Source organism: Triturus cristatus, chromosome 9 (assembly GCF_964204655.1).
Source record: "Triturus cristatus chromosome 9, aTriCri1.1, whole genome shotgun sequence".
Lineage (NCBI taxonomy): Eukaryota > Metazoa > Chordata > Amphibia > Caudata > Salamandridae > Triturus > Triturus cristatus.
In genome coordinates this window covers 1192796985-1193040777 of record NC_140592.1, presented here as the reverse complement: position 1 = coordinate 1193040777, position 243793 = coordinate 1192796985, and the positions used below count along the sequence as shown (strand labels likewise).

General features: G+C 46.7%; 1 protein-coding gene across 1 annotated transcript; it reads left to right on the top strand.

The window, feature by feature from the left end:
• The first annotated feature begins 239 nt into the window (after window positions 1-239).
• On the top strand, window positions 240-136784 carry EIF2S1 (eukaryotic translation initiation factor 2 subunit alpha). Its single transcript, XM_085627206.1, has 8 exons — window positions 240-441; window positions 29999-30240; window positions 31461-31540; window positions 55810-55961; window positions 69432-69538; window positions 124299-124396; window positions 132850-132993; window positions 136237-136784. The coding sequence occupies exons 2-8, from the start codon at window positions 30000-30002 to the stop codon at window positions 136360-136362; spliced, it is 948 nt and encodes a 315-aa protein (XP_085483332.1). The 5' UTR covers window positions 240-441; window position 29999; the 3' UTR covers window positions 136363-136784.
• The last annotated feature ends 107009 nt before the right edge of the window (window positions 136785-243793 follow it).

The following is a 243793-nucleotide window of genomic DNA, read 5'->3' as shown; positions in this document are numbered from 1 at the left end:
AATGCATATTTTTTATGTATTGAAATATCTTAACAAATCGGTTTACTTTCGTTGTATCCCCATTGCTAGGTTTCCAAACAAAATTAAAAAAAAATCATCAACAAAGAGAAGCGCCCTGCACTATGCAAAGATGGCGCTTATAGTTCGTCGAGAGAAGAGTAACCTATCATCTTTGTCTTTCTTTTCTGTCTACTCACATCTTGACACGTTTGACCCGCCGGCGTCTCGTGTGGTTGGTTTCGGTGGACGGCGGTGAAGGGTCATCGCGCGTGCGCAGTTCTTTCTCTTCCTTTGCACGCTGATGAAACAGAGGCCGGTGTGGTATCTGAGAAGAGCTGCGATCAGCGCAGGAACACTGGCCTGACATTGTTAATTAACTCCTGAGCTAGCTCAGACTGCCGACGTTGAATCTAGGCCACATTAGGACCGCCGAGTCGCCAGGTGAGAGCCGATCTAGGAGACAAGAAAAAGAGAACCTTGTACTGTGACAGATGGAGCTGTGGCAGGGGCTAGAGAGTTTTGCTCAGCTCCAGGGATGCGCTGTGCGGGCTCTAGTTGATATGAAGCAAGAGGGAGATAAATAGAGTGGATATAGTCATCACCAATACCTGCCATCCTCTTTACTTAGAATGAGGGTGAAGTCAGTCTTTTAAGAGGGTGATTCCATCAAACTAAATGGGAGTTAACACTTTTTTGGAGGGTGTTAAAGTTTGAAAAGAGAGTGAATCCGTTAAAGTATTTGAAAGCTTTTTGTATGAAAAAAGTGGATGACACTCTCTAAATGTGGGTGAATTGAGGTGTATGCATGATCCTGTTACAGCTGTTGGCAGATGTGGTTCATGAGCTATCTTGTGATCCCATTTTGAAGCGGAGTCCTTCTGTCACTTCTTTGCATGCTAGGACATGTGGTTCAATATTTAAAGGAGGAATAGCCCAATTTTCATTCCCCCAATCTCAAGTGCTGCGTCCTTGCACGTTTGTCGACAGCGTAGCTCGTGCTGCTGTCTACTGGATAACAGAACTGTGGGAGACTAGATAACTTGTTACTAAGACACTTTTCTGCCCAAGTGCTTACGTTTTACAAGTTATTGCGTTGCTTTTTGCGTCTGGATTTTGAAGTATTGGTTTATCTTAAGTGTAACAAATACAATAACTAGACATGGTGGCAATGAATTGTAAAAAGAAAGTATTGGCAGAGCAGTATCCTAATGACTCAACCCATCTACTTCTCTTAATGTGGGTCCACTGATACTGGACCAAATTGAAATTTCCTCTGAATGTAGCACTCTGCAGAAATGTTTAGGGTCACAGCTAGAAACTTATTTTACACTAAAAACAAGGTCATGTGTGAGCTGTGGACATCACATCTGTACACACTGATTTGACCTGCAAAGAGGGCAGTGATTATTTTTAACACTGATCTGGTGGGAGTCTGTGGATGGGTGCAACCATCAAGTATCAGCTCTGGGCTTGCACTTGCTCATGGCTAAACCCAGCCTCTGTACCAGGTATTGCTTCTACCATCCCTGCCGGCTACAAGATTGTAAGGCAAGACCGTCAGCACAAGCCCGGAAGTGGGGTTGTAATTGTACTCAAAGACACCTTCAGCTGCAATGGCACCCAAGTATGGAGACCCTCCACCCATCACCTACATGGAACACCTCATGTTCAAGATACGCATCACTGCCAACTTCTCCTTGGACGAAACCTTTGTATACAGACCACCAGGACCTGCACCAACTTCACCAGCAACATCAGACTTCCTTGCACTCCTCAGCAATGCCAGCACCTTCATCTTCCTCGGAGACCTCACCTTTCATCTAGAAGACCACACAGATGCAAACTCTACAGCCCTTCTAGAACACCTCGGAAACCTTGGCCTCACCCAGCATGTTATTGAACCCTCCTTCACCGGCGGACAGCTATTGGACCCAATTTCCTCCTTAATTAGCAATCACACAGTAGTAAAACCAGCAACAATGGCTTGGACAGATCACACCCATGTCAGTTTCACATACCCACCCGCACCACCACAGACCTACTACCACTGGGACCTGCAGGTTGCAGCTGGAAAAGCATCACAGAAGACGGCTGGGCTTCCGCTCTCTCTGCACACTGGCCTGACCAGCAAGTTGCTAAAAAACATCTATATATCCTCAACAGCTGGATCGCTGTATTCATCGTCGCCATGGTGCTATTCAAGTTCAACCGATCAGCAAAAGCCTAACCGCAGGCCAGATTGGTACAGAGTTATTCAGGCTGATGAAACAGCACTCCAAGCAACTGTAGCACAAATGAAAACCACGTAAAAAACACCACGCATAAAGACCTCTTTAAATCTGCCCTAAGACACTACCACCAGCAGATATGAAACACCAAATGCACATCTCTTACAAGCCACGTTGATGCTGGCACAAACAAGGAAACCCTCATCAGCATCAAAGGTTTTACCACTGCTCTGGCCGCTTACAGCAACATTACCCCCTTGCAAGACCTTTGCAACAAGCTCTCTGAATTCCTGTGTTACAAAATCACCTACGTATACGTCAACTTTGACGCTTCTCGTCTCCGCTTCCTATCATGGCTGAAAAACCCTGACCTCATGGCCCGCCTTCACCACTTTCGAAACTGGCACTACTTTGGAAGCTCGTAAACTCGACTGTGGAGTGCCATAGGTTCATCGCTTAGCCACACCCTTTTCAATACATGCATGATCCCTCTGGTCAGCTTCATCTGTGCACACAATATCAACATCCTCTTCTATGCTGACTACGTGTATCTCATACTCTCTTGGACAAGATCCCCTATACAAGAAACAAGTTCACCTCTTGTGTGACTGAAATCACTAACTGGATGAAAGCCAGCTCTCAGAACTTTTTTGACAGTGATTGGAAATGATGAGGCTACTGGACAGGATAGCATTGAGTTCTTTGTTTGAAAAATGGTACCGCCAGAAATCTTGAGCTGCTTCTTCAAAGGGATTATTTGCCCCAATATCATTTCTTTCCACTTACTACATCAAATCCTCTCTCAGATTTATATACGGGGTCTGTGGTATAAACTCTGCTGCAGTTCTGTTACTTATAAAGAAACCTATAGAGGCAAGGCTTTGGTAAATTAATTTTTCTTCCGCCTCATGAGAGAAAGGAGTCTTTTGGTCTCTCACAAGCTTTTCTTTGAGGACATTTTATAAAGTGTGAAGCTGTTGAACAGACCAGAAGCGCCATAGAAATCTGTAGGATGGTGTTTATATTTTCTTTAGGGGGCAGTCCATTTCAGCCTAAGTGATTTGCACATTCTCCATGAAGTCGAAACACGTTTTGTTTCATCAGCCTTCTGTTTTAGTATCTAGCTTAATGAGGGGTGATTGGCCACCTGTTAGGAAAAACAAAATACTTGCTCTTAAACATTAATAGGTCATATTCTGCAAAATAGACACATGTTTATTTCCTTGATCCATAGGGGTGAAATGGTCAATTGAAAATTTATAATGAGTGGCTTACTGTTATACTGCCCTTGCTTCCTGTTTTCCAGTGCTAAAATTATGTTTTTGTAAATTTGGTTGGCATGCTCTTACTTGCTGTTGTATTTCTGTATGCACAAAGGGCATAAAGGAAAGACTATCACATGAGCCATAGACATCTTTAGTTATTGCCAGGCTGTCTAACCTGGCTCCAGGATTAATAAATGTGTAGTGGGTGGAATTCAGAAGGACCCAGAAGTGTCCGATTTTGTAGGCATGCCATGACGCTGCAGAATTGAAACTGGTTGGGTGTGGTGTTCTGGATCCCTGAAGATAAATGCCCTTAATTAGCAGTGAAGGATTTTCTCGTGTGATACCTGAATGTGCAGGGCAGTGTGTGAAGCAGCAAGTTTGAGTATTTTACTGTGGTCCAGGCAGGAGTATAGCCTGTGTGAGGGAAGCCAGTTAGTGTGTGTCAAAGGTCCTAGTGTTCTCACAAGACACTGGAATGTATCTCTTCTATGGAGTTGTGGAATGAAGGCGCACTCTTTCCTCAAACCATATCACCTTTATCCTGCTAATAAGTCCTACACATGGCAAGCGTGATACATAGATATTCATAGAGAATGCTTAGAATATTCACTGATTAACTTGAGTCCTATTTCTGCTCATCTAAGGTCCTTAACATACGATGCTAAGCCCACTCAGGACTGATACATTTAACCCTACCCTCATTGCAATGGTCTTCAAACATTTTCATGTTGTGCCCAATCTCAGTGGGGCCTCTTCGGAATGACCATTATGTTCTCAAAAATATTTTATTAATTTGGCAGCACTGAGCACATTTCGCAATTCAAACTTTACGCTTGTTCTGTTATCCCTTTTGAAAATGTGTCAAATACATAGTTTCTAACATGCTAGTGGCAGCCTGAACCGCCAACAAGTGTAATAGTATGTACTGTGGGATCCTTTGATCAAACATTGAGATATGTAGAAACTTTAAGGTTTATTTGAGGCCCTTCACCCTCAGTCTGACACCAATCTCCAGTCAGGACTGCAGTGGAAAAATACATTACTGATGACTCATTACAAAGTGACTCACTGCCACTCTCTTGTATTTATTTAATAACACAGCACTGCTGTAAGTATGATGTTCGTCTATGTTTATTAGGATCATAATAAATGTCTCTTGGTCAGAACCTGCACCCCCAACCTCCCGTTAGATCAATTGACCCCCCCCCCCTTTCCTTTTGAAGACATCTGCTGCTTCCAGAATCCCTGCTGTTATAATGGATCATTCAACACTGGAATCTACTGTAGCTCAGATTTCTGAGGGTGAGTCAAGAATCTTTGACAAAACTGTTCCACAATATTCAAAGGGCCGAAATCTTTGGGAAATCGTTGCTTCCCAAAATCCATAGAATCACAGGATCTGACCCTCCTGCAATATCCATGCGATCTAAGAGCTACATGGAAACACATAGGGCAAATGCTCTTATAATAATAGTAGCAGTGAAATAGACTTTCAGAGCTCACTGACATGGCATGCAGCCTTTGAAATTCGTCAAGCCCAGAACATGCAAACTGGTGACAGGGAAGTAATCCTGCTGTGTGAATGCTTTCACAACTCGAAGATATATTAACACAGGTCAGCCACATTTTAACAAAGGGTTTCCGTTCTCTAAAAGTAAATGGCATATAAGCTCACCATAGTGTAGCAACCGTAGCTTGAAAGCAACAACAGATCTGAACTCTTGTGATGGTTTGTAGGCAGCTTAGATAGATCATTGAAATCCACACAGAGTGCAGCCTGGGGAAGTGAAGGGCCTCCTATCATGCACACTAGCTGCAGGCAAACACTGATACTGATGGTGTAAAAACTGAGCAGAAGAAAAAAGATTAGCTACGGTCAGACTGATTAACCAGCAACATCTACACAAAGTGTGTCTTGGGAATTGGAGGCAGGGGAGACTGCAGCATGCACGAAGGCGGTATATATGAGATGATGATATAGAGCTGAATACTAAGCTGTCAATCATCCTTTGTCAAAGTTGACAAAAGGATGATTGGGAATCTCAGAGCACAAAGCCTCACAAACGTATCTCAGTGAAGCAATTGCAGCTTATGTTAATTGTTTATTTATTAGTTTTCTAAAGTGCTAGCTCTACCCAAATGTTTCAGCACTATACATGAAGAATGTGAAACATGAGACTGAAAGTCAATCTAGCTTTGACTGGTAGCATATGGTTGTTTCTTGCAATATGACTGTTTTCAATATGCAATTCAATACATCCTCACCAGCGAAATACACGAGCAGCGCTTTACACGCCTTGCGACCTTCTAGGGAGCCGACCTGCTGTATCCTACATCCCGGGGAAAGGGTAACTAAATGCGACTGTGGACTCGCTCTCCCTCCCCCCCTACCAGTAAGGGCTTTTCGCGCCCATGAGCAGTTAGAGGAGACCCTGTCACAAGCCCAGCCTGTTTTCCGAAGCGGACTTATCAATGCTAGGTCCTTGGGCAAACACAAGTATGAAATTGCTCATATGATAGAACACCTGGCTCTAGATATATTATTCATAACAGAGACTTGGGCCGATGCAGCATCGGACCCCGACTTCATCACGGCCATACCTACGGGGTACAGAGTGATCAGGGAAGACAGGCCTGTTAAGCGTGGGGGTGGAGTTGCTATTATCTTTAGGGACCAGTTTCCGTCAGCTCATTATTCCATCTCCTCCTCCCTCTATGAAGGCCTCCACTTCTCGCTCACACTTCATCCCAAATTAACGCTTAAGGGAATTCTTCTCTACCGCCCACCTGGCCCTCGCACTATGTTTTTAACCAATTTGGGCAATCTACTTGAATCAGCTATTTTAAAGTCCGATTTTATTATCCTTGGGGATTTTAATTTTTATATGGAGGATGCAGGGAACAAAGATACTGCAGAGCTATTGGATAGCTTTGGTTCCTTTGGACTCTCACAATTGGTGCAATCCCCCACACATACTGCTGGGCACACACTAGATGGTGTGTTCTCCTCAGTTCCGGGTCTTATGATCGAGGATACACTCCCTTTAATTTGGTCAGACCACTTCCTAATTAAATTCACGCTTCCCATGCCCAGGGAACCCAAGGAGGTTGCCAGTAAACACTCTGCCTCTGTTGGGCCAGCATGGAACAAAGCAGACTTACCATCCTTCAATGCTCTGCTGGAATCCTCCTATCCTTCCATACAGGATCAGGTAGACCCGGCTGTGGACAGCTACACCAATTGGTTACAGAATGCAGCGAATGCTTCAGTTCCCCGAAGAACGCTCTCAGCCAATAGATCTACACCTTCCGCCCCCTGGTTTACCGACGCTCTTCGTCTTGAAAAACAGTACTGTCGTCGCTTAGAAAGACGATGGCGGATAAACTATGATGAGCCACAGAAATTAGCATATAAGACTGCACTATCCAACTACAAAAAACTCCTCATATCTGAAAAAAAAAGATATTTTACCTCTCAGATCGAGTCTGCTGCTAACTCCTCTAAAGAATTGTTTGCAGTGATCAATAAGCTCTCGACACCTATTAATTCAGGCAGGAGAGTCAACCAGGAATTCTGCAACGAGGTGGCCGAGGTTTTTAAATCTAAGGTTTTAGATATTTTTAATGCTTTTAAGGAAGTTTCTGATCCCAGCCCAGTTTTAGGTCTAAATAGTTCAAGCACCAACAAGTACCCACCATTTGTGTTCTCCGCAATTTCGATAGACATAGTGAGAGATCTTGTCCTTCAAGCCAAGTCGGGCTCACCTTTAGACCCCTGCCCCCCAAGGGTCTATCAAGAACTGGTACATTCAGTGAGTCCTCCACTCACCGATATTTATAATCTTATGTTCTCCTCCGGTGTTTTTCCGACCAGCTGGAAGCAGACTTCCATTTTACCTTTATTGAAAAAAATCACTCTTGATGCGACTAACCCCTCCAATTATCGGCCCATTGCCAGACTGCCGCTGCCAGCAAAGATAGTGGACAAAATAATGAACAACCAATTGTCCCTATTTATCAATGCCAATGGCCTCTTGGATCATACCCAATTTGGCTTCCGCAAGGATCATAGTACAGAGTTGGCATTGATCAAAGCCTCCGAGGAGATCAGGGCAGTTATGGATGGCGGAGGTGCAGCAGCTCTGGTGCTCCTTGACCTCTCTGCGGCATTTGACACGGTGGATCATCGTCTTCTGCAGAGTTGTCTGGAGAAACTTGGATTGGGAGAGTCAGCACGAGCACTTATAGCCTCCTTTCTAACAGATCGTACCTCCACTGTATCCATGGATGGTTTTAATTCAGACTTTTACACACTTCCCTGTGGCGTCCCACAAGGGAGCTCTCTAAGCCCCACACTATTTAATATATATGTGTCTGAGCTAGCACCCCTTATTCGGGACTTTGGCTTCAGCCTGACCACCTATGCCGATGACACTCAGATTGTGGTGGCAGCTTCCAAATCCCAACAGTCTCTGGCTCCGCAGTTCAGGAGTTGTATGAGCGCAATTAATAAGTGGATGACAGCACATTGCTTGAGACTCAACTCCAGTAAAACGGAAGTCCTAATTTTCGGCAGCATTCAGCCCCCTTGGAATGATCTGTGGTGGCCCGCCGAGTTGGGCTCCCCGCCCAACCCGGTGGTTAAGGCAAAGAACTTGGGCGTACTTATGGATACCAAACTCACTTTCCATCACCACACAAATGCGGTAGTTTCGGCATCACACTTTCTTATCAAAAAAATCAGGAAAATCTTTCCTTACATTCCTAATCATACCAAGCGAACAGTAGTCTCCTGCCTTATCTCATCTAGGCTTGACTACTGCAACGGTCTTCTCTTGAACGCCCAGAAGCAACATCTGCATAAACTACAGATGATCCAGAATTCTGCAGCCCGCCTCATACTGGATATTTCTAAATATCACTCTGTCTCCAATGAAATCCGCTATCTTCACTGGCTTCCTATACCTCAGCGAATTGATTTCAAAGCCCTGTGCATTGTCTTTAAGGCTTTGCATGGTATCGGTCCGTCCTTCTTGCAGGATCATTTTTCTTGGTATTGTCCCACTAGACAGCTGCGATCCACTGGAGCTCGATTACTTGCTGTTCCTAGAATTTTCAAAGCCCACTGGGGTGGACGCAGCTTCTTCTATGGAGCGTCCAAATTGTGGAATACTCTTCCCTTTTACCTCAGAAACGCTAGCTCCCTGTTAACTTTCAGGAAACAATTGAAAACTTGGCTTTTCCAGCATTAGAGGCAAAGTAGTCTTGTATCTCTGTTATGTCTAGCGCCAAGACACCCCCGGGTATACGTGCGCTCTATAAATCCCTGTAGCATAACATAACATAACAAAGAAGATTGATAGTGCTGAGAATGTAGGCGTAAGTGGTGAGAGAAACAAAAAGCCAACGTCATACAATACAAATTCAGCATCAACAGTTAGTTTTGCGAACGCAGCAACTAAAGACACAATTGCAGCAGAGATCACACATTTAACTTGGGAACCGGCATTGAGATGGAGCAGGCAGGACTGCATGAAAGTTGGAAAAACTTGAGCAGCAAGCTGCACTGAGAAAGTGAAAGGAATAGATAAGTATGCTAGGTTCAGCCGCATCATGTTGGTTTTGCAAGGCGATGACCAGGTGACAGCACCAAATCCAGTATTCAAAGCTAAAACTGTGATTCTAAGGAATTCAGGAGTTATAGAGTTAGTGAGGAGAAGCTAGTCTACAAAAGAAACAAACAGTATGGATCATGGGCTTAGACTGTCTAGGTGCAGGCGTTTCTCTAAGGGGCACATTCCTGAGGAGGGACCGTGCTCTGTTTTTAATGTGAAGAGGAAGGGCATTTCGGGCTCATGCAGGGTGGTTGGAAAAGGATTTTCAGAGCAAATACCGAAAGCTCACTCTTAAGTCAAATTTAGGAGTGCAAATGGCTGGACTCAAGACCGCCAGGTATTCCCAAAAGTCGACTTAACACACAAAGTAACTGGATTTATGATTGCTATTTCCTCATGACAGTGTGGCATTATACAGGGAGTAACTCCCCTACAATAAGTGGGGGTGGGTGGGAGTGGCTCAAGGCATATTTAGCCATGACAGTTTGTGGCAACCCTCAAACATATCAGTTTGTGGCCATCTCTGATAGTTTTCCATCCTGGAAATGGTCACATTTACTTATAGTAAGGGCTAGAATAATATACCTTTTCCAAGCGTGTTTAATTTTGCCTAAAGGACAGAAAGCTTCACAAATCAACTTGTCCTGTAAAGAAAAGGACTTGCCTCTTCCAGTGCCATGCATTGAGGTGGGCAATTCTGCAGCATTCTCATTATATCATAGCGGTGATAATAGCCTTCCTGACTAAGCCACAGCACATATAAAATCATGGTTTGAAATCTAGAAAGGCTCTTATTTTGCTACCTACATGCAAGGGCTGAGAGTAGACCGGAAATGATAGTTGCAGGATTGGAACACCCTACGAGTCTGTGCACACCCACAAACGTATTTGTTTAAGGGTACCCTCCAACTCTTCTCCAATCTCTTCCCACACTTAAAGGTTGGAAATGTTCTCCTGATAAGAGGAGTGAAACTCTTTCCCGAAGGAGGAGAGGTTATGAGAGCGCAGGGAAAGCAAATTTGCATTTGCTCAGCAGATGTTAGCGTGAGCAGCTGTTGAAGTGTATAGTTGCTCACGTCAAAATGGAATTCACAAAACATTGCTAGGAGTACTGTTTCCAGCCTTACGTCTGTAAACTCTGGCGAATTGTTAAAAGAAGAAAATCTGCAGCAATGCAAAGACATTAACATGTGTGTGCACTTTTGTGCCGTTCGTCAACCATTGGGCACCTAACATATTTTCGTGTTTCCCATAACGGTTTTGCATATTCTCCATTATTATTCTATTTAAATGTTTACATGCAAAAACATTTTACTCAAAGATGCCTCATTGAAATGGTATCTACAATTGCACTAAAGTTGCACCATTTCGTTTTGAAGTTGCACGTTTTTGTGTGCATTTTTAAATTGAAAACAAATCACCGTTCTTGCTTTCAAGCTTGTGCATGTCTCTGCAAATACACATGAAGCTCTTTAGAAGCTTTATAAAGTAGCCTGAAATGGTTACATTTTGCAAGCATACATTCTGTTATACTGTAACCAATGTCTCTAATGCCAGCTGAGATTAGAGAGAGTGTGCATTTCTTTATAGCACTCCCTCTAATAATAAAGACTTTGTGTGAATGGACCTCATATGTTTTCGAACAACGTATACGTATGGATAAAATCTAGCCTTAGTGACACAGTCCTCCATCATAAACCCTTACTGTGGTACTGAAATTGGCAGCCAAAGTGTTTGTGCTGCACTGGGTTACTTGTCCAGTAGACCAGATAAACATAAAAACTTGCCCTTGACCCCAGGTAATAAATATATCCTGGGCGTTCAGCACCAGGAATTCAGCATCCTTGCTTTTCAGGGTTGGTATAGAAAATGAACACTCCCAAACCTTGTGGGGTTTAGGTAAAAGGACTTCTCCACAAGGAAAGGATTTTCTCATTGCAAAAACAGTCCGTTGGGATCACTACTTTACCCAAGCTCTGCAGGTATGTGCACGTAATAAAGGGGTGCCATGGGAGCGTTGGCAATTTCCAAGTATATGCAGTTTTGAGCATCTTGTACGTTTGGTTGATATTTTGCTTTAGCACAAGACGATTAATTTTTGACGAAACCAAATCGTGGCACTGTTACCTAGTAGCCAATGAGCTGCATGAGGGTAGAGCAGGCTTCTCTAACGAGTAGCTTTGTTACTGTAGCTCTCAATCTACCTGAAAGTAGCTCTTCTGCATGCCTCCGAGTGTACTAAGTTAGACCTGTTGGTTAGCTAAATTAATTTGATACCAGCATTGAAAAACATGTATTTGCGACAAAAATGTGTGAATTTTCAGAACTCATAAGCTGATGTTTACAGAAAAATGGTTGAATTTCCAAAATATATTTAAGGCAGATATTTGAGTGAAAAATCATGCAGTGTTGGGGAGACCTATCATTAATATTGCCTTGAGGCCAGGGGCATTGCTGCTATGACTGCTAGATCACTAATGTAGAGACATTTCAGGTTGAGAAATCCATGTTTACATTACTGCTGGCTCTCATTCTCTATGAACTGGGGTGATTACTGTTGTACTGTTGGATATGGTGGGAATTAGTTTAATCTCGTCTGATGTGGTCATTATTATAATTCTACTCCACAGGGGTAGAGTGTACTTGTTCAATTAACAAAATACGCACTAAGGCTATAATTCCCAATTAAAGAATTGGTTTGGCAGGTGCTACAATTCAAAACTTGTTAACTAATATGCTTGCACTAATAACTTTGAACAAAATCCATATCTAAATTCAAGACCGACATAAACGGGAATAGTGACGGAGTAGGGGCACCAATGTTCCTGCCCTAGAAGAAGCAATTTTTTTGAAGCCAGCTGGTGAGTTCAAGTGACGAACTGCAAAGTGTACCTGTTGGTGGGATGTAGAGCTTGTTCCTGCATTAAGGACTGGGATAAGGGACGAGGTAGTAGTGTGTGTAGGGAATGTATTATTTCAAGAAAGAACGGCATAACCTCACCTGAAAGTCTCATTTCTATGACTACAAGAGGGAGCTCAGATGAGAAGAAACCAAACAATGAAGATGCCTGGAAGGCACCTTTTCAATTCTGTCAGCTTAACCACTGCTGCAAAAATGTAGGTTAAATGAAGTATTTATAAGTGCTGTCAAAGACAGTTTGCTGTCACTGATTTTCAATGACCAACAATAGCAAGAGGTGGGAGAGGTATTCAGTTAGAATAATAACTAAAACATACCGTTTGTCAACGGTGAGGTAAACAAATGGTGTGCCATAGAAAACGACTGGTGCAAAGCTTAATAATTGCTGTTGCTCTTTGTTGCAGTATTGTATTGACTTTCTTTCTTCAGCTTAAACTACTGAGCTCATATACGAGAATCAGCATTTCCTAAAACTCCCAAAGCATATTTTCTGTAGCTTCATGGGGTGAGAGATGTTTACCGTACTGATTTTTGGTTGTCTTCTAGCTGTTTACATTGTGGCTCTATTGTGGAAATGTGCAAGTATGTTAAGAGGGATTATATATTGCTGTAATGACAATAGTAAATTTTTTTGAGAATTATTGTGGCTTTACTTGCGGGAGTGATGCTCATTTGTTTTTAATAGAGGAGCATGCATGTTCTTTGGTGTACATACACTGATATTGCACTTTGAATGACACCGGGTACAGTTTAAATTTGAGCCTCAATGGTTGATGGTCTCTGATGTAGATTGATTGTAACCCGCATGTTCATTGGCTTAAATAGCTCGTATTCTCAGCCTCCATATGGAGTTGTCTTAGGTGCAGGGCCTGCATGTTCACATGTCTTTGGTACAGTCTAAGCTAAACCCATATGAATTGTTGTTCTTAAGACCAAGATGAACATGCACATTCAGTTGTCTCGGGTGTGCATAACAGTGTGCCTGCATGTTCAGTGATCTAGAGTGCAGTTAGTGGATGGGACTGTGCTTTTGCCTTAATCCTGTACACTTCTAGAGTAATATGGCTGTGGCATGTAAAATTTGGGGTCATGGTCCAAAGTCATGCATGGTGTCCAAGTTAGATTCACATGAAAGGATGCAATTCAGTTCTACAAGAAGTAAAAATAATAAAACAATGAGAGAAGTTGGGGCACTAGTTTCCAGCAATTAATTTTTCTGGATTGTTTGCACAAAAAAATGCACATCCCTAGAGAGCAAACAGCTTTGCCCATGAATGCTGCTTTAAAAGTTGAATTTAGGCATTTTTTAACAATTATTTTTATTAAGATTTACTTGTTCAGAAGAAAAAGAACATGTATAACCTTCAAAGGCAGGGCATAGGCATATAATAGTACAGACAAGTTCGTACCTGTCAATCTGCATCAACAGTAGATGACACTTGGTCATAATATTTTAGAATTGTGGTGAAGAAGAATATGAAAAATTTTAAAGTCAAGTCCTTAAAACAATTAGGCCATATCCCACAAGCAAGCATCTCTAGCTAGGGGAGCAGCCATGTATGTCTGGGTCCCAAATTACATTTTGGCATCTCCCCTACAAGAATGTAGTGGTAGGTATGCCCGATAAGGCACCCACATATTTCAAGGTCTAGATTTAGGTGGCAACAAAGTTTTGATGTGGCATTACAGAACGTGAAGTTGTGTTGCAGAGGATTGGTTTGTTGTGTATGTGTAAAATAAGAATGAGTTCCAAGCATGCCTATTACATTTGAACTGTACTGAACTGTTTTGTGGTGAACTGTGTTCTACTCGGGAAATATGTACTTAAAGACACAAATCAACAGCATATAAATATTATGAACTCTGTTGTTGTGAAGATCTATTAACCCCTTCACCGTGGCACGAATTCCGCCGCGGCGCTGGGTGGGTTCGGGGTCACCGCGGCGCCGCCATGCTCGTGACGGAACCACGCCATCATGAGTCACGGGCGAGCTGTGCTCATGACGGAGTGGTTCAGTCACGACTCCGCCCACTTGCATTGATCGCCCGCACAGGCGGGGAATCAGTGCCGCGTGGGAAGAGCGGCCGCCAACGGCCGCAGCATGACTCCGTCATGAGCACAGCGCGCCCCAGTGGTTCCGTCATGAGCAGGCAAGGGGTTAATTTAGAGTAGAAGACCATTTACAGTGATTTACTGTGATATTCTTGCACACTATGCAGAGCAATAGCAATCCAATTCAGATGAAGTCCAGGTGACCCCTTTTTCAACGCAAAGCAGTCAGTGTGATGTTGGCCAAAGGACTAGATGGTCTAATAGACTCATTTAAGCGGTATGAGAAGTGGGCCAGGGATTAATAAAACTCTGCCCTTTTTAGGTCTCGCCTACGCAGTGCGCATGCGCTGCATAGGAGGGCCTTTTGCCGTCGCTCTGCTCATTTTCAAGCACCCACTTGTGCTTCTGGCGGCATCCACCTTGCAGGAGCGAGCGCCACAAGCACGAGTGCAGTGCTTGAAAAGTGAAGACTCTCCAAAGCATGCGCGCACACCACTCGCAGGCTCACCTCCTGCTCCCCCTCTCTCTCACAACCTCTTCCTCGTCTTGCCTTTTTTTTTTTTTTATAAACTTTCAGCTCAAGGCGCGCATGCTTGTTTACTTTACCTGTGGCCTGTTCTACAAAGGATAATATAATCACATTCTTTCTTTCCCCTGTTGGATCCTTTACGTAACCCTCGATTGAGCTAAGAAATGCTAGTAATGTGAAAATTATATGGAGTCTAGGGATGTGTTCGATTCCAGCAATTTGCTTCGAGGCTGCGTGAGCGCTACATCACTTCCGATCATGATGTCACAGGCCCGAGGGCACTCTGGGCTGGGGCCCTTTAGCCCGAGCCGAGCCTCATAAGTAGCACCGAGTCGTCGGGCCTCTGCTTTGACCACCACTTAACTTTTATTTTCCATAGGCAACAAACGAGCCAAAAAGCCGCTGCCATTTCCCCTGATCAGTTTGACTTTTTCACAAGGGAAAGAGTCGGCAATAACGGATATAAAATGGACCACAGCTCATTGGGGTCGTCCACAAACATTAGGGCCTTTGTTTCAGCTGCATCGCACATTCTTCAAAGGTCACGCACCAGGGCCCTCGCTTGTGGCCGAGATGCAGGACTTCACAGAATGACCGTGATGGGATTTGGATCGGCAATCTGCGCATCATTGGTTCGCCGCTGAGGTCACAGTTTACTCCTCTTGCTACAAGTAGAGATGGCTAGTACGAATCGAAGAGTAATTTGTTTATACTTTAGGTTTTGTAATCGACTAGAAATTTATTTTTATACCACGCAGTGTATGTTTATTTGCTGGTGTTTTCGTTGTAGTTTGTGTTAATTGTTTTCTTCTGTGTGTTACTCAGTTTCGACTACAGCAGACTTGTTACAAGTAGAAGCCATTCGTGCATTTGCAGCTGCACTGGAGAAAAACTTTTATTGTATGTATACAACATGTAATGCTATCCGTTTTGAAATACCGCTTCAATGTGAAATGAATGCTGTTTAACCGATCTGTATTTTCCATTTATAATTGCTTATGGGTTAATGCATTTTGCATATGCAAAAAGCTGGCGACCCGTTCTCTAAACACTGATCTGACAGTTTGTTTTGGAGTCAGGCAACACTGCTATCACGTGTTAGCTCGCCATCCTCCTCGTGACCGCAGCCCCTGCAGCCCAGAGGAGGGCATTCATTCAAACTCAGACTCCGGCTTCTTGACGTGTATAACAAGTGCAACCCCTGCCTGCAATGCAAATGCAATGCGCCAAAACTTAGTCTTGTTAGAGAAGGGCTATCTTTTCGAAGGCATTATTTCTCGTTTGGATGCATGTTTATATTTTTTTCACTTTTAATTCTCGACAATTTCTTGGATCTGTGCCAGTCGTTGGCACATCATTATAAATAATGTCCCTTACTTGCAGTGGCGTGCCAAGGGTACCAGGCAGGCAAAGAAAATGACTCCTTTGCCCATAATTGGGTAGAGATTCCTTCATGATTGGTGTACGGAGGGCCCCTGGCATCCTTGGGCCACAATGGCATTGCAAAGGTGGTTCCAATACAGCTGCACCCCTGTTTACTTGTGCATTCGTTGCATCTAATTTTTAGAGGTGGTTGTTAGAATAAGGCTCCTGGGGTACCATTCACAATGGGCCACAGTTTGCCCTTACTAATAGTAACGGTTACCTCCGTGGTACTGAATTTAGTTGATTTGTACATTTTCAAGCATCAGGGACCTTCTTTTTCTAATCCCAGGGCTTTAAGTGGGCGGGGTCCTGCCGGTGCTCAGCACCGTCAATTCTAAAAACAAGCATTGGCATAGCCAATAGGTCTCGCCTTTGGGACCTTATAAGTGTTTAGTTATCCAACACAATATCCTTGGTGCAACAACATCAAGTGTTGCATGGCTAAACACTTATAAGGTCCCATGGGCGAGACCTATTGGCTATGCCAATGATTGTTCTAGGTGGCTTCTGTGCCGTAGCCTCTGTTAATATTTTTTGCTGTTTGTCATTCTTTGCAAGCATTTATTGGTTATAAAATGCCTACTTTTATGAGCATTTTCTCAACATTCGCCAGTTGCTGGAGGTTTGCAGACGTGTTCTGATGTGTATTTGGTTCTGATGTGTATTAAAAGGTGTTGTACTTCATTTGAACTAAAACATGTAAAAACTACAGTGCATAATCAAATCCTGGGCTGAGCATGGCTTTCTCAACCCTATTGACCGCATTTTGAGAAAGAATATATAAATTTGGACGTTGTAATTTTTTTAACCACCCATTTTATTTATTTTTAACAATTCAGTGTACAGCAATCAGCGTATAGAACATCGTGAATTAAGGTTCTTCTTTTTATTTCATACATGGTTTGTGTATAATTTATGACCCGTTCTGTGAGAATGATTCCACCATATACCCCACACTTGCTGATATTTTTGCAGGCATTCCTGTGACTTGTACAGAAATTCCTCCACCGTGACACACCAGTCCATTCTCAGAGTCTATTCCACCAGAGGGGGCTTCATTCTCCTGCCAATATAAAAGTTTTGTAACCTTATACCCTAATTCATATATTTTATGTTGCGCTGTTGCATATGCCAGAGACGCTGCGTAGCTTTTTCCTAAGTGATAGCCTTAACCATTCGAGATGATGCTTTATCAGCTCGTTGGGGGATCTATCTGTTCCATCCCTAGCTGGCCTATGTTGGTATTCAGATTGCTAAAATCTCTATCCCTTCGCTTTTTGGCCTCTGTCTGATAAGAGATGGCCTGATAAGAGATGGCCTATCTGTGCAGATCTGTTTTAAATGCCTCACAAAATGCCTCACAAAATGTGGATGATGACAAACTTCGACCCCATTTAATTAGAAGTAATTCACTATCTGTTGTTTGAAGTGTTCGCCAAAGTCAACATCACTGAGCCGTTAGATGCTCAACCTCCATACCCCATCCTGCCTTCTTCCGATGCTCAACCTCCATACCCCATCCTGCCTTCTTCCGATGCTCAACCTCCATACCCCATCCTGCCTTCTTCCTATCTGTCTTAACAGTAATTAGCAGTGGCGTGTTATCAGTCAAGGTGCATGGTAATATGTGAGCCATATCTGAACACTTTGTGTCAGCAGCTGGAAGTAGAAGCTAATCAAGCAAGGCCCACAGTTTCTTCCTGGACCTGTGTGTGACCCCCTGTGATGACACCAGTGGGAGAGGAAGTTAGGACAATGCTCAGCAGTGATCCTCTGCTTTAAGTCAGAGATGTACACCAAGTCTGCATGCTAGCGAATTGGCACTGTATGATGAGAGAAAGAGACCAGGGTTCCCACACGCCACCTCTTAATTTACGGCTAGCCCTGGTTTTCTTTTCCTTCATACTGGCTCACATTGGTTCTCTTGGGTGTCACTTTTCACCTTCTTTTGTTTTGGTGAGGCAATGTAGGGGATGCTTGGGTTTCTCTACTATACCGTACCTTTAGGGTCACAGCAGCTCCAGCCCAGTGTTTAGAAAAGAAGGCCCAATTCTCAGGTCATTCTTTCCGCAGGCATACAAGGAAGGGAGATCTCTTTGCTTTCTGTGCTCACTGTGGTGTTGCACCAGTCATCAGTGCCCTCCTGCGTTGGGATGTCTTCTTTGACACTTTGGTTTTTGTACTGCCCCGGGTGCTGGTGGGTTAAAGCAGATCCTTCCGACCACTTTTTCAATGTGGTTCCTCACCCCACAACTGCTCATGTGCTCTGGCCTATCTGCGTTTTGGCTCTTCTGTGTTTGGTCCAACCTACAACCTCAGGTCGTCCCATTGCTACTTCCGTCACAAGGAGCCTACCAGTATAAGAACGCGGCTGGTTCCCCTCTTCATGGGCCTTGTGTCGGCTCCGGATGCCTTCGCCATGATAGCTCCTCACCCCGGTCTCTACTGGATCCTGTTTATAAATGCAGCTGCAATTGAAGGGGTTGAGTACTGTCATAGGAAGTCGCAATAATAGCACCCCGGGTTGGATGGGATCATTTAGAATTTCAAGTAACTAATGAACCTTCATAGTACTCGTCCGCCATCTTGCGCGCCCGGCCACAACCTGGCACGTTTTGGACTCCCTTGTTTTTTTTTTGTTTAATTCGTAAAAAATTTTTTTTCTTCAAATCTTTATTTAACACTTGGTTGTGCAAAGATGAATATTGTTTGAAACTGCTCACAAGCCTACATTTCATTTTTAGCACTTTGGGGACATTAGGAAATACAACTGAAATCAGAACAATACAGCTTTGAAACGTCATGCCCCCTCAAGGGCCAGGAGAATAAGTTGGTACCATGGTTTATCAAATAAGATTGCAGACAAAAAGTAATTCATTGGAAGTTGACGCTCCTGTTAAGGAACTTGGCTTACAAAGCCCAGATGATGGCAACACAAAGTGGCATGTGGTCAGTCCTCCATGATTACGCCTACCACTTTAATGTGTGTTCTAAACTAAATGCATGTTCTTTTCAAATGTATTCATTCTGTCTTTAATGGTCACTCTTAGCTTTTCCATTACACAACTGGAATACAACTTAGATGGCCATATAGTCAATTGGGGGTAGTGAGAGTGGTAATTTCCAGGGGTGTGTAGTGGTGAGCCTAGCTGGCAATGGAATGTCGGTGAGGAGTCTACCCATTAGGGAGGTAAGTGGATTCGCAGAGTCGTATCCAGTATCTTAAAATAGTAGAACCAATGGATCAAGGTTTAATTTGATGTTGCATCCTGTGTTTGGGGCAGTATTTCGTTCATAGAAATGTGTACAGTGTTGCCTGGTAACCATGTGCACCATAGTGCCCCTTTCCCCTCCTCTCTGCCAACATTCTTTCGATGAACCAAACCTTGCATGAAGGCTCTTGGGTGTGAGATAACACTACATCAAAGGGATAAAACTTTTTTCTTTGTACTGGGAACGTAGCCAGGTGGTAGCTTCCCTAGTCAAATATTTAACCAGGAGTGGTCTGTGATTTTATTTGACTAGATCAGTTTCCGAGGTCAATTCTATGAGGACTGTGTATTGCAAGCTACCCAGGACTCTATACAATTTGGCCAAACAGCTGTTCCCTGGCTATTCTTTATAAATACTGTTTGCACTGGGTGAGTTCTTTTTTGCCACACATGTTCGAGGCATGTAATCTGTATCAGTGCATACATTTTGATGTAATAAGAAATTCAATTGCCTTCCACACGCCGTAGGCTTCTGCTTTTATGTTTGTCATGGTTCCACGAAATAAATTGGTGAGAAATGTTTATTACATTTTGGATTTTCACCTAGATCACCTACAACCCCCACAAAACGGGGTCTGTAAATAAAATGTGTTGCGTGTGCCACTAGTAGGGTGGTTGTGGCTCAGCTACCACCAATTCATAGGTATTGGGGCTGGGATATGGTCTGACAGGTTGGATGCTGAATTTACTAGAATTGACTAGTTGGATTTTCGGTAGGTGTATACAAGAAAAAAAATATCCTCGATGAAGACATGTATGCATTGAAGTAAAATGTATGCTATCTTGTATCTGGATGTGAGCCTTTGCACACATCTACTGAGGCTAGGTGTTCTATCCCTTTTAGTTAAATGGGGGCAGCAAATAGGCCACGGAGGCCAGTATAGTCATTGAAGTCTCTGCCCACCATGAGATCGCCCCTTGTGAAGTTTACAGTCCAAGGCATTAGGGCATCCGGGGCACATTGCGCCCTAGTTTAGCTTCCTTCCTAGTGGCACCGCCCATGTTTCAGGTGCTAGAAAGTTTTTTGAAGAACCCTTATCCCTGCACACTGATCAAACAGCTGGCTATACACACAAATGCAGTGTACAGCGCTGGTATGTGGCCCTAAGGCATGTCGGGAATGGGAGATCCAGATGGGTATATCTGTTTTGGAGGGACAATGGGCATTCTGCTGTGTGCAGGCTAGGCTTTTTTGTGGATTAGATGGGACATTAGAATGGTTACACACTGTTGACCTGATTAAAGATGCACGATGTTTGTGGTGCCTAGACTCTAGTGCGCCTTTCCTGCACCTGTCTTGGGATTCCCCCTACATTAGTCACTATTGAGGTGATATCTTTGATGCAATGATAGATCTGCACCTAGAACGCTCCCCCTTGACTGCGTTGTGGGATATGTTGCGAACGTCCCCGCAGACAACAGGAAATAAATTTCAATGCTTTTGCTGCTTTGCTAAACGACGCATAGCGATGTGCTGGGGTCGCCGTCAGGTTCCTTTGTGGAGGACTGGCTCCGAGATGCAGCGTTTTGCCAAGGTCTGTTAGCCTACTGGGACTTCATGCCTGTCCAAGCATGTCCCCGAGATATTTGGGACCAGTTACAGACTTACCTGAAGCAGAGAGTGTAGGATGAGAGTAGGGCTCCTTCCTCTGCCCCTCTCGCTGCCAAACAGATCTGAGGCAATGAACCAGATTGATGGTAGTTAGGAACGTAATGACTGTGTAGTACAGCATGAGAAGGTCTCCCCCCTCACCCCCCCCCCTTTTTTCCTTACCCTCTCTGATTTTATTTGTACTTGATGTTCTCTGTGGTATAAACCTGAAACTCAGTATATAGCTGTATGACATGACGTGATGGTCTTCTGAACTAGAAGACGTTCTGAACAGGCTGTATGAAGCTCATGCTCCTCTCTTAATGTGAATTTGAGGATGCTCTGCTGTAACATCTTGATTGTTCCACAGATGTTTTCAATAACCAGAATTTAAAAAAATGCAATAGGGCAGCGAATAACTCTGTCATCCGGAAAATATTTGTTAATCCGGTCACCAGTCTATCCTTCATACTCCCCCCCCCCCCCCCCCCCCCCCCCCCCCAATATAGCCAAGATGTGGACCTCTCAATCTTGGTGGGTGTCCTCCACACTCATGCATATATAGACCCCCATTTGTCAAGTCATGGGTATTTATATCGCGCACATATCACTCTTGCGAGTCTCATGGCGCTTGCAGTCTACTGAAGCAGAAGGGGAAAAAGGGACCCACGGCTCTTATCCAAACAGCCAGGTCTTCAGTCTTTTTCGGAAACAGTTGTGGTCTGAAATGCGGCGAAGTTCAAATGGCATTTTGTTCCAGGATGCAGGAGCCAGAAATGAGAAAGCATGCCCACCCTGTCGAACAGTGTGGATTTTGAGAGGGGTGAGCAGAACAGCGTCACTTGAGCGCAGTGCCCTAGATGGTTTATACCATCGTAGTTTTTGCACCCAATATTTAGGACCCCTGTCATACATTTGTTTGTGTGTAAGACACAAGGTCTTAAAAAGGGTGTGTTTTCTCACTGGGAGCCAGTGGAGAGTTTTAAGACAGGGTGCCGACGGTGATCTATAAGGGCGGTCGAGGACCAGCCTTGCAGCGGTGTTCTGGAGAACCTGAAGTCTATCAAGGAGATCAGAGTTGATAGATAACAGTAGGGCGTTGCCGTAATCCATTCTGTTAATTATAAGACCATGTATTAGAGGTCTACGGGCTTCAAGGGGGAGCCATTTGAAGACTTTCCGAAGCAGGTGCCAATGATATGATTCACATGCCCCTTCATGGACAGACAACTGTCCAAGTGGACTCCTAGGTTCCGGACCAAATTCTTATGGGGGGGACATAGGCCAAGCCTGGATGGCCACCAATCCTGTGACCAGTGGTTGGACGCTTTACCAATAAGCATGATCTCAGACTTGGTCCCATTTAACTGAAGATGGTTCGATGTCATCCATTTGTCCACATGGGTCAAACAGTCCTTAAAACGCTTCTTGGTTTTGCTGGGGTCAGGGCCCAGCGTGACCAGAATCTGGGTATCATCTGCGTAGGACAGGACGTCGAAGCCATAGGTTCTGATCACAGCAGCAAGGGGGGCCATGTAGATATTAAAAAGAGTAGGGCTCAAAATAGAGACCTGAGGCACACCCATAGTTACAGATCGTTCCCTGGAGGAGATGTTACCCATCTGGACAATAGTTTTTCGGTCATTCAAGTAGCTGATGAACCATTTCAAGGCCTGCCCCCTGACACCAATCTCCCAGAGACATCGTTCAAGGATATGATGGGAGATGGTGTCGAAGGCAGCCGACAGGTCAAGCAGCACGAGAATCGCGGACTGGTGTTTGTCCAGCGCTAATCTGATGTTGTCGGTAACCGCTACCAGAGCGGTCTCAGTGCTGTGAGCTGCTCGGAAACCCGATTGCGAGGGATCCAAGAGCCCGTGGCTTTTGAGGTGGCACCCCAACTGTTTATTAACCAATGACTCAAATATTTTCCCGAAGTAGGGTAAGAGAGAAATTGGCCGGTAGTTCAGGAGTATCTCCGGGTCTGCCGAAGGCTTCTTCAGGATTGGTCTAATTCTGGCGGTCTTCCAGCATAGGGGAAACTCAGATTCCGCCAAGGATTTGTTAAATAGACTGACCAGCCCTGGTAGGACTGTAGGGGCCATCATTGGAAAATATTTTGAAGGGAAAGGGTCTGCGGGAGAGCCAGATTTTATTTTGTTCATGACCATGGTGACGGACTTAAGGTCACACTCCATAAAGTCAGTCAGGAGGTTGCATTGGTCAAGTACAGGGCACAGAGATTCAGTTTGCCCGTGTGCGGGAGTGGAGGGAAAAGTTTTGTGAATCTTCATAACTTTTTCCTCGAAGAATTCTGATAGCGAATCTATCCAGATTTGAGAGACGGGACCGGTATGCTCATCGGCAGCGGAAGTAAATTCTTTAAAGATGTAATATAGTTCCCTAGAGGAGTTTTCTGCTTTAGTTATCCGACTTACCAGGTGAGATTTTTTTAGCTAGTTTAATTTCACGCATGTAACTATGGTGAAGTCTTTGATAACTTTCACGATCTATTGGGCGTTTAGTTTTGCGCCACAATTTTTCAGCAGTGCGACACAATTTTTTACAAATTTTTAGATGGTCAGTGTACCAGAAAGAGGTTCGGCTCTTTGACCTGATGATCTGTGTCGGGGCAATGAGATCCAGTGTAGTCAGAATTGCTTTATTTAACTGCGTAGCATCGTCATTGACACTCCCCTCAGGATTTGGGGAATAAGAGCAGAACTTATCTTGGAACAGTGATGACGTTACTTTACGCCAAGGCCTACAAAATACTTGATTGCTGTCAGAATGTAGTTTCTTTCTGATGGCAGTGGGAGTAGTGAATTCCAACAAGAAATGATCAGACCATAGTAAAGGCTCCGGGGTTTTGATGATTAATTCCGGTGCATTAGAAAAAAGAAGGTCGAGCGTATGGCCTGCAAAGTGGGTAGACCCTGCCACCATTTGGACCAGACCAAGAGAGTTTATCCGTGTCCTGGTTATGTAGCAGTTCCGCATGGTAGTTAAAATCACCAAGGAGAAGGAAGTTGTCGGAGGCTATAACATGCGGGGCAATTGTTTCAACTAGAAGGTCCGAAAAGTCCCCTTTCATACCGGGGGGACGGTAAACCAGGGCTCCTCTCCAAGACCCACTTAAAAGGCCTATAATTTTAAAAATACATATTTCCATGTGATTGCCCAATATATTTTCCAGAGCACTGATTGTTAAAGTGCTTTTGTAGGCATTTGTCTTGGAGGAAGCTGTGGAGTGATTGTATGGGGTTAAGTGGCGACCTTAACCTGCGATTGTCCTTTGCAGCAAATGAGTTCCTTGTAAGAAAATAATTGGTGTGTTTTCGAGTTTAGTCATTTCAGAAGTTGCTTTTGTTTTATTGGGGAATTCATTTACGCATATTAAAGGAAAGGAGCTTAAATCGAGCCATAATCCACAACTGAGAGAACCTGCATCACCGTTCGCATCTTAGAAAACAGACTTTTTAGGTCTCGCCTGAGCCAGCGCATGCGTTGCTCTGGTGAGACTTTTAGTGAGTGGGCTTTCAAAAGTCCTACTACAGCTTTTGAGGTGGCATAGAGCGTGTGGTTACGCGCACAATGACGAGCAGAGGTGCCATCTTGCTGTCCTCTCTAGTCATGGTGCGTGCACATTGCTCACGATCAACTTAACTTTTGCCGCGCACACCACTTGCAGGCTGCCCTCCTGCTCCCCCTCTCAGTTAACAACTCCTCCCCCGCCACAGAGCCCGCGCACAGGCACGAGCAGAGGCGCCATCTGGCTTTCCTCTCGTTCGGCCAAGCGCGCATGCGCGCGCCTCGCTTCAATGCCCCTCCCCCCACCACAGAGCGCGTCTCGCAGCTTGTTTTTTCTTCGACTCAGCTTGTGAAAGCATGATTGTCTCATTTGTAAGACTCCCTCTCAATGACTAGCTTGGATGCACTCGTGTAGTGGTAGGATTTCAGATTCTTTTAATCTAGTACTGACAGAAAAAAATCTTCACTTAACAACACAACTGGAAAATCGGGAAAGGCCATGGTTTCCTTGTGTGCTGCAGTATCTCCATTAAATCATCCCGTTGAATGTGCCTGCAGTAATGTCTGTCTTTTCAGTATTCTGCCCATCATGATCAGACGGGTGCATTTTCTTGGGACGAGAGGGGTTCGCTCTTGTTTTAAATGCTGCAGCCACAGTCATTCCAATCCTGTACTATATATGTGCCACAGATGGGACTAACTCAGGTGAGCCCTCCCTCTCTGGGTGAGCATAAACGTTTCCAAAAGGCGCCTCTTGTCAGCACACTTCTTATGCTGCTCCATTTTCTATATTAACGCTACCACAATCGCCCGCACATTGCGATGTTTAAATAGGAGTGGCTTCTTCCTTGATTGACGTCGCTAACAGTCCTAGCTGTCACGAGGCGCTGCCATCACAGAGTCAGGCGGTGGCACCCGTGTAAATGATTAATCCCCAAATAATTCCCTCCAGCGGAAGCTCTCAATTTGCCAAGGCAGCCTCTTTCCTCCGTGGCTTGGCTCTCCCTGGCTCCGCCTCTCTTGCGGTTCAGGCCTCTGTCTGGAAGCGTGGCTCATGGTCTCTAGTCCTATTGACGCCTCCCCCCCCACTGTTTACAGTGACTGCGTGGCATCTCCGAACGAGGCTTGACCCGCATGCCTGTCTCTGGCCGTATGTCCCCTGGCTTCCCTCCACGGCGCCGTCATGTCCCCGATGCAGCGGAAGTCGGGGTTTGAATCTTCGGTGGTGCAGAAACTTCAATAGTGGCCTAGCAGCTGGCATGACCGGTTACCGTAGTTTAGGACCGAGGCAGAAGTAGGGCCGGAGCCCACCTTTCAGAGAGGACCGCGTCCTGAGCGCGGCTGAAGCACGGAGCTGTGATTAACGGCAAGGGAGAAGTGTTTGCACATATATCCAGGGCTGCTTGCACCCTTGAGTAAGAGCACCAGACGCCTTCGTGTCAGGGGCTCCTAATTCCAGTCTCGTCACCACTGCTACGACACTATTTTCAAGGGATTCTGTCATTTCTTTTCCTCTGGACTGCAACTCCCAGAATGTTAAATTATGATGTGTCCCGAAGGTGGTGTTCTCGATGAAAGGAGTGTGTTTTGCACTATTAGACAGGGAGACCTTTGCACCCTGAGATTTACTCTTCCTAAGGGGTGCTTCTTCCCCATGACGATATGGGTCCTTCCATATTGTCTCTTGCATGTCCTCTCCCCACCCACTTCCTTTTCTCACACCCTCCCTCCGTGTGCCTCTTCCTTAATCCACTCCTCCTCCATTTGTTTCTTTTTTTATTTATATAGAAAAATGTATTAGCCCAGGCCACTTCAACGCTTTTCTAAAAAGTTGCTGCACAACAGACGCGGTGCTAAACACTTATAAGGTCCCAAAAGCGAGACCTATTTGCTATGCCAATGCTTGTTTTAATAGGGGCCCTGAGTAAACACCAGATTTTCCATAACTGCATAAGTTATAGGGCAGCATTACCTCAAACAAGTGGAAGTAGCAATAGCGCATGACAGAAAATAATTCTAAGAAATGAACCTTTGCCGCTGTAAGTGGAAACGAGGATTACAAGTTCAATACTTAAGAACTATCAAAGGGCTACAATAAAAACTAATTTTAGAACAGCATGGTGGTTATACGTACACGTAGGGGCAACCACTTGAGATTTAGCCTCAAAACTTCATATATGAAAACTGGAGCAGGAGGGAATTTGGCAAAGTGATATTAATTTGTATGCACATTACCTATAAAACCACATAAAGTAATTGGTGGAGGCACATAAAAGCATAGATACTCTGCCTGTGCGATATATACTGGGCAAAGGTACCAAGTAGGTAGCAATTCTAATGCCCAGTAAAATGTAATGAGATGCACCAGTTAGTAGTCTCACAGTTGTTTAGCTGTTAATACTGTTCCAATAACTGTGTTCGAGAGAGTGTCATGGTCTGGAGCTATTAAGTCATTGCCTGCTACTGGTAATCCACCTGGGTTTGCACTATTTGAAGACGGTGGTACAGTTATGACATTAACTGTTCTACATCTCTGTGCAAGGAAGTTGTATCCTTATTAAATTCCTGGCTTAGCAACTGAATGTTGGCTTTTGTTGCAGGGGATTGTAAGTTGCAAGAAGTGATTGCCAAGACGGGGACATCACCAGGCGGGCTTGGAGCAGACTTAGTGCCTCTTTGGTTTGACTTGAGTGAGAAAAAGGCTTCCTTAAGTGAGGGTGTCTCTCGAGCTTTGGGGTTTGTTGGTAGGCATTAGAGATTGATTTTGATCGCTAGGTAAATAGCTCCCTGTCCAGCAGCAAGTAAGCAAATGGTGTGTGTGTGTGTGTGTGTGTGTGAGAGTATATATAGTACTTTCTACTTTGTTCACAGGGGTATTTAGTCCAGTGCTACTGCTAATTGCGCAGGACGCTGGAAGATTGTAATGTGCAGGAGCGGATTGGTTTGGTGAGGTAAAGTTGGGCTCTCCACCTTACGTTGCTTCCACATTAATTAGCCAGTGAGCACTACTTCTAATTGCCGCATTCACTGCTTCAGCTCATCGTCCTCTCGTTAGATATTATTGATGTTGTAGGGATGGTAGGAGGATAACTGGGATTTGTAGTACATTCCTCTTTGCCTCGGTGCAGTTGGTAGTGCCTGTGCTTAATATCTCATGTGCCCGAGTGTAGGCTCCACTGGGTTTGGTAGTAGGTAGGCTATGTCCCCTCCTAACACAAGATGTTGACACTCTTTCAGTTAAGGGGTGCTTCTGATTACCAACAATTACCTCTATCCCCCACACTAATCTCTCTACAGCAGGGTCACCAGCTGCTCTCTGTGCCCCTCCTTGTATTAGACAAGCTCTGTTTCTAACCTTTACTCTGTTCGCATCTCTATTCTTACCAGAGCAACCAGTAGTTTTCCGCCACCCTTCGGCATGCCCTGGGTGTGTGACCCAGACAGTCTCTAGCACCTGTAGCCCAACAACAGAGATGACTTCTTTAATTTGCCAAGGCTCGCCCCTTGATGGTCACTGTGGCTGTCTGGATTTTCCCACTGTGAATGGGGAGGCATGCGTTTGGAGGAAAATACCAGATCAAACCACTATGTCTTCAGGTGTCATGTGTATAGCTTCAGGTGTTTTACCACCACCACCACCACCCTACCCTAAACACAACCATCCCCACCCTGACTACCACCACCTTCATTACGGCCCTAACAACCATCACCCTTCTAACCAGTACTACTACCCTACCCACCACCACTGTATGCATCACCAGCACCACTACAAATGTTGCCACTACCTTAACCACCATCAATCTAACCACCACCCTAACCGCCAAAACCTCCCCTACCACCACCACCACCACCACCACACCCTATCCAGACCCTAACCACCACCACCACAACATAACAACCATCACCACCAGACCCTAACTTCCACCATTCCACCACGCTAAGCATAACCACAATCCTACCACCATCCTAACCAGTACTACTACTCCCACCCTCTGCATCAACTTCACCACTATCACTTATGCTACCACTTTAACCGCCATCAACCTATCACCACTACCACCCTAACCTCCCCCGCCTCCCCACTACCGCCACCTTCCTCCGCCCCACCACCTTACCTTATCGTGACACAAACCGCCACCACCACCCTCACCACCATTCCAGCACGCTAAGCATCACCACAACCCTACCACCACCCTAACCATCACCACCCTACAACCAACCCTCCTACCACATGTCTACCACCATAACCACTACTACCACCAACCTATTCTTCACACCTACGCACCCTCCCTGCCCTAAGCACCACTCTACCGTAACCCCTACCACCACCCTAACCATCCCCACCCTACCCTAAAGACCACCACCCTATCCTAACCACTTCCACCTTAACCCCCACCAAAATAAGTCCTATCAAAGATTTTGAAACCTTTATACATAGGGGTCTTTATCCAGTAGCTCGTGAGCTACTGTAGCTCTCCAGCTACCTCTGAGTAACTCGCCTGTGTACAGCCCAGCTTATTAAATTAGAAAGTTTTTGCTTGGTTGAATTAATATACATATAAAAAAAATTAAATTAGACCACACTAATAATAATAGTAGCTCTCAATGCGTTTGATTGAACATTAGAAGCTCTCAGTACAGAAAGATTTGGAGACCCATATACTATCCACCTGTCGGCCTTGAATGTGGAAATCAATATGTGAACGTTGAGAGGGAACTTTATGGTAGCATGCTGCTGTGAACCCTAGGGCGAATGATCACTGGGCAGATTCACATTTGCATAAACATCATGTTTGATTGCCTTGAACTTTTTAATTCATGTGCAATGTATATTTGAAACTTAGTGTTCATCGCCTTGCGTGGCATGCTTTTAATAAACAACCTACAAACTCAGACAGTCCTGCTTTAAAGACTGGTGGCCTTTCTTCCTCTTCATGTATTTGCCCGTCCTTGTTGCATGCCGTCATTACTTACGTCCTTCTACTGCTTACTTTTCAGAAACTTTTTTTCTTTTTGGTTAAGCACTCCATGAGAGTTCATTTGTTTTCCAGCTGTCTCCCTCGTGTTATCTATGTGTATCTTTCAACTCTGTCCTCGTTCCCCACTAACCTACGCCCTGGGTGTTGCTTCACCCTTACTGTCCTTTTTGATTTAAAAAAAAAAAAAAAAAAAAAAAAAAAAAAAACCTTTGACATTACTTTAAAAAAATTATTTATTTACCAATCCAACCAGTATAAGTAAATTAAAAGGGGAAAAAAAAGGGCCTCACGCATTTTGTAGGTGCATGCATACATGGGACACATGCCTACAAAATGGCATGGCCACTGTGGCTGCGTCATAGCAACTTTTTTTATTTGCTTTTAAGCCCTGTTGCATAGCGTAGCTTAAGCCATTGGTAAAGCCAACCGTTCCCAAAGGCGAGACCTATTGGATTTGCCAATGCTTGTTTGAAGGTATTATTATGCTAGGAAAAGCCCTTGTTGCAAAAAAAACCTCACTAGGCAAACTTTCAACTGAACTCCTATATTGTGTCTTCTAAGCATGTTTTCCCCCTTTTCTCCTCCAGCATGCCTGCCCTTGGCTGTCGGTTTTACCAGCACAAGTTTCCAGAGGTGGACGATGTAGTCATGGTCAATGTCCGCTCCATTGCGGAGATGGGGGCGTATGTCAGCCTCCTGGAGTACAATAACATTGAGGGGATGATCCTTCTCAGCGAGCTGTCCAGGAGGCGCATCCGATCCATCAACAAGCTCATCCGAATCGGCAGGAACGAATGTGTTGTTGTCATCAGAGTCGACAAAGACAAAGGTAGAATCAACAAAGCTTTCTGAAAATAACTTGCTTTTTATACAAAAGGATTAATGCTTAATAAATTAATAAAATTGTGAAAATGAATTCTATATCCCCATTTCTTTTACTCATGGTTTTAATGCAGCAAAGTGCATTATCTTTGTTATAAATAATGCCTTGCACTGCTCCAAACGTGCCTCAACATTCAGGACCTGGCCCTACTTCTCCACTGTGTTGAAGGATGCTGTGTATGCATGAATATTGGTTAGACTACAGTGCACTTGTACATTGGTCGAAAAACTGTGAAATCTCTGCAGTTTTTATAGAGCGTCTAGAGCTAATAAGGTGATCTGATAATAAGCAAATTGTAGCCTGTAGGGAGCTCATACCTGAGACCAAAAATCAAAGGAGGCACCAGGAAGCTGGATGGGTAGTGGTGCAGGCTAGGGATTGGTCAAAGGCAGGCACCATTTTAGCAGCAGGCATCACTTTCAACTAGAGCAATTCTTGAATACTTCTGTTGTGAACCTACTGCTCTTACCTTGCTGCTGTTTGCTTTTCTAGAGCTCTTTTGTGCCCTGACGTTTCCAAGCGGATGTCTGTTGATTGGGAGACTTGTTGGCATTCTTAGCCTAGGGCCCACAGACCAGTATTCGTGTAGACCGACTCTCGCCCGTTAGATGTGTTCTGTACATGCATTGTTTAAAGCACAGTGAAAGCTTGCTCTGCCATTGCAGTGGCTGTATTTGGTTATTAGAGAAATGGACACGTTCTCTTTAGACCAAATCATATTATTTTGTTTTGTAAAAGTACGGCACAACGTGGGGAGATAATACATTTTTCTCCGTCACCATACGCTGCGGTAGTTAGGCCAGACCACCGACTGAATGTGTTGTTAATCCTTCAGATGCAAATGTTTCCTTTGATTGGAGTGTTTGATGTGAGACAGGAACACCTTGTTTTCTCGCTCCTAATACCACAAATTGTGCTCGATTGCTGCAGTTAACAATCGATCATACTCGATTTAGTAACTTTGAATTGCTGCAATTCCGAGTTTGCCTGTGAGCATTCAAACCTGTGGCCGGCAGATGCCACCAGAGAGCTCCCAATCTGGGTGTTTTAAGCAGTGTGATATTGCAGTGTTTTGTTTCGGATGATTGTGGTTTGAGACGATGCAGCTGAGCTGAACTTGCATGATACCCGGAGGCTAAACCTTTTGCATTTTCTTCCCACTTCAGGTTACATTGACTTGTCAAAAAGAAGAGTTTCTCCCGAGGAGGCTCTCAAATGTGAAGACAAATTCACCAAATCGAAAACAGTAAGTGGTTGTAAGATCTTTGTCAGCAGAAGCTCTGTAAGCTTTTTTGCAATGTTGGTCGAGTGCTTAATGCTCGTGTGAGCCGCCTTACAGCACTGGGAAAGCTTTCTCTAACATAATCACCTTTGTTTAATTTAGAGAATTTACTCACCCGATAAAAATACTCTAATAAAATCCTGCATGTGCTTTTGTTTATTCAGTATAGTCCACATCCAGTGATGTGTATAATTATTTATATTTCACCACCCTATTGTTGTGTTTAGAGAAGACACCGAAGTTATCCCTCATATTAACCATTTGTGACTTGCCGTGGTGAAGCCTTTTGCAATCTTTATCTGACCATCGAATTAATGGAAATTGTTAAACTATTGACAGGAAGTGCCTTCATGTGCACTTCTGCATGTATATCAGATATGATTACACTTCAGAAATGCATCCTGGAATTCTGCCTTATTCTCCTAGATCTTGGGGACCTCCGCGCTTTCTTGAGGAGCAAGTTCATGTCTCTATGAAATGCTTCTCTCGCATTGTGTGATGCAATGGTTTCGCAAAGCCTTAATTATAGATTGTGTAAGTTGACACACTGGAGGTGAAGGCTGATGCATTTATTATGTAATTGTTTTTAAACTCCTCAAACAAGATTTCACCCAAAAGTACCTTAGCCCCGTCACTCACTGCCTGTTTCAGCCATTAAAAAAGCTATGCAAAGTTTGTGTATTTTACATTTTCCTCCCAGATGCGTTTGTTATATTTATCTTGGGTACTTGCGAGTTAACCAAGACTCTGTTACTGTGAAGTGCTTTAATTAGACGACTAGATCAACAGGTTTATCACAGTCTCTTGCATATTTTTCAGGGCTGGTATGATTTACGATGGTACGGGGACTGCAAGTTAAAAATAAAGGAGGGAAGCCTTGTACAATTTTTGAATTTGTCATCAGTATTAGGATTTATAGCAGTGGTGATGATGGCACAGTGAGAGAAAATAAAGCTCTCAGACTCTAGAAGCTGATTCTCTTCCTCCATTGAAAAATGATTTGGGAATAATGTTGGATCTCTCTACAGGCAAATTCTTCCTCTGCACAACTGTCGTTGATCCCTTTGTTTATTCCACTGCCTTCCACATCCTTCAACCAGCCTGTATTTTTGTGAGACATCTGGGCTTCATTTTTACTGCTTTAAGTTTACGCACTAGTCTTTAAAAACTGCATGAAAATGATGGTTGCTCAAGGCAAGAACAATGTGGTCTTGTGTCAGGGCAATACATTGTGACAGGCCTTCTGGGCAAGACACATAACTGCCATGGTCCTTGTGAGATGGAAACGATGGCAGAATGAATGCCAAGACTCATATTGCGAAAAAGTGATGAGTTGGGCATTATAGTGGAAGTCTATGGATTTTGGCCGTCCTGGTTGAACAACCTTTATGCTGGTATTTGTTTGATTAGCTTTGGAGAGGAGGTCAACTAGTTTGTTAGCCTGCTGTAATCCATGAGTCTGAGGCATAGGCAATTATTTTGTGGTGGTGGTCTTAGGTTTCCTTTTAGCCTCGTTATGCATGGCAGCTCCTTGGGTTTTGAAGTAGGGCTCTTAGTGGCTTCATGATAAATTAATTATTATAGGTAATAAAGATGGTGCTAGTAGGACTGTGCAGATGCCCTAGTTTGGTGGTGATCGGGAGCTGTTCCTTTATAAAAAACGATGTCTGCCCATGGGGGAAAAGCAATTCCATGCCTCCATGGGACAGTTCTCCCCCCAGCTCGAATAGTAGTAATATTGGTATTTTGTTGCTGTAGGGATTGGTAAGTGTATAACATTTATAGAAAACAAGGGTACCCCAATATGTGAACCTGGGGTGGTAAGCTGTTTAGGGAAACAGTGGTTCTGATGTGGCCTAAAGGTCCATTCAGGAGTGACCCTCTGGGAGGCACTAACAATTGAGAGTGGGAAATTAATTCTTGAAAAGGGAGCGATAAGTAATATACAAAAGAGATCGTAGGGTCAAGTAGGTACAGGAGTTTATTCAAAAACAATAGTATTCAGGTGCTCACATAATAAGTGACAAAAGGCGTGGTGTAATCGTGCAAATTAACTCTGCACAACAGTTTCTACACGCTCAATTTAAGGACCGCAGCGTATCACAGGCGCATTCCACCCAAGATGTGCAATTAACTGTGTTCATACCCAATTCAGCTTGCTCACTTATGTTTGCCCTGATGATGAACTCAAATAAATGAGTTTGAAACGCCGTCGACCCCCAACAACATGAACTCCTTTTACTTTGTATAACTTTTCTAAGGAGTTCGCACTACTGTTGTCAATGCAATGTTTTATTTTTATTTCACCTTCACTTTTCAGACCACGCCTTTTGTCACTACTTATGGTTTAAGTAGTTTTTATTAAGTATGCAGTAGGCTCAATACAGTACACCCACCTACAACCACCTTCAAACTTTTATTGATAGAAAAGAAGAACGGATGGGAGCACTCCCGTGAAAAGCAATGTGAAAAAGAGAGAGACAGAAAAGGAGAGAAAGGAGTACCACCCATAGAGTATGACTGATTCGGCAGGGATTTAAGATTGAGGAGCTGGCAAAGGCGCCTTGGGGTCCGGCGATGGGTCTATAAGGAAGCGTAGAATTCTAAGGTATCGAAGGCAGGTGAGCTCCACAAACTCTGAGGAGAGGTATGCTACCGTGGACCCCCAGGTCTTATCAAACTTAGGGAGTGTGTGGTGGATCCCGGCAGTGATTTGTTCCATACCCAATATGTCCCACATTTTGTGTAACCGGGTCGGAACCTCCATTGTGCCCCACTTAGCAAGGAGAACCTGTTAAGCCGCCCCCAATGCTAAAGTGATCACCCTGCCCCTACAGGATCTAGGGTACGTGAGAGGGTTGGGCAGCCCGAGCTGAATGTAGCTGGGGAACCTAGGGAGTTCAGTCTGATACATTTGGTCAATTATAGGTAAGATGGTCTCCCAGAACGCCTGGATCTTGGGGCACTGCCAAAGAATATGGGAGAGGGTACCCTCCTGTCCACAGTTTCTCTAACAGAGACTACTACCTCTGGTTTCCATTTCGCCACCCTCACCGGAGTATAGTACCAATAGTGCGTGATTTTTAGGAGCAGCTCCTTCCCTGAAGTACTGCAGGAGGATGCCCGGGCCCTGTGAACACTCGACCCAGCTCCACCTCCCACCGACGCTGCGCCGGGGTCTTTGTCTGGGTTCTTGCCCTGTTGAGAAACCCGTATATGTCCGACAGAAGGCGCTTGTTGGAGGTGCGGGTAATATACCAGATCTCAAATTTCGTGAGGAAGAGTCCCGCGTGCGGACGGGTCTGTGGCCAGTAGACAGTCTTGGGGATGCCATAGTGGGCCACCAACCTGGAGAAGTCCAAGACCCCTCGCACATCAAAGAGGTCTCCGATACGTTTACATTGTGCCTCTTGCCAGGGTAAGTAGGAGTCGCCCTTCATGGCAGGGGGAAATCCGGGTTCCTGATGAAAGGGGTCAAGGGAGAGACCGCAGAAGACAGCTGGCACCTCTCCTGTACCCTGTCCCATGCCTTCATGGTGGCGCGGAGAATTGGGGAAAGATAAGCCCCCAACGGGCGGTGGCGTCGAGGGAGCCAGGGAACCTTCCATATGTGCATCCCTGCCACTATCCCGTCTATGAAGCACCAGTGTTTCTCTGATTCAAGTTGATATCACTCAACCAACCAGCGCAGTTGCGCCGCCTCATAGTAGCGTCCGAGAAGGGGGGCTCCAAGACCTCCCTCATCCTGTGACAAGTATGTGAGATGGTAGGTCGTCCGCGGCCCACCCAAATGAAGCCGTTGATCAATCGCTGCATCTTGGCCAACACCATGGGAGGTGGGCAGAGGGGGAGCGCCTGCATAATATAAAGTAAACTGGGTAAAATCACAATTTTGACGGCAGCAATTTTACCCAGCTATGAGATGGCATGTTTTCTCCAAGTGTTCAACTCGTTGCGGACCATGTGTAATGCTTCTACGTAGTTGACCCGGGCCGTCTTTAGTGTGGTGGAGAAGACCCTAATCCCCAAATAAGTAATATCGGAGTCTGCCCAAGAGAGCGGAAACTGAAGCGAAAGCTGTTGGCGCTCCACCGCCGGTATGTTAAGACTCAGGGCCTGAGTCTTATTCTGGTTGATCTTAAACCCCGACGCCCCACTAAAAGCCTCCACCAGCAAAGGTGGGAGGGACTCCTCCGGATGAGTCAAAAAGAGAAGCACGTCATCCGCATATAGGGAGATCTTATGCTCTCTATCTCCCATACGGATCCCAGGAACAGCAGGTAATTGGTGCACTCTCTCCGCAAACTGCTCCATATAGAGCGCGAAGAGGAGGGGGGAAAGAGGGCACCCCTGCCTCGTACCGCGCTGCACCCGGAACGACCGGGAGGCTACTACGGTGACTCGGATATGGGCTTGCGGATTGTGATAGATGCAGCCTATCCATTTACGGAACCTCTCACCCAGCCCGATCAAACGTCTTTTCTGCGTCCACTGAGAGGAGTAGCGTTGGGGTCTGTGTCCTTTGCCTCTTGTCCAACAAGTGGCACAGTCGCAATGTCCCATCTCTGCAGTTGCGGTCCGGGATGAAACCCGATTGATCTGGGTCCACCATGCCCGGCATGTGGGGGGCGAGACGAGAAGCCAAAATGCTCGTAAAAATTTTCAGATCGGCATGAAGTAAAGATCTAGGGTGGTACAAGCGCATTCCCTGGGGTCCTTCCCTGTTTTGGGGATGACCACCACTTCCTCCATGTCCATCGTGGGGGTCAACTTCCCAGCGGTGCTGAAGGAGTTAAAGATTCGTGCCAAAAAGGGAGCCAAGTCGGACACGAACACATTATAAAATTCAACCGGGAAGTCGTCTTCTCCCGGAGCTTTACCAACCGCGAGTCCCTGGATGGCCCCCTGGACTTCAGCAGGACCGATGTCCGCCTCCAGGTCAATCGCGGTGTGAGCCGTAATTGGAGTCACCGGTGCCGCTTGAACATAATGTCCCACCGTCGCGGGGTCCAGATACTCCGCAGAGTACAAGGCTTGGTAGAAGGACTCGAACTCGCACGCTATGTCTTCATCCTGCCACAGGATTGCCCCCTGTCCGTTTCGCACTTCCGCCACCCGACGCGCCGCTCTGTCCGCACGCAAGGCATGTGCCAGAAGCCTCCACGCTTTATTACCTCCCTCGTAATATCGCTGTTTGGTGCGGAGCAGGGCATATTCGGCCCGGTCGAGGTCCAATGCTTGCAACTGCTTCCTGCCACACAATTGATGGACGGAATGTAGAACAAATCAAAACATTCACCCCCAGTCAAGAGATCTGGGTTAAATCCATCATTCTTTTGCTCACCATGCCACCCCAGTTTAGACCTGGCCATATGCAATTGTGGCGTCTTTTGCTGCAACTGCTTCCTAGCCTGTGTAAGGAGCAGTCTTGTTTGGACCGCCCCATACGTTTGTGGACCCCTCCAGTTCCTTGATTTGATCCTCCAATTCCGCCCTCTTTGCTCTACGGTCTCTATTCAGGCCTGCCACTATCGCTATACATCCTCCGCGTAGGACTGCCTTCAAGGCATCCCGCATAGTGTCGACCCCCACTGAGCCGTTATCATTGAGCTCCAAGTAAGCTTTAATAGCCCCTCTTAGTTAAGTGACGTTCGCGTCATAGGTGAGCAATTTGCGGTTCAACCTCCAGGAGCCCTGCTTGGGAGGACATCCTGGAAGTAGCAGTCCCAGGGTCACCGGCGAGTGGTCCGAGAATGCCGCCGCCCCGATAGCCACCTCTACAGTGGATGCCGTAACCTTGGGCGAGGTCCAAAAAAAATCAACACGGGCGTACGTTTGATGGGCCGCAGAGAAAGTGTACTTCCGTGCTGTTGGAAAGTGATGACGCCACGCCTCCACCAGCCCTGAGCTTGGTATCGGAGATCGAGCCAGAACGTCCCACCCGAATAGTGGACCTGTCTAGGTCCGCCACGGGGATTAAATTAAAGTCTCCCCCAATGATGAGGTCCTCATCTAGAGATGCCAGAATAGAGGTAATCGTGTCTCGCAGGAAGACTTCCTGTCATTCGTTAGGGCTATAGACTGAGTCAATCGTGTATGTATGCTCCCCCATCAGCACCCGCAAGGCCAGGAGGCATCCTGCCACTTCTGCGTGTATGCCCACAACTTTCCCTTGGAAGTGCGTGGCCAGTAAAATTGCAACTCCAGCCATTTTCCCGGGACCCGAGAAAGTATTGACTGTCAAACCATTTGGTTCGGAGTCGCTTCCAGTCTGCCCACAGCAGGTGAGTCTCCTGTAGGAGGCAAATATCACATCCAGCGTTTCTTCACAGGGCAAGCAGCGTGTGCTGTTAACAGGTGAGTTAAGGCCCCTCACGTTGAAGCTCATAATCAGCACTTTAAGTCAGGGCATGGTAAATGTGAAATGGTGCTAACGCATACAGGGCCTTCTCCTACAGGGCTTCTCCAGAAAGTCCTTGGTAATCGGGTCCGCTTTGTTCCCACCCTCCGGCTCCTCTCTCGCCTACCTTCTTTCCCCCTGATTTCTGGAGCATGTCCCTAATGGATGGGTCCTTATGCGCAGTATCTCTCCTGGACTTCTGCATGGCCATAACCGCAGACCAATGGGCGCACTGTGCGGTAGCAGCAGACGGGGGGAATGGGGCGCCCCCGTCGGGCCTCTGCGATCACCAAGATGGGCAAGGGGGCTGCTCTCAGACCACCACCAGCGAAGCCCACCAGCTCCCACCTCCTCTATGCTGGCATGGGCCACAGTGTACACCACCTGGTCAGCACTACTCCCCGGCACGGTCTCCGCCCAGGCGTGCCTCTCCCGGGGCCGTCGCAGTCGTTCCCTCCTACGTTACTATCTCTTGGCGCCCCAGAGGACCGTCGCCGTTCCTGATCTTAGGCTTATGCTCTGGGCCTGCGAGAGGGCCGGTGGCCAATCCTGGTAGGGTAGGGCTGTAATCCAAAGAGCCGACCTCCAAGGCCCACAACAAGGCCGGGTCAACGTGCACCTCCCAGGTAGGCCGTTAGCTAAGCCGTGCTTTATTCCCCCCCCCCCCCACTCCAGGCTGCCGCGCTCGCAGTGCGTATGTCCCAAGCCGGGCCAGCCCCTCCTTAAGCTCTCGCTCAGCCGTGCACCAGCCACTCTCCACCGCAGCCCAAGGCCCCAGGCAGAGCCTCTCCTCTTGCCGAGTTCCGCACCTCTCACCGGGATCCCACGTGGACCGCTCCAAGACGCTCCTGTATGCCAGGAACCAGTCCCCTCCTGGCGTGGGCCCCACAAGGCCTCTCCACTCCAGTCGCCACCCGGGAGCCAGAGGGGGCACCAGCAGAAAGGGCGCGCTCCAACTGCTTCGTGATAGGCGGCGCCTGTCGTCCTCCGCACTCCGACCACACACAGGGCCCTCTCCAGGGCCCACCACAGGCGGCCGGGAGCACCGATCATCCGGCGGTGCACAGCAGGTGGGTACTGGAGAGCGCAGCCCTGGGAGGCCGCCAAGGTGTGAGTGCTGTTCACTCCGTCCCCTGCGCCATGCGTCCTCACAGGATCGGGCTGGGCCGTCTCTCCTCCCGGGTCCACGTCCAGCTAGGCCTCACCGGGCCTCGTCTCAGTGGGAGGCCCTCCTCGGGGGTCAACGGACCCCCGATTGACTGTGGCCCGCTCCGGCGGCTCACCAGGCCTCCGCGGTCAATGGAGCCGCAGCCTATTGCAGTTTCACCAGGCTGAGCCCGGCCCCAGGCGATCCGCCGCAGTCCCGGGCACCACACCCGCCGCGAGACGTCGTGGCCGACTGCCACGCTGCCGAGGGAGTCGCGGGTCACCTCCGCGACTTCAGTGCTTCAGCACTTGCTGCGAGCCCCCCAGGGCTTAGTAGCAGGTGCAATTTGCATTTTATAAATAGCTCCTGCATATTTTCAGTGAATTTCTTTGTTGTACATTGATAATGCTACAGCTTCTTGCAAAGTACTATTCAACATGATACAAAACATACTTCTAGCACATGTTGAAATGTTCATTTAATAACCTTTTATTTATTTTTTTTAAACAGATTTTATTTGTCAAATTACACATGTATTGCAGGGCTCTGTACCCCAGAGACATCTGCACAATCAGAGCTTATTATATTGACTTTGACATTTGCAATTTAAAATACAGGAGATGGAAAAGCAATACAAATAAAATCTAACTCCTCCCCCCTCTCCCCGATCGCACCATACACCCACAGTCAGACCGAATCATTTGAATAGAACAAAAGGTCTGCCCATCAGAATATCCCACCACACGTTACCCCGCCCCGTTCCCATCATTAAAATAAGGATCACATCAGAGGGGTGGTTCCCTGCCACCGGGACCGGCTCTTAACAGCAGTCCTCGATTGTCCGCCCGCCATTTCCAAATTTTGAAGTGTTTGTGCGGGCACCCCCTGGCAATGAAGATGGGTTTCTCCAGGCCCATACAGAAGTCTAGGCCATTCTTCCACGCAGCTACTGAACGGGTCCTCGTTGCCTTCCACGCCCTAGCTATGTCCCTTTTCGCCAGAGTAAAGCCCAATTGCATTAGGTGTTGTTTATAGAGGTTACCTCCGATCACCTCTATGATATGTAGCAGAGCTAGCTTCTGCGAGCAGGAGAGATCCCAAACCAATACCTCCGATAGACAGGTAAAAACCCCCTCCAGAAATGATCTAGGGAGAGACAGTGCCAGACAGTGTGTATGAGTGTACCCTCCTCCCGATTGCATCGAAGGCACACAGGAGAAGCAATCCGACCCGCCCCCACAAACGCACCAGTGTAAAGTAGGACCTATGTAGATACTTAAATTGGACGAGACGAAGTCGTACTGCTATGGCCGCCCACGCGGAGCAGCTAAAGTCTTTCTTCATCCAATGGACCTGCATCGCCCTCCCAATACCCCTTGAGGTTTTTTGTAGCGTGGGGCAGCAATGGGTAACTAGGGATTGATAGATCTTGGAGATTTTGCATTCCTGGAGGTCTCCCATAAAAACCTTCGCCTCCAGCGGGCTGAACTCCGGCAAAGACTCCAATCCCTCTAGGCTAGGGGACAGAGCGTGCTGAAATTAAAGGTACCGATAGAAATGGGACTGTGGCATGTAATGTTCTTTCTGAAGGTCTTGGAAGGATTTGAGTGCCAGTCCCCTCCTAACATCACCCAAGACGGAGATGCATAGGTCATCCCACCCCCCTAAACCCTGCAGGGTTGCCAGATGCGGCAAACGCCCGTTATTCCAGAGGGAATTTTCCCGAGTCAGTGTATTCCACCACCCCATCCTTCGCAGTGCCTGCCTCCAGACCTGAAACACAACCCTTGTTGCCGACGGCAGCAAGCCCCGCAGCGGCGCTGAATACAGGATCGTGTGTAGCGAGTAGTCTCCCATAAGTCGTCGCTCGACCGCGTATGCCGGATCTTCCCTATTGCCATACCATCATTTATTTATGACTAGCAGATGTGAGGCCTGATAGTATGAGTAAATGTCAGAGGACGCTAGCCCCCCGCAACAAGTAGACAAAAAACACGTCCACAGGGCTACACGCACCTTGCCCCCCTCCCATAGGAACTGCCCAAGAGCTGCATTTACTTGTCGGAAGCCTCAGTTGATATTTGGTAAGGGTGATTCTGCAATTGATATAGGAGACGGGGAAGTGCCACCATCTTAAATATAGCCGATCTGTCATATATAGACAGGGGCATACGGGTCCAGGACTGAAGATCGTCACGCACTCGTTCCCACACTGGAACCAGGTTGCACTCCCAGGAGATAGCGGGCATGTCTGACACGAACACACCAAGATATTTCACCCCCCGTTGCTAACTGAACCAACGAGACCCACATCTGTCCGATCTCCCAGAATCCACTACGTGGACTTACGGGGATTCATATACAGTCCGGATGTCTCCCAAAAATCTGCATAATACGCAGTAACCGCGGCCCTGTCCTGTCCACATTCGTAAGGAAGAGGACATTGTCCACATATAATGCTATCCTGTCCGACAGTCCCTGCGCCCATTCGAAGCCACGTACCTGCGCATCCATTCGCACCCATGCTGCCAGAGGCTCCATAGCCAGGGCAAATAGATATGGGGACAGGGGACAGGGGGCAGCCCTGTCTCGTACCCCGCTTAATGGAAAACGTGGATGACGTCGTACCGGCTACCCGCACAGACGCTGTTAGGTCAGCGTATAGGAGAGTTAAGTAGGAAAGGAATCGCGGTCCAAAATAGAGTCTATGTAGTAATGCGAATAAGTACATCCAGCTAAGTTTGTCAAATGCCCTATCCATGTCGGCCAATAGTAACGCCGCCGGTTCTCCCAGCTGCCGAATGGCCACCACTGCCACATGTGCCCGCCTGATGTTATGCCTGTTCACCCTCTGAGGCATGAATCCAGTCTGGTCAGAATGGACCAGGGCAGTAATATGGGGTAGGAGGCGATTCGCCAGGGCTTTAGCCAACCAATTTTAAAATTATCTTCAAAACCTCTCTACACTTCCAGTATGCATCCTTCTCAGAAAGCTATGTTTGGGGCGTGAACCACCCAGCACTGCATAGAAAAACGTGGCCTTTTGTGCCACACTCACAGGGTGGTGTGCTTGCTATTGAACTTTCAGCCATACTGCACAACAGCCGCTCTGCTGTACAGCATTCCTTAAAAACACTGACAGTCAATAGATATCGCATAGGCGTGACATATTGAATTTGCTAATGCTTCTTTGGTAATGTTCTGTGAAAAAACATAACTTATCCTCAAAAATTGTTCCTCTATATAATTCTTAATTTTTTTTTTTTTTTTTTTACAAACATTGAATTAAAATTTCAATGATAATGTAATGCCACTTAAAAGTTTAATTGCTCAGAAATTACATTTTATGATGTGTGAAGTTTCTTCTAAAGCCCAACTGTGTGTGTTTTTTGGAACACTAGCAAGTATATTATTTACGTTCTCTTATCTGAAATGGAAAGTTTTCTTTATCGCTAACCTGGCTTCTCTTCGGGTGAGGGGGGGGGGGAGAAGATTTGTGTACAAACTAGAAGGCATGCCTAACTTGGCATATCAATATTAGCTAATATTTCGAGTTATTTGAATTAAATCTAGGAGTCACGACTGCAGCAAAAGTTATTATTTTTTCTGTTTAAACCCATACCCCATTTCTCTGTACTATACAGCCAAGAAAATACCTGATTTTTGATCGAATTCTGCTATTATCAGTCATGTACTCGCATTCCAACAAGTTCTCTCTGCCAAACAAATCTTCAATTTGGGTGCTTATAGCATGCAGAGAAGTGGTAAGTGCATGCTCTGTTACGGCCCTCTCCATAAAGTGAGACAGCTATATATCTTGTGAGACGACCTGGACATCTGTCTCCCTCCAGTGACATAAATGGGCAAACAATTAGAAAAAGGCTGGTTGACATAGTGGGTAAACAACAATAACTGAATTTCGTACCACATGCAGGTGTGATAGCTAAATAGCATTGAAGAAGTTACTTTTCTCTGGAGAGGCCTTGATGAGACTTGCCTTGTGGGCTAGGAAAGCTGCAGCAATAAGGATTAACAGCTTGTGATAAAAAAAATTAAAAAACGATGTTTAACTTTATTTTAACTTGTTAGTAGGGACAGGACAATTCTTACAATATGGGAAGATTTCCCAAGTGACCCGAGAAATCTGTCCGGACTTCCCGAAAGAGCCCCCAGTACGAATATACTAAAGGTAATGTTATATATGGCAGGGGGGAGACGACTAGTTTCTCACTTGTACCGAGCCCTGAGGGAGGACCTACCACGTGAAACCCTACCAGTAAAACAGAAATGGGACAAAACGTTGAGGGAGCCACTATCAGATAGGGAATGAGAGAAGGTACACGAGGGAGTGAGAACAGTTCGCTCCAACGCAAGATTCAAGCTCCTACAGTATAATGTAACCCACCAAGTGTACCTCACCCGAGCAGACTACATAGGATATACCCGACATGGGGGGATGAGTGCCCCAGGTGTAGGTCACAAGCAGCTGGCTTCCTTCATATGATTTGGACATGGCCAACACTGGATCTTTACTGGGGTGAGGTGCTGACACACCTCCAGAGAGCCACGGGATGGATGATTTCTAAAGAGATAAGGCAGTGTCTCCTGGGTTTAATACCCACTCCTAAAAACAAAAAATTAAGTACACGTTTACTTTCTTTAGGTTTGGTGCTGGCCAAGAGGCGAATAGTAATAGTATGGCTGAGACCGAGGTCCCCCCCCCCCAGATTGGAAGAATGGATGAGGGATATGTGCGAATGGGCGACTATGGAAGGAGTATGAATGATGATGGTTCGGATGGTTGAAAAACTTGAAGATGACCTCCAGACTTGGTCTTGGATGATACAAGATCTTAAAGAGGAACAGGACACGGGCACACAGGAACTCACAACTGGACCAGAAGACACATCACATAGGGGACATCAGGGGGAGGGTACAATGTGAGATACGCTTAACATACAGGTTTAGCGAATGTCGCCATATCAGAAATTAGTACAACTGGGACCACCGTTGGGAGAGGGAAGGGTGGGGTTGGGAGGGATGGAGGGGGAAGGGATAACCTAGGTGTGGCTTGATATGCTTATTTTGTGTACTTAAAAATTAGCGCAATGTGGACTTGTTGGGATTGCTTTGGCATCCTGAGATATACTGGGGAACCAAGGATAGCGTTGCTAATGCTATATGTGATTGTGGCATTGCTGCTATATAGTTTTAAATGGCAATAAAAACGAAATTTGAAAGAAAAAAATGTTCTAACTTGTTACATTATTTTTTTCTTATGTCAGAAGAGATTCATCAGAGTATCTTACTGTGTTTGGTTTGTGGTATACAATAGAGCTTGATGAAATTGTATAAAATGAGGCCCTGGATAAGAAACTTGTGAAGTAATAAGATTAGCATGGAGGGGAGATATATTTTTTGTTTGGTTACATAAGCCCTGTCCTTTTTGTGTATGAGAGTTTGCTCTCACTTTAACACCAACATTATGTGCAACAGCATTCTCAGATGGTCTCTAGTCGTGGCCAGGTGGGATGCGACACACTGCAAATGAAACGAGTGCAAGCAAGTGACCCGTTAGCACTGCTAGGAGAGCTGCAGTATCTTCTTAAACACTGAAATTAAACCAGGAGAAGCAAAGAAATGAAAAGGGAACTATAAAAGGGGAACATTGAAAACTAAAGGTCTGGCCATCCATCCCTATCATTGAAGCATACTCCTTTTCAGTTTGATGTACACAAGTGATCGGAAAATACAGTTATTCACATGACAATAGAGCAAATGACTGATGTGGACTGATACCATGACCCAGTGCACTACGCTCAACAAAACCAGGAGTGCAGTTCCTCTGGGAGAGAGAGGGTGGGGGGGAGAGCGATTAGTCTCTATAGAATGCCCTCACACACCTAGCAAGGTGTCATGCTTCATCATAGGGCTGTGCTCCTCGTCGGGCCGGCGCTGCAATACCCGACGGGCTCCCGCGAAGGTCTCATTTTCGGAGATCTTTTTAGAGACAGCCGTATGGGTGCGTGGGGGTAGGTGCAACAAGTGTAGTGAGTGGTGGTGTGGTGGGTTAAAATCGGTATGGTATTGCCAATCAAGGAACCATTTTATTCTGGTGGTATACCAGCCTAATTACAATAGGTGACCCCCAAGGGGATTATGATGCTCCCCAGGGAAATAGAAAGGTCGACATGTTTCTTGCCCTGTGCCCAAACGGGTCGGTGGCAATTCTTCAGGACCAAGTGAGAGAGTGCTCAAAATAATCTCTACTACATAGTGGGTGACAGTAAAATTAGTACATCACCAAAGAGAGTCCATTGGGTCCCAAAGGGGAGTGGACCCACTGTTGCGAGACCTAAAAGAAAAAGAGAGAGACGAAAACAGGACAACACAAGGAACAAAATCAGCGTGCGTGTGTGTGTGTGTGTGTGTGTGTGTGTGTGTGTGTGTGTGTGTGTGTGTGTGTGTGTGTGTGTGTGTGTGTATATATATATATATATATATATATATATATATATATATATATATATATTTTTTTTTTTTATTACATGATCATGGGAGACAGCTAAGCACAGTTTCCAGCAAGAATTATAGTGCAAATCATCTACCCTTGGGGTTTGTCAAAAGCAGTAATCAATCCAAAATCCTTCCCATCAAAGGTAATATGTGAAACAAAATACCTATTTTTAGGCTTTAATAAAGAGAAATAACAATCCACCTTTAAATGCAGATTGACTTTACCATATGCTTTTTGCACTCACTCTGCCAGGATAAACTTGCTTTTTTCATAACAAACAATCGGGCTGATGGCCTTTATCATTGACTTCTCGCCATAACGAACTCTAACATGGGTTTTCACACAAGGCAACCAATTGACATATGATCGTGAAAGTACAAATATGTCAAAAAAGCAAAATACTATCTTTTTTAAGACAGCCTACCAAGGGTTAATGTAGTACATGTTATCCCCTGGTTTGTTTGTGTGGATCACCAACACCTTGCCTACTACAGTATCTGGGGGATTCCATGTAACCAATACCTGCCGATCTTTAGTACGGTATAATAATGATTCATCCTTAAAAGCCTATTTTCTTTAGCTGTTCACAATAAACAGGTCAGGCCTACAGGCTTTGTTAGAACGTTTTATAATAAACCGATCAAACACATGAAATCTTTTCCCTAATGAACCGATGAAACCTATATGCTTTACCATTGGCTTTGCGCCTTACACCACTCCAGCCTATTGAAGTGCAGATAAACTGGCAATCATCATGCATAAAGTTATAGTATTAGAAATATGTAGAAATATAAATCCTGCAGAACAATATAAAATCCTTCTCAACGAGGCCTAACAAGAATCATCACTATGAAAATCCCCTGGTTTTGTCGGGATGGGTGGCCAACATGAAAACCCCTTTGTAATCTGTAAGATAACATGTAGCAAAATCCAGTCTGCAGCCTGTAACGCAAGAAGAGAACCAACTGTTGCTGCCCGGCCCTTCAGGCATATTGGGAGCAGGTCTTTGGGGCGGTTGGGACAATGCTGGGGGTCTCGATCCCGCCGACTCCGCTGATGGGCATCTTGGGTTATACGGAGAAACTCCCGGTGCCCCATAGACGGTTAGCCTCGCTGTGCTTTCTTCTCGCAAAGTGGAGAGTCGCCTGCAGATGGGGAAGGGGACGGGCACCTAAATTTAAAGATTCGCTAGAAACCATGATCCTTTGGCAGGACCAGCTTGCCCTTTACTCTGACCTCCTTCCGACTGGCTCTCGACCCCGGGACATGTGGGGCCCTTTCAAGACGTATCTATTGCTGAATCCTCTGCTGCCTGGTGAGGCCTTAACAAAGATTCTCGCAGAGCAAACCTTTTGTATTTATGGTTTGTCACATGGAGTAATCAACACCAACAACCTTGCTTACCACAGTAACCTGTGAGATTTCAAGTAACAAAATTCCTTTCTGAAAGACTTGGGTATATTGTGACAACTACCCACACTTAAGTGCCTATTGACTTTTAACAATAAATGTCAGGCCGAGGGCCTTTATCATCTAGCAGTTCATAATAAACAGATTGGGCCTATAACCATGATCGTTGGCTTGCCACCCTAACCTCCTCAGTCCTGCTGAACGGAGTATAAAGTATTCCATATGCCAAAAAGTGCAATAGAAGAAGCCTTTTTAGTGGAAGCACACAAATTCTGCCCAATCACATCCTGTACTCAGGAGAACAAACCTGGGCTGAGCTTAAGCCGCTCTCTCAATACTCTGAAAGCTCTTTTTTGCTGCTCACATAAGGTCAGCTGACTGCTGCACTGCCAACCCGGACCTAAAACCCCCTTATAGATAAGTGTAGCCATGGGCATGCCAAACTACACGGAAAAAAACTGCACTCTGAAGTCCGTTAATGATGGAAGGGGGAGGGTTCTGGTACTGCAATACATTCCTCATACTGCCATCCTCTTATCTTTGCTGCTGCCAGAGAAATACAAACCCAGTACATTATCTAGTTTTCTAAGACAATTCAACAGCGTTACAGTTCCATGTGTGTGCCCCCGAAAGTGCAAGCTCAGGCAGATGGATAATTGATCTCAGCTGCTTGGAGGTGAAGCACTTTTTTTCTGTGGAAGCACACAACTTCGGCCCAATTACAATCTGTATTCCTGGCTACCAACATGAGGGCAGAGCCAAAGCCCCTCTCTGTAGTCCTCCTGAAAGCTTTTTTTTTTTTTTTGGAAAAATTTTATTCGAAACCGTTAGCACACAATAAAATACAAACAAGGGCCTACAACCACCATGGCCGGCCGCTATAGAGCCCGAGGGCCCACAATGTAGCGCCACACACTCAGTTGAACCATAAGCAAGGCGCCCGGCAGTTCGTAAGCACATATAACAGGCCGTGGCCATAGGCCAAGAGCAATTGAAAACAACAGTTTCATTTTGTATTAAATGTAAAACACACTCAAGGCAATGAGAGTCTAAAGTAACAGCGTGCTCTTCCCGGGACGGGGAACAAAATATAATGTCCAAAGCAGTACCTGTCCGGAAGCTGTAGAGGGGGGCCATGGGAAAGCAAAACATGGAGCACACCTCAAGCACTCCCGCGGAATGCGCGGCTAGGGGGTCAGAGCAATATCGACCTCTAATGGCAGAGGCGGGGTGCAGATACGTCCCCAATATAGATTCCACGGACCCCATACCCTAGTCCATTTCCCTGGCTTACCCCTCGCCACATACGCCGTCTTTTCCCTAAACATACACCAGTCCATATTCTCCTTCCATACATCAATCGTGGGCGGCCTCGGGGAGCCCCATAGTTGTGCAATGTTACGCTTAGCCACCATGTACCCCAAGGTCACCCACTGCGTCTGTGCCGCATTGCAATCATTCGGTTCCCAGACATTCAACAAACACCTCCGAGCCTCTGGCAACAGGGCCACGTGCGTGACCCCCTCTATTACGGTGTGGATACCGTTCCAGAATCGCACAACCTCCGAACATTCCCACAATATATGAAGGAACGTGCCCGGCAGGCCACATCCACGCTTACACAATCCATCCAGCGAATAACCCATACGCAGCAAACCGGGCCCTGTGACATACACTCTATGGAGGATCTTCAGCTGTACAAACCGTAGGCGGGCCGGGATCGCCACCTCTTTCGGGGAGGCCACCGCCGATACCCAGTCCTCATCGTCCAATTCCAGGCCATCTCCCGTCCACGCCTCCCTCAAACGGAGCAGCAAGTCCGCACGATCGTTGATGAGTTTCTTGTAAATCAGGGAAATAGTGCTGTCGGGCACATAGCCATCCAACACTCTGTCCTCCAGTGGGGAATACTCTGGGATAGCAGCAGCATCCGGAAAGACCGAACAAAGCGCATGGTAGACTTGAGCGTACCGGAAGTACTCTCTATTGTTTAATTTATATTCAATTTTGAGCATTTCGAACGTTTTGAAAGCACCCTTTGCCCACAGATCACCCACCTTACATATACCGATCATATCCCATTTCTCAAAGCCTTTCGATCTCCACAAACAGCCCAACCGCCCAGAGGCATACAACGGCGTCGCCCGAGTCAAGCGATCCCTCCACCCCATCGCAGCATTCGCCGCGTGCCACACCCGTACCGCCACACGCGTGGGTCCCGTCAACTGCGTATCCTGGGTCACCGAGTACAGAGCCCTATTATAGTCCCCACCCGGAAGCAAGTGTTTATCCATCTCGAAGGCCGGGTTTAAGGCAGGACCATATATCCCGTGGTTTACCGCCGCCAACTGAGACGCCCAATAGTATCGTTTAATATCGGGGAGGGCGACCCCCCCCCCCATCATACCAAGGGAGCGTCAACTTAGCGAGAGCAATCTGCGGCCGCCCGTCCCAAAACAGTTGGCGCTGAAGACCCTCCACCTCCCGGAAATAACGGGCCGGCACGACATCAAGAGTATTTTGCAAGGCATACAAGAAACGAGGCAGCGACATCATTTTAAACAACGCCGCCCGTCCGAGCGGCGAGAGCGGAAGTCGTCGCTATCTCGCCACGTCGGCCTTCAATCGTTGGAGGGGAGGTAGAAGGTTTCGCTCATAGCGAACCGCGGGGTCCAGTGAGATAAAGATTCCCAAATATTTGAACCCCAGGGTAACAATCTGAACCGGGCAACCCCGCGGCAGAAGGGGGGCATCCCCCGAGAGGACATAGAAGCACGACTTGGCCCAGTTGATGACCAGGCCGGAGTTGCGGCCAAAAGAATTCAGCACATCCACCACTACAATTAGCGACTGCCGGGGAGACGTAAGATACAGAAGGATATCGTCCGCGTAAAGGGAGACACGGTCTTCAAATTCCGGCGTCCATCTAATGCCTCGCAACGACGGCTCCCAACGCAACCAGGCGGCGAGAGGCTCCAAAGATAGTGCAAAGAGAAGGGGTGATAGCGGACACCCCTGCCGCGTACCTCTCCCCAGTGCGAAGGGAGCCGACACCCTACCATTCACCACCACCTGAGCCAGTGGGTCAGCGTAGAGTAATTTTACCCAACCAATAAACTCCGGGCCGAACCCAAATTTCGCCAACACGGCCCAAATATACGGCCACTCCAAAGTGTCGAATGCCATAGTAGCATCCAAAGACTCCAAGATGGCCGGCTCACGTATGAATTCCGCTCTAGCAAGCACGCCGTGCAACCGCCTCAGATTTAGAGCGGTATTCCGATGGGGTATAAAGCCGGATTGATCCTGATGAATCAAGTCGCCCACGACCCGAACCAGTCGGTTGGCCAACACTTTAGCCAGAATCTTGGGTTCTGCATTCAACAGCGAGATGGGCCTATAGGAGGCGCAGTGATCTCGCGGCTTCCCTTCTTTGTGTATCACAACTATGCTGGCGAGGCGTTGATCAGGGGGGAGGAAGCCCGCCGCACGCGCCGCCAGAAACGTGTCTCGAAGATATGGTGCTATCTTATCGGGACGCAACTTGTAGAGTTCGATGGGAAGACCATTAGGACCCACCGCTTTGCCCGAAGCAATCGAACGAATGGCCAAAGCGATCTCATCTGACGACAACTTCGCCTCCATCAACACCGCGTCCGCCTCCGCTAAGGTTGGCAATGCAATGTCTCTAAGCAGGCTGTGGGAATCCTCCTCCGATCGCACCGAGACCGAAGAGTATACCCCGCGGAAATGAGCCGCGAAGCAGTCAACGACCTCAACCGGATCAGTCACACGCACTCCATCACTCCTCTCCACAACGGGCACCACCCTGCTAGCTCTCTCCTTCCTATCCAGCCAAGCAATCAGTTTTCCGGCCTTGTCCCCCACATCATACAACCGCCCTTGCTGCTCTCTACTCATCTCTTTGGCAGCTTCCGTGACTAACGCTCTGTAATCTGACAGTTTGAGGCTAAGAACATGTAATTTCTCCTCAGTAACCCCATTCTCCAGGTCCTCCTCCATCACCGCTATTTCCGCTTCCAGGCGGACCACCTCCGCCCTCTCGCACTTCTTGGTATGGGAGATAAGGGACAAGGCCTGCCCCCTGACCACCACTTTATAGGCCTCCCACAGGGAGACGGCCGACGACACCGACCCCACGTTATCAGTAAAGTAGTGATCAGTGGACTTGACCAACTCCGCGCGGATCTTAGGGTTACGAAGATACCAGGAGTTAATGGGTGCCACTCTCCCCTCTGCCCCAGAGACAACCCTCAGCTGCAACCATACAGGGGAATGGTCAGAGATACCTCGGGCTAAGTGACGCACCTCCCCAATCATTCCAGCTTGGGTCGCCGGCATAAGCATATAGTCAAGTCTCGAGAGACTCCCATGGGCCCCCGAGTGAAAGGTGTATTGCGCCTGTCCCGGATGCATCAATCTCCAGCAATCTACAAGTCCCAAAGTGTCCAAAAAGCCACCCAACCTGGCCTGAGCCCTAGGGAGATCCCTGGGAGGGTGGCGGTCCTCCAACCCGGAGACAACGGCATTAAAATCTCCACCCAGCACCAAAACCCCCCCCAGGGAGTCCCAGGACCAAACGCCCCAAATCAGCAAATGTAGCAGTTTGCAACCCCGGGGGTACATATACAGCCACGAGCGACACAGTCCTGCCATCCCATCTCCCCACCAGCGCCACATATCGCCCCCCATCATCGTGGAGCACCTCGTCCACTTCCACTGGGAGAGAGGCCCTGACCAGAATGCCCACTCCCCTAGAGCCAGAAGTGAAACCAGAGTAAGCGGCAAGGCGATAGCCCCGCCTATTTAGGGCCTGGAAGGAGTTCCCAATCAAATGTGTCTCCTTCAGGAAAACAATGTCGGGTGAGGTTCGTTTCAAGAACTGCAACACCACCCCGCACTTGATCCTGTCCCCTAGACCGTTTACATTCCACGAAAGGATTCTCAATCCCTTACCCCCCCATCCCACTCCCGCACATGATACACACATCCCGGAGAGCGCAACCCGGAAAATTCAACAGAAAACTTCACATTGCCTTGCAAAACAAAAAAACAACCATCCCCAACAACCCCCCTCCCCCACAATCCCAAAACAACAACTCCCCCCCTCCCTGCACCCCTGCTTGAGCCCAAACAGCCCCCCCAACTTGCAGTGTGCCTGTCGCCCTAACCTATACCACAAAAAGAACCCCAGAAGGAGGAAAGGACTCCCATAAGCTCCCCACAACCCCCAGGCACTTGAAGGGCATTATGTAACAGATTAAAGTACAATTGCGCCAAGGTACCAATCCTCGCCAGTCTAGTCAATCGCCATGAACCAAGTTCTAGTCCCGCTCCACCACATCCCGTTTGTTTTCCGCCACCCGACTGTCTCGGTCCCGTCCCCGCGGCAGGGCATCCAACCAGTCTCCAACTGCCTCCGGCCGGTCAAAAAAGTGGGAACGACCCTGGAACTCAACCCGCAGCCTCGCCGGGAACAACATCGCGTACTTCAGTTCCATGTCCCTCAAGCGCCGTTTCACACCCAAAAATCCCAGCCGCTGTTTCTGGACCGCTTGCATGAAATCCGGATAAAAGCTGACATTAGAGTTTTCAAACTTCAGCGGTCCCGCCACCCTCGATGCCTGAAGGATAGCGTCTCTATCCCGAAAGTTGAAAAGTCGGGCAATTATAGGCCTCGGGGGAGCACCCACTTTGGGCGCACCACCCGGAATCCTGTGGGCCCTCTCCACTGTAAAGAACTTGCTCAATCCCTTAGGCGCGAGATGATTGATCACCAGGTCCTCCACAAAGAGATCCGTGGCAGATTCCTCCGATCTCTCCGGCACTCCGATGATGCGAATGTTATTCCGCCTAGCTCTGCTTTCAGAGTCCTCAAGTCGATGATCCGTCTGGTCACTGGCCAGCCGCAGCCGGTGGACCTCCGTCTGCAGGGCTGCCACATCCACAGTTAGGCTCGACGCCGCTTGAGACAAAGAATCGACCCGATAGTTGGTTTTGGACAGGTCTGCCCTGACCAAATTCACATCAATAAGGACCGCGTCCAATTTATGCGCCAGGGTATTAAACCGCTGACCCACCGCAGCCTTCATCTCCTCAATGGCGCCCATAACGTCCTGCAGGGTCAATTCTGCCGATGGGCCCAAAACCTCTTTAGCCCTCTCAGGCGATTTGTGCAAGCCACTGGGGGATCCCCTCAACTGCGCATACCGATCCATATTGTTGGCCTGTGCATAGGCACCCCTCCGAGTTGACTTAGGTTTCGACTTGTCACCGTCTAGTTTAGTCGCCATCGTCCGGAGGCCACGAGTTGGCACTGGTCGAAGCCGGGGACCGGGACCAGCTGACCAAATCAATCAAACACCGCAGTCGTGGGCAGGAAGTCCGTGTGTAGCCCGAGAGTCAGGCCAGACACCTCGCCGTCCGCTCTCCTCTGAGACACCGAGGTCCCTCAGCCGATCTCAAAAAATCCCCTCAAACGAAAGTGAAAATGCGCGGTACGCGGCGAGTCAGGCTCAGCATGCCGCTGTTGTTCACTTCGTACCCGGGCACCCCACCAACTCGAGATCGGGACCTAGGCAACAGCAGGCCGCAATATTCAGAGGGCGACCATTCAGGTTCCCGGCGTCCGATCAGAATTCGGAAAACGGGTGGCACCTCAGCGCGAATGCATCAGCAAAAGCCCGTCAAATTTAGCAGGATTTAGTCAGGATAGATGTGGGAGGTTGCGGAGGCCCTCGAGAGCCGAAAGCCTACGCGGCCATCTTGGTTGCGCGCTAGGCTCCTCCCCCCGACCCATGGCCAAAAGCTCTTTTTTTTAAGTTGATCACTTAACATCAGAAAGCTGCCCTGTCAAGCTTGACCTAAAAAGGGCATTGTGACACCCCTTATGAAAATGTTGAATGTTGATTCTGGTGTCCGGCAGAACTATAGGTCCAACACACTCCTCCCTGCTTTAAGCAAAATAATGGAGAAGCATTTTGACCTAGATCTCTGGCTTCATAGAACTTTTAAGAAGATTTGCAGTGGCAAGACTTTCGTTCCGGACAAAGTACAGCACTGTTGGCCGCACTCAAATTTAGCGGCCAGGGTCTTTCTGTTGAGCTTGCCTTCCACATTTGACATGGCTAATCAAGCCATTCTGATTGACCTTGTTGCCATAATAGGAATTGCTGGCACATCCTTATTGTGGTTATGTCCTTCTACACACAAATGGCTGTGTTAGCTCTTATGTCAAAGGGGATCATTTGTGGAGCGGCATAGGGCTCTGCCCATTTGCCCAAATATTTAATGTCTATATACAGATGCTGGAAGAACTGATCAGGTGCTTTGGATTTAAGGCAATCTACTATGCTGATAATACACAGCGTATGCTAAGGTTTGGCCACCTTGCTTCTGACGGCATAGGATGCCTCAGAGTGCCTTAAAACAGTTCAGGAGTCACTTTTCTACCCCCTCTTGACTCAGGGGAAACCTAAGAGTATGCTTTAACTAGGCACACAACTTCAACTTTCAGATTCTGCAGGTTTGGCAAGATCTTATTTCGACCCTTAAAACACTCAGAAAGGTACTTCCTTTCATCACACAAGAGAGATGCCCCTCTGTCATAGGTGCAGTGATTTTGTCCCCCTTTAAATATAGTGATAGTTTCTCGATTAACCTCGCATATAGCCATCTAGGTTGACCTTGCATATAAGCTCAAGGCAGTTCGGAACATGATGGTAAGACTCGTGTACGGCCTTTACTAATACGTCCATATCTCAGAACTTCATAGATCACTCCACTGGCTCACTTTTGCACAAAAGATTCATTTCACTGCACTCTGCTTTCTACACCGGTCTTTCCATCTGACTGGTCTGTGATTTCTTCTTTGCTGCTGTTCTCCGTTTCATGAAAGCTACTGTGGTGGCAGGTACTTGAAAGAGCTGAGCTCACAAGTTTGGAAGAAGCTACCACTTTGTCTATGGCAGCTTTTTAGAAAAAGCCCCAAAGTCTATATTTTCTACTAATGCCTTCCAGTCTCCCTTTCCTTTTTTCCTTTAAGTTTTTTGTTTTGCCTTCTCTCTTTTTTTTTCTTAGTGCCATGATTCCTCTGGACAATAGTTGTGCTCTATTAATAAACAAATAATTAAACTGCACAAACCTGCACCAAATTAGTTAACGGCACAAGGCAATTTCAGTCACGCTCTCTGAAAATTGTAGGTTTGAATTTGTAAATAGCTGTTTACTCTCATCCCAAGAATACGTTGTGCCATCTTTAAAATGCTTACAGAGTGTTGTCTCGTCATAGCCATTAGGAGATACAGCCATTTCTTGAAGGAGGGGAGGTTTTCAAGTCGATATGTGTACCTAGATGCAAAGCACTGAATGTCTAGTATTTGCAATATGAAAACAATTACTTAAGCAGAACTTATCGGTGCAGTCTGTACCTTCCAATTCTACGTGCAGTCAACAGACATTGGCAGTTACATACCTCTCCCCTTGCTCTTCTACCGTAAAACATCAGTCTCCATCACTGGTGAAACTTCAACAGTTTGGGAATACAATATGAAACTCCCAAGCTTTCCTTTGATGTAGTCAAGACATTATATTTAAAGGGCCTGTTAATTGGTTTGATACTAATGTTAATAAAGAGTTGCAGATAAAGCCTTCGGATGAAGTTCGAGATCTTTAGACCTTCTTGACACAAATTTCCCATTGTATACTACTGTCTTTCACCTTGTGTGCTTGTCTTGTAGGTTTACAGCATCCTGCGCCATGTGGCAGAGGTCTTGGAGTACACCAAGGATGAGCAACTGGAGAGTCTCTTCCAGAGGACTGCCTGGGTTTTTGATGACAAGTACAAGAGGCCAGGATATGGAGCCTATGATGCATTTAAGCATGCAGTTGGGTAAGGGTACCATGCTTGCTCTGTTGCGTGACCCTCAGAAAGAAAATGGTTCTAATTTTATAAAAATGACCCTATCAACATGCGTCTCTCCATCACCGTTCTGAAGTATGATATCACTTCACTGACTGAATACAGGAAGTGACTTCAATGTTTGTGTTTTCTTATCTTCACTTTAATCCCTCTTCCAGCACAGGGAACTGTTGTTCTAATAGGTGTATTGTGGGTTTTATGTCGGAGTAAATTAAAATATCTTTAGTGGATTTGAGCAGGCGTTCTGTCTCTAGGCCCATCTATAGCTTCCATAGGTGGATGAGGCGCTCCAGTCGAACGATCCCCAATCAAATCATTTATAAAACCCTACTTTAACTGGCCTCCTTCTCATACTGTGGTGATACACAAAATGGTTGGCAGGCTTTTGGCCTCCTGGAAAAAGACCAGTAGTGCCTGCCTACTGTTCTTACACTTCCGTACAAGTTCCAAACTTTCTTTTAGATCCCTTTAGCAACCTAGTGTAGATGAGGTGGACCCCTTCTCCCTTCCTTAATCTTCCTCCCAGATCTCAGTTCCGTTTTTAGTAGGGAATGACACTTCTAAAAGATAAAACGTAAGCAGTTTACACCTTTTGTGGCAACTCTGCTTCTATTGGTTTTGCTAGGGCACCAGTGTGGCATGGGTTTAGTTAAAGGATAATTAGTTCAGTCTTAACCACAGCTGTTCTCGGAAAGATTTAAACTTATCACTCAGGAAATCTGGGTTCTAATCCTCACTTCGACACGTGACCAAAAGAGCCTGAGATTGAGAAAATAGCATTTTCTCCCCATGCCCTCTATCGTGAATCTGTATTTGTGAGACTAGGAAAAAAAATACATTGTGCTGTCTAATGTCTCAATTACATTTTGCTAATACCCGCGGCAATAGCACAGTGGTTCTTTTTTTCTTTCAACTAGTCTAGTACCCAACCCCGCCGCACAGCATTTTTCTCTGGGCACCGCATTGTGTTTGAGGTGCCCGTGTTGCAGTCAGATCTTGTCTGAAGAACACTTCTCTGTTCAAAGAGTTAGCATCAGACTTTATCAAATACCCAAAATACAATCTATTCAACTGTATAAAATGTATCATTACTTTTTCATGTACGATTGAAATGATTGATGAATCTAGTCCAGTTTAGATTTATTTCTAGTTATATTTACTCTTCTGTGGATTCTTTTTCTGACGTTTTATTACTTCCCTTACATGGGATCTCAAGCTGAGCGGCTATGAGTGACTTTTATTTTTTGTTAATTGAAAAGCTTGCAATAATAGCACAAAGAGCCCCATAACTGGGACAAGCAAAGCCATCATAGCGTATAATGATACAAGCATTTTTGTGTCCTATTGTCACATCTAATCTGAAATGCAGAGCAAACAACAAAACCACAGAACTTAGAGGCGCCCCCCCAGCCCTTCCCGGCACACAGTGAATAATAATACAGCACTAAAATGTTTAATCCTAATCCTAAAAAACACACAAGTGTTGATTCATAAAGGGTGTCCCAATAGCGACATTTCCTGGCAAGGCATACAGACAGTGTATGGATATAAAAAATTACTACAAATCTGGGTGGATCAGCAAATACAAAGTCAGTGGGGCCCAGAAGTCTTTGGGTCGGAGGCCTCGGGAAGCTCCTCCGCATATGCCTCCAGCTGGTCTTTACAGTAGACTAAGTCACGGATCCATTTCTTCACAGTGGGAGAGGCGTCAGCACCCCAAAATTGTGCTACAGCTCTTTTTGCCAACAGGGTCGAGACCGCTACAATACTCCAATTACACGATTTAAGACTCTGCACACAGCCCAGCAGGCATACCTCAGATTCACATAGCACACGTTCCAACACTACATCCAAAGGCAGACTTGTCACCCTAGTCCAGAATGCCAAAATCCCTGTCCATTGCCATACCAGATGCAGAAAATCGCCATCAGCCTGCCCACACCGCACACAACAAGCAGAATCACGCAACCCAAACCTGCGCAATTGCAGTGGGTATAGTATAACTAAGGCTCCCTGTTTTCTGTTTTTACAAATAAATACAGACACAGAATAATTTGTTTTCTGTCTGCATTTATTTTTAAAAGTGGATAAATACAGAAAATTGTGCTACTTTTAAGCGACTCTCCGTGCTGTCTTTCATGACTTGTAGGCCAGCAGCTGAGCAGATAGACAGCATGGGTAATTAAAGAAGATTACATTTCTTTATATAATGGCATATGTCAACATACATTTATAGTATTATGCTAGTATTTACCAGGGGATGTATTGTTATGTAATATTTGACAGCCTAAATAGCTAAAACACGACAGATATCAAAGTATGAGTGTGTGTTTAACAGTTAAATAAATATGGAAATGTAGTTTGACAACTTTATTTATGCACAAAACACAAAATAAATATGGATAAATACAGATAAAAAGGCCCAAAAATAAATATGGATAAATACAGACGGAAATGTTCAGAAAAAAAATACCATAAAACCGGGAGCCCCAAGTATAACTGGTGCAAGTATTAAAAGTGGATTATGCGGAGATTACAATTTGCCGTCAGGCACCCTGTTAACGCAGAGCAGAATTTCCATTGCTCTAGTGATAATGTGGATCCCAGCGCAGCATTTCATTTGAGATATGAAGGATGTTCAACTGTCTCTCTCTTGTAGTGACACGTTAAACAGTTTAGTAATCAGACCCTTCCGTTCAGCCCCTGCCAGCACCGCCTGCAGTGCCCGCATCGTTTTTGGTTCAGACGGATAGTTAGGGTAGATGACTTTAACTGCTTGCCGCACTCTCACGTATGTGAACCCAAACATCAAGCCGTGCTCCCGGCCCCCCTGTACATCCAGTAACGAGCGGAACTGACCCTGTTTATACAGGTTCTCCATCTGTGTAATCCCAGCAGCCGCCAGCGCCCGCAAAGCCGGTCGCTCCTGTGAAATATCAGGGTGCGCAGCTATTGGTAGCTACTGGGCGTCTAGGTAGTCCAGCTGTGCCCGTTTCGCCAGGGCCTGCCAGGCCCAAGCAGTGCACTGCACATGGTTGATTTCTGTCCTGGGGCCTTACCTCCCCCAGAGAGTGCCGCCGCCACAAGCGGCATCGGAGCACTGCGTCTGACTCGATAGATGTATGGGCTGAAAACCAATAATGTGCAAACTGCACCTGTGCGCATAGGTAGTATAGGCGCAGGTCAGGGGCCTCAAAACCACCCCGGTCACACGGCTGTACAAGACCACCCCAACTGCATCTGGTCTTCTTACCCCCCATACAAATGATAGCAATGCCTGGAGCGTCTAAAACAGCGCGATGTTCAGCCGAATGGGAATATTCACAAACAGATAGAGAAGTTTGGGCAGTATAGACATTTTTAACACCGCAATCCGGTCAACGAGTGATAGAGAAAATTGGGCCCAATGTTCCGCCTGGCCAGTGATCCGTTCAACCACTCCACCATAGTTCACAGTAGTGACCTGCTCAGGGTAACTTTGCAACCATATCCTCAAGTCTTTCACAGGGTCTGGAGTCCAGGTCAGAGGAAAGTCCAGCTTGACCTCTCGTGTGCCAGCCATTAACGGGAATACCGTAGATTTTGCCCAATTAATCTCTAGGCCGGAGAATCTCTCGAATTTGACATACTCGCAGAGCAATTCTGATAGGTATGTGGCCTATAGCATGTTATCGGCTTACAGCAAGACCACGAGTGGTCTCTGCCGAAAGCCTAGTGCAGCCGAGGCATGCCGCTGGCGCAGCTTACAAGCCAGAGGCTCCAGTGCCAGCGCAAAAAGCATCAGCGATAAGTGGCAACCCTGTCGCGTGCCTCTACCGATGGGAAATGCCGCGGACACCCAGCCATTTACCCGTACCTTCGATACGGGTTCAGTGTACAGCACCTTAATCCACTGGAGGAATGTGAGAAGTTGGCCTGGCATATGCTGTCTCCTAGTTATAGGGACACCTTGCACCAGTCCAATTCGACTCTTATTGATGTTAGGTTTAAGACAACCTTTAAAGAAAGCTATCCTAGTGGTAGCTGTGGAGAGCAGCCTTCAGGCTAAGTCTTGAAGGAGTGTTAAGCTTATTGTTTTACCATAGATAACCTCTCGAATGACCAAATGAAAGAGTAGTCCACACAGGTGTGTGTGTGTGTGTGTGTGTGTATGTATATATATATATATATATATATATATATATATATATATATATATATTTTCACTTAAAAAACCATAGGTTTCACACATGTTATAGTTAGCTGGGCATTTCACTCGTGAAAAACCATTGAAATTTCCACGTTATAGTTAGTGCAGGCAACTATAACTCACGCGACCGCAATCCTCTGCTGATGTCAGATATTACATCACTGATGACATATGTGTTTTTCTGAAAAAAAAATATTTGTAATATATGTATAGCTAAAAATTAATGGAAGAAGACATGGGTAAATAAGTGTCTAAATACAGTATTAGCATCAACAGAGGATTGCGGTCGCGTGAGTTATAGTTGCCTGCACTAACTATAACGTGGAAATTTCAATGGTTTTTCACGAGTGAAATGCCCAGCTAACTATAACATGTGTGAAACCTATGGTTTTTTTAAGTGAATTTGCAAGGTTTTTTAAATGCTAATTCCTAACTATAACGTGTGTGAAACCTATGGTTTTTTCAGTGAATTTGTACGGTTTTTTAAACGCTAATTTATGTATTTATTTATTTTTTTTTAAAGTTTTTTAGCTGTGCGCGCGCTGTGGGCGCCCGGTGCGCTTCGCACACCGCGCGCCCAGGTTACGTAGTTCGCGGAATTTTTCCGTTTTTACCGTGCGTGTACGCTACGCGCACTCCACGATTTTTTGTAAAAAAATTAAAATACATTTTTGCCCTTGGGGGTCCTTCTGGGACCCCCTGACCAAGGCTAGGGGGTCAGGAACTGTCCAGCCTGCCCCCTTTTCACGTTATCCACCTTTGTTTTTCACCCCCTCAGACTGCGAGAGACAAAATGGCGGCCGACACTTCCTGGTTTCGACCGATTCGAATGTTTACTAAGGTCTAACAACCAATCAGAATCGCGCACGGCAGCGTGCGCGTACGGTAAGCTTACGGTACGCGCTCGGAGCGCGCCTATAGATATATATATTGATTTAAATGCTATTTTCTCATGAAATACTGAACAGATTTACACCAGACCTGCAAAAGGCACATCCCTGACCTGAGGACTACCTCTCTGCCAAATTTCAAGTAATTCTGTTCAGCCGTTCGGGCTGCAGCTTGGACTAAAGGTCCTATGGAAAAATGCATGGGGAAAACGCGTTTTGAGACCCCCCCTTTTTCTCAGCCCCCGCTTGACGAATCCCCCCGAGACTTTCAGGGAAGGAGCGGAGCGGAGCGCCCCACCTATTTTGAAAATTTCGTGAGGATTCGTCCATCGGCACCAAAGTTATTCAAAATAGAATGTTGCGGATTTCCTATGGAAATATATATATATATATATATATATATATATATATATATATATATATATATATATATATATATATATATATATATATATATATATATATATATATATATATATATATATATATATATATATATATATATATATATATATATATATATATATATATATATATATATATATATATATATATATATATATATATATATATATATATATATATATATATATATATATATATATATATATATATATATATATATATATATATATATATATATATATATATATATATATATATATATATATATATATATATATATATATATATATATATATTTTCTAAACCGAATCCCACAAGTCTCTTTATGAGGCTGAGGCAAAGTTACAATTAAAACAAGCATTGATAGATACAATAAAATAGCACTGGAATCATAGGGCCCCGTGGGGGGACCAAACCATATATTAAAAAAGTGGTATAAGAACCACGACAATTCTACAGACAATGCCTTGGGCATTTAGGATCGCTGGCCCCTTAAGAATCCACCCCAGGTTATGAGGAAGGGTACCCACGGGAGGCGCGTGCAGTGGAAATAGCTGCTATTGGGATCTCTATTAAAGCCTATGGAGAATGTCGCGGTTAGATTTAAACAGATTAAAGTCACTTCTAGCAGGAGTACAAAGTTAAAACTTTAGAGTTAAGCTTTTGAAGAGCCCACTACCACGAGAGTACCGAGGTACCACTGTTACCTGCCCCAGGGAAGCCGGGTGCATAGGTCGTTATCTGGTCGTGGGCTGATTTTCAATGGAGAAATGTTCAAAAGTGCTGCTAGCCAAAAGCGTCGATGATGCCGTGAAGATTGAAGTTGTAGAACTTTTAGAGAAGAACCTGAAAGCAGAGGGGACAGAGTCTGGGTCACGGCACAGTGACCAGGGAGCTCAAAGCAAAGAGCCCTTCAATGTCTGGTGCTTCAAGTGGAAAGAGGTGTAACTTGGATTTGCAGCCACGGGCTCCGGGAGGCTTCAAGGAAGGCCAGCTTCGGGAGGGCGACTGTCCACGTCGGATGAGGGTCGCTGCCGTGTTAGTGTCCGGATTGGATCCACTAAGCCTTGGCAACCGCAACCCACGCAAGATGAACAAATCAGCTACTGGTGCAGACCCACGAGGTCTGTGAGAGGTCTCCTTTGGAGAGACTTTAGAGCAGGCCTGGAGCAACCAGGGGAACTTAGTTGTCGAGATTGTCCTCCGCTCTGGCCCACAAGTCGTGAGACAAGGTACCGCGGAAGGCAGCAAAATGGAGTGCGTGAAAGGGAGCCACCGGAGGGGGCTAGGGCGCTGATCTTTGGCACGGATGCTGCTTGGTGGTTGGCTCAATAATGGGCCAAAGCACAACTTCCCCACTGGTCAGGGTCGTGTGCTACGCAAGAGGTGGCAGGTGTCCTGTGGTATTGGGAATCCCGGCACCCACGCGGTCCACGGTACACAGGTTTGCTGTGCACACTCACTGGCCTCTGGGATGCTTAGGAAACCCACCTCAAGGGTGCTGGAAGTCGACGAAGTTCGTGAGAGCAGCGAAGTTCCAACCGGGTTACTTGCAGTGTTTCAGGTGCCTGCCAAGCAGGGGGATAACTCCTTTATCCCAAGGGAGATTTCTTCAGTCAGCTGGGCAGCAGATCGTCGAAGGTCCAGTCTGTAAAGTCCAAGATTAATCTGAGGCTCTGGGGCCACGTTATTCACCTTTATCCCCAAGATTAGGGGAGTGTCCAGAGTAGTGTCCACCAATGAGTGGTGAGGCGGGAAAGGGTGGCTACACCCTCTCCCCTTTGTGTGTTTCCCGCCTTGACGAGGGGCAGGATGCCCCTGAACCGGTTCCAAGCGGTGTATGCAGAATGAAGGAACTGCAGCTGCCTAGGTGCAACTCTGAAAGGACATTTGGTGCACCCACCCTGTTCCAATCCACATATCCTGTCTGGGGAGATGCTAGCACCTCCCTGCCACAGGAGCCATTGTCCAGCTGGCGAGGCTGGGGTTTTCCCCAGCAACAGCCAGCCTGAGTCGTGTGGGTGGCGGGTAGTAGCCATTTTGTACTACTTGTGCACTTTTAAATTGGTGTCCGAATTCTGTCGCTTTTCCCATATCGCCCCTCTAGCAGGGGGGAATCGTGCCCTTATGCCCATGGCTAGACTGGGGGTAGGATTCCTACATGTTTGACACCAAACACAATATGGTTCTGTGTAGCCATTCTCAAGTTATCACTCTATCGCGATAGACTTATAATGCGGTTAAGAGTATATGGTATGGCTACACTACAAACAACCCAGCAATGATTTTATGAGGGTTGCAGAGAGGCCCTAATCAGGTAGGGGTCCCCCCTCACACATATCTCAGCACCCTGCCCTGTAGGATTAGCAAGGCCTGCTATAGGGGTGACCTATGAGAGTACATGTGTTGTAATGGGGTGGGATATAGGGTACCTATATCCATGTAAGGGGTGCTAGCACCACCTTACCCAGACTACAGTAGTGGTCTGGTGGTGTCAGTTTGTATGGCTGTCCCAGGGTGGCACAATAAGTGCTGCAGCCCTGGTAGGCCTACTGAGGGACCCATGCCCTGGGTACCTAGGGTACCATCTACAAGGGACTGTCAGGGCACCCTCAGCATCCAATTGGTTTGTACCTAGGGTACTCACATCGTTTAACAGAGGAAGCAGATAGGCTGGGGTCCTGGATAGCAGGGCCACAGCCTGGCTAAAGTCATAAAAACAGTCAAAACATCAGCAAAAAGTTGAGGGCAACTATGCAGTCGATGCCACTCTCCTACAAGGAAGAACTGGGGAAGGCCCATTCTTGTTAAAATAGTAAACATATAGTCCCATTGAAGGGAGTCGAATGCTTTTGCTGCGTCAAGCAGCACAGCCACTGCTTGAAAATTTAGGGTGGCGAAGACAGTGCACAGATTAAGCGTAGTTGACCTGGCAGCAACAAAACCCGACTGGTCAGGGAGAACCAATAGAGGGATAAGCGGCAGGAGCCTATTAGCAATCATCTTTGCCAAAATCTTGGCGTCTATATTAATAATGGAGTGAGGTCTATAGGAATTGCACCGATTTTCAACCTGATCATGCTTCAAAAGCATCACCAATAGGGCTTCCTTTAAGGTGGGTGGGAGGCGCCCCGGGTCATATGCCTCCGCATATACCGCTAGGAGCCTGGGGGCCAATATAAGCCTTATAAAATTCGCTTGGGAGCCCGTCAAGGCTGGTTGCCTTGCTTGTGGGGAGTGACATAATGGCAAGTTTCACATCCTCCACATCAAACGGCTGCGTAAGATATTACCTCTGTTCCAGAGACATCCACCCCAGGGCCACATCGTCGAGAAAGGAGTGTATATCCGCCATCGGCGCCCTGGCTCTGTTTTCGTATAGACTGGTATAAAAGCTGACTACTGCCTTGCTAATCTGAGGTGTGGTGTAACGCGCAGCACCCTCACCATCTAGCATCTCCGTGATATTCACCTGGCGTCGTGGAGCTGCTAGCTTTTGCGCCAGTGAGCGCCTAGGCCTGCGCCCCTCACCGTAATAGCGAACAATACACCGTCGATTTGTGCACCAGTTCCTGGTCCACTGTCGTTATGCTCTGTCACCAGATCGCGCATCGCAGATAATACCGCAGAGGAAGGGTGCTTCTCATATTCACGCTCCAGTGTAGATATTTCCGCAGCTAATTTATGGATTCTACGTCTAAGATCCCTCAGTACACCGGCTTGCGCACCCATACAGACTCCCCTGATGGTAACTTTAAAAGCTTCCCACAAGACTCCGGCGCTTTCGACGGTACCCTAATTTTCCCTGAAGTAATGTCGGATTGCCTCCCCAATGGTGTGTTTAAAAACCGGATCAGTCAAGGAGGTCGGCTGAAGACGCCATGCGAAAGGAGGTCTCTCGCACACGGAGACCTGTAGCTCCAGGACCACCGGGGAGTGATCCGAGAGCGTTTTAGCCATGTATTTAACCTGTACCATGCCTTTCAGTGGGGTAACTCGGTATTCAAGCAGCTAAATATTATAAACATAGAGTAGCAGCAACCACATGAACATATCTTGTTTTGGGGAATTCTATGCAGATTTTTCATACCGGGTTAAAGTTGAAAGCAATCCATATGTATTTTCCTGTAGCTGCTTACAGTATTGGTATTAGTTGGTACTGGGCATCCGGCATGGATGTTGTCCATGTCCCTCGAACATTGAATACTGGTACCATTTTACAACAAGTTCGTGTAGCTGAAAAATGTGCATATTGCCCACAGACCTGAAGTTGATATTGTGGTCTCTGTGGCCACATCTACCTGTTTCTTTCTGCGATAGTTAAATTCTATCACTGCTTTCTTATTAGGTTACACAAGTTCAGCCTACACTTGTTTTGTGACCACTATTGTTGCTTCTTCTGGACTCTGTTATTTATTGTTTGGCAGTCGTTATGAAGCCATACGTGTATCTTTGTTTTGGGTTCGAATCACTTAAGGAAATGTCCATGTGTTAGAGTGGCTAGGCCACGCAGATGACTGCTCTTCTAAAGAGCCCATTGGGCATGGCTGAGTTAGTCTACTGACCTGTGGCGCAGGCAGTGCAGAGCACCCCTTCCAAAACAAAGCAGTGTATTTGCCTTTTGGGAATGGCTGGCAGATTGCAGTGCCTGGCTTTCGGTTGGAAGTTGTGATAAGTACCTCGGCCGGCTCACTAGCTTCATTGATGTTCTAGAATCATCATTGACCTCGTTTGTTAGGTCATGAGCAATGCATGGGGACAGTTATGGTTGTGGTACCCCCTCATAAATAGCACATGTGCAAACTAGAAGTATACCATTTCTAAAGATAGAAAGAAATCAACAGGCTTCCAGTGTTCTCTTGTAGACGTGGTATTTCTGGACTTATTCAACCAGCTGCATGAGTGCCTAATTCCCAAAGGCAGCTTTCTGCCTTTTTACCAGTAGCTGCTTGAGACTTAGTCAGGATCTCATTTGATGGCAAGCCTTTTGATGTCTGAAGTTTTCATAGGACCAGGAGTCCCCAGTTTTTCAAAGTTTGTTTTGCTGGTTGTGCTCCATGATGCACAATGCCCCAGACAGGTCTTTTGACATGTGCCCAATGCTCTTGTGGATGAAGTACTGTTCTAATCACGTAGCATCTGTGCTAATGTTTGATGATTATCTATGGTTGTTTCTTATGGCTACTGAAAGATGTATAGGACGGTTTCATAATCGTGGATTTAGGGTAAATGTATGCTTTGCAAATGATACAAAGCTTTAGTCTGTCAAGATTAGCAATGGTTGGGGTGTAGTTTGAGAGATCCTTTGTAAGAAGCTAACAAAATCTGTGACTGCTTCAAGGGAGAGTGTTGCCACATTTGTTTGCCTGGGTTTTGCATTTTGTGAGGAAGAACTGCACACTTTGGTTTTCAATGGTGACAGCCTAGCAAAAACGGCCAAATCTTTTACCTTTAGGATGACATAGGGCCTGGGTTGCTTGAATGTTCCAGAGAAACATTCTTCACTTTACCAACCCTCACTTGATGCACACTACCTTCTCCCTTTCTTTTCTCCCCCTTACGTGGGGCAATTGTTCGGTACATTCTTTCAAAATTATTTGCTGATTTTATAAGCATCTCCGGATGTTCAATGTGATTAAATAACATTTAATAATATAATAACGGTGTATGAGTATATTAATGTTTACTGATATTTAATTGTGTGTGCCTTTTAATGTTGTCCTACTGGGACCCATTTCCTACTGTACAGACCAGATGGGAAGCTGAGCTCGAGTGCACAAAAGGAATGGACAGAAATCTTTTGCAGAACCCGATCCCCTGCTCGCTCCTCAGCAACGCAGGAAACTATGCTCAAAATCACCCATTACTGGTACTACATCCCAGCCATATTGGCAGCATGGAGACAGGGTGCAAAGGACTAATGTTGGCGCTCCTGCGGAGAGTGGCACACTCACCCATCTTCTATGGCACTGTCCCAAGCTACACCAGTATTGTTGCGAGGTCCTATGCGACATTAATGAAATGTTTGACACATAGCTCCCCCGCTACCGAGTTGCATCCTGCTGTGCCTACCCAATTTCTAGACTTACCCCCTGCAATCCCGAAAAAGGAGGGACATCACGCTCGCTCCCTGTGCAGCAAAACAAGCGATCCTCACGCACTGGTGCACAGATAATACACCGACCACGCAGACTGGATGCACAAACTGTGGGATCTACTGGAGATGGAAAAGCTCACCGCGGCCATTGAGTCCACCCTGCTGCAGTTTGACATAATGTGGCACCCTGTGTGCTCTTCTCATCGCAGGACTTCAGGACTGCCCCTGCTACCCACAACATCTGAGTCCCCCCTCTGACAAGTGACTGCAGAGGAACTCTCTCCTACCTGTGAGCGACTCCCTCCCACTATCATCAAAAACTCGTCCCCTTTAGAGACATTTGCAGATTGTCCTTTACCCGCTCTCCTTCCCTTCTTCGTGTTCCCTCCCCTTCTGACCCCTCTCCCCCTTTTCTCCTTCTCCTGTCCCACTGAATCGCTCCTTAGTTGATTCCCTCTGCCAAATTTTCCCTCTCACTGCCTTCTTGGATGTAGCTGAAGTATATGTATGTTATAAAACTTTAATAAAGTTCGTAATGTTAAAATACTACATCGTTTAATGATGTTCCGCACTGTTTCTTTCCCTCTGGGGCATGGGTCTCTTTTTTGGGGCTCTTCTTAGTTATCTCCGACTTAGTGCTTATTGTCACAGATTTATGGCCATTTATTGTCAAATGGCTATCTTCAGGGATGTATGCTTTCATTGAACATCGAAAGCTATAGGGGGTAATCCCCGCTGGAACCCTCTGTTGCTTTTGCCACCATTCACAGCTCCTTTATAATTCTCTGATCTGCACGTGGTTCTGGGTCACACAATCTTCTATGCTTATCGATTTGCCTCTTTTAATCTGTGGAGAACTGATGGGGTTCCACTTCTTCTCATGGTGCCGCATGGAGCAATTGGGAAAAGTTCTTCTTTGCCATCTTAGCACTCTCACAAGGAGGAAAGGAAACGGGAATAAAGGAATTAACATAGGAACCAGTCACCATGTCCTTCCCACACACCAGAGCTCCAAATTACAACCCTGGGCAAATGCACTTGTGGTTTAGCGCCACAGAGCAGTGAATGGCCCCTTTACCACCTGAGAGCTCTGTGGTCAATTGGGAACCTCTGTGGATTGGGTCTGGGGCATGGACAAAGTACAGTTTTTCACAATCCTCAATATGAAGTTTCTTTTTAATAAATGTAGTTTAAAGTAATGATGCGTTTAGTTACAATCTCACTTACTCTGTACGCAAATTGAACATTTATCGAACTTGCTTATTTTTATAATATGAATAGTTACTATTTGCAAATAGTTCTTTTCTAGCTGTACACTGGTATCCTGAAAATGAGTCTCTGCCCAAGTGAAAGAATCCCAGACAGTGTGTATTTCCAAGCATGGCAGAGATTCATGGAACATGGCAACATTGAAATGCATTAAATGTGTAAGGTTATTTTCCCGGAAACCTTACATACAACATTCTTCATAGTTTTACAATGCGTCTCATTCCTGCTCTGATTAAATGTGACCTTTTCGGAAGCTGTGTACTTTGTGTTCTGGCATCTAGAATGTGAACCCATGTGAATGAATCCCAGTATGGTCAGGAGTGTACTTATTCTGGCATTAAACATTTAAGATGTAATGTTTTGTTGCCAGAAATTTATGTAATCAAAATCTAGAATATTACTCTCCCATTCTGTTGATTAGGCAGACTTGCATATGGGACTGTATTTGAATTCTCCTGTGGTAATGAGGTCTTCTTGCGAAGAAGCATTGCTTACTTGATGTGCAACACACTGATCTCAGCACATTGTAAAGAAGTAGTGTAGTAGAGTAACTTTTCTTACTTGACTCCCTTTCCCTCTGTTTTATTCAGTGACCCATCAATTTTGGATGAACTAGATTTGATAGAAGAGGAGAGGCGTGTGCTTATTGACAACATAAATCGGCGTCTCACCCCACAGGCAGTCAAAATCCGTGCAGGTAGGTTACAAAGTTACCTTTCGCTTTGCTCTTCTAATTTATTTTTGACTTAACAAAAGATAAAGCAGCCACGTCATTATATCTTTTTAGGTGTACATGGATCCCCGATGTCAATATATAGACTTATAATTTCCTAACATCTACTTTATATAACGACCACAACCCCTGTTCCACCTTCAGCTGGAAGGGTAAGGTTAAGGGTTTTAAAATCCTGCCGCCATGCACCCTCACCTGCGTGGCATGACTGAGACTCTCTTCTGAAAGAAACAGTTAGTTATAGATTCCTTACCTTAGAATTGCCTCCAGGCGTCAGACTGCATCCGGAAAGTGTTTTCGTCCGCAGTACCACTGCGCTTCGGAAGGTGGCGTCGGTCGGCTCCGCGTCCATCGTTGGCGTCGTGGTCGCTGGGATGACATTGCGGTAGCTATTAGAAGCCACCCTCGCGTGCTGACGTCAGTTCTTTCTTTTTGAATGAACTTTTTGAGCGACTTTTGTTGACGTCTTTTTTAAGTCCTACGACTCCTGGTGCACATAGGGATGCCCGGCTTCAAGGCTTGCGGGTCCTGTTCTTGACTGATGTCTGTTACGGATCCCCACAGCGCGTGCCTCTTTTGCCTGGAGCGCGACCACGACCCCTAGTCGTGCTCCGACTGCCGGTCCATGGCTTTGCGGGAGCGGTCCCGAAAACTTCTTGAGCGCCGGCAGTTAGCTTCGATCTGTTTGAGGTCCCGGTCGCGAGGGAGGTCGAGGGACTGGTCGTGGAGCCATCATCACTCGTCTTCCAAGTCTTTGCGCTCTGTGTCAGGTAAGTCGAAGCACAAAATGAAGTCGAAGAAGCATCGTCGCTCTTCGACTTCTCCTTCGGTTGGCTGACGCGACGAGGGATGCGGGCGGTGCCCCTCCCGTGGCTCTGTGTGTGGAGCCCGAAGAGCCGACTCCAAGTTTCCCTCCCTTCCCAGGACCCGGAGCGACTCCTGTCCAGCTTTGTAAATTTTACGAGGCGATGCATGCCATCTTTGGGCAGCCCGATGCCCACCGACGCGCCCTCGGGCCCTGCAGACTCGGTTGGTGCACCTTGGCCTTCTCCGCCGGCGGCTCTGGCCCCTGGCCTGGATCCGGATCGGCGCTAGTTGATCTTATTACACCTCCACTGGTGCCGCTTTCGCTGGCACCGCTACCACAGCTGACGCTGGTCGTGCCCCTGGCCGGCGTCTACCTTGGCCTCCATCCTGATGTGGACCCGGAGCCGGACATGTGTTGCCCGATGCCGGATCAGGCACGGAGAGGGGTTTTTGTGACCCTGTTCACTCCTGGGGTCCCTTTTAGGGCAGATTGGCACCCAGAGGAGAAGGACTGGGAGGGGTCAGGTGACCCTCTGACTGACCAGCTAGACTGTGATCAGGACTGGAGAGAGGAACTGGGGGATGCCAATGGTCTAGACACCTCCCCTGACCCTGGCATGTTGTCTCCTCCTACCGTGGCTACGGAGGTGGGAGCGTCATATGCAGTGGTGTTGCGTTGGGCGGCCGAGGCTCTCAACCTTGAGCTCTCTACAGTGGCGGTCAGGGCTAACCTCCTGACAGAGGTGCTTCAGCCGGCAGCGAGCTTTTCGGAGCCCCTGCTGCCGTTTAATTAGGCCCTTACCAACGTCCTTTTGGGTACCTGCTCCAGGCCCAACACTGGGGCACCCATGGATAGGATGATTGCCCGACGCCACTGCCCGGCTCTGGGCGTCCCCACTTTCCTCTCCCAACACCCCACCCCTGAGAGCTTGGTGGTTCAAGCCTCCACTTCCAAGAGGGCATTCCTTACAGCTCCACCATAAAGGGTATCCAAGAAGCTGGACCATCTTGAGAAGAAGATTTTCTCTTTTGCCAGCTTGGGACTGCGGTCGGTGAACACCACATGTCTATTGGGCCGTTCCCACTCTGTGTGGGATACGGTTGCGCAGGTGCTGCTTCAGTGTACGGAGGAGGCCCGGACAGTGCACTCCTAGGCTATTGCCGCCGGGAGGAATGCTGTGAAGTTTACCATCCGTTGTGGGCTGCATACCGCCGGCCCTCTCTCTGGGCAGGACGATTTCCACGTCAATATCCCTTCGACGCTATGCCTCGATGAAATCAAAAGGCTTTTCTCGGGATGTCCAGAATACCCTCATGGACATGCCTTTTGATGGCCGTCGCCTTTTTGGCGACAAAGCGGACAATGCTCTTGAGCATTTCAAGGACTCGCAGGCTACGGCCAAGTCCTTGGGCCTCTCCAGCTGCCCTGAGCAGTCTGCTTTTCGCCCCTTTCGTGGCTATGGAAGGGGTGCCCCACTACGTCCCGCCCAGAGCCACAGGCTGCAGCCAGTTTCCCAATCTTCGTGTGGCCTCGGACGTGGGAACCACCGCCGTGGTTCAGGGGGCCAGCGGATGGGCCAGTCCACCAACCCCCCCCCCCCCCGCAATAGCCTCCAAGCCTTCCTAGTCTGACATTTCAGGCCCATCAAATGCCAGTGGGTGGCAGGATCCGCCATCGCCTCCCCCATTGGCGCACCATCACGTCAGACAGGTGGGTTTTGCAGTCATGCCACCCCAATACCACCGTATGTCAAAGGATCACCTGGGCCTTCTCCAACTGGACGTTACGGCTCTCTTGGCCAAGGGAGCCATCGAGCGCGTTCCTGTCCCAGAAGTAGGTCATGGTTGTTACTCCCACTATTTTCTGGTGACCACGAAGGATAAGGGCCTGCGTCCTATCTTGGATCTCAGGAACGCCAACCTCTTCGTCCGGAAGGAGAAGTTCAAGATGTTGACGCTCGCTCAGGTCTGGTCTGCCCTCGACCCTGGAGACTGGTTGGTAGCGCTGGACTTGCAGGACGCCTATTTCCACATCCCCGTCCTGCCGGCCCACCGGCGTCCCCTGCGGTTCACGGTAGGCCACGAGCATTTCCAGTTCACCGTGCTCCCATTTGGCCTTACCAGCGCCCCTTGCGTGTTCATGAATGTGATGGCGGTGGTCGCAGCTCATCTGCGCAGATCAGGGGTTCCAGTCTTCCCCTATCGCCACGACTGCCACCTCCAGACTACGGCCGACCTCCTGCATTCGCTGGGGTTCACCATCAATGTGCTGAAGTCACACCTGATTCCCTCTCAGAAGCTCCTCTTCATCGGAGCGGTTCTGGACACGACGCAGTTTCGGGTTTATCCTCCCGAACAGCGAGTCCGGGATATTTGGGCTATGATTCCGATTTTTCAGCCTCTATCCCGGGTTTCAGTCAGGATGACCCTGAGGCTGCTGGGCCTCATGGCCTCCAGCATCCTGCTGATCGATCATGCCAGTTGGCATATGCGTGCTCTGCAGTGGGACCTGAAGTTCCAGTGGTCGCAGCATACGGGGAATCTGTCCGATTGCGTCCAGATATCGGAGGGCACTGCATGTCAACTGCAGTGCTGGCTTGCAAATCAGGATTAGGTCAACGGCAGATCCCTCTCCCTTCCCCAACCAGAGCACACAGTGGTGACGGACGCCTCCCTTCTGGGATGGGGTGGACACATGGGAGAGGCGGAAATCAGAGGCCTCTGGTCTCCGGCGGAGTCCGGGCTCCACATCAACCTTCTGGAGCTCCGGGCGACCCGTCTGGCACTCAAGGCATTCCTTCCCTCTGTCCGGGGAAGAGTAGTGCAGGCGTTCACGGACAAAACCACCGCCATGTGGTACTGCAACAAACAAGGCAGGGTGGGGTCCTGGACCCTATGTCAAGAGGCCCTCCGCCTCTGGACATGGCTGGAACATCAGGGCATATCCCTGGTGGTCCAACACCAAGCAGGTTTCTTGAACGCCAGGGCGGACAAACTCAGCCGCCGTTGCATGATGAATCACGAATGGCATCTTCATTCGGTGGTGCAAGGTCTTTTTCGACAGTGGGGAAAGCCTTGGTTGGATCTATTCGCCACCGAAGAGAATGCGCAATGTCAGCAATTCTGCACGTTGGAACTTCCTAGGCGTCACTCGCTAGGTGACACTTCATCGCGAGTGGAGTTGCGTCTGTTGTACGCCTTTCCGTCTATACCACTTCTGCTCAGAGTGCTGAAGAGGATCAGGCGCGACCAGGCCTAAGTCATTCTGGTGGCTCTGGGTTGGGCATGAAGAGTCTGGTATCCCGAGCTTCTCAACATGGCCATCGATCTTATGATTCGACTGCCTCTTCAGGAGGATCTTCTGTCGCAGCAGCAGGGGACGGTCCTCCACCCGAACCTGTCCAGCCTCCACCTCCTTGCGTGGAGATTGAGTGGCGGCAGCTGACGTCTTTTGACTTGCCTCCCAAAGTTTGTGATGTAATCTAGGCAGCAAGGCGTCCCTCCACTAAGACTGTATAGGCCTGCCAGGCTGTGGATCCCTTTTCTGCCCCTCTTTCTGAGGTTCTCTTGTTTCTCCTCTCTTTGGCCCAGTATGGCTCTGCTCTGGGTACTATCAAGGGCTATCTTTCGGCCATCTCCTTCCTTCGGCTTCCTGATCAGCCTTCTCTCTTAAAGTCCCCGATAGTAAATAGTTTCTTAAAAGGCATAAATCATCTCTTTCCTCCTACTCCCTTCGTGATGCATCAGTGGGACTTTAATCTAGTCTTAACCTATTTAATGCGCGCACCCTTTGAGCCGCTTCACAACTGTCCTTTGAGGCTTTTGACTCTTAAGACTGCATTCCTGATGGCCATCACATCTGCCAGAAGAATGAGTGGGCTCCAGGCTCTTTCATCCAAGCATCCTTTTCTGTCTGTACATCTGGACAAGGTGGTTCTCAGGATTCGTCCAGCCTTTCTTCCCAAGGTTGTCACTGCCTTTCACATTGGGCAGACCATCACTTTGCACACCTTCTTTCCGCATCCTTCGAAAGAGGAAGAGAGGCTCCACTGTCTGGACCCAAAACGTGCGCTTTCCTTTTATCTGGATCGCACCAAACGGTTCCGGGTGGATGACCAGCTCTTTGTTGGCTATGTGGGCGCCAAGAAAAGTCGGTCCGTACACAAGCGGACTATCTTCAGATGGGTAGTTTTGTACATCAAAGCCTGCTATTCTCTGGCGGAGAAGGAGCCTCCAGTAGGGCTGCGCGCCCATTCCACCAGGGCGACTGCAGCCACTACTGCTTTGGGACAAGGAGTTCCTCTAAATGACCTCTGTCAGGCAGCTTCGTGGGCATCGTTGCACACATTTACGAAACACTACTGCCTTGACAGCCAAGTCCATAGAGACTGCTTCTTTGGCCGTTCTGTTCTCCAGGACTTTCTGATGTGATCTTGGTTCGCAGACCCACCTCCGGGTTTGGTATTGCTGGGGTATCTATTCTAACGTAAGGAATCTATAACTAACTGTTTCTTTCAGATGAACAAGTTACTTACCTTCGGTAACGATATATCTGTAAGAAACATAGGTTAGTTATAGATTCCTTACCGCCCCACCCATCCTTCCCGTTATGTGAACTGATTTCTAGGGTGAAGAACATCCGTTCAAGGTACCAGTGGTCAGTGTCTTGCATGGCTCTGCATTTCTGGCGCGGAAAGTCGTGTACAGAACTGATGTCAGCGCGCGAGGACGGCGTCTAAGTAGCTACCGTGACGTCATCCCAGCGACCACGAAGCCAATGACGGACGCGGAGCCGACCGACGCCATCCTCCGACAGGCAGAGGTACTGCTGACGAAAACACTTTCTGGATCCAGTCTGACGCCTGGGGGTAATTCTAATGTGAGGAATCTATAACTAACCTATGTTTCTTACAGATGTATCGTTACCAAAGGTAAGTAACTTGTTCATTAGGTATCCATTTTACTAAGCATAAAGTCTCAAATGTAGACCTCCAATTCCCTCTCTAGCCTAAGCGAATTCCTTTTCAGATTTCTGCACAAATGACTCGGAGAGAAATTCTCATTTAAAGTGGCTTGCAATTCAACCGGGAACCATACAAATGCTCTAGTTTTCAGTTAAACTCCTTTGAAAAATCTCCTCAAATTTGAAATGAAAAAATATATGGGAATGGCGGTCACAGTTACAAATGTGAAGCAGAAGAGGAGCAGTTTTAGACCAAAGTCTATAGCAGATATGGGACTGCCAAGATGTTCATTAGAATTAGATGAATGGTCTAGAGGAAAACGCAGAGAGGAAGGAAATGACAGTTTAGAGGAAACAGTGATACTTCTGATGGATACTACTAGTCGCAGATTCCTCACCTTCGGAAACTCCACAGGCGCAAGAGTGGGTCTATAAAATGTTACTCTAGCAATGCTCCATGTGCTGCTAGGTAGGCAGTTCGGCTCAGAGTTAACTCCATACCGCCCCAGATGTTACTAAGCAGAGCTGCATTTAAGCCCCACCCCTGTGCATTGATGTTAGTTTCTTTCTTTCTGTACCTTCCAATGCTGATCCAGAGCTCTGCTCCTAATTTTATCTGCTTTCAAATGACTCCTGAAAATCCAACAAAATTCACTATGCTATGGAACGATGTCCATTTAAAAAGGTTTCAAACCATGCTGCTACTGTAGAAACAGATGTTTGTCACAGACATGCACAAGGTGTTTCTGTTACTTGGGATATGATTCAAAGTCGAGCAACAAGTGTACCTGAAGGTGATCTGGGACCATGAAGCAAAACTTTACGTTGCCAAACACAAGAAGTAATTGTGGGCCTCTAGTTCCTGCTTCCGCTCCAAGTCGAGGACGCCGACTCGCTCCCACTCCAGAGGCTACTCCTGCGAAAGGTCAACTTCATGGTTGAAGTCCTCTGATAAGTCTAAATCGAAAGTCCAAATGCAAGAACAAGAAAGCGAAGCAGGGCTGTGAGAAAGTGGCTCTGTATATACTGTTCCTTAATAGGTACAGGGTGTACAGAGTCCACAGACCCCAAGGGTTTAACAGAGGTTAAAGTTAGATATAACCTTACTCTCCAAAGTGGTAGCCTGGTCGAGCAGTAAGGCAGTATCAGAGGACGTGTAAAGCATTTGTTGTACACACTCAGTCAGCAAATAGTTCCACACTTAATAACTGAACTCTAGGCCAATGGTTTGTATATAAAAAATATATGCTTGTTTTATTTTAGAACCAACACTTGGAATTAAAATATACTTTCTCGACAGGAGATGTTTCATAAAAATACTTTTGTATATGCAATAGACTTTTTAGTAAACAGTTACAAATAGTTGCAGTAGGCAACTCTATTTCTAAACACAATACATTGAGCTCAATGATAAATTCAAATTATATGCAACAGATTACTTTTTAGATTACTTTTGTAATTCCAGGCTTGGATCCTAGATCCAGTCCTGGGTCAGTTCTCAGAATCAGCTGTTGAAAGTCGACTTTGGTACTGTAATGATTTTTAACTAATATTTAGCTATTTCAAAAGTGAGCACTTAGAAAATATTTCAGAGCAAACAATCAATGATTCCCTTTGGAAGGAAATATAGGTTACAGGTACAGTAGGTTATCGTTACTTTTGTAATCCAGTACTGGGTGTCTAGACTCAGTCCTGGGACATTTATCCAAAACAGGTAAGTAATTACGTTTTCAGATGTTATACGATTTTTGAGGAATATTTAGAAATTGCAGACATCAACACTTAGAAGAAATTTCACAGAAAAGCAGTCAATGGTTTCCTATGGAAGAAAAATGAGTTAAAGGTAAGTATAGTTGTGGGTACTTTTCAGAGTCAGTGCTGGGCACCAAGATCCAGCACTGGGAGCTCACCTAAGAGCAGGTGAGTAAATTCGTTTTTGGTACTCGGCTGATTTTTGGTGAATATTTTGAGTTTTGAAAAGTTCACACTTAGAAGAATTTCCATGAAGAAGCCAGTCAAATATTTCAGAGCAAACAATCAATGATTCCCTTTGGAAGGAAGGAATATGCTACTTACCAGTATGCATCTGTTCTTGGCATGTAGAGCTGCAGAGTTGTACACTTAGCATAGATCGCCATCTGGTGTTGGGCCCGGATGTTTGCAGTTTGTTTTTGTTCTTTGGACAGTCCTTGGAAGTCACGAGTTCGGTGACTCCTCCTTCGGTCCGTACTGCGCATGGGCTTCGGCTCCATCCTCAGATTGTTTTTCGCCAACAGGGAGATGATGGAGCGTAGTAATAACAGTGAGAAACCCATGTGTGTTGTATCTAAATAAGATGTACTGGAACGGATACAGGTAGCCGGGGAGGCGGGTGGGCGTGTGTAGATCTGCAGCTCTACATGCCAAGAACAGATGCATACTGGTAAGTAGCATATTCCGTTCGAGGCATATGAGCTGCAGATTGTACACTTAGCATAGATTATGTAGCAGTACCCAACCTTGGCGGCGACCACCGGTATCCGTTGCAATGGTTTGAAAAAGTGTCTTTAGTACAGCCTGGCCCACCCTAGCTTGCTGCTTGGAATGCACATCTACACAGTAATGTTTTGTGAAGGTGTGCGGTGTTGACCATGTGGCTGCTTTGCAGATGTCATCTAAGGGTATGTTCCCTAGAAAAGCCATAGAAGCCCCTAACTTTCTTGTAGAGTGGGCTTTAGGCGGAACAGATAATGTTCTTTTTGCCTTTTGATAGTAAATTTGTATGCACTTTACAATCCACCTAGCTATCCCTGATTTTGAGATGGGGTTGCCTTTATGTGGTGGAGAGAAGGAAACGAACAATTGTTTAGTCTTCCTGAAGGGTTGCGTTCTTTGTATGTAGTACAGCAAAGCCCTTTTAACATCGAGTGTGTGTAAGGCCCTCTCTGCAACAGATTGAGGTTGCGAGAAGAAGACAGGTAATTCCACCGATTGATTGAGATGGAAGGGGGAAATGACCTTGGGCAGAAACTTCGGATTTGTGCGAAGTATGACCTTGCTGTGATGTATTTGTAGGAAGGGTTCCTGTATAGTGAACGCTTGTATTTCACCAACCCTTCTAAGGGAAGTGATAGCTACGAGAAAAGCTGTTTTCCAGGTGAGAAACTGTAGCTCACATTTTTGCATTGGTTCGAAAGGCGGACCCATTAGCCGTGTAAGAACTAAATTTAGATTCCATACAGGGGAAGGTGGTGCCCTGGGAGGAATTACTCGTTTAAGGCCTTCCATAAAGGCTTTAATAGCGGGCACTCTGAACAGTGATAAATGCTGTCTGTTTTGTAGATAAGCAGCGATCGCTGCTAGGTGTAGGCGTATGGATGAATATGCCAGGTTACACCTGTGAAGATAGAGCAGATAGCATATGATGTGCTGTATGGATGCATCTAAAGGGTTGATTGTATTGTTACGGCAGTAAATTACAAATCTTTTCCACTTTGCGGCATAGCATGCTCTAGTGGTAGGACGTCTGGCTTCCATGATGATGTTCATGCAATCAGGGGGAAGGTTAAGGTATCCAAATTCTAAGATTTCAGGAGCCAGATCGCAAGGTTGAGCTGAGCTGGGTCCGGGTGCCTGATTTCTCCATGGTTCTGGGTTAGTAGGCATGGGGATAGGTGCAGTTTTTGATGTGGTACCACTGATAGTTGTAGTAGTGTGGTGTACCACGGCTGCCTGGCCCACGTCGGAGCTACTAGAACGAGTGTGAGGGAGTGCTGTTGGAGCTTCCTTACCACTAATGGAATTAGTGGTAGAGGTGGAAAGGCGTATGCAAATCTGCCTGACCAGTTCATCCATATCGCATTGCCCTTGGACAATGGGTGTGGGTATCTGGCGGCGAAGCTTGGGCATTTTTTGTTTTCGTGGGTGGCGAAGAGGTCTATCTGAGGATGCCCCCACTGTTGGAAGAATGGGTGAAGAACTTGTGGATGCAGTTCCCATTCGTGTAGTTGTTGCGTTTGTCTGCTGAGCAGATCTGCCATGGTGTTTTGTACGCCTGGAACGTGCTGTGCCAGGAGAAAGATGTTTTGGGGAATTGCCCATCTCCATATGCTCTAAGCGGGAGAGCTGGGGAGAGTGTGTCCCCCCTGTTTTTGGATATAATACATTGCAGTCATGTTGTCTGTGCGAATGAGGACTGATTTGCCCGAAATCTGTTTTTGGAAGGATTTTAGGGCTAGAAAGATCGCCAAGAGCTCCAGATGGTTGATGTGGAGCGATTTTTGCTGTGGCGTCCATAGACCTTGCATTGTGAGGTGTAGGAGGTGCGCTCCCCAGCCGGAGAGCGATGCGTCCGCTGTTAGAATCACCTGAGGAACCGGGTCCAGGAACGGCCGCCCTTTGGAAAGGTTTGTGGTGTTCCACCACTGCAGAGAGTGATGTGTGCGGCCGTCCACCAACACCAGATCCGTCAGCTGACCCTGGGCCTGGTTCCACTGTTGTGCTAGGCACTCTTGAAGTGGACGCATGTGGAGTCTTGCATGGGGCACTATGAAAATGCAAGACGCCATCATTCCTATGAGCTTCATAAACACTCTTGCTGGAAGAGAGTGTTGAGGAAGGAATGTTTTGCGTAAGGCTTGAATGCTTGTGATTCTGGCTGAGTTTGGATAGGCAATACCCTTGGAGGTGTCTATAGTGGCCCCGAGATATTGCTTTGTGTGAGATGGTATGAGGTGGGACTTTTGGTAGTTCACCGTGAAGCCTAGCTGGTGGAGCAGTTGGATGGTGCTGTTTGTATGTTGCACACATTGGTGGTAGGACGCGGCTTTTATCAGCCAGTCATCTAAGTAAGGGAAGACGTGAATATGTTGACGTCTGAGGTGTGCTGCCACTACCGCTAGGCATTTGGTAAACACCCGTGGTGCGGTGGTAACCCCGAAGGGGAGAACTGTGAATTGGTAATGCTGCCCGTCCACCACGAACCTGAGGTACTTCCTGTGAGAGGGGTGTATTGGAATGTGAAAGTATGCGTCTTTCAGATCCAAGGTAGTGAGAAAGTCTCCCTGACAGAGGAGCGGGAGGACTTGTTGTAGGGTGACCATGTGGAAATGGTCTGAATGTATGTAGGCATTTAGAGGCCGGAGGTCCAGAATGGGCCTGAGGGTCCCGTCTTTCTTTGGTATTAAGAAATATAGGGAGTAGACCCCTAGATTTTGCTGATTGACGGGGACCTGCTCTATAGCGTGTTTTTGGAGGAGGGAGAGTACCTCCTGTTTAAGCAGTGTGGAATGTTCTTGAGACATTGGACGGTGCCTTGGTGGGATATTGGGTGGGGTAGATGTTAGCTCGAGACAGTACCCTGACCGAATGATTTGGGTCACCCATTTGTCCGATGTTATGGACTCCCATGCGTGGTTAAAGTTTTGTAGCCTGCCCCCGACCGGAGTGGGATGGTCTGGGGGGAGCGGAGGGAAGTCATTGTGCGGGTGGGGTAGCAGAACGGGTGGTGTTAGTTTTGCCCCTGCCCTTATTGTTGTTGCCTCTGTAACCACCCCTTTGGTTGCCCTTTGAAAAGCTATTTTGAGGAGGGGACTTGTAGGAGGTAGAGGCGCTGTCGGTGGAGAAGCCTCTGCCTGTGCCACGAAAGGATGAGCGTCGAAAGGAACGTTTAGAGGCTTGTGTTTGGAGTGCCCCCATAGACTTTGCTGTGTCTGTGTCCTTTTTCATCTTTTCCAACGCTTCGTCTACCTTTGGCCCATAGAGAGTTTGTTGGTCAAAAGGGTGATGGAGTATGGACGCCTGGACTTCAGGCTTGAACCCTGAGATCCTGAGCCAGGCATGGCGACGAAGCAGGACACTGGTATTTATGGCTCTAGAAGCAGTGTCGGCTGCATCGAGGGCACACTTAATGGAGGTGTTTGTAATTAGTTTACCCTCCTGTATCAGGTCATGAGCCTTGCGCTTGTGTTTTTCGGGAAGGTGCTGCATAAGAGCCTCAAGTTCATCGTAGTGTGCTCTGTCATAGCGCGCAAGTAGCGCTTGTGTATTTGCAATGCGCCACATGTTTGCAGCTTGGGAGGCGGTGCGCTTGCCAGACGCGTCTAGAAGTTTGGATTCCTTGTCTGGCGGTGGAGCTTCTCCTGAGGACTGGGAGTTAGCCCGCTTTCTAGCTGTGGAGACAACTAGGGAATCTAAGGGAGCAGGGCCCTTAATGTATGCAGGGTCTGTGGGTGCCGCCTTGTACTTTTTCTCTATTCTAGGGTTTAGTACCCTGGCCCTGACAGGGTCTTTGAACACCTCTGCAGCATGCTTGGTGACACCCTTAAGCATGGGCAAAACAGACGTGGATTTGTCCTGAATGTCAAATGTGTCCAGTAGGAAGTCTTCTTCCACTGGTTCGCTGTGCATGTCCACCCCATGGTAGTGTGCTGCTCTCTGCACTAAGTGATGAAACCCTAAGGAGTCCTCTGGAGGAGACGGCCTGGATGGGTATAGGTCGTCCTGAGGCATATCAGGTATGTCGGGGTTGTGGTAGTCTTCCCATGGGTCTGGGGTCCCTGTTGGAGTGGGGTCCATTGGGGCGTCCGCCGGGTCATAATCCAGGTCCCCGTTATCCGGATCTGGGGACGGGGTCGGGGAGTAATGAGGTAAAGGTGGCGGAGACCTCGGAGGGGGAGGGGGTGGAGGAGGTGGAGGAGGCAGAGGAGGGGGTAGTGGGGAGGGCACTCTGAGGGGAGAAGTGGCAGAGTCCTTCCGTTTGGGTGGTGGAGGAGGAGCCGGAGTGTCAAGGCGTCTTTTTTTGACAACTAAAGTCAATAGCCCAGTCTTTGGATCTTTAGATAGAGTCTTTTGCAAAGGGTCTGGTGTAAACCGAGCCAGTGGCGTGGAATCGTCCGCTGGCGCCGATGATTTCGGAACCGAGGGCTTCGATGGTTTCTGTGCGCCATGCTTTTTTGGGGCCTCCGGTTTTTTTCGGCATCGAAGGAGTTTTCGGCGCCGGAGCGTTGGTGCCGACGGATTTGTGTTTGTGTTTGGTCGGCACCGAGAGTCCAGGCTTCGGCACCGGTGGCTTCGGGGTCGAGCTGGGTATTACTTTCTTCGGTGCCGGATGCTGTTTTTCGGCACCAGGCGTCGGCTGGCTCGAGCCCGAGCTGCCTTGAGACTTTTGAGGCTTCGACACCGGGCCCGAAGGTGGGGTGATAGAAGCTTTGTGCTTGGTTTTACCCAGGCCTGCAGGCGAGGGTGTAACCTGAGTCTCTTTGGTTTTGGGCGCGGGGGTGGGAGGGGGTACAGTACTCACAACCCGCTGCGCCGGTGTGATGTCCTCCACGTCGGAGTCGTCGGCCTCGGAAGCGCTGACGACGTCGTCCTCCTACTCGGTGTGTAGTTGCCCCGAAGCTTCGGCGCCGTCTCCGAAGATGTCCGGTGGAGCTGCTGACGATGAGTGCGCCATGGTGCGTCGAGCTCTTCGATCCCGGATGGTCTTCTTTGATCGAAAAGACTTACAGGCGGGGCAGTCTCTGGCCTCGTGTTCTGGAGAGAGGCAAAGGTTACACACCTGATGGAGGTCGGTGTGGGGAAATTTAGACCCACATTTTGGGCACTTTTTGAACGGAGTCCTTTCCATCGGCCGGGACCGGAGTCGAGGAGGGCCCGAAGGCCGGTGCCGATGTATGGGATGGAGAAAAGTGCCGCTTCGAGAGATGAAGATGATGATGAAAAAACTCGAAGAAAACGAGGATTTTCCGTCGAGGCTGGAACCGTAGAAGTTTGAAGCCGGAGCACGAAGTATCACATCCGAGCCCGATGGCGGAAAAAAACAGTCTGAGGATGGAGCCGAAGCCCATGCGCAGTACGGACCGAAGGAGCAGTCACCGAACTCGTGACTTCCAAGGACTGTCCAAAGAACAAAAACAAACTGCAAACATCCGGGCCCAATACCAGATGGCGATCTATGCTAAGTGTACAATCTGCAGCTCATATGCCTCGAACATATAGGTTACAGGTACAGTAGGTTATCGTTACTTTTGTAATCCAGTACTGGGTGTCTAGACTCAGTCTTGGGACATTTATCCAAAACAGGTAAGTAATTACGTTTTCAGATGTTATGCGATTTTTGAGGAATATTTAGAAATTGCAGACATCAACACTTAGAAGAAATTTCACAGAAAAGCAGTCAATGGTTTCCTATGGAAGAAAAATGAGTTAAAGGTAAGTATAGTTGTGGGTACTTTTCAGAGTCAGTAAGGCAGTATCGGAGGACGTGTAAAGCATTTGTTGTACACACTCAGTCAGCAAATAGTTCCACACTTAATAACTGAACTCTAGGCCAATGGTTTGTATATAAAAAATATATGCTTGTTTTATTTTAGAACCAACACTTGGAATTAAAATATACTTTCTCGACAGGAGATGTTTCATAAAAATACTTTTGTATATGCAATAGACTTTTTAGTAAACAGTTACAAATAGTTGCAGTAGGCAACTCTATTTCTAAACACAATACATTGAGCTCAATGATAAATTCAAATTATATGCAACAGATTACTTTTTAGATTACTTTTGTAATTCCAGGCTTGGATCCTAGATCCAGTCCTGGGTCAGTTCTCAGAATCAGCTGTTGAAAGTCGACTTTGGTACTGTAATGATTTTTAACTAATATTTAGCTTTTTCAAAAGTGAGCACTTAGAAAATATTTCAGAGCAAACAATCAATGATTCCCTTTGGAAGGAAATATAGGTTACAGGTACAGTAGGTTATCGTTACTTTTGTAATCCAGTACTGGGTGTCTAGACTCAGTCCTGGGACATTTATCCAAAACAGGTAAGTAATTACGTTTTCAGATGTTATACGATTTTTGAGGAATATTTAGAAATTGCAGACATCAACACTTAGAAGAAATTTCACAGAAAAGCAGTCAATGGTTTCCTATGGAAGAAAAATGAGTTAAAGGTAAGTATAGTTGTGGGTACTTTTCAGAGTCAGTGCTGGGCACCAAGATCCAGCACTGGGAGCTCACCTAAGAGCAGGTGAGTAAATTCGTTTTTGGTACTCGGCTGATTTTTGGTGAATATTTTGAGTTTTGAAAAGTTCACACTTAGAAGAATTTCCAAGAAGAAGCCAGTCAATGTTACCCTATGAGGAAAATGAAGTTAGCGGTTTACGGGTAAGTACTCGACTGGCAGAGTTGAAGTTCTGGGCATAGACTCAGGGGTCCCCCAGTGTCAGGTAGGTACAGTCAGTTCACCCTCAGCGGTTTCAGGACGGCCGGGTGCAGAGAGCGTTAGGCCCAATGTTATCCTATGAGGGATAAGGGGGCCTGGGTTGGTGGCTGCTGTCGGGCAAGCCACGTGGCTGTGGGAGCTGGGCTCCTGGTCACTTACTCAGGGCAAGTGGGGAAGTAGGTTAGAGTAGAGTTTTCACTGCCAGGGCCACTCGGGCGGCTGGCTGCAGGGTGCTTTTGAGCCGTCGGGCGCTCAATTGATTTCTATGGGAAATCTCTGGTTTGGAAAAAGACTGCAGGCTCGGGGACGAGGACTCTTCGGGTGCCACCACCACTTCGAGGGGTAAGTTGGGTAGTTGGAGAATAGGTAAGTACCCCGGGATTGGGCACAGAGGGCCGTGGGGAGCCGGGTGCAGGGGTGCCTTTTGATGTCGGAAATCTTACCCTCTTGTTGATCGCGGTTGGGGTGGCACTCTGTTCTGAGGCTGCAAGCTTCTTCAGGATAGTCGAGGGGGGGTCCTTGGGTGCTGGACTTGGGGTCACAGTCGCCGTGGGGTCGTCCTCGTGGGTTTAGTTCACTCCGGCACCGGCCAGGCTTGGCGGGTGCAGAGTGGGCTGGGATCGCGGTTCCGGGCTGCTGCCAGGGGTGAAAGGTAGGTTCTGAGTAGAGCCTCTACACATGGGAGTCCCGTGGGATCATGGTTCAAAGGTAGCCAGGTCCTCCGGGGTTTCTGAGGTTGCTGGCCACAAGAGATGCCGGGTTTGGAGCAGGAGCAAGTCCGAGGTCGACAGGCCGGTAGGGCTGGGCCAAAGCAGTTGGTGTCTCCCTCTCCTTTGCAGCTGCAGGGCAGGTCTTCTTTTCTTCTCGCTCTTCTTGTAATTTCGGAATCTGGAATCTGGGGAAGGAAGGTTCAGGGTGCCCCTAAATACTAGATTTAGGGGCGTTACAGGTAGGTGAAGGCCAGGGACCAATGGGTCCTTGTCCTGGGGTGGGTACACCCCCTATCCTGCCCCTCTCCTGTGGGAGGGGGGGCAGTAGCCTAATCCTGATAGGGTAGGGCCTCCCATCTTCAAGATGGCGAGAGCCCGGAGATGTGCTTCACCTCGCCTCCCCCACCTGAGGGGTGGGGTGGGCAGGCTGGCACATCCCCTGTCCTTGTATGGGGTTTCCGGCCAAGCTTTCCGCCAGAGTGGGGGGTTGCAGTGGCCTGGGGAAACTCCTAGAAGCGGCAGGCCTTTGAAGCTTCCCTTTGCTCATCCTGGGGGAGGAGATCTATCACCTCACCCAGGATGTGCATTGTTGCAGGCCCGGGAGAGCAGGGGCTCTCCCACCCAGGGGTCCAGCAACGTGTCTGCTGTGTGGCAGCCTGGGCAGCCTCAGAGCAGACGTGGATTGTAGGTTAGTTGTAGGAGGGCATCTCTAAGATGCCCTCTGGGGTGCTTGGTACATTAAATCTCACACTGGCATCAGTGTGGGTTTAATGTGCTGAGAAGTTTGATACCAAACTTCCCAGTCTTTAGTGTTGCCATTATGGTGCTGTGGAGCTCGTGTTTGACGAGCTCTCAGCACCATGTACTCTTAAATGGCAGCACTGCACTTACAGTGCCCGGGAATGGACCTGGGTACTGTAGGGGCACAGGGCTCTTGCTCCTGTGCCCACACCATGGGCATAAGGCACCCAGCCAGAGGGGTGACTGACATATGTCTTGGCAGTGTGGGTGTTGGGCATGGCACACAGAGATGTGTGCCATGTCGACTCTTCATTTTGTCCTGCACCCAGACACTCAGCCTGCAAAGGCAGTGTGTGTGTGTGTGTGTGTAAGGGTACAGGGCCCCTAAGGGTGGCACAATGAGTGCTGCAGCCCTTAGGGGTGTTCCCTGGTCACAAGGCCCTGGGTACCTAGGGTACCATTTACTAGGGGCTGACATGTGGCCAGGGTTTGCCAATTGGGAGTTTGTGTGTTTTAAGGAAGGAACATAGGCCCTGGGCACCTGATTGGCAGGAGTCCAGGGTACACTCAGTAAAAGTACATTTAGCAAAAAGTGGGGGCATACCATGCAAGAAAGAGGGCACTTTCTCACCCCCCCCCACCCCCCAACGAAAGGTGATGAGACTAACCTTGTCCTATGGAGTCTTCATTGTCTAAGTGGAAGAACCTGGAAAGTCCATCTGCATTGGCATGGGCAGTCCCTGGTCTATGTTCCACTTCAAAGTCAATTCCCTGTAGGAAGATGGACCACCTTGATAGCTTTGGATTTTCCCCTTTCATCTGCATTAGCCATCTGAGAGGTCTGTGGTCAGTTTGAACCAGGAAGTGAGTACCAAACAGGCATGGCCTCAACTTCTTCAGGAACCAAACCACAACAAAGGCCTCCCTCTCAATGGCACTCCAACACTGCTCTCTGGGGAGTAGCCTCCTGCTTATAAAAGCAACAGGTTGGTCTTGGCCTTCATCATTGGTCTGGGATAGGACCGCTCCTATCCCTAGCTCAGAGGCATCAGTCTGCGCTATGAACTGCTTGGCATAATCTGGAGCTTTTAGAATTGGTGCTGAGCACATTGCTTCTTTCAGGGTGTCAAAAGCCTTCTGGCAACTAACTGTCCAGTTCACTTTCTTGGGCATTTTCTTGGAGGTGAGTTCTGTGAGGGGGGTCACAATGGACCCATACCCCTTCACAAACCTCCTGTAGTATCCAGTCAAGCCAAGGAATGCCCTGACTTGGGTCTGGGTTGTTGGAGCTATCCAGTCCATGATGGCCTGGATCTTAGGTTGTAAGGGCTGTACCTGGCCTCCACCTACAAGGTGGCCCAAGTACACCACAGTGCCCTGCCCTATCTGGCATTTGGATGCCTTGATAGTGAGGCCTGCATTGTGCAGGGCCTCTAAAACTTTTCCAAGGTGGATCAGGTGATCCTGCCAGGTGGAGCTAAAGACAGCAATATCATCAAGATAAGCTGCACTAAAGGACTCCAGCCCAGCCAGGACATGGTTCACCAGCCTCTGGAAAGTGGCAGGGGCATTCTTTAACCCAAAGGGCATCACAGTAAACTGATCATGTCCATCAGGGGTGGAGAATGCTGTTTTCTCTTTGGCTCCTGGGGCCATGCCAATCTGCCAGTACCCTGCAGTTAAGTCAAAGGTACTGAGGAATTGGGCAGCCCCTAATTTATCTATCAGTTCATCTGCTCTTGGGATAGGGTGAGCATCTGTCTTGGTGACAGAGTTGAGCCCTCTATAGTCCACACAGAACCTCATCTCTCTCTTTTCACCCTGTTGATGAGGTTTGGGGACTAGAACCACTGGGCTGGCCCAGGGGCTCTCAGAGGGTTCAATGACCCCTAACTCCAGCATCTTGCTGACCTCAGCTTTGATGCTCTCCTTGACCTGGTCTGACTGTCGATAGATTTTGTTTTTGACAGGTGCATTGTCACCAGTGTCCACATCATGGGTACACCAGTTGGTCAGACCAGGGGTCAGGGAGAAGAGGCTAGCATACTGCTGCAAGACTTGCTTGCAGTCAGTTTGCTGTTGGGCAGAGAGGGTGTCTGATAAGACCACACCATCCACTGACCCATCTTTTGGGCTGTAGGAGAGGAGATCAGGGAGAGGTTCACTCTCTGCTTCCTGCTCCTCATCAGTCACCATCAGCATGGTGATGTCAGCCCTGTCATTGCAGAGCTTGAGGCGGTTCACATGGATGACCCTCTTGGGTGTCCTGCTAGTGCCCAGGTCAACTAGATAGGTGACCTCACTCTTTCTTTCTAGGATAGGGTAAGGGCCACTCCATTTATCTTGGAGAGCCCTTGGTGCCACTGGCTCCAAAACCTACACTTGTTGCCCAGGTTGAAATTCAACCAGTGCAGCTTTTTGGTCATACCAGTGCTTCTGGAGCTCCTGGCTGGCCTCAAGGTGCTTGGATGCTTTTTCCATGTACTCAGCCATTCTGGACCTTAGGCCAAGCACATAGTCCACTATGTCTTGTTTGGGTTCTTAAAGAGGCCTCTCCCAGCCCTCTTTTACAAGACAAAGCGGTCCCCTTACAGGATGACCAAACAGAATTTCAAAGGGTGAGAAACCTACTCCCTTCTGTGGCACTTCTCTGTAAGCGAAAAGCAGGCATGGTAACAGGACATCCCATCTCCTTTTGAGTTTTTCAGGGAGCCCCATGATCATACCTTTCAATGTCTTGTTGAATCTCTCAACAAGGCCATTGGTTTGTGGGTGGTAGGGGGTAGTAAACTTATACTGCACCCCACACTCCTTCCACATGTGTGTTGGGTAAGCAGACATGAAGTTGGAACCTCTGTCTGAAACCACCTCCTTAAGAAAACCCACCCTGGTGAAGACACCCAGGAGGGCCTTGGCTACTGCAGGAGCTGTAGTAGTCCTAAGGGGAATTGCTTCAGGGTACCTAGTGGCATGATCCACTACCACTAGAATAAATGTGTTCCCTGAGGCTGTGGGTGGCTCAAGTGGACCCACAATGTCCACTCCTACCCTTTCAAAGGGGACCCCCACCACTGGTAGTGGAATGAGGGGGGCCTTTAGGTGGCCACCTGTCTTGCCACTGGCCTGACGGGTGACACAGGAGCTGACAAACTCCTTCACCTTTTGGTGCATCTGGGGCCAGTAGAAGTGACTCACTAGCCTTTCCCAAGTTTTGGATTGCCCCAGATGTCCAGCTAGGGGGATGTCATGAGCCAAAGTTAGGAGGAACTCCCTGTACTTCTGTGGCACTACCACCCTCCTGGTGGCTCCAGGAGTGGGGTTTCTTGCCTCAGCATACAGTAATCCCTCTTCCCAATAAGCTCTGTGGGTACCACTGACATCTCCCCTGGCTTCTGAAACAGCTTGCTGCCTCAGGCTTTCAAGAGTGGGACAGTCTCGCTGACCCTGGCACAGCTCTTCCCTAGAGGGTCCCCCTGGGCCCAAGAGTTCAACCTGGTAAGGGTCAAGCTCCATGGACTCCGTTCCCTCAGGGGTATCCAAATCCTCTCCCTGGGGAGAGAGGTCCTGAATGGTTTGCTGTGCAGAAGCTGGTTCCCCAGTCTTCTTTCCTTTTCTCTTGGTTGGCTTGGCCATTATTCCAGGCTCCAGACCTACTTTTTCACCCTTCCTCTTGCTCTGTGCTCTGGTTTGCACACACACCAATTCAGGGATGCCCAGCATGGCTGCATGGGCCTTCAGTTCAACCTCAGCCCAGGCTGAGGTTTCCAGATCATTTCCAAGCAGACAGGCAGCTGGCAACTTAGGAGAGACCACTACCTGTTTCAGGCCAATAACCCCCCCCCCCCCCCCCCCCCCAGCCTAATGTTACCATGGCCATGGGATGACTAGTGGTGACACTGTCAGCGTTGGTGACTGGGTAAGACTTCCCAATCAAGTATTGCTCAGGGGGAACCAGTGTGTCTTTCACCATAGTGACACTGGCACCTGTATCCCTCAGAGCTTCTACCCTAGTTCCATTCACCCAGGGGTACTGCAAGTATTTCTTTAAGTTGGGTGGCCACACAGCTACAGTGGCAAACTCCACTTCTCCCAAGGAGACTAGACTGGCTTCAGTGTGTTCCCAGATTTGCTCAGGGTACACCTCCGATCCCATTTGTATGCTTGCTGCCCCAGGAGTAGCTGTACTGGGTGCCTTAGGGGCTTTGTTTTGGGGGCAAGCTACAGTTAAGTGTCCTTGCTTCTTGCAGGTATTACACCAGGCCTATAAGGGATCAAAGTTCTTCCCCCTATATGGTTGGGGCACATAGGGAGTAGTTTGGGTCCCACCCACCTGAACAGGTTTTTGGGGCCCTTTGGAAGACTCAAACTTTTTATCTTGGGGATTCTCACCACCTTTCCCCTGGGGAGGTTTTGGGACCACTTTCTTTTGGTCACCCCCAGTGGTTGTCTTAGTCACCCTAGTCTTGACCCAGTGGTCTGCCTTCTTTCCCAATTCTTGGGGAGAAATTAGACCTAGGTCTACCAAATGCTGATGCAACTTTTCATTTGTGCAGTTACTCAAAATATGTTCCTTCATGAATAAATTGTACAATCCATTAAAATCCTGCACACCATGTCCAGCTAACCAACCATCCAGTGTCTTCACTGAGAAATCTACAAAATCAATCCAGGACTGGGTCTGGGTTTTGTGAGCCCCCCTGAATCTAATTCTATACTCCTCAGTGGTGAATCCAAATCCCTCAATCAGAGCTTTCTTCATGAGGTCATAGGATCCTGCCTCTGGCCCAGAAAGGGTCAGAAGCCTGTCTCTGCAGTTACCAGAGAATAGTTCCCACAGGAGTGCCCCCCCCCCCCAGAGAGGTTTCTTCACTTTTCTGATATCACAAGCCCTCTCAAAGGCTGTGAACCATTTGGTGATATCATCACCTTCCTCAAATTTAGGGACAATCCATTTGGGGATTTTAAGATCAGAAGTTTCCTCCCTATCCTTATTTTTATTATTGCTGCCACCATTGATGGGTGCTAAACCCATCTCTCTCCTTTCTTTTTCTAGAGCCAGGAGCCTGGCCTCTAGCTCTAATCTTTTGGCCAGCCTCACAAGGCTGGCCTCTTCACTGGGGGCCCCCCAGTGTTCTCTCTGGGACCAGAGCCACCTGTGTAGTCTCTAGGTTCCCAGATGCTAATCCTTGGATTGGAGGGTATGGGTGCCCTCTATCCCTAGGGAATAGCATAGGGAGGTTGTTGTCAACCTCCTCTGCTTCCCTTTCCTCATCTGACTGGCCATCACCATGTTCAGATGGGTGATCCTTAGCATACTCAGCCAAGAGCTCCTGGAGCCCTAGTTTGGTTGGATGCAGGCCCATTTGTAAATTTTTAAGTTTGCATAAGGACCTCAATTCCTTGAAAGACAAGTGTAAGTAAGGTGTGAGGTCAAGCTCCTCCACCAGGTCCATGTTATTATGATCACTAATAGCTGGGTTTGTTTGAGACATTCTAACCTGACAGTTCCAACCCTCTACCCTGACTATAGTGACTTTTATTTTTCTAAAATTCTAATGGGACGTAAGCAAGGCCCTAGCAAGACTTTTAGTAATTTTGGAAAGACCAATCAGAATTCTAAAGGCAATTTTTAGGAGTTCTGTCGTGTGGTCAGATGGTAACCAAGTAGTCCAACAAATGCAAGTTTGTATCCCACCGCTGATCCACCAATGTGAGAAAGTGGCTCTGTATATACTGTTCCTTAATAAGTACAGGGTGTACAGAGTCCACAGACCCCAAGGGTTTAACAGAGGTTAAAGTTAGATATAAAACCCTCACTCACCAACATAGTTGGTGACATGCTTCATCATGGGGTTTAGCCAGGGGTGCCTTATGCACCTCTGGTGTGCTTCGACGCTTGTTTTAGAGCGGAGCAACCAACTTTCAGCTAAAGAAGTGAGGTGATTTGGTAAGTGAAAATCAAAAGAAGGGGGTTAAAAGTCCTGTGTCATCTACCAGAACAATTTAATAGTGGCGAGACAAGGACAGATTAAAAAGTGAAGAAGGATAATAACTCCTGGCGTTAAATTGGTCAGGTTTATCCTAAAGATAATCTGGTGGTCGACATGTTTCAGCTTGTCAATGTGTTTTTACTAAGCTTTCATCAGGACCTCATTATGAAAAAACACCTTGGCGGTATAAGCACACTAAGGCTTACCCTGACCTCAGGTGTATGGAACCGATACACTCACGGTTTACAGTGGAGCCAGGCTATCTCACCTACATGGGACCGCCGACTCCGGGCTCGGCGGTCCCATGTAGGTGAAATAGCCTGGCTGAGGACTTGGACGACTTGTTCTGTAGTCCCGCAAGCCGCCTTCTTGCCTAAGGAGTATTTTTCTACCATCAGATACATTACGAGGTTTCCTTCGAATCAGTTGAAGACCTCCACTGTAAACCGTGAGTGTATCGGTTCCATACACCTGACCAATTTAACGCCAGGAGTTATTATCCTTCTTCACTTTTTAATCTGTCCTTGTCTCGCCACTATTAAATTGTTCTGGTAGATGACACAGGACTTTTAACCCACTTCTTTTGATTTTCACTTACCAAATCACCTCACTTCTTTAGCTGAAAGTTGGTTGCTCCACTCTAAAACAAGCGTCGAAGCACACCAGAGGTGCATAAGGCACCCCTGGCTAAACCCCATGATGAAGCATGTCACCAACTATGTTGGTGAGTGAGGGTTTTATTTAAAAGTCAGGTAGATTTGGTCTTTCTGGCATCAAGTCTGAAATTTAGGAGAATCACCTTAGGTTGATTTTCTGTCAATTATCACACTCTTTCGTTGTTTTTCATTGACCCTGGGGGATTAAGAGTGTAGCTCAACCCTCTCTCTCTTGTTGTTCCTATATAAAGTTAGATATAACCTTACTCTCCAAAGTGGTAGCCTGGTCGAGCAGTAAAAATGATAAAGGCAAAAAATGGTTCTGTTGGGAATTGATAAGCTTAGTTAAGTATGCAATAAATGCTAATTCTCATTAAGTAAATATTCATTCACAGAGCGAAAAAATTGTACACACATGAACGAAAGGATTCAGAAATTAAATTAATTTTTACTCTATAATCAGTATCCGGAAATTTTTCTCTCAAAAAGGTGTGCATTTACAGGTCTGACCAACCATAATACAAATACAACATAGAACATTCAGTGCTTGCACATACTCATTGACATAAAATCACATTTACCATATACACGAATAACAAAAACAAAGTAATACAGACAAAGTCCAAAATCAAGAGCATTAACCACAATTGGACATAATTTCCTAATTCTGATTGTGGAAGTGCGTGGACAATTTGGACAGAGCACGTCGACGTTTCGACCCTATATAATAGTGCTGGGTTGTGTGCATCTAGAGCGGGTCTTCCTCAGGACAAAAAGTTGGGCTGGCTGCCTGTAAGTACAAATAATTTTACGTAAGGGACATGTGTGTATGAAAAAAGGAAGGAACAATGAAGGTTTCCCTTAGTGCCAAAAAAGCTCACCTTGAGTCAGATTTGTATAGGATTTAATTTCCTTATCTCACATTAGAGATGTCAGCCGACATCTGAATTAATCAGGAATTCTGTAATCAATAAAAGAAAGAAATAGGCGCTAGAAATCCCTATTGTACTTGACGACATGTAATGAGGTATAGTAAAAAGGACACGTACCTTTATAGTGAATTATTCAACTGGAAAAGAGTGGTGCCGTCAAAACGATCGCCACTTACTGAAAATGAGAGGGCAGTGATTAGCGCCAACCCGGAACGCCTAGGTTGATTTTAAATAGTTACACAGTAGACTAATGTGTTGTTATACAAAGCAAAAGATAGTGCGTGTTTTGCGCACATGAGATAGTTTATCAAGTGTGTTTCCTATCGTACAGCCAAACGCGCGCAGGGATGAAAGTCATTCATACCGAGTGGCACTCTTGAAACCACATCCGTGTGTGAGCCGAGTTGTTGCTTTTTAGGCTGTGAAACTACAGAGTCCTATATAAGTGGTATTTTAAATTGCAATTTCCTAATGATTTCTCAATTACGACATCACTTTAAAAATCACTACGGTTTTTAAATAAACACACGTAGTCTCTTACGGTGAACATCGCTATAGGCAATTCACTGAAATACGCTTACACCACTACAAAAGCAATCATGTAACGTGGCAAGCCTAAGCGCCAATGGTTTTAAAACTTACATAGTTTACTCAGCAAAGACGTCTGTGTCCGTCTCACGCTCTGCAGCTAATGACAGCGAGGCGAGGGTGAAGCCGGCTATATGACGTTATCCCAATTGGTGTCTACGTGCAGGCAGTCAGCTGCTCGTAGACAAAACACGGAACGGATTCTGAAAAATACGGCCACCGGTTCCTGCCGTATTATACTTTGATTTAATATAGTCGCGAACAATGCTCATAGTTGAGGAAAAAGAATGTATTATTACATAGATCCTTTCTCTGTGAATCGCGGATCCCGTATAGCGGACTGGGGTGCTAGATTGCGGTTGGAATAAAGGTCTTTAGAACCAACTAATGGAATTCGTACAGATTGTTACTTCCACATTAAACAGCCGTGATGTAAAAATGCTCCTTTGTGTCTTTTTCTATACCCACTTCGGATATATTCCATCGAAGCAATATTTAGTTGCTTGGTGAATATCGGTAATTGCCACTGGAATGAATATCTCACAAATGTGGAATAAATCAATTACATTAATTCAAAACAACCAAGTCATGTGTACTAGTTCCTTAATAGACATTAATCAGGCAGCAATATTCGTACACCATATTAAAAAAACCGACAATTTTCTGAAGAAGTTTTCAAATAATATAGGGAATTATATCATTCAAGGGGGTCACATCCTGTATTTCTTTGACAATATATTCAATCTGCATGCACCATGGATTTAAAACAGTGTCTTCTATATACCATAACATTAATGAAGTGCATATTCTCACGGAATTTTGGGTTATCAATTTGAAAATGACATGCATATCCCTGACTCACCATGTGGTGTAATTCATCATTATCAGAATAATTATACATAGCATATTGTACATTAGAAATACTTGTTGATGAGTACACATTGAATAAACCTTTCTGATGGAATATACTGTATTAGGGAATCATGTCTTACAACAATAGACTCTTGAATAGAAAATAATGATGTTACTACATTTGCACAGTTAAGACATGCTATAATTTACTCATTTGCACGCATGTCTCCTCGTGTTCATTGAGGCCATAATTTATAGCATCAAGGGTATGGATCCAACGACACTCCTTATAGTTAAGGGAAATAGCAGTGTTCCCACCCCTTTGGTGTAACATGATTTTTTCTATTACCCACCACTCTAGATGATTGTGAGTGTGTCCTGCATTCATATAGTGTTCTACCAAGGGGGCCCCCAAGGTCTTGCACTTGATTCTACTCTGGTGTTGCAGGATCCTGTTTTTGACTTTTTGGGTCGTCTGACCTACATAAATCAGCTGGCATGGGCATCTGATGGCATAGATAACATTTTGGCTATTGCAGTTAGAAAACTGATTAAGTGCATATGTCTTCCCACGATGACTAAAGCTGGCTCCAGGTGTGGTATATTGGCATGCCTTACAGTGACTGCATTTGTGGTGTCCCTTGATTGATGGTAGGCCAAGTTGTGATCTAATATCTGGTGTAGGCGGAGATTCTAGAAATGAAGAAACTACAAAGTCCTTAATGTTTTTTGCACGTTTGAAGGCAAACATAGGAGTCTCGGTGATGCCAATTTCTGAACCAACAAGATTCCAATATTTCTTGATGACTTTTTTTATTTCATTGCTTCTGGTATTAAAGGTCGTTACGCATACCAATTTATCCAATGCTTGGTCCTTAGGTTGCACTTCAAGTAAAGTTTCCCGTGGCCTATACCAGGCTCTTTTCCTGGCTCTATTGAGAAGTCCTTTGGGGTATCCCCTTTCCCTTAGTTTGACAAGCAGAATGTCAGTTTCTTTAAAGAAGTCTTTCCTTCTGGTGCAGTTGCGACGTAATCGCAAAAATTGTCCATAGGGTAAGTTATCCCTAAGATTTCTAGGGTGATGGGAATTGTACTGGAGCAAAGTGTTTCGATCCGTTGTTTTTTTATATAAGTTCATTACAATTCTGCCATCCTCTGCTTCAAGTGTAAGGTCCAAAAAGGGGATCGAATGATCGCTGTATGCCATGGTAAATTGGATATTTGTGTTACGAGCATTAAGCCATGATAGAAATTCCAACAGTTGGTCAACCGGGCCCAGCCACAGCATCAGAATATCATCGATATATCGTTTCCAGGCAGTGATATTATCGATATAGGGGTTCCGATCAGAATAAATGTTCTTATCTTCAAAATGGTCCATGTACAGGTTCGCCAGGCTCGGCGCGAACCCGGCCCCCATGGCTACTCCTCTGCATTGGTAAAAAAACGCATTTTGGAAGATGAAGTAATTTTTCTCCATAGCGATACGTAGTAATTGTACAAGGAAGTCAGTTGGAATCCAGTGAGGTGTAGGGCGGGTATCTAGTATGTTCCTGATGACTTCAATGGCCTCATCCTGTGGTATGCTTGTGTATAGTGAACACACGTCAAGTGTGACAAATAACTGTGTGGTCCCATCAAACGGTTGGTCTTCAAACAGTATAATAGTGTGCATTGTGTCTCTGATGAACGATCTGGTCTCCACAACAAATGGCTGCAAAAAGCTGTTGTTGGAAAACCACACTCCCACACTGAAAGGGTGGTGGTGGTCTTCCGGACACACTGTGGTAGCTTGGCTCGAGTGGTCAGGAATCAGGCTCCGTGCTAAGCATACAACATACCCAAACAATAACCATGCGTGCATCCGTTCCAAAAAAAAAACGACTCTACACCGTAAAAATTATGAAAATAACTTTCTTTATCTTCTTTTTCTCTTAGTTGCTGATTAGATAAATAAATAACAATCACAATATACAAACTTTTTAAATAGTGCAGGTCAAATAAATACTGGCTTAATGATTCAATAAATAGGGGTGATCATAAATAATGAAGGCATAAATAAAAGTGCAATACAGACAGGCAATTAAATATTCCGAGGCAATAAATACTGTAACCAATAAATATTGTGCATCAATAAATACTGTGGACCAATAAATACAGTGGAACAATAAATAGGTTAAATACAATAAACACAATGCCCCTAATAAATACTTAAAAGCTGACAGTGACACTCATGGAATCAGATCACTTTTGAATTCCTAAGGGCTGATTTGGCCCAGGCACAGCTTGTGGGGATGTGGAAGGCTTGAGGGTGTCTACTCCCTGGCTTGGTCAAGGCTGAGGCCTAAACTGAGGTAGATAAAGGGGGGAAATACCAGAGACCTGGCTCTCTCTCTCTCCACACAACCTCTCTAGATTAGTCCCAGTTCACCCCTGGCACCTTAGAGCAGTCTCTCAGGTCTCCACAGGGCCTAAGGCGCCCTCTACTCCACTTACTGCCCTTTTTCTGATGCTCCGACGCCGCTGGAGTCGTGTCGACGCCGTGAGGCGGTTCCAGCTCGATGTCGGCGGCCTCGGCACAATGTCAGTTCTTTGACGACGCCGGCAGGCGGCTCCGGTCTCGATGTCGGCGGCCTCGGTTCGATCTCGACCTCCGATTCGATGGCGTCGGGCAGTCTTTACTCGATGTCGACTTCGGGCGGCTCCGGTCCGATGGCGACCTCGGATTCGATGACGTCGGCCGGCCTTGCCTCGATGTCGACTTCCGGCGGCTCCGGAGTGCGATCCTCACTCCCGACCTCCGGTGCTCCTCTCTTTAGGTTTCCGGCGACTCCGGAGTGCGACCTCCACTCCCGACCTCCGGCACGATTCTCACGGGTTCCGGCGACTCCGGAGTGCGATCCTCACTCCCGACCTCCGTTACACTTCACCTCGGTCTCCGACGACTCCGGAGGGCGGACTTCACTCCTCCGATGACGCCGCTCACTCGACCTCGGGTGACTTCCTCCTCGACCTCTGGTATTCCTCAGGACCTCGGACGGCGCCCTCTCTCGACCTCTGGCGGCTCCGGGTACGACGTCTGCTTTTCCAGTCAGCGCCGCTTCTCCACCTCGGGCTCCAGGTCTTAGGCTACTCGACGTCGGACTTCAGGGAAACCAGCTTCCAGGTCAGGATCTTGCTGTTCTCTTGTTTCTAAGGCCTGTTCCTGCTGTCCAGGTCCTCAGGATGGTTTTTCTGACTTCTTCCCACACAGGGCTCTAGGCTGGGCTCCGTCAGTAGGGACTAGTATCAAGGGTGGGTTTATGGACCCCACTCCAGGCACAAGTTTCCACCCCTGCTGCTTCACTCCTTCCTCCTTCACGTTTGTGCTGCTCACTCTTCACCAGTCAGGTGCCAACTGCCAGCTCCAACTGCCAACTCTCTGTCTTAGCTTCCCAACATTCTAAACCGCCTCCAACTGTCACAGGGTTCTGGAATGTTCTGGAAGGTGCTAGCAGGTTCCAGTGGATGCTGGTGATGTCACAGGTGGCCACCATTTTGTGCTCCAGGCCCTCAGACAGAAGTTTCAGGGGTAGCTAAAATGGCTCCCTGAATCTGCAGCAACACTAAAAAGTCTGGTGGTTCCCAAAAAGGAAAAATTCAAACCGGGTTTGAGGCAAAAGTGGGACAAAATAAATAATGATGAGGAGGGACCACCCAAAGGGCTGACAGGTCTAACACGCGTCCCCCCCAGCTGAAAGTGGGGAGAGCTACCCAACCCCTTGGGGGTTCTCATCACTAAGGCGGAAATACCTTGAGAGACCGTCTGCATTGGCGTGGTCCACTCCAGGCCGATGTTCCACCTGAAAGTCCATTCCCTGTAGGGAAATAGACCGCCTCAACAACTTGGGATTCTCCCCCTTCATTTGCATCAGCCAACGAAGGGGTCTGTGGTCGGTCTGAACAAGGAAGTGCGAGCCAAACAGGTATGGCCGCAACTTCTTCAGAGCCCATACCACTGCAAAGGCTTCACGCTCTATTGCACTCCACTTCTGTTCCCTGGGAAGTAGTCTCCGGGATAGGAAGACCACGGGTTGATCCAGACCCTCTTCGTTGAGTTGCGATAACACTGCCCCAATGCCATGTTCTGATGCATCTGTCTGGACAATGAACTCCTTGGAAAAGTCTGGGGCCCTTAAGACCGGGGCCTCGCACATGGCTTTCTTCAATCTCACAAAGGCTTGCTGACAAGCCTCCGTCCAGACTACCCGTCGAGGTTGTTTCTTGGACGTGAGCTCCGTGAGGGGGGCTACGATGGTACCGTACCCCTTCACGAAGCGGCGGTAGTATCCCGTGAGGCCCAAAAATGCTCGGACCTCAGTCTGTGTCTTGGGGGGTTCCCAGGCCATGATGGCCTCGATCTTCGCCTGGAGGGGTTGCACCGCTCCCCTACCCACCAAGTGTCCAAGGTACACTACCGACCCCTGCCCGATCTGGCACTTGCTGGCCTTGATCGTCAATCCAGCTTGTCTCAGGGCCTGGAGAACAGCTTGCAGGTGACGCAAGTGATCCTCCCAGCTGTTACTGAAGACGGCTATGTCATCCAGATAAGCAGCAGAGAAACTCTCCATTCCGGTGAGGATCTGGTTTACCAGGCGCTGAAACGTGGCAGGTGCGTTCTTGAGCCCAAAGGGCATCACACAGAACTGGTAGTGGCCATTGGGCGTGGAGAAGGCTGACCTTTCCCTTGCTCCATCAGTCAAAGAGATCTGCCAGTACCCTGAAGTAAGGTCAAAGGTACTTAGATATTGGGCAGCTCCCAGCCGGTCAATCAATTCATCCGCCCTAGGGATCGGATGAGCATCAGTTTTGGTCACTGAATTCAGTCCCCGATAGTCCACACAGAACCTCAGTTCCGGTTGGGCACCCGGTGGTGCAGCTTTTGGTACTAACACCACCGGACTGGACCAGGGGCTGCTAGAAGGTTCGATCACTCCTAGCTCCAGCATCTTAGTGACTTCACTGTGAATGCTGGCCTTCACCTTGTCTGACATCCGGTAGATCTTGGACTTCACAGGTGGGCTGTCTCCTGTGTCCACGTCATGGACGCACAGGTGAGTCCTACCCGGGACAAGGGAGAACAACGAGGAGTACTGCCCCAGGACCTGGCGACAGTCCTCCTGCTGTTCAGGAGTTAGAGATGGGGAGAGAATCACTCCCTCCACCGACCCATCCTTCTCTTGAGACGCAAACAGATCAGGGAGAGGCTCGCTTTCCACGTCCTCTCCTCCGTCAGTCACCATCATCAAGATGACTTCGGGCCTCTCGTGGTGGGGTTTGAGGCGGTTGGCATGTAGCACCCGCAGGGGCTGACGAGGGGTCTTCAGGTCCACCAAGTAGGTAGCCTTACCCTTCTTCTCCAACACCTCAAAGGGTCCTGACCAGCGATCCTGGAGGGCACTAAGCTCTCCTGGTTCGATCACCCACACCTTCTGGCCAGGCTCCAACTCCACCGGGTGAGCATTGTGGTCATACCACGCCTTCATCACTGCTTGGCTGGCTTCCAAGTTGTCAGAAGCTTGCTTCCACAACTTAGCCATTTGGCTCCGGAAGGCCAGCATGTAGCTCACCACATCCTGGGGAAGCTTTCTGGGAGTTCTTTCCCATCCGTCTCTCACCAGGTTGAGAGGTCCACGTACAGGGTGCCCATACAGAAGCTCGAAGGGGCTGAAGCCCACTCCCTTCTGTGGCACTTCCCTGTAGGAAAAAAGTAAACAGGGTAGGAGGACGTCCCATTTCCTCCGCAGGCTTTCAGGCAGACTTCTGATCATGCCCTTCAAGGTTTTGTTAAACCTCTCCACCAGACCATTTGTCTGGGGGTGGTAGGGAGTTGTGAACCGGTAGGTCACTCCACACTCCTTCCACATCGCCCGCATGTACGCTGACATGAAGTTGGTCCCCCTGTCGGACACAACTTCCTTGGGAAAACCCACTCGGGTAAAGATTCCCATTAGGGCCCTAGCCACAACAGGTGCTGTTATGGTCCTCAGAGGTATTGCCTCTGGGTACCGTGTGGCATGATCCACCAGAACCAGGATAAACCTGTGACCAGCTGTAGTCGGTGGATCTAACGGACCCACAATGTCGATGCCCACCCTTTCAAAGGGGGTGCTAACGACAGGAAGTGGTTCCAGGGGAGCTTTCAGCTTCACCCCTGTTTTCCCACTGGCTTGGCAAGACACACATGTCCGGCAGTAGGTATCGGACGACACTTTCATCTGAGGCCAATAAAAGTGTGGGACAAGACGGGCGAAGGTCTTGTCTTGCCCCAGGTGTCCTGCCAATGGTATCTCGTGAGCCAACTCCAGAAGGAAGGCTCGATAACGTTGAGGGACTACCAAGGCTCGTGACGATCCATGTAGGGGTGCCTTGGGTTCACTGTAGAGGAGGCCATCCTCCCAGTAAACACTGTAGTTCCCTTCAACGTTCCCTGCTGCCTGGGCTTCGGCCTGTCGCCTCAGCCCCTCAAGGGTAGGGCACTCCCTCTGGCCCTGGCAGAATTCCTCCCTGGACGGGCCTCCCTCCACGTGCCACTCGGCCGGGATGGGTAGGTCCTCCAGGTTGGTAACGTCCCCCACCGCAGACTCCTGGTCCACCACCTCCGGTGGCCTATCCGTCCTACGGGGTGGGGACGCCGAGGCAGGCTCCTCCTGTCCTCGGTTCTTCCCTTGACTGGCAGCTGGCTGGGCCTTTGTTCCAGGCTCCAGCCGAAACGAACTCCCTCTTCGGGTAGTCGCGGACCTTGTGCTAACACAGGCCCAGTCAGGTGTACCCAGCATCTCGGTGTGAGTCCGGTATTCCACCTCCTTCCAAGCGTTGTGCTCCATGTCATTCCCCAGCAGACAATCGACTGGCACGGCAGGGCTTACGGCAACTCGAAGTGAACCTGCAACCCCCCCCCCCATTCAAAGGGAACCTCGGCCACTGGATAGTGGCCTGTTCTGCCGTCAGCCATCGCGGCTGGGTGGAGTACATCGGGAATTACCTGCTCTGGAGACACCAGTTGGCTACGCACCATAGTCATACTGGCTCCTGTGTCTCTCAGAGCCTCCCCTCTTTGGCCGTTGATGGTGACCCACTGCCCATACTTTGCGGTATTTGCGGGCACCTGGATCTTAGGAACCATCTCCCGTTCTCCCAGGGACACTAAAGTGACACCCGCCCACTCCCTTCCCTTAGTTAAGGGCATCTCCTCCCCGAGCACTACACTAGCTACTCCGGGGGTCTTTCCTCCAGTGGGAGGTGGTGGTCGTTTCAAGCACTTCGGATCTCCTTTATAGTGTCCAACGCCACCGCACTCGTAGCAATGGACAACCCTTGGCTGCTGACTCTGGCCAGGATTAGGGTTTCTGGGTGGGTTAGCCCTAGGGGTGAATCCTGTTCCCTTCCCTTGGAAGTTATTTTGGGGGCCTTTGGAGAACTCCTTTCTCTTTTCCCCTCCCTCTTTCTTCTGGGGGGCGCCCTGTCCGGCCTTTTGAGTATCCCCTCCAGTCCCCCTTGTGGACACCCGGGTACTAGCCCAAATGTCCGCCTCCTCAGCAAGCTTCCGGGGACTGGTCAGCTTGCTATCCACCAGGTGTTGTCGCAGTTCAGGGAAACATTTCTCGAGCAGGTGTTCCTTCAGTACTAGGTCAAACAACCCCTCGTAGTTCCTCACTTCACTGCCCTGAATCCAACCTTCCAGTGCCTTCTTTGCATAGTCCAGGAAGTCCACCCAATTCTGTGTGCCCAGTTTGTGACTACCCCTGAACTTCTGTCTGTACTTTTCGGGTGTTAGTCCAAACTTCCTTATGAGCGCCAGTTTCATGGTGGGGTAGTGGGTCTGCTCATCCTCTTCGAGGGCCAATAAAGCATCCCTACCAGCTGGAGGCATGTACTTGTACAATCCCCCTCCCCAGTACTTCTCTGGAACCCCATGGGCCCTCAACGAGACCTCATAGGCCGCTAGCCACTTGGCGATATCGTCGCCCACTCCATAGCTAGCTACTATGTCCTTTGGCAGGTATGGTTTAGGTTCCCTGGTGATCTCTTGGGTTTGGCTGCCACCATTAGGAACAGGTTGTGCCCCGATTCTCAAGATCTGAAGATCTATTTCTTTCAGTCGTAATTCATGGGCCATCCTCTGCTCCTCCTTCTCCTTCTCCAGCCTTTCTAAGTCCCATGTGAGCTGTCTTTTCTCCCTCCGGTCCGTTAGCTCCACTTCAGACAAGCCACCGCTAGAGGCACTGCTGCCCTTCCTAGAAATGGTTCTGGGCCCTGCTGACAGGTTCCCCACCTCAGGTTGGTACATCTCAGCCCCCTCGGTGTCAGGCTCTCTATCCCTGTCCTCCTCCTCAGCCTTGCTTTCTCGGCGTGCCTCCCCCCAAGCCCTTAAGCTGGTTTGGAGTGCACCCTTCTTTGCTCCTGGGGGACAGTACACCCCCTCCCGCTGGCAAAACTCCCTGAGTTGGGCCACAGTGTACGTTTCTAGATTTTCTAGTACAAATTCCATCTCGCCCACTCAGGTTAGAGGACAGGTTTTGTGCAGTAACTATGCAGGGGGGTACCTTTAATAATACCTCCTCCCACCACCAGAGTAAATTTGGAAAAAACAAAAACCCACAATTAGGAAGGCCGCTCTTGAGAAAACTCCCGGTGTAGGCCTATGGACTACCCACAGTTATTGTTGAGTATACGTAGGCACAGCTCTATCCCACCACTGAACACCAATTTATGTTGGAAAACCACACTCCCACACTGAAAGGGTGGTGGTGGTCTTCCGGACACACTGTGGTAGCTTGGCTCGAGTGGTCAGGAATCAGGCTCCGTGCTAAGCATACAACATACCCAAACAATAACCATGCGTGCATCCGTTCCAAAAAAAAACGACTCTACACCGTAAAAATTATGAAAATAACTTTCTTTATCTTCTTTTTCTCTTAGTTGCTGATTAGATAAATAAATAACAATCACAATATACAAACTTTTTAAATAGTGCAGGTCAAATAAATACTGGCTTAATGATTCAATAAATAGGGGTGATCATAAATAATGAAGGCATAAATAAAAGTGCAATACAGACAGGCAATTAAATATTCCGAGGCAATAAATACTGTAACCAATAAATATTGTGCATCAATAAATACTGTGGACCAATAAATACAGTGGAACAATAAATAGGTTAAATACAATAAACACAATGCCCCTAATAAATACTTAAAAGCTGACAGTGACACTCATGGAATCAGATCACTTTTGAATTCCTAAGGGCTGATTTGGCCCAGGCACAGCTTGTGGGGATGTGGAAGGCTTGAGGGTGTCTACTCCCTGGCTTGGTCAAGGCTGAGGCCTAAACTGAGGTAGATAAAGGGGGGAAATACCAGAGACCTGGCTCTCTCTCTCTCCACACAACCTCTCTAGATTAGTCCCAGTTCACCCCTGGCACCTTAGAGCAGTCTCTCAGGTCTCCACAGGGCCTAAGGCGCCCTCTACTCCACTTACTGCCCTTTTTCTGATGCTCCGACGCCGCTGGAGTCGTGTCGACGCCGTGAGGCGGTTCCAGCTCGATGTCGGCGGCCTCGGCACAATGTCAGTTCTTTGACGACGCCGGCAGGCGGCTCCGGTCTCGATGTCGGCGGCCTCGGTTCGATCTCGACCTCCGATTCGATGGCGTCGGGCAGTCTTTACTCGATGTCGACTTCGGGCGGCTCCGGTCCGATGGCGACCTCGGATTCGATGACGTCGGCCGGCCTTGCCTCGATGTCGACTTCCGGCGGCTCCGGAGTGCGATCCTCACTCCCGACCTCCGGTGCTCCTCTCTTTAGGTTTCCGGCGACTCCGGAGTGCGACCTCCACTCCCGACCTCCGGCACGATTCTCACGGGTTCCGGCGACTCCGGAGTGCGATCCTCACTCCCGACCTCCGTTACACTTCACCTCGGTCTCCGACGACTCCGGAGGGCGGACTTCACTCCTCCGATGACGCCGCTCACTCGACCTCGGGTGACTTCCTCCTCGACCTCTGGTATTCCTCACGACCTCGGACGGCGCCCTCTCTCGACCTCTGGCGGCTCCGGGTACGACGTCTGCTTTTCCAGTCAGCGCCGCTTCTCCACCTCGGGCTCCAGGTCTTAGGCTACTCGACGTCGGACTTCAGGGAAACCAGCTTCCAGGTCAGGATCTTGCTGTTCTCTTGTTTCTAAGGCCTGTTCCTGCTGTCCAGGTCCTCAGGATGGTTTTTCTGACTTCTTCCCACACAGGGCTCTAGGCTGGGCTCCATCAGTAGGGACTAGTATCAAGGGTGGGTTTATGGACCCCACTCCAGGCACAAGTTTCCACCCCTGCTGCTTCACTCCTTCCTCCTTCACGTTTGTGCTGCTCACTCTTCACCAGTCAGGTGCCAACTGCCAGCTCCAACTGCCAACTCTCTGTCTTAGCTTCCCAACATTCTAAACCGCCTCCAACTGTCACAGGGTTCTGGAATGTTCTGGAAGGTGCTAGCAGGTTCCAGTGGATGCTGGTGATGTCACAGGTGGCCACCATTTTGTGCTCCAGGCCCTCAGACAGAAGTTTCAGGGGTAGCTAAAATGGCTCCCTGAATCTGCAGCAACACTAAAAAGTCTGGTGGTTCCCAAAAAGGAAAAATTCAAACAGGGTTTGAGGCAAAAGTGGGACAAAATAAATAATGATGAGGAGGGACCACCCAAAGGGCTGACAGGTCTAACAGCTGTCAAGATATTGGTTCAACGGTTCCAACACTGAGCCACATCCCGACACGATAGGTCTGCCGGGGGGTTTCTGTAAGTTTTTATGTACCTTCGGGATAGTATAAATAGTGGGAATCCTAGGATTGGTTTTATTTAGGAACTTACTCTCTGGCTCCGAGAGGAATCCTTGCTCAATACCAAAGTTAGTGAGATCTCTAATTAGTTTAGCAATCTCCTTAGTAGGATCACCAGGGATCCGGGTGTAACTCGTAGTACAACCAAGTTGTTGATTGATCTCATGTATATAGTCTTCTGTATTTTGTACTACCACCGCTCCACCCTTATCAGCAGTCTTAATAACAATAGACTTATTGCTATTCAACGTGTGCAGAGCTAGTCTTTCTTCTTTGGTGATGTTGTGTTTAATGTACTTGGAGTTGTTTAACAGTTCCATGACTTCACTCATCACTATTTTCTCAAAGGCTATAATTCTTTCATTCATCAAGTGAGAAGCCGGCGTGAAGGTTGATATCGGGCGGAAGTCTGTTGCAGCCAATTTTTTGTTATAATTTTCATTTTTCACAAAGAAGTATTTTAGACGGATCTTCCTGAAGAATTGTTGCAATTCCAATTTAATATTGAAGGAATTGGGTATTGAGGTAGGTACAAAGGACAATCCTCTCGACAGGATATCGTGTTCCGCCTTATTCAAGGTGTAATTTGAGATATTCAGTATGGGGTCTTTAATATTTGTAATGGCATTTGTTGTTCCTTGTTCTATAGTGGATGCTTCCAAGGTTAAAGTCAGTTCGTTATTTGACATGTTAGTTACCATCGGTAAGTCTGACGTCTGGTCCGAATCTCTCCGTGATTCTGTTGTGGCTGTGTTTGAAACCGGACTCTGGTGTTCCCGCGTCTGTTGCCGCGCCCTTGGTTCCATCTGGTCGGTCTCCCCCAGTTCTGGTCTCGATTGATCCACGTGGGCTCGCCTAAAAAAGACGAAGTAGATGGTTCAAAGTTATCGTGATAACGTGTCCGAGATTGATGCGTTGGACCTTGTTGGAAGGCTGATTCGTGGGGTTGAAAAGTAGTTCCGTCTGGAAGTGTACGAGGGTCTGAGCTAGTACTTGCTCTCTCCGATTCGTTCTCTGACCCACTTCCGAAAGAGGAATTGGAGAAGGTCGCAAATCTCCGTGAGTATTGTCTATTCCGATTTGTGTAGTAGCCCTGAGAGTCTTGAGTATAATAGTCGTCACTAGTATACGGGTATGTGGTCTTTTTGTCGTACGCCTTAATATCTTTGGCAAGTTTTTCCAGTTTTCTGTTCAAAGTTATAGTGTTGAATTCAGCTGTTGCTTTATCTGCTTTCTCTAAGGCCTCTTTCGCATTCTTCAAACCCCTATCTTCTAGGATCTCCTTTCTTAGATCCGATATAGCAGTAAGGCAGTATCAGAGGACGTGTAAAGCATTTGTTGTACACACTCAGTCAGCAAATAGTTCCACACTTAATAACTGAACTCTAGGCCAATGGTTTGTATATAAAAAATATATGCTTGTTTTATTTTAGAACCAACACTTGGAATTAAAATATACTTTCTCGACAGGAGATGTTTCATAAAAATACTTTTGTATATGCAATAGACTTTTTAGTAAACAGTTACAAATAGTTGCAGTAGGCAACTCTATTTCTAAACACAATACATTGAGCTCAATGATAAATTCAAATTATATGCAACAGATTACTTTTTAGATTACTTTTGTAATTCCAGGCTTGGATCCTAGATCCAGTCCTGGGTCAGTTCTCAGAATCAGCTGTTGAAAGTCGACTTTGGTACTGTAATGATTTTTAACTAATATTTAGCTATTTCAAAAGTGAGCACTTAGAAAATATTTCAGAGCAAACAATCAATGATTCCCTTTGGAAGGAAATATAGGTTACAGGTACAGTAGGTTATCGTTACTTTTGTAATCCAGTACTGGGTGTCTAGACTCAGTCCTGGGACATTTATCCAAAACAGGTAAGTAATTACGTTTTCAGATGTTATACGATTTTTGAGGAATATTTAGAAATTGCAGACATCAACACTTAGAAGAAATTTCACAGAAAAGCAGTCAATGGTTTCCTATGGAAGAAAAATGAGTTAAAGGTAAGTATAGTTGTGGGTACTTTTCAGAGTCAGTGCTGGGCACCAAGATCCAGCACTGGGAGCTCACCTAAGAGCAGGTGAGTAAATTCGTTTTTGGTACTCGGCTGATTTTTGGTGAATATTTTGAGTTTTGAAAAGTTCACACTTAGAAGAATTTCCAAGAAGAAGCCAGTCAATGTTACCCTATGAGGAAAATGAAGTTAGCGGTTTAAGGGTAAGTACTCGACTGGCAGAGTTGAAGTTCTGGGCATAGACTCAGGGGTCCCCCAGTGTCAGGTAGGTACAGTCAGTTCACCCTCAGCGGTTTCAGAACGGCCGGGTGCAGAGAGAGTTAGGCCGAATGTTATCCTATGAGGGATAGGGGGGCCTGGGTTGGTGGCTGCTGTCGGACAAGCCACGCGGCTGTGGGAGCTGGGCTCCTGGTCACTTACTCAGGGCAAGTGGGGAAGTAGGTTAGAGTAGAGTTTTCACTGCCAGGGCCACTCGGGCGGCTGGCTGCAGGGTGCTTTTGCGCCGTCGGGCGCTCAATTGATTTCTATGGGAAATCTCTGGTTTGGAAAAAGACTGCAGGCTCGGGGACGAGGACTCTTCGGGTGCCACCACCACTTCGAGGGGTAAGTTGGGTAGTTGGAGAATAGGTAGGTACCCCGGGATTGGGCACAGAGGGCCGTGGGGCGTCGGGTGCAGGGGTGCCTTTTGATGTCGGAAATCTTACCCTCTTGTTGATCGCGGTTGGGGTGGCACTCTGTTCTGAGGCTGCAAGCGTCTTCAGGATAGTCGAGGGGGGTCCTTGGGTGCCGGACTCGGGGTCACAGTCGCCGCGGGGTCGTCCTCGTGGGTTTAGTTCACTCCCGCACCGGCCAGGCTTGGCGGGTGCAGAGTGGGCTGGGATCACGGTTCCGGGCTGCTGCCAGTGGTGAAAGGTAGGTTCTGAGTAGAGCCTCTACACGTGGGAGTCCCGGGGGATCATAGTTCAAAGGTAGCCAGGTCCTCCGGGGTTTCTGAGGTTGCTGGCCACAAGAGATGCCGGGTTTGGAGCAGGAGCAAGTCCCAGGTCGACAGGCCGGTAGGGCTGGGCCAAAGGAGTTGGTGTCTCCCTCTCCTTTGCAGCTGCAGGGCAGGTCTTCTTTTCTTCTCGCTCTTCTTGTAGTTTCGGAATCTGGAATCTGGGGAAGGAAGTTTCAGGGTGCCCCTAAATACTAGATTTAGGGGCGTTACCGGTAGGTGAAGGCCAGGGACCAATGGGTCCTTGTCCTGGGGTGGGTACACCCCCTATCCTGCCCCTCTCCTGTGGGAGGGGGGGCAGTAGCCTAATCCTGATAGGGTAGGGCCTCCCATCTTCAAGATGGCGAGAGCCCGGAGATGTGCTTCACCTCGCCTCCCCCACCTGAGGGGTGGGGTGGGCAGGCTGGCACATCCCCTGTCCTTGTATGGGGTTTCCGGCCAAGCTTCCCGCCAGAGTGGGGGGTTGCAGTGGCCTGGGGAAACTCCTAGAGGCGGCAGGCCTTTGAAGCTTCCCTTTGCTCATCCTGGGGGAGGAGATCTATCACCTCACCCAGGATGTGCATTGTTGCAGGCCCGGGAGAGCAGGGGCTCTCCCACCCAGGGGTCCAGCAACGTGTCTGCTGTGTGGCAGCCTGGGCAGCCTCAGAGCAGACGTGGATTGTAGATTAGTTGTAGGAGGGCATCTCTAAGATGCCCTCTGGGGTGCTTGGTACATTAAATCTCACACTGGCATCAGTGTGGGTTTAATGTGCTGAGAAGTTTGATACCAAACTTCCCAGTCTTTAGTGTTGCCATTATGGTGCTGTGGAGCTCGTGTTTGACGAGCTCTCAGCACCATGTACTCTTAAATGGCAGCACTGCACTTACAGTGCCCGGGAATGGACCTGGGTACTGTAGGGGCACAGGGCTCCTGCTCCTGTGCCCACACCATGGGCATAAGGCACCCAGCCAGAGGGGTGACTGACATATGTCTTGGCAGTGTGGGTGTTGAGCATGGCATACAGAGATGTGTGCCATGTCGACTCTTCATTTTGTCCTGCACCCAGACACTCAGCCTGCAAAGGCAGTGTGTGTGTGTAAGGGTACAGGGCCCCTAAGGGTGGCACAATGAGTGCTGCAGCCCTTAGAGGCCTTCTGTGGTCACAAGGCCCTGGGTACCTAGGGTACCATTTACTAGGGGCTGACATGTGGCCAGGGTTTGCCAATTGGGAGTTTGTGTGTTTTAAGGAAGGAACATAGGCCCTGGGCACCTGATTGGCAGGAGTCCAGGGTACACTCAGTAAAAGTACATTCAGCAATTTAGCAAAAAGTGGGGGCATACCATGCAAGAAAGAGGGCACTTTCTCACAAGGACTCAACCCACATTCCACCACTTCTCATCCAAAGTGCAGGTGCCAGCTAGGCCATCACGGTGTTAGCCTGTCTCATTCAGAGCTCTGGTTGCAGAAGAGCTTTCCCAGTTTATCCCAGGGTGCCTCAGATTTCCCATGCGAAAGGTGATGCTGTAGCAAATTGATACCTTTAATGAGACCATGCTGCCGATATTTGGTGTGCTTCCTGCTCCCTTTGGTCCACACTAAGGCCCCAAGGATCTACAGGGGCCCTCAGTCAGTTTACCACTGTCTGATCCATTTACACCTATTATGGGCCCAGTGCTGACTCCGGTTCAGACTTCCGCCCAGGTTTCATGACCTATGCCAGTTCCCCCCCTTGTCGACACCAGTACATATTCCACGGGTTCCAGAGGAGGATCTGGTGCTGATTCCGATGTCTGACTCCAAAGTAACTTCAACCTATCCCAACAGATGTTGCTCTATGAAATTACTAAACCTCGACCATCCGTTAAGCAGCCTGACTGATCCATTGCCTTTACTACGGCTGATGTGCCATCAGATGCTCTGCTATTATTTTTTTTAGATCCAATTTTGATCAAAGCTTACCACCCCCAGAGATGATGATAATAATGGGGGAGGACATGATATACCCTCTTTCTGAAGATGACAATTTGTACATGGACGTACAAGAGGCCAGTGGGCTTGATACTTCCCCTGATACAGGGTTGAGCTCTCTATTTGGCCCGCCAGTGAAAGAGAGTGTATCATATGTATGCAGTGGTAGCCCTATCAACAGCTTAGTACTTGGACATACAACTAACCTCTTTTGAGGTTGAGACGGACGTCCTTATGGACATCTGACCGCTTGGGCGAGACACATCTGACTCCTTGCTCCCTTTTAATGAGGCCCGCCCTGATACCTTAATGGGCCCCTGGTCAAAGCCCTGTTCTAGCCCACCGGTGTATAGGCTGGTGGCCCAACATCAGACTGGTGCCTGTTGTGTTGCCTTCCTAACATCCTACTCCAGAGTCTGGTTGTTCAGGCTTCAGCCACCGTAGTGAACTCCAGTTCATTGCTCACAACTTCACCGAATATGGAGTGCATGAGGAATGTAGCTTTTTTAAAACAAATGTTGTCCTTGACTAGGTTTAGGGGATTTGTAAAGCGCATGACTACCCTTGGGCGTCTCAGCGCTGCGGTAATACAGGATGGAAGCTGTTAGCACTTAGGATTAGGGGAAGAGCCAAGTCTTTAAGTTTTTTTTTTTTTTTTTAATGATACTTCGTTTCCAGTAAGTCGGAGCTCTGGGTCCAGACTGTTCCAGAGTGTTGGTACCAGATGGGTGAAGGACGTTCCACCCCATCTGGCTCTCTTGAATGCGGTGGCGTTCATCATGAATTTTGAACTTGACCTGAGTTGTCGACGGGGAGAGTAATGAGAGGCCAACTTTTGGATACATGGCTCGGTGTCTGATCAAGCGTAGTATCCCAAAGCAGGTGCCTGATAATTTGTTTTGCCTGGACCTCCATCGTTGGGTTCGGGTCTATCAGAGGCCATCTCCGCAATAGAGCAGTGTCCTCACCCGAATCTGTATATTGTACCCCTTAATACATGGAGATTGAACTATGGCAGTTGGACGTCTTTGATTTGCTGCTGGAAGTGGTGGTTGTCATTCTTGCTGCCAGTCAGCCTTCCATCAAGATAATTTATGCTGGGCAATGGAACAAGTTTGCGGTTTGGTGTGGTAACCGCAAGATTGACTCTTTACATAGCAAGCTGTCGAACGTTCTTTTGGTTGTTTTTTTGCCTCTGACTCACCAAGGCCGTGAAGTGGGCACTGTTAAAGGTTATTGATCGGCTTTTTTACGCTTGTCAGACCAGACATTCTCGTTTAAATCACCTGTTGTGATGAGGCTTTTTTACGGCTTGACACACGTGTTTCCCCCAATCCGTTCATGATGGCATAGGGAGGTCCTTAATTTGGTCTTAACGTTTCTCATTTGCCTGCTCTTCAAGCCAATGCATAGCTGCTCACTGTGACTCTCAAAACGATCTTCCTCATTACAATAACTACAGCTCGTCATATGAGTAAGCATCGGCACTATCAGTGTATCCACCCTACACCACCTTTTTTCCAGACAAATTGGTGTGTTTGGCGTCCGGCAGCCTTCTTGCCTAAAGTTGTGACTCTTTTCCATGTTGGGGAAATCTGTTACACTGCCTGTATTCTTTGCCTCACCTCACCTCTCAAAGAGGTTTCATCGACTGGACCCCAAAAGTGCGTTAAGATTTTATATTAATTGTACCAAGGAACATTGTGTAGTTGATCAACTTTTTGGTGAGTTCTCCGGAATGGAGAAAGAGAAAACTGCGCAGAAGAGGACCCTGTTGTGGTAGATAATCCTTTACATTAAGTACTACACACTGGCCAAGAAGTAGCCTTTTCCACAAGGGCTAATGCTGTGACTACTGCATTGGCATGTGGAGTGCCTGTCTTTGACATCTTCCAGGCTGGGAATTGGGGATATGTGCACAAAGCAGTACTACCATGACAACTAGGTCCGGCGGTAAGGAAATGTGGCCCTCTCGGTCATGCAAGACTTTTTGATCAGCGTCCACCTGGAGAGGTACTGTTTTGGCATCTATTCCAAGAAGAGGAATCTGTGGTTAGAAGTATCCATCGAAAGAACAAAAACCACCATTGGTAACGCCTTTTCTGGTGGATAGTCTAACTTCAGATTCCTCACTGCACTCCCAACTACCCGTTCTGTGATTGGCCTCTCTTTAACATCTAACCAAGTTAGGAATCGGCACACTGGTGCTCCAAAGTGAAATTACACATAGAAGGGTGTAACAAAGACAAGCAAGAAACTGACATCAGTATGCAGGGGTGGCACTTGTATGTGGCTCCTCTCCATCACTTCTGGGGCAGTACAGAGTCAGTGAAAAGCCACATGATGCCACCTAGCGGCATGTGGGAGAAAAGGGTTGTCTGGCCTCTGGTGGGTATTTCAAGGTGAGGAATCTGTGGTTGATGTATTTACCAGAAAGAGTGTTACCGAAGGTAAGTAACTTGTTCTTATGGTATCTGGTAGCATATCTGGCACTTGTCCAGATTTAGCTATGTGCTTCATACAGCTGGTGTTGTCAGCAGCTGACTGTAGAAACCTGACTCTCCTGTTAGGGAAACTGTCTTCCTGTGCATACCATGCTTTGTTTGCTGCATTTGTCACTATAACCCTCTGGATGTTTCTGGTGTATGTGCAAAACAATGGAGAACCTCTGCCACAGAAAAGTTTAGGGTTTATCATCAAAGAGTAGGCTGAGGGAATACAGAGAGTCTGAAAGAGGGTTGTGGTATTGCAACATCTTTTCTGGAGCTATTGAGGCATTTCATTCAGTGAGTTTCCATCTCATTGGCCCTATTGGTGCAAGTTGCACAGGTGAAATTAGCTGTTCTCACAACCATTTTCCTCTGTCCTCTTTGTCCCCCAAATCTCCCTGACACTTGTTCCTTAGCTAAGAGGTTGCCTATGCCGGTTGCATCTGAGAGTTGAGCATGTCTAGCTGATAAATTGGAAAATTCAGTAGGTGGCAGATCGTCGAAGCTCCAGCACCTGGCTATTGAAACCACAAAGATTTCAGAAAAAGAAAACATACAACCGGAATAGCACCTAGAATCTGGAATGCCCTGCCACCGTAAATCAGAATGAACCCTTCTAGCACCTCATTCAAGAATGAAGTAAAACTGCTTCTAATGAACAAACTCCAACCCAACACCAACATTTGACTTAGCCCACCAAACAGGACTTTCCCTACTATCAACTTATTTGTTTTTCCTCTTGTACCTAGTGTTTCAAACTACTCATGTGATGTAACTTTGTAAGGCACTCTGATACCCTACCAGGGTCTAGTACGCGCTATATAAAACTTTTCAAATAAATAAATGTCTTTCCTACTAGACATTGTGGCTGTGATGGGTTTCTCCCTCCATGGGCATATACAAGATGGCCTATTTGTAGTCCACTATTTTGTTTTCAGGGTAGTGTTCTTTGGAGTAAAATGTAGCTTCTTGTGGGGGGACACACCGTTGCAGTCAAACCTGAAGAGTCTTCTAAGATTCCCTATTTCCACCATCTCAACGTTCTTGGAAAACAATAATTGTTTTCACCCACACTCAGACAGGATTCAGATCTCAGCAGAGTACTCAGACCGCACTTGTGGCAGTGGTGGAGAATTTGAGGAAATTTCTGGATAGTGGGGGCTGCGATTCACTTATTCTGCTCTATCTCAGCGCAGCCTTTGACACAGTCAACCACCAGCTACTTATTCAAAGGCTCAGGAAGGTTGGAATTGTGGGCTCCGCATTAAAATGGCTACAATCCTTCTTAGAAGACCGCTCTTTTGTAGTCTTTGAAGAAGAATCTACCTCAAAGCCAGTGCCTCTTAGATGTGGGGTATCTCAGAGCTCACCCCTGAGCCCCACTCTATTTAACGTTTATATTAGCTCCCTGGCGGAAATATTAATACCCTTTGGCATTCAGATCGTCACGTATGCTGATGACACTCAGTTAGTGGTGTCACTCAGTCAAGAGGACAACTCAGCCCCAGGCTTGGCACTATGCTGGGAAAAAGTCTCCTGGTAGATGGACAGTTCCTACCTGAAACTTAATGGAGCAAAGGCAGAACTGATGCTCCTGGGTAATCATACCACACGGAGAATAGACTCCTCCTGGCCTAATTGTCTTGGCCCATCCCTCTCTCCCAAAGCCCAAATCAAGAGTCTTGGAGTGTGGGTAGATCACAACCTAGACTTTAAGGAGCAAGCACGCAAGGTAGCAGCCTGTTGTTATGGAATATTAAGAATGCTTAGAAATATCCTCCCCCTGCTTCCGCCTCCTGCTAGAAGAGTACTGGGACAGGCACTAATCTTGTATCTAGGAGCCCCCCTTTCTACTATTAAAAAGTTGCAGATTATGCAAAATTGGGCAGCACGGCTACTCACTAATTCCTCTAAACGTGCTTCGGCCAAACCCTCGCTTACTGCGCTCGATTGGCTGCCGATTCATGAAAGAGTCCATTTTAAGGCGATGCGTATTACTCACAAGGCCTTATCAGGCAAAGGACCACCCATTATCAGATCCCTCATTCAGTCTTGCCGCCCTTCTAGGTCACTTAGACCTGACAACAAGCAGTTAGCAGCAGTTCCAATAATAAAGAAAGCACGAAGCGGCGGTCGCCGCTTCGCGTACAATGCTGCAAAACTGGGGAACAACTTACCTTTGTGGATTCGCTGTAAACCGAACTACCTTACCTTCCGCAAGCTTCTAAAGACCTTCTTATTTCCTTAACTCCTTAAAACTCGATGTGGTCTGCACTAGCGCTGGGATGCCTCCGGGTAGCCATGCGCTCCAGAAATGCCTTTTCAATTCAATTCAATTCTATTTTTTCCTCCCTTGTGGTTGAGCATACCTTTTGGATACAGTTGGCATTTAAGAAAGTGAAGGTCATCGATCCAGTAAGTGCAAAACCTTGTTGCACGAAGAAACAAATGAGGCCACTTTACTCATTGTTCAAGAATACTTTTATTCAAGCCCCTGCAGACTATATCTCTCGGGCCAGCTACCAGAGGTGGTCTTGCTATGGGTCCGCTACACTAGGCAAGGAGTATGTGACATTACTCTCTTCACTACTCCAGACCTCGAATCTGCATCTTAAATTTCTTAATTTTTTTTACATCAGTCTTGTTCCTGTTTTGTTGAGGAAGAGAGTGTATCTACTCTTCTTCTACATATGATTGTTCCTCTGCAAAGAGGCTATTTCATGCTTCTTTTTCACTTCAGTGTATATAAATGCACATTTGGTAAAATCAGTTCATAAGGCAGCAAGTTATCGTCTGGGTACTACAACATATCTATGGAATGTCCTGGATACGCTGTAAGTAGCAATGCTATTTTTGAAGTGAAACATCTCACCTTTTTCTTAAAGAACCTGTGCTTCTCATAGCAATATTGAAATTGTCACTGAAATTAGAAATGTGTGAAATTCTGAAGACAAAACAGTTTTGTGACTGCAGATTCCATACCACTCTCCTTTGTATCCCTATCTATGTGCTTTCTGCATCTCCTCGCTGAGGAAAGTGGTATGTTATGTTAAGGCGATTTTTAAAGCGCACGGTTACCCAAAGGTGTCCTGGCGCTGATTACTTCTCAAAAGGTAAGGGCAGGGAGAGTTATTTATCAAAAAGCCAAGTCTTCAGCTCCTTTCTGAAACTTAGCAGATTATTGGCACTTCTTAAATGAAAAAGCAACTTATTCCAGGACTTTACAGCACCGAACGTGAAGCTTCGACCGCCCCAAAGGGCTTTTTTTGTAGACGGGACTGCAGTCAATTTTGCTTCTGACGATCAGAGCATGCGCGTTGGGGTATACCATTGAAATTGTCTTTTAAGATGGTCCGGCCCCTCTCCATGCAGAGCTTTAAATACCATGCATAGTGATTTAAACTCCAACCGGGAGCCAGTGCAATTTTTTTAACACATTGGAGATAGGGGCAAATTTGGGGATACCTGTAAGGAGTCTAGCTGCGGCATTTTGGAGCATCTGAAGCTTGTGCAACAGTTTTTGCTGTATGTTTAAATATAGACTGTTGCAGTAGTCCAGCCTTGATAAAACCAAGGCCGTTACCACGGTTTTACGACAGTCTAGTGGCAGAAGATTCAAGATTTTTTTCAGTGTTCTGTTTGGAGACTACCGCATTGACCTGGGCTCCCATAGAAAGTTTTACATCTAACAGGATCCACAAATTTTTGACCTTCTCAGCTGGTAACAGAGTGTAACAGAGTTTGAGGACAGCTGTGCTACTGAAAACACCCAGCCAGTAACAGCAGGGTCTTGTACTGTTGGACGGCTCCAGAGCGCTGCCGGGCAGGGTGAAGGGTGCCACTGAACAAGTCAGCGGTCCAACCGCGGGGCATCTCCATGCAGGGCCTCGGACTGGTCTAAGGCCCATTTTGGATCTGACCGTCTGCCTCGAGGCTCTCTTTCTCTCTCCTCTAATCTCTTCTCTCCTCTCCCCACTCTCTCCTCCCCCGACCTGTGCTGTGGCTTTTGTGCCCATTCGTCTCCTGTGCTTTGGTATTTGTCTTTTTTTTGCTTGGGTATTTGTGCCAGTTTTGATGTTTAAACTTTTGCTGAAAGGAGTCAGCTAAGGCATTACAAAATTGTTGACTCTTTTCATGATCTTGAGGATCTGGAAGTTAGAGAGTTTTATGATAGTGGAGAATAGTAATTTTGAATGTTTCCATGACTTGTTCCTGCTGCCTGCTTTTTCTGCTGTTTCCCCTCCTTTCTTTCCTGCTTCTCCCCTTGCTCTAGGGTCCCCCCCGCTTCCTTCCTCCTGCGCTTTTCCCAACCCCCTGCTTCTCCCGCATGCCTTCTCCTGCTGCGGATTCCCGCCCCTCCTCAGATCTACTTAATGAAACCTCTCCAGCATCATCAACTCTTCTATCGTTAGTGGAACCTTCCTGGATAGCTGGAAACAAGCAGAAGTCACATCTCTCCTGAAGAAACCCTTGGCTAACCCGAAAGAACTATGCAACTACAGATCCTTCTTGCTCCTTCCTTTCCCAGCCAAGGTCCTTGAGAAAGAGATCAACAGACAACTGTCGCCCGTCTAGAGCAGCACCACTTCCTGGACTCTGCCCACTCAGCGTTCCGCAGCAACTGTAGCACAGAAATTGCCCTCTTGGCAGAAACAGATGCACCATCACGGATAGAGGGGAAACCGCTGCGCTCATCCTGAGTGACCTCTCAGCGGCCTTAAACACAGTCTCCCATGGCACCCTCATGATTGACGCCATGGCTCAAGAATTCAAGGACCCGCCCAGAGTTGGATCGCCTCCTTCCTCTCTAACAGAACTCAATGTGTCAGTCTTCCCCTTACACCTCCGAACACAAGAAGCTCATTTGCGGTGTCTCCCAGGGTTCCTCCCTCAGCCAAACCCTGTTCAACGTGCACATGGCACACCTCACCCACATCTTCAGAACCTATGGAATCAACATTATCTCCTAAGCCAATAACATTCAGCTCATCCTCTCTCTCACTGACGAGAACACCACCACCTGGATCAATTTCACCTCCTACATGTCCAACGTGGCCAACTGGATGAGAGAGAGCTGCCTTAAACTCAACACGGACAAAATAGAGATCCTTGATCTTTGGAAACAAGAACTCACCATGGGACTCCTGGTGGCAACCCGAATTAGGTCCCACATCCACGGACCACACCAGAAGCCTTGGCATCATCCTAGATTACAAATTTGTGATTCCTAAACAGGTCAACGTCATGATGGCATCTTGCTGCCTCATTCTCAGAATGCTTAGCAAGATCTTCAACTCGCTCCCCACACACACAAGACTAACGGTCACCAAAGTCCTCATAACCAGTAGACTCGACTATGGCAACGCACTTTCCGTCTGCATCTCCAACCAGCTCACGCAAAGACTCCTGACCATCTAAAACACCGCCACCAGCCTCATCCCAGACTTCCCCAGGAGTGTTCACATCACTCCCTACCTCACTGAACTACACTGGCTACCCATCCAGAAACTTTGTCAATTCAAACTGCTCATTCATGCCTACAATGCTCTCCACAACATCAGGTCAGCTTACCTCAACAACCGACTTCAACTACCAGTCTTCCAGGCAGCTACGGTCTACCTCTTGCTCCCTCTCAAAAGTCCCATGCAGCTGCAAGTCAGTCAGGCGTGCCTTCTCCTTCATCACTGCCAAGAACTCCAATGAGCTTCCTTAACTCACCGGGAGAGCTAACTCCCTTCTCAGTTTCCACAAGAAACTGAAGACCTGGCTATTCTACAAGGATAGCTGCCTGGCCTACGTACCTTGACCAGCGAATGGATACCTTTAGGGGTGCTAAGCTGCACCATACAAATCGATATAACACACAACGAAATAAGGGTTTGCACTGTTGGCCGGCTCCAGAGAGCAGCCGGGCAGGGTGGAGGGTTCTACTTAACCAGCCAGTAGTCCCACTCCGGGGTCTCTGCAAGAAGGGGTTTGCACTGTTGGACAGCACCAGAGAGCTGCTGGGCAGGGTGCCATTGAACTAATCAGTAGTCCACCCCGGGGCCTTTCCAAACCAGGGCTGCGGCGTTGGACGGCTCCAGAGAGCTGCCTGGTAGGATGGGGGGTGCCTACCTCTCCAAACAGGCCGCATTGGGCAACTCCAGAGAGCTTCCGGGCAGGGTGGTGAGTGCCACTGAACAGTCAGTAGTCCCACCCCAGGGCCTCCCCAAGTGGGGGTTTGCAGCGATCGATAGCTCCAGAGAGCTTCCGGGCAGGGTGGCGAGTGCCACTGATCCAGTCATTATTCCTACCCAGGGGCCTCCCAAAGCAGGGGCTTTCAGCGTTGGATGGCTCAAGTGAACTGCCAGGCAGGGTGGAGGATGCTACTGAACCAGTCAGTAGTCCTACCCTGGGGCCACTCCAGGCAGGGGCTTGCAGTGTTGGACGGCTCCAGAGAGTTGCCTGGTAGGATATAGGGTGCCACTGAACCAGTCAGTAGTCCTACCCTGGGGCCTCTCCAAGCAGGGGCTTGCATCGTTGGACGGCTCCAGAGAGCTTCCGGGCATTGTGGAGAGTGCTATTGGTCCAGTGAGTAGTCCCACCATGGGGCCTCTCCAAGCAGGGGCTTGCAGCGTTGGACGGCTCCAGAGAGCTTCCGGGCATTGTGGAGAGTGCTATTGGTCCAGTGAGTAGTCCCACCATGGGGCCTCTCCAAGCAGGGGCTTGCAGCGTTGTACAGCTCCAGAGAGCTGCCGGGCAGGGTGGAGGGTGCCACTGAACCAGTCTGTAGTCCCACCCCTTGGCCCTTGCTCTGTCGTGGTCTTCTGTGGCAGACTTAGCTGGTTGACCGATTTTCTACATGGGCATATTTGCCAACAGGTTGTAACCAAACAGAGGCAGAAAATTAGGGCTTAATACCACTAATTACAATTGTTATGCCACTGAAAATGAAATCGTAGAGCCTCTGACTTGATGCCTTCGACATTCCATTCTACGTGGCGGGATCGCAGTAAAGTGCCACGTCGCGTGGCTTCTGCCCGAGACGACCATGTGAGAAATAAACATGTTGACGGGAAGGAGACACGTGCATTGTCGCTGGTTACGGCAGGAGGGGGCCGGCAGCTCTGAACCGACACGGCTTTCCCAGGTTGGTTGTTAGTTCTCTTCCTGCGCAGGAAGCTGGATTTCTCGCTGAAGGAGTTCATTTCCCCAGAAACGGGTGGATGACGCGCACAAACGGGCGAGGAGAATATTTGCTGAGAGGGTGGTAACCTACCTGCGAAATCAGTCGAGTTAGCAATCATGCAGGCAGTCGGAAAGGATTTGGTTAACTGGTTTAGCTTCTCATGGGTGTTTTGCAGGCAGACGCTGGAGGCGGACATCCTCCCCTGACTCATTTCCTGCTTCATGACTGCCAAGAGGCTGAGTCTGCACTGAACAACGTAGGCAGACTGGTCGAATCAAAGCACTGACAATAAAACCTAAATAACGTTCTCTTTCCTCCACTTTCACTTTGTTTTAAGCTTCACCGCCCCAGTTTACGTGCATTCCAAAACTAGCATTGGCAAAGCTAATAAGTCTGACACTGGCTGTCGCCGTTTTGGTTTTCTTACTGCTCGTTTTGTGACTTTTTGGGGGGGGGTATACATTGTTTTATTGAGGAGCACCGGTACCTGTGTAATACTTAGAGGAAGAAAAGGATTGACTAGAAGCAAAAGGGTTTTATAATCTGAAAAGGAACACATTTGTCATGATATTTCTTGGCACTGAAGGGAGCATCTTTGTGTGCGGATGTACAAAAGAGCAGAATGTTGTCACTCGCAGTGAAATTAAGGATGGAGTGGGCTGGCCCTCCCCCCCCCCACCCCCCCCCCCCCCTTGATATATGCTATATGGGCAGAAGAAAAATGCAAATAACACAACCGACCACTGGATGAAGAGAGCTGGGTGAAAACCCTTTTAAGTATATTTTATTTATAATTTGAGTAAAAACAAAAGATCTTTCTAATGCCAGACCGAAAAATGACTACTGCTGCTTTAAAACAAAGTACCTATTCAACAAAAAAACAATGCCATGGAAATGACAAACTAAATTCCATTACCCACTGGACGCTTCTTCTTGCATGTTCTGGCTGTTCTGCATATATTCTGACTTGACTTCATCCCGTCTGTGCACTTTCTTCCGCCCGAGATGCCGCTTATGGACATAATGACTCCTGTTAAAATAGAAAACGCACTTGAACGTATTTTCTCTAGTGAGGAAAACCAAGATCCCTGATCACTTAGGTTGTTTGCTGTGTATTTTCAAACTGCGACAGAACTGCTTCAAACAAGACGCTAACATACAAGCACTTCTCTTAAGATTGTCGGGATAGATCACGTGTGGAGTTTTTAGTTTGGTGTTCTGTTTTGAAAGGTGCGTGTGCAATATTCTACTTAAAAGGACAACTATTCTGGCGGTCATAGCTGAGGTGCATACAAGTGACCCCGGGGGTGGGGGGGGGGAGGCGTGGGTAGAAGGGGGGGGGGGGGGAGTCAAATATGTATAAATAGTACGCGCTGCCATTGTTATGGTTTCTTCTTTTGAATTGTAAGTAACTCATCTGTTTCCAATACCTGAACTGAGCGGGCGGCATAAGTCTACATGTGCGGCTAAGTGGTTGGCACACGGCTGCTCCCATCAATCCTAAAGAGACTGCACCAGTACGGATAAAGATAACGCTGTTAGTTCCTGAGCACGTAGTGGTTGACGCACAGTTCGAACGCATGTTGCATTAAAGTAGCTACAGATTCAAGTACGGATCAACAATCTGTATATGCTTACGAGCTTTTATGTATAATGTATGCTGCCAAAGTGTGTATTCTTCAAAACAAAAATAAAAACAGATTTGCAAAAAAAAAAAGGAGAACTATTCTGTTACTATTTTAATCACCAGTTTGGACCAAGGAGTGGAAGTTTTTTATGTGAGACTTTAGAAAAGGACAACATTTGCGACTGCCCTTTTTCTGGGGTAAAGGGCTGTGTTTGTGTCATGTTATCTTGGCAAATATTGCAATCTAGTAGTTCAGGCCATGTTCTTTACATTTTTGTCTCCTTAAGTCACTTGGAAGTGTGGGTGTTTTTTTCTTTGGAACAACATTAATTAAAGACCGTCTTATTTCTGGGGGATTTCCAGAGATTCTTAAAATGGGGATTTCCAGTTACATGCACTTTGTGTGGGTTGGTGTCCTGTGTCTACAACTACTTTCAGGTGAACAATGGACTCACTGATGCACTTTGTTGCACAGATTGCTGATTCCAGAGGCCTGAGTGTGATGACGAATAGTTATATCAGTGGGAACAGAGGCTCCTTTGTTGTAGTGCTGTGACTCAGGATTGTGTCTGTTGTCAAAAAACATGCGTTTGTAAAATTCCCCACAATTGCACCATAAACCAGTGTTGGGAGCTCTTTAGCGAAGATCTCTCCAATTTACGGTAGATCAAGCTTGCAAGAAAAGTCCACAGCCCGTGGTACCTCTGCAGATTTCTCTCAAATGCATTCTTAAGTCCTTTTTCATCCAGCACGCAAATGAGTTCTTGATGAGCAGGAGCATAGCAGTTGGTAGCAAGTTCCCGATGCTCATGGTTGGGGATCGAGTACGCGATCTGACGCCTTGTAACATATGGAACTCCAAGAAATTGGACTGCATACTTGGAGCAGTGTTTAATCTCAACCTAGATGATTTTGGTGGGATTAATGTTAACATAATTAAAAGCAGCAGTTTTGAGGCTGATTTAACGTATATGAACGTTAAGATCAGTTGACCCGTTTGTGTTGACAATCTTTGCAAACACAATCCATGTACTTCAGAATTCGCTTCCTTTGGTTAATTTCAGAATTAAAGATTTTAGTGTTTGTCTAGAAACAAAATAACATTACTCTTCAACCTGAACAATGGCTCCCTTAAACTGCATCCGATGGCCAATGTCGTCAATATTTTAGCTTCATCCATCCGTTTAAAATATTTCTTGCTACATCGCTTAGCTAAACGGCAGATATCTGGCTTTTTCCTATAAATTGGTAGATGGATTCTGATGGCATCCATGTTGTTGGGGTCTTTGAAACAAGACCCTGGATTTTGATGCATTTTCATTTTACTGCACCAAATGCTCCTCTTGTGCAAATTGTTAGCCCAGTCTTCTGGCAGAGGCCACACTAGAACTCGGAGAGCTCTAAGGTTGATGGCCTTAATGTTTGTATCCATTGCCCTTGCAGGGAGTTGCTGACATAAGATGAATTTTGTCCCATTTAGATTCTGGCTATGTGCACGTGGGACTGAAAATGGCACGGAATTAAGCTGGGAAGGTATGATCCTAAAATACGTTAACGTGAATACAATTTGGATCTCTTCCTTGATATGTGGACGCTTTATCATAGAAGTAAGACATCCCATACTGACAAAACTTACTTTACGCTGAGGCGTCTGTGGATACGGTCTTGTGTAAGAAAACCTGGTTCAATGGCAATGCGTGGTTTTAGTTTGGACAGGCACTTATTTTTTCCTGACGATTGTAGGGTTTTGACGAAGTAGACGTATGTTGAAAGAGGGGTAGTCACGTTATTAAATATACTTTTTGATTCTTAGGACGGTGCGTCAATGTTTGGCAATTGGTCTCTAATTTTTAAGTGTTTTATTTTTGCAGTTTCAAGTCTTGACCAACAGTTACCTCCAATGCAGTGTACCGTTCCTTTTTTTTTTTGGCCTTTCAAATTTCTGCACATATGATTTTTTTGTCTGCTGTGTTTGAAGTACTGCTGCTGAAAAATGCATCCGAACCATTTATATTTTTTCATATTTTATTTTAGTGTATAATATTTGTTCTCCTATAATTCGAATTAAATGTCATGTTCTCCAGCAATTCAAATAAAATGTCATGGTCAGAATTTAACTTGAAATTTACTGCAATAATTGCAACATATGGAATCTCAATTTATATTTCTAGACATTGAAGTTGCCTGCTATGGCTATGAAGGAATAGATGCCGTAAAAGAAGCACTGAAAGCAGGCTTGAGCTGTTCCACAGAAAACATGCCCATAAAGGTAAGAAAAGCCAAAATTCTGCTGTTTCTGTTTTAGATTACACCTCAACAGCCGTGACTATAACCTTTGTTCCTCCGACAGAGAAACACAAATGCTGAAATGTTTCCCCCATGAAATGCAAAGACATTATTTTATATGTTGTAGTCTTCTCCTTGGACATATACTTATTTGCACCTCCTTTATTGAGATGTACACAAACTCAATTAACTTTATATTCCTACCATGTGTTGACTGCAGATACACATGCTATGCATATTCTTGCCATCTAGTGTTGGGCCTGGACTTTGCAAGTTGTTTTCCCTGAGGAAGTTTTATGATCGGCGTCGTCTCTCCTCCACCTCGAGACTTTGTTCTTGTCAAACACTTTCTTTGTTAGAAAGTTTTTTTCCGCCGTCTGCCTCGAACAGACTGTCAGAGTTCTGCAGCATTCAATGCCATGCGGCCTACAGAAAAGAAAACTAAGACCGGAAGATTGACTACACACCGGGACAGACTTCCCGGCGTCCAAGTAACAAATGCCCGTCGAGAATGACCGTCTCCAGGTGATGGTGACAAAGAAATAATGATTCCGACAGTCTCCTCAGTGCGGAACCAAGTACGCCCATTCTGACACACATGACATGTTCAATGTATGCCTGTCTCCGGAGTACAAAGAAGAACAATGCACCGCCTGCACATTGTTCTTCGGACATGACAGAATCGCACCTCGTCATGGAACAAGCAGCCTTGGTAGAATTCAGCCACGACAACGACTCCGACAGCGAGGCAAGTGCTCCAACAGTAGGCAGGTAGGTCATAGCCAGCCCACACTACACCGCGTCTGACTCCTCGCCAGGGACAAAATATGGTCAGGTGCTGCCCACGTCAGTGATGCGGACCACAGTCTCTGGGCTGAAGACCAAGACAACGCTACGTATGGTGAGTACTGTTAACCCAAAAATACTAGACTCCCCACCACCACCACCACTACCCCGCCATGGTTAGCCACAACCTGCAGGTTCAGGTCGACACCATGAGCATGCCTCTGAGTAGAGACGGGACAAGAATATTCTCGATCCCGATTGGGCATCCAGGCCACAACAAGGGGTTGGCTCCAGCACCTAAACGCAAATTCGGAACCGACCGTGCTTTTGACAGAGGCTCCACTCAGAACTGCCAAACACATCCGCACCGAAGAGCGCCAAGCAAACCCTCAAGCAGGCATTGGAACCGAACATACTCTTGGCCTCGAGCGGAACAGAACCGAAACAGACTATGGATCAGAGGGCTGAAAGACTGCACAGACCCTCTTCTAAACAGAAGAAAATCCATGGCTCTGGGGTTTCTAAGGCACATACTGTTTCTAAGGACACATTACTGGCACCAAAGAAACAAAAGACTCAAACTGCCAAAACCACTCAAGACCAGGGGGTGGTATTTGAGGACCTGCAGCAATTTATGCAGGAAAAACGCAAGGAGTGTGCAAAGATAAAGGCAGAGGCGTTCCACTTTCCTCAGCCTCCACCAAAAATTGCACCACAGGAACACAGGGCCACAAGCCCTATGATTTTTAGTCCACCTAACTTGCCTGATAATCCCTCACCCTCTCCACAGGAAGAAGACAAGGGAGAAATACAAGACACTGATTCCCAGGGCACACAAGATACTCAAAATACACCTGACCCATGGGAAGAGTATGACATGGTCCTAGCAGATCAAGACATTGAACCGCCTGTGCCCGTGAAACCTTCTCCCCCTGATTACACTTCATCTTATTATAGTGTTATCCAAAGAGATGCAGAGTATCGTAAGCTCCAAATCCATTATTTGAAGGAGGAAAGTGACTTTCTTGTTGAAACACTTTCACGCACAGAGCTCTCACTCCAGTACTTGCCCATAATTGGATCCATTATTAATATTTCCAAGGAAGTGTTCAAGAACCCAGTCAAATCAAGAGTCCCGACGCCAAGAACTGAGAAAAAATATAGACCCTCACCAACCGGCCCAATCTACATTTGTTGGCATCCCCCAGCAGACACCCTTGTAGTCGCCACTGCCAGAAAAAGGGCAGCTGGACAAGGCACCGTTGAGGCATCTCCTCCAAATAAAGAAAGTCAAAAGGGTAGCAGTGCATTCCATTGCCAGTTCAGTCGGCCGCCTCTGACAATTCGGCGGTGCCCACTGGGTCGAAATGCAGGAGCTCAACCAATACCGCCTAGAGGAACACAGGAAGAGGTGACATAAGATAGTCTTGGAGGGCAAGCAGATATCTAACACTACTATTCGCTGTGTCATACATGCTTCTGACACTGCTGCCAGGGGACTTAATTATAGTGTTCTTTTATGCAGTCACGCCTAGCTCTGGATTTCTGGCTTCAAACTGGAAGTTCAGCAGCACCTACTCAACATTTCCTTTGATGGCCAGCACCTCTTTGGCCCAAAAGTAGACCAAATGTTAGAAAAAAAATCAAAAGGTTACTTAGACCACTAAAGCGATGGGAGCACTTTGGACCTCTCGTCGTGGCTCCTTTTGCCGCACCTCCGATCATGAAGGCTCGAAGACCACTTCCCTGAAGCCTGCATGTCTTACCAGTGCACCCAGGGACAGCAATCCCACCCACCCCCCTTCCTGGCCCACCCGACTACACAATACCGGCCGGGGACTGTGCCGGCAAGACTTTTTTCCCACATGGCAGTCCATCAAATTAGACCAGTGGGTACTGGTTATTATCTAAAATTGTTATTGCTTAGAGCTCACTTAAACGCCTTTCACCATTCACCGTTCCACCTCGCAAACGCAGACTCTCTGCAGAACACCTCCAACTTCTCAAAGAAGAGGTCAAGCCATCCACTACCATTAGCAGGATATGGGAATGTACTCCTTGTACTTCTTAATACCCCAAATAGACGGGTCTCTCAGACCTACTCTGGACCTCAGACCACTAAACGAATACATGCTGTTGGAAAACTTCCAAATGGTCACACTCCAGTGTGTTATTCCGTTTCTCCAGCAGCGCAACTTCATGACTGCCCCCTAACTGAAGAATGCCTATTACCACTATCTCAGGGTTATTACTGCACCTCTGGTGTTTACCAAGTGCCTTGTGGTGGTGGCCGCGCATCTCCGCAGGCAGGGCTTCTACGTCTTCCCTTATCCAGATGACTGGCTGATCAAGAGTGCCACCCACCAGCTATGTCGCGAGCACACACAAGTTACAATAGATGTACTTTACAGGTTAGGGATTACCATCAGCGCTACAGAATCCCACCTCCAACCCCTCCAGATCCAACCCTACTTGGGGGTCATTCTTGACATGGAGGTAGGAATGGCCTATTCAAGCCCTGCTCAGATTCAGTCTTTTGAAATACTACTCCCTCTTTTCCAGCCATATCAGCAAGTCACAGTCAGAACAGTCATGCACCTCCTAGGCTTGATGGCCTCTGGCATTGCCACAGTTCCCCATGCCAGGTTACACATGCATCAGTTGCAAGAATGCAACAGTGCTCTTAAGCAAAGGTCTCGTTATGTGATTTTCCACTTAATTAAAAGCACAACTGCTCAAAACCACAGGTGCATCTCGGCTCTTAGCCTTCACAGAAGAACCACCACAAACTAAAAACGCCAGGGCTTCAGAAGTTTTTTAAACTTCAGTAAATCAGGACAGCTGCAGAGATGGTAAAGGAGTTGATGCCAGTTCCAGAGACTGTAAAGGAAAAAGGTCACCCTCCAAATCTGGAAGTGCGGATACGGGCATAGGTCAGTTGCGCTTTATTGCAAGATCTGAGAGTTCTGGTGGGGCATTAGTAGTACATTTCATCCTTTAGGTAAGTTGGTGTGTATCCATCAACGACTTTTGGGTAAGGCAACAGTGCTTGCAAACAGTACGATATCTAACCGGAAGCCAGTGTAGGGCTCTCAGTGTAGGACGGAGAGCCTGCTAAAGGATTACAGACCAGATATGCAGCAGTATTTTGCACCACCTTAAGTTTGGGCAATAAAGCGTTATTGGCAGCCACAAGCAGTGCAGTGCCGTAGAACAGTCGACTTATGACTAGAGCTTTGACCAGAGTTTTCCTTGCAGAGTATGATAGCTAAGGAAATACTTTCCTCAGTAGCCGCATGGTGGCAAAGCAAGCCCCACAAATTGCAGAGACCTGATAGGGCCTGATCTAGTTTGCTGCCTAGATTTCTCACATCTTGCCTGGGAGACGGGACTGTACTGAGTTCACGGGGCTACCAGTCAGGTAGGTGACCAGAGGGGCTGGGCTTTAACAAATAGCAGTATCTCCGTTTTGTCACTGTTAATTTGGAGACAATTTGCCGACATCCCGGCAGCAATCTTTATCAGACAATTTATGAAGCGATATTTTACCCCAGCCGGTCCTGGCCAACGAGCTGACTAGTTGGGTATCATCTGCGTATGATATAACTTCAAAGTCACAGGATTTCATTGGGACAATCTTGTTTTGATCGTTCTCTGCAGTGGTGAAAAACAAACAACCTGTTGCAGGGGTGGCCTTTCCATGACCCTGTTCCCTAGAGGCCTTCGCAACGGATGCCTCCCTTAAGGGATGAGGGGGTACATCTGCAGGATCTGACTGTTCAAGGTCAATGGGAGCCCACACAACAGGGTGTCCATATCAGCTATTTGAAACTTCTAGCCATCCATCTAGCGTTGTTGCTTTCCTACCGCACCTGATAGGCAAGGTTGTTCTTGTCCGTACGGACAATATGACATCCATGTATTACCTTCAGAAATAGGGGGCACGTGTTCTCTCGCAGTTATCCCAGGGCATTTGGCAGTAGCCTTTGTCACAAAATTAATTTGCTGGCCGAGTACCTTCGAGGGATTGACAACGACTTTGCCTGCCTCCTCAGTAGGATGTAGTAACAGGTCTATGAATGGAAACTCCACCCGCAAGTCCTCCTTTCCTACTTCCACAGGTGGGGCTTTCCAGAAATAGACCTGTTCGCAACCACAGAAAACACCAAATGCCCGAACTTCGAACCAGATTCCCACACTTTGAGCAATGGATTGTGGATGAACTGGTCAGGAATATTTGTCTGCACTTTTCTGCCTCTCCCTCACCTTCTGTTTGTATTATGGAGATTCCGGCAGACGTCCCTCATGATCATCCTGGTGGCTGTCACATGGGCTCGACCGCCATGGTTCACAGCTCTGCTCAAACTTTCTCTGGTTCCACATATGAGGCTCCCCAACCGGCCGGGCTTTCTCACACAGAACCATAGAGGAATCGGGCACGCAGATCCAGGGTTGCTCAACCTTGCGATCTGGCTCCTGAGGTCTTAGAATTTGGATACCTCAACCTTAAGAATGCATGGGCATTCTTAAAGAAGCACGCACACCTACCCACCCGGACCTGCTATACGGCAAAGTGGAAAATATTTGTGTAGGACTGTCACTGAAAACACATTGATCCTTTTGAAGCCACAGTGCAAAAGATTGTTACCTACTAAATCTGCAGCTTTCTGAACTAGCCTTTACCTCCATACATCTACACTTGGCTGCTGTATCCGCATACCTTACAGAATAGACAACACATCTCTCTGTTCAAGATTCTGGTCATTGAAGCTTTCATGGAAGGTCACAAGAGGGTCATTCTACCTCCATTTTCCACCAGTCCCCGCATGGAATCTCAACATTGTACTTACAAGACTCATGGGCCCTCTGTTTGAGCCCCTCCATTCCTGCCACCTTCAATTCCTCTCTTGAATAGTGCCATTCCTTGTTGCTATCACTTCACTCAAATGTGTCAGTGAGCTACAGGCATTAACCCTGGAAAAACCCTTCTTCCAAATCCATAGGGATAGGGTTTTCCTACGTACCAATCCCAAATTTCTCCCTGAGGTTTTCTCTCCCTTCTGCCTTAACGAATCTATTTAACTTCCTGTGTTTTTCCCTCAACCTGATTCTGTTGCAGAACGGGATCTCCATACTTTGAACATAAAGTGAGCCCATGTGTACATTGACAGAACTAAGCCATTTAGAAAGACACAAGTACTCTTTGTTGCTTTCTCCAAACCCCACAAATGGAAGGCTCTATCCAAGTCAGGCATTGTTAGATGAATCATTAAATGCATCCAGACATGCTATGCCAAAGCTAAAATGACTACTCACTCTTCCTGGAGCCCACTCCACTCGGAAGAAAGGAGCCTCTGTGGCCTTCCTGGGGGATATCCCAATAGCTGACATTTGCAAAGCAGCTACTTGGTCCATACTACACACTTTCACAAAGCATTACCGTGTGGATATACTAGCACGCCAACAAACTAATGTTGGTCAAGCAATACTTCGTACACTCTTTCAATCTACTGCAACACCCACAGGCTAGCCACTGCTTTTTGGGAGGACTGCTTTACAGTCGATGCTGAACATGTGTATCTACAGTCACATATGCCTTGAACGGAAAACGTTACCCTGTAAACATTTGTTCGTGGCTTGTAGTGCTGTAGGTTGACCATCCTCCCCAGACGCCTGTGGCTGTTGCAGTCTTCTGATATTTTCTTTTCCTCTTTTGCATGGACATCTCTCTATACTTCGCTTCACATCGCATCCTCACCCGCCATGCAGGAAAACAATGTAACAATGGAGCTGATGACCATGCGCATTACCAGCGAGAGGAGTCGTTAAATTGCCTCCTGACTCGAAATACTTTTTTGAAGAACAACTTGTACACCTCTGGTCCCAACTCAAGGTGGCAGGAGTATGCACAGCATGTGAATCTACAGCACTGCATGCCACGAACAGATTCTTATAGGGTAAGTAACATTTTCCTTCCCTTGCTGACATTGGTAGGGTAGCAACATAGGCCCCTCCACAAGCTTTTTTGCAAGCATTACTGTAAAAAACATACAGCTTTTGGTGGCAATGTTCTGCATGCTTGTTTGCTTGAAGACTGTTTGGATATGTGCTGCCTTCCCTTTCCCAGCATTGAAAGCTGTGAAATCAGATTCTCAACCGCTTGGGAATGAGGGGAAGGAGGAGGACTAGAGAAATGTCACTGCTTACGATTCTGGTACTCTTTTCCCTTACTCCCTTTCCTTCATAATATATACCCAAACACTCCCTCAGTTCATGTGACGTCCTGCAACCTTGCATGCTTGAAGTGTTGCTGTTGGTGACAAATCAGTATGAGGTTGGTCATGTGGGTATAGTCTGATGTTCATGCATGAAGGACTTAAACATTTAAGGTAACAACATTCTTTTTAGAGCAGCCTTTTCTGGTGCGGTGTGCCAATGCAGGCAATTCCCAACCACTTTTGAAGAACAGCAAAAACTAAGTACTGGAATCATAATGGATGTGAATTTTTATTTTTGGATGAATTATCAGATTTGAAGTATGCGGTTTTATGCATATCTTGTGAGGCTTCTAAGATCGACTTTCTCCTAAAAATAAGTGAATGGGAAAGTCTAGGTTTGTCAAATTGATGCAACATTGTGAATTGCATGTTAGATAGGTTTATTTATATGCTTGGCTTTTGAACCCCATGTGTAGTCTCCTTGTGGCATTTTGCTTCACAAAACCGCTGAAAAGTAATGAAGGATCTCCAAAGGCCAATGCACGCTTTCAAGTGGGGTTTAGTGTGTGTAGCGAACAGATATGTGAAATGAGGCCACTCATTGTACCTTACTATGAATCTCAGTCGGTGGTTACAAATAACGTTTGCTCATAAGTTTATCTTAGTTTGTTAAGGAAATGCAGCATTTAATGAACTATGGATGACATCATCTTTTAAATTTGTTTGATGTTTAAAGTAACCTTTTGGGTGAAGAGTTAAAATTATCCCATTCAGGGAATTAAAAGATGCATGCACCTTGTCAGTTGGATGGTTTCTCCAACACTGTTTGCTCCTCATAATATCCCCGTCTTTCCCTTGCTGGGTCACCAAAAACATGGGCTGATGCCCTTAAACTGCTTTAGGACTATGCTGGAGTCAGTAGAGCTTGACCGAACATATGTATCTTGTGCATTAGATGTTTCATAGATCCACCTGCCTGAATTAATCCCCAGTGTCAGTCTGAGAATGCTCTTTAGAAGGGCTAAACCCCGGTATTAGCTCAATTTAACAATGGATTCAATTGCACCTCATTACATGACCCAATCTAGCACAATCTTAAAATACTCAATCTGCAGGAAGTGTAAACCCCAGCGAACAACATGAGTAAAAATGGCATCTTGCATTGCTCCTGGATATAGTGGACATTATAGGGCAGTCTGAGAACCAGTTGTAATCTTTTCCAAAGTCGGTCTGCCAACCATTAAGGCGTTATCGGTCTGGGAAGGAAATACGTAATTTTATGTCATCCTTTTGCCTAATTTGTAAACGTTACTAAGAGCCATGTACTGCTGAGAATTATTTCCTGCTTTATGATTGTCAACTCTTGTGTTGAACGTACTTTAACTTGCTGTGACACTTGTAAAGTTTGTGATTCTCTTTGTGAATGCCACAGATTAATCTGATTGCTCCTCCTCGATATGTGATGACTACAACAACGTTGGAAAGAACAGAAGGCCTTTCCGTCCTCAACCAAGCAATGTCTGTCATCAAAGAAAGGATTGAAGAAAAGCGAGGTGTTTTTAATGTTCAGATGGAGGTGAGTGTTCTCTGAAGAATGTGAGGATAATAACCAATTGGCAAGGGGTAGGATTGTGTGCTGTATTTTTTTCTTAAAGTATTTGCATAGTTTATGAACAATTGAGCACTAAATCTTTTGAGGAGTGCAGCCATTTTGTAAAAGAAGTGTTATTTGTAAAGCACATGATCTAGCACTCCATTTGAAATGTGGTATTCTTGCAAATTGACAATTACTTTTCACTTCTACAAAGCTAATGCTGACTGATATTTTAAATAGTTGGGTGTGTGGGAAGGGGTCTCCTTATCCACAGGAAAACATTTCTCTTGAAAGGTTTACAATTCATCATCAACTCTGTACTCACTCAACAGTCTATTCTATAGCCTGTCAGATGTAAGCGGGACACCTCCAAATTTGCTGCTAGACAAAAGAATGCATTGCCTTGAGCTTTTACTTCTTCCCCACTTTATAAGCCATAACTAGAAATGTCCAAGCTAGTAGACCTCCACCACTTTAATGGAAAAGCAGTCTTTTTAGCATCCATTGACTAAATGTTGTCTCTTCAGGGTCTGTTTGCACTTGTTCTCATTGTTTGTGCCTAAAGGGTGCATGTCAGTGGCTCCTGAGAATAATTGGTCTCCTGCCAGAGACCAATGCAGAGGATTGAAAATGAATCTGGTCAGCAAGAATCTATACAGCGGGACTATGGTCCCATAAGGCTCGATCGAGGGGCTAGTTTTTAGCATAATGCAGGACCGAACTGTAGGTTTAGAGAGTTCCTGCACCTCCCTTTCTGAGTCCATCATGCAAATAGTGTTTAGTCAGCCAGGGCAAATCTTTTTGTAATGCCATAGGGATCTTCAAATTACTCAGGGCGTCCCAATTTAAGCGTGACATCCTTGATGTATGTAATCCATGGGATGTGAAGCGCCCTGCCTAAAGTCTGGCAGTCCTCAATAATTGCACGATTGAGATCAAGCACCGGAGTACTCCATACCCTGGTCCATCTAAGCAGGGGCGCGAGTGCTAGTTCGGCACATATATACCCTAGCCCCTACTTTTCGTGTATAATATATGTGGAAACTGACTGAGGATCTACCGACATATTTCTTAACAATTTATTTTACACAGTCTGAAGAACCCTCATCCTGACCATAGCAGGCAATTGAGGTGCATTTACCTTGATATACTTTAATGAGTGCCTGCATAGGTTTGTCACCCAGTCTCTTAGCAATATCAAGGGTCGGAACTACAGCTATTGAGAATACGTTCCTTTTTATCTTATATTGTGGTGCCCAAGAGCCACTTTCATCAAAGAAGACCTCCAAAATGAGATGGTAGGGACCCTGACCAACTCTACGCCCCCCACCTGCCCTCCCACCCCCAAGGGTTTTTGAGTGACTGACTCCCACAACTTGAGGAGAATGTGATCAATGAACTGGCTCCTCTTAATCTCAACATGTTTAGCCCTATGAATCTCAATAACAGAAATTAAAATGTAATCGATTATTGAATTACAACCCTGCCCAATAAAAGAAGGGATGGGACCACTGCCTGCTTATTTGTGAGGCACTGCAAATTACAATCTGCCAAGATAGTCTCTAAGGATTTTCCTTGTGGTGTGTGTTCAAAGTGAGTTGTCTCTAAGTTCTCAGAAAATAAGCCATCATTAATTACACACCCCAACAGGCACTTATGCACGTTAACATCACCACGGATAAGCACAGAGTATGGGGAGTGGATTTTTTAAAGAGCACCTGGCTGGAGCAATGAATATTTTCTTTTTTTTTAAACTTGTACTACATTTCTCATAAAGAGTTTGATTAGAAAATACCATACAAGTATGAATGCGTGTTCCTATAATTATGGTAGCACCGACAGACACTTCAGCAATGAAGTTAGTTACATGATTCAAACCAAGGGAGTTACAGGGAGTCCTGGTGAAGGTTTCATAGGGCGCCTCTTGTCATGTTGTGCTACAAAGGTGGAGAGAAAGGGAGACTCGTGGTGCTAGCGTAGCTCTAAACCCCTCCAGACGTGTTCTCTTAGGGAATTGCACATAAAGGAACAAACAAATGAATGCGCTTGAGATCCCTGCATCCACCAGCTACCTGTGCTACTCGTGTGTTTAGAGATTTATCCATGCTGCTCGCAAAACTGGCAGACAATCGACATTCGAGGGCCTGTGTGGGAAGTGCCCGAACCAGATCCAAGGCAATAAAGATCATTCCAATCTTCTCATGTTTATTTTTTTAATAGGTTTGTGGTAATTATCTAGATAGAAAAAATGCTGACCTAATACATCTTTCCAGTGAGCCTGTTCATGCCCCCATCTGCGGAGCCTCTCCTATTCTACTCATAACATACCCATTTTGTACCTCTAGTGCTGTTTTTACCAGTTTACTCACCCTCACACTTCAGTCCTTACAGCAATGTTCTCCTCCTCGGACCCTCTGTGAAGCTTCCTACACTTGAGACGATCACACTGTTCATCAGAAGGCGTGTTTCCGAGGATTAAAATCAAACCTTCTTAAAAGTTAACAAAGTTCTGAAACGATGACTCTTGATGCTAGGATTTGTCCTGTAGCGGAAAGGGCAGAGCGACTGCATTCTGGATATGAGCTGTCTCAGTTTCCACTCCACTCACAAGATATCTCGGTCAGTGAGTGCAGGCTTAGCGAAAGGCGGTCCTCCATGAAGAACCAAGCACATTGGAGTGCTAGGACTAAACGATCCCAGACTGTCCACACAAAGGTGAAATAAAAGTGAAGTTTTACGTCAGTAATGTAAGGAAAAGGGAGATAACTGGTTCAGGTAATCCAGTTGTTGTGATGTTGAAATGGAATATCTCAGCTCCTGGCTAGCTTTAGGTTATGGTACTTTTTGAAAGTGGACTGTAACTTACGGGACAAGTAGTTTCTGTCTTATCACACATGTTCACCAGATGTCATTAGCACGCCCGGAATGTTCCATGTACAATCTCAGCCAAATGGTGGCTTTTTCTGAGACTATACATACCTGTATGAGGTCAGTTACCTGGGCGTGGCAGACTGCCTCTCCATTTGGTCTTTGGGGCTGCACTGGGAAGAGGTGAAAACACACACCCTTTAAATTTCGGGATGCAGGTCAAAACCGAATAGAACGCGGCATATAGTAATGTTTTCATAAGGGAGAGACGCACACCTATGCATTGATTGTTGAAAAAACCCAGATGTGAAGTGTAAAAATGAATGTCTTGTCTAACATGTTTTCATCCTTCTGCAGCCCAAAGTGGTCACAGACACAGATGAGACCGAGCTGGCAAGACAACTTGAGAGGCTGGAGCGGGAAAATGCCGAGGTGGATGGTGACGATGATGCTGAGGAGATGGAGGCCAAAGCTGAAGATTAAACTGCCTTGGAAAATAAGTACATCTTGCTTGGGAGTAAGCCACCCAGATGCAAAAACCAGAGGACGGAAAGATTGCCACACTTGAAGACTTGAACACACACAACTACTTGTTTAAAAGTACTTCAATGGTAAATGGACAGGTCGTGAAATTTTGATATTGGCTACCCTATGCAGCAGCTTTCAGAATAATATTCTTCCTTGGTGTGGATGATGTCCTTTGCTGTTTTACACAAGACTTCAGTCACTTATGGTTCAGCTTCAAGATTGCCATTTCCATATCTCAATCGCTCCAAAATGGTGGACTTCCATTTGTGAATTCGGTGCATTGAAATGAAGCTTTAGCAGGAACATCATAACAAGAGACTAACATTTCTATGCCGAATGTATTCACGTGGGATCTTCAATAAATTTCTGAAATAATAGTTCTGTGTTATTTTTATATTCAGATTATTTTCTGAATGTGGGTATTTAGAGTGCTACTAATTTTGTCAAGTTTTCTTAACTCTAGTCCAAGAAGAATGAGAGGAGAAGGTTCTGCAGATTCTGGAAGGTGGAAAAAGTCAGATCTTAAGTGTCTTGAAATTTCAAATGATGATCTTATAGTCTCCAGCTTTTTGGAAGCGATATCCAAAATATCCGATATGTTTTTTGAAGGCGCAGCCTGCAGTTCTTGCTGTTTGACCTTCAGTACCTGTGACATCCTTGTGTTTACTGGAAAATTGATTGATTACCCTTTTCATCCGACCTTAGTTGGCCAATCCTATGGCATATATCCTCTCTGCCTCTACCCTTCCAGCCAGATTATTTTACTCTGCTAAGATTTTTTGGTGTGGCCACATTTGAGTTTCTTTCTTGTCCTCCCGCAACTCTTTCACCAGCATATTTAAAGTCCTCTAAGTTAGCCCTTCTCTCCTTCAGGGCTATAATTCGTTATCTATTATTGCTCAATATAAACATCTCATTCTAACAGTAAACTACTTCAATATTCCATTGCCTTGTCCCAGTTTAGTCCCTTGGTGTGGCTTTCAAATGTGCCTCCTACATTGGTTAATGGGGAAAACATACCTTAACATGATCACCCTAATTATTACTCGTTGAGTCACAAACTGGGATTTCAAGACTTGAAGGAGAAAATGGACTCCTACAATCACAGCAAGGTTACAAAGAATTTATTGAATGCTTTGCTTTTCTACATTAGCCTTTAACAAAGGCAACATAGCAAGTTTCCGAGGTCATGATTTTAATGACTAAAACCCTTACAATGAAACCATGATGAATCGGTGAATCCAATGATAGATATAGAAGCTGCATGGAATTTAGCGGTACAAAAGGGGGTGGTGATGGACGGAGCATCAGAACCAATCAAACACTCACACCCAGTCAACAGATCTGGGTTTGATCCATCACCGTTCTTTAGCCCACTCTGCCACCCCAGTTCAGACATGGCCATATGCAAATCAGTCTGACCCTGTGCCTCATGGGAACAGTCCAGCCCGAACTGCCAAGCCATGGCTTCCCTGGACCGGAAACAAGCTTCCTAGGACCGGTTTCTGGCATTTCAGCCGTCTTCAGCCAGGCTTGCTTGAATCCAGTGGCAAAGTGAGCAAGGGACTCACGTCTGAGCATACCCTGCCAACTTATGGCGAACAAAGCGGTACAAAAGGGGGTGGTGATGGACGGAGCATCAGAACCAATCAAACACTCGCACCCAGTCAACAGATCTGGGTTTGATCCATCACCGTTCTTTAGCCCACTCTGTCACCCCAGTTCAGACATGGCCATATGCAAATCAGTCTGACCCTGTGCCTCATGGGAACAGTCCAGCCCGAACTGCCAAGCCATGCCTTCCCTGGACCGGAAACAAGCTTCCTAGGACCGGTTTCTGGCATTTCAGCCGTCTTCAGCCAGGCTTGCTTGAATCCAGTGGCAAAGTGAGCAAGGGACTCACGTCTGAGCATACCCTGCCAACTTATGGCGAACAAAGCGGTACAAAAGGGGGTGGTGATGGACGGAGCATCAGAACCAATCAAACTCTCACACCCAGTCAACAGATCTGGGTTTGATCCATCACCGTTCTTTAGCCCACTCTGCCACCCCAGTTCAGACATTGCCATATGCAAATCAGTCTGACCCTGTGCCTCATGGGAACAGTCCAGCCCGAACTGCCAAGCCATGCCTTCCCTGGACCGGAAACAAGCTTCCTAGGACCGGTTTCTGGCATTTCAGCCGCCTTTTGTACCGCTTTGTTCGCCATAAGTTGGCAGGGTATGCTCAGACGTGAGTCCCTTGCTCACTTTGCCACTGGATTCAAGCAAGCCTGGCTGACGACGGCTGAAATGCCAGAAACCGGTCCTAGGAAGCTAGTTTCCGGTCCAGGGAAGGCATGGCTTGGCAGTTCGGGCTGGACTGTTCCCATGAGGCACAGGGTCAGACTGATTTGCATATGGCCATGTCTGAACTGGGGTGGCAGAGTGGGCCAAAGAACGGTGATGGATCAAACCCAGATCTGCTGACTGGGTGTGAGTGTTTGATTGGTTCTGATGCTCCGTCCATCACCACCCCCTTTTGTACCGCTTTGTTCGCCATAAGTTGGCAGGGTATGCTCAGACGTGAGTCCCTTGCTCACTTTGCCACTGGATTCAAGCAAGCCTGGCTGACGACGGCTGAAATGCCAGAAACCGGTCCTAGGAAGCTTGTTTCCGGTCCAGGGAAGGCATGGCTTGGCAGTTCGGGCTGGACTGTTCCCATGAGGCACAGGGTCAGACTGATTTGCATATGGCCATGTCTGAACTGGGGTGGCAGAGTGGGCCATAGAACGGTGATGGATCAAACCCAGATCTGCTGACTGGGTGTGAGTGTTTGATTGGTTCTGATGCTCCGTCCATCACCACCCCCTTTTGTACCGCATGGAATTTAAGCACCATGCATTGGGAGTACTGAAGAGAGGCAGAACCGGTGCAGAGTTGTGATCTGACCTTCACATTCGCACTCCTTCCCCAATGCTTTAGAGTTTCCGGAACTATGTTGCGTGTGATCTAGGAGTGGGCCCGAGACCAGCTTGACGTGTAACCGATAACAGGGCAGAACAGGAGAGACTTCTGCGGAAAGGGAGAAGAGTAATAGAGGCACACATGAACCCCCCCAATATATGAAGGCTGCACAAACGAAAGTTAAGACAGGTTGCTTCAGTGGGAGGGTTGAGGAGGTGTAAATTCTGGGGAAAGGTGGACAGTGACACAAAAAGTGAAGAAGAGAGATCAGAGCACTCGAAGAAGGGTGGAGAGAACAAATGGTGTGTCAAAGATGTAGCTTGGTGTTGATGGTTATGGGAGGAGGAGTATTTGCAAGTGAAAATAAATTTAAGACAACATTTGCCACGTGCTTTACGTCTTCCTATCAGCGTTTGGATTCAGTAGTGTCCCCCAATGATTTGTGGTAAACCAGAAAAGACCTTGCTGGTCTTTGACTGCAGCTCGCCTCACACTTGTCGCTCTTCTGTGACTTCAGCCCGAGCCCCACTACACTGCCAGAACTGGTCCTCTGTAGTGACTTGATCTACAGGAAAGAGGGAGCTGTGATTAAGGTGGATTGCAGTAATGGTGTTTTGTTGAACTATTCAGCAGGTGCAATACAAACCCGTAATACGTATGTAATTTCAAGACAAATGGGCTTTTTAGATGGAGAGGGACCCTTTGTGAGTTCTGTCCAGAATACTATTGTAATTATGTGATCGAAGGCAAGCACACATTTTAAGAAGTGAATTATTAATAGGGGTGGATGGTAATCCATCACAAGAAATAAGGTAAATAACCTGTTCGATCCAGTGAAAGGTTTCAGTATTCAAAACACTCACTCCACCCCTGGTAGCTATGGCACAGAGCAGACCGGTATAGCTCAAAGAAAATCTGTAAAGCATTTAGAAATGCACAAGTAGTAAAAACCCAGAGACAAAGCAATACCAATTCAATGCGAGGAACCGGAAATATGAATTTTTTCAAGGTCTAGGTGAAATTAGCACCAAATTAGCACAAAGCACAAATAATGGTGTATGGGAGCAGTATACCTGGTCCTACTTGTGATTTGAGGCCACGATGGCGCCTTGGTCGAATCCAACAAGTAAATTGGTCCCAGGGAAAGTCAGCAAGTCAAAGTCACACCGCAGAAAGTCCTCCCCGAGTGGGCTCTGCTGGAATGGTAGCATGGCCTGGTTTTAGTGGCCTGACTAGGGGAACAAAGGCTGGGTCCTTTTCAGGTGTCACCTATCATTTCCTTGACAGGACAGGCCCCTTTGAAGTCCTTTGAAGTAAATTAAGTTCCTGTGCCCTCCCCAGCTGGTCTTCCTGCCAGGGGAGGAAAGAAAAACCTCCCCACTCCCAGGCTATTATCCCTGTTGAGGAAAATGTTTTCACACCTCATTCGAGCTCATTAGCTTCAGGCAGGTAAAAGGTTACTCAAAAGTTATATTTCCCCTATATTTAATAAATATCCGACTTCACCATTAGATTGGATTTTTATTAAGTATAAAAATTAGTCTTTGAAGGGGGTTTGTAGCTTGTAAAGGTTAAAAGTTACAGATTAAAGTGTATGATCAATACTTTATCTTATCTGCCAGCTACAGCCTGACCAGTGACAATATCGTTTTGGGTCTAGTGACCGGGGAAACGTGCCATTTCTAATGACACGCATGTTCCTCTCTTAGATATTAGGAGTCCTACATTGTGGTCATCAAGGTATGCTTAGGGTTGACTTATTTATTATTTATCGGGTTTTCCTACCTGTCAAATGGGTGATCTTGACAGGCCTAGGCAGCATGGTTCAAGTTGCTGTAGTCCACTGGTGATACTTTAACTTGCTATGTCATAGGCTTATTTTCTACACTGTATAGTGTGGCCTCATGAGAAAGTTAAGTTGGCCAATCAGCAATTAGCCTGATTTCTACATGATTTTGGGGCCAGGGAACATACGCGGGGCACTGGACTGTAGTGCAACAGTTTGCAGAGTCTAATAAGCAGCCATAAAATTCAGTACAAACATAGGGGTGACCACACAAAAAGGGGCATTTTCTCACACAGATAGTTCAATATTGTATTCCTGTTGAATGTAACCATGCAAATCTTACCGTGTGTGAGGATGCTCCTGGAAACCTCTGAATGCCAACGAACGATATGGCCTTGAGAGCCATGGTGATAGTCCTTGTCGAAGCTATGCCGAAGCAGCGTGCTGTGACAATCCGGAGCCAAAGAATTGGAATTTGTGGTCCTAAATTGTGTGTAGAGGGTTAAGGGCCTGCATTTCCAGAGAAGAGGCTTATTGCCGCTTCACTTCAGAGACCATATTCGCTCAAATTATTTTTCTCTTTGTGCAGCAATGAGGCAGGGTCTCAGGAATCCTTGGGTGTCAAGATCTTTTTTTCAACTTTTATTAAGATTTATATTTTAATTAGTTTTTTTAGTTTTATCTTATTGGGGATATTTATGTAGCGAGAACACAGCTGAGCACTGCCTAGCAACAGGGATCCTGCTGGTTTAACTAGCTCATGCTTTGATTTAGCAGCAGAAATGACATCCAGCTTGTTCTAAGCCATATAGGCATTAGAGGTGCAGCAGGACAGATGTGTGGCAGAGGTAAAACCTGCCTTGCTGAAAAATGACACCTGACAAAAGTCTACAATTAGAGCTCTAAAGCCAGGAGATATACCATCCGTCAGAGCGTTCTGTAATGGGTGATCAAATCAGCATCATATTTACTTCACCACACATGTCTATCAGAAGTCATGCGGCAGAATGTCTTTCAAAAGTCCCTTCACTGTAGAAGGGAACCTGCATTCCCTAGGTACAGTTGTAGACTCGGAGGACCTTCGCCAGTCCATGCCCAGGCTGCTCTGCCACAGAATACCCGTTCTTGCCTGCCTCCCTGTATCTCCCGGTTTACCTCTCCGATCTCCAGCCCCGTTTTCCTTCCCTCCTGTTTTCTTCTGTATTCCTTTCATTTCCCTACTAATTCTTCTACGAATGTCTCCCGCACTGCTAAACTTTCTCCATCATTCATTCTTAGGTCTCGCCTGACCCAGCGCATGTGCTGGTCTGGCGAGACTTTTTGTGAGGGCTCAGAAAAGTGCTACCATGGCCAGCCTAGAGCTACAGTGCATGTGCGCGGGCGCGCCGCGCGCCGTGCTTGATCGCGATCACTTTCACGGCCGCACAGCCGCTTTGATGTTCTCTGTGAGCCAATTCTTTTTTTTTTTCTGTTTATTACTTCTATGTAGTAATGGTGGCACCCGTGCTTTAGCTTAAACATCTTAGGCTAAAGTCGGGTGCTGAGATTGCTTCAAAAGTAAAGAAATGGACAATTCTTTACTTTTGAAGCAATCTCGGCACCCGACTTTAGCTTAAGATGTTTAAGCTAAAGCACGGGTGCCGCCATTACTACAGAGCAGTAAAAAACAGAAACAAGCATTGGCATAGCCAATAGGTCTCGCTTTTGGGACCTTATAAGTATTTAGTTATGCAACTGTTGCATGGCTAAACAGTTATACGGTCCCAAAAGCGAGACCTTTTGGCTATGCCAATGCTTGTTTTACCCTCTTGCTCACTCTCATGGTTGGTGACCCACTTACACTGCCCACTTTCTCATTGTAACCTGGTAACTTAGACAGTCATTTCATGCTCACACCCTCTGTTTCTCACCTCTCTCTGTTCCAGCATTGGTATGCTCCTCTGAAATGCTAAGTTTCTCAATAAATCTCTCACCCTCACAAACCCGAAGCTCCTCGGTCCAATTCTTTCACAAATTTCAGGGCACAATATTTGAATGCCACCTTCAAATTTGCCCCCGCAGCATGACCATTATGGCAACCTTCAAATAATTTTTGGGGAAAATGCACTCAGTCGCAGTTTGTGCACCACACAATTGTGGAAATGTTATTTGTGTTTACCTGGTGCACAGTTACCGTCCAGGTTTGCACGGGAGATGGAATGAACATAAGCCCCTATGATTCTCATCCCTCCACTCTCCCCCTCACAGTTTAGACTCCCTATTTATCACCTTATGTCAAAACCTCTCCAGACAGGATAGCACAGAAACTATGGGCCTTATTTGCAAGATTATGATGCACAGCAGCGCAGCAAGCCTTCCTGCTGCGTCAAAATAAAAGAGCAGTAATGTGCCGTATCTACAGGATACGGCGCATTCCTGTCCTCCCCTGTGCCGGCGCACCTATAGCAGCTGTGCGCCAGCACAGACACCCTTGTGTCATTTTGCAAGTGTGCCTGTGCAGAGGGGATGATTGTTTTTGTGCACGAAGGGACACCCTCCTGCACAAAAATAATCATTAAAGGCGTTTTCCTCTTTCTATGCGGAATGCAGCACCCAAAGAGTAAAACGAGGAGTAATAAAATAATTTCTCCTCGTTACGCCTCACCTGGGGAGACGTAGGATTCTGGCGCATTCCCAGGTTTAGAAAATGTTGTAAATCTGGGAATGTGTCGCATTTCATCGTTGTTGCATGGGAACACCCCCAGCAACACTCATGGAACGCCCCTTTCATGCAGAGCTATGCGTGTACGAGAAACATATTTACAAGGCCATGAAAGTTCATGCGGGGTGACTTTACATGGCATTGTAAATATGGGAAAGCCCATTTCGCTGCCGGTGTGTAGATAAAGGTGACACACTGGCGGCGCAATGGCTTGTAATTAGGCCCCTGAGTTTTCACATAGCGTTGTTGAGGCTGATAACGTGTCGGAAGCTGGGTTGGGAGAGTATAACTGAAATGGGAGGAATGCAGTGCAGGTATGTAATTTCTCTGTAGAGGAGAAAGGTAGGGTGCACTGTCACACAAGCGGTCATTAGTAATGAAGTGTATGCTTGAACACCGATGTTGCCATAGGTACCCAGAGAAGTAGCTAAAGAGCGAAGAGCTATTTGTCCCCAACTTTGGGTGCCGGCTTAAGCTGCAGGTCATAGAGATACCTACATACAGGTGTGCTTTATTGCTCTTTTAGTTCCACAAGTGCGAGAAAAAGCTCCAGGACTGGGCACAGGGCTAGAAGAAATCTGATCGCACCACCCCCATCCTGATAGATCTCAAGTGGCTCCCCTTGCCGGCTGTCACCATCTCTAAAACCAGCTGCATCCTTTACAGAGCCAGCACCCCCATCCATCTTGTGGACAAGCTCACCAGCTCTGGTGTCTCTCTGCACACTTGCAGCCAGAGAACCCTCAGAATGGAGAGGGAAAAGAAAGTCCCACCTGTGCAGCCAAGCTCAGGAACAGCATCTCCTTATCTGTAAGGGATGGCCCCAAAGCTGGCCCAGTTTAGGAAAGAGTTAAAGACCCGCCTCTTTAAAGAACACTACATCACAATGCAATGCGTATAACAAGTTTAGGTGAAAGATCGATCAGTTGAAGCCTGTAGTGCACAGGTGCTCACAACAGAAAGGCAGGCTTCCTACTGGGTGACTGGAAGGCCCCGATGACCCTGTGAGTAGAGTTGACGAGTTGTGTCTGGTGCCTGATGAGCAATGTTGAATAAACAGCAAAGAATTAATTTAAAACTTAATTGAAGTTTTAAGAAGTAACTAGGTTGACCTCCACTGCATTAGGAACACCTTTATTTTTAGAGACATCTTGCAGCGAAGCTTTAAAAATGATGAAGTCAAAATTCTAAAAATGTATTTCTTTAGAATGCAGAACCGTTTTGCTTTAGTACATCAGAATATATCCGTGCATTCAAAAGCTTTTGTTTAAAAAGTGAGAGTTTTCAAACATTAATTAAGAAACATTTATTTCCCACCCACCCTGAAAACAATGCCAGAAGTGAACTAAGAGGCAAGTAAATTGCTAGGTGCACTCTTTGTCAGGACTGGGTTCCTATTCTACATAAACCACCTTATAGTTTATTAAATCAAACACAGGAGAAGATTTTGTACAGTGCACATTCTGAAGTCATGTATGTTGCGGTCCTCTTACATGTGATGATGAAGGAAAAAGAGTGAAAGTAAAATACAGCTGTTCCCTAGGATCACACAGTTTGGTTAACTGGGGAAGCTGAGATGAATCCACAATTTTCTGGTTTCAAGTCGTTCAATTCAGCCACTAGATGTTCATGCTTTGCTTTCAATACACCAGCATTACTGCCAACACCTTCACCCCCATCCGCGACTGCAACCCAGATTGCACCAACGCGGCCTTCTGTCACATCACTGACCCAACTTTTTGGCCCTTGGGAAAATGATTGCGAGTACCCATGCCTTAGGTAGAGTATTACTGAAGCTAGAGAAAACCTTTTCATTATATGGGAACCAAAGCCACTAACGACGTCCCGGTTAGTGCTTGTATTGCGGTGCCTGGTCTCATCAGGCATCTTAGGGGCCACAATGCAAATTCATCAGATCGGGGAGAGAGATCTGCAGAAGGCAAAGGGAATGGAAGTGCTTGGGCTTTGAAAAGAATCCGCAAAGAGCTTCTCAGTAACAACTTGAAGATCTGAGTAGGCAGACCGAGCTGTCCAAATATCTGGAGTCAAAAGTGGATTGCTTTACTTGCTGTGCTGTGAATGAGATACTGTAGCCTCCCAGCTGTCTGCTTACATTTGATCTGGATATCTCCTGGAGACCTTCCTCTGTTTGTAGCTTTATCGCTGCATGTGCCAGCGGGTGCTTTGTAATAGTGCATGCCACTGTCGTGCTGCTGCATTGTGAGAAACCACAACTGGTGCAAGTGCGCAGATATGCAGCCTGGAGGGACCATATTCGAAATTATAGTCGACCTCCAAGAGTGACAAGATGGGAGTTTTCAACAACAAGACTTCTTGAGAAAGATTTAGGCAGGGCTGCAGATATAGCAACCATTTTAGAGTTTTCTGAGAACATAATTAAGCAACTGAGAATCCTTTTTTTGAGCTAGGGACTGTTTCTTGCAGTGAAAGCCTAGTCTAGCTACCCACTACCCTAAGGCTGGAGTCCAGAATTAGATATGAGGGTTGTGATGCCATATGATTTAAGTCTGATATCATGCCCTAGAACAGAGCATGTAAATGACTTTAGAAGCAAATCCCCACATGTGAAGGAGAATAACATATGTAAAAGGTTGGTTACAAGAAACTGCCCACGTTGAGATGTATACTGTTGGAAATGCTGTACTCCATGCAAAGGGCAACCCTTCTTCTCTTATGGTTATCTGATTTCACAGAACCACCAGATTGTTATTTGCCTTATACCAGCATCTAACAGCATCTACCAGCATCAGTGATATAAATTAGCCACAGAGGACACGTGGTACATCAGCAGTCTTGCTGACGCATGGTGGCTCTTGCAGGAAAGGGCGTCTAACTTGAATTTACTACAAAGATCTGTCCAAAAAAAGACCATCTGAGAAAAGAGAAAGTCAGTAAGGTCTGTTGTGTGGTCTTGTTGACGCTCAGGCCAGTTAATTGGGGCATACCCCTGGCCAGACATTATTAAGGTGGCTGCAGAAAATTAATGAAATGTATTTATTTCATTTATGTAAATTATTTGTAAAGCGCAGTCGTTCAACCGTATGCATCTTGGTGCTTGGGTCCGAATCGAGAGACAGCCTGTAACGGACATGTTTGAAACGTTTCCTACGTTTCAATAGGGACTGCGCTGAGTGAGGAGATCATTCCACCTTTAGCGACAGCCACTGAAAAGGCCCTTCTGCCCAGGGAGGCTGCGGAATCTAGGAAGTGCCACACAAGCAGTTCCTTTAGACTATAGGCTGCAGCATGGAATACCGCAAATACTTTAGAGAGTGGACTGGGATTGCTCCCATGCAATGCTTTGTGTACTAAACACAACGCCTTGAAACTAAACCTTTGATGGACAGGAAGCCATTGAAGACTGGCTAGGCCCGTTGAAAAAGCCTCAAAGTTCTTAATATTCAAGATTTATGGAGCAGCCACATTCTGCACCATTTGTAAGCTTTTTTTTTTATAAATTTCTTCTGTAAGGCGTGATAAAGAGTTAGTGATCTAGCCTGGGTGCGATAAAGAGATTTTATGACCTGGGTGTATTGTTGTGCAGATTTATAATGGTTTAAAGATCTGAATCTAGAAGAAACAGGTATTGGTCACCATCTTAATCTGTTCTTCCATTGACAGACCTGAATCAAACTTTATCTGTACATTCTTGACACATTGCACAGGGGATGGTTGGTATCTCAAGGGCAGGTGGTGAGAAAGCGTAGTTCCAAACTGTAGAGTGCAGGAAAGGCAGGAGAATTTCTGTGTTTCCACCACTGAGCCTAAGTTGGTTTCGTATTATGTAACTTTGCACCTTGGTCTTGCAATAAAATACGTTTGCGACTAGATCCCCATCAAGTACAAACAGAATCTGTGTCATCCGCATACTTCAAGAATAAATATCCTTATTGTTCAATCTGCTGTGACAAAGGTGTATTGTATAGATTGATCAGAATTGAAGAGAGAATTGATCCACGGGGGGCTCCATAAGTCAGAGATTTCTAATCAGAAATATATATTTTTTTTGTCCTCATTTTGCAATACTTGTCAGGTTTTGACATGGGAACCAATGCTGCTATTACAACTTTCCTGAGCCAATAAAGCGGGAATTTTTGCGAATGAAGATTTTCCCTTGCAGCTGGAACCAGTTGTCACCTAGACACAGCGGGGGAGACCAACCACCCTTGGTTGTTTTAGACCAAGTATATTCATTTTGAGTATTGCCTGGATTAAAATCATTGGACTTGTCTATGATTTCTCTTGTGTGACACAAAAGAGTAAAAAAAAAAAAAGTACAAAGATAAAGATAGAAGAAACCGAAGTCCAAAAAAATGAATCACAAATTAAAAAAGTTGTCCCATATTTCCCAAAAATTATATTTTTTCCTGGGCATTCCACTTCTATCTAGTTTATTAATTCTACCAACTGAATTCCACCAATCCAGATGTTTTGGTGGTACAGGGCTAACCCAGTTAATACATATTTCTCTACGGGCTAAAAGGATGAACACAAAAAGTAGATTCTCTTGTCTTAAATCTAAATTACGTGCACTTACATCTGCTTTATATATTCCAAAAATTACCAGTTCAATACTTACAGTTATTTGTTGGCCAAAGAGATCAGCCAGTGTCTTACCAACTTTTGACCAGAAATCTTCGAGCTGGGGGCACTGCCAGAACATATGTGTATCATCCACCTTCACTTCACCACATTTTGGACATTTTTTTGCTTGTTGTTGACCTCTGAACTTTGAGAGCTTCTTTGGAGTCCAGTAGGCTCTGTGAATAGTGAAAAGGTGGTTTCTCCTTAAAGCAGCGGACTGGGTAATACCCCAACATTTCCCCATTGATACTTGCCATATGTCCTGAAGATCTATCGTAAGCAGTGAGATCCCCCAGGTCGAATCTGGAATCGTGAAGTTATCTTCACCGGCTGCTATCAGAGTCCAGTACCACAGTGATACTTCTTTTTTCTGAAATCTAGCTCCAAGCATCTTGAGTTCCAATTGCTGGTTTCCCTTGAGTGGTTCTGTTATTGATTTTACCCAGTTCGATAGTTGGTAATATTTAAACTTTGATATTTGGGCTTCTGTCATAGTTGTTAACAAGTCCCAGCAAATTAGAGTGCCATTTAGGATTAATTCCCCCCAGTTCAGGATTCCTGCTCGTCTTAGCGGTAGGGCCAGTTGGTCTTTGAGGCAATCAGGAGTACCGGGGGAATCCCAGACTGGAGCATATTGGCTGTAATAAGGGATCTTTATAGTTTTCCTGATTTGCAGCCATAACTTAGCTGCCGACAAGAGGATCTTCAGCTTGATCTTTTTTTAAAAAAAATTGATGACCAAATTTATATAGGTAGTGCCCCCCTGTGTCTACCATCGCTTGTAGATGTGGCGGATATACCTCGTAGCTCTGCAATAATACCCTAGAATATTTGAATTGAAAGGCCCTACAGTACTCAAGTATATCCGGACTTGCTATGCCACCTTGGATCTTTGTTCTTCTTAGTTTTTTCCAAGCTATTCTAGGGCATTTTGAGTTCCATATGAAGCCATTTAGTTCTCCCTGTAGTTTAAGTATGGAGGACTTATTAAATTCCAGGGGGATTGCACTAAAAATAAATGTAACTTTTGGGAGGACTGTCATCTTAATGATGTTTGATCTACCTAAGAATGTTAAGGGGAGCCCACTCCATGTTTTCAAAAGTTTCCTTACCTCTGCTAAAACTTTATTAAAGTTGGTTTGTGGTAATACGTCAATATCTTTAACTATATCCAACCCGAGATATCTGATCTTTGATTTCACCAACTGAGAATTACTCAGAGTGTTCCACTCCATGATTTCAGATTTTGTTTGATTTATCTGATAGCCTGAAATGTTTCCAAAGTCTTCTATCATATGCTCAATTTCGGAGATTGCTTCAGGGAAATTGTTGGTAAAAATCATTAGGTCGTCTGCATATAGTGCAACCTTTTTTGTCCAGTTTTGGTAGCAAAATGGTTTTATCCTTGAATTATTCCTAAGGGTTGAGGCAAGGGGTTCTATATAGAGATTAAAAAGAAAGGGGGAGAGAGGACAACCTTGTCTAGTACCTCTTTTAATAAGGATTTTTTCCGACAGAATATCATTCACTAAAATTTTAGCTGAAGGGGAATTATAGATGTTCCTTATAGCCTCCAAAAAATTAACCCCTAACTTAAATTTCTCTAGAACAGCATGTAAAAAGGCCCAGTTTACTCTGTCGAACGCTTTAGCCGCGTCCAACATTATAACAGATAGAGGCAATTTTTGGTGAACCGAGATGTCTATTGCTCCAATTAGTTGGTGTGTAAGGTCTTGTAGCTGTCTACCTTTTATGAAGCCCTTCTGATCTTCATGAATAATATTCTCTACACATTTGCTCAGCCTCTTTGTAAGAATCTGTGTATAGATTTTGTAGTCACAGTTTAGGAGTGATATAGGTCTATAAGACTCACAGTTACCAGGATTTTTATCTGGTTTTAAAATTAAAGTTATTATTGCTTCACTCCATGAGGCTGGTTGTTCTTTTTTGTCTAGAAAAATGTCATTAAAAAGGGATGTAAGGTAAGGTGTTATGGGTTCCTGAAGGGCTATATATAACTCATTTGGAATGGAGTCTGGGCCTGCCGCTTTAGCTTTTTTGAGTTCTTTTAACACTTGACTGACTTCTTCTTCGGAGATTCCAACGTTTAATTTTATGCTCTGGGCTGATGAAATACTCGGAAAATAGAAACTAGCCATTTTTTTGCCCAGAATAGTGAAGGGATGAACAGCCAGTTAGTATGGGATACATACAAAGCAGTGATGAGGGGCGTTATTAAGAGCTCTGCCGCCTTTAAAAATAGCACTGCTAGACAACTCCTAGACAGACTAGAGGGAGAAATAAGGGCGATTGACATACAGCTCCAGAGGCCCAACGCTGACTCAACAAATAGATCTCTTAGACAGGAGAGGAAAGATAAAGAAGTATCTCTTAGAGATTCCTTAGATGCAAGGGTAAAGGAAAAGTGGGAGGCAAGTAAGCTTGCCCATCATGAATATGGAGAGGGATGCGGTAAGTTATTTGCTTGGAAAACAAAAACGGATCAATCCAGTAATAAGATTAAAGAATTATTAGTAGGGAACCCTCCAGAAAAGATCTTAGATGAAACAGCTATTAAGGAGGAATTTATGCAATTCTTTGGTGCCCTCTACACTGAAGACTGCTTTCCAACAAAAGAACATTTTGACAGATATCTAATCAGAAATATTATCACCCAGTTCAATTCGCATTGTTCAAGCGGATAGAAAACTTTGAGACCGATCCAGCTCTGTCCACCGATGATGTCCTGGCATCCAGAGGAAAAATTAAGAAAAATGGTGGCAATTATGGATGTAGAAAACAGTACCTTAGAAAACTGATTTAGAGCTACACTGGGTAGAGGGGGCTGTGCGGCAGTGCGGGCTGCAACAGCAAGTGTTCTTTCATAGCAGGAGATGCACATTTTAGACCATTATTCCATGTCAAGATCATCATGCTCTTTACTGGCGAAACGCTTTTGATCTTTTTGGTTAGCAAGAGGAGATCTTGCATGGTAGTAGGAACAAGAAATAGACTAGGCAAAGGCTTCTACAAAGACACATTTTTATGGATCTCTTATAGGTGCAGAGGGGCATCAGCATGTCTGTCGTGTAGTGACCACAGACCAATAGGTGCTCGTACAGAGGTAGCTGCAGAGTAGGGAGGGATGGGAGCTGTGCGATTCCAAGACATGATGGGTGTACCGGGTCTCGCCATAAGAGCACCCCTTCGAGAAGATGCCCTCCGTTCTGTTGAGGTGTGGAAAGACGTCACTCCAGATAAATGTGCCACATTCAAAATCAGAATAATGTATTATTCTATTCAAATGCTGATCAGAACACACTACTGACCCAATGGACGTCACTGAATTCATAAGAGGGACCTGAACCATTCAGACAGAAAAATAAAGTGATCCCTACAACCAAATGTCATGGGTTGTGTACCCCTGTTTATACCCAAAAAGGAGTGGACTTTAATGTAGATATTGGATTTTTGGATTTAAGACCACTCACAAAAGTAGAATTTCAAAATGTCTATATTGAAGGGCATTACACACATTTAAATTCATAGTAACAATTGTTCTAAAAGATGTATACAATTTGTTCTTACACTTCGCCCCGGGCCACAAGGCACTACCGTTTGAGATCACTTCCTTTTGGCATAAATCTTGAACTAACCAATTTGGAACATTGTTAAAGCCTATCTTTTTTGTTGAGGAAAGCCTAAATACTTTCTAGTTGTAGATGCGACCTTTAGACAACAGTTCTACATGCACCAGTACATGGAGAGTGGCTAGTAAGGACGAGCTTCAAAGAAGCCACTGCATTAACAGAGGACACGTACATATTCCAGCACGTAGCGCAAGCGGTGATCGATGTGACAACATGAGCAATGCACAAGAAATCGAATGTCTTGAGGCGATTATCAAAACTGAAAGCACCAAAGTGCAAGGCTTGAAGGAGGCGGGCAGGAATGGGACTTACAAAATGATCTCATAATTCTAATCTCTGACAGTAAGCAGGGTACAGACCCTCTTGGGCATGATGACCTCATCAATGATATTGGTACCATGGACATGTTTGAGGATGTACTCCATGGAAGTATGAGAAGATGACCAGTGGCCGGATGATGGAGTTATGTCCCAGCAAGTCACAGTATCCGTCAAATGGTGTTAACAGAGTATCTTTAGGAGAGTTGAGACTGATGACCTGTCTCCCCAATTCACTAAACCATAACTGCAGCAAAAGTGGAGCTGGGCAGCAGAATGAGTCCATATAATTGTTAGCGATTTGCACTTGTGGCATTTGAGCCAACAAAGACGGTTCTGGATCTGACCGACACGATGAGCACAATATACTTCCTGAAACTGAGAAACCAAAGAGGGGTCCAACATTGTTCCACCGACCTTTTAGCCGAAAACATTTCTTGAGCAGAATCCGATCTTATGAGTTGTCATTTCGAACACGAATACCAGAGGAAGTAAACCAATAATTCATGACTGGGCTAATATTTTGGTGGAGGCGTCCACCCTTGTGGCCAACGAAGAAGTGCTCCTCCTGTCTGGTGAGAGATGCTGCCTCATACATCTCCAGCGGTGGCAAGGATCTGGCAGGTGGTTCACCTGAGTAGGCGCAGCGGCATCACATTGATCCTCTTTGTACCTGCCTGACCGAGACAACCTTGTTTCTCCCATTTCACAAAGATGTGTCTATGCCTACACAGGAAGACACTTCTGTACTGAGTTCTGATCAGTGATGAGGGCAGCATTCTTTCCTGCTGCTGATGTAGGAAGAACTGACCAGCATGGCTACTGAGGTCATGGGCTGTGTGGCCATTTAGACCTGGCATGCACATACTCTGAGGGGCCAGGAGAACCATGACCAGAAAGGGTTGTGGATTGCTGTAGGTTCATGCTGTGACGTAGAGCAAAATATCTCAGCGACAATATTGGCTTTCTTAGCACACGATGGGGCTATGTATTAATCTACTCAAGTAATTTGAAGTCATTACAAGCTGATCAAAGGGAGCGCGCCACACATTCATCACCATAGCAAGGACATGAGAAGGCCCCGCCCCCTATGATGCACAGCTGTCCTTGGTTCTGAGGTCAGGCTGCTGCCATCTGTAGTATAACACGGGGCCCACAACTGTTCCTATGTGAATCGCTGCTTTGACCAGACCTTTTTTTTTTCCCTTCAGGTCATCAGCATGAAGATGGAAATCCATGCCAGTGTGTGGAAATAAGTACACTTTTTTGTTGTTGCAGTTTTTTAGAGCGCGATGCTGGCCCGAGGGCAGTCAAGTGCTTACAAGAGAACCAGACCTTGCACATTTCTTACCACTACATCCACATCTCTAGTGTAGACATTTCAAACCTTCACATGAAGTAGATGTTTGCCTTAGTTGTATTCGTTGCTAAGCCAAACATACCTGCAAACAGAAAAAGAATCCTACATTCCTTAAATGCCAGGCTGCCTCGGGGAAGATACACTGTCAATCAAACAAGCACTTAAGAGCCAATTTATCACCAAACATGCCTTCAAGTGGATTGTGAAAAGCCTTATAAATATTTTGCTTCAGTTGACAAATGGAAATGTGCACCCCAACACTACAGAGCACCTCAAAGCACACCGGAGGTAATGAAGCAATATACAAGTGGCACACTCTTACAGGAGGCGTAAAGAAGAGATGACTTGCTTAATGCAGTGCCTTGATTAAATACCAAGTGTGGCACTCTAAATCGGACAAGTGATGCTAAATTATTTTTTCACGGTTTTTAATCCACCTGCCTACAAGGATACTATGTGCACCTTCTGCAAATCTGTAACAGATTAGCAAGACAAAGTAGCAAGGCACAGTACAGGTTTGACCTCTTGGTAACAATGGTACTCCTAGGTAACAATGGTACTCCTAGTCCTGTCAATCCAATTTCCAACCTGTCCGTCCATCTAGCGCAGGGCCACAACCTGTTTCCCAAAGCGGCCAGTTCAGAGTTTGCGCGGTCCCCTTCCCCAGCACGGATGTGAACCAGTTCCTTTTCAGGCCAGTCGCTGTGGACAAGAACCTGCTTCTCTTGGGGTTCAACAATTCCATATCACAGGGCATAACCTTGCCTTTTTATATATTTTTTGCTATTGCCTTCTGCATCGTTGGCTTGAGCAGCCAGTGCTCAGTACTTTGGGTTAAAACAATGTGCACAGTGCCAAGTGTTCACCAGATGACCAACACTGCTTCTGCTTGGTGTTCTTGCAGAGCAACCATCTGATGCAGGCCTATGAGCTTGTGGAATTTGAAAAAACCTTCCAAATGTGCAAGCATTTCAAGAGAAACCTCTTACTTCAGGGGATGTTTGATTTGGTTATGAAAGAGATTAGCATGGGGACTTGGGAAGCCCAGCACTAAGCACCTCTTCAGGTACTGAGGAACCAGGTGGGGGTCACTCTCTTCCTAAACCTCCTAGTAACCCCTGGGGATGGGGAAAAAACTCTGTTGAAAAACCATTGCTATTTCTCCCCAGATACCAGGTCACTACTTCTGGCCAGATGCGGTGGTCAAAGACCACTGAAGGGGCATCTTCTACCGAGCAGATCTATGCCGCTCTTGGAGCAAACCGTAGCTTGCTCCTGTCATTCATGAGCTGCGTTTAACCCCACATGGTTTTCCAAGCTCCAGGCAGTATTTGCATCATGGAGTCAAGTCTGGGAGTCAAGTCTGCCTCCCCTCCTTGGCATAGAATGATGCTTGTACATAGACCCCAGTAGGCGCTCTTCCCAGCCTGGGAGCATTTGTGGGGATCGTGTCTCTCCATCAGTTTCTCTATAGCCCCCGCGTCAGAAGCGTGCCGCCTAGTCGACGGCCAGTTGTGCACCAGACTCCGCCTCTTCCCCTTTGGTCAAAAGACTTCAAATATGTGATAAGCAACAGATTTCCTTCCCAGACAGAGTAAAAGTCACTCTTCCAGGCTTCTGGTAGTGCCTCTAAATTTATTGTACCGAGGTGCCACAGGCCGTTCTGCAGGAGCTAAAAGGGGCAATCTGCCTGTAGTGGGGTCTTCACGGCGTTAATCCTCATGTGAAGCCAATTCCTATGGGACTACTTCTGGGAGATCACTTCCAGCAACCTCAGTTGGGTGCAAGCTTGTGCTTGAAGCGTGACCCCCTAGCGAAATTTGTATCTCTGTCTGCAACACCAAAAAAGAAACATTGTGAAAGGTCAGTGACATGGAGGAGGTTAGGCAAATAAAATGTAAAAGGACTCGTATTCTGAAATAACTCAGGCAGAAAGACAAAGATATTTCATAGGAAACTGCAATAAATGGAACTGATTGTGTGAACCAGAGCTCTTTAGGTTCTGCCTGCACAGCACTTGCGCTGTGCTTGTGAAATCTCTTGTATTTAATATATCTTAGAAGGGAGCTCTTATCAGTTCCCATTGCCGAATTACTGTCTTCATTTGCTTTTGTGTGGAGATTTTGTTTTGTTAACTTACCCTGACTGCTCCCATTTACTTTACTTCTACTAAAGCTGTTCACCCTGTTTAAGCCCCATTCACTGTCAAGATAAGATCACTTCCCACAGAAAAGGCAGGCAGCTTCGAACAGTATGCTGGAATGCTTGCTTTTTTATTACTTAGTTGTGTAAAGCAGATGCTTTAGCCTTAGAACGTTTGTGGTATTTCCTATTCATGTCTCAGTACCTTTCTTTGCACTTTGTAGACATTATTGGATTGATTTTTCAACTTCATCTATTTGGTCATTATAATCAAATTCTAAATGTTGTAATAAAAATTGCATGTTAAAAATAAAGTTACTATACAAGAGCTATGCCATATTTTACTACTAAACAGGTAGCCACAAGTACAGTTACCTTAAAGACAACAGGGTCGTGTATTGAATGGTGCAGCAGGTGCAGTAGCACTGGGCCCAACAGTTGTCAGAACTCCTCTAAACACATAATATTGCTATATTTGACTCCTAAACAGACGGTCACAATTGCAGATACCTTGCAGTTAAAAGGGACTTGATTTGGTGCAGTGGAACCTGGGCCAAAAGCTTGAGGGACCCCACTAATCCCAGATTATTGCTAACATGTTAAACTAGCTAGGCAGTCACAAGTGCAGTTACCTTGCAGACAACAGGGTCATGATTTCAATGGTGCAACTGGTGCAGTGTCACCGGGCCCAAAAGTTGTCAGACCTCCTCTAAAAACCTAATATTGCTATAAATAAACATGCAGTCACAATTGCAGTTATCTTGCAGTTAAGAGGGGCTTGATTTGATTGGTGCAGCAGGTGCAGTGGCACTGGGGCCAAAAGCTCTAGGGACCCCACTAAACGCAGAATATTGCTAAACTTTACTACTAAACAGGCAGTCACAAGTGCAGTTATCCCTCTAAACACCAAATATTGCAATATTTTACTACTAAACAGGCAACCACAAGCGCAGTTACCTTACCGTCATTGGGGTCATGTCTTGAATGGTGCAGCAGGTGCAGAGGTACCGGGCCCAAAATTTGTTAGAACTCCTCTAAACACCAAATATTGCTATTATATCAATTAATTCTATTATTTCCCTCTCATTTCATTTTTCAAAATGTTATTACTTACCTGCACTTATACCATTAGTAGCAGCACAATATATTGCCTTTTTGTACATAAAGTCATAACACTGAGACAGACTTTCTGTAACGTATATTGTTCAACTACTCAGCAAGTTACAACTTACAACAAAAAACGGATTATTATTAATCCTGTTGTAGGATCCGGGAAGCGCTGGAATCCTGTTCTAGGGGCCGGGAAGCGCTATAATGCTGTTCTAGGAGGCGGGAAGCGCTGGAATCCTGTTCTAGGGGTGGGTAGCGCTATAACCCTGTTTTAGGGAACAGGGGCGCTGGAATCCTGTTATAGGGGCCGGGAAGCGCTGTAACCCTGTTCTAGGAGCTGGGAAGCGTTATAACCCTGTTCTAGGGGACCGGGGGCGCTGGAATCCTGTTCTAGGGGCCGGGAAGCGCTGGAATCCTGTTCTAGGGGCCGGGAAGCGCTATGACTCTGTTCTAGGGGCCGGGGTGGCGCTGGAATCCTGTTCTAGGGGCCGGGAAGCGCTGGAATCCAGTTCTAGGGGTCGGGAAGCGCTATTAACCCTGTTATAGGGGACGGGGGCGCTGGAATCCTGTTCTAGGGGCCGGGAAGCGCTATAACCCTGTTCTAGGGAACGAGCGCGCTGGAATCCTGTTCTAGCGACCGGGAAGCGCTATAACCCTGTTCTAGGGAACAGGGGTGCTGGAATCTTGTTCTAGGGTCCGGGAAGCGCTGGAATCCTGTTTTGGGGCCGGGAAGCGTTATAACCCTGTTCTAGGGGACAGGGGCACTGGAATCCTGTTCTAGGGGCCGGGAAGCGCTGGAATCCTGTTCTAGAGGGCGGGAAGCGCTATAACCCTGTTCTAGGGAACGGGGGCGCTGTAATCCTGTTCTAGGGGCCAGGAAGCGCTGTAATCCTGTTCTAGTAGCTGGGAAGAGCTATAACCCTGTTCTAGGGAACGGGCGCGCTGGAATCCTGTTCTAGGGACCGGGAAGCGCTATAACCCTGTTCTAGGGAACAGGGGCTCTGGAAACCTGTTGTAGGAGCCTGGAAGCGCTGGAATCCTGTTCTAGGGGCCGGGAAGCGCTATGACTCTGTTCTAGGTGACGGGGGCGCTGGAATCCTGTTCTAGGGGCTGGGAAGCGCTGGGATCCTGTTCTAGGAGGTAGGAAGAACTGGAATCCTGTTCTAGGGGGCGGGAAGCGCTATAACCCTGTTCTAGGGAACGGGGGCGCTGGAATCCTGTTCTAGGGGCCAGGAAGCGCTGTAATCCTGTTCTAGGAGCTGGGAAGAGTTATAACCCTGTTCTAGGGAACGGGCGCGCTGGAATCCTGTTCTAGGGACCGGGAAGCGCTATAACCCTGTTCTAGGGAACAGGGGTTCTGGAATCCTGTTGTAGGAGCCGGGAAGCGCTGGAATCCTGTTCTAGGGGCCGGGAAGCGCTATGACTCTGTTCTAGGTGACGGGGGCGCTGGAATCCTGTTCTAGGGGCTGGGAAGCGCTGGGATCCTGTTCTAGGAGGTAGGAAGTACTGGAATCCTGTTCTAGGGGGCGGGAAGCGCTATAACCCTGTTCTAGGGAACGGGGGCGCTGGAATCCTGTTCTAGGGGTCGCGAAGGACTATAACCCTGTTCTAGGGAACGGGGGCGCTGGAATCCTGTTCTAGGGGCCGGGAAGTGCTGTAATCCTGTTCTAGGAGCTGGGAAAAGTTATAACCCTGCTCTAGGGAACGGGGGCGCTGGAATCTTGTTCTAGGGGCCGGGGAAAGTTGTAATCCTGTTCTAGGGGCTGGGAAGCGCTATAACCCTGTTCTAGGGAACGGGGGCGCTGGAATTCTGTTCTAGGGGCTGGGAAGAGTTATAACCCTGCTCTAGGGAACGGGGGCGCTGGAATCCTGTTCTAGGGTCCGGGAAGAGCTATAACCCTGTTCTAGGGAACGGCGCGCTGGAATCCTGTTCTAGGGACCGGGAAGCGCTATAACCCTGTTCTAGGGAACAGGGGTGCTGGAATCTTGTTCTAGGGGCCGGGAAGCGCTGGAATCCTGTTTTGGGGCCGGGAAGCGTTATAACCTTGTTCTAGGGGACAGGGGCACTGGAATCCTGTTCTAGGGGCCGGGAAGCACTGGAATCCTATTCTAGGGGGCGGGAAGCGCTAGAACCCTTTTCTAGGGAACGGGGCGCTGGAATCCTGTTCTAGGGGCCGGGGAAAGTTGTAATCCTGTTTTAGGGGCTGGGAAGCGCTATAACCCTGTTCTAGGTGACGGGGGGCCGGGGTGGCGCTGGAATCCTGTTCTAGGGGCCGGGAAGCGCTGGAATCCAGTTCTAGGGGTCGGGAAGCGCTATTAACCCTGTTATAGTGGACGGGGCGCTGGAATCCTGTTCTAGGGGCCGGGAAGCGCTATAACCCTGTTCTAGGGAACGGGCGTGCTGGAATCCTGTTCTAGGGACCGGGAAGCGCTATAACCCTGTTCTAGGGAACAGGGGTGCTGGAATCTTGTTCTAGGGGCCGGGAAGCGCTGGAATCCTGTTTTGGGGCCGGGAAGCGTTATAACCCTGTTCTAGGGGACAGGGGCACTGGAATCCTGTTCTAGGGGCCGGGAAGCGCTGGAATCCTGTTCTAGGACCCAGGAAGCGCTGGAATCCTGTTCTAGAGGGCGGGAAGCGCTATAACCCTGTTCTAGGGAACGGGGGCGCTGTAATCCTGTTCTAGGGGCCAGGAAGCGCTGTAATCCTGTTCTAGGAGCTGGGAAGAGCTATAACCCTGTTCTAGGGTACGGGCGCGCTGGAATCCTGTTCTAGGGACCGGGAGGCGCTATAACCCTGTTCTAGGGAACAGGGGTTCTGGAATCCTGTTGTAGGAGCCGGGAAGCGCTGGAATCCTGTTCTAGGGGCCGGGAAGCGCTATGACTCTGTTCTAGGTGACGGGGGCGCTGGAATCCTGTTATAGGGGCTGGGAAGCGCTGGGATCCTGTTCTAGGAGGTAGGAAGTACTGGAATCCTGTTCTAGGGGGCGGGAAGCGCTATAACCCTGTTCTAGGGAACGGGGGCGCTGGAATCCTGTTCTAGGGGCCAGGAAGTGCTATGACTCTGTTCTAGGTGACGGGGGCGCTGGAATCCTGTTCTAGGGGCCGGGAAGCGCTGGAATCCTGTTCTAGGAGGTAGGAAGTACTGGAATCCTGTTCTAGGGGGCGGGAAGCGCTATAACCCTGTTCTAGGGAACGGGGGCGCTGGAATCCTGTTCTAGGGGTCGCGAAGGACTATAACCCTGTTCTAGGGAACGGGGGCGCTGGAATCCTGTTCTAGGGGCCGGGAAGCGCTGTAATCCTGTTCTAGGAGCTGGGAAAAGTTATAACCCTGCTCTAGGGAACGGGGGCGCTGGAATCCTGTTCTAGGGGCCGGGGAAAGTTGTAATCCTGTTCTAGGGGCGGGGAAGCGCTATAACCCTGTTCTAGGGAACGGGGGCGCTGGAATCCTGTTCTAGGGGCTGGGAAGCTCTGGAATCCTGTTCTAGGAGCTGGGAAGAGTTATAACCCTGCTCTAGGGAACGGGGGCGCTGGAATCCTGTTCTAGGGTCCGGGAAGCGCTATAACCCTGTTTTAGGGAACGGGCGCGATGGAATCCTGTTCTAGGGACCGGGAAGCGCTATAACCCTGTTCTAGGGAACAGGGGTGCTGGAATCTTGTTCTAGGGGCCGGGAAGCGCTGGAATCCTGTTTTGGGGCCGGGAAGCGTTATAACCTTGTTCTAGGGGACAGGGGCACTGGAATCCTGTTCTAGGGGCCGGGAAGCATTGGAATCCTATTCTAGGGGGCGGGAAGCCCTAGAACCCTTTTCTAGGGAACGGGGGCGCTGGAATCCTGTTCTAGGGGCCGGGGAAAGTTGTAATCCTGTTTTAGGGGCTGGGAAGCGCTATAACCCTGTTCTAGGTGACGGGGGGCCGGGGTGGCGCTGGAATCCTGTTCTAGGGGCCGGGAAGCGCTGGAATCCAGTTCTAGGGGTCGGGAAGCGCTATTAACCCTGTTATAGTGGACGGGGCGCTGGAATCCTGTTCTAGGGGCCGGGAAGCGCTATAACCCTGTTCTAGGCAACGGGCGTGCTGGAATCCTGTTCTAGGGACCGGGAAGCGCTATAACCCTGTTCTAGGGAACAGGGGTGCTGGAATCTTGTTCTAGGGGCCGGGAAGCGCTGGAATCCTGTTTTGGGGCCGGGAAGCGTTATAACCCTGTTCTAGGGGACAGGGGCACTGGAATCCTGTTCTAGGACCCAGGAAGCGCTGGAATCCTGTTCTAGAGGGCGGGAAGCGCTATAACCCTGTTCTAGGGAATGGGGGCGCTGGAATCCTGTTCTAGGGGCCGCAAAGTACTATAACCCTGTTCTAGGGAACGGGGGCGCTGTAATCCTGTTCTAGGGGCCAGGAAGCGCTGTAATCCTGTTCTAGGAGCTGGGAAGAGCTATAACCCTGTTCTAGGGTACGGGCGCGCTGGAATCCTGTTCTAGGGACCGGGAGGCGCTATAACCCTGTTCTAGGGAACAGGGGTTCTGGAATCCTGTTGTAGGAGCCGGGAAGCGCTGGAATCCTGTTCTAGGGGCCGGGAAGCGCTATGACTCTGTTCTAGGTGACGGGGGCGCTGGAATCCTGTTATAGGGGCTGGGAAGCGCTGGGATCCTGTTCTAGGAGGTAGGAAGTACTGGAATCCTGTTCTAGGGGGCGGGAAGCGCTATAACCCTGTTCTAGGGAACGGGGGCGCTGGAATCCTGTTCTAGGGGCCAGGAAGCGCTATGACTCTGTTCTAGGTGACGGGGGCGCTGGAATCCTGTTCTAGGGGCCGGGAAGCGCTGGAATCCTGTTCTAGGAGGTAGGAAGTACTGGAATCCTGTTCTAGGGGGCGGGACGCGCTATAACCCTGTTCTAGGGAACGGGGGCGCTGGAATCCTGTTCTAGGGGTCGCGAAGGACTATAACCCTGTTCTAGGGAACGGGGGCGCTGGAATCCTGTTCTAGGGGCCGGGAAGCGCTGTAATCCTGTTCTAGGAGCTGGGAAAAGTTATAACCCTGCTCTAGGGAACGGGGGCGCTGGAATCCTGTTCTAGGGGCCGGGGAAAGTTGTAATCCTGTTCTAGGGGCGGGTAAGCGCTATAACCCTGATCTAGGGAACGGGGGCGCTGGAATCCTGTTCTAGGGGCTGGGAAGCTCTGGAATCCTGTTCTAGGAGCTGGGAAGAGTTATAACCCTGCTCTAGGGAACGGGGGCGCTGGAATCCTGTTCTAGGGTCTGGGAAGCGCTATAACCCTGTTTTAGGGAACGGGCGCGATGGAATCCTGTTCTAGGGACCGGGAAGCGCTATAACCCTGTTCTAGGGAACAGGGGTGCTGGAATCTTGTTCTAGGGGCCGGGAAGCGCTGGAATTTTGTTTTGGGGCCGGGAAGCGTTATAACCTTGTTCTAGGGGACAGGGGCACTGGAATCCTGTTCTAGGGGCCGGGAAGCATTGGAATCCTATTCTAGGGGGCGGGAAGCCCTAGAACCCTTTTCTAGGGAACGGGGGCGCTGGAATCCTGTTCTAGGGGCCGGGGAAAGTTGTAATCCTGTTTTAGGGGCTGGGAAGCGCTATAACCCTGTTCTAGGTGAGGGGGGGAGGGGCGCTGGAATCCTGTTCTAGGGGCCGGGAAGCGCTGGAATCCTGCTCTAGGAGGCAGGAAGCGCTGGAATCCTGTTCTAGGGGGCGGGAAGCACTATAACCCTGTTCTAGGGAACAGCGGCGCTGTAATCCTGTTCTAGGGGCCAGGAAGCGCTGTAATCCTGTTCTAGGAGCTGGGAAGAGTTATAACCCTGCTCTAGGGAACGGGGGCGCTGGAATCCTGTTCTAGGGGCCGGGGAAAGTTTAATCCTGTTCTAGGGGCTGGGAAGCGCTATAACCCTGTTCTAGGGGACAGGAAGCGCTATAATCCTGTGCTAGAAATCGTTCATCAACAAAAGCAGGGCGTCCAAGGTCCTTGGTCAACATTGTGAAATGTTTTGGTCTAAAAGTGGGTGATATGAATCTCAAGTGCTTCGAGCGGAGCTGGAAATAAACTAGAGCTCGTGTCCTTACAAACCAGTGTTTACTGCTACCTCACAATGACGCCCGAGTGAGGAAATCCTTCTCTCCCCCTCCCTGGATGAACCTCCGCGCGATGCTGCACTATCGCCTGTCCTGATCAGGTGAAAAATAAAAACAATTATGGTTTAAAAATAAAGTCTGCATGCAAATTGCAAGGGCCTGCTTAGTGCGTACTTTTTTGTGTAAGTGGTGAGTTTTAGCAAATTTCCTAAAGGATTTTAACGCGCTAGTTTTTATGGTGTTTATTTTTTAAAAATATGCATTTATTTTTTACTACTTTATCTGTATTTTGCATCTATTTTTTGTTCAAGGCGAAAAACAAACTGTAGCTAGTATTTATTTTTGCAAGTTTATTAAAAAAGTAAAACGTACACATGCATAATACGACTCACCAGTCAACACACCTGGTTGCAAATGATAAAAGCTTTAGATACCGGTCTACACGACTCTTGGAGGCCTGAGCCTCGGACGGCAGCGCCTAAATCTTAAGGGTAAGATTTTAAATAGCAGAGCTATCCCTGCAGAAACAGAGTGCTTAGAAGCCTCGCCCCCAGTCAGCAGAGCTATATTTTACTTGATGGAAATCTAAGCTGCATCTTACTTTATTCAAACCGCATTCTCCAAGGCCTGAGAGTGCGCGTCTTCTTCTCTGGAAACACAAGCCTTAAAAGCTAAAACCCCTGCAGATGAGCTTTACCCTATATTATGCAAAGGGCTGAAGGGCGGAGCTGACCCGGGAGATGACGCATCTGAGCTCTAGCTGAGACAGCCGTGATATCTCTCCGGGCACATAATGGGAACACGACAACATCCAACTGAAACTCGTTCTCATTGACAAACCATTTCCAAGAACAAAGCAAGAATATAGAGTTTGTAAACAAACAAACTGATTAATATTTTGTATTTAGCCAATAGTTAATATGTAAAAAACAAATAAATAACGGGGGAAGGTGGCAAGGTTATTCTTAGGAACTTGGGGGCATACCAACAAGGGCTTTATCTCTGCTTTTTTGGCTTTAAAAGCCAAAAAAGCAGAGATAAAACTAGCGCCCTATCAACAACTGGGTGCTAACATGCAAATTTGCATGTTAGCACCCTTTTACTCTACGCTTCCCCTTGCATCTCTAATGAGATGCAAAGGGGGCGTTACAGAGTAAAATAATAGAAGAAATGTCGCTAAGCGACATTTCTCCTATTATCAAGAATATCGCTAACCCTGTTAGAGACAAAAAAAGCAGCGCTAACCGCGGTTAACGCTGCTTTTTTACGATGGTATTTTTCTGACTTAGCCATGATATCCTATGGAAGGAGGATATCATGGCTAAGTTTGTCTGTCCCTATCAACAAGCTAACATGAGATTATCGCTGAGTTTCCAGCGATAATCTCACGTTAGCCACTTAGCGTGAGGATTTTTATCGCTATTGAGATAAGCGTTGCTTATAGCACGCTATCTCAGCGATGAAAATCAACGCTAGCCGGCGATAATTATCCTAGCGCTAAGTGCGCTTAGCGATAATTATCGCCGGTTGTTGTTGATATGCCCCATTGTGCTGCACAATCCTTGGGTTATAGATTCCCAGTGTTCCAGAATCCCTGGGTTGCCGAATTCCTGGGTTGAAGATTCCCTTGGTTCCAGAATCCTTGGGTTCCAGAATCCCTGGGTTGCACAATCCTTGGGTTGCAGATTCCCTTGGTTGCAGAATTCCTGGGATGAAGAATCCTTGGGTTGCAGAATTCCTGGGGTGCAGAATCCATCCTTGGGTTCCAGAATCCATGGGTTGCAGATTCCCTGGGTTGTAGAATCCCTGGGTTCCAGATTCCCTGGGTTCCAGATTCCCTGGGTAGCAGATTCCCTGGGTTGCAGATTCCCTGGGTTGCAGATTCCCTGGGTTCCAGAACCCCTGGGTTGCAGATTCCCTGGGTTCCAGATTCCCTGGGTTGCAGATTCCCTGGGTTGCAGATTCCCTGGGTTGCAGAATCACTGGGTTGCAGATTTCCTGGGGTCCAGATTCCCTGGGTTGCAGATTCCCTGGGTTGCCGGATCCCTGGGTGGTAGATTTCCTGTGTTCCAGGTTCCCTGGGTTTCAAAAGCCATGGGTTGCAAATTCCCTGGGTTGCAGGTTCTCTGAGAAGCAGAGTTCCTGTTTTACAGATTCCCTATGTTACAGATTCCCTGGGTTGCAGATTTTTTGGGTTCTAGATTCCATGGTTTGCACAATCCTTGGTTTGCACAATCCTTGGGTTGCAGAATCCCTGGGTTGCATAATCCCTGGGTTGCACAATCCTTGGGCTGCAGAATCCCCGGGTTGCAGAATCCCTCAATTGCAGATTCACTGGGTTCAGGAATCACTGGGTTCCAGATTCCCTGGGTTCCAGAATCCTTGAGTTCCAGATTCCCTGAGTTGCAGATTCCCTGAGTTCCACAATCCTTGGGTTGAAGAATCCCTGGGTTCCAGAATCCTTGGGATTCAGAATCCCTGGGTTCCAGAATCCCTGGGTTGCAGATTCCCTGGGTTGCAGAATCCCTGGGTTGCAGATGCCCTGTGTTCCAGAATCCCTGGGTTGCAGATTCCCTGGGTTGCAGATTTCCTGGGTTGCAGTGTCCCTGGGTTGCAGATTCCATGGGTTGGAGGTTTCCTGGGTTCCAGAAGCCATGAGTTGTAAATTCCATGGGTTGCACAATCCTTGGATTGCAGAATCCCTGGGTGGCAGAATCCTGGATTGCAGAGTCCCTGGATTCCAGAATCCCTGGGTTGCAGATTCCCTGGGTTGCAGGATCCCTGAGTTGCAGATTTCCTGTGTTCCAGATTCCCTGTGTTTCAGATTCCCTATGTTGCAGATTCCCTGGGCTGCAGATTCCCGGGGTTGTAGAATCCTTGGGTGCCAGATTTCCTGGGTTGCAGATTCCCTGGTTTGCAGATTCCCTGGGCTGCAGAATACCTGGGTGGCAGAATCCATGGGTTGTAGATTCCCTGGGTTGCAGAATCCCTGGGTTGCAGAATCCTTGGGTTCCAGAATCCAAGGGGTGCAGATTACCTGGGTTGTAGAATCCTTGGTTTGAGGATTCCCTGGGTTTTTAGATTCCCTGAGTTGTAGAATTGTTGGGTCCCAGATTCCCTGGGTTGCAGATTCCATGGATTGCAGATTCCATAGGTTTCAGAATCCCTGGGTTGCAGATTCCCTGGGTTGCAGTATCCCTGGGTTGCAGATTTCCTGTGTTCCAGAATCCCTGGGTTGCAGATTCCATGAGTTGGAGGTTTTCTGGGTTCCAGAAGCCATGAGTTGCAAATTCCATGGGTTGCAGGTACCCTGAGTTGCAGATTCCTTGGGTTGTAGATTCCTTGGTTTCCCGATTCCCTTGGTTGAAGATTCCTTGGGTTGCGGATTCCCTGGGTTGCAGAATCCATGGGTTGCAGATTCCCTGGTTTGCATATTCCCTGGGTTGCAGAATCCTTCCCTGGGTTGCAGAATCCTTGGGTTGCAGATTCCCTGGGTTGCAGAATCCCTGGATTACAGATTCACTGGATTCCAGAATCCCTGGGTTGGAGATTCCCTGGGTTGCAGAATCCTTGGGTTGCAGATTTTCTGTGTTCCAGATTCCCTGTGTTTCAGATTCCCCATGTTGCAGATTCCCTGGGTTGCAGATTCCCTGGATTGCAGAATCCTTGGGTTGCAGATTCCCTGAGTTGCAGAATCCTTGGGTTGCAGAATCCCTGGGTTACAGAATCCTTAGGTTGCAGATTCTCTGGGTTGCAGATTCCTTGGGTTGCAGATTCCCTTGTTTCCAGAATCCTTGGGTTGCAGATTCCCTGGTTTCTAAAACCCCTGGATTGCAGATTCCCTGGGTTGCAGAATCCCTGGGTTCCAGAATCCTTGGGTTGCAGAATCCTTGAGTTGCAGATTCTCTGGGTTGCAGATTCCTTGGGTTGCATATTCCCTGGGATCCAGAATCCTTGGGTTGCAGATTCCCTGGGTTGCAGGATCACTGGGTTGCAGATTTCCTATGTTCCAGAATCCCTGGGTTGCAGATACCCTGGGCTGCAAGTTTCCTGGGTTCCAGAAGCCATAGGTTGCAAATTCTATGGGTTGCAGGTTTCCTGGTTTGCAGAATCCATGGGTTGCAGATTCCTTGGATTCTAGATTACCTTGATTGCACAATCCTTGGGTTGTAGGATCCCTTGGTTGCAGAATCCCAGGTTTGCAGAATTCCTGGGTTGCAGAATCCCAGGTTTGCAGATTCCTTGGGTTGCAGATTCCTTGGGTTGCAGATTCACTGGGTTTCCATATTTGGGTTGCAGAGTCCCTGGGTTGTAGAATCCTTGGTTTCCAGATTCCCTGGATTGCAGATTCCCTGGTTGCACAATCCATGGGTTCCAGAATCCCTGGGTTCTGGAATCCCTGTGTTGGAGTTTTGCTGGGTTGCAGAATCCCTGGGTTGCAGAATCCCTGGGTGGCATATTCCTTGGATTGCAGATTCCCTGGTTTCCAGAATCCTTGGGTGGCAGATTCTCTGGGTTGCAGAATCCTTGGTTTGCAGATTCCCTGGGTTGCAGATTCCCTGGTTTCCAGAATCCTTGGGTTGCAGATTCCCTGGGTTGCAGATTCCCTGGGTTTCAGATTCCCTGGGTTGCAGATTCCCTGGGTTGCAGGGTCCCTGGGTTGCAGATTCATAGGGTTGCAGATTCCCTGGGTTTCATAATCCCTGGGTTTCAGAATCCCTGGGTTCCAGGATCCCTGGGTTGCAGGGTCCCTGGGTTGCAGGATCCCTGGGTTGCAGGATCCCTGGGCTGCACAATCCTTAGGTTGCACAACCCATGGGTTCCAGAATCCCTGGGTTCCGGAATCCCTGGGTTGGAGATTCCCTGGGTTGCATATTCCTTGGGTTGCAGATTCCCTGGGTTCCAGAATCCTTGGGTTGCAGATTCTCTGGGTTGCAGGATCCTTGGGTTGCAGATTGCCTGTGTTGCAAAATCTCTGAGTTCCAGAACCCCTGAGTTCCAGAATCCCTGGGTTGCAGAATCCCTGGGATGCAGAATCGTTGGGTTGCAGATTCCCTGGGTTCCAGAATCCCTGGGTTGCAGATTCCCTGGGTTGCAGATTCCCTGGGTTCAAGAATCCTTGGGTTGCAGATTATCTGGGTTGCAGGATTTCTGGGTTGCAGATTTCCCGTGTTCTAGATTCCCTGTGTTTCAGATTCCCTATGTTGCAGATTCCCTGGGTTGCAGATTCCCGGGGTTGTAGAATCCTTGGGTGCCAGATTTCCTGGGTTGCAGATTCCTTGGGTTGCAAATTCCCTGGGCTGCAGAATACCTGGGTTGCAGAATTTCTGGGTTGCAGATTCCCTGGGTTGCAGAATCCCTGGGTTGCAGAATCCTTGGGTTCCAGAATCCAAGGGGTGCAGATTACCTGGGTTGTAGAATCCTTGGTTTGAGGATTCCCTGGGTTTTTAGATTCCCTGAGTTGTAGAATTGTTGGGTCCCAGATTCCCTGGGTTGCAGATTCCATGGATTGCAGATTCCATAGGTTTCAGAAAACCTGGGTTGCAGATTCCCTGGGTTGCAGTATCCCTGGGTTGCAGATTTCCTGTGTTCCAGAATCCCTGGGTTGCAGATTCCATGAGTTGGAGGTTTTCTGGGTTCCAGAAGCCATGAGTTGCAAATTCCATGGGTTGCAGGTACCCTGAGTTGCAGATTCCTTGGGTTGTAGATTCCTTGGTTTCCCGAATCCCTTGGTTGAAGATTCCTTGGGTTGCGGATTCCCTGGGTTGCAGAATCCATGGGTTGCAGATTCCCTGGTTTGCATATTCCCTGGGTTGCAGAATCCTTCCCTGGGTTGCAGAATCCTTGGGTTGCAGATTCCCTGGGTTGCAGAATCCCTGGATTACAGATTCACTGGATTCCAGAATCCCTGGGTTGGAGATTTGCTGGGTTGCAGAATCCTTGGGTTGCAGATTTCCTGTGTTCCAGATTCCCTGTGTTTCAGATTCCCCATGTTGCAGATTCCCTGGGTTGCAGATTCCCTGGATTGCAGAATCCTTGGGTTGCAGATTCCCTGAGTTGCAGAATCCTTGGGTTGCAGAATCCCTGGGTTACAGAATCCTTAGGTTGCAGATTCTCTGGGTTGCAGATTCCTTGGGTTGCAGATTCCCTTGTTTCCAGAATCCTTGGGTTGCAGATTCCCTGGTTTCTAGAACCCCTGGATTGCAGATTCCCTGGGTTGCAGAATCCCTGGGTTCCAGAATCCTTGAGTTGCATATTCTCTGGGTTGCAGATTCCTTGGGTTGCATATTCCATCGGTTGCAGATTCCCTGGGATCCAGAATCCTTGGGTTGCAGATTCCCTGGGTTGCAGGATCACTGGGTTGCAGATTTCCTATGTTCCAGAATCCCTGGGTTGCAGATACCCTGGGTTGCAAGTTTCCTGGGTTCCAGAAGCCATAGGTTGCAAATTCTATGGGTTGCAGGTTTCCTGGTTTGCAGAATCCATGGGTTGCAGATTCCTTGGATTCTAGATTACCTTGATTGCACAATCCTTGGGTTGTAGGATCCCTGGGTTGCAGAATCCCAGGTTTGCAGAATCCCTGGGTTGCAGAATCCCAGGTTTGCAGATTCCTTGGGTTGCAGATTCCTTGGGTTGCAGATTCACTGGGTTGCCATATTTGGGTTGCAGAGTCCCTGGGTTGTAGAATCCTTGGTTTCCAGATTCCCTGGATTGCAGATTCCCTGGTTGCACAATCCATGGGTTTCAGAATCCCTGGGTTGCAGAATCCCTGGGTGTCATATTCCTTGGGTTGCAGATTCCCTGGTTTCCAGAATCCTTGGGTTGCAGATTCTCTGGGTTGCAGAATCCTTGGTTTGCAGATTCCCTGGGTTGCAGATTCCCTGGTTTCCAGAATCCTTGGGTTGCAGATTCCCTGGGTTGCAGATTCCCTGGGTTTCAGATTCCCTGGGTTGCAGATTCCCTGGGTTGCAGGGTCCCTGGGTTGCAGATTCATAGGGTTGCAGATTCCCTGGGTTTCATAATCCCTGGGTTTCAGAATCCCTGGGTTCCAGGATCCCTGGGTTGCAGGGTCCCTGGGTTGCAGGATCCCTGGGTTGCAGGATCCCTGGGCTGCACAATCCTTAGGTTGCACAACCCATGGGTTCCAGAATCCCTGGGTTCCGGAATCCCTGGGTTGGAGATTCCCTGGGTTGCATATTCCTTGGGTTGCAGATTCCCTGGGTTCCAGAATCATTGGGTTGCAGATTCTCTGGGTTGCAGGATCCTTGGGTTGCAGATTGCCTGTGTTGCAAAATCAATGAGTTCCAGGACCCCTGAGTTCCAGAATCCTTGGGTTGCAGAATCCCTGGGATGCAGAATCCTTGGGTTGCAGATTCCCTGGGTTCCAGAATCCCTGGGTTGCAGATTCCCTGGGTTGCAGACTCCCTGGGTTCAAGAATCCTTGGGTTGCAGATTATCTGGGTTGCAGGATTCCTGGGTTGCAGATTTCCCGTTTTCTAGATTCCCTGTGTTTTAGATTCCCTATGTTGCAGATTCCCTGGGTTGCAGATTCCCGGGGTTGTAGAATCCTTGGGTGCCAGATTTCCTGGGTTGCAGATTCCTTGGGTTGCAAATTCCCTGGGCTGCAGAATACCTGGGTTGCAGAACTCCTGGGTTGCAGATTCCCTGGGTTGCAGAATCCCTGGGTTGCAGAATCCTTGGGTTCCAGAATCCAAGGGGTGCAGATTACCTGGGTTGTAGAATCCTTGGTTTGAGGATTCCCTGGGTTTTTAGATTCCCTGAGTTGTAGAATTGTTGGGTCCCAGATTCCCTGGGTTGCAGATTCCATGGATTGCAGATTCCATAGGTTTCAGAAAACCTGGGTTGCAGATTCCCTGGGTTGCAGTATCCCTGGGTTGCAGATTTCCTGTGTTCCAGAATCCCTGGGTTGCAGATTCCATGAGTTGGAGGTTTTCTGGGTTCCAGAAGCCATGGGTTGCAAATTCCATGGGTTGCAGGTACCCTGAGTTGCAGATTCCTTGGGTTGTAGATTCCTTGGTTTCCCGATTCCCTTGGTTGAAGATTTCTTGGGTTGCGGATTCCCTGGGTTGCAGAATCCATGGGTTGCAGATTCCCTGGTTTGCATATTCCCTGGGTTGCAGAATCCTTCCCTGGGTTGCAGAATCCTTGGGTTGCAGATTCCCTGGGTTGCAGAATCCCTGGATTACAGATTCACTGGATTCCAGAATCCCTGGGTTGGAGATTTGCTGGGTTGCAGAATCCTTGGGTTGCAGATTTCCTGTGTTCCAGATTCCCTGTGTTTCAGATTCCCCATGTTGCAGATTCCCTGGGTTGCAGATTCCCTGGATTGCAGAATCCTTGGGTTGCAGATTCCCTGAGTTGCAGAATCCTTGGGTTGCAGAATCCCTGGGTTACAGAATCCTTAGGTTGCAGATTCTCTGGGTTGCAGATTCCTTGGGTTGCAGATTCCCTTGTTTCCAGAATCCTTGGGTTGCAGATTCCCTGGTTTCTAGAACCCCTGGATTGCAGATTCCATGGGTTGCAGAATCCCTGGGTTCCAGAATCCTTGAGTTGCATATTCTCTGGATTGCAGATTCCTTGGGTTGCATATTCCATCGGTTGCAGATTCCCTGGGATCCAGAATCCTTGGGTTGCAGATTCCCTGTGTTGCAGGATCACTGGGTTGCAGATTTCCTATGTTCCAGAATCCCTGGGTTGCAGATACCCTGGGTTGCAAGTTTCCTGGGTTTCAGAAGCCATAGGTTGCAAATTCTATGGGTTGCAGGTTTCCTGGTTTGCAGAATCCATGGGTTGCAGATTCCTTGGATTCTAGATTACCTTGATTGCACAATCCTTGGGTTGTAGGATCCCTGGGTTGCAGAATCCCAGGTTTGCAGAATCCCTGGGTTGCAGAATCCCAGGTTTGCAGATTCCTTGGGTTGCAGATTCCTTGGGTTGCAGATTCACTGGGTTGCCATATTTGGGTTGCAGAGTCCCTGGGTTGTAGAATCCTTGGTTTCCAGATTCCCTGGATTGCAGATTCCCTGGTTGTACAATCCATGGGTTCCAGAATCCCTGAGTTCCGGAATCCCTGTGTTGGAGATTTGCTGGGTTGCAGAATCCCTGGGTTGCAGAATCCCTGGGTGGCATATTCCTTGGGTTGCAGATTCCCTGGTTTCCAGAATCCTTGGGTTGCAGATTCTCTGGGTTGCAGAATCCTTGGGTTGCAGATTCCCTGGTTTGCAGATTCCCTGGGTTTCAGATTCCCTGGGTTGCAGATTCCCTGGGTTGCAGGGTCCCTGGGTTGCAGATTCATAGGGTTGCAGATTCCCTGGGTTTCAGAATCCCTGGGTTTCAGAATCCCTGGGTTCCAGGATCCCTGGGTTGCAGGGTCCCTGGGTTGCAGGATCCCTGGGTTGCAGGATCCCTGGGCTGCACAATCCTTAGATTGCACAACCCATGGGTTCCAGAATCCCTGGGTTCCGGAATCCCTGGGTTGGAGATTCCCTGGGTTGCAGAATCACTGGGTTGCAGAATCCCTGTGTTGCATATTCCTTGGGTTGCAGATTCCCTGGGTTCCAGAATCCTTGGGTTGCAGATTCTCTGGGTTGCAGGATCCTTGGGTTGCAGATTGCCTGTGTTGCAAAATCTCTGAGTTCCAGAACCCCTGAGTTCCAGAATCCCTGGGTTGCAGAATCCCTGGGCTGCAGAATCCTTGGGTTGCAGATTCCCTGGGTTCCAGAATTCCTGGGTTGCAGATTCCCTGTGTTGCAGATTCCCTGTGTTCAAGAATCCTTGGGTTGCAGATTCCCTGGGCTGCATGATCCCTGGGTTGCAGATTTCCTGTGTTCTAGATTCCCTGTGTTTCAGATTCCCTATGTTGCAGATTCCATGGGTTGCAGATTCCCGGGGTTGTTGAATCCTTGGGTGCCAGATTTCCTGGGTTGCAGATTCCTTGGGTTGCAAATTCCCTGGGCTGCAGAATCACTGGGTTGCAGAATTCCTGGGTTGCAGATTCCCTGGGTTGCAGAATCCTTGGGTTCCAGAATCCCTGGGTTGCAGGTTACCTGGGTTGTAGAATCCTTGGGTTGAGGATTCCCTGGGTTTTTAGATTCCCTGAGTTGTAGAATCCTTGGGTCCCAGATTACCTAGGTTGCAGATTCACTGGGTTGCAGATTCCCTGGGTTGCAGATTCCCTAGGTTCCAGAATCCCTGGGTTGCAGATTCCCTGGGTTGTAGATTCCCTGGGCTGCAGAATCCCTGGGTTGCAGATTCCCTGGGTTGCAGAATCCCTGGGTTGCAGATTCTCTGGGTTGCAGACTCCCTGGGTTGCAGATTCCCTGGGCTGCAGAATCCATGGGTTGCAGATTCCCTGAGTTGCAGGATCCCTGGGTTGCAGAAACATTGGGTTCCAGAATCCCTGGGTTGCTGATTACCTAGGTTCCAGAATCCCTGGGTTGCAGATTCCCTGGGTTGCAGATTCCCTGGGTAGTAGAATTCCTGGGTTCCAGATTTCCTGGGTTGCAGATTCCCTGGGTTGCAAATTCCCTGGGCTGCAGAATTCCTGGGTTGCAGAATCCATGGGTTGCAGATTCCCTGGGTTGCGGAATCCCTGGGTGTCAGAATCCTTGGGTTCCAGAAACCCTGGGTTGCAGATTACCTGGGTTGTAGAATCCTTGGGCTAAGGATTCCCTGGGTTTTTAGATTCCCCGAGTTGAAGAATTGTTGGGTCCCAGATTCCCTGGGTTGCAGATGCCCTGTGTTCCAGAATCCCTGGGTTGCAGATTCACTGGGTTGCAGAATACCTGGTTTGCAGATTCCCTGGGTTGCAGAATCCCTGGGTTGCAGAATCCCTGGGTTGCAGATTCCCTGGGTTCCAGAATCCCTGGGTTGCAGATTCCCCGGTTTGCAGATTCCCTGGGTTCCAGAATCCCTGGGTTGCAGATTACCTGAGTTGCAGATTACCTGGGTTGTAGAATCCTTGGGTTGAGGATTCCCTGGGTTTTTAGATTTCCTGAGTTGAAGAATTGTTGGGTCCCAGATTCCCTGGGTTGCAGATGCCCTGTGTTCCAGAATCCCTGGGTTGCAGATTCACTGGATTGCAGAATCCCTGGATTGCAGATTCCCTGGGTTGCAGAATCCCAGGTTTGCAGAATCCCTGGGTTGCAGAATCCCAGGTTTGCAGATTCCTTGGGTTGCAGTTTCCTTGGGTTGCAGATTCACTGGGTTGCCAGATTTGGGTTGCAGAGTCCCTGGGTTGTAGAATCCTTGGTTTCCAGATTCCCTGGATTGCAGATTCCCTGGTTGCACAATCCATGGGTTCCAGAATCCCTAGGTTCCGGAATCCCTGGGTTGGAGATTTCCTGGGTTGCAGAATCCCTGGGTTGCAGAATCCCTGGGTTGCATATTCCTTGGGTTGCAGATTCCCTGGTTTCCAGAATCCTTGGGTTGCAGATTCTCTGGGTTGCAGAATCCTTGGGTTGCAGATTCCCTGGGTTGCAGAATCCCTGGGTTGCAGATTCCCTGGTTTCCAGAATCCTTGGGTTGCAGATTCCCTGGTTTGCAGAATTCCTGGGTTGCAGATTCCCTGGGTTTCAGAATCCCTGGGTTCCAGATTTCTAGGGTTGCAGGATCCCTGGGTTGCAGGATCCCTGGGTTGCAGGGTCCGTGGGTTGCAGGGTCCCTGGGTTGCAGATTCCTAGGGTTGCAGATTCCCTGGGTTTCAGAATTCCTGGGTTTCAGAATCCCTGGGTTCCAGTATCCCTGGGTTGCAGGGTTCCTGTGTTGCAGGATCCCTGGGTTGCAGGATCCCTGGGCTGCACAATCCTTAGGTTGCACAATCCATGGGTTCCAGAATCCCTGGTTTCCAGAATCCTTGGGTTGCAGATTCTCTGGGTTGCAGGATCCTTGGGTTGCAGATTGCCTGTGTTGCAAAATCCCTGAGTTACAGAACCCCTGAATTCCAGAACCCCTGGGTTGCAGAATCCCTGTGATGCAGAATCCTTGGGTTGCAGATTCCCTGGGTTCCAGAATCCCTGGGTTCCAGAATCCCCGGGCTGCTGACTCCCTGGGTTGCAGATTCCCTGGGTTGCAGATTCCCTGGGTTGCAGATTCCCTGGGTTCAAGAATCCTTGGGTTGCAGATTCCCTGGGTTGCAGGATCCCTGGGTTGCAGATTTCCTGTGTTCCAGATTCCCTGTGTATCAGATTCCCTATATTGCAGATTCCCTGGGTTGCAGATTCCCGGGGTTGTTGAATCCTTGGGTGCCAGATTTCCTGGGTTGCAGATTCCTTGGGTTGCAAATTCCCTGGCCTGCAGAATCCCTGGGTTGCAGAATTCCTGGGTTGCAGATTCCCTGGGTTGCAGAATCCTTGGGTTCCAGAATCCCTGGGTTGCAGGTTACCTGGGTTGTAGAATCCTTGGGTTGAGGATTCCCTAGGTTTTTAGATTCCCTGAGTTGTAGAATCCTTGGGTCCCAGATTCCATGGGTTGCAGATTCCCTGGGTTGCAGAATCCCTGGGTTGCAGATTCCCTGGGTTGCAGAATGCCTGGGTTGCAGAATCCCTGGGTTGCAGATTCCCTAGGTTGTAGAATCCCTGGGTTACAGATTCCCTGGGTTGCAGATTCCCTGGGCTGCAGAATTCCTGGGTTGCAGATTCCCAGGGTTGCAGAATTCCTGAGTTGCAGAATCATTGGGTTCCAGAATCCCTGCATTGCAGATTACCTGGAAAGTAGAATCCTTGGGTTGAGGATTCCCTGGGTTGCAGATTCCCTGGGTTGCAGAATCCCTGGGTTGCAGATTCCCTGGGTTGCAGATTCCCTGGGTTGCAGACTCCCTGGGTTGCAGATTCCCTGTGCTGCAGAATCCCTGCGTTGCAGAATCCATGGGTTGCAGATTCCCTAAATTGCAGGATTCCTGGGTTGCAGGATCCCTGGGTTGCAGAATCCTTGGGTTCCAGAATCCCTGGGTTGCAGATTACCTAGGTTCCAGAATCCCTGGGTTGCAGATTCCCTGGGTTGTAGAATTCCTGGGTTGCAGATTCCCTGGGTTGCAAATTCCCTGGGCTGCAGAATCCCTGGGTTGCAGAATCCATGGGTTGCGGAATCCCTGGGTTGCAGAATCCCTGGGTTGCAGAATCCTTGGGTTACAGATTCCCTGGGTTGCAGATTCCCTGGGCTGCAGAATTCCTGGGTTGCAGATTCCCAGGGTTGCAGAATTCCTTAGTTGCAGAATCATTGGGTTCCAGAATCCCTGCATTGCAGATTACCTGGAAAATAGAATCCTTGGGTTGAGGATACCCTGGGTTGCAGATTCCCTGGGTTGCAGAATCCCTGGGTTGCAGATTCCCTGGGTTGCAGATTCCCTGGGTTGCAGACTCCCTGGGTTGCAGATTCCCTGGGCTGCAGAATCCCTGCGTTGCAGAATCCATGGGTTGCAGATTCCCTAAATTGCAGGATTCCTGGGTTGCAGGATCCCTGGGTTGCAGAATCCTTGGGTTCCAGAATCCCTGGGTTGCAGATTACCTAGGTTCCAGAATCCCTGGGTTGCAGATTCCCTGGGTTGTAGAATTCCTGGGTTGCAGATTCCCTGGGTTGCAAATTCCCTGGGCTGCAGAATCCCTGGGTTGCAGAATCCATGGGTTGCGGAATCCCTGGGTTGCAGAATCCCTGGGTTGCAGAATCCTTGGGTTCCAGAAACCCTGGGTTGCAGATTACCTGGGTTGTAGAATCCTTGGGTTGAGGATTCCCTGGGTTTTTAGATTCCATGAGTTGAAGAATTGTTGGGTCCCAGATTCCCTGGGTTGCAGATGCCCTGTGTTCCAGAGTCCCTGGGTTGCAGATTCACTGAGTTGCAAAATCCCTGGGTTGCAGATTCCCTGGGTTGCAGATTCCCTGGGTTGCAGATTACCTGGGTTGCAGATTACATGGGTTGTAGAATCCTTGGGTTGAGGAGTCCCTGGGTTTTTAGATTTCCTGAGTTGAAGAATTGTTGGGTCCCAGATTCCCTGGGTTGCAGATGCCCTGTGTTCCAGAATCCCTGGGTTGCAGATTCACTGGGTTGCAGAATCCCTGGGTTGCAGATTCCCTGGGTTGTAGAATCCCTGGGTTGCAGAATCCCTGGGTTGCAGATTCACTGGGTTGCAGAATCCCTGGGTTGCAGATTCCCTGGGTTGTAGAATGCCTGGGTTGCAGAATCCCTGAGTTGCAGATTCACTGAGTTGCAGAATCCCTGGGTTGCAGATTCCCTGGGTTGCAGATTCCCTGGGTTGCAGATTCCCTGAGTTCCAGAATCCCTGGGTTGCAGATAACCTGGGTTGCAGATTACCTGGGTTGTAGAATCCTTGGGTTGAGGATTCCCTGGGTTTTTAGATGTCCTGAGTTGAAGAATTGTTGGGTCCCAGATTCCCTGGTTTGCAGATTCCCTAGGTTCCACAATCCCTGGGTTGCAGATTCACTGGGTTGCAGATTCCCTGGGTTGCAGATTCCCTGGGTTGTAGAATCCCTGGGTTGCAGAATCCCTAGGTTGCAGATTCACTGGGTTGCAGAATCCCTGGGTTGCAGATTCCCTGGGTTGCAGATTCACTGGGTTGCCGAATCCCTGGGTTGCAGATTCCCTGGGTTGTAGAATCCCTGGGTTGCAGAATCCCTAGGTTGCAGATTCACTGGGTTGCAGAATCCCTGGGTTGCAGATTCCCTGGGTTGCAGATTCACTGGGTTGCAGAATCCCTGGTTTGCAGATTCCCTGGGTTGTAGAATCCCTGGGTTGCAGAATGCGTACACTTCCTGTCTCTTTAAATCATTGTTGCAGTTTTTTTCCAAACCCTGCTTTTTAGGTCTTCTTAGAGACAGCATTACGTATTTCAACAGGCTCATGTAATCAAGTATATCTATACAAAGATTCATATATGTGTGTGTGTGTGTGTGTGCGCGCGCACACACATATATATATATATATTATTTTTCTTTTGAGGGAGCTTTGAGTCAGTTCTTTCATCCAGTGGTCTGTTGTACTGACAGGCATTCACAATTTGCTTCAGCCCACAAAGCCCACTGCGTCCGCTGGCTCTCTCGCTCTGAGAGGCACATTATCCTAAAAAGAATAGTGCTCCAGTGCCAGAGCTGCTGGGCCAATGCGTCAGTGTGCTACTGCTTTTTTTTTAATCTCCAATCTTTATTCATTGTTTTTTTAGCCATCCTTGGGTGTTCAAACGGAAACCATCTTTAGGTTACAGTAATTCGGACCCACGTTGTACCAGCGAGAATCCTATGTTCCTGTGACATGCATCCAATCTAAAACTGTTCCCACTCCCGTGCCAAGTACAACTGCCTGCAAAGAAGCAGCCATACTGCTGAAACCTAAAAAGTCCCAGTCCCTAAATATGAGTGCCTGTTTCCCCCACCTACAAGCACCGGCACAAATTAAGTATTTGACTTGACATTAAAGGCTCACTGGGTCCTCCTTCACTTTCCAAAGATTTGTGGGCACGCACTAGTTGATAAAGCACTGGTTGACATGAAGATACAATGTGCTGATGTAATAAACTGGAGACCAAGGGCTCGATTTAGAACTGGGTCTAAATGTCCAGAGTTTGTGGACCCGATAATTCTGGACCCGGACACAGCAGGAGAGACGTGGAGCACTATCCACCTAACCCCTTCCCCATTCTAGTAGTGGGGCTCCTAGTGGGTACCCCATGTGTGGAAAGGATGACGCTTCTCGCAGAACTTGTCATGCAAGTTAGCAAACCTTCAGAAGAGAGCGCGCCCCTCTCCCAAACGTTAGGCCTCCCCAGCACACAGTCAATCACTCAATCATCACTAAAGCGCTTAGCGCTGACTACTCACCTGTAAGGGTCTCAAGGCGCTGGGGGGCGGGTGGGGGGGCCGCTGCTAGTCGGACGGGGCACAGTGATGGTGAAGAGTGCCCTGGACCTACCACTAACAAGCGGGCTGAAGGAAGGTTGAAGGGGGCCGGTGGTGAACCGGTCTGTGATTCAGGATTCTCTGTAGAGTCCTCAGTAACTACTTCAGAAGCTGACCTAGTGCCAGAAGGAGCAGAAATAAGAACGAGTCCAAGGCCTGAAGGATAAGATGAAGCGCTGGAGGTCAAGGATGCTGCAAGCAGTGGCTGCACAGTTTAAGAACAGGACCACCAGATGCATAAAAACACATTTCTATAAAGCGTGTGTCGGACTTTGACATAACTCTAGAGTGGGAACTGTCTTATACAGAAGAGTTCTTCAGACTTGCGGCTTTAAGTGGGATGAAAAAACTGGGGGGTGGTTCTCAATGGGGCGTGGCCAATGCAATTAAGGGCGTGGCTTAAAACACTTAAGGTAAAAATCTGTGCTTAGCATAGTGTGCCGCCCGACTGGTATTTTGCTGCTTCTCTCATTGCATCCAGATATAATACAACAGGTAACATTACACCTACAAGAAGCCAGGGCTATTGGCTTTGACAATGGTTGTTAGTTGCCTAAGATAAATAAGGAACATCTATGGCTTCCTTATAGAGAATATTGAAAATGCTTCAGTTCTGAAATGATGAGACTGTGAAAGAAATGTAACGAGTCTCTTTGAAGTTACACTAAAGGCAGGCGCTGCTGCAGAGTTAAGATTGTTTTCCACCCTGATGGTGAGGGCAGAGACGGAGAGCCGGATAGGGACCCGTCTCAGCAGCTGCTTTTAAGACCTACCGGTGCTTTGCACCGGCAGGACCCGGCCCACTTAAAGCCCCGCTTGTGTCACTGTCATTTGACTTATAAATACTACACCAAGAGTTATTCCTGCCAATCCCCAAAACCTGATCTTTATTCTCACCAGGACAGGTGACTTTATCCTCTGTCTGACGCCCCAACCAAGCTTGAAACCTGCCCTCCGGGGAACTTCCGAACCAGGGCAAAAATACTCTTCCACTTCCGCGGGCAGCTGCGCCAGCAGGCTTGTGAAATCCGAATATGCGGCCAGACCATGCGGTGCATGCGGAGTGTGGAAGCAGGCTTCGGCGGAGCACACGGCCGTGCACCGTTCACAGTTCACACCCTTCAACTCCTGACGTCTGAACAGGACCTGCAGGCTGCAGGCCAAGCTTGAGCTCTCTCCAAACGGGACGATGGCTCAGCCCTACTCACTGGGCCTCTTAAATCAAGCCTAAGGGAGAAGTACCTACGGGAATATTAAACAGGAAGTCAGCAGAGCACGTCCCGCCCGCCCTGAGATGCATCACATTCCCAGAATGGCACAGTGACACAGTAAGTCCTACACTACAATATACCAAGGTACTGGGCACAGAAACTACATATCTTAGGGGAGACCAACAGAAACCCCAGAAACAAAGAAGGACTGGTGCTTGAAATCCAGAAAGTCAGAAAGCAAAAGACTCGTTGTCAGTTCCTCTCAGAGCTGCAGGCAGCATCTGGGGTAACATCCCCCCAGAACCGAAGCAGGCTCCTTCCAGCACAGCAGGATAGAGAAGAACGAAAGACTTCGAAACCAGCTCTACACTACAGCTCTACACTACAGCTCTGCACTACAGCTCTACACTACAGCTCTGCTTCAACCTGACGCATTAAAACCAAAGGCTTCCCCCAGGCTACCTTATCGATTCACTTTTATTTATTGTTGAGTTTTATGTAGCGCTAGGAGAAGGCATCAGAGCGCTTTACCTGTTATGTGCATAAGTCCCCTCGAGCTGCATGCGAGGATTCGCGTGGATCCGAGCAGTCAACAAACGAGCACAGAACAATACACCACCGAGGGTGTCAAAAACAGCCACAAAGGTATATACCAGTGCAGCATTAGGGCACCGGCGACTGCATCAAGGGGTCTTGTCGAAATGTGAAAGCACCGTGATGTCTTGGAAATGCTCTTTCTGAGTTAAATCCCGATATATTGTTATATCATTATATCTCTCCTATATACTGTTCTCTAAGAGTTCGTTTTTAGTTGAAGTAATAGGCATTGTGTATTGTAAGTGCATTTGCATATGTTAAGTGTCTTGATGCACTCCTTTTGAGGTTTGTCTACATTACAATTATCTCTTAAGGGGATCTTAAAATGTACATTCCTATTCCACTCTGTAAAAATGTATATGTGAATGATATGGGGATCATAAATCTCGTTTTTTCTACCAACTGCTCAGTGTTATGACATTGGCTTGACGTGGTCCACTCCATAGAAAATCTTAAATAAATAAATAAGACTGTCTGCAAATTAAAAACATGCATTGGCAAAGCCAATAGGTCTTGCTTTTGGGACCTATTGGCGTCGCCAATGGCGTTTGCCATGCTGTAGAGCATAACCGATGCTGTTCAGCATGGGTAAAAAAGATAAACAAGTTATTTTCTAGGTGTTTGCACCAAGCATGCGCACATCTGCAAAATGACCCAAGCAATATTTTTCTTTTTGTTTACCAATCCAAGCTGGATTGGTAAATATTAAGAGAAAAAGTAGTGCACGCAGTCAGGGGAAAGCAACCTAGGGATGTTGTAATCACTGAGGGTGATATTGGGGAAGCAACAGGAGGATGGGGAAAGCAACACAAAGGTAAAGGTGGAAGCAACACAGAGGGCTGGGGGTCGAGCGGCACATCAGCGCGAGCAACCGAAGCAACACAGAGGAGCCCTAATATTGAACAGAATGGCATTTCTGGCTTTTCGTGAGGGAACAAAAGCCGCATCAGAGTTAATGTTGACCTCGTGAACACAAAGCTACTCAGTTACTGCTTTGAAACAGGGGAGCAGTCAGATTGCCTCTCTCTGCCTGCTAGCTTATCATGGTCAAGGGACATATATGCATCTCTACCCATCTCTAGGTTGGGTACCAGAGAGTACTAGCTCCATTTTTGTCATACCCTGCCAAGGGGTGTAAACACCTTCCCTGCCATGTGCGGTGGCCACAGATTCTTGGTATCCCTGTACCTGGGTCTTCTAGTGTCTTTGAAGCTGGATCAGGTATTCTCCCTCCCAACCAGCTCCATGTACCTCTTTGCTCAAGGGCGGTGGTGGGTAGTGACTAAGAAGGGTGCTGTGGGCCGTAATGCAAGCAAGGACCCCCCCAGCCCCGCCCGTGGCTGTGTAGTAAATGCAAGTCATCACTCGGGTGGATTAGGCCCCAGGAGTCACTGCACCTGCTGCACTATTGATAGCTACGCCCTTGGTGGAAGTTGAGTATTTACCGTGTGGCCGGGCAACCACCAGTCTTGTTTGCATGGGTGCCCAACTGCTTTTTAGGTCTCGCCTGATCCAGCGCATGCACTGGTCTGGCTGAGACATTTAGTGTACGGGTTTTGAACGTGTTGCCACACGGCATAGCGGTTGCGTTCACGCGCGCAGCCGGCAGCTTTCAGCACCTGAGGCGCCATCCGGAGCTTTCACTTTTTCCGCTGCTGCGAGCGCAGCACTCGCGTGTTTGCCGTTGAGCGTGCACCCCTGCTTTCACTTTTACCGTCTTGTTCTAATGTTATAGCACGATCACTAACTTGTAATCGGGCCGCTCAGTCAGTGCTTGGATCGCGATTACTTTCACTTTTGCGCCGCCGCGCGCTCGCGTGCAGCTCTCGCATGCTTTTTTTTTAGCGCGATTACTTTCACTAACTTGTCCTCTCCTGTATAGTGACACAATAATATTTTAACAAAATCAATGCAGCAAGACCCTTGATTTGGCATTTGATACAAATTGTGCAAAGCTGAAAATGGTGCAAAGTTGTTCGTACACCTTGGGCAGGAAACCTTGAAGAAAAGCATCACCCACAGCTGCATGAGCATGCTCAGCAGGTTGGGCAATACAATAATAATGCTCAAATACCTCATTCAAGCGACCAAGATAACCAGCAACATATTCATCTTTATTCAATTTACAGGTGCTAATTTTGGCCCAGTTAGTCTAGACTGACACCCTCCATGTCAGTATTTACCAGTGTTTTTGTGCAGTTGTTGGAGCAGCTGCATCAGCTGGGCCTGTCCACGCTAACTACGCTTTTCTAACAACTGTTCTTTAACTCAGCTTGGAAAGATAAGACACACATTTTGTGAAACTGCTATTTGTTGGTCACTAGGGGGGCGGGCGGGCTGGGAACCAAGGCACATGGGCGGTGTCATTGCCCCGTGTCCTGCAGCTGGGGCACTCTGTAAAGGGAGGAGGGCATCTGCGAGGTGACATGAGGCTTCTTGGGAATTATCCCTGACTTTCTCAATAAAGAGGGATGTTGAACATTGTGGGGGTATCAACAAAACAAGCTGGACTTCCTACACATATGTACTTCAATGATAGGCAATATGTCCATAGAATAAATCAGCCCAACGACCAACAGTGTACAAAAAATATAGATCAATTCATTTATTGAGTCATTTTTCTTTTTTTAGGACATATAGAAATCCATTTTTCATTTTGTTTAGACTAAATATAGTGCATAATGAATAGCAGTGATAAGATAAAATAAAACATATCATAACCAGCACACAACATAATGACAATGATAAATAACAATACAATACAGTACAAAAAGTAAAAAGTAACTGCTTCACAATAGAAAACAATAATGACAATATTGTTAGACAAGGGACATAATATTACAAAAAACAATAGCTGTAAAATAAGACACAAGACAAGCGCCGACGCGCGTTTCGGAGATCCTATAAAAACTAGAAAGGCTCCTTCTTCAGGGCGTGCAATGTAGGTCTTTTAGATAACAACAAGTAAAAATGCTTCAATTCCGACGTCATATGATAACGGTGCTGGAATTAGTTCAATGTTAACAACTGTTGGTCTGTGGGCAAAAAAAGAGAGCAAAGTATATATAATAAATGTCTAGTTAATAGTATGGGGCTGGAGCTAGGTCAAAAGGTTTTAGGAAGAATTAACAAAGTAGAAACCAATAACCAACAGGTTTTGAATAGACCACCTATAAGTGAAGAAGGCAAGGTGGTGAAAATGTAGAAAATCCAATGAGTGCAAAGAAGATACCAATCACCTAGAGTTGGCAGGTATATAGAGGTAGACCACCTTGACGGATTAGTCTATCGGAGATAACACCAGGCCACTGGGTGACTTCTAAGAGTATAATAAAGAACTTAAAGAGATAATAAAGAAAAAAAATTGAGAAACAAAATTAGGCAGTCAAATGAGCCATGTTTAACAAGGCTAAACTATCAAATAATATAGAGTCTTAACAGCAAACAGTAACAGAGTTAAATAATTTAGCGAAATAAATAACTCCAAAAGTATGGAATAAAGTGGAGTACTTAGGTATTTTATGTCAAAGTGCCAACAAAAAATTCAAAAGCGGCAGGCTAAACAAACTATTTGGTGAGCAGAGAGAGGGGAAAAAACGTATCAAACACTACTAAGATAGGAGTGATATAATTACACAAACTAAATACTCACTAGTGGAGACTGGAGTTCCACAATAACCCAGTATATGGGGATAGACGATAGAAGGCTGATATCGGCTGGAACGCTAATGAACTGTCAACAGAGCTCTAAAGACAGGGGGTAGGGCAATAAGCCATTAATAAAAATAACAGGAGTAATTTTTAGGAATTGAACTAAAAAGTCGAGAAACAAACAAACACTTACCAATAATTTGGAAGGTAACAGATGGAACAATATTCTAACCGAGAATATAATTTAAATTGCCAGAAGTGCCTGTATTTTAGAAATAAATACCAATGGGTATCTATCGAGACGTTTTTAGGATATAACGTGCTGCAGAATCTGCCTATGAATACAAAACCAAAACAAAAATTATAATGGGACCCTATCGAAAATGTGGAGCTAAATACTATTAAGTATCTACGTTCTCACCTACAAGTAGCTAGAGCTCAATAGTCTTCATCAAATATAGTGAGTGTACGTACTTTTAGGGAGTCATATCTCCTCACGCTTAACGGAGCGCCTCAACGAAGTAACTCCCGGGCTCTAAAGAGTGTGACGATTTATACTCTAGAAGGAAAAGAAATAATCCAGCAATTTGGCATGGGGGCTACGCAGATAGTCATAGCAGAAATACGAGGTTAAACCGAAGAAACCACTTACCGAAGTTTAGGCGTTTTGAGCTTCTACGCTAACGGCAACCGAAATCCCGCAGGTAAACGTGTATAGGCTAAGCGTGCTCCTTTTAAGGTGTGACCAATGGGCAATACGAAGAAAAAAACTGAAATGGAAGGAGGGCTTAAAGGAACTTCTGGTACGGGCTAAAATAAACGAAAGAAAATGTCGGTCGCCATGTTGGATATAGGTGATTGACTATACACCACGGAAAAAGGGAAAATCCACCGAAAATACACACCCAAGGTGTAGCGCTCCAGATGTGGAACAAAATAAAAAACTAACCTGATGAAAAAAGAACTAATATAATAGTAGAAAAAATATAATGAAAAAAAAACTAAGATAATATTCAACTATAATAATGAGTGTACAAAAAAAGAAGAAAAATACATACAATAAAAGAGGAATGGTCCTAAAACACATATGAGACCGGTAAGACACCCTTCTGGTCTAACTAAGGGTGTATTTAAATAAGAAATGATTCTGAACAAATCAATCAAGAGAACTTCAGATGATGGCATTTTCCCAGGGAAGGTATTCGTTAAGGCCCCTTTCTTGAGTTTGAAGGGTGTAAATCCAGAACACTTCTCTTTTACGTCTTTGGGCATCAATGTTACCATCCCTAGGCAGAAGAATATGTCCCAAAATGGTCCAGCGAAGATCTTTAACAGAATGTTTGTTTTCCACCCAATGGGAAACCAAAGGGGCCCCGGGGCGTTGGTTGGAGATCGCTGATTTGTGTTCACTAAGTCGAACTCGGAACTCCCTACTCGTTTCGCCCACATAGCCCTTACCACATGGACAAAGGATAAGATAGACAACATTGTCAGTACGGCAATTAGTCATGTGTTTAAAGGTGAAAACCCTTTTGTCCCATGTGAGCTTGTTAGACACAATGGCAAACTGGCAAGCATGGCAATGGCCGCATTTGTGCGTGCCCATAATGGGTTTGGCGCCAGTGATGGATTTCTGGACAAAGGTGTCAATAACAGGTCCTTTAGATTTAACCAAGGAGTTTCTCAAATTGCTATTGCGTCGAAACGCAAAGGTAGGCTTGGGGAGAGTATTTTTGCAATTATCAGAGTTAAGGATGTGCCATTCACTGTTGAGGATTTTTCTAACCTTATGGTCAATATTGGAATGAGTAGTAACAGAGACCAATTTGTCTTCAATTTTAATTTCTTTATTCTGCAATAATGCTGTTCTGTCATAGTATTTTGCTCTTTTGTACGACTCCTTAACCAATTTGAACGGATAGCCTCTGTCTAGAAATTTTTGTTTAAGTTGTTCAGCATGGAAATCATAATTCGGTATGGTGGTACAATTCCTACGGAGCCGTAGGAATTGACTGAACGGGATATTATCCTTTTGGCTACGTGGGTGGTAGCTGGAATATTGGAGAAGAGTATTTTTGGCCGTGGGTTTGGTGCAGAGAGTGACCTCAATTTTTTCATCAACAATTTGAATCCAGATGTCAGGGAATTCAATTTGGGTTTTGCTGGTATTAGGACTGAATTTGAGATGGAAATCACAGAGGTTAATCCAAAGAATAAATTCCTCTAGTTGTTCCTCAGGGCCTCTCCAAATAAAGAAAATATCGTCGATAAATCGATGCCAGAGTAGAAGATTCTCACTAAAGGGAGCTATTTCATTAAATATGAATTTAGCTTCAAATTCTCCCATGAAGATGTTGGCTACATTGGGCGCACAGGCAGCGCCCATGCTAACTCTTTGTTTCTGCTTAAAGATTTCACCATTGTGGGGGTTTCTTTCAAGTCTCCCGCTCTCTGTCCGAGGAGATGCCTCCAACTGTCCCAGGTTATAGTCCGGGTATCTCCCCTTTCACTTCACTCTCTCGCATCGCCGCTGCATGGCTCTGGAGGCGCGGGCGTGACAGCCTCTTCTCTCACACCCACTGGGCCATCCTCTCTCACTTGGTCTGGTGCTCTTGCCTGGGCATCATTTGATGGTGCCCCTTTCGCTGGTGGCCCTTTCGCTGGCTGTATCGCTGATGCTGCTTCTTTCTGGGTAGCAACGCTGGGGCGATCCTGCTCTCACTGGGTGAACTGAAAACATCTTACATCTCCTTTTTTTCTTCGGATAGTTCTAGTTTCTCAGGTGCCACTTTGAGGAAATAAATAATGAGGCCTAGTAGCAGGGGTGCAAGCATTAACCCTGTCTCTCCAGTGGGATATTTGGTTCTGAAGTCTCTTGTGTGCCTCTTTCATGCGCTGCTTCTGAGACTCTTGCTTGTGTCTGTTGGCTTCCTCATGCCAATGTATGAAAACCGGCCATTGCTCAACATCAACCTTGCTTTTGAGTTTATTTAATCTTTTCCTTTTATTATTTATGCATGCTTGCTCACAGGTGCCTTCTTCTGAATATGGTTTCATGCCATCTTCACGAGTGAGTCCAACCCGCTGCTTTATATACCCGCGTGTGCTTTTTCAAAACTGGAGGTAAACCGCATATCTGGGAGTCCCTTTACCTGGGGCTGGCTTGGGTTTTGATATTTTCGCCCCCATTTCCCTGACTACGCCCTCATTCTCACTGCTGGAAAGATGAAGTGTCCGCCAGCCCCGTGCCCTAGCTCATCCTGCAGAGAAGGTGAGGTAGCAGGGTGGGGGGTCTTTCCCATCTGTTCTCATGGACGGAAGTAGAAAAGGCCTTTCCCACTTGTACACGGACACCCTTGTTATTGAAATCTCCAGCCCTTTGAGGCGTGCAGAGGTTCCACTGTGGCTCAGTAGGCATCCTTCTGTCATTAATGTATTCATCCTCCAGGAACGGTGCCAGGGTATTAGGCATCTCGCTGTCATTAATGTATTCATCCTCCAGGAACGGTGCCAGGGTATTAGGCATCCCTCTGTCATTAATGTATTCATCCTCCAGGAACGGTGCTAGGGTATTAGGCATCCCTCTTTCATTAATGTATTCATCCTCCAGGAACGGTGCCGGGGTATTAGGCATCCCTCTGTCATTTATGTATTCATCCTCCAGGAACGGTGCCAGGGTATTAGGCATCCCTCTGTCATTTATGTATTCATCCTCCAGGAACGGTGCCAGGGTATTAGGCATCCCTCTGTCATTAATGTATTCATCCTCCAGGAACGGTGCCAGGGTATTAGGCATCCCTCTGTCATTAATGTATTCATCCTCCAGGAACGGTGCCATGGTATTAGGCATCCCTCTTTCATTAATGTATTCATCCTCCAGGAACGGTGCCAGGGTATTAGGCATCCCTCTGTCATTAATGTATTCATCCTCCAGGAACGGTGCCAGGGTATTAGGCATCCCTCTGTCATTAATGTATTCATCCTCCAGGAACGGTGCCAGGGTATTAGGCATCCCTCTTTCATTAATGTATTCATCCTCCAGGAACGGTGCCAGGGTATTAGGCATCCCTCTTTCATTAATGTATTCATCCTCCAGGAACGGTGCCAGGGTATTAGGCATCCCTCTGTCATTAATGTATTCATCCTCCAGGAACGGTGCCAGGGTATTAGGCATCCCTCTGTCATTAATGTATTCATCCTCCAGGAACGGTGCCAGGGTATTAGGCATCCCTCTGTCATTAATGTATTCATCCTCCAGGAACGGTGCCAGTGTATTAGGCATCCCTCTGTCATTAATGTATTCATCCTCCAGGAACGGTGCCAGTGTATTAGGCATCCCTCTGTCATTAATGTATTCATCCTCCAGGAACGGTGCCAGGGTATTAGGCATCCCTCTGTCATTAATGTATTCATCCTCCAGGAACGGTGCCAGGGTATTAGGCATCCCTCTGTCATTTATGTATTCATCCTCCAGGAACGGTGCCAGGGTATTAGGCATCCCTCTTTCATTAATGTATTCATCCTCCAGGAACGGTGCCAGGGTATTAGGCATCCCTCTTTCATTAATGTATTCATCCTCCAGGAACGGTGCCAGGGTATTAAGCATCCCTCTGTCATTAATGTATTCATCCTCCAGGAACGGTGCCAGGGTATTAGGCATCCCTCTGTCATTAATGTATTCATCCTCCAGGAACGGTGCCAGGGTATTAGGCATCCCTCTTTCATTAATGTATTCATCCTCCAGGAACGGTGCCAGGGTATTAGGCATCCCTCTGTCATTTATGTATTCATCCTCCAGGAACGGTGCCAGGGTATTAGGCATCCCTCTGTCATTAATGTATTCATCCTCCAGGAACGGTGCCAGGGTATTAGGCATCCCTCTGTCATTAATTTATTCATCCTCCAGGAACGGTGCCAGGGTATTAGGCATCCCTCTGTCATTAATGTATTCATCCTCCAGGAACGGTGCCACGGTATTAGGCATCCCTCTGTCATTAATGTATTCATCCTCCTGGAACGGTGCCAGGGTATTAGGCATCCCTCTGTCATTAATGTATTCATCCTCCAGGAACGGTGCCAGTGTATTAGGCATCCCTCTTTCATTAATGTATTCATCCTCTAGGAACGGTGCCAGGGTATTAGACATCCCTCTGTCATTAATGTATTCATCCTGGAGAGTAGTGCTCCACACCATCACACTCTAGTGAGAAAGAGAGCGCCCAGCGAGAGCCTGCAGGAAAGTTTCCAGTTCTGCTGAGGTGTACGTTGGTGGCTGCTAGAGGCATGCGTGCTACGCACAATATAGAAAGAAAAGTGTTGTAATAAAGTATGAAGCCACAAAGGTGAGTGAACTGTAGCCTTTATTCTCTGACCATCCGCTCTCACCACAGTGAATACTCATCATCAACATTCTAACATGAACTTCACAGGGTCGTACCAACACAGCGAGGAGGGAGGGGGTTGGTGGAACATACCAACTCCATTACATATACCAAGATTGTAACACATCTCCCTTTGAAGGGAAACAACAACATTAAATCACAAGGTGTTTACAACTCTGTCTTTACTCCATATTTGTCCGTTCTCTAAACGAACTATACTTCTACTTGTGCTTTCCACCCTTTGAGGTACACCAAATTTGCTTGTTCCAGGTTGCACTTTTCCGGGTTTCCTAACACACACAGTCGTGTTAGGTTTTATCTCCACATCTTTTGCTCCGTGTTTATCATCATACCAAGACTTATATTTCTGTTGATGAGACACCACTCTTTCCTCGATGCAACCTAAGTCTGGTACCACACTTTTCCCCCCACCCAGCCACCTCGGATTCATTTTCGTGCTGGGTTCCCTTCCTCTAAGAAACACAAATGGGGAAAACCCTGTGACCCCATTGGGCGTGGTGTGATAAGCCCACATGGCTTCTCTCAACGATTCCTCCACATTCAACCCATTAGTGATGGCTAGTTGTATGTGTTCTTTGATCATTCGATTCACCCTTTCTACCAGCCCATTGGCTTTTGGACAATAGAGAGCAGTCTTTTCATGTTTTATATTGTGTTCTTCCAAAAACTCTTTCATTGCCTCAGATACAAATTGCACTCCATTGTCTGTTACCAGGGTGGCTGGAATGCCTTCAAATACAAAGATGTTCTTTAGAAATGCAATAAGATTGTTCGTTGTGGTGGATGCTGTGAACTTAAAGTTTACCCAATGTGAAGTGTAGTCCACCAACACGAACATAAACCTCTTTTGTGACCCCAGGATGTCCATGGGACCTATTATATCCATAGCCAGTTTTGTCCAAGGAATCATTGGCACATTGACAGGGGCCAATGGGGCTTTGTGAGTGATTTTGCTCTTGTCGCTTCTCGCACAACTGATACACTCCTTTACCTTGTGCTCCACCTCAGAATCCATTCTGGGAAACCAAAAGCAGCTCCGCACTTTGTTTTTTGTGAGGCTCCTACCCAAATGCCCTTCATGGGCCAGGTCTATGATCTTGTTCCTCAAACCTGCAGGTGGAACAATTTTTCTACCCCTGTGCAAACGGCCATCAATTAACGAAAGTTCAAATCTCACCTCCCAGAACTCTTTAACCTGGTCAGGGACCTCTGAAATCTTCTTGGCCACCCTTTAACCATGAGTTCTTTCACCATCTCCATAGCCCTGTCTTCCTCCATGCCCTTGTTCCATTCTGCATCCGTTAGCGAGGGTATATGCACAGCACAAATGGGTACATCGAGCACCCCCTCGCTCTGCACCCCCTTTAGTGGTAACCTTGACAGGCAATCTGCAATTACATTTTCTGGACCTGGTAAGTACTCAACTCTGAAACAAAAGTTTTCTAAACCCAAAACCCACTTATTTATCCTCGGGGACATGTCTAGTGTCTGTTTCGGAGAAAACATAAAAGTTAGGGGTTTATGGTCCGTGTGAATGGTAAACTTCGTTCCCCACAAAAAAATTTTAAAATGGTGGACCGCCCAAAAACACGCCAAAGCTTCCCTTTCGATGACTGAATAGTTGCGTTCAGGCTCACTCAAGGTGTGGGAAGCAAATGCTATTACTCTTTCTTCCCCTTCTCCCTTCTGGGACAACATGGCCCCTAAACCCTTGCTAGAGGCATCTGTGGTTAAGATGGTTCTCCTTTTTGGATCAAAGGTTCCCAATGCTGGTGAATCCAATATGTGTTTTTTTATTAGTTCAAAACTCTCACTGTGAACCTTCTCCCACACAAAAGCCGAATTTTTCTTAAGAAGCTCTCGCAAACCTACACACAAATCTGCAAAATTCCTGACAAACTTAGACATGTACTCCACAAGACCCAAAAAGGATTTGAGCTCCTCCTTACTTGTTGGGTGCGGGGCATCTCTGACAGCCTGAATCAAACTGTGTTTGGGTCGAAACCCTTCTTTGGTGATGGTGTGCCCCAAATAGTCTACTGACGTGACCTTAATTCTGCACTTGTCTATCTGTACTGTCAACCCTGCATCAGATAGTCTGCGACACACTGCATGGAGGGTAGCATCGTGTTCCTCCTCCGTCTCCCCATACATCAATATGTCATCTTGGAAGCAGAGAGTGTTCTTAACACCTATCAGCACCTGCTGCATTATTTTCTGGAATACAGAGGCTGCTGAGGCAAGCCCAAATGGCATTCTCACAAACATAAACGCCCCAAAAGGCGACGTGAACGCTGTCAGTGGTCTCGACTCCGGATGCAGCTCAACTTGATGATACGCCCTGGACAAATCGATCACAGAAAAAAAACATGCCTTGCCCATGGTGCTTAACATCTCATTTATGTTGGGGAGAGGAAATCTCTCCACCCAAATGTTTTCATTTAAGGAGCGAAGATCCACACATATGCGAATACCTTTGCCATTTCCCTTTGATGCCAAAACTAAAGGCGAAAGCCATTCCGTGGCCTCGATGGGTTGTATGACACCTATGTCACACAGCTTATCAAGCTCTACCTTGAGAGTTTCCCTTAGATGGAAAGGTACTGACCGTGTTCTGTGAACCACTGGTCTCGCCCCTTGTCTGATTTTGATTTTGTGCTGGAAATCACGTAACTTGCCTAACCTCTCACTAAAGAGTCTGGGGAACATATTCTGTAGACCTGTCTCTTCGCTGGCTCTGTCAACCATGATAACTTGGTTCTCCTTGTTTGGATCTAATATAATCCCCAGCTCCCTTTGGTGTTGCCACCCAAGCAGATTGGCACCATGCTCCACAATGTACACATTACCTTTTGTGATCCTCCCATTAAAATCAATGTAACTGTTCAACATCCCCACAAGGGGAATGGGATCTCTCGTGTAACCTTCAGGTGTGATATCAGGAGTCTCTAAAACTTCTCTTGACCCGCCCAGCAACCCCTCAAAATCATGCACATTCACTAACGTGAAGGGGGGAACAGGAGTCTGCAAACACCTCAAGCGGTTTGTTATTGAACAACACAATACATTTAGGGTAATTTTGTTTAACCCCCGCAGCCGTGCTTTTCACTTGGAAAACAAACCTGGCGTGATCATCCTCACCACTATTTACCACACTCACAGTGTTGCTTACCCCTTCCCTGCATACCCTTGCTAAGTGACCTCTCCTGTTACATTTTTTGCATAAAACATTTCTAGCTGTACACATAGAGTTATTAGCAAGATGGTTACTGCTTCCGCATCTATAACATTTTAAATTATGCAAATCTCTGTTAGTTTTAGGGATCTGGGCCTCCTTCGTGCCCCATTTGTTTGTCAACTTGAGCACCTCATTACCCTGCTCCTTCACCTGTACTGCTGCTACAACTTCGTCTCTAGCTTTCATCTCTTTAACACATTTCGCTGTATGTTCAATAGATTGGGCAATAGCTACTGCCTCTTTCAAAGTGGGGTTTTTCGCCAACAGCTTTTCTTGAACCCTGCTGTTGTTTGTGCACCTAACTAGTTGGTCACGTATAAGTGAGTCATTTAAGTCCCCAAACTCACACGGTTGGGTAAGACCCCTTAACGCAGCAATGTAGTTACTGATTGGTTCACACTTCCCTTGTACTCTGCTGAAAAATTTGTGTCTCTCCAATACCACATTTATCTTATCCCCAAAATGTGCCTCTAGTTTCATCAAGGTCACCTCAAATACGTCAATCTCTTCTTCCTCTTCCAATTCAGGTTCAGGAAGAGTCTCATATATTTTGCGCCCATGAACGCCTAAATTATGCAAAAGAATGTGCTGTTTCCTTACAGCCGAAAACCTTTCACCACCCATGGCGATTAAGTAAGACTCAAAAAGTTTTGCCCAATCTTTCCAGTGAATCTCAGGGTCACCACAGTCATTTAAAAAGGACGGGGGTTGGCTCATCCCAGGCGTGCCCATGGTGAACTAGTTGCACGAAACCACTAAACCAGAGATGTACCTCTGAAACAACGCAAAAGCAGAAGTAATAGAGGAGCCTGAAAAACTGGAGGGTTTGAGGTGGCACACACAACGCCTGGATAGCTACTCCAACACAGCTAAAATGCCCCCGTACCGCCTTCCAACCAGAACTAGTTCCTTTACCCTCTTTGTCACTGGAATCGCCTAGTCGACTCACCAAAACGAAGGAGAAAAGTACCTGATGTTTCACTGGACCCACTGCACACGACGAAAAATTCCGTTGAAACTGACAAGGATGGCTCTCATGTAGTGGAGCGCCGGGCAACACAGGCTGGAACACCCCTTTTTTTACCAGAACGATACTTAAAGGTTGGCGCTCCATCCCCCTGCACACGAAGTCAATGAAACTGACAGAAAAAGCCCTGAAGCGGCTGGGGCGCCGGACCGCTGACTGGAACTTCCTTTGACAGAGCGGTGCTTAGTGGCTGGCGCGCTGTCTCCTCAGGAGGAAATTGCCTCACAGGACGTCCGCTGGTGCCTCCAACGACGCGTTGCTCGGAGCGCCCTTGGCAACGGGAACTACAGATGCAGCTGGGGCGCCGGACCGCTGACTGGAAGCTCTTTAGACCCACCGGTGTTAAGAGGCTGGCGCGCCGTCTCCTCAGACAGAATATCCCTCACAGGACGTCCGTTAGTGCCTCCAACGACGCGTTGCTCGGAGCGCTCTTGGCAGCAGGAAACTCCTCTACCTTTCGGCTGGGACCCACAATCCAGTGGATCAGATACACAATGACACTTGGAAACGGCTGGCGGGTCGTCACCTTACCGACTCCGCATGCCCCCTATAATTCTCCAAACACACTTCCCACAATGTGCTTATATTGAAGACTATCAATCCCTGCGAACCCTAAGAATGCCTCCGCTACATCAACAGACGGAATGCAGCTGCCTCCGAGGTTCTCCAGCGTCAAACTCTGCGCCCGAAGGTTCACCTACGAACAGGAGAATCCAACTGCCTCAAGGATGTCACTGGAAGGTGTCCACTTCACCGATCAGGCGGTTCAAAACTCGCACAGCACTTGACTGCTGCTCGTCCCTTCCAACTCTGATCTGCTTTACACACCCCGCAGGACTGATGCTTGTCACAGTAATTCTCCTTCCTTCCACCTGTTGAAGAAAGAAACGGCGTGACACCTCCAAACTCTTCCTTTCCTTTGAGAGAATAGACAGAGGGGTGATGGCCAGCTGCCCCCTACGCAGTCGTCGCCAGTGTTGTAATAAAGTATGAAGCCACAAAGGTGAGTGAACTGTAGCCTTTATTCTCTGACCATCCGCTCTCACCACAGTGAATACTCATCATCAACATTCTAACATGAACTTCACAGGGTCGTACCAACACAGCGAGGAGGGAGGGGGTTGGTGGAACATACCAACTCCATTACATATACCAAGATTGTAACAAAAAGCATTAGCAAAGCCAGTAGGTCTCGCTTTTTGGACCGTATACGTATTTAGTTATGCAGCAGAATATCCTTGGTGCAACAGCACCAACTGTTGCATGGCTATACACTTATAAGGTACCAAATGCGAGACCTATTGGCTATGCCAATGCTTGTTAATTCTGTCAGCGCCCTGCTCAGGTTCATCACCCAAAGTAGAGAGCAGAAGGGCACCAGCACCCCTGGTGGTAAGAAGTCAAAGGTATGGGGGTAACCTGGCACAGGCAGCTTAAAAAAACATGAAAAGGTGTAACATTTAGAAACCCTCCCGTTCCATTTCCATCTAAAAATTCCAAGTTCTTCTCACTGAAAAATAAATGAACACGAAACCAAGCCGCCATGTTCTCGATTGCCTGTGAGTTACCTTCTCAGAAAAGCCGTCTTGGTCATGTTGATGTATTAAAAGAAAACAAAGGAACTATTCGGCCTTCGTATCCTTGTATCGAGAAATGAACGAAAGACAAATAACTCTCTTGCCCTTGAAGAGCACTTCAAAGAGAACTGGAGCGCAGCCACATGGTAAACAGGTGATAAAAGAACAGAGCTATTCAAGACGTTCTTTGTGCTTTGTCGTTCCTCGTCTCCTTCGGTCTCTGATACTTCGACCTCATGGAGGTCATGACAAGGCCACAGCAGGCGGAAGTATCAGCCATCCCAGCCATAAAGAGATCTGCGTAGTGTCTGCATCCAGCCTTCTGTCCACCAGGCGGGTGGGGTGTTAGGACCTTCACTCTACGAGTCTGTTTTTATGTCAATTAAGTGTCAGAAGAAACCTGCTCCTGGACAGGGGCTGCCCTGGCAAGGGCCCTGTAAATACTTCCTTCCAAGAATACCCATAATCCTTAAACTACCTCCATTTGCATTAATCACGCCCCCACCAAGTCCTTCTCAAAGACCTGGAGTGTCTCGGAGCTGGAGCAAGGGTAGAAACGTGGCCACCAAGGGTCCTTTCAAAGGAGACGCGGCGGCGCCAAAAGCGCCTGAGCTATAGCGCGCTCACAACACGCAAGTCTCACCACCACCACCGCCACCACCACCACCCCATACTTCAACCAACAAGCGCCCTCCCCATGTTCAGAAGCAACAACCAGCGAGAGTCAGACTCGAGTTGTGTGACCAAATCAAGACAAAACTATGTACCACAACTGATATGGAGGCATTACAGAAAATTCAATTTTTTTAGATATTGCAACATACAGCAATAATTCAGTAATGCTAAAAGGGCTCAGTATATAAGATCCAAATTCCAGACTTTGCATGCACCTGACATTGGTAGCATTGCAGACAGAACATTTCCTTTTACATCAACCACAGGGTCAGGCACGTGGCGGCAACAATGTACCTTCCCCACCCAAGGGGTTATTAGCAAATAACACCTTTAGCATTCATACCGGCTTCACAGCTGAAATACTCTAATTGGGCTACAAGAGCAACCCTTAAACCCATGGGAACCCTAGCAACATCTTAAGGCAACAAAGGTTCTCGTTGCTATCATGTAACACAATGATATTTGGATAAAAAGGACTGAATAGCTCTGTGCATGAAAGTATGTACATTCAATCACCCAGCAACACCTCACTTAAGATTGCTAGTTATTTATATGAGCAAATATAAGGCAACATACATCACCATTATAGATTAGTGTCATGTGTCCCCAGTGTCAAAGCCAAACAAATATAACAATCAAATATCAAAAGACGGCTAATATATAAATAATAAGCATCTCAAAGTTTCTCTAGATATTCCTTATAATATTGGGGAAACTTCCTTGTTTGCCTGTGTTGACGTTTCGACCCTCTGGCTAAGATACTAGGGTTTCATCAGGACCCAGGTAATAGGGGTACATCCTCATAGTCCCTGGAAACCAGGAATTAAAGGAGCAAAGGTCTACAGAGTGGCACACATGCCCACCCGAATGTGAGAATTAAAAGTTTAGTACTCACTCAGGGTGTGGCTCCTGAGAGTAGGCGCCTTTGCACGAGTCCGGCCGCAGTCGGCTTGGAAGAAGAGCGCTGTGTGCTGAATCACTGTCAATATGTAAAGAGCGGCAGAACCATCACTTGGTGGTATCAATTCACACACAGAAATGAGAAGGCTAGCCACAATCAGCAGATTACCTTGTAAATACAAGGAGCCAGGTGAAGAGAATACTCCGATACCGCGGCAGAAGGCCACCGTCACTGTTTGTTACTCATACATTAGCCATCTTTTAACCTGTGATTGGTGTATTTGTTTGGCTTGGTCACTGGGAACACACTGCACTGTGTTGTAATCTATAATGGTACCAATGAGAACCATTTTTGCCTTAAGAAGACACAGTTTAAATAACAAGTGATGGGGGAAACGAAATACAATTAATATGAAAAGGCACAGATCACTAGGGAGCATAAGGCACTGGCCTTGCCTGGGCACCAGTGGCCTCTCCAGTCACCCAGAACAAGGGTGTAAGATAAGCCCTCGCTGCCCACGTGGTGCGGGGGGGCCGGGCTCCAGGGGGCCCCCTCAGCAAAAGTGGTGGTGGTGGGCCGGGGAGGGGGTCTTCTCCATGTACTTTGCAGGGGGGAACCCCTCAAGTTTTGTTACACCACAGACCCAGAAATACCTGCTAATAACCAACCCAAGGAAACCCAGAGGTAGGGCTAAAAAGGTCCAGGACCTCCAGCAGGTCAGCAGACCGGTTCCTTATCCCATTAGGGGAACAAACCAGCAAAGTAGCAAAATATCTCGGGTAGCCCCATTATTTTATCAGAAAATGATGCCGCATAAGGTCAGGGTGGGTGGGTGTTTTGCCACAGGGCCCCTTCCTTTGAAGTCGAGATGCTAGAAGACCAGACGGGAAGACTGGCCGAAAAACAAAGTAGAGAGCTCCCTTGCCTTCCCGATGCTTCAAAGCCCACGGAGGCACCAGTGGGGACGGGGGTACCAGAGTGCAGCCAAGAAAGGGGTCATCAGGCGCCACTAGGATGGGGGACCCTCCTCTGTCTAGAGGCTTGCATATGAGGAGTGATCCTTTGTATGGATACTGAACAATGCCGTGGGGGGCAGTGCCCCATAGTTGCCCCTGCTATGAGCCATATCTTATCTCGGGGTGCAGAAATGCTGTATGGGACTGAACCAAACCAGGCTCCCTACTCCCATCTTTCCGGCTACAAAGTGTCCAATGTGCACAGTGGGAGGTGCCTTCACTCCGGGGTCGAGCTGCAGGGACGCTTGTCCCAGGATGTAAGCGGCTTCTCCAGCCTGGTAGGTCTGTGACAGTTCTCATGGTTGCAAATCTGGGTATCGGTATCGACCCCTGTACCAGACTCCGTGACTGACCAGAGAACCCTCATGGGATCCGAGATGTGAAGCTGAGCCCCTTCTCTTGGCTGAGACTCAGACACCGGCACTTCAAGCAGGAAGGCCGACCTCGAGGGCTCTGTGGGGGGACTTGTAGTGGGGGTTCGGCTGTAACCTCTCCAGATGAAGGTCGGCAATGACTGACTGGTTGGGCCGGGGCATTTTGAGGCACAGTGCCTACAAGGCCAAACACAGAAGAGGCCAGCTCTCCAGCTACGGTAGATTCGGCGAATTCTCTAAATCCCCTTTACCGTCTGGTGGCCCCTCCAAACTTGGCGCAGAGGAGGCAAGTGGGAGACCTAAATCTGCTGCTTCATTGCTCTCCTCTGACGTCATACTACAGGCTATAAAGTGCACTAGGATTGCACGGAAAGCTAACTTTGGTGATGTTCATAAGAGCATCATCATGTTGCACCAGGATGCAGCTGGTTCTGCCAGAAATTAAAGGGAGAAAAATGCCCTGTAGTTACCACACGTGGATTTTGGTGCAGTAGCATAAAAATCCACATGTAATCTCCCATTTTAGGGAACAAACTTATAATTTATCGCACTCAACTATATGAAGTACCATGTGGTATTGTTATTTATCAGGTGCAATAAATATCGCACCTAACAACGGGCCACACGTTTCGAGGACCTAAGTTGAGTAGAGAATCACAGATATATCTTCCACCTTAATCCAGCAATTACAGCTTCATCAAATCATAGTATAAACAGAGAAGCTCTTTTATGAGGAAGTGACGCAGTGCAGCGCAGCATCTTGCTGCAGCATCTTGCTGCGCTGCGCTGCGCGGCAGGGAAAGGGCAGGAATGGGCTGTATTTAAGACAATATGGTGCATTGCTGTCCTTTTCCCAGTGCCGGCGCCCTCATGCCAGTCTAGCGCCAATGCAGGCACCCTTGCCTGTGTTGCATGCAGGGTTGTTTTTGTGCAGAAAGGAACAACTTCCCTCATAAGATCGATCCTGGGAGGCTCATACCTCTTTCAGTGTGAGCTGCAGAATGCAGCACTCATAGAAAGAGAAAGAAAGGAGGCGAGCTAGAGATATGTCCCCTCTTATGCCTCCCCTGGGAAGGCATAACTTTTTGGTTCATTCCCATGTTTATCAGTACTAGGTTTACCAGTACTGGTATATCTGGGAATGCGTCCAAAACCATGGGAGATTCATGGGTACACCCACGCAACGCCCATGAAAGGCCTTCTCAAGGCAGAGTAACGCAACACAGCTATTTGCACTGCGTTGCGTGACCCCAGATTTATGAAGTCACTGAGAGCCACACAAGGTGGCTTTGGGTGGCTTAAACAATCTGACTTAAGAGGTTTGCATGTACCACGTTGCATGGTGCAAATGCGACGCAAGCCTCTCATAAATATGCTCCAGAGTCTCGAAGACAACAGTGTCAACCAAAAGGTAGTAAAAAAGGCTGTCATAGTCTCTGCATACCAGAGTAACCAAATACATCAAATCAGTATCCCACATATTAATTTCTTTAGTAGTTTTTATAGTGCTGTGGCATCCTAATACCTTTAACTAGAAAATGTTCTTATAAAACAGAAGAATATTATGAAAAACTGAGTTTCAGACAGCCACAAGAAGGGAGGAAGTAACATTAGAGGTTACAGAGAAGAGTTAAATATAGTGATTACTATCCAGTGGCTTTGCATAGACCACATTCTTGTAATACAGGAGAACACATTCTCGTGATGCAGAAATAGAATAATGGGTTCCCATAAAAATGGGAGGGGGTAACATTATAGGCTACAGAGCAGAGTTAAAAATAGTGGATTCTGCTGGGGTTAGGTGTCCAGATTATTTCAAGAACATCCTGAAGAGGTGAGTACTTCAATGTTTCCTGAAGGCGAGGGGAGAGGACCGGGTTCTTAAATGAGAGAGAGTTGTAGAAGGATATCAGTGCTCCTTTAAAAGACTAGTTTTGTATTTGGGAATATTTGAAAGTGTGACATAGTGATCAGGTTTGTTAAGAAGGAAGGATTATTTAAATGGAATTGCTTTGCTCTCCGTTCGAGCTTGATTTGTGCCAGTGGGTGCAGGTGGTTGGCACTGGCTCTCATGTTTGGGGACCAAGACTTATTTGTAATCCTCAGTCTTTGATCCAGAGCAAGGCAGAACAAGCATTGGTCATGCATCGGTTTAGCCTATGAAATGAATAAAGAGCTGTTTTCATCAATCATCGTCCGGAAGAAGGAAAGAGCTCCCTGTTAGATAACACTGGTGTGGAGAGGATGTGGCACTGCAGCCAGAGCTGCTGACTCGAGAGCTGGGGATTAGGATTCGAGGCTCGGCACCACCGCACAACACCCTGTGATTCTATGCAAATCACATAAACGCTCCAGGCGATAAATTGTTATATAAATATGCTGCGAGAGTAAAAGACAAAACATTATGAAAATATAGTTCCACCAAAGTGGATGTTAACAGTATTTCGGTGGCAGGAAACTGATAAGAGAAGCAGAAGAGGAACAAGCATTGGTAATTGCAGGAAAATATACTACAGCTAATAGAAATGGAGGAAAGGTAAGTGGCATTCACAGGAACCAATGAGAAGCCGGTAAAGAGAGGAGGCAGGATGTCAGTCCCTTTTAAGTTTATATTAAACACAATAGATTTCTCAAGCACAGCGCAATTGCTGTGCTGGTGAAACCTAACAAGGCTTAAAAGGGAGAAAGGGGAAGTGAAAGTGAAACAGTGACAAAGGGAACAAGACAGTATTGAAAAAGAACCTGCAAGAGTGAGATAAAGAGAGAAGTGTACAAAGATGGCAGAAAGAGGCTCGAGGTGGCATCAAGACTATGCTGACTTGATAACTGATAACTTCTGCAAACAGTACCACCCACCATTGGCGGGATTGCAAGAAAAACATGGGCCTCTGCGTTTATTTGTTTACAACGTAAGCATTGACTCGGATCCATAACATAGGCCCGCTCACTCAAAGGGGGTGACGTGGGTGTGACTTAGTTCACAGAGTAGAAAACTTACAGTTTGTAGTGGATCCTATAATCCTATGTTGGAGAACGTGCCGCCGTGGGAGAACCATCTGGTGGGATTACGCAGGCCATAGGGAGGTGCAGCACTGCCAATCCTGATGGATTGTATACTATTGTCACAAATAGTTTACAACTCCATACACAAAAAATAGGAACTTCTGTTACCGCCAGGTCTAAATCAGCTCCTTTGTACTTCACTTTCATTTATTAACACAAATGTCAAATTAAACTACTCAAGCACATAAATACACAACTTAAAAAACAATGAAGACCACATGTACAATGTCAGCTTAGACAGTCGAGAAAGACATATAGCACAAGGTTCTTTAGGAAACAGCCCACTGCAGAAATTATCAGAGGAGAATACATCCCAGATATCTGTTCAATGCTGGCACAACAGTCCTAACACTGGGATTCCTTAAGAGGGGCACAAGGGCAGTCTCCTTACTCTGGGAGAATTTAGGGCAGGTGGCATAATTCATTCAGGATCTTCCTGCTGCTTCAGCAGCCATGTATAAAGTCCAGCCTGTGGCTCTTATGTATCAACACATTTCCCCACACACACAGAATGGGTAAAACCCTTCGAGACATCAGGCCCTGTGTTTTGAATCACCCCTACTTCTATAAGGTATGTTATATATTTGTAGAGCCCAATTACAGCGCAATATGCATAGAGGTCTCAATTTCAGGGGCCCCGGGCAAATGTAGGAAGGGGCCACATCATGTTGCATCCTGTCATTAAGAGGAGTACACAAGGGGCACATTATCCCATGGACCACAGCCTTGCCTACTCCAAACACACACACACACAATAGCATTTAAGGACCACACTGTGTGCGGCCACAGTGAAGGCCTGACATACAGAGAAGATACAATGCACAGCTGTCTGTGTTTAGCTTTGCAGTGCAATCAAATGGTAAACACAGAGGGGCTTATTTACAAGCGCCTGCGCCACCGGTGCGTACTCTATGCGCTGCATAAAGGTGGGGGTGTTTGGGAAGGCAGAGCTTGCTGCGTCAATCAGAAGTGATGGAGTCTGTGACAAAATATGCTCCACACATAAGTGCCCAATACTCACTGGTAGCGGCATACACACTAAGGTTTGTGTTGCCCTTGTGTACTTTGATCATTTATAGTAAATCACTGCTGCGTTTTGTTGCTCCAGGTGAGCAGAACAGCACAGGCTGGTGGTGGGTGATCTGTGTTGCCTTCCACCTTGCAGGGGTCTTGTTATTCAATGGGGTTTCATGGAGCTCCACCAGGCGAAGGCAGGGCTCACACTTCATACCCCTGGCTTGCCCTTGCTCCACTGGTCTCAGAAGGTATAAAGACAGCTGCCATAGCAGAAAGGGTTCACCTCTGTAGTTTCCAATTAGTGTCCTTCCAGGTGCACCTCAGAAGCAACAGACAAGTTAAGACAAGTTCATTTCCATACAGTTACACTACAAACAAGGCATGCTGGCTAATATGGCGGATTAGGGCTGCGGCTTGCGGCAGAGAGGAAGGCGTGCAGGCCTATGTCAGCAAGCACACGGCATCCTCTGTGTTGTAGGTGAGTCAAGGATAAGGTACTGAAATAGAACCATGATCAGGCCCACGGTAACCAGCCTCCTACCCAAAGTCAGGTGTGGGCTACCGAAAGCGGTGTGCGCTACACAAATGATCATAAGCAGTGGCCATCTGTGAAATGGGCTTTGGTGACTGCCACATGGATGCCAGCCTGGAGCCTCTCACACACATGCACATCTTTTTGTAATTTTACAATCGTTTTGTTTTGATATCTGGGACTAGATGGTCAACATCACGCAGACCTCGGGACCTTTTATAGTGTTGTTATAAAATGTAACCATAGAATATAATGTGCCTTGGAATCGGACACCCTCCCAAAATGATACAAAGAAGAGGCTTAGGCGCTCAGGGAGAGAGAGGCTCACAATAGCACAAGGCAGCACAATCCACTCAAAGAAAAGACAAGAGGGAAAGACAAGACAGCAAGGAAAGAGAGACCTCAAAGACAGAATGCCAGGACATCCAATAGATGACGCGAAAGAAAAGACAAGAGGGAAGACAAGACAGCAAGGAAAGAGAGACCTCGAAGACAGAATGCCAGGACATCCAATAGATGACGCGAAAGAAAAGACAAGAGGGAAGACAAGACAGCAAGGAAAGAGAGACCTCGCAGACAGAATGCCAGGACATCCAATAGATGACGCGAAAGAAAAGACAAGAGGGAAGACAAGACAGCAAGAAAAGAGAGACCTCGAAGACAGAATGCCAGGGCATCCAATAGGTGACGCGTTGTTCTCAGGAGCTAGCCAGTTGCGACACTTGACACCAAAACGTCATTCTGTCTGGAGTGTGTAGACACCAGCAATAAGCACAACGAGGGAGGGGGCCTCACTTTCTTGCTTGAGCAACATTAAGCGACTTGAACTCATTTCATTAATATAAGGCAGTGTTTCACTTAAGTTTGTTTTTGTGTTTAAAAATGATTGTGCTTCCACTGTGTCTTCTAAGCGCTTCACAGAGCCAGGGTGAGCTCCATATTAATTGACTCTACATTTCTGTTAATTAAGAGCCGCGGTCCCACATCATCGCTTGTCTGTGAAACATCCTGAGCCTCATGTACAAGAAAATGACGCAGCGCGGCGCTGCAAGCCATTTAGCTGCGCCATGCTACGTCATTTTCAAAGCGCAGGGATGCGTCGGATTAACAACAATACGACGCATCCCTGTGCTTTTCCTTGCGCTGGTGCACAACTGGCTGCCATGCGCCAGCACAGGAGCACATGCGTCATTTTGCAAGGGTGCCTGCGTTGTTAGGATGATTGTTTTTGTACAGGAAGAGACACATTCCTGCCCAAAAACAATCATTAATGGCATCTCCCTCTTTCTATGCATGCTGCAGAATGCAGCACACATAGAAAGAGGAAAAAATGAGGAGAAATAAAACTATTTCTCCTCGTTGCGCCATTCGTACAACTCAACTGGGGGAGGTGTAGGATTCTGACGCATTCCTAGTTTTACAAAATGTTGTAAATCTGGGATTGCGTCAAGCTCTATGGATGTTGCGTGGGAACACTCACAGCAACACTCATGGAAAGCTCCTTTCACCGCACGAAGAGTAATGCTTGAGAGGGGCCCATATTTACAAGGCCATGAAAAGTCACATAAATATGGGCAAGCTCATTGCGCGATGGTGCATCAAAAAAGTGACTTACTGGGGGTGCAATGAGCTTGTAAATAAGCAGCGAATTTTACTGAAGAGCTCATACACTATGTACAGTTTCATTAGCCTCTTGAAATTCATTTAGAATCAAATTACAACTTTTGGTCCAAAATGGAGCCCCACCCTCTGAGATGATCATTAGAGTATCATCTAAAGTAGAATTTCAGGTCAACGTTCCAGTGCCAAGCAGACTGCCTGGTCAGCTCCTGCAACTGCATGTACTTGAGGATGGTGACCTATTTCTGATAAAGCTTAAATGTCTGATCCAGACAGTGCATCCCCTCTTCCCCCAGTGGTAATGCAAGCGTATGTTCATAAGCCTCAGCCGTAAATGGAAATCCTCATAACGGGAAGTAATCACAATGAAATCACAATGGAATCTAAACATAACCCGCATCCATAGCCTTCAACAAGATTTAAAATGGGGTTTTGTATTAACATCAGCACAGAATTCTCAGAGAGTTTGAGGACATATTTGCCTCTTCCCATCCTCCTCTGCATCCAATATCAGGCACTAGTATGTCCAGTTTTAGACACTGGCATCACCTATCACCGCACTTGCACGTCTGGTCTCATGCACTTGAACATTCACGGTCAGGCACTTGTATGTGCAAACTCAGTCACTTACAGGCATATTCGTATACAGTTGCATCTCTCATTTCAATCACTGAATCCTCAGGAAGTGCCCCACTGAGGTTGAACTTGACCTTTTTAGTGGCCTAAATGCATCACTCTATAGTTATCCAAATTAAACTACATATATCCCAGTGCGATATTCATGTTCCAAGAGTACCCAATTCCTTTTATAATATTGGTGTTTTGTACTCCCTAAGTTATATCCTATATAGTTTTATATAATTTGCTAACATTGGTCCTCACATTATCTCAAATTCACTTATGAATCTGTTAAAAGTCATTCAATCCAGTATGAGATCATGAGAAACTGCAGTGAACCCTGCAACCCCTGAAGCTGTGCCATGGATTACTTTCTGAAGTATTCCTTTGAATCAGTAGACAATCCATTTGGATAATTGATCACTGATATCTATTTGATGTCATTTTCAAAGGATTTCAAATCATCAAATAAATATAGGTGATCAATAATTCAAATTCAAATGAATGGGACTTTATCAATTGCTTATAGTAGGAAAGCATCATGTAGATAAACCTACAGAGTTCCCATTTGTGTTGTATCGCGTCCTGAGGCTTATTTACAACCCCATTGCACCGCTGGTACGACACTGTTTTTGACGCACTGGCAGTGCAATGGGCTTGCCCATATTTCAAAGTTACGTGACTTTTCATGGCCTTGTAAATATGGGCCCCTTTCACGCATTCCTCAGCGTGAAAGGGGAGTTCCATGGGTGTTGCTGTTCCCGTGCAACATCCACGGAACTTAACGCATTCCCAGATTCATCACAATTTGTAAAACTGGAAATGCATCAGAATCCTATGCCAGAGGCGTAGGAATGGCGCAAAGAGGAGAAATGCTTTTATTTCCCCTCATGTTTTCCTGTTTCTATGCATGCTGCATTTTGCAGCATGCATAGAAAGAGGAACATGCCATTCATGATTATTTTTGTGCAGGAAGGTATTTCTTCCTGCACAAAAACAATCATCCCTGCAGCGCATGGCCAATTAATTGTGTGCTACAGCAGGGGAATGCAGAGGGATGCGTTGTATTGTTGTTAATTCTACATGCCCCTGTGCTTTGACGCAGTATGGCGCAGGTAAATGGCTTTCGGACTCACGCTGCGTCATATTCTTGTTGATGAGGCCCCCTGTGTATCCCATTGGAGTGACATATTAGGAGATGCAGTATCCATACTTTGTACCCCGGGCCCTGTTTTCAAAATGTTTGTTCTTGACTTTTCCATTGCATTGGTACAACTTAAGATACTTCTCCATTGGAGATAATAGGTTGAAAGGATGCTACAGTATTTCACCAGCACTGGGCTAGTTGGCAGGTTCATATCAGGCCTGAAGCCAAGCACACGCCACCAGGCATGTGGTTTGCATAATCATGCCCCTATTTTGGGGTCTTTAGGGAAGGGTGTCCGTTCTTGATGTACACTTGAGAGCATATGCTTACTTAAGCCATGCAATCCTGAGATGAACCTGGTTCTTCTCCTGGTTCAATATTATCTTTCTTTTGGAAGCCTCGGCTTTGTAATCGTTACACATAGTAAGCAATGGAAAGGATTCAGGAGTGAATGAGCAATGTGTACTATTGAATGGTAACTGGGAAACTTAGACATTGGACCCCTTCATACCAGGTCTTGACTCTGGCACAGCAACAGTTATATAAGTCAGTCAGTCACACAAACTTTATTCGTAATAATTAAAACGCATAAAAGTACAATAAATACACATAGTTGTTTTGACACTAAAGAGTATTTTAAAAAAACCAAACATATTTGTACCATGTTCAATACTAAAATACAGATAAAATCCATCACCAGATAATAATAGTTTGAGATTCCCTAACGACCTATATTTATTCCCTCCCTCTGGTTCATCTAAATAAAAACAAGACGGGACTAAAAAGGTAATCTATGCCCCACATCTCCCCTAAAAACTGTCCTTATAAGCCAGCCTTTAAGATTTTGGTATAATTACAACGATTAAGAAGAAGAAACTCTACCCTAACCACAGTCACTACGACTAAAAATCTCGACCGGCGGTGCTTTAAAATTGCCCAGATAAAAGAAGCCATAGTATTACATACATAGGGATCTGCCAATGGCTGAATAGAATATAAAGCTAGTAACCACTGTCTAAAAGCATGTTTACGAAAGAGCGGAATAATAAACTTCTTTCTCTCCTGGCTATATAAAGTGCAAAAGAATAAAAAATGCATATTAGACTGGATAGATTTTCCGTCACAATGACAGGGCGACAATTGATTCAGTGCATAAGCAAATTTAGGCACTGCTTACCGTGCTTGCAACTAAAGGGTTAGTTAAACAAACAATATAGATAGGCACCTCATGTAGGCATTATTTAGGCACTGCATACCATGCTTGCAACTAAAGGGTTAGTTAATCAAACAATATAGATAGGCACATCACTTAGGTATTATTTAGGCACTGCTTACCGTGCTTGCAACTAAAGGGTTAGACAAACGAACAATATAGATAGGCACTTCATGTAGGCATTATTTAGGCACTGCTTACCGTGCTTGCAACTAAAGGGTTAGTTAAACGAACACTATAGATAGGCACTTCACTTAGGCATTATTTAGGCGCTGCTTACCGTGCTTGCAACTAAAGGGTTAGACAAACGAACAATATAGATAGGCACATCACTTAGGCATTATTTAGGCACTGCTAACCGTGCTTGCAACTAAAGGGTTAGTTAAACGAACAATATAGATAGGCACATCACTTAGGCATTATTTAGGCACTGCTTACCATGCTTGCAACTAAAGGGTTAGTTATATAAACAATGTGGATACCTGTTAGGGATGCAGAGAAAGGATGTGCTAAGGTTCTGGTAGCATCACTAATGGATAAGCTCCTGAGTCAGTTTCTTGGATCAGAAGTTTCCCAAAAGTTGGTAGAGCAAAGTACATCATGGTCCACTAGTATGGAGTATGCAATTACTGATATTTCAGCTCAGTTCGGCTCTCTTATATGAGCGCTGATGTCATGCAGCACAGTGCTTTGTGTGTTATAACCCCTGAAGGAAAGCAAGCATTTCAAGCTCCAATGGTTTTCCAAAATAAATTCAGATTGTTTAAGTTTCTGTTCCAAATGTACTTAAGAAAACCTAAAATATACAAAAGTTCTGAATAAGTGTTAACAGCTGTTGAAGAATTGTGTTCTTATCTTTGCCCACTAGTCTCCCTGGTCTTTTGTTCAGACTCCCAGAAGCTACCTTTCCAGTGGAGAGTTGCTGATCTTCAACTCAACCAAATAAATTTGTAGTGTCCAATTCACAAAGCTCGGTTTATGTGTAAGAGTGACTTATTCTTGTAGTAATTCTGGTTTACTCATGAATTTCAAGAGTAAGTTATGAGTACTCCTGGCTAACGCCTGGATTTCAGGAGTACTACAAGAGTAAGCCACAGTAACATCTTTGTGAATTGGACCTATAAATCTCTGAGGCAGTGATGAGCAGGGGTCTCCCCTCTAAAGTGAACATGCAATATAAAGACCGATGAACAGTTCAAGAACTGCAGACCTATCTCTGTGCTCCCCTTCCCAGCCAAAGTCATTAAGAAAGCCATCAACGCCCAACTCTCCAAGTTTGTTGAAACAAACAACATCCTGGACCTCTCCCAATCGGGCTTCGGAAGCAACCACAGCACTGAGACCACTCTCCTCACCGCAACAGACAACGTCCAAACCCTCCTCCACCGAGGCGAGACTGCATCCCTTATCCTCCTGGACCCTCTTAGCCGCTTTCAACACCGTCATCCACCACACCCTCTGCACAAGACGCCACAACACCGGCATCTATGACAAAAGCCCTAGAATGGATCCGCCCTTTCCTCATCGGCAGAACGCAGAGAGTCAGACTTCCACCTTTCAAATCAGAACCCACAGAGATCAGCTGCGGAGTGCCTCAGGGATCCTCCCTGAGCCCCACCCTCTTCAGCATCTGCATGGCCCCGCTTGCAGCTATCGTCAGAAGCCATGGAGTCAAAATTGTCTCCTACGCCAACGACACCCAGCTGATTCTCTCCCTCACAGATGAACCCACAGCTGCCGGGAGCCACTTCCACGATGGGATGAAGGCAGTCTCCACTTGGATGAAGGACAGCTGCCTCAAGCTTAACTCAGACAAGACCAAAGGACTCATCCTGGGCTCCTCCCCCTCTGCCTGGGATGACTCTTGGTGGCCCACAGTGCTTGGAATCTCCCCCACTCCCACAGACCACACACAAAACCTCGTCTTCATCCAGAAATCCTTGCTTTCAATTAACCGCCAAATCAATGCTGTCTCATCCTCCTGCTTCCACACGCTCCGCCTCCTTCATAAGATCTTCAAGTGGATCCCCACCAAGTCCAGGAAAATGGTCACTGATGCACTCGTCAGCAGCAGACTCGACTACGGCAACGCACTCTACGCCAGAACACCTAGAAACTCCAAATAAAACTGCAGATCATCCAGAACGCCTCCGCCAGACTCATCCTGGACATCCCACACCACAACCAGATCACCTGCCACCTGAGAGACCTTCACTGGCTACCTGTCAACAAGAGAATTACCTTCAAGCTTCTTACACATGGTTACAAAGCCCTCCACAATGCCAGACCAGCATACCTCAACCACTGCCTCTCCCTCTACACTCCCACCAGACATCTCCACTCCGCCCAACTGGCCCTGGCCACTGTCCAACATCTCCGCAAGACCATGGCTGGAGAAAGATCCTTCTCCTACCTCACTGCATAGACCTGAACTTCCTACCTCTGCACCTCAGGCAATCACCATCGCTGCCATCATTCAGGAAGGACCGCAAGACCCAGCTCTTCAACTGAATCGCAGACCCAGCATTCCCCCCACCCAGCACCTTCAAACCCTCACGGGTGAGAAGTCGCACTTTAAAAGGTTCTGATTGATTGATTGACAGTTGTTGCAAACATGACTGTGTGCTTCACAACCATCTCTCCATTTCCCAGTCAGTTGCTGCCTGCAAACTTCAGACAATTTGAAGACTAATCTCTTGTGTATTGTTTCTTATTTGATAATTTTCACATTTTAACACTTCTCATGCACCCTACATGTGTCTTTAACAGTAGATTAGAGCTCTCAAGGCGAGTGAGTAAACAAGTGAGATAAATTTGGAGGAAGCACTATAAAGTGATCAGTGGTGATGACTTCCCTACCTACAGGAGTGTTATCAAACATTTAATAAATATTGCTCTAAGGGCAAGGGCTTTCCTGACCTGAAGATGGTCTCAGATCCCCAAAAAGCAGTTATCCTCCCATTTTACGCTTTACTTGGGAGACAGCTAGTAGTAGCACTAAATGGGAAATGCCATGCATAAAACGCTTCGGCAGTTGGGGCCAGATGTTATATTTACTGGTTGCAAAATACTGGTCGCAAATAGCGACCAGTATTTTTGTGACCACTAAAGAATTTTAAGAACCGACCTATGTACTAATAGATCAGATCAGTCCTAAAATCGTGAATCGTACTGCGTCGGAATCTGATCTACCTCATGAATATTATTGAGGTAGGTCGCAAATTGCGACTGAGTACAACCAGTAAGTTTCAATTTCAATAAAGCAACCTTTTTTTTTAATGCAGCCCATTTTTCTTAAACGAAACTGGACTGTGTTTAAAAAGAAAAGTTTAGGGTCTTTTTTGTTTGTTCAAGAGTTAGCGGTGATCCCCTCGACTACTACCTACTCTTCAACATGTTTTTTTTTTTACATTCTCAATGCGGAGCAGTCTCGGTGCGAACCGCTTCCCCTTGGCGTATGCATAACCACCTCTTTTGGGGTGTTGGTAAAATATAAATGTTTGCGACTGGATTTCAACATTGATACATAAAATACCAATTTGATATTTGTAAGGGACGCTTACAACACACTCCTTCCAGATGCCGAATTCATATTAATTTATAATCCTGTTTTAGGAGACCGAAAAACTTTTCTGACTTTAAAATGGTATTAGTACGTAAGAAAAAGCATTTTAATTAAGGCAAATGCTAAACTGGAGTGTTTGCAACCTTTAAAATACTAAGTACATCTGGCCCCCATATCTGCATGCAAAGGAGCAAAATTAACATTAAGGCCCTGATTTCTAGTGGGTGAGAAAATTCCGGCCCGGTGGGTCCTGTTTCCCATTTGTAGGTGCTATTTATCACTTTCAATAAATTCCAAACCCCGAGTCGTTGGATTTTCTCTGGTGTGATAAATACCGAATACCCCTCGGAGTCACTCATAATCAGGGCCCAGATAGGAAATGCAGGGGCATATCATCAACGGCCAGCGACAATTATCGCTGGCCATGTTTAGCGTGCAGAAAATTAACGTTGCCTATCGCCGGATTCTTTCGACCTGTGAGCGCACTATCAGCAACGCGCATCGCCGAGGCGATAGAAATCCAGGCAATATCGGCATAGAGGGGCAATATTGCAGGATTACCTGCGATAAATAGAGAGTTACACAAAAACATAGCTGATAGGGAGATGTGGACTCAGCATATTAATCCACCTCCCATTATGAACATAGCCAAGTCAGAAAAATAGCAGGCGTAAGGAACCTGCGATAATGCCTGATAGCGCTAGTTTAAATATCGCTAGGCCGGCTAGCGATTTCCTTGCTGATAGGGAGAATCTCTGTCAGCAAATATTTTCGCTGTATTTCGTGTCTTTCACACGGGAACGCCTACCTCGCATCTCATTAGCGATTCGAGGCGAGGCGAGGCGAAAGCATAATGGGCCCTACAGCATGGATTCACACGTTAGCGTGCCCATGCTGAAAGGGCGTTAAAATTATCGGCGCTTTTCGCACGAAAACGGACGCAAAAGCGGCGATAATTTTAACTCTGGCCGTTGATATGCCCCGCAATGTGCAATCCATGGGGCTTATTTACAAGCCCCGTGCGCCGCCGGTGCGTCACTTTTTCCCATATTAAAAGTGACGCACCGCGGCACAAGGGGATTGTAAATGAGCCCCCATGTTTCTACACTCTTAACCGCATTTAAAAAGTACAATGTTACCACCACTTTTAGTTGGTGCTAACAGGCAAAGATTTCCTGTGAAATGAGTTAGTGTTAATTTTTTGAAGCGGTAACATTACTCCTATTTTGCTCTTTGCTCTAAATAGAATTTCTTTTAAATTATGTGCATGGAAATTCACTTACTGCAAATACACCAGATGTAAAACGATTATTTCTACTTTCCGAGACAAACTACTGCCATTCTCTCACCGACCTAGCAATTCAAACAAATGACAACTTACTTGAAGAACTGTCACTGCAATGGAAAGCTTTGGCTTTGCGCAGCTACCAGTTCGTGTTGTCAAACATCTGGTTGCTAGCCTAGTTGAAGGGGATGGTTTCTGATTCACCCTAGAGGAAGGTAACATGTGCCTTTGAAATATTTAGCCGTGACTCCTTCTTTGTAGAGGCGGATTCCCTCTGGGCGGCGCCATCTTGGGACAGGCTCGGGCCTGCCTCCTCTTGCTTGAGGTGACGTTCCCAGTCTCTCCAGCAGCTGCTTGTTTCCCACGCCCTTTTATTTGTATTAATGACTGATTAGGCAGCAGGGATCCCAAACTTACATCTGCACCTATTGTTTAAGGTAATAAAACAGAGAGTGATACAATGAGGCAAAAAGTGCCTACAAGAGATAGGAAACAGTGAGCTGGGACTGCAAGACAGATACATTGCTTAAGCAACCATTTCACTTTTTAGAGAAAGGCAACCCTCTGCATCCAGAGATGTTAATGAGAAAAGACTGGAGTTGAGTGCTTAATGAATTACTTCAGCCGAAGACAACACAATTCGCTGACTCATTGTCTTAAAAAGTGTGAAGAGACGACATCACACTCAAGTCAGACACACATTTATTTTTGCATCTTTTATATAGCGCGAACTCGACCCGAAGGTATTGGAGCGCTGTACATGAGCACCGTATTTACATTACATATTCAGGTACGGGGAGATTAAGTGATTTGCCCAGAATCACAGGATGTGGACGGGACCCCGAGGCTCGAACCCTGGTTTCCAGCACCAAAGTCGGCAGTCTAGCCGACAGACCACATCCTCTCTCTTATTAAGGTGTGTGCTAGACTGGGATATGCCATCTTTTCTGTGTGTAGACTAAATATGGGCTCATTAGAAGTGAGAAGGCACCAAGAGAATAATATTTACAGTGAGGGCTTAACCCCTTCTATGCCCATGACGAGATAGTCTCGTCATGGAGCGCGGTTGCGCTGTGCCCATGACGAGACTATCTCGTCATGGACCCCGCCCGCTAATGAAAGGCCCGGCACAGGAGGGGGAAAGGGCGGGGCACTCAAGGGGTTAAAACATTGACGAGGTTTCCGTACAGTAACCTGGCTGGTAATTGAGAAATATCAACCTTATGCAAACAGGTGCTTTAAAGGAAACCAGTGGAACGCCTGATCTCCCTGCTCTCAGTGCCTGCATGCCACAATGTAGTGTCCGAAGAGGAAGTGACATAGTGAAGGGGGAAGTGGCAAGGCAGACATTTTCAAAGCATGCATTCACTGCTGTAGTCTGCAGCTATTTGATTACTCTTTGTCTAAGGTCGACAATTTGTTTGAGGGCTGACTAGAGAAAGGCGGGGCCGGGATCGACCCCCTCCCCCCCCTCGCCTGTGCACCCGGCGGCGCGTGCCACCGCGTCACCATGACGCGGTGGGCGCACCGTGTCCGGGATTGGCTCGCGACGGTGACCCCCATGGCCCGGAAGCGTTTAATGTGCTTCCGGGTCAGGGGGGGGCTGGGGACAGGCCAGTTAGAACTGGTCTGCCCCCAGTTCTATGATAAAAGGCTGGGGAGCGTGGGACTCGGTCTCTTTGTCCCGCGCTCTCCCAGCATCTGAACGCAGCCCTTAGGAGGCTGCTTAACTACTTTGTTTTTTTTTTTTTCTGCAGGTTCGTGTTCTGAGACGGAGGGAGGACTTTATCTCCGTGCAGCGCCGGTGTCAGTATTCGTGGTTCCAGGTCTGGAGGTCGCGACTTGGCGTGTTTCCTGGATTTCGAGATCGTCCTCGGCAGCGCGAGTACGGCGGAATCAGTGCAGCTGTCTGGCATCGGTGGTCGGCGGCGTGAGTTGTTGGGAGAGGCTCGTGAGGTTTGGTGCACGGCACGCGCACGCGCCGATAAGGTATTCGTCAAGGGGGGGGGGGCCCAGGGGGCTGATCGTGTGGACCGGAGCGCGTAATCGGGTGTTATTGAGCACTGAAGGTTCTAGTTGTTATTGTCAAGAGCCACTGTGATTTAATGGTTTAAAGGGTTAAAATTAAATCCTTTTACACAGAGTATTTTGTGCTGAATACACAGTCACTGTGGCCTGATGGTTAATGTCTGGTATTCTTACTCTCAAGGTTACAGGTTCAATTCCCATTGATTCTGTTCAGGTGGATCTCTTTTTAAATTCCTGCTCTTGTGGATGCAGGCAAAACATTTTGAATTTTCGTGGGCCTCATAATAGCATCTAGGGGCATACAAGTGAATGTATAGTACTATAATTATAATTGGCATGTTTTTGGGGCACATTTGGTGAAAAAGTGTTTAGTATTTTGCTTATAGTTGTACGGTTGGCGCACATTTCTCCGCAATTGCAGTGTTACCGGCCTTCATGTTTGAGTGTTAAGGGGGGCAGGTACAGTGGTTGCAATACTGTGATCGTAACATTGCGCTAAGCCTGTGTTGCTTGTTTTTTCCCAGGTAAAGAGCAAGTTGAATTGAGGTTTGTCAGGGATATTGAGGGATAGGCGTGTGGGTCATAGCATAGCATGTCAGGAAAGCGGGGAACTAAGCGTTCGTGCATGGAGCATATGCTGGAGGCGATGATGCGTAGGATGGCGACTATGGATAGGAGATGGGGCAAGGTAGAGCAAATGGGGCATAGCCTAGCTGAACTCAGGCAGAAGGTTGAGGATCAGGGCGGGCCGTCCGGCAGGCCCAAGCGGACAATAGTACCCCTAAAACCGAGGGGGGAATTGGAGGCTCCCCCCAAGCAGGTTAGACACAAGAAGGGGAAGAATCAGGTCCCCAAAATAGTGGAACCTTTAGAGACACCGGGAGGGGGTGGTCCTTCTGGGCTCCCAGCAGTGCCAGAGATTCCTGATTTAGTGCCCAACGTCCCAGGGTCAGCCGTGCCGGTATCTGCACCAGGTCCGGTGTCTCCAGCAAGTGAACCGGTAGTGCCAAGTATCATACCGGTTGTGCCCCCAACAGGCCCCAATGTTCCAGTCTTGGATCCCTGTGGCCCCGGCCCCTGTATTATCACCAGCAGGGGGTGGGCAGGTGCCGCTGGAATTAGCCACTCAAATAGCGGCAGTTCTTCCATGGTTAGGAAAGGGGGTGTGTTGCCCTTGTCGGTGGGCGCCGATCCTTTGGCAGAGGCACAAAGAATGGTGGCAAAGATCATGGCGGCCCCGAGCGGGGAACAGAGCCTGGGCGCGGATAAGGCCCCGCAATCACAGCCAGGGCTCCAGGAAAGCGACAGTGGAAAAGCCAAGACGGCGGAGTCAGCGGGTAAGGAGCTGGCTTTTCCATTGTTGGGCGCCGGGGTGTTACCTTCCAGGAAGGAATATTTAGCGCGGCACGTTGCGCGAGATGTGAAAGAATTGATTTGGTCTGGGGCGTATGTAAACATGGTTTCTTTGTTGGTTGACAACAGGGAAATGGAATATGCAAAGAGGCAAAAGGATTGGATGCTTCCCAGTGAGTGGCGGGCGGAAATGTCAAGATTCAGGGTGGAGGAGACACTGACAAACTGGATAAGGGCCTTTTCTGTGTTTATGGCCATAGTGGCGGAACGTACACCTAATATGCAAGCTGAAATGGCATGTTCCCAGAGCAGGGTGGCGATGACGCATGATAAATATGGTGGCGTGGGTTGGAAGGAATATGATATGAACTTCAGGAAGGCGAAAGAGTTTGACCCTTCACTCACATGGGACCGGGTGGATTCTATTTCCTGGTTTGACCAGTTTGGCCCAGGGCAGCCGGGCAGTACAGGCCAGAATTGGTGCAAGGCACACATTTCGCCGCCACATCAGCCCTTTCAGCCGGGGCACACCGGGGCCTCGGCACCGGGTACTGAAAAAGGGGGAAGGCGAAAGGGTGTGTGCTGAGATTTTAATAGGAAGTCCTGTACCAGAGCTCAAGGCACTTGTAAATTCAGGTATGCATGCGCCATATGTAATCACCACTCTCACCCAGAGTCAAAATGCCTTAAGAAAGGGAACGCCTTTTCAGGGACTAGAGGGGGGAAGAAGCAGGACTGAGGAGGAAAGAGAAAAGGTAACGCATTCACCCATTGATGTCTTTGCTATGAATCCCTGGTTAAATCGATATCCAGATCATGCCACAGCTAAGATGCTGCAGGAATGTTTTTTGTATGGTTTCAGGATACCAGTTGGGGATTAGAAAGGGTATCGGAGTGCAAAAATCAATTGTCTGTCAGATCAAACCCAAGGGTTGTAGTGCAAAAGATTAAGAAGGAATTGGGCTTAGGGAGAATAGCGGGTCCGTTTGATGTCCCCCCGGTGCCAAATTTTGTCTGTTCTCCCCTAGGTGTGGTACCAAAAAAGGAAGAGGGGGAGTTTAGGTTGATTCATAATCTATCAGCTCCAAGAGGCAAGTCATTGAATGACGCCATCAATGAGGAACTTTGCAGTGTAAAATATGCGTCATTTGATCAGGCGGTAGAGATGTTGAGGGTTTTGGGATCAGGGGCCTGGCTGGCAAAATCAGATATTGAATCTGCATTCCGACTGTTGCCGGTGCATCCTTCAGATCATCACCTGCTAGGTTTTTCATTTCAAGGACAGTTTTACATGGATAGGTGCATGCCCATGGGTTGTTCGGTTTCCTGTGCTTACTTTGAAAAATGTAGTTCATTTCTGGAATGGGTTTTCAGACAAGTGACAGGGCATCATTTTGTGATGCATTATCTTGATGACTTTCTCTTTCTGGGACCGGCGGGCTCCCAGGAATGTTCTGTGGCGTTGGAGGAATTCTGTGTACTCATTCGTACATTTGGGGTCCCCCTGGATCAGGGGAAGACAGTGGGGCCAACAACCACAATTGAGTTCTTAGGCATTGAAGTTGATTCAGTACAAGGCTGTTTTAGGTTACCTGAACAAAAGATAACGAAATTCCGTGCAGCTTTGCAAAAGTGCTTGTTGAAGGATAAAGTGACGTTACATCAGTTGCAGCAGGTTGTAGGCCAGTTGAATTTTGCACTAAGGGTGATACCTATGGCTCGACCATTCTCTCGTTCCATCTCACAGGCCATTACAGGCTTACACGAAAAACACCATCACACACAACTGTCATCTGAGGTTCGCCAGGACATGCGGATTTGGATTGCATTTCTGGAGGGTTTCAATGGCAGAGTAGTGAGGCCCGGTCCCCCCACTACTTCGGCTGAGTTAGGTTTATGGACTGACGCGGCGGGTAGTGTGGGATTTGGTGCCATACTCGGGAACAAGTGGGTGGCCCAGCCGTGGCCGGGGTGGTGGTTCGAGAGTGGTTTAACAGCCAACATAGGTTTTTTGGAGCTGTTTCCCATTTGGGTTGCATTGACGGTATGGCCCCAGGATCTGCAGAATCAGTCTGTAATCTTTTGGTCAGATAACATGACAGTGGTGGAATCCATCAATCAACAGGCGGCAAGGTGTAAAATGATTCTTCGCCTGTTGAAAGAGATAGTGCTGTTATGTATGAAACTGAATGTACAGTTTAAGGCTAAACATGTCCCGGGAGTGCGGAATAATGCTGCTGACGCACTCTCTCGCTTCAAGATGCAGGTTTTCAGGGAACATCTACCATCCGCAGAGGCAACATCAGCACACTTTCCCGAAGTTCTTTGGCAGATTGGTGCCCCCAACTACAGAACCTCGTGGCTGCTAGCCTAGCTCCCAGGACCAGGAAAGCTTATGAAGGGGCGTTTTGGTCTTACTGTACTTTTTTGGGTCAGGACTGGGAGGATTCCTCTTATTTTTAGACAGCTTACATAAGGGGGGGCGCACAGTGGCGGCAGCCAGGCGACATGTAGCGGCAGTTTCCTTCTTTGCGCAGATCAGAGACACGAATGATCCCACAAATAGTTTCATTGTGAGAAAGGCATTGAAGGGGTGGCGACGCATCCAAGGTGCGACTCCTGACACCAGGCAGCCGATAGGGTTGGAGCGGCTGAGTGCGCTGCTGACGGCGCTGGGCGCCATATGCAGTTCAGTGGGGGAGACTCTATTATTTAGAGCTGCCTTTGCATTGGCCTTTTATGGGGCATTCAGAGTGGGTGAATTGGTGGCACGCAACAAGCAGGATGGCCAGGGTGGGCTCCTAATGGAGTACGTGAAGATACAAGGTGACATTTTGCTTTTGACCATCAAAAAATCAAAAACCGATCAGGAAGCTCGGGGAGAAGGGGTGATACTGCATAGGGCGCAAAATAACCCGTGTTGCCCGGTAATGCATCTTGAAAATTACCTCAGTCAGAGGAACAGCGCGTTGGGTGGATCATTGTTATTACATGCGGACGGTACCCCACTTACCATGTACCAGTTTAAAAAGGTATTGGATATGGCAATCAGCAAGGCGGGCATGGATCCAAAGGTTTTTGGAACGCATTCTTTCAGGATAGGGGCTGCCACTGAGGCAACGGCTGGGGGTTGCACTCCAGTAAGGTACAGAGGATTGGACAATGGGTTTCCAATAGTTATAAGTGTTATGTGCGGCTGCACATGTTGTGAGTACACAATATGATTGTGTACTGATGCTTCCCTGTCTGTCGTTTTCTTCACAGTTTCTCAAACCTGTCACGAGGGGGGGAACTGCCATCATCGCAGCAGCAACATTCTCCTCAACAATCAGCAAAGCTACAGGTCATAGGGACACGTAATGTGTGGATTGTGGGGCATTCATATGTACGGCGTATGAAATCTGTTTTCCTTACAGGTAACTATAGGAAAGGGCAGAGCAGAGGGGTTTCACAGTGTCTTTCCATGGAAAAGGGGGCCTTTGCCTTAGTCAGTTTAGGGGCTTTATGATTGATCTGCTGAAGAGACACAGTCCTCCTCCCACTATCGTTATTTTACACCTGGGGGCAATGACTTGGTGACGTTGGGCAGGAGGGTCTTGTTTGAGAACATAATCTCTGAGATTGGTTGGTTAGCCAAGGCGTGCCAGGGTTGCTACATAGTTTGGTCACACATGATACCCAGATTTAAATGGAGAGGGGGGGACTCTGTGAGAGCTTTGAACCGCTCGGTAAAGAGGGTCAACAATAAAAAAGGGAAACTGTTCAGATCTTCCAAATTGCAGTGCATTGCACATGGGTGTGTCAGGGGGGAACCGTGCTTCTTAAAAGACGGGGTCCACTTGACTAGGTTAGGTAATGACATAATGTTAGAGAATTTCATGGCCTGGCTAGAGGGTCTGAGAGAAGGGGCATGACCTTTCTGAGGAATAGGTTGGGGGTGGCCAGATAGTCGGGCAACTATGCTGGCCTGTGGCGGTAAGGTCATGACTAGTGAGCAGTAAATTTAAGGTCCTTAGGGGGCGGCCTCATTCTCGGATGGGGTCGCCCAGGGGGAGGGACAAGGGGTCTCTCCTATAACTCCAGGGGCGGTACATCCGGTTGGCTGGATGGGTGCGGGGAAAGGGGGGAGTCACGCTTTCTTTTAGGCTGGTTGGCCGCCCCGCACTGGCATGGACGTCACTAAATGGCGCAGAGTGCAAGACCCCCCAAATTGGCATGGAGTTCAGGGAACGTATGGGGGTAACCGGGGGGGGGGAAGTACCCTCTCGGTAAGCGGGCCCTCTGCGCATGCGCAACCCTACGGGGGGGCGTGGTAAATTGATAAGGATCTGACACCAGTTAATGACCTTGCCGTAGGCCCAAATAGGATACGCAAAAAGTAATTAATGTATGATTATGATCATTATGTTAGATTCGGATAGGAGAACTATGTATTAGAGATATGTTAAGGTTAGCCATCTGAAATCTGTGCATATGAATTGTAATCAAATGTCGTGTTATGTTTCTGCGTATAAATTTGTGTAAATAATGTTTATTTCTTAAATTTTAATTTTGTTTTCATATTTTAATAAATACGGCCGGGGGTTGTTCGACCCCCGCCTCCAAAAAGTCATTACCTCTCATGTCCCTCATTAAAAATTGTGTTTATGCGCAGGGGGGGGGAGGGGGAAATTCGGTAGTCCCAGACCATAGAGAAAGGTGGGGCCGGGATCGGCCCCGCCGCAAATATGGCGGGGCACCGACCCCCTCCCCCCCCTCGCCTGTGCACCCGGCAGCGCGTGCCACCGCGTCACCATGACGCGGTGGGCGCGCCGTGTCCGGGATTGGCTCGCGACGGTGACCCCCATGGCCCGGAAGCGTTTAATGCGCTTCCGGGTCAGGGGGGGGGCTGGGGACAGGCCAGTTAGAACTGGTCTGCCCCAGTACTATGATAAAAGGCTGGGGAGCGTGGGACTCGGTCTCTTTGTCCCGCGCTCTCCCAGCATCTGGACGCAGCCCTTAGGAGGCTGCTTAACTACTTTGTTTGCCCACCCTCCATCCCCTGTTGCAATGTATTTAATGGGTGTTTGAAATTGACGGTGTGGTTCCTTCCTTAGGCATTTTTCCCGTTTACAGGTCTTCAATCGTCGTATTTATTGCTATTCCTTGGTCAGGCGGTAAGGTCATGACTAGTGAGCAGTTAATTTAAGGTCCTTAGGGGGCGGCCTCATTCTCGGATGGGGTCACCAAGGGGGAGGGACAAGGGGTCTCTCCTATAACTCCAGGGGCGGTACATCCGGTTGGCTGGATGGGCGCGGGGAAAGGGGGGAGTCACGCTTTCTTTTAGGCTGGTTGGCCACCCCGCACTGGCATGGACGTCACTAAATGGCGCAGAGTGCAAGACCCCCCAAATTGGCATGGAGTTCAGGGAACGTATGGGGGTAACCGGGGGGGGGGAAGTACCCTCTCGGTAAGCGGGCCCTCTGTGCATGCGCAACCCTACGGGGGGCGTGGTAAATTGATAAGGATCTGACACCAGTTAATGACCTTGCCGTAGGCCCAAATAGGATACGCAGAAAGTAATTAATGTATGATTATGATCATTATGTTAGATTCGGATAGGAGAACTATGTATTAGAGATATGTTAAGGTTAGCCATCTGAAATCTGTGCATATGAATTGTAATCAAATGTCGTGTTATGTGTCTGCGTATAAATTTGTGTAAATAATGTTTATTTCTTAAATTTTAATTTTGTTTTCATATTTTAATAAATACGGCCGGGGGTTGTTCGACCCCCGCCTCCAAAAAGTCATTACCTCTCATGTCCCTCATTAAAAATTGTGTTTATGCGCAGGGGGAAGGGGGAAATTCTGTAGTCCCAGACCATAGTGTTTCATTATGCTTTACTAAATACATATTTTTGGCCTTAAAGGTGAGCCCTGCTATCTGGGCATTTTCACAGCTGGCCTGCATGGACTCTCCTGGGTACTCAAATATTTGCTTGCATTGGACAGCAATACTTCACATTTCCCCAAGGGCGTAGCTTCGGGGGAAGAGGGCGGGGTGTTTGGGGTGTGACACCTCCAAATAAATACATTCTTGGCTTGATGGTGGGGTCTGGGGGCCCTGAATCAGGTCTGTTATGTCTGTGTCGGTTTTTCTCTTCAAGCAGCAAGAATAAAAGACAAAACAGTGACTTTTGATGTAAAATAGGAGAGAGATAGAAACAGAGATACATATGCAGCAGCTGAATTTCAAAATGTGAAACCAGATAACCTGAAATCAATACCGGCTTCCCTGCTTGTCCAAAGCCGGTGATCTTAGACATTTTATTTCAAAGCGCCTCCTTTTTCTTTATTATCACATATTCATGCACTTTTAAATAATTGAGTTCAGGATGTGCACTGTACATGCACCTCTTATATTTGATTTAATACACTATAATGTTGCTTCATCGATAATAAGAACCTAGGCCAGGTTTACATATGTACTGACTTGCCTCTTAGTACACTAATGGCATTATCGTTGGGAGGAGAGCCATTAATATTTCAAAGTTCATGTTTAAAAACTATCACTTTTAATAAATGTCTGGCTACGCAGTGATATAATAGGATGTACTAAGATGAAGCGCTTTCGATGTTGAAGAAATGCAGTTGAACTTTGACGAGACTGTATCATATAATTACATTATGTTTGTTGCATAAAACACATGCCAAAGCTTTTCATGGCCTGACTCGTGCAAGGACTCTGCCCTGTTAATTTGCTGGTACACCCATCTCTATCTGCAACTCCGGCTTAATACACGGGGCCGTCAGTCACTTGGTAAAATGATTTGTGAAAAGCGAGGACACGAAACATTAAGCCCTGCCTACATGCACCCATTTGACAACTCTACCATTAAGGCTTCTTGGAGCATGGACGAAGTGAATGCTGTGAAAATACATGTAAAATACGTGATTCAAGGGCAGGTACTCCAGGCTATTGTGTTGCTTGTCTCCATGGTCATGGGTTCCTAAGGAGAATTACTAAGCCCAGGTGGGACAGGCAGGGATGGAGCTACGGGGGCGGGGGGTGCTTGGGTGTGACACCCCTGAAATGCATTCTTGGTTTGGTAGGTGGATCTGGGGGACCTGTATCGGTTTTGCTATGTCTGTGTTGGTTTTCCTCATTATTCTAATTTTGCTAAGAGTTTTTAATTTGTTAAATTTTTGGAGCAGACTTAAATGTATATAGGGACTGGTTTACCAAAAAGATAGTTAATCTGATCTGCACCCATAGAAGTACTCCTAGAATGGGTGCAAATGTACTAGTTTTCAAGCTGAGCTAGTCTCTGGTGTCCAGGCATACTAATGTCAACTGAACACCCAAAAGCTGATGGGATTAATGCTTGCAAATAATCTAACCATTGGCAAATCTCTTGTGGTAGTATTCCAACTTATTGTTTTTCACCCAATGTGCCAGTATAGACAGAGGCCCACCTAATGCAAAGAAGTAGGGACCCTGCTCCTCATGGAAACAGTCCATGAGAACGCGCGCTCATGCGAAGCAACCACTGAAATTGACTAAGTCTTGGTGACTCCTCTGCCTAAGCATTAATTGTAGCCTGCTTTTAACCGTTTTTAACTCTTTGTGTGTTTAAAAATCTGTGTATTTCAAAAAGCTTACTTGCACTCTGCACTTTATTCAGTAGGGTTCTCGCCTGCACCCCAGTCCACTACGGGGTTTCCCAGCTTGTTGTGGAGGGTGCCGGCGCTCTAAAATCTCGGTCCTTGGTTCGCTGGGAACAGTTGGGGGCGGAGCAGGGCAGTCGGCGCTCTAGTTGCCTGACACCTCTTTAAACTGCATGCCAACCACGTCGCGCAGGGGACACGCGCAGCGGGCGTGCCAAAGGCAAGCCTGTCTGCGCCCGTCCACGCCCGACCGGGGCCAGGGGCCAGGGGCCACCCACCCTTCCGCTTTTTTTAGTTACTTGGCACCAGAACTGAAGCATCTGCAGGGAACTAGCCCCTTGAACCTGAGGTTCGTGACAAAATTGACGGGGTTGGGATCCTAAATCTTAGGGACTGTCATCCTGAAGTCTCCCCGTCCATCAGTGGACAAGCTTTCCCCGCCACTAATGAAACTCCTCCGGTCTTAATCACCCCCAAATAATAGGAGAAGAGTGGAATTACAGTGTGCTACCTAAACACTCGTTCAATGGTCATACATCAGCTTGAAAATTTTCAGCTAGTCAACTCAGACAAACCAGACATCCTCCTCCTTTCCGAAACATGACTTACTGCTGAGTCTACTCCCGATATCCAGGCAGCAGTGCCTGACAACTATTACATTCTACAGGCCAACAGATCCTCGGGGAAAGTGGGTGGCGGGGTCGCGGCCATCATAAACCGGAAACATCAATTCACTTCTTTAGGTATTATCGGTATTCCCTCAGTCGACAGCCTGATACTTACATTTGAATCCCCCTCGACCCCCTTTATTTGCGCGCTATTCTACAGACCCCCACAGGTCATGCCCACATTCCCGCAATTGCTAGGCGACATGATCTACCACCTGGCTATCAATTATGCCAGAATTCTTATTATCGGAGATTTTAACTATTGGCCCACTGACATACGGGAAAGCGCTGATTCCCTAGCATTCACTGATCTTTTCCTGGGAATGAACTGCACCCAGCATGTTAACGCCGCAACCCACATAAAAGGGCATAGGCTCGACCAAGTTTGGGCATCGAACCTGAAAATCTCCAAGTTCCTAATCTCCCATTGTACTTGGTCAGATCACAATTTTATCACATTCGCGATTTCATGTATCTCCCCTAATAAAAACCCATTGACTAGAAATCATGTGGCAAGAAATTGGAAACGCGCCAATATTGAGGAATTTTGCCCTTACTCACCACTACTTCCCCTATTTCACACGAGTCTCTCCATACTCAGGAATCAACCATCACGTCTTGGCTGGAATCCGCCAGTGACAAGATTGCCCCATATAAAACAAATACGATTCTACGTCCCCCCGAGGCCAAACATTGGTTCTCTAATGACTTAAAATTGAAGAAACCTGCTCTAAGGCAAGCTGAGCGTCGCTGGAGACGGGATTACTCTCTGGATAAAAAGGATTGCTATGTAAAATCACTCAAGGAGTATAAAAAGGCCATCCTCCAGACTAAGGCGGAATATTTCTCTCCTAAAATCTTAAATTCTGCAAACAAGTCCAAGGATATTTTTTCCATAGTCAATGAACTCATGAAACCTAACTGAGTTATGCCCAAACCCGTTCCCTCACAATCCTATGCGACTCTCTTAATCGTTACTTTATAGAGAAAATCGCTTCCATCAAGGCCAGCATCTCCCCTTCAATACCTACACCGGCCCCTTCAGTCTCATGTAAAAACCCATCTTTACTTGATCAAATCCCCCTCATCTCATAAGAAAATGTTATGGCCCTTCTTGGAAAAGTTGGGTTTGGCTCCCCTACCCACTGCTGCACATTCTACGTGAAGCCTTCCTGAAATGCCCAGACCCGCCTCTTGCACTTCTTAGCAACTCCCTTAAATTTGGCATTGTCCCCAACTCTTTCAAAAGCGCTGAAATTGTCCCGATATTGAAAAAGCCCAACTCTGATCCCCTGGTTCTCAGTAACTACCGCCCTATTTCACTGCTGCCCTATCTAGGTAAAATTTTGGAAGCTCATGTCACGAATTGTCTTAGCTCTTTCATCGAAAATTCCCACTTTCTGGGCCCGCACCAGGCAGGTTTCCGACCAGCCCACTCAACCGAGTCAGTTATCCTTGCGGTAATGGACGAGCTAAGAAGAGGGGCTGACAGGAACCTTACACAGGCCTTGTAATTGCTCGACCAATCGGCTGCCTTTGACACGGTCGATCATGCTCTCCTGATCGACCTTGTCAGCAACGCCGGGATCCAGGGCCTGGCACTGAAAAGGGTTTCCTCCTTCCTTAGCAACCAATCTCAAGCGGTCCGTCTGGCTAAATTTCTCATCCAAAGAAATGAAACTGACTTACGGGGTACCGCAGGGGTCTTCCTTGTCACCCCTCCTCTTCAATCTATATTTATTACACCTGATCCGTTTAGTACGGGAAAGAAAGGTTGAAATCAGCTGGTGTTCGACATCAACCCCTCTCCTTCCTCAGTGTCCAATTTCCAGTCCACTATGTGTCTCATTAGTAATTGGATGAATGCCAGCCAACTGAAACTCAACCCCGACAAAACCGAGCTCATTCTGATTTGGGGTCCTCTCAACCGATGGAGCTCCAGTTTTTGGCCTCCCCTCCTGGGTAAGCCTTCACTCCCAGTCAGCTCGGTCAAAAGTCTGGGGATTGTAATCAGCAGTGATCTGTCCATGAAAGCCCAGATTAGCTCGGTGGTATCTGCCTGCTTTTTTCATCTGCACAGAATCCGGAAGATCAGTAGATTCCTGACCACTGAGGCCCTGACTTTGGTTGTGTTAGCCTTGGTAATCTTGCATCTCGACTACGCTAACTCATTATATGTCGGTATACCAGCTTACCAATTACATCGTTTGCAGTTAGTGCAGAACCACGCAGCCAGACTAATCGCCCATCTGCCCAGCAGACACCACGTTAAACCTCTGCTGAAGAGCCTACATTGCCTTCCAGTAGCCAGACGCTGTGCCTTCAAATTGGGCTGTACCATCTTTAAAGCCCTCACTGGGAATGGTCCTGCTTTCACTTCCTCTATGATAAAACGCTATATCCCTTCCCGAAATCTGCGCTCCTCCAACCTCAACCTACTGTCCACTCCCCCATTCAAACGCAAAAAACATGGAGGGCTCAGATTTGCGGTTCTGGCCCCGCAGCTCTGAAGTGAGAACAGTGTCCTCCTATGCTCAGTTCAGAAAAAGCTTAAAACCTGGCTATTCTCCCAAGCATATCTGTAAGGTGATTGCCCGTCATCACTGCGTCCTGTCCGCCCTCAGCGCCATGAAACCCCTCGGTGTACGTGCGCTTAAGAAGTCTGTGTAACATAACATAACATCCCAAACCTTAGGGCTCAGGGAGGGGGGCTTGGGTCGGAGTAGTTTTTTGGGGCTAGGGTATTGGGTTTTAAGGATCAGGATAGGGGGTCGGGGTAGTTTATAGGGCTGGGGTGGGTAGAATAGACTGCAGGAGGGCCAAAGTTTAGGGCTCAGGACAGAGGGGCAGGAGTGTGATCTTTACCACACATGTCCCTTTGCCAATCATCCCTTTGCCACGAAATTGCGTGGTAAAGGTACGGTCATGGTTAAGACCGTGTGGTTGAGGCATGAGTTGTTGAGGCATGCTTTGTTCCATCACACAACCCATCCTTACTAATGGTCTACCAAACAACTCCTATTATATGTTTCTTTTTATTTTGTACCTCAAGAACACTTGGGCTACACAATCCGTAGACCAAAGCTTTATTTTAAAGAAATAAACCACATAAAAATAAAACATTTTCTTTCTTATAGAAGTATATATGAGACCTGATATCTTTGGCGTGTTTTTTCCCCAGGCTGTTTGCCTTCACTCCCATGTTTTTACAGAACTTGTTTTTGTTGACATTATGACTCTGTTGTGAATTTTCCCTTTGCTAATCAGTGGCAACATACTTGAGTTCTCTCCCGTAAGCATGGTAAACCTGGCATACACCTAATTGGCACATTTAATTTACTTTTACATCTTTAGTAAAAGGTGCTACATGTACCCAGGGTCTGTAAATTAAATACTACTCATAAACTACAGCACTCCATGTGCCACCCACTTGAGTAGAACTGTAAAACATGTCTCAGGCCTACCACTGCAGCTTGTAGGGCAGTTTTAAACTGGTATTTCGACCTGGCAAAATACCATTAAATTAGGTTACAGTAACCTCTGTATTTGTTGTACTTAGGAGAGGTAGTTATGAAGGTATGAAGCACTATATAAAAAGACCTACCATTTTACCTTCCTTTTTGTTTCACTCTTGGAAAAGTGCACCAATCTACCCCCAGTATCAAAGAATATGTTATTTAAGAGATTTCTTTACAACCTTGACAATGGCATCCCTACTACATTGGGTCCACTACACCATGGACATTACATCATAAAAGCAAGCATTTATAAAGTAATTTTATTTATTTTTTACCAAATATATGCATTAGGCATTTAAAGTGTTAAATTAATGAAAAGTAATAAAAATGCTGCTGCCTAAATGTGGTATGGATATTGTTCCAAAAAGTAGTCCTAGAGAATTGCTGTGTTAGACCCAAGTTGTGGCAGTGGTGAGTTGTGTTAATGATCACAATTTGAATTTTAAACTTTTTGTTCAAACTTATTGTTTGCCAACTAAATATTGTTCAAACTATAACTTTCACAATGCTTATATTTCAATTTAAATGTTGCAATCACATCAATGTTATACTGTTAAAATTGGTTTATTCGTTGAAAGGGGTGGAAGCCCCGCTTAAATAATAAACACAGTACTTGTCAGGGTATGTCACATGGCTCAGATAGGCCCAGGGAGAAATGCTACCATTTTAACTTGTACATGTTTCCTAAGTTGCCTTCTCTTTCACACGATGACTTTTAACACACATTTGCATGCCTCACAGTTGAGGATTAGTTTCTCTGAAACTACTTTACTTACAAATTCCACTTCGTAAGAACACTATCACAACACCTTGAACATCTCCTACTAGGTCTTAACATACATTGTGCAAATGTGGTTGTTTGTTATTTGTCAATGAGGCAATGCAGCTATCAATAGATCATAAACAATAACGGCCTGACTAAGGTCTTGGCTCGGGAGCAAGGATGTTTTTTGTTATAAATAAAAAAGCATTTCCGGGTTGGGCAGAGGAGAACTTGTTGTCATTGCGAGGTCACTACACGCTGAAACTTCAGCCCAGCTGCTTGCTAATCCCTGTGCGAGGAGGGATATCCAACCTGTGACCAAGGTGGGGACCGACATACTTTCCCTTAAGGCAGAGGTCTTCAAACTTTTGGATGCCGAGACCCCCCTGTCAACATTTTGAGGCGTAAGGACCCCCTCTTGACAAAAATGTCTAAACCTGTTGACTAAATTGCGTGGGATGAAAATGTAAATAAGGTTATGTGATGCCGCGTATTTTGGGATAGCATTGCTTCATTATTTTGATATTTGTTACACACAGTAACGCTGAGGAAAGATTTCACCCAATCAGTACCCATTTATAACCAAAATACAGCAATATCATCAGAAAGATTTCAAGTCAACCTTTGTGAAGGGCCTTCCACTCTGCAGCAATACGTGCTGCCACATTAGAAGCTCACCTGGCCCTGACCGGAAGAAGCAGGGGTCCCTTAAAACCCTGGCGGTTTTGTGTAGAGTTAAGCCTTTTACCCATGCAGCTTTCCTCTCACCCCCTCCCTTCCATCCCTCTCTCCTCTCCTAACCCCGGATCCCTCTCTCACTTTGCAGGTCATTTTCTTTCACCCCTTTTTACAACTTCTGAACTCTCCCCATTCAACCTCTCACTTCACCTTTAATCACCTCTTGCCATTCTGTCCTTTCACTGCCCTCATCTCTAACAGTCTCTCACATTTATCTCATGGCCTCTCTGGCCCTGTCACCTCCCGTGCCCCTCAGCACTTCTCATTCACCTCGTCTCTTCATTCAAATTTTTGTCTATTTGTATCTTACACCTCTCCAGTCCCCCCATTCCTCTTTCACATCTCCCCTTTGTTCTAACAGAAGCCCTCACCTTTGGATCACACTCACTTCTTGCGTGTCCACACTTCTCTTCGGCAATTCACATTTCTCCTCATCCCTGACCTCTTCAATCAAATTCTCTCACTCCCTTGCTGTCCTCTCTCATTTTGGGTGCGGATGCAAGTTCAGAATGGGATGAATGAATGTATGATTACTGATGGGCTTGTTTGAGTGAGTTGCATATTGAGTAGTGAGGGGGACAGGTGAGTGAAGTGTCACATGAGTGCAGGATGAGTAGTGTACTCGTGTGACTGCAGGTTGAGGTATAGTGTGAGCAGGACAAGTGCATTTTGAGAGCAGAGTGATCACTGTGAGTGCAAGGTGAGCGGGTGAATGGTGCAAGTGCATGGTGATCAGTGTGAGTGCATTGTGATCGCTGTGAGTGCAAGGTGAGCGGGTGAATGGTGCAAGTGCATGGTGATCAGTGTGAGTGCATTGTGATCGCTGTGAGTGCAAGGTGAGCGGGTGAATGGTGCAAGTGCATGGTGATCAGTGTGAGTGCATTGTGATCGCTGTGAGTGCAAGGTGAGCGAGTGAATGGTGCAAGTGCATGGTGATCAGTGTGAGTGCATTGTTTAAGAGTGCTTGGTGTGGAGAAGCACAAACTCAGAGTCGAAAAAGAAACAGCATAGTTGGGAGTTTCCTTTAATAATAAGAATTGATTTCTAGCCAAATTAACCCTTTTTGCAACATTAATCAATGGTCTAATAATGTATTCTTTGTAGTGTGCATGCTGTTCTAGGATGAAAGTTAATAGCTCACTATTCTCTATTAGGACTTTAAGTTATAAATTGCAAGTAACAAAAGGATGTCTCTTTTGAAAGCAGTAACCTGCTGATCTCTTCACGTCATATGCTCTCTGTAATCTACTTGGTACACGTTCTTCGCAGCAGGCATATTAACCCTCTGCACTAACATCACCCAAGTCAAAACCTCAACTATACAACATTCTGATCTCTCTCCAGGAAGATAATTAATCACACAAGTTATCTTGACATTTATGTGAGGCCTGGTAATTACCGGGGAAAGAAACGCTGCAGCAGGTGCTTCAAAAGCACAATAAACTTTCACACAGGGCGCCCCCAGGAAGCCAACTTTGTATTCCTTTCCATGAAATGCATTCTCACACTACGCAGTGAATGTAAAATCCAAATGTAAGGAATAGGCACAGTGGGGACCCAGGGGGTACTGGAACCAGCAAAAAAACCTAAGCCTCTGTAAGCAGTTTACAAAGGCATGTTAAATGGTCTTTAAAGACCTGTGAAAAAACACGGGGGTGCAGGAGATAGGAATCCAGACACTGCCCAGCTGAGCCCCCAGCAGCTCAAGTTTCACTGCAGCAGCCGGGCTGAGACACAGGACGGGGGAAGGGGGGGGGCTGAAGCCCTTGGGCCTGGGCAGAAGTGTGACTGGGAAGGCGCGACCCCCTTTGCATCACTCCACGGCCCCCCTGGGGGTCGCGCCCCACAGTTTGAAGACCCCTGCCTTAAGGTAATGGGATTGGATCATCCAATAGGGCATTCGTGGCTGAACACACACGCACCCTAGGCAACTAGGGGGCATATTATCAAGACAGGCGATAAAATTATCGCCACTTTTGCGGCTAAAACTGCGATAATGGACTTGATAATATGCTCTATGGAATTCCAATTGAAGCTCAGGTTAGATATCCTTCACATCTAACATGGGCTTCAATTGGAATTCCATAGAGCATATTATCAAGCCCATTATTGCCGTTTTAGCAGCAGTTTTCTGCCGCTAAAGCGGCGATAATTTTATCGCCTGTCTTGATAATATGCCCCCATGTTAGGGAACGCATAGTAGGAGTATGCTATATACTATTTTATTTGCTCGCATATATACATTGTTTTAGCAAGATTGTGGAACTGTTTAATTTTGTTCCTTGTCCTTATCATTCTAATCACCTTCATCTGCTTCTGTCTATTGATCATTGCAGCACATATATATTCTATACAAGAATCACAATGGTTCAAAAAATATTGAAAACGCCCCTCTGTGTATTCCTTGTATATTTCTCTGAGAGAGAGCATGAGTGACTGAGCGAAAGGGTTCTAGATCTGTTGCCACGATTCCTAGGTGAGCCAGTGTTGTCATTTTCTGTGGTTGCCAAATCTATTTGCCACCTGCCTAGGTTTAGGAGTGCCTATGATGGTACTGTGAGCTGGCTGGTCTCTAGGGCAACATATCCTGAGGGGGTGCTTGGAATCAGTCTGGCACCATTTCAACATTTATACTGCCAAACAAACGTGCAGTTTCTATTGGAAACTAGAAACGACATGACATGGCGGCACCAACATTGGTAGATTGTGTTCTTATTTAAAGGATCGTCAGAGTAGTTCTCTCGTGCATGCTCAGAGGTCCCTACTTACCTCTTAACAGAAGATGTCTGCCGTGGTAGGACTATCCTCCTCAGCTGAGTAGGTAACCCCTAGGTATTGGCTGTAGGATGTTCTAGCTTGAACTATTCAAAGGATCTATTCCCATTGTGTTACCTTCTCTGTAATCCATTTTAGTATAATGTCTGAATATAGGGGTGAGGCAGCACTCAACATTTCTGAAAACTGCTGACATGCGGTTACTCAGAAAGTACTCCAACATGGTCTTGCACTTGTGGGTGGAGAAATCACCTTCGTGATTGAGGTAGGACAGAGGTATTCTATTCCTGGATTTCATTCCCGGCTACGGACAACACAACACAGTTATATCATGCCTACAAACAGGATGAAATACCAGAGAATTATCCACCATACGAAGAAATAGAAATACCACTAACCTACCAAGAACATGTCTGTTGGTTTAATGGCACCCTACGACACACAACAGAATGTTAGACTAGGTCCCCTTAGCAACGAGGATGCGACATGGCCAGTCTTAGCCGGATGCACACCCCATCCTAATGTTGATAAGTTATCATCAGCAGAGGCGCGGACACTATACAAAGATTTAGTAACAACAGACAGATGCTTGACACAGTTTGTTATGCAGAGTTTAACACTTAACCCTGCAAGGACGGCTCAAGCTGCACAACCTCTATTGGCTACCCTGGGCATCAGCCCGCAAACACTAAATGCAGTCATGGGTAAAGTTCCTATGAGACGGGAGGATTGCACAAAAAAATAAGTGAGCTTGAGGTGGTGTTTTCCCATATGGCCCGCAAAAAAAACGTAGAATACTAACTATTTGCTTTCTGATGGGGATAGCTCCCCCTGTGGAAGACTGCACAACTTGCGGTACAGACTTTTCTGCAGTATATATCAGAACACACAGTACCCCTTCATTGGCTGATTTTCCAGAAATACTTAAACAGTTACAAAATGAGTACGGGGCAGCACCTGCCCTGGAATTGGGGATGAAGTTGATGGGCAATTTTGCAGCCGTATCCGCCATTATGTTGAGTAACATAAAGGGGGGAAGCAGCAGTGTTGGCTAAATGTCAGCACAACAGGTGCGGCATTTACCTACAATTATCGAAGAAACCTGTGCTATGCTGGATGCAGAGAATTTGGAAACCAGACCTGGTAAACCACAACTAACAAGTAATTCTGAAAAGGACAACTCTAAGCAAGCATCCAACTCTTCCACAAAGAAGTGGGAAAATAAGCAAAACAAAGACAAAACTAAGTCATGGGGTGGGTCTCCTCAACAAGAAACCACTGAAAAATGCTATAACCTGTGAAACAGTGATAATATTAGACCACCTGACTGGTATCAGGATGCTGATACATGTTTGTCTCGTTCCTTTCAGGAGTCATCCGAAAAGCGTTCGGAGTGAGGTGGATGGTCAGAGCGCAGATCGGAGGAGCACGTGAAAGTGAAAACTACACAACAGGTGAATCATGAAAGTCGCTAAATAAACCTGTTCTTAACCCGGTAGTAGTTTGTCACAAAAGCAGTCATACCAAAGGGGATGATGGACGGAGCGCTTGAGCAAATCAAACACTCACCCCCAGTCAACTGATCTGGGTTTAATCCATCATCATTCTTTAGCTCACTCCACCACCCCAGTTCAGACATGGGCATATGCAAATCAGTCTGACCCAGTGCCTCATGGGAACAGTCCAGCCCGAACTGCCAAGCCATGTCTTCCCTGGACCCGAAACAAGCATCCTAGGACCAGTTTCGGGTTCATAACCCTCATTAGCCAGGCTATCTTGAATCCAGTGGCAAAGTGAGCAAGGGAACCACGTCTGGCCATACCCTGCCAACTTAGGGCGAACAAAGCGATACCAAAGGGTCTGATGGACGGAGCGCTTGAGCAAATCAAACACTCACCCCAGTCAACTGATCTGGGTTTAATCCATCATCATTCTTTAGCTCACTCCACCACCCCAGTTCAGACATGGCCATATGCAAATCAGTTTGACCCTGAGCCTCATAATAATCCACATTTATAAAGCGAGAACAATCAACCGTAAGGGTCTCTAGGCACTGGGGGCCGTCGGAAAGATTAAGCAAGCTATTGCCCAGAGTCACATAGTGCTGGGCTAATCTGCCGCCGGTGCCTGAGATCGAACCGTGATCCCCAGATTCTGGAGTCAGTCACCCTGGCCGTGGCGCCACACCTCATGGGAACAGTCCAGCCCGAACTGCCAAGCCATGTCTTCCCTCGACCCGGAAACAAGCATCCTTGGACCGGTTTCAGGTTCATAACCCTCATAAGCCAGGCTATCTTGAATCCAGTGGCAAAGTGAGCAAGGGACCCACGTCTGGCCATACCCTGCCAACTTAGGGCGGACAAGCAGTCAGGCATAACTTAGAGGCAAGGTCATAAAGGATTCATGCAGCACTCAAACAGTTCTAAAGTGAAAACACAACACAAGGAAAATCCCATCCCAATTTAGACAAATAGAGTTAAAATAAAACCAAAACGACACAAATCCAATAAGGAGACCTGGAATTATACGTTTTTAAAGTTTAAGGTGAAAATAGCACCAAAAAGTGCAAAGTGCCACTCATGGTTATCTGACCACACTAGACTCCAGGGCAAAGTCACAAGTTAAAGCTGATTGCGGTTGCCATTATTAACACCACTCGGTTGACAAGGAGACATTGCTTAATGGTGATGAATTCTCCGCACATTTCATAGATATGACAAGGAAGATTGAATTTGAATTGTAACTCACCTCTCAACGTTTGCTCAGCTGGGACCAGCCCAGTCTCCTCTCGGTGCAGCTCCTGGACCGTTCTTATACTGGATATACCACAAAAATAAGGCTACTTGGTGTTCTTTCAAAATCCCTGATGAAGTCAACATAATCCCAATAATTACATCAATAAAACCCTCTAACCGTTTTAATGAGCCTCTTTATGGACGAAGATTATCAAAGCATCTCTCTCTCAGGGCATGGTTCCTGACAGCCTAAAGATAGGACAGATCACCCTCATTTTTAAAAAACCTAATGCTGACCAGTCTGACCCTAACAATGTTCTCCCATCCTCCAACATCCAGACTCTAGCAAAACCTCTGGAGAAATGCGTGCACCTACAACTTTGCAACCACATTGAACAATTTCAACTCGTAGATCAGTACCAATCTGGCTTCAGAACTGGTCACAGCACTAAAATGGATCAGACACACATGGTTGATGATGCCCTGAGATTTCTTGATCAAAACGGATCATGTCTATTTACACATCTAGATCTCTCCTCAGCGTGTGATATGGTCAAACATGACAGCATGATTGACCTCCTCGAAAATAGGATGCAGTTATCTGGTCCCATTTCTAACTGGTTTGCTTCATTCCTTCACAATAGAACTCAGAGAATCAGGGAATCAAAATTAACCAATCCTTATCAGACATTACCTCAAGGCTCCACACTCTCACCCACGCTATTGAACTTGTTCATGGAACCTTTTACAGACATTTTGAAAATCTCAAACATTCATCACCACATGTATGGTGAGGATTCACGATTGTATTTGAAAATCCCCTCACCTGAACATATCAAAACGCTGAATTGCACTTTGTTAAAAACCCAACAATGGCTGACCTTCAATCACCTCTTGCTCATCATCGTCAAAACTGAATTCCTTTTGATCGCCCCTCACAATCTCCCAGCCCCCAGATAAGATTGGATCAAGCAACTCACAGCTCTCAACTGCTCCATCCACATTATTGACTCTACTCGATCTCTAGGCATAATTTTGGACAAACATCTTAATATGCAAGATCATATCCCTCTTGCCCCCTATGGAATTTCAGCTATCAGTACAATCTCTAGTCATCTCCTGATCAGATTATAGGAGTGCCACTCTTGCTGGCCTACCCATAGTAAAGTTGGCACCATTATGGGTAACATTGAACTCAGCTGCCAGACTCATACCAGGTTCCAGGAGAATCAACCACATTACTACAGACCTAAAACTCTAAAATGGCACCTGTAGGAGGCTAGAATCCAATTGAAGATTGCATACATGACGTGCAAGGGCCTCCAACATAATACTCCTGTCTACTTGGCCAAGAAATTCAAGCTATCCGGGGGTAGTCGCACCTTAAGAAGCACTGACTCCCTATTGTTTAAACCATTGAAGTTCACAAAAAAAGAAAACCTACCACCACTTCTTCTCTGGCCATGCCTCAAGAATTTGGAACACTTTACCACCTGAAATCAGGACAACCCCTTAGACTGCCTCCTTCAAAAAAATGAATCAAAAACGCTCCTGATGCATAGATTCCTTCTCTAGGAATCTTTTTTGATTTCAAAAGAATTTATTATTTTAAAGGAACAGATGAAAACATAAAATACAAGCAAAAGTGATACAAATGATATCAGCTAGAACACACAATATGGTAGAATCTGTAAATATCAGGAAAATAAGTTAATTAGAGAAACAGCAATTGATAACCGGGAGAAGTATTTATCAAAAGTATCACAATCAGACATTAATTTAGGGATGAAAGGAAAGAAAGGAAGAAAGCAAAGATGGAAAAAATAGGGTAAAGCTGAAGAGAGACAAGACGAAGTGAAAGGAAAGAAAAGGATTTCCAAAGGATTCACCCAACACCCAAGACAACATTAACCAGACAAATCAAAAGGATATTGTTCCACCAACCCCTCTGAGGCCATTTCCATGTACGTATCTAGAGCCTTCCACACACCATTAGATATAGAAGGAGAGAGATGAGCGTGATCAACTGAAGTATGAGCACTTCGTAAGAAGGAAACCCATGCCCACCAAGTATGGTAAGAAACTGAAGAAAAAGATTTCCACTCCATGAGAATTACTTTGACTGCAATAGTCAATAAAAGATCCAACAGTTGTAATTCCATGGAATCTAAAGGCAGAGGGACCGAGGCCGCCAACGGGCCTAAAAGAATTAATGGGAAAGAGAGTTGAAACTTGATATTAAAGATAATCATGAGGTGTTTGTGAATTAAACCCCAAAAGGGTTGGAGGAGAGGACAATCAAAAAACATATGCTGAAAGTCGCCTGGTGCAAGATCACAGCTCCAACATCGATTGTCTTCTTTGAGATTTAACGAATATAAACGAGTGGGAGTCCAGTGAAGAAGATTAATAGAGAAAAACTTAGATTGCATTAATGAGGGGGCAATTTTATTACGAAGAGAAAGCTTACCAATATCTTGCCAAGTGTCTGAAGAAATATGATCGGTAACACCATGATCAAAATGATGCAGCCATTTTTGCTGTGCAACAGTCTGGGAAGGAATTGTAGAAGACGACAAAAATTTATAAATCCTAGATGCTACATGACCAGACCTAATCCATAGTTGAAGAAGCGTAATCATAGAGGAGGAAGGATGGAGGTGTACTTTAGCAAGTGCTACCTTTATCTTAAGAAAGGTATAAAAGTCTAGATTAGATAGAGAAAATTGTTGAGCCAAGGTAGAGAAAGGGAGAGGATCATTGTTGGAATCATAAAGATGTTTAACAAGTGAGATACCTTTCCCAGCCCAGTAAGACATCAAGTCTGGATCAATATTAATGTTAATTTTGGAATTCCGCCAAATAGATGACCATCTAGTTTTATGCAGTGGAATCGCCACTCTCTTATCAACCTTGCGAACTGCAGCAATAGTGTCTAAAATAATAGATCTAGAGAATGGAATAGAAAGGGTATTCGTGGTTAAAAAAGAGGCAGTCGGAAGAGGGGAGGCCAATTCCTGTTCTATCAGCAACCAAGCTGGAACATGAATAGAGGGAGAGGAAAACCATAACGCACCCTGAGAGGCCAGAAAAGCAGATTGATATTTCCCTCAATCAGGAAGATTACATCCTCCCATACCATAGGATTTCCGCAAGAATTTATAGGCAATTCTAGCCCTTTTGTTATTCCATAAAAATTTGGAAGTAAGTAGATCAAGATCATGAAAAAAGGCATCAGAGAGCTTCACCGGAAGCATAGAAGAAACAAAATTAATAATGGGTGTTATCATCATTTTAAGAGTTTGGAGTCGGCCCCACCAAGAAATATGCTTCGGAGACCAATTTTCTAAAAGACTTCGCACCTTAAGAATAGTTTGAGATTCGTTATAAGTAACCGTAGCATAAAGGGTAGAACAAAAATATATACCCAGATATTTTAGTTGCTTAGATTGCCACTTAAAGCCCGCCGAACCCATGTGAGAGGAGAAACAGTAAGCATTTAGGGGGAACATCTCTGTCTTATCTTTGTTCAGGGTATATCCTGAAACCTTTGAGAAAATAGAAATCGTATCAGAAATAGCAGGGATGGCCAGTGCAATATCATCCGAGAAAATGAGAACATCATCAGCATAAGCAGCTGTTTTTATCTGATGAGAACCAAAAGAGAACCCCTTAATGTCTGGATGTACGTCAATCATTCTGAGAAGAGGATCAATGGACAACAAAAATAAAAGAGGAGACAAAGAACACCCTTGTCTAGTACCCTGGCGAAGGTTAAAAAAGGACGACGTAGCACCATTCACTCTTATGTTAGCTCTAGGTCTGGAGTAAAGAGACATAACCATACGAATAAAGGAGTCACCAAGGTTATGTGCACATAAAACAGCTCGTAAAAAAGGCCAAGTGACCTTATCAAAGGCCTTTTCAGCATCAAGGGCCAAGGCCGCCGCCGGAAGATTAGATCGCTTGGCGAAACCGAGAATGTGACAAAAAGTACGAATATTATCACGTGCAAGACGCCCCTTTACAAAACCTGTTTGGGAAGGATGAACCAATTGAGGAATAAAAGACTCTAAGCGTTTAGCTCAGATTTTAGCAAAAATCTTAGCTTCCATGTTAAGAAGGGAAAATTCTTGGGGTCTGAATGATCTTTCCCTTCTTTGGGGATTACTACAATAGTAGCATCAGCAGCGGAACCAGACACAGAACCATCTTTAATAAAAGCATCAAAGACGGATTGAAGTTTCGGAACAATCACGGAAATAAAGGTTTTATAAAACAAAATAGGATAGCCATCAGGACCAGGAGCCTTACCGGAGCGAGTAGCTTTAATCGAGAAATGATTTCGTCAGAGGTAATCGGACCATTCAATGAGTTATTATCTTCCTCCGATACAGCTTTCAAAGGAACTGACTTCAAGAACTCCTGGCATTGTTCAAAAGAAGCCTGAGTAGAAGGGGTATATAAATTATTATAGAAATCGCGAAAAACCTCAAGAATTTCTTCAGTTTGAAATTTTTTCTTACCAAGCTGATCAGTACTAGAAGAGATTTGGGAAGATTTACAAGAAGATTCCTGGAACTTTAATGTAGCTGCAAGAATCTTGCCCGCACGATTTTTTAACAGCAACTTCTTAGATTTCTGAGCCTGAAGACCAATATGAGCTCTCTTAGTGACTATAGTATTGTACATATATTTTAAATTCTTAATAGATTGGAGGCAGGACTTATCCTTAGAATGTCGAAAAAGGGATTCCTGACGTTTAATCTCATCTGCTAAGTCCGTGAGCTCCTTTTTAATGGCTGCGTTTCTCCTTGACATACACTTAATGACCTGACCACGGAAAGTGCATTTAAAAGAGTCCCAGAGAACAACAGGGGACCTGACTGAGCCAACATTCTCAAGAAAAAACGTCTCAATATCATTGGAAAACTCTCGAACCTGGGAATCATCATGTAAAATTTCTGTGTTTAGTCTCCACGAACGAGATCTTGCCCTAGGGGCAAAAGACATAAGTGTGAAAGTCACCGCGGCATGGTCTGAAATTAAAATAGGGTGAATAAGCGGAGAAGAAGAAGATTGAACAAGAGAAGAGTGAACCAAAAGATAATCAATGCGTGAAAAGGACGAATGAGGGGAAGAAAAAAAGGAGAAGTCACTGCCAGTGGGATTATGAAGACGCCAGACATCCTGCAGATGGATCAGAGAACACATATTAATCAGTTGTTTATGTGCTTGAGGGGGACGAAAGTTAAAGGCAGAATTCCTATCCAAGATAGGATCCATTGGTAAATTAAAGTCTCCACCTACAATAAGATTGCCAGAATGAGGTGTATCATTTAGCTTTTTAGTGATTGCTTTCCAAAAAGACGGGTCATCCTTATTAGGGGCATAAATATTCATGACATGAGATCGGCATTACCATCGGACACCTTAGATAGTAACCACCGACCCTCTGTATCCTGCTCAGAGGAAACGATAGACAATCCAGAGTGTTTAGAAACTAAAGTAACTACCCCATTTCTTTTACCACAAGCATCTGAACAAGCAACATCAGAGACCCATTCTTTCTTCAGAAATAACGCCTCCTTGGCAGAGACCTTTGTCTCTTGAAAAAGGACTAGATCCGAAGAAAGAGATTTGCAGTAGTCTAAAATCTTTGATCTTTCAACTGGGTGATTTAACCCTTTAACATTAAGGGAAAGAATATTCGAACCAGACATAGAGCCATTAACAGGAGAAAAAGATATTCCATATATGATATATGAACTACAACATCCAGGAAAACCCGCCACCAGACACTAGAAACCAACACGAAACAAGGAGAATCCAAAGAGGAAATCCGAAGAGAAAAGAAGAAAGAAGAGGAAAAAGAAAGCAAGAAAATAAACAGAAAGAGAGAGAGAAGGGCCCATAAGGCAGGTCTGAAAAAGACCAAATTCATACAAGGGGGAACATGGGAAAATGAGCAAGGGGACCAACAAGAGGAATAAAAAACATCAGCATAAATAGCCCCAAAACAGTACATAGCTGATTATACGTATTCAAAAAGAAGAACTGTCTAAAAGATATGAACTGGAATTAATTATAGTAGTCTGGAAACAGAACAACATGAAAGTCTATAAAGGCAACACGTTTAACCAAGTTGATAAATAGGTAACAGCTAAAATAGATCATAAAAATTGGGAAAGGCAGAAAAGAGAGAAAAAACAAATACAATCAATAAGAGCTGATGAAAAATGAGCTAAAAGCTAACATTACTATTAGGTAGAGCGAAACCAAAGCAGACATCATGAAGAGCAAAAGAAAAAGAATAAAGAGAAAAAATAAATACATTCCAAAGCATACTATATGGTACATTATGGGGAAAATAAGTGAAACATAGTAGAGAACGGCATGTAGTAACAGCTCAATATAACAATCAATGAAGCCCTATGGCAGATAAATAAGAGAAATAATAATATATATAAATATATAAAATCTATAGATAAGCTTATAGATAACTGTCCACAAATAGATAGAACCGGATACACTCAATTTAACTAAAAGAGGTGAGAATATCTTAATTATATGAACATGTAAGTAAAGAAACATAAGACTATCAATTACAAAATATCTATAGAAATCCGACCTAGTCGAAAAAGATAATTAATAATACTAAATGAACAAACCAATCACTGATATAGCAGTGAAATAGATATAACCACTAACTATATAGAAGAAACATATTAACTCTAATTATAGCAAAAAATAAACATCTAATAAGCATCTATGACTCAAATATGTAACCAATCTATACATCAATACATTAAAAAACAATGGCATACTCCATAAATACGAGACAACAAAAGACGACCAACAGGCAGAAAGACCAAAAACAAAGAGAGAGAAAAACCAAGTCTCACATCAAAATTTTACGAAAATAAAGAAGTCATACAACGGGATAAGAAACGGACCAGGACCTAATATGTCAAAAGACAAACTGGGAAGGAAAAAGAGTAATAAGGACGACACGCGAGCAGGAGTGAAGTCAGACCATCAAGAAACGCTACCACGAAATATTAAAAGATTCATACAGTAAAACTAACGACAATAAAGACCACTACACCATAACGATAGGAAGGGAGCACCAAAAGACGACAAAAACACACCAAAACCAATGGACACTAAGACCACCGCGCAGATCTAAAAGCAACTAAACTTAATAGATCTGACAAAGAAGAAAACACATTGCAGTATGTATAACCGCATCAGGTGCCAGAAGAACCAGGAACATGCGAGGCCTCCATTTGAAGTTCCATCTGTAGCTCCATCTGATTATCCAAAAACGAGGCCAAGTCAGCAGGTTCATCAAAGATTCTGGAGCGACTTTTGAAAGTAATGCGGAATTTTGAAGGGCCAGCAAAAGAAAAGGGGATATTCATCGCAGATAGACGCTTCCGGAGATTAAGAAAGCCCTTCCTCCTGATTACCGTGTCTCTGGCAAAGTCTTGAGAAATTGAAATGCGATGGCCATTCCACGAGACAACTCTAACCTTCCGCATCTGGGCCAAAATTTGTTCTGTGTGCTGATGGCGCAGTGGCTTAAAAATTATCGCTCTGGGTTGAGTAGCAGAATTAGGGCGAAAGGTAGGGACACTGTGTGCACGTTCCAACTCAAAATCTCTTTGGAAAGAAATTTGCAGCGTGGAGGGAATCCATTGATAAAGGAAATCAATCAAAGAAGATGCATCTTTCTCAACATCTTCCGGAAGACCAAAAATGCGCAGATTAGATCTGCGGTTACGATCTTCTTGCTCAGTGAGGTCTTTCCGCAATGCCGCCATTGAGCGCTCTAACTGGCAGAGAGATCTAGATTGCTTTTGCATGGAATCCTCTGCGCCACTAATACGTGCTTCTGTGTCTGAAACACGAAGGGAAAGGGCCTTGAAATCATTCCTGATGGCTAACACCGCCACTTGCAGTAAATCTGTGTTAGTCTTGGTAGACTGCGCAATTTCATGGACCTCATTAAGGCGCGTCAGGATAGTCTCAAGAGTGGAGTTAGGGTCCTTTTGAGCAGACTCATGTGTAGGGGAGACCTGTTTGGACCTCTTAAGGGACGCTTTAGAGTCCTTTGCGTCTTTAGCATTTGGTGACGGACCCATATTCGCAGCCATAGAGCACACCACCTCAGCAGGAGCAAAATACACCCCTTCCGATAGATTACGGAAAGGAAATGCCAGAGGATGTATAAAAACTCAATGTGTAATAAGGAAAAGAACAAAAATGGAGAGCGTACCCTCAGCAAAAAGATCAGGACGTTAATAATAATTGCGGGCTTACAAGGTCAGGGAAAGGAACCACCTCACAAAAATATCATGCTCTGCAGGTACCAAGAGGACGCCTTCCGACCTCCAAAAACAGCTAAGAAGCAGGGAAACATAAAGCAACTAAGCCCCATATAAAGGCATTGGCGGAGTTCTGAAGAGAAGAAAACCAAAAATATGCTCACAATCGGCAGCAATGCAGCAGGAGGGAAGAAAAAATCAAATTAGCCTTATAAAATGTGAAAAAAACTTCACCAGCTCTTGTTTGACCTCATTTCTGGCCAGTCCGTAGCAGTAGCGTCGTCGTGCTGAGGAGAAAAAAAACAACTCCACCAGTGAGGAATCAAAATGGCGGCCGCTCGTGAAAACACCGAGCGCCACCAAAAGACGTCCCAAACGTGGTCACCGGCAGCTCCAAAGCACAGGAAACCTCCTCAAAACACACCCGGCAGCATCGCAAACATGATGCCAACTTCTGGAGTGTACGGGGCCGTCCGCAGCGGCAGCC

Bases quoted from the DNA above. Each gene is read 5' to 3' on its own strand.
- EIF2S1 (XM_085627206.1), top strand. From the start codon at position 30,000: ATGCCTGCCCTTGGCTGTCGGTTTTACCAGCACAAGTTTCCAGAGGTG. The intron at 69,539-124,298 runs GTAGGTTACAAA...TTATATTTCTAG, and splicing joins GGCAGTCAAAATCCGTGCAG to ACATTGAAGTTGCCTGCTAT. The intron at 132,994-136,236 runs GTGAGTGTTCTC...ATCCTTCTGCAG, and splicing joins TTTTTAATGTTCAGATGGAG to CCCAAAGTGGTCACAGACAC.